The sequence below is a fragment of the Pangasianodon hypophthalmus genome, chromosome 26, assembly GCF_027358585.1.
Source record: "Pangasianodon hypophthalmus isolate fPanHyp1 chromosome 26, fPanHyp1.pri, whole genome shotgun sequence".
Classification (NCBI taxonomy): domain Eukaryota; kingdom Metazoa; phylum Chordata; class Actinopteri; order Siluriformes; family Pangasiidae; genus Pangasianodon; species Pangasianodon hypophthalmus.
The window spans coordinates 10,183,715-10,417,796 of NC_069735.1; the positions used below are offsets into that span (position 1 = coordinate 10,183,715).

At 38.4% G+C, this 234,082-nt stretch overlaps 10 protein-coding genes and 1 long non-coding RNA gene across 28 annotated transcripts; 6 read left to right on the forward strand and 5 right to left on the reverse strand.

Annotated features, from left to right (window-relative positions):
* Nucleotides 1-5,714: 5,714 nt before the first annotated feature.
* On the reverse strand, nt 5,715-18,240 carry morc3b (MORC family CW-type zinc finger 3b). 2 transcript variants are annotated; one of them, XM_026932341.3, is made up of 17 exons: nt 18,057-18,240; nt 16,976-17,048; nt 16,652-16,784; nt 15,376-15,600; nt 14,167-14,304; nt 13,447-13,573; nt 13,179-13,307; nt 12,464-12,583; nt 12,237-12,334; nt 11,964-12,071; nt 11,116-11,244; nt 9,397-9,471; nt 9,273-9,315; nt 9,033-9,165; nt 7,928-7,985; nt 7,321-7,825; nt 5,715-6,442 (listed from the first exon to the last, which is right to left on the reverse strand). In XM_026932341.3, exons 1-17 carry the CDS (start codon nt 18,093-18,095, stop codon nt 6,176-6,178), a joined length of 2,400 nt encoding a protein of 799 aa, XP_026788142.1. In that variant the 5' UTR covers nt 18,096-18,240; the 3' UTR covers nt 5,715-6,175. The 2 variants fall into 2 exon arrangements, with proteins under 2 accessions (XP_026788142.1, XP_026788143.1); XM_026932342.3 differs by lacking the exon at nt 16,976-17,048 and having other exon boundaries at nt 18,057-18,208.
* Nucleotides 18,241-21,767: 3,527 nt separating this feature from the next.
* Nucleotides 21,768-25,230, reverse strand: cbr1 (carbonyl reductase 1). Its single transcript, XM_026931753.3, has 4 exons — nt 25,092-25,230; nt 24,625-24,915; nt 23,457-23,564; nt 21,768-22,684 (listed from the first exon to the last, which is right to left on the reverse strand). Exons 2-4 carry the CDS (start codon nt 24,908-24,910, stop codon nt 22,248-22,250), a joined length of 831 nt encoding a protein of 276 aa, XP_026787554.1. The 5' UTR covers nt 24,911-24,915; nt 25,092-25,230; the 3' UTR covers nt 21,768-22,247.
* setd4 (SET domain containing 4) lies at nt 25,211-35,839 on the forward strand. Of its 2 annotated transcripts, XR_008301074.1 has the most exons (11): nt 25,211-25,483; nt 27,131-27,226; nt 27,325-27,362; nt 28,075-28,163; nt 28,437-28,866; nt 30,385-30,559; nt 30,641-30,722; nt 30,894-30,974; nt 31,087-31,210; nt 31,351-31,442; nt 33,267-33,401. XR_008301074.1 is itself a non-coding variant. In XM_026931750.3 (10 exons), exons 1-10 carry the CDS (start codon nt 25,417-25,419, stop codon nt 33,405-33,407), a joined length of 1,323 nt encoding a protein of 440 aa, XP_026787551.3. In that variant the 5' UTR covers nt 25,211-25,416; the 3' UTR covers nt 33,408-35,839. The 2 variants fall into 2 exon arrangements, 1 of the variants encoding a protein (XP_026787551.3); XM_026931750.3 differs by lacking the exon at nt 31,351-31,442 and having other exon boundaries at nt 33,267-35,839.
* Nucleotides 34,466-42,888, reverse strand: cryzl1 (crystallin, zeta (quinone reductase)-like 1). Of its 2 annotated transcripts, XM_053230184.1 has the most exons (14): nt 42,754-42,888; nt 42,166-42,237; nt 40,397-40,474; nt 40,224-40,296; nt 40,084-40,128; nt 39,923-39,991; nt 39,678-39,811; nt 37,388-37,499; nt 37,212-37,232; nt 36,940-37,038; nt 36,562-36,674; nt 36,323-36,428; nt 35,106-35,151; nt 34,466-34,732 (listed from the first exon to the last, which is right to left on the reverse strand). In XM_053230184.1, the coding sequence occupies exons 2-14, from the start codon at nt 42,226-42,228 to the stop codon at nt 34,633-34,635; spliced, it is 1,059 nt and encodes a 352-aa protein (XP_053086159.1). In that variant the 5' UTR covers nt 42,229-42,237; nt 42,754-42,888; the 3' UTR covers nt 34,466-34,632. The 2 variants fall into 2 exon arrangements, with proteins under 2 accessions (XP_053086159.1, XP_026787553.3); XM_026931752.3 differs by lacking the exon at nt 37,212-37,232.
* On the forward strand, nt 42,865-96,272 carry itsn1 (intersectin 1 (SH3 domain protein)). Of its 9 annotated transcripts, none has more exons than XM_026931744.3 (43): nt 42,865-43,004; nt 57,697-57,831; nt 58,116-58,176; nt 58,287-58,382; nt 62,752-62,815; nt 63,131-63,291; nt 63,738-63,926; nt 64,076-64,145; nt 64,222-64,331; nt 64,653-64,716; nt 65,493-65,669; nt 65,954-66,066; nt 66,301-66,563; nt 67,271-67,420; nt 67,634-67,774; nt 68,070-68,157; nt 68,400-68,539; nt 69,574-69,660; nt 70,874-70,909; nt 72,490-72,584; nt 72,742-72,956; nt 74,067-74,188; nt 74,446-74,460; nt 75,797-76,107; nt 76,221-76,392; nt 76,692-76,897; nt 77,155-77,237; nt 77,629-77,795; nt 79,107-79,152; nt 79,280-79,401; nt 81,011-81,134; nt 82,226-82,417; nt 87,021-87,142; nt 88,388-88,494; nt 88,983-89,166; nt 89,310-89,408; nt 89,795-89,962; nt 90,128-90,340; nt 90,742-90,863; nt 91,227-91,309; nt 91,832-91,915; nt 92,102-92,275; nt 92,987-96,272. In XM_026931744.3, exons 3-43 carry the CDS (start codon nt 58,149-58,151, stop codon nt 93,133-93,135), a joined length of 5,352 nt encoding a protein of 1,783 aa, XP_026787545.1. In that variant the 5' UTR covers nt 42,865-43,004; nt 57,697-57,831; nt 58,116-58,148; the 3' UTR covers nt 93,136-96,272. The 9 variants fall into 9 exon arrangements, with proteins under 9 accessions (XP_026787545.1, XP_034155895.1, XP_034155894.1 ...); XM_034300004.2 differs by having other exon boundaries at nt 65,493-65,630; XM_034300003.2 differs by lacking the exon at nt 74,446-74,460.
* Nucleotides 96,273-102,747: 6,475 nt separating this feature from the next.
* pknox1.2 (pbx/knotted 1 homeobox 1.2) lies at nt 102,748-118,138 on the forward strand. 2 transcript variants are annotated; one of them, XM_026931749.3, is made up of 11 exons: nt 102,748-102,864; nt 104,203-104,308; nt 108,812-108,954; nt 109,052-109,223; nt 110,399-110,572; nt 110,918-111,032; nt 111,206-111,303; nt 112,504-112,632; nt 113,850-113,926; nt 114,847-115,010; nt 115,507-118,138. In XM_026931749.3, exons 2-11 carry the CDS (start codon nt 104,255-104,257, stop codon nt 115,707-115,709), a joined length of 1,329 nt encoding a protein of 442 aa, XP_026787550.1. In that variant the 5' UTR covers nt 102,748-102,864; nt 104,203-104,254; the 3' UTR covers nt 115,710-118,138. The 2 variants fall into 2 exon arrangements, with proteins under 2 accessions (XP_026787550.1, XP_053085901.1); XM_053229926.1 differs by lacking the exon at nt 102,748-102,864 and having other exon boundaries at nt 103,119-104,308.
* Nucleotides 118,139-118,418: 280 nt separating this feature from the next.
* On the reverse strand, nt 118,419-137,046 carry LOC113537761 (transmembrane protease serine 3). Of its 2 annotated transcripts, XM_053229925.1 has the most exons (14): nt 136,921-137,046; nt 132,865-135,124; nt 131,318-131,615; nt 130,272-130,394; nt 129,738-129,854; nt 128,727-128,850; nt 126,733-126,861; nt 125,254-125,300; nt 124,874-125,039; nt 124,201-124,370; nt 123,834-123,929; nt 122,902-123,029; nt 122,363-122,512; nt 118,419-119,990 (listed from the first exon to the last, which is right to left on the reverse strand). In XM_053229925.1, exons 2-14 carry the CDS (start codon nt 132,937-132,939, stop codon nt 119,967-119,969), a joined length of 1,647 nt encoding a protein of 548 aa, XP_053085900.1. In that variant the 5' UTR covers nt 132,940-135,124; nt 136,921-137,046; the 3' UTR covers nt 118,419-119,966. The 2 variants fall into 2 exon arrangements, with proteins under 2 accessions (XP_053085900.1, XP_053085899.1); XM_053229924.1 differs by lacking the exon at nt 118,419-119,990 and having other exon boundaries at nt 122,029-122,512.
* On the forward strand, nt 136,937-157,696 carry pdxkb (pyridoxal (pyridoxine, vitamin B6) kinase b). Its single transcript, XM_026932401.3, has 11 exons — nt 136,937-137,185; nt 139,023-139,077; nt 145,970-146,074; nt 150,981-151,064; nt 151,183-151,217; nt 151,753-151,838; nt 153,295-153,340; nt 153,536-153,647; nt 155,327-155,463; nt 155,583-155,649; nt 155,770-157,696. The coding sequence occupies exons 1-11, from the start codon at nt 136,937-136,939 to the stop codon at nt 155,880-155,882; spliced, it is 1,089 nt and encodes a 362-aa protein (XP_026788202.1). The 3' UTR covers nt 155,883-157,696.
* A 7,962-nt stretch (nt 157,697-165,658) lies between these two features.
* On the forward strand, nt 165,659-187,186 carry agpat3 (1-acylglycerol-3-phosphate O-acyltransferase 3). 5 transcript variants are annotated; one of them, XM_026931924.3, is made up of 10 exons: nt 165,659-165,865; nt 173,892-173,953; nt 174,956-175,173; nt 176,513-176,682; nt 177,248-177,409; nt 180,138-180,291; nt 180,380-180,482; nt 182,097-182,172; nt 183,367-183,565; nt 185,213-187,186. In XM_026931924.3, the coding sequence occupies exons 3-10, from the start codon at nt 174,996-174,998 to the stop codon at nt 185,302-185,304; spliced, it is 1,134 nt and encodes a 377-aa protein (XP_026787725.2). In that variant the 5' UTR covers nt 165,659-165,865; nt 173,892-173,953; nt 174,956-174,995; the 3' UTR covers nt 185,305-187,186. The 5 variants fall into 5 exon arrangements, with proteins under 5 accessions (XP_026787725.2, XP_053085953.1, XP_026787726.2 ...); XM_053229978.1 differs by lacking the exon at nt 165,659-165,865 and adding an exon at nt 170,690-170,714; XM_026931925.3 differs by lacking the exon at nt 165,659-165,865 and adding an exon at nt 171,255-171,465.
* Nucleotides 187,187-189,143: 1,957 nt separating this feature from the next.
* dleu7 (deleted in lymphocytic leukemia 7) lies at nt 189,144-191,444 on the forward strand. Its single transcript, XM_034299968.2, has 2 exons — nt 189,144-189,603; nt 189,685-191,444. The coding sequence occupies exons 1-2, from the start codon at nt 189,373-189,375 to the stop codon at nt 189,889-189,891; spliced, it is 438 nt and encodes a 145-aa protein (XP_034155859.2). The 5' UTR covers nt 189,144-189,372; the 3' UTR covers nt 189,892-191,444.
* A 17-nt stretch (nt 191,445-191,461) lies between these two features.
* LOC113537663 (uncharacterized) lies at nt 191,462-193,379 on the reverse strand. Its single transcript, XR_003403786.3, has 3 exons — nt 193,292-193,379; nt 193,006-193,051; nt 191,462-192,292 (listed from the first exon to the last, which is right to left on the reverse strand). It is a non-coding gene; the product is annotated as an uncharacterized LOC113537663 (long non-coding RNA).
* Between the last annotated feature and the right edge of the window lie 40,703 nt (nt 193,380-234,082).

Sequence of the window (234,082 nt, forward strand, 5' to 3'; positions counted from 1 at the left end):
GAGCGGGAGAGGAGGAGGAGGAAGAGGGGGCGGGGCCAGTGCGCACGGCCTCTCCATTGAGAATTGGTGGCAGTGTGATGCCTGAGATAAATGAGGTAAAGAGTTTAGCTCAATAAAACATTCAGGCTTTCGAGTAATGTCACAGTATAAGCACAAGGCAGACACGGAAGAGAGAACTGTAAAGATCAATAGTTTCTCAAATCAAAAAGGTGGACTAATACACTAATACACTAAATATTACTGTGTATGATGTGGTTATAGTCTCTACACAGAGAAGTGGCAACGTCCTTCAAGAGAACAAACAGCCATGATTATACATTTTCATGACTCCATAATTCATTTTAGGTGTCACAGACAAGGTGTTTAACATGATGAATTTGTGACACAGCCTGTGGTAGGAGGAGTTCTGTAAACACTCCTCTCACTCCTAGACTGAGCTATTTAAAGACACCAGCGAAGCTTCATTTAACGAAGCCTGCAATTTCAGCGCTCTCAGCCTCCCTCAGTAGCCGTCTAATCTACCAATCAATAGTGTGTGTGTGTGTGTGAGGCTTTCTTTTCAGTCAATAACAGATGCAACCAGACGGTAGGCTAATCGACAGAGCTCAGTCTGTGTCCTGTTTGGAAGAAATTTTAAGGCTGTATTCATCACACAGTTGAAGTGGCACAAAGCTGTTTCTCCTGAGATCAGGTTGTGATGAGCTGTACAGCATGAACACAGAAATCTTCTATTCAAGAATGTTTGAGACCCTTTGGCTTAGGCAGTTCAGATATGAATTGAAGTATTAGTCTGAGTTCCGGGAAAAAAAAAAACCCACACACATGTCAAACAGCATTTTCTCAATCAGGTTTAAGCCATATACATCTGTCTGTGCCTTCAAATTCGATTAAAGTCAAGATTTTTGGGCATGCAACGATGTTTTGATCATTCTGTGTGTGGAACTTCAGCTGCCTCAAAACCAACAACCTTTTTCCTCCTTCAATAGTAAACTACCTGTGTAACAACTACAACAACCAATGTAGATAACTGCGTCAACTACAGTCTGAAGAAATAAATCAGATTAGGTCAGCTGTAATTTGCAATCCGGACACTCAGTCTAAAACTCAGATTTAAAAGATAAATCAGATACATCTTGCTTTCTAGATGAGGTACAAGATTTGATACATGTCCAGCGTAACAGTAATGAGAATGTACAGATCCCAATTAATGTAGCGTGCTTTTTCATTACACTTCAGTCTGCATGCAAACTACTTTATAAACAAATGTCAGCAGCATGTCTAATGGCTGCTAGCTTAAAAATATGCCAGTAATAGTTGCAAAAACAAGAAAATCTGTGCATTTGTCAGTGTTTGAGCTGCAGGGAGTAGTCTAATATCAGTCATAGCCCCTGCAGTTATCTCCAAAATCAGGTCAAGCTAAGGGTGGTAGTCGTAGTGGGCCATGCTTAGTGGGCCGTGCTGTTGTGTTTGGAAATATGCATGGGAAAGACATCTTTACTTGTTTTGGACATGAGTTCAAGGATATCTCCAAGAGCCTCTGAAGCTATATATTAGCTTTTTTGATAATAGCAGAGTTACTTCATGAGGCTGGAAGGCCTGAGAGGCTCTCACAGATCATCTCTGTCAAATGGCTTCTCCACGTTTAGCCAAGCTAAAGACGGAAGAGTATGAGCTAGTGTAGCCTGCTGCCTAGACGGTGATGCTGTTTTATCAGTTTGTTGCCACCCTGGCCAAACTCTTCCGCACAGGACTTGACTTTGAGATTTGAACTAAATTCTGCTGTATCCATGCAGCAGATCTGAGATTAGGCATAAACCTTTGTTTAGATCTTCTTTAATGTCAATTATAATGAATATGTCACTTACAATGGCTGCCAGGTGAAAATTTTTAGAAAACTGTACAGTAATATAGTAATCAGCAGTAATCAGTCTCTCTTTTTAACCATGTTGAGATTAATATAGTCCCAAATTTCTATCTTTTTCTTTATTATAATGCTGTTAGTGTCCTCATTTATCTCCTTAAAGTGGCTCTTGGTTTCCTAGTGATCCCCGTACCTCTGTCTCAAATGGCATCCAGGTCCTGTGGTCCTTCATCACTTTGATGACATCAACAATATAAGGACCTAGGGTGCGCCAACCCTGGAGTCAACTTTTGTCATTGTCCATTCAAAGAGGAATGAAGTTCAGAGTCATTTCTAGAACCGGAAGACAGAAGACCAAAACAGAAATTTAAATACTGCACTGACAAATGTGGATGATGTACCATGGTGAAATCATTTATTAATATTCAGTAGGTGCTTGCATGGCACCAGATGTACTAACATTCCAGATGCTTAAAATAATAATAAGGGCTCCAGGACTCAGTTCTAGTCTCAAGATGTTTTCTGGATTGGCTTGGACTTGTCTCAGATTTATTGGCATTTGTACTTGGACTTGTCTTGGTCTTGGGCATTGGTCTCACTAAACATGGTCTTGGTCTCGACCAAGAGTTTGTAAAAATAATGTTCATGTTGTCTTTTATTTTCACATGTACAAATTTAACAAGACATAATTCCTTCTTTTAGAAAATAATGCACAATGCATGAATGAAGCCAACTAGTTGAACTAAAGGCTTGCCCATGAAAAAGATTTGATGTTTTTTGTCTCAATTCTGACTCGGTCTTGACTTGAAACCCCCTAAAGACTCGGTCTTGATTCTGGTAAGTCCTCGTCTTGGACTTGTCTTGGTCTTGACAATTGTAAATTCTAAAATAAGATAGAAATTTAGATAGAAAGTATAGCCTATAACACATTGTCACTGTAAGGTGTAAAATGGGAGAATAACCAGAATAACGTTTGACCTTAGCATCCAGTCTGAATTTTCTTCCATGTGCAGCGCAGGAATCAAGATGGAGCTACAGTATAATATATCAATCCTTCCCCAGTTGACACACACACCAGCACACATCTCACTCTTTTTTGGTAACATTACCGGTGTAGACTGAAGACAGAAATAGTGAACAGGAAGTGGAGACAAAAATGTGCTCCATTGTATCTTCATTACGGCAAGTGAGTCCTCGTCCCTACTCTCTGCTCTGCCAGCTCAAATAATCATAAGGACGTAGAACAAGGCCTCATTTATTTAGTCTTTGCAGGTAACCCCAGTACTGTACACATCAAATAACTGAATCCCTTTAGTCAGAACGGCTCCATTAAAAGCTGCCTCACTTCTGGACCTTTCAAACTCTTCAATCTGACTTCCAGTAGGATCAAATATTTGGTGCCTCTTTACCATTTCTTAGAAATTTGTAAATTTTTATAAACCTCTTATCAGAAAAAAAAAAAAATCTCACTGGAAAATGCAAGAATGCCACTGTCTCCAGTGTTTTCAGTAGTAATGGCAGAATGAAGAGGAGTTTGTTAGGACTGAGCTCCATCATGTGGTCACTTTAGGAAGGCTTATTGTTCCCAGACCAAAGATACAGCTAGTTTTATTCACTGGTTAGTTTCATGGGTTAAGTCAGGTGACCTTTATTAAACACATTTAAAGGCAACAGGTGTTGGCTAAAGTGTTGCAATCAATTTTGCAGAGTAATAAATACATTAATGTGGACGTAATAGCCTAAAAACAGGAGTGTAAAGTAATGAATTACAAAAATACTCCCATTACTGTAACTGAGTAGTTTTTCTTAGGAATTGTACTTTATTGAGTAGTTTATATGCCTTTACTTTTACCTGAGTATGTTTTAAGTGCTGTAAGAGTACCTTTACTGGGCTTCCCTTTCTTAACTTGTTCATTGTTTTCCACTTTTTCTGACACCACCAATGTTCACAAAATGTTCATATAATATACTTGAAGGGCCTTAGTATGATAAAAGTTACAGTTTAAAAAGTTTAAAACTGTTGCAGGATACCTGTGTTCAAAGCCAAACAAAAAACATGTACATACTGTGCTATACATATTACATTCTTCATGGAAATGTGTCAAAAATCTATTTTTGCTAACCCAAACTTATGCAACAGCATTGTTACGTTTTCATGGTAATTGCCATTATTTTAACTAACACATTTTTATTATTTTTATTTATTCTTTTATAGTTAAGCACTATATTACCAGTCCCTAGTAGTACCAGCACTATCCACTAGGGGGCTGCAGTGTACGTTGTGCATGTGAAAAAAACACTTCTCATTATCACACTGATGATGTAATACATACATGTAATGCATGTAATACACAAATGGATGTTGTATTAAGATAATATAGTGTAAAGATTTTTAAATATTTGTCTAAAACAACAAAAGAAAACATTAATAAAGAAGAGTAGGAAAATATTTATTAGTAAATCACCACAGAAAATAAGTTAATAAATACATGAATACAGTAAGATGACCAAAACAAAAATACATAATGTACAAATTTCTTCATACAGTAGATGGTATTTTAAAAAAAAATCCATCCTGAATGTCTTGCATATCAATATTTATAATCAACATGTGATCTTCAGTTGAAAAATTATTTATGATTAAATTTATCTAAGTTGAAATTTTTCACTATTTTCACTGTAATGTAATGATTTCCTACATTACCCACAATGCCATTCAGTGCAAAGAATGAACTCTATATTAGTGTTTCACAGTGTGGTCCATAGTGTATGTTTGTTCTTTAAAATACATATGAGATTAATTTACATTAAAATGTACCAGTGTTACTTTTCCCAATGCCAAAAATGAGGGGCTATTTTTCATGCATGTTTCGCTAATTTTTTATATTAGAGCAGATCTAGAAAGTAAAAACTAGTTTGATAATTTTAAGTATCCAAATCGTTATGTATTTCTCATCAACTTAGAGCCTCTAAGGAAACAGTAGCTACAGTTATTTTACCCCTAACCCCCAAACATTCACACTAGTCCTTAAGAACTTGTAACCGACCCATATATTGCAGCAACACTGCCAAAGCAGAACTCTCTCCAAAGACATTGGCAGCACAAATTCAGTCAGAGTCACCCGTACCACTGCAGTCTCCTCACAGCCACCTATTAATATCCCTGTTAGGGATCAACAAAGTCTCCTTGTCTTTTGACACTGGGGCAGGTGAGAAAGCCTCAGGGATCTGATGATGTAAACTGATGCTAAGGTCAAATGTTAACTTCTGGTTGCTGGATGAGTGGATAGTCCCAGATATCATGAGATCCACAATGACTTGATTTGCTGCAGTTGTATGTGGAAAGTCTGTGATCTTTCCAAATCATGCCTCTGTGGTTTGTGTATTAAATGGACAGTAAATAGCTTGTGTTCAAAACCATTCCCTAAACTGGGATTTTGTTCAGATGGTCCAAAATCAGTTTGTCCAAAGGTGCTGTGTATTATAGATGAGGTTCTTAGACAGAATTGAGATCTCTGTCAGAAACACTACTAATAGTTGTGTGTTAAAGATTACATCCATGATTTCTAAGTCAGAGCACTTTGCCAATGTTCTTCTCACATTTCTGTAGGAGAAAAATAAAAAATGTGCACCACCAACATCCAACCAGTAAGGACAAGTAGGTGTCTTTACTTACCTGTCAATCATATTGCCCATCATAAAGCAAAACTTCTAGTAGTAGCATTTAGGAGATCTAGGTTAGACAGTGTTGTGTGTGTGTGTCTGTGTGTGTTTACACCTGGTTGAAGGATTAAAAAATGAGTAAAAACAGAATACAACATAAAAAAAATTCAATACAGAAACTAAAACTTAATTACTTGTAAACACTTTGATTTTATTTCTTTTCATTAGATGGCTCAGTTGAAAGTATATATAATGAAAACAGTAACAAGAATTCTTAGTAATATTACTATGATATTATTTATTACAATATCATTCAAAAAAATTTATACATTTGTAACCAATTAACATTATAAAAAATATTTTTTATAGTAATATTGTACTACATTCAATGATTATGCCTTGCATATTATTTACCAAGTGACTTAGATATAGGTGGCAGTAACAGGCAATAAAACTGACTTAGAAACATATCCTATTACCAGTGTTGCTGTCTGCTAAGCCTAGGCTGGGCCACAATCATTAATACTTTTTATATAGTGATGATCTCACCCTGACTAGCCAGCAGTGAAACCATGAGCCGTCAGGCATATCATGGTTAACTGACCATGAAGAAATAGCAAACCCAACACGTAAGACAGTGGTGACTTGACCTTAAGTGACTTCCTTTAAGACCTGGTCGAGAAGCTCGTCAATGACGTCACTGCTGAAATCCACCTGCTTCAGGTCGAGATCGGGAACGAAGGAGACCAGCAGGCGGCCCAGGTTGAGACGCAGCTTTCTCAGCTTCTGCCTCTCTTCTCCACTTTGGGCATCTTCTCTCAATCTACCTTCCTTCTCTATTTTCAGCCTTTCCACTTTGCACTTTAGTTGGTCACACAAGGCGGACAAGCTGGCTTTCTCTTCCTCCATCCTTTCCAGCTAGCAACAATACATGTTATTATGATATATAATTATATCCCAAGATATCAATGTACAGAAATGGTAACATAGACAGCAAAATTCTGGGAAAATTCTGGAAAAAAAACTAAACTTCAAAAGAGAGGGACATAGCCAAAACATCATAATATTTTTAAAAATGTTGGACATTAATTATATACACTATATGGCCAAATGTTTGTGGACACCTGCCCATCACACTCATATATGCTTTTTAAACATCCTATGCCAGATTTAGTCCCCCTTTGCTGTTATAATAACCTCAACTCTTCTGGGAAGGCTTTCCACTAGATTTTGGAGCTTAGCTCTGGAGATTTGTGCTCATTCAGCCACAAGAGCTTTAGTGAGGTCAGGCACTGATGTCAGGCGAAGAGGCCTGGCGCACAGTTCATCCTAAAGGTGTTCAGTAGGGTTGATGTCAGAGCTCTGTGCAGGACACTCGAGTTCTTACACTCCAACCTTGGAACACCATGTCTTCATGGAACTCGCTTCCATGAAATCTTAACACTACAGCATACAAAGACATTCTGTACAATTGTGTTTCCACCCTGTGGCAACAGTTTGGGGAAGACCCACACATGGATGCATCACCACATCTCCCTAAAACTAAAATGTCCATATCACACATTCAAGCCAGTTATTGGCTAGCCAGCTCTTCATTTTGCTTGTCAGGTAGATTTAAATACCCCTAACTATTGTGTATTGCTATGTGATGCCCGATTTTTTCCTAGACAAATCTACGAAGATAGTGGCAAAAAGGTACTTTGGATCAACACGACAGCTGGCCATCAGATTTTTGTAATTTTTGTGCCATATTGTGTACAACTTAATTGAAAGTGTAATAGGATGTTAGTTCCTACCTTGCTGAGGAGCTGACTCCTCTCATCCTCCACGGCGGTACAGTGATCCCGCAGCAGCTCCAGCTCCTCCCTGCACGCATCCCTCTCCTCTGCCGTCTGCTTCATCATCTCCATCAACTCATCCTGCTGCTGCTGCAGACTCCACACCTCCTCGTTATCATCATGCAGTTCCTCTCCCACTTCCTCCATGGAGTGTGACTCTGCTATATAGTACTGGGTTTCTGCAGTGGGTGATTCCTCTCCAGCATGCCACTCATCCTCCTCCTGAACAGGCTCCTGATATGTCTTACTGCCCTCCTTGTTGTCTAATTGTTTGTCTGCATCTGCATTTTTCTCATATTCCATCCCCTCCCATTTGCTCTCTTCTTTGTTTGGTGCGAGACTGGAATGTGTGTGAATGAACGTGATACTACCTTGTGGCGGGGCATTAGGAGGAAAAGAGGCATAAGGCATAGGATGCACTGCCGGAGGCATTTCTTCAGCAGTAGAAAGTTTCCTTTTAATCCTTTAACAGGCAGAGAGAACAACGTACTAATGATCCACAAATACTCATTAGGCAAAATGATGAGACATTTAAATACACGAGTCCTAATCCTAATAGGATTACCTTTTCAATGACTCAGAGAGAGCAGTGAGATTAATCAGAGGCAGTGGTGATCTTTGAGCTAGAAACAAGACAATAAATGTCAATATAAAACTCATCCATCCTGGTCCTATGAACTTTGGAAAGAAGTGAATTGTACTTGGTAACTATTTGTATTGTCTTGTTTTTAACTTTTAAGGACTAAACACTGCTAATGCAATCTGTGACTTTCATGTAGTGTGACATCTTCAAATCTTTAAAAAGTTAATTTGTCTGAAATCAGGGATGAACAAATCAGTAGTCCGGGCACCTGGGACAAGCAGATTTTGTGTCAGAGCTATTAGTTTTTAATGTGTCATTTCTGGTTCAAAAAAAAAAAAAAAAACACTCCTTAATGACTTTAGCAAAGCGTAAGTTGTCATTTGGTATGATCATATGCTACATGATCATATACTCATTCATTTCTGTATTAGTCTGTATTAGTGCACTTAATGAGCAAGCTAGTTCACCATATGTTACTACATTATGTTAGCTACCACTTTTTAGCCTAGTCAGTATGGTTTCCAGGCAACCAAAACGGCACTGGAGAGCACACTGGAGCTTTTACTTGCCTGGAGAGCTAGCTAATTAATTTGTCATTTGTCAACCTCTGGAAATTATATTTTATAAATCAATAGCCTTGGTAAGTTTTAATTGTCTTAGATTAAAGTGGCTAATGTTAGTTACATGCTGTTGAGCTACCATGCCCAAAGAGGCAATGATACTGTATGTCTAGAAAACATATGTCTGAAACTTACGGTATTCTTCATGAGTGTAACTTCTATGAAAGTGTTGTAGCTCTGTATTTAATAGACAGTGCTCCTGAGGCATGTAATTTTGAAGGGTGTTTAAATATTTGGTATTTGAATTGGCACATTGCATTTGAAATGGCATTAATATCTTTAATAGAACAAATGTCTATTCTTAAAATATTACATTGCAACAAATGAAACAAATGACTAAATACATTTATCCATATCCATTCCGCCCACTTTGCCTTGCCACGTTAGTCATTTTTACACTCTGCTAGTCACTTTACAATGAAAATTAAATATGACTGCAGTGGTGCAATGGTCAGTTAAATACAAACCATTAGAAGTGGACGACAGTAGGGGGCCGGTCGCACTATTACTGAACTGATCAGCAGGAGATGGCTTACAGGATGCAGAATTCTTCAGTTGTCTGGCATTAACAGGACCTTCCAGGGCTGGAATCTCTAATACCTTCAGACAAAAAAAAATGTGTTCCTATTAGCCTTCACACATAAATTACTTGCTTAAGGGTGCTGACCTGTTTTTTTAAATGTTGTATGGAAATAAAAATGACTTACCTCTGGCCCATGATCATCCTGTAGACTCTTACTGTTCCTCTTCCTGTTAAGACCCACAACCTGTAGATTAACAATGTCAGATAGCACAATACATAATAAGATAATATGTGTAAGACTGTCTTACTGGCGTTTGAAGGGTTTTGGGTATGACTTCTGTTCCTCTTCTTGATCCTCCAGTTCCTCCTCTACCAGACAGCTCCTGATTGAGATGGATTTAATATTAATGAAAGAAAGGTCATGTTAAAAGTACTTAGAAGTGGGATACCAGGTCCCTTACTACAATAGACATGATATTAATTGTAACATATGATCTAAGACTACCAAATTCCAAGTGAAATTATAATGTTGGGCTCAGGTCAGTGTACAGGGGTAACTGCTGCCAAGAAAGAAACCACTTATATAACTCCAAAAGGTCTTGCCTAGCATATTATTTTTTCCCATTTTTTTCCTACTGAAATCAATCCACATGACTAAGTGAGAGGTTTGGCCTTGAGCCTGATTTCTGCTTCCACCAATCCACAGAAGTAGAAATGAAACTTAAGGAATTTAAGTCACTGCAGTTCAGAAAGGTTGCTCTCCAAAACCGACCGACCCACCCCCTATTCAGTGACTGGCCAGTAAATAAGTGAATGAACAGGGTGAAGAAACCTGGTGGGACATTCAACAGGAGATTCTCCTCCTCAAATGCCTTTATCACAGCACAGTCTGAGGTGTAGTGAATTTAACTGCACACAGTGAAGCTCATCTTTACATTGTTTTTTTCTTAACTCAAGTAGCCTTTAACTAGTGTAACACTTTTATGGACAATTCCGCCTTGCTACACTATATGCCCAAAGGTTGTGACCTGACCATCACACTCGTGTAGGCCTTTCCTAATCTGCTGCCACAAAGTTGGAAACATGCAGTTGTACAGGATGTCTTTGAATGCTGTAGCATTATAATTTCCCTTCACTGGAACTAAGGGGCCCAAACCAGTTCCAGTATGACGTTGCCCCCGTGCACAAATTGAGGTCCATGAAGACATGATTTGCCAAGTTTGAAGTGGAAGAACTCGAGTGTCCTGCACGGAGCCCTGACCTCACTGAACACCTTTGGGATGAACTGGAACGCCGCCTGCACCCCAGGCCTCCTCGCCCGACATCAGTACCCGACCTCACTAATGCTCTTGTGGCTGAATGGGCAAATCCCCACAGCCATGCTCCAAAATTTAATGAAAATCCTTCCCAGAAGAGTGGAGGTTATTATAACAGCAAAAGGGGGACTAAATCTGGAATGGGATGTTCAAAAAGCACATATGAGTGTGATGGCCAGGTGTCCACAAACTGTTGGCCATATAGTGTATTTGCTACCCGCCTTGTTTGACTGACACTTAAGATCCTTGTACTCTTCCAAAAGACCTTCTCAGAAGCAGTTCTAATGAAACATAAACCAGGATTTACAAGATGCATCCTTGTGCAAGAGACACTTTCATCTTGAGACAGAAGTATTTGTTTGTCATGGCAGTGGAAAGTCTTCATGATAAACATAGAAAGACATGTAAAGGGCACTAAAGGACATAAAGGATACAATTTTAAAAGAATTCATGGCACTAGCCATCAACAGAAGTCATCCAAAACATTTAAGGAAAATTAACTTCACAAGAATCCATTCGGGTTTTTTCGCTATTCCCAGTAATTGGCGTTATTTTTTCTGTGTAATTTATTTGGCTTTTCGTTAGACATAATACCTCTGCTGCACAGCTATTCATCAAAATAGCCAACTAATCTCCCTCTTACACTCCCAAGCAACAACTTTCCATGTCCAGGAATGACATCACTTAATAAAAGTGTTTTATGGGCGTCACCTGAATTGTGGGTCATGGTTCATGTTGCAGAACCATTTCTCAGGCAGCCGACTGCAGTCAAAACCATCTGGAAGCCTTCTCCACTTGAGACAGCTGTCGCACTGCACCCAGACTTGATCCGGAACTTTCCTTCACAGGGAAAGGGAGAGACAGGGAAAACACAAGATCAAACTAAATTCAGAAAAGAAGGCTCTCTTGAGACCTTTGCACTTATTGATTATGCTAAACCTTTTAAAATGTTTCTCCATATTATGCTTTATATAGCTAGAAATGTGCAAAGTTCCAATGGAAAACAGAATTATGAAAATATACAGTGTATGTGTTAGGCAGCATTTGTCAAGAGTATGTGGGCACCTCCGAGATAAAGACACTGCCCTATTCAGAAGGTAATATAAGACGAGTGTCTTAAAATAAGAGTTATCATTCCCAGGTGGGAAATTCCAGAAGATGTGCTGTTTTTGCCAAATTTAAAAGGTAGCATTGCATACTGTTTATTCATCATAGCCAAGAATAACTAATTCTGACTAAATCTAATGGCTGAGGTGTCCATTATGGAAATTTGGAAAATATGATGGACAAATCTGTTGAGTCTTGCTGGAAATTGTGAAATTTCTGTAAATACTATACTTATTATCATTTGGAAATTCATCAACAACTGAGAAGAAAATGGCTGGATAACAAGCTAATATTAGGTCTCTAATGAATTAAACTGTTAAACAAAGATTATGCAAAGGTTTAACATATATGATAGTGAAGATACCCCAAAAATGACACAATCAAGGTACACCAGCATGACACACACTGTAAGTAAACTGAAATTGAAACCTAAACTGAATCTCCACACTCACATTGTATCCTCTATGGGAACTGTGCATTTTGGGTCCTCTTTTTTCTGCTTGTAGCGGATCTCGTTCCAGTACTCTTCTAGCTTGATGCTGAGGTTATGCATGGTTTTCCTGCACACAAACAGACCTCAGCCTCATTATGTGCATTGTAAACTGTAAGGAATCATGTCCCAAACAGTTATGCCTCAGACTGAACAGAAACTACAATTTTAATAGGAACAAAGTAAATAAATCTAAGATTGGGCTTTGAAAATCATGCTTATGTGGTGTAAGGACCTGTATTTATCTGTATCATCAAAGTCCTGTTTGTTGTGAGTCGGTTGAAGGAAATTACATTCAATCACACCGATGACCCCAACACCTTTTCTCTCTACCTGTTCAGGAAGAGACAAAAATCACGCAATGAAACAGCAATGTATTGGAGAAGCTGATATGAATAAAAAATATATTCATTAATTACAGCAGCTACAGATACTTTTTGAATCGAGTAGGAACCTATTTACCTTGCGTTGGCAGCTCACTCTCTCATAAGCCTTGATGAGTCTGTTTTTGTGGTACATCATGATACCATAATGCTCCTTGCTTTTGGTGTTGAACCCAAATGTGATCCGAATACGTTTGGTCTGTGAGATGTGTCAAGAATCTCCACAGACACAGCAATCTACACAGCATCAGTATCAAAATACTTCTCAAAAAACTTTTTTTAAACCCACCTTTTTGTTTTTGTAGCTAGTTCCCACCTGATAGCTAAGTCTCTTCTACTGACTTAGAGCTGCAACGGATGACAGCAATGGTGGTTCAGGCCCTGGGCTACAGTATGTACCCTCAACCTTTTGCTGTTTGGGCCCCTGAGGAAGGCCCTTAACCCTCTCTGCTCTAGAGCAACATGGTTAACCCTGCACTCTGACCAAAACATTCTCTTTGGGAAATTTAACAGCTTCCTTCCCAGCTGTTATTTACAAATCACTTGGAGGACAGTGTGAAATCACCCTACTCTATATTCATTAGCTAACAGACACCGAAGAGCAAGACCTATTACGCTCTCTAGGCTATGAATGGCTGTGGCATCACTGGAATTTAGACATGTGAATCCCCAACCATAGGGCTAGCTCTTAGTTGTGCCACCACAGTCCCTGTGTTAAAACACACGTGGTTTGAAGTAGGGTAATTATATCAAATAGGTAGAATTCAAGATTGTAAGTATAGTCTAAAGGATACTAGGAATGAAGGTCTGTAGTTGTCATTGGCAATGTAAGCAAGACTCTTGGAGATGAGCTGGGTTTTCACTCTTTGACCTCGAATGTTGATTTGCATACGTGGCTTCAGATACAAAATGCTACAGTATGCCTGCAAATGGAAATGAGAGAAAAACTTCAGGAAAAAAAAAAAAAAAATATATATATATATATATATATATATATATATATTTACAAAATATGAAAAAAATCTGTTCCCTCATAGTGGCAGTGATAGCATGTGCACTTACTCTTAATGAATAGTCACTCTCGGGTGTCATGGCTCGACACTCACGTGTTCTCTCACTAGCATTTGCTCGGATCTGAATATCATATTTATCTGCATCAAAGTTGAATTCTGTCTCCCCATTTGTAGTCCTGCAAAATAATGAATATAGTGAATATACTATGGAATATTTAACATAATATAAAGTAAATAGGTGGCCAGATACATTGGTCATCTAACAGATCCTAAATTATACCAACACCATATTTAGTTGGATGGACCAATTTCAAACAATTTTCAGCATTATCTACTTGGTAGATATTATTATTGTGGAATGTTGGTGAGTTCCTACTAATTTATCATATGAGAATATGAGTGTGAAATTATGCAATATTGTTCCATATATGTTCGTAATTCTTGATTACAGGTGAGTCTTAGAGAAACATACATAACTTGCTTGTCACAACTAAGTTAAGTCAAAGTAAATTTCCTGATTGAATCCCTTTTCTTTAAATGCATGTGCAGGTTTCAAGGTGAGATTTTGGTGGCTGTAAATGCAACAATAAATTACTTGTTGCCATAAAAGGAACCACTGTTCCACTGATCTTCCAATAACCAATCCCTTTATTACCAAAACCACCACCGCCACCACAGCCAGACCTCCCCCCAGGTTTATTTCAGATTGGTGGGAAATACTGATTTGGAAACCACTGGTATACACATATTAGACAAACTGCTAGCTCACATGCGCAGATTCCAGATAATGATGCGTGTGCCGGTGCATCCGGCTGTGCTGATGGCACGCAGCTCAGTGAACAGCTCCTTCACTGTATTAAACAGTGAGTGTCTCAGGATCGCATCTAGACTGGCTGCATCCTCTGGTCTGGGGACGTTAACAGTCAAGGGTGAGATTAATTTAATTACACTGTCATGGAATTCTTTCAGCTAAAGTAAAAACTTATCAGAGTCTTAGGGTCCTGATGCCAAAAAAAAAAGTGTAAAAAGCAACAAAGCCGAGTTAGTCTGCGGAGTAACTGATGAAACTGGTCTCAACACAGCCTTTTATACATTTTCAAATGCTTATCTCTCTAGGCAGAGTTTTCTCTTTACACAAACTACTAGTATCTGTTGGCTGGCCACCACCCTTAATTCTCAGTTTTAATTGTGGCGGAAGACCTAATCTCCATGGCCTTGGTACATCCTTTCACCAACGGCCTTGGTACATCCGTCCACTCCATGCTTCTCAGACACTGAGAACCTCCAGACAGTGATACCCACCTGTACTTTGCACAGTTAGTTACTGAACTTTACATGACCTTATACATGAATAGGATATTGCATACTTATGGTTACATATACGATTATCTTGATGATTATGTACTGATTACACAATTAAATATTCCATAATGCTATCCAAGTCTTCCCTATGAAACTATAGAGGGTGAGCACCAACAGCCAACCATGCAATTTTTTTGTGCTCACACATCATAGGACAGCAGAACACACTTGAGACAGATCACTAAATACCCAATTCTGTATACATGACTTGCACTTGACTTGCATTAGATCTGACTTAAACCTGATTTTAATCTGTATTCTTTAATTTGTAAGTTTGTATTCTAGTCCCGTAATAATCAAGTATATCATCTTAGATGAACTGTAATTTGCAATATTTCCATACAATAGATTCTAAATTTCAGGCTTGTTTATATTTTTCAGGCCTTTAAATTAGCCCCTCCTCTTGTTATAGCAGATCTGCTAGGCTTTACCTCCTTTTTTTCTAAGGCCAAAGGTATAAATAGTTTTTAGCTAAGGGAATGGGGCCAGTCTGGGGGGAAAGAGAAGATTTGTCAGTGTTTTAATTGGCTTCAAAAACTCCTTTTGTAGTCATGCCTCTATAATTCCCATGGCTCATGGCGTTTATGCAGTAATAGTGAAGTTATAGCAAGGATACAGGTTTTGTCCATCCCGCCTGAAAGTGATAATAGGCACCATGATCTGCTGAGCTTTTATGGCCTGCAGGTAAGACTGTGACAGCAGGCCTACACTCATTGAGTCTCTGGTCTTAGTGAAGACGATGGCATCCTTCCCCAGGCGCATGGAACCTGATTTGAAGCCGTTGCCGTAGACACCGACTGGAACATGGTCTCTCATGGCTTTCTTGTCACTGTAACCAAAGCTGAAAGAATATTGGATGAATGTAAAATGATTTCATTCTAGAGGTAGCATTTAAATGTAGATTGAGGGTGCCATTTTCCATCATTATTTTACGCAAATCAGTTCTATGCAAGACCCATGATAAGAATGCAGAGATTAACCACAGTGTACTTAAGTAATAATAAGGTAGATATAATAAAAGTTCAGCGTGGTACAGAAGGTTTCCATAGAAACAAGATGTTTCAGACAAAAGTCCTCCATCAAGTATGCAAAGATGGTGTTTCTGAAGCTGTAGGAGGTGAAGCCAGTAATGTATATACACCCACCATCCACTTGGAACAGCTTTTTTATTATTAGGAACACCTGTACATCTGCTTATTGAAGCTATTATCTAACCAGCCAATAGAAAAATGTCTTTTTCCAGTCTTCAACTGCCCCAAGTTTCAGTGAGTCTGTGCCCACTGTCGCCTTAGATTCCTATTCATGGCTGACAGGAGTGGATCCTGATACTGTTATAGCCCATCTGCCTCAAGGTTCCATGTGTTATGTGTTCTGATTTGCTTTTCTGCTCACCATGGCTGTAAAGAGTGGTTATTTGAGTTATTGTAGCCTTCCTTTCAGCTCAAATCAGTCTGACCATTCTCCTCTGACCTCTCTCAACAACAAGGTGTTTCTGGCTGCAGAACTAACCCTCACTGGATGTTTTTTGTTTTTTGCACCATTCTGTGTAAACTCTAGAGACTGTAGTGCAGGAAAATCCAGCAGTTTCTGAAATCCTCACCACCAGCATATCTGGCAGAAACAACTAAGCCATGGTCAAAGTCACTGAGATCACATTTTTTTCTCCATTCTTATATTTGCTGTGAACATTAACTGAAGCTCTTGACCTGTATCTGCATGTATGCTGCCACTTGATTGGCTTATTAGATATTTGCATGAATGAGCAGGCATACAGATGTTCCTACTAAAGTGGATGGTGAGTGTATACTGGAGGGAATATTTGGGCTTTTTTAATGGCACATTCCAAACACCATTCTTTGTGGTCACAAATGGCTTATGGCACTTGCTGTTACCTGAGCATCTTATGCAGTTTGGCTCTGGTCATTCCTGCTCCATTATCCATGAATGAGAGGCAGTCCAGGTTTTTGATGCGTGTCCAATCTATCCAGAATTGCTTGGCACGAACATCTGGGTCATAAGCATTATCTGTGATATAATTGTAAAACACAGAGTTCAAGGCTGACAAGAAAAACAATAGTAATTATGAAATTTTTGAGCCCAAACCAGAAGCAAAGTTGTGTCATTTTCAAAGTACATAAGTTTCAAACTTTCATAGCCTTAACTATCATGCTACTGAGTTGATCATGGATCTGTGTAAAGAGGGATTACCAACTCACCAATCAGCTCAGCAATAGCACTAAAGGGCCAGGTATGGCTGGTTGAGTTTGTATGAAGAAATTTAGGATTGAGCTGTAAGGGATGAACACGGATATTGTATCATCATGTTATAGGTACTTTTTTTTATTATTTTAATATAAATCTACTGTACGTTATTTTGCAGAAGGTAGCTGAAGCAAGCTGGTTTGAAACTTAAAAGTCAAACAAATACAACCTGAAAGGACAACAGGGAAAATAATCAACTCTGGGGTGGGGTACTGTGATGATACCAACGTTGATGTTACCAAAGTTGATTATTTTCCAAAAACAACATGTCTCCTAGTGTTTTATGTCTCCTATTCCATAACAATTTGCCAATTTTTACACTGCACACTACCTTTTAGCCACTTACAGTTATGTTTAATGATAAGTTACTTCCTGTTCACATACATCATAGCAGCTATATACAGGTGTTCCATCATCAGCCTCTCTTCTCTCTCTCTTATGGAAGTTAATAAGACCAAAAACTCTTTACATTTTTGAAATGCTTGTCATGTTACTGAGAAACTGCAAAGCCCTCTATCCTGAAGATTTTACAGTGTCAGAAAACGTAAAGCTACAGCTTCATCTCTGACTATTACAAAGTGCAGAGACAAAAATGTTTATTAAACATCTATAACAGAAAACTTCTTCATAGCTGCTGTTATAGAAAATTAATCAACACCTTATAAATAATCAGAATTCAAGCAATGCTGTGGTATAAACTTAGTTTTTTAAGTGATTTTATCTGTTAATGGTGATGCATAATATTTAAGATATTAAGATATCTATCTATCTATCTATCTATCTATCTATTCAAATCTCAGAAACATTGAGGGAAAGGCTGCATAACAAACAAACAGAAACATTATCTGAAACCTTTGCAAACAAAAACAATTAAACATTAGTCTTTTTTGCATTCTGTTAGCATGTTAAATGTAACATTTTAAGCCAATGTAGCTCATGTAAAAGTCAGAACTGTGTTTGAACTGTAGACTCTGTTATGGGACAAGAGACAGAAGCAAGATGCCACAAGCACAAAGGCGCAAACAGGGTACTTACCGAGCTCAGAGGTATCCCTCTGTGTTTACGAGTAGCCATGTTCTCCGGAAATATAACAAACTAACGCTAGATGTTTGTTTTTAACGCCTCCAGAGAGCGCGTTCACGACACTACGCGCGGAAGTGCGCGCGCGCACAGCTGCCTCTGCGTTTAGCTCGCGCGCGCGCGCGCACTTCCGCGCGTTGCACTTGCAGAAATATCCTGCTCCTCGTGCAAAACGCGTGATTACTGTATTGCAGGAGATCCCGCATGATCAGTGTATTGCAGGAGATCCCGCATGATTACTGTATTGCAGGAGATCCCAAAGCTTTTTGACCAGTGATCTTATTTTAAGGGCCCAAAATAGTGGAAATATATGTATATATATATTCACATAGCCACTATTTTGGGCCCTTAAAATAAGATCACAGGTCAAATATATATATATATATGTATATATATACACACACACACACACACACACACAGTTGGGGTAGAATAAGAGTAAATATAATATGCTTGTTTCTTAATACTAACAATACGTATACAATTACACAACAATTACAACACATAAACAATATGTAGCTTCTGAAGGGCAGTACTAAATGAAAAAATAAGATCTTTAAACAAAATAATAACAATTTACACCAATCATATCATCCTGTCCAAAAGTTTAAGTCCCCCTACTTAATGTAGTGTGTTGCCTTCTTGAGCATCAGTGAATGTTTGCACCTTGTGTAATAGGTGTGTCTGAGTCCCTCAGTTGTCCTCAGTGTGAAAAGATGGATCCCAACCTCATATAGCCACTGAAAGGGGTCAAATATATTTACAATATAAAATATGTAATATATTTATATAACAATGCTTTGATGAATCACTGTGTGTAAGGATTCACAGCATATAAAGGGAGAACTGGGCTTGTGTGTCACACTGCAGCTTTATAAAGTGCACATCTCAACCATTTCATTCCAAGATTGCTACTTTGATTTGATACACAGAAGGCCATTGAACCCTCGTGTCCCATAAGGACATGATAGCAAATGGTATGAACAACTGGGTTCATTTGTTTTATTTCACTTATTGCATTTCATGTAATACGTAGCAATCAGAACAGAAAGCGTACCTTGTAGAGGACATTAACTACTTTAAGGAATAAGAAGAGTTGTTGTTGGACAAAATAAAATAAAGCTTTAGCATTCTTCCCAAAGGCTCTAATTAGATTCCTTTTATTATCCCTACATCAAAAAACATGAATTCTTGCTTTCCCTCTTTCTCATTTACACACACACACACACACACACACACTAGTTACACTGTTAATACTACGAATAAGAAATGCTGCAAAATGGGAAACCGCTGCTGTGTTGTAGTGATTCTCGACAGTGTAAAACAAGGACAGGGCACATTATATCAGTAATTACAGAATCACAGTTGTGTTTTGATTTGCAGGACTGTCTGTTTGGAACAGTGTTTACATCTACTGGGTTTCACCGACATCTCAATTTGGCTCATGTTAAGATGTTCAACTGGCTTTTCAGCTTATAGGTGTGTGTGTGCTATATTAAACAATATGTTAATGGCATTGATGTGTTAACTGAACTAGATTTTTAAGACACACACGTGATGTATGACATAGATGCATGTCAAACAAGTGCCAAAGGGCGGATATAGACAGCTTCTGTCAACCCTAATCATGACAGTAACCATGGATTTGGATATACAGGGTGAGTCTCTGTTACTGCTGTGAACATGGTTGCATAACACTCTGACACCTTCCACATTCACAAATCACATTCTAAGCTATTCATTTTTCCCACCACTTTACGTAACGCTGATATACTGCAGACTTGTAGTAACTTTACATTTCATATATCGTTTGGAGTACATGACGTCTAAAACCAGAATCTACTATCTTTGGGGAATAGATGGATGAATCCTGAAGCTAAATAAAGAAATCCTCCCCATGTTTCCATGTGACATGGAAATCAATCCATATCATGGTGGCAGGAAGGGAGGAGAGAGTCTCGCTATGAGACTAGAGGAATGCAAGAACATGAATTAAACTGTTATCTCAGAAAAGCTTATCATTCCTATCTCAGAAAATAATTTTGGTATTACTCCTATCCACTATCAGCAATGTTGCCATAGCTGTCTAGAGTCAAATTTTTACTTTCCATCAGTGCATCTTCAACATTTCTCAGTGTTCTTGGTCATCCAAGATTTTTTGGAAAGAGTGTAATGTAAACCTGCTCTCTCTTAATCCAACTTTGAATGCCTACAAAGGCAACCTACAGTCGATTCCAGAATTATTGACACCCTTTGACAAAACAGCTTCTGCGACAGCTTATTGATCACCAGTGAAAATCTGTGATCTAAACTGAAAAGGGCAGTGCACATGCTTAATCAAAAGAATATAAAGGAGTTTTTTTTTTTTTTGCATGGAGGAGTTTCTAGGCTATTCTCCCCAGGGGAGGCACTTAACCAAATACTAATTGAGGGGTGCCAATAATTTTGAAACCAGTGCTTTGTAGCATAAATCTACACTATTTGAAAGACCTCTGTCAGAAAAAAGTACTGTGTTAAAATAAAACTGTATAGTATTTTAATTAAGCTCAACATAGCTTAATTCATTCATTGCATGTGGGGCGCTCACGACCACTTTAATAGGAACACCTTTACTCACCTCTGCTCATTCATGCAATTATCCAATCAGCCAATCATGTGGCAGCAGTGCAGTGCATAAAATCATGCAGATACAGGTCAAGAGCTTCAGTTAAGGTTCACGTCAAACATCAGAAAGGAGAAACGTGATCTCAGTGACTTTGACCATGGCATAGTTGTTGGTGTCAGATGGGCTGGTTTGAGTATTTCAGAAACTGTTGATCTCTGGCTATTTTTACACACAAGAGTCTTTAGAATTGACACAGAATGGTGTGAAAAACAAAAAACATCCAATGAGCATAGATGGAAACACTATGTTGATTAGAGGAGAATGGCCAGACTGGTTCGACCTCACAGGAATGCTATGGTAACTCAAATAACCACTCTTTACAAGTGTGGTGAGCAGAAAAGCATCTCAGAATGCACAAACTGTCAAACATTTAGGCAGATGATCAACAACAGAAGAAGAGTTCCACTCCTGTCAGCCAAGAACAGGAATGTGATTGAAGATGAAGACCGGAAAAAGACCAGTCAATGTTTTCCAATCTTAAACTATGCAGTTTTGGGGAACCATGAACATTATCTGAAGCGCTTGACCTCTAGATGCTTGATTTTAAGTGTTGCACTGCTGCCAGTGGATAATTATTGGCTGACTGGACAATTAGATGAGTAGGGGTATAGGTGTTCCTATTAAAATGGTCAATGAGTGTAAACATTTCTGCTCACTTTCATGAAAGGTGCCATTAATTCTGGAGTTAACTATAAACGGTTCTCAGCAAATATTAATTGTAGGGGTGCCAATAATTTTGCAACCATACCTTTGCAGAATTAACACTTACATTCTATAAGAAACCCTTTTCTTTTTCTTATTTTGTCTTTAAAATATCACTCACTGGATATGTTATGTAGTTTTCATGAAGGGTGAATAGAATAATGATCTATCAAGAATAATTCTAGTGTCCATTGTATAGGAAAGTCTTTTATTTAGTTTATGGTCAGAAGGCATGGATAGGAGTGTGTTAAAACATGAAATATATTTTTGATGATAATATTTGCAGAATGAAAGAAGCATGAATGTGAAAATCTTTATTTTAGCTTACAGTCCACAGCCCATAAATATAAATCCTTAACATTAGTGATGGTGATAAATGATAAATGGTTTAATTCTAAACATATTAACTATAAGCAGAATAAGGCACAAATGTAATGATCATGACATTGTTGTATGTTAATTTGTCTTTGAATCAATAAATCACATCAATCATCTTATCTGACTGGTCTGGTTGTGTGAACTATTCAGACTGACACAGATTTTATTATCTGATTTTATTCAGCACAGATACCAGAGAGTGTTCTAATGATAAAGTATCAGTAATGCAGGAGAATGAGGAAACTACCTCTCATATGGTGTCATTTATAGTCAGCAGCTAAAGCACCTTCAAGCTGCAATATAGATATACTAGAGACATAGCAAAATATATAATGCACATTATTGCACACTTTTATAACCAATATTATAATAACAATATTATCAAGCAAACACACACATGCTCACCATGGCTGCACCTTCTTTTCTGACACTAACTGTCCATGGGGTTCTTTGGACCCAGGTGGCAGCAGAGCCAGATAGACTGGAGTGATGGCGCCCTCGTCTGGAGACTTTGTGGCATTTGGCCCTGCCATGTCGGTCCTGACCCAGCCTGGACAGCAGGCATTGCACAGGATCTCGTCTCCAGCCCTCTCCTGCGTCAGTCTCCAGGCGTGGATCCTGGTCAGAGTGGTCAGGCCGGTCTTGGAAATGCCATACGCGGTCTCAGGCCAGCCTCTTTGTGTGTGAGTACCCTCCTGAGCATCCTTCACGAAGCTCTCCATTAGCCCCACCAGCTCCTCCTCGGTGATGTCATTGCTGCGGAAACGAGCCTGGAGGTCCGGGCTGCAGCGGCTCAGAGCGATGGAACCCATTATGCTGGAAACGTTCACCACCCTTCCTATGAGGAGAAAGTGACAGAGAGATTGAGTGATGTGTTAGGATGTGTTACCTCTGTTCTTGTCTAGTAGATTAGCAGTTAAGTGTTTGTGCAGCTCTCTTTTAAGAAACATCTGAAAGTCTCATTTAAATTCGGGTTTGTACTTCGATATTTTAGTTTCGTTTATGTTTCGCCATTGCCACTAGTGTATCTGTAGCTGTCAAGTGAGTTTTTCGTCATCCTACGCCTTCCTCCTACTGGTGGCTTGTATACGAGCGTTGTAGCAGCGGTCACACTCCGTCATTTTAATCACATATTTTATCTCAATTGTAATATTTCTCAAACTGACAGAACATTGCTGTTGGCTGTCTTTAGTCACAATGGCAGAGAAGTGAGCATGTGTATGGTTTGGGGCTTTTCCAATGTGCATATTTACAGATTTCCTGAGGCTAAAACTGTAGGTGTGAATGATATTTTGCCCAATAAATAAATTATGAAATAACTGGCATGGGGTTCCCAACTTCAGTCCTGGAATACCCTTTTATCTGCCCTCAGCCCACCTCATTCAACTTATCAGCTAATTAACGGCCCTTCAAGAGTTGAAGTGAGTGTGTAAGAGCAGGAAAAACACTAAAATGTGCAGGACAAGTGGTTTTCCAGGACCAGGCTGTGAACCTGTGCTCTAGATGTTGCTTCGAGAGATTTCATCACTGCTCCTTGATCATCCATTTTCAATCAGAAGTGATACAACTGCTTGACTGCGTGTTGAAACAAGGCGGAGGATCTGACTCACCTCCTGGCTTGATGATAGGGAGGAACTCATTGCACAAATCTCTGGTGGCAAAGAAATTAGTCTTGAGTGTCACTTCAGCCTGGATTCCAAACGGTGTTTTATCAGCCACTGTTACATGCAAGGGAAGAAAAGGAGTTTGTGAATGCCAGAGAGAGAGAGAGAGAGAGAGAGAGAGAGAGAGAGAGAGAGAGATGCAATAACATTAAGCAAGGGTGTGAATGAACAATACTGTCACACTTTGGGATCACTTAGCTAAACACTGAGAAATGTGTAACTCAGGGCTTCCCAAGCTTTTTGGCCAAACAACCCCTAATGGACATTATGAATTTTCTGCAACCCCAAGCTTTGACCAGCTTATATTTTTTATTTAGGACTATTATAACATTTGAACATTTTGTTAAAAAATATGTGTAACATAACTGACTAAAAACCAAAGTAATATTCCTTGCACTGACTTACCAGTCTAGTGGAAAACCTGAACTTGCACATACTGACACACCTTTTCAATGAGTCAGGAAGGCTGTTTGAAAGGGTGTGTCTCATCTCTTCTTTCACATGCATTTTTGAATATAAGGAATAAAACATGATAGGGCTTGCTGTTATGGGAAAATAATTCACAACAGCGTGGTGTGATATGGTTTGGGTGTTACCATCCCAACATGGATTATTTTCCTATAACAGCATGGCCTGAAGCGTGTTATTCCATTTATAAATTATTCCTTGCTTAATGCATTCAACAATGTGGAATCCAACCTCACCCAATGATGGCACCGCAAAGAAATATCTTTGCGAGTTCTCTGTTTTTGCAGTGTACCGAGCCACACAGAAGGACATTTTGATTTCTTCTCATTGTTTACCATCTTGCTGGTAAATCCTTCCATTTTCTGTACTACTTATCCTACACAGGGTCACGGGAAGCCTGGAGCTTATCCCAGTGTCTGTTAGTTCTGTGTGTCAGGATAGTGAAAAAGACTAAAGTAGCATGTAGACTCTTAATTTAAACGTGGCTCGATTGTGCTTGACAAAATAGTATAACATAAAATCAAAACAAAACAGAAGAGGAGACTGTCACACCCCCTGGGAATCCCTGCTGTAGCTTTTTCCACTGTCATCACGCATCCAGTGCGCATGCTCATTTCAGTGCACTTCAGCACGTGAGTTTATTTACTTTTGAAGGCGATCCCCGCGTTGTTGATCAGCACGTCCACGCCGCCGTACTCCGCTTTGAAGAAGTCACGCGCCGCGCGCACGCTGCCCAGGTCCGTGATGTCCAGCTGGCGGAAAAGCGGCGCCAGTCCTTCTGCCTTCAGACCCTCCACGGCCGCCGTCCCGCGCGCCACGTCCCGCGCCGTCAGGTACACGTCTCCGTCGTACTGCTTACACAGCGCGCGCACCACCGCCAGCCCGATGCCCTTGTTCGAGCCTGTCACGAGCGCAACTTTCCGCGCTGACATCGTGCCTGCAATCAGTGATAAGAAACACCCCGAGTGCTGAGCACGTTCACCTCTACCTCTGGCTCCAGCGTCATGTTCATTAAAGCGTTATAACGCCATGCAACAGTCTAATGAACACATGAATACATAATGCAGTAATAACACATGCATGCGCGTGAATGAATTAGACGCAGTACTGTACCTTCAGGACGCGTATTAACGTAAAGCTGACACACTCGCAACAGGCAGCTCACCGCGCAGAACCGGAAGAACACGAATCCCGCACCGCGTCAGCGCTCACTGCGTCATACAGGAAGTCCGCGTTCACGTAAAGGACGCAGTGACGTCACCAGCTCCAAAACACGCGTGCAGGAGGAGAGTGGTGTAGCATTCAAATTTCACTTACATGAAGTCACTTTATGCAATCCGATGAATAATATCAAGACTCAGTGTTAGCTAAGAGCGTAAAATTACTGACATGAGCCGGAAAACAGTGAAGTAGCCCAAACAACAAGCTACAAGACTCCATGAAGAGCAGAAGTGGAAGAAGAGCAAGGAAGAAAAGAAGGAAAAAACGAGGAGAGGCTGTAAATGGTAACTTGTTTGTTTAGTTATGTACTTGTTTTTTTAAGATTTTAAGTTCTGGACAACAACAGCTTGGTAGTGATCATCTGTACATAATTTGGTGTGCTGTTATAGGAAAATAATCACAGATGTGGTGATGTGATGCGGAGTGCAGTTATCATCTCTAAGTTGTTTATTTTCCAATAACCAATAACAACACGTCCCAAAGTGTTTTATTCCTCTTGTACCACAGCAAATACAATCATTTTTTATTGATTAAAGAGCGTCATACTTTTTATCCTTTTATAGGTACATTTGATTTTGTGGAATGTCTGTGTTATCACTTATGTTATAGCAGCTATACACTATCCTTCACTCACCAGCCTCTCTTTTCATGCCTCCTGAGTTGTCCTTCCATCGGTCCAGATACCTCAACAACGAGTGGTTGAATGTTTGTAGGGTTTATATGGAATTATCATTGTAACCATCGGATGAACTGAGTAGATTATGGAATTTATCCAAACAGGGTCAAGGTCACTGCAAGGTCAAATGTCTGAAATAGTTTTTCTTCAGTAGCTTTCTTCCTGTTTGAAGTATATTTTAAGGGTGTTTCTGGTATACAAATTATCAACAAGAAGGACTAGATTTGTGGTGGAGACATCTCCATCAACACCCGTACTGTCAAGTTCTACTTGTTTTCTCTTGAAGTTAGTAAAACAAAAATGTAGCTTGTCACATTACCAAAAAAAAAAAAATTCACAAAGCGCATGTCAGAAAACTTAAAGTTACAGCTTTATTTCTGACTGTTACAAAGTGCGGACACTGGAGACTCCTTCTTAAAACACTAAATAAACATCTCCTCACAGACAACTTCACTATATCAATGATTAGACAAATTTTAAAGTCTGTTTATGTGGCGCAGCTACACAAGTCCCTGTGTAATTTGTTAGCATAGAAACGATAAGGAATTAGGAGTGAGCGCTACTGTGAGAGCTGCTGTTATAGGAACTTATTCAACACCTTCTGACCAATTAGAATCGAGAATTCAACAGCGCTGTGATATAAAGCAAAAATATCATATCATGTTACTTGAAGACACTTTCCTGATACCCCATATGTGTCATATGAAATTTCAATTCAGTGTTATTTCTGTAGTGCTTTTAACAATGGACATTGTCACAGAGCAGCTTTACAGAAATAAATACATTCAGGATATCAATTATAAATGTATGAATTTATCCCAAATGAGCAAGCCAGCAGCTTGACAAATAGTTGATTATGATTATGAATATTTATTATGATTTATGTTGCTAACGAATAGAAGCAGAAAGCCACCAATTAGCATGACTGTGTGCACAATTCTAATTGGTGTCCATTTACTTCTGGGCAATTTTATCAAAAATAACATTCCCAAAAATCCAATAGCAAGGACATTAAGAGGAATCAGTTGGTGGAAAAATAGAGTTTAACAACTAAACAGCTGCTTCTTACTGTGAGCAAATTTGGAGTTGGTCCACATTGGTGTTATAAAAGTTGGTGTTATAAAAGTACCGATGATTCTCACAACTTTGAGAAAAGTGATATTACAATATGGATACTGAACTGCCACATCGCCTAGCCCCAGTACAGTGACTCTCACTGACTGATTTGTGCATTTTGTTTTTGTGCCTCTTTTAGTGACACTGTCTCATGAAGCATCCTTCGTGGCCTTGAGAAGATGGCTTAAACAAAAAGGATTCAGTTCGAAATGGTTAATTCCAGCCAGCTTTACAGGTAACAGATAAACTAACCTTACCTCTGCTAGCAGAAGTGTATAATCACTGTTCTGATGTTAATTGTAATCTGGTGTTGTGCGTTTTTTTTTGGTCCAGATACAGGAAGAGGACTGATGGCTACACAACCCATTGAGGTAGTTTACAGTCTGAATTGTATAACACATACACACACAGACTTAAATACTGAATGTATACTTTAAAGGTATAGTTTCGCAAAAATCAAATTGATCATTTAAAAATTGTTTTGTGTTTCCTCATGTTTCCCTTGTCTTACATTTTGTATCAGGATTTGAAATCACTTAGTGTGACAAATATGTAAAAATAGAGGAATTCAGGAGGGGCAAATACTTTTTTTCAGCACTCTGTAGTTACATTTAACATTGTGGAATGTCTATGAAACAAGTTAGTTCCTGTTATCACTTACATCATAGCATCTATAAACAGTAATTCCTCACCAGCCTCTCTTTTCTCAATCTCTTGAAGTTAATAAGATGACAAAAAAAGCAGCTTGTCATTCATATTACCGGGAAACTGCAAATCGCAAAAGACTTTCCCATGTCATAACAGCTTAATCTCTGACTGTTACAAAGTGCTGACACTGGAGGCTCCTTCAAAACATGCTAAATACACATTTCCTCAAGGAAAGCTTCATCACATCAGCTATTACCCACGTCTTTTTCAAAATCTGTTTATAAACAGATTTTGTTAGTAAACTTGTTAGTAAAATTAGCCTTTTAAATCGAGTGCAAAACATATCTTGGCTGATTGACTACATTTAGTGGAAAGTGAAAAATTTGCAAATCTGATTTGATTTCCTTTTGTGTGTGGTTATATCTCTGATTACAGGCCAATGAGTTGGTGATTTCCTTACCCGAGAGGTGTTTGCTGACTACAAGCTCAGTTCTGAAGAGTTACATGGGGGAATACATAAAGAGGTGCTAATATCTCACTTAATTTAATTGTATGGTCTTTTCCACCAACTTTCCGATCAAGGAGAAATACTGAACTGGACAAAAGTGTGAATGTATACATTAAATGATTATGATTAGTGGTGTATTACACACTACATAGACTCTGTATAAACATGTCTTGGTTTTTTTTTTGCACTATAGTGAAAGAAGCATGACATTTTATATCACTATATTGGGATGGGATGACAGTACAAATGGTCTTGTTTAGTTTTTTCTCTCTGTCCTGTGTCTGTACAGGTGGAAGCCCCCAGTATCTCCTCTCATTGCACTTTGTTCTTTCCTTATTGCTGAGAGATATTATGGAGATACAGCAGAATGGAGCCCTTACATTAAAGTCCTCCCTAAATCCTATACATGCCCAGTTAACTTCTCAAATGACATCATGGACCTCTTGCCCCTAGATGTTCGAAAAAAGGCAGTGACACAAAAAGAACAGTTTGAGGAGCTTTATTGCTCTTCTCTGCCATTCTTCTTGTCCCTTCAGCCCATTTTCACTCAGCCTGTAGAGGTAGTGTTTACTCAGGATGCAGTCCGGTGGGCATGGTGCAGTGTTAATACTCGTACAGTGTACATGGAACATGCCCAGAGCGATTTCCTCTCACTGGAGAAGGATGTCTTTGCACTGGCACCTTATCTGGACTTACTGAACCATTGTCCTGAAGTACAGGTAAAATAAATGCTTTGTCTTGCTTTATTTGGAAGAGAATTTAAACTCTTGTTCAGAAGTGATGGCTTGAAGCAGCTGTGTTAGAGAAAGAAAACTCGAAACTTTAAACTCTAAAAAGTGCTATGGCTTTCCAGAACTCTGTGTTGGGGCTGTAACTTTAATGCTGCAGTGTCATCAGATAATGTTACCTGTGGCAGTGATGACTAAAATATTTCTCTCAATATATTTCAGTATTCACACTATTCCAGTAGTATAAAAAGGGCCTCTGCATAGAGAACCAGAATGTCAAATTGTGCTTTTTCCAGTTATCACTGGTCCAGTACCAATGGTTCCAGTTACTGGTATCAACATGAAATAATGGTATTAGGGAGTGGGGTTGCCTGGTTGGCTCAAGTGTCTTGTGTAGAGCACAAAACAAAATCCATCAAAAGTGTGCCATCAAAAGTCACATTGTGCTACATTACGGATTAATAGGTGTTTAGTAATTTTCTATAACAGCAGCTCTGACAGTAGTTCCAGCTGCGAGGCAAAATACAGATTTATGTTAATGAACACATGTTCTAATACATTATCATTTCTATAGTTATAGCTCATTTACAGGGACTTGTATGGAGGACATTCCATGTAATCTAAGCCCAATAATAAACAAATTTATAAACAAAGTATAACTGCTAATATAAGTGACTATTTGTGTGGAGATGTTTATTTAGCAGTTATGGAAGGAGTCTCCAGTGTGAGCACTTTGTAACAGTCACAGTTCAAGCTGTTCCTTTAGGTTTTCCACCATGGGAAAGTCTTCAGTGCAAGTGATGCTGCACTTTCTAAGTAAGAAGCTCCACTTTGTGTCTTATTCAGTAGAGACTGAGAGAATGGCTGTTTAGAGCTGCTAAAACAGTGCTATAAAATGCTATAAAATTAATTGACCAAATTGCTGTGATATAAGAAGATTGCAGTCCCTGTCACAGTGGGCTGAACCACACCACCCTGTTGTTGATTACTTCCTGTAACAGCATGTCCCAAAGTGTTTTATATCTTACTAAACCTGCTCAAGTGTTTAAGTTTAATTTCTGGAAGAAAAAAAAACTGTACTAGTACAAATACAGCATGAAGGAACAGAAATAATTTCTGTTTTTTGATCACCTTTATGGTGCCAATTTTACAAAATGTTTAGTGTACTGATAAGGTTTTATTGGGTTATTTTCATTTCATCGTATTTTTGCCATCAAATTTAACAGACTCATCTAAGCTGGTTAACCAAATCAAAGGAATGGTCTTAGTCAAAGCATTTGCCTCATGTTGTTGTGTGCCATTATGATGATGCAGTCACTTTTGCTTTAGTTACTGTATTTATTCCTGTGTCTCTGAACTAGAACTCGAGCTCTGTTGGCTCTGCATTGGGCTGCTTTTTATTTTTCAGTGTGCCATAGAAAGCACATCAGAAAATCTTTGAAAAGAGAATGTTTTGGACGGACATCATGAGCTGTACAAAAGTACTGTTATTTATTCTCTTCTTTTCAGGTTCATGCAGGGTTCAATGAGCTGTCCCGTTGCTATGAGATCAGAAGTGTTCGTGGCTGTAAAAAATTCCAGCAAGCCTTCATCTGCTATGGTCCCCATGACAACCAGCGGCTCTTTTTGGAATACGGTTTTGTTGCCTCTGGTAATCAACACAGCGTGGTGTACATTGAATTAGGTGAGGATGCCATGACTTTTAGCAAAGTGGGCAGAATGTGGGGAAAGATTGACATTTTTCATCTTTCACTGTTTTCTATAGGTACTCTGAAGTTGTGTCTCAACGAAGCAGACAGACAACTACAGCAGAAACTTCTCTTTCTGAAGGACAATGATTTTCTAAGGTTTGGTTATTTTCTTTACAACACTGAGTATTAAATCTCCCAACAGTGAGACAGATACTGAATGCTAAAAGTTATTTTAAATCAGTTGGTGGAAAAGTTCCAGGACTCATGACTTGTTTCATTATGGAAGACAAACTTATGCATTGTGTGTCTGATCTTTCTCTGGTGAAGAAACCTGACATTTGGTGTAGATGGGCCATCCTGGAGGCTGATGACGGCACTTAGGCTACTGTCCCTGAAGCCAGAACAATAGTAAGACGCATTAAAGATGGTCTGCTCACATCATACTGCCTATTTCATATTCAGTTTTGGCTACTGAAAGCAAAAAATGCAAGTATGTACACATCAACACGTTTTTCTGCAGCTCTTTTTGGAAAAGTATCCTCCTGGGGGCACCAGTGAGCCAGGACAGAGAGGAGTGGTGCATCCTCAAGGCCCAAGTGCTGTGCCAGCATCTCTGTGATGACAGTAGCAATGCACTGGCGAGGGTGAGTATTCATCATTAAAACAGCCATGAAGTGGCTCGAAGTTGGTGATTTGATTCTGTATACTGATATATTTCCTTTGGAAACAGTAAATCAGGATGGGAGATGATGACAGATTTATTCATTCATTCATTCCTCTCCAGTAATCGCTTTATCCTGGTCATGGTTTCTAGACTGTGGTGGATCCACATGAGCCTGTCCTGGGAACACTGGTGCAAGGCGGGAATACACCCAGGTTGGGATGCCAGTCAGTTGAATTGCACACCCACACATTCACACTTAGGGGCAATTTAGAGTAGCCAATCCATTTTCCGGCATGGTTTTGGGAGGTGGGAGGAAACCAGAGAACCTGCAGGAAGCCCACGCAGATGTGGAGAACATGCAAAACTCCACACAGACAGCAACTCAAGCTCAGGATAGAACTGAGGACCCTGGAGTTGCACCACAGTGTGTTTGTCAATAGAGGTCAGGATATTCCACACCCACACCATATCAATCGAGAACTGGCAGAATTTTTGTTTGAGGAGGAAGATCAAGGAGGGTCATAAGAATTATAGAAAACATTTATTTGGACACAAATTTTGAATATGTCTCATCACTAGGACTTCATCAATATTCTTTTTACTGTTTTCCAAGAAATCACAAGGTAAAACGAGAGTATATACAAATCTCTTGTTGAAGATACTGGTATATGAGTGTCCACAATTAATTCACTCATAATGAATTAATTAATTATTGTAATCCATACAGTAAAGAAGTGACAGGCCATTTGAAAAGCAGTTTACTTCAGCAGTTCACTAAAGAAAACTACAGGCAGAAGCAGAACTTACCATGGAAGGTGCCATCACCTTTTGTTATAAATATCATATTAGGATTCAACTTTATTGTCATTGTGCAGAGTACGAGTACAGAGCCAAAGAAATGCAGTTGTTTTTGTTTTTTTGGGGTTTTTTTTGCATATCCTAGGAAGCTGGGGTCAGAGTGCAGGGTCAGTCATGATACTGTGCCCCTGGAGGGGATTTGGTTAATTGCCTTGCTCAAGTGCCCAAGAGCAGCAGCTAGACAGTGCTGGAGCTTGAACCCCCGACCTTTCGATCAGTAACCCAGAGCCTTATTCATTTAGCCACCACTGCCCATATCAAATCAACTATTGCTATAATAATAGAGAGTATCAAATTTAGAAACCAAAATCAACTTTATTTTCCAGGCTTTTTCAGGGCCCCAGTTAGTCAGATCCACCTTCCCATGGTCTGACACCCCTGGCCATAGTCAGTGTTTTAGTCAGTAATGTTCATTTATTTCTGTCCATTTTACTCTGACTAAAACATTTTAGTCAATGAAAATGTGCACAATTATCAAAGTGTAACTAAATCATTGGAAACATATAATTTATCACCACAACGCTGCACACTGTAAAACAAGGTTTCCTTCTGCTTTAAGGTTTTCATAAAGCCAGTGCATCCAAAACTCTTCATTCAACACAGAAGCACACGTCAAACCCACAGCATAAGAAACATGGCACCTAGTGTGTACAGAAAATGAATAAAAGTTTGTCTGTTTGTTGATTTGTTGCATTTATGCTTTACAAAGCACTGATTTTGAGAAATAAATGTTATGACTGTAAAGTCCAGATCGCACCCAAACAATCTGCCCCGTCTGTTCTGTTGGTGCTGTGTTTATGGTGTCGAAAGCAACATTTGTGCCATTTTGTTTCTCAACCCGCATAAATAAATCATGTAGTTTTGACCTGAAAATTGACCTCTGTACCAGATCAAATAGTTTACACTTCAAATAGAAATACTTTTGCTTTACTGCCACATGGGATTTGACTTTCCAGAGGATTTCAGTGTGTTAAGAACATCCTTAATATTGTCCTTGTTTTTGTCACTTGGGTTGAAATTTTTCAAATTCTTAAAAACCTTTGTTATTGAGCATTTTGTCAGTACTTAAAAATGAACACTACTAAAAAGTGAACAAATCAAAGTGCTACTGGACCCATCGTTCATACAAAATACTTGGATTTATAGTTGTGTAATCTTTAGCTTGCTTGTATTTTCAGATAGCTCAGCTCAAAGAAGGTGCTGACGGGGCTCGGCTGGAGCAGCTCTGCTTGGTCGAGAGTCTGAGACGAGAGGAACGAGAGATTTTAGAATGCTCCAAACAAGTTCTCCGAAACCTTCTGCCTCAGTCATCGCCATGACAACCGAACAGGATTTGGAACATGGAAAATTAAAGGAGCCAGAGGATATTGTCACTGCTTGTGTTCCTGCCAAGATGCAGAGAACTGAGCCAAGTCAGAGCAAAGGGAACTTTGACATTTCCTGGTGTGAAGAATAGCCAGTCACTGTGGGAGCTTTGGAGTTTGGTGTTTCTGTCTTAAAAATAGGCCATTTTTTGTGTGCTGCTGGATTTTCATCCTTCATCTTCATACAAATGTGGAACAGACTTGGTCTAAACAGGAAAATGTCAGTTTGGAAACTTCTGGAATGGACATGAAGAACAGGGTTGGCTGGGATCAGTGCGCTAGCAGGGCTAAACCACCCCTGTGTCTTTCAAAGTCTAAATATAATATCAATATAAGGTTTCATTTTTGGCATCCACATCAGATTATTTATTAACAAATATCTTAAAGTGGACTGTTTTGTACTTTTGTGTAACCAAGCACTACAGCACGAGCAATGGTTGTAAGAAAATCACATACACTGGGGCTCACTTCTTTCTAGCCCAGGTTGTATATTCATGCAGCCTATTAGTGTGAGTGAATAGTTAAGAATTTAACCCTTACTTTTTTTTTTTTTTTTTTTGGGATGTTTTGAGCAAAAGATTATGCATACCATGTTTGGTATTTGGAAAAAACACTTCTTTAACCCAATACATAAATTCAAATTTTGTAGTAGTTACGCATGATTTGATAAGCCCCAGATTTTAACAATAAACTAGGGCATGTTTTGGATAAAACTGGTCCTAGATTGGTGTAGAGTACCTTCTTCCCAGCATCTTCTCTAACAAGGTCAATGGTGCTACAAATAAAATGTACAGGTCAGGAAAAGCAGGCCTATAGCATTATGGATGTTGGTTAGCATGATTACACAAAGCAGGAGAAACACATTCTTTTAGTATGTTGTGCAACCATTTTGATCTGTTTAATGTACAATTTTACAATGTGCCTTACAAAAAAGTGAATCAGTATCCTCTATTTTCCTTTTACTAGGTTCAGAGTGCATTTCTAATGCAAACAAATCAGACAGGCAGCCCTAATAATGATAATTACAAAAGATTTAATATCAGAACATCTGTATAGAATTCTTTTAAGTCACAATCTTTTGCTATCTATCAGGGGAAACATACACAATACACATTTGTATTTAGTTTGTACTTTACAGTCATTTTATCATGGAATGCTGGACTTTGTAGTTCTGGGGTATTTAAAGCTTCACCACAACCCGCTTTCTGACTTGTCGTCTCTGTACCATCTCCATAGAAACTGTGGCTTCGTACAACGGCACAGGGTTTTCCAACAGTGGCCTATAAAAGATTTAAATCATCACACAAATTTTAATATGTACCATTTAATGGTGTGTGAAATGCCAAAAATATATTAAGAGACTTTTACAATACACAATACAAAAAACTTTAGGTTTAATGGTAGCAAACCAGTAGTGCTACATTAAAAGAAATGTTATCATGATATTTTTATGGAATGTCTACATAAATATTTCATCATTCACGGCTACAAAAATGACATTTTTAGCTCTAATCTGCAACTTACTGCTGAAGTCACTCAGTGTTAGGACTATGGTAATACGCACAATACTCTCAAGAAGATGTACTGCCATGTAATTAATTTATTAACACCTCTCAGGCTTATATTCCCATTCCTTATTGATTTTAATCTTACCTGAAAATCCCTGTTGATAGCTTCTCCACCACGTCCTTCATTATATCTGAGAGAAAACACTGAAGGCATATAACCCAGTTTCAGCAGGCTGTCACATGGACACAACAGTAGCCTAGCAGCCTAAGGACAGAACAAAAACTTCCTCCGGGCTCAAACACAATTCAGCCATATGCCTAGTGTAAGCTCTAAGATGCCTTACCAGCACACTAACTGCAAAGTTTCCTTTCAAACTTATGGGTGTTCCCCATAGGGTTTTTTTTTTTTTTTACACTTGGCCCAAAAAAAAAATGGAGTCTGTATGCAGGATGGATTGAGGACTCGTTTGAGGATGGGAATTATTTGCACACAAATAAATCCATACAGATCGTGCAATTCTTTATGCTGCTTCTGGTGCGTGCAGAATTTCTAAACTAAGCTAAAACTATTATTAAACAGATTTAAAAAGTGTGTTATTTAACAAAGAAGAATGTATAACTGCTGATATTGTGAAGAGATATGTTTACAGCAGCTATAAAGTAAGTGATAACAGGAGCTAAATTGTCTTACGGATGTTCCACAACATTAAATATACTATAACCAGTAAAAAGAATGACATTTCGTTCATTAATGAGTAAAAAAAATTGTAATCAATGGTAAATTGCTGTTGTTTAAGAGGACTAAATTGCTTTAGGATGCACTGTTATAGGAAAATAATAAACTTCAGAGTGGTAACAGTAACTCTGAACATCACACTATGTGGTTGTTGACTATTTTTCTATAACATTAGGCCCCACCGTGTTTTATTTGTTACATATCATTTAAAATAAGTGTTTGTAAAAAATTTTTAGTGTGTAAGTATTGGATCTTGTGTATTGTCTTGAGGTATCCTGATTTTACATTTTGTCCTTATTGCCATCCTATAATAAACACCAAATTTGAAAAAATCTATAGACAAAATTAAGAGAAAGCCCTAGGACACATTTACGTAAATAAATCGATAAGAATATATACACAATTTGTAACTTTATTTATATATGAAAGAAAACTATATTTATAAGAGGAAAAGATTATGGATCCGATAAGAGACCGAGTAAAACGTTTTAGAGGTAAAAAAACTAGCGATAAGAAGGCGACAATCAGATCAGTGCTTTTATAGTGGTGATTTGAGCATCTTGGCCAGTGCAAATTGAATAACAGGGTTGAACTGCACAGTGGCCAGAGTGGTTTCATAAGGATACGGAGATATCGGCCCTGTCTGGCCCTGGACGCTTCCCACACTTCTTCATTTAGAAAGGAGATGGAGGCGGCCTTCAAGAAGAGAATGCGACTGTCTGGAGGATCCAGCTGAAGAGAACAAACAGCGATAGAAATGTTATTGACAAACGGAGGTGTTTGTCTCAGTTTGTGTTGGGTCTTATATAAGCTGACATTGATATTGCTTCAGAGTAATGTCAGAGTAGTGTGGTTAATTATTCACCTGCAAGTTGTCTTCTGTAGTGACCCAATGACCTCCAACTGCAAGAAGAGAGATGACGTCGTGCTTGTGTGGGAGATGTTTTTTGACCTCAGGTTCCTCTTCGTAAAGTCTCACTGGTTGGAGAGGAAACCACACAAATGTCTGAGAGCAGCCTGTTCATTGTTAAATGCTAAACAACTCAGAGAAATCCTTGATAATGGACAAATCTGGTTTAAGTCCATTTCCAAACACACAAACCAAGTGATCAGGTTTATTGACAAGGGAACATATGTACTTCAAGTCCTTAAGGACTAGACTTTATCTAAAAGTGTGATTAAACAATATACATCTTTTGAAAACATGACATTCTGGCCAAAATGAATGACTTCTGAACCTTACCTCCTGCATCAATGACTATGTCCACCCCAAGTCCTCCAGTCTCTTCCAGGCATGAGTCCACTAGGTCCACTTTTGTGTCCCAGACTCCAATCACCCTGGCTTTATTCACAAAAATGCAATTTAATGAGCGAAAATTTAAAACCTATTTAAAACCTATTACAAACCTATTAAAACATTATTTCCATAACCTAACAGTTTTATCGTTGACACTTCCCCATCTCCTAAGATTAATAAGCTCACGAAATCAGGCACTCAGATCATTAAACACTCACCTATGAGCGATTCTAGCACACCTTGTGCAAGTGCCAGGAATCACAGAGTGAAAGCGAGGAGAGAGATCAGAAGATAGGGAAAAAGTAGAGCTAAAGAACACAGCGATAAAGAAAGGATAGCCAATGAAGGACTATCTTTGAAAGAATCATAACAGAATTATGTTTCACCTTCTTACCAACACTTGGTCGAAGCTGTTCCAGAAACTTCTGGTCGTCAGGAGATATGGCAGTAGCGAGGACTTTCACCCCGTGGTAATGGGCTAGCTGGATGGCCAGCACTCCAAAAGGCTAAATACATAAAACATATGCAGAGATGAATGGGTGAGTAAATGGGTTGATTGAATGAAAACTTTCCTTAGCTATCTAACTATCATCTGATCACAATTTATACTGAAATCTTATTAGTTCTGTATACAGCTTTAATCATCTTATAGAGTAAGATGGTAAGTTTAAATTCAAAACCTCACCAAATATACACCAATGAAACAAGTAGGATATTTCAAGAATTGTATGAAAGCAATAATTTGACACTTAAAACCATAAAAATCCAAAATCTGGTCAGAACTTGAGCTACAGCAGCCTTTTAGACTTTGTGTTACCTTTGATGTCAATGAGATTCTCCCAGTAAGATAAAGATAAATAATAAATACAGGTAGACTGGTTCTGATGTGTGATATGATCTAGACAGCCATTTTACATAAGATATATGGGATGTCAGCTGAGGTGAATATGCAGTAAAATATGCAACTCCAGTGGCTTAGTCAGTATCAGAATCTCTTTACTTCTCCAAGCAGGTTACACAAAAGAAGAATTAGTCGTGGTGTGTGCACACATGTATGACATGTTAAACATGCTTAACAGATCAGACAGGTACACAGATTATTAACAATATTCAAGAAAATAGATATTAAAGTAATATTAAAAATAGAATAATAGAGTAAATGATTAAACATAAAGAAGCAATTGTGAAAGCAGCCAAAGATGAAGAAGTGAAAATGTACATGTAGGGTCTGAGGAAACTGAAATAAAATAACTATTGTTTACAGTATTCTACAGAATGATATGAACGTTGTACTGGAGTACAGGGATACACTGTGCTGCAGAGGAGTTAGAGCTACAGTAAGAGCCACAGTGAGAGAGGCAGAAAAAAAAGTTCGGGTCAACCTGCCAAAGCTAACATTTTTCCAAGACTTAACATTTTATCCATTTTCTCATTTCTCAGATGAGGGTCAAGTTTCATTCAGGTAAACAGCACAAACATCTACTGAAATCAAATCCTTACCATTCTGAAAATAATATAATAACACCACTAGCTATAATAACACCAGTAACTGTTAGAGTAGCTCAGTTATTACAGCGCTTACACGGCAGGCATTATAATGTTATTCTTCATACTTATTATTATTCTCCTTAAAAAAAATCATTTAAAAAACACTTCAAAAATCATTCAGCATGATCCAGATGGTTTTAAAGCCCCAAATTTACGAATATGCTCCTTCCATCTATTAGCTTCTTTAGTGAATACAGCATTGAAGCATTGTTTTTTTCCACAGTTTTTTACTGAATTTCTTATTCTGCCATTTTCTCCAGGCTGTTTTTACCACAGCCACTGAAACTTCCCTCCTGCCAACTCAACCTCCTTGTGCCCAAGCAACCAGTCTAATTAACCTGTTTAATTTTCCTCATTGGAAAGACAAGCCTATAGTATCAGTATTATTTTTGTCTGTCTGATAAAATCTAACAATGTTATAAAAATGTGGAAAATATGACAAAGTTAATCTGATCTTGCTGAGCTTTGCAAGCTCATGACATTAAAGGGTTAAAAAGCTTTTTGTAGCTTTTAACTATAATTAGATTGTAGTTCCAAAGGATCTGTGTATTACTACCTGGTGTGTTCTTGGTAAATGCTTAAATTACAGATCTTTAGTATCACATCAATTTTTTTACATTTGAGTAAACGTTACCAGTAGCTTTAAAGTTTGAGATTGTCTCAATAAAAACACTGACGTTATGTCTGTCAGTTTGAATTGTAAATGACTGCTGGAAATATCACAATGAGCTTCATGGAGAGCAGCTCTGCATTAAACACACCCACACACACCCACACACACACACACACAGTGCAGGTGCACACTGTAGGGCCCCTTTACTCTTTTTCCTCTTCTTTGTTTGTCTTCTTTCTTACTCTCTTTTCCCATTTTTCTGTTATTCTCTCTGCTTATCTCACACTATTTCTTTTTGTATCTTTCTTTGTGCTTTTCCTCTTCTTTTCTATCTTCCTTGTGTTTCTAATGATCTCTGATACTCCCTTTCTTTCTTTTTCCTTCTTTTACCTTTTATTCTTTTACCTTTCTTCCATTTCTTCCTTTGTTTCCTTCTTTTCTTCTGTCATCATTTTTAGTTCATTGCAAGCAAGGTGTATTTCCTGCAGGAAATCTAGTTAATAAACAATAGGCATTAACTTACACTCGCCCCATCCAGTACAAGCAGTGTTTGTCCCACAGCCATGCGGGCCAGAGTGTGTAGCGCTGTGTAGGCCCTGAGACCATCCTTAATTGCTCCAGCAGCTTCAAACCAGCTAACCTTCTCAGGTTTCTGAACTGTCCAAACACACACCCACACACTATTGTAAGTCATCCATACTAACAGCGTGGTGCAGCTAAATACTGCTCATATTAATGTCATTAGTTATGGTCTGTCACTGAAATGACCTAAATTATATTCATCCACATGGACGACATCGCAAAGGCCAGACATTTCAGCATCCAAGGGAAGAATTCCTGAAAAAATTATTTAAAAATAGATTATGAAAAAAATGTCATGCTCATTACACAGTTCTCAGTCATACATTGGCCAATCCTACAGTTCCTACCTACAACTTCATCGTCAGGATGGAAGAAGGTCACTTTGGGCCCAACTGCATAGTTGAGAAGATAAAACTGTTACACTGAAATGACAAGAAATGGGTATACATGATTCAACAAAATGTGAAGGCAAGATTAGAAATGTAACCTTGGAGCACGACTCCGGCTATCTCTCGACCAACTGGGACATGTTCCCTCTGCAGCTTTAAATCCTCACACAGCTGAAAAACAGACAGATTTGTTTGTGTAGGTGTGATCTCTACACACTGAAATCTGGGGGAAAGAGTCATGCCACAGAAGACTGACCGAGTGAACACTCACCTTAGTGTCCACAGGACTAAGCGAACAGCCTTTGACTTGAACTTTGACTTGATGATCACCAATAGTTGCAGCTATACTCTGTTAATAACGACAACAGTGACAGTGAGAATATTTTAATAACCAATAATAATACAAGTAATAATACTACCATATAGGTGTGTATATATATATATATATATATATATATATATATATATATATATATATATATGTATGTATGTGTGTGTGTGTGTGTGTGTGTGTATATGTTGATATGCTGACTGTATGTGTCTCCGTCTCTAAGAACAGCTTGTCAGCCCAGTAATCATTAATATATGCAGAACACCTACTACACTGAAAAGCAAAACGTTCACTGCATTGCTTTTATATCACTTGATTTTGTCAGTGGAAAGGTATTGCTTTTTAAAAATTAAATGCTGAAGTTGTGTCAGGAGTAAACATTAATTCACTCCAATGCATTGTATTTCAGTGTGCAGGAAGCATTTGAAATTCATTCTGTGTTTCAGGAGAGCATCATGCCATAATTGAGGTGTTGTGTTGATGGTGCTGTTGTGTTGATGTTCTCCAGTTTCTCTTACAGAGTGTAGGCTATCTGTATAGCCATCTTTTTTGTGTTGTAAATGTAAGATATGTGTGTTTATTCCCCCCGCAATGTATATTTGCAGCTAATCGCATTATGCAAACAGTTTCATTGATAAAAGCTGACTCTAGTGCTTGCTGAATATAAGTCAAAGTAATATAACTACTAGGTCCTACTGTGAGTTGTGAGTATTTTGAATCATACTTTGAATCAAAGTGTTAATCACAGTAATCACATTAACACTTTTATCATGTTTAGTAGGCAATTTGAAAAGCGTGATGAATACACGTTCAAATAATGAGCCTTTATATGGAAAGTAACACCTCCTGGAAAGTAAAGCTCAAGCTCCAAGACTCAGTCAGGCCCTGCTCATGACCACACTCCTAAGCACTGCTTAGGTCTGTGATTGGACAGAGATTGCATTTCAGTGTGGCACGGTTCCTACACAGTGATGGAAGTGAAGCACAATATAAAGGGATAAATAACATTCAGTTTTGTTTCTGATTATTCTTTTCCACTGAAAGAGGTCAAATGAGTTAAGTGAATTGAAGTGAAGTGACGTGTGGCCAAGTATGGTGACCCATACTCGGAATTTGTGCTCTGCATTTAACCCATCCAAGTGCAAACACAGTAGTGAACACACACACACACCGTGAACACACACACGGAGTATACCTACAAAGTAACCTATACAGTAGGGTTACCTGTAAAGAGGCTTGTTCTAATGTGAAACTACCTGTGCTGCAATTAGGGATGGGCGATATGGACTTAAAACTATATCACAATATATTTCATGGTATTTTTTTGTGGTAATGATATAAATGACGATATGAAAATAGTAACATTCAACACTATTTTTTGGCCACAGGTCACATCAGCGTACAGTCTTAAGAGCCATCTGATTCACATCTGATCTTCTGTATCCAAACCACTTCCATATTACAGATGAAGCTCTTTCTTCAGGGATTGATTCTTCTTCCTCGTCTAGGGCTGGAACTCCACCTTCCGCCGTGCTTGTTCTCATTATACGTGTGAGATGCCCACATTGCGGAGCGTAAACACGTCATCAACTATATCGTTAATATCGCAGGATGACAAATTCTTATCATGGGGAGGAACTGTACCGGTATATCGTCCACGATATCGTGGACGGGCCCTAGCTACAGTGCACAGCGCTGTCAATACTCACAGTCTCCTGTATATTAAACTTCAGCTCCTTGGCTTCATCCAGCTTGCAGTACAGCCCTTTCATCTTGGATTTCTAGCAAAAGTTTGAAAAGGTTCAGTGAGAAACAACAGTTAATCCAATTAATCCAGTGAATCCTGCTGACCACATGATCTGCCCATTTCCTGCTCTAACACACTTGATCCAGCTGATAAATGGAGGCATTGAGTTAGATTAGTGGTGAAATACTGGTCTGGGATTCTGCATGGGATTTCCAAATCCAGGACTGGATTTGGAAACCCAAATATACCAAATAAGACAAGCTCCTAGGCTGAACTCTCACAGTCCTGAATGAATCCACAGTGCCTTTATATCCTTATACAAGTATAAAATAACGATTCTATAGCCTGTATAGTGCACTATAGATACCAAAATCATCAATTTGGGATACAGCCTCCGTATTGATGCACCGTTAAACCGCCGAAACGGCTGGCTAACGTGACAAAAAGCACAAGTGACTATGTCAAATCAGTGTAACAAACATCCAGCATTGGCATATTTACTTATTTACTAAATAACACAAGCATAACAGCTTTACAAATACAACAGTACCTTGTTTTTTGCAAGACCCCTATTTCCCTTCCTGGGTGATAATGACGTCGTGGTCTCGCGCTATCTCGCGATACTTGAGAAATTCCAACATTGCGTAGTGAAGCCATCCGGCGGCTGCAGGGCAGAGAGCGGGGAGTAGAAAAAAAAGAGAGAAATATTTCATCAATTAAAAGGGTTTCTTTTGACTCGGCGCATTTTTTGGTTCATTTCCACCACGAACAGCTGATATAAGATGGAAAATGAACGATGAGGTAAGAGAAATGTTCACTCTCGGGCCGTGTATCGTTTATTTTCTTTTCTTTTTTTTCTTGACAAGCGCCTTAGCTACCGTCGTTGTGAGGAGAAAATCTCCGTAGTGGCGCTCGCGCTGCGTAACATGGCTAAGGCTACGGCTACATCTGCATACTTACACACTAAGCAGTGCGCACTAGCGGCTACAGCTCTGGACTGCCTCTGCGTACTGTTTAGTGCGCTAGGGGAGAGGATTTGGACGTGAGAGATTTGAGCTCATCATAGCTAACCTTTTTTTTAAATCAGCAATTTAACCCAAGTTGAGACAAATACACCGTAAAACGGTCTTGTTGGATGATTGTGTCGTGTTGTTGTCGTGATGATCAAATAAACATAGATGCATCCTTTCTTTTATTTATTTGAGTGTGTTAACTGAGCAAAGCTGCTAACGCTAGCTAGGAGCTGCATGTTATTTTTTTTGCATCCTCATCAGATTTAGATGATCATCTTTAGCATGTAGGTTTGGGAAATGTTCCTGAGGCGTGTTGTTTGCTGTGTTGTTGAAGGCTAGCTATGTGTAGCGTTAGCTGAGCATTGCATGACCTTAGCTGGGATTCTGCTAACTCTGTACCTAGCGGCTAACACACCAGTGAGGAGCACTTCTTACTACATTAATCTAATCTACGCCCATGCTGACCCAGTGAAGAGCATGCTATGAATAATTAGGGACTGGTGACAGTGCCAGGAAAGCATGTAGCTGATTGGGAGAGTCTGTGGGACTAGTTGTGCTGTGCTCTGCCCTGTACTGTGTGCTGCTGAATGAAAGTTAGTTTGTGCTTAATGTAGTTATGATCAGAATCTGTTCATAAATCTGTCTGCTTGTGCGTCAGGGAGTTTTCATGGTTAAAGGTGCACTAGGTGAATTGTTTTGTTCCTTACTTGTACAAATTATCTGGAGGATATGTAAAACGTGATTTATAAAACCCTACACAAACAAGGGATTAAATCCTGGTATTAATTAAAGTGTACTAAGTCGCTGAGAAAACCCGTTTGGAAAACTGACTTCCGGGCCGGAATGCTTGTTTGTGTTTGGCTGGGCCTCCTGTCAGTCATTTTATACACACTATTTCATAGATACTGTAGATCCTGGGGATGGAGCATTGAGAATATGGGTGGGAATGGGCTCAATCACTTTAAAATAATAAATAAATTAATAAAATAAAAAAATAAATGTCGAACGCACCTAAACGTTAGATATCTAATCTTTGGGGGCGAAAGGCTAATCTTAAAGGCTAAAGCACCTTTAAAGTCTAGTTTACATTCTGTCTCATGCAAAGGTTGGGCGTCTCGGTGCATACTAATGCATGCAAAACACTGATGTGTGGGATTTTTGGAAATCACCATGGAGACGTTTCATTGAATTAGGGTTGAAAACTACACAGTGTGATAGCCTACACTAAACATATCACAGTTTCACGGTATTAATCAACCATTTAGAAACACATAAGCCAGTGACAGGAAAACTTTATTACCAAAAGTGTCTTTGTGTATATATAACAAGAAACAAGCTCAAATCCTGTAATTGTTCTTCTTTCTTCAGAAGATATTTTTGAGAACGACTTTTCCATATAATCGCTTACGCTGTCGCTATTTATCATGCCAAAAAAATCCAACTAGAACGGCAGTGTGCTGCACCACTTCACCGAAAAAATAGGTGGTTTGGTTTAGTTTTAGTCTAGTGCGATGCCGTGGGTTTCTGATAAAATTAAGAACGTGGTCTGCGTGGTAGCAGAGGTAGCAACGTAACGTGTTTACATCAGTAGCAGATTAAACAAAGCCAAAGGGTTTTCTGTGCATTCACATCCCCTGTGCCAAGAAACAGAGATCACTGTAGTATGATACGATAAGAAGTTTTTAGATGAGGAATCTTTATTGTCATTATTTGTGCTTACAACAAAATTTGGTGAATTTAAATCGAAAGGGAAAGGGGGTTGTGAAATTTTTTGTGAGATGAAACTGGACACAAAAGGAATGAACCAGCAGAGTAAGGAACTTGATCGGTAAAAAATTTACAGGTGGATGGTAATAACAGAAAATGCATTTTAGTCGGCATTTTGAAAAACTCACCAGTGTGGTAGGTGTCTGATCATGCACCATGACTCACCGAGACACTGTAACAAGCCTCCATCTGATCATAGAGGTGTTACAGTTTGACAGTTTGATTTCACGATACAACAACTAATGTAAAAAATATCACTTAATTAAGCCGAAATAGAAACAGCCTAATTAAAAACACTATAACTTATATACATATAAGTTATGTGTAATGCTTTATCCTAGTCAGGGTCGTGATGGAGGAGGAGCCTTTCCCCTGGACAAGAAACCACGAACACACACGTTCACACACATTCACACCGAGGGGCAGGTTATGCACGTTTTTAGGGGGTGGGAGGAAAGCAGAGAACCCAGAGGAAACCCAAGTAACTTGAGTTTGGGATCAAACCTGGTACCCTGGAACTGTGAGGTGGCAACACATCATGCTGTGCCACAGTATCGCTGACATGTCAATTCCATTTTTTTTTTTTAATACAACACCAGTATCAGACCTTTGAATATTGGTTGATACCGAACAGTGACATGAACTGACTCTCAGGCAGCAACGTGCTTTAAGACAGATTGTGTCCTACGTTCATGTACATGGTATGTGTCATGTGATTCACCGGCACACATGTTCACCGGATAAAGCACGTCAGCGGATTAGACTGGGAAGCAAATCTGATCTCGTAAAAATCCAGCCAGTGTCATTCACAATAATGATACTCCGTATCCTATCCCTATTTACTATTATTATCTATTTTATAGCCTGCTAGGGCTTTCTTAAATAAATAAATACAGTAGTTAATAGACCTGTCATTGTTATTAGGTTACCACATCTCTGTTCTTATTCATGATCATGATTGAAGTGATCGCCATCAATCATTAGCCTCCTTCATATTTTCCTGTGTAAATAAACAGTCAGTAAACATGGCAATCATAATCTGTTAAAACCTTGAATCTCAGTACTGTTTGTAAGTGTGATTTGTTGTGTAGCACTGTGCAGTTGTAACTTTATATTTTCCAACAATCTATTTTTGTCTTTCAGTAAAAGGTGTTCTGTATATCGGGGTTCATTTTTATTTGTCGTGTCTATGTCATGAATTTGAACAGAAAACAGTTAAACACTGCTATATGTGACAGTTAATCGTTATCCAAAATTTCACTGTGAAGGACCTAGTAGTTACTGCAGATAAATGACCCACGTTTTTGACCTTGCATTCATCTCTGTGTGTTGTAAGATACAGTGGTAAGTGATGGTGGCAGTCAGATTCTTCACATTTCCAGTTCTATGCTCAAACTACTCCTATTCAGCTGGTTAAAGCTGTTTTGAAGTAGGACATCAAGTTTCACTGCGGTCACCACCCGCTGCCATTTAGCTACTAATGTATTACTGTAATATTATTATCATGGAGGCTGTGCAGTCTGAAAATAGTTCAGCGCGCTAACAACCACAACTGAGTTGTGTCCTGCGCATCAAGGTGAAGTTCGCGGCAAGAGCACTGTGTTTAGAAACATTTTGTTCTTATTCATTAATGTCACAAACGACTGAACAGAAATGCTAAAGAAAAGAAAACATCAAATATGGCTGTAATATGCCATGCCTTAGCAGTGCAGCACAAAATGTTTGCTTTGTAGACCACTGAGTTTAGGGATGGGCAATAAGATAAAAAATATCACATCACAATACCGGAAGTCGTTTCTATGATACACAGTGTATATCGCAGTATATAGGTTTGCTAACAAACTGCCAGCGAAACAGTACTGTTGCATTATTAAAAAAAAAAATTGTTGGATGATTTTTTTTAATTTATGTTGACAAAATAAATTACCATTGAAATAAAAAAAGAAAAGAAATATGTAATTAAATTAACCAATTACCATTTTAAATATAAAATCTAAAAAATATATAATAATAAATAATGTTATTAAAATATAGTGTGGCACGGTATTTCAGAAAAGTGTATTGTGGTCTGATTTATCACAATACTTGTATCGTCTTATACAACACTTAAATTCTCAAGTCTGATTGGTCAGAAGGTGTTGATTAATTTTCTATTAAAAGCAGCTCTGACAGTAGTGCTAGCTGTTCAAACCGCAGGTTTATATTAAAGCATTTATTTTAATATATTGTTGTTTCTATAGTAAGAACTCATTCGCAGGGACTTGTATTAAGATTAAGAAAACATGCTATTATTTAACAAATAATGAGATATTTACGTAACAGTTATGGAAGGAGTCTCCAGTGTCAGCACTTTGTAGCAGCAGTAAGTTTTCTGCCACAGGAAAGCTTTCAGGACTTTCTGGTTTCTCTGTAACACGACAAGCTGTGTTTTTGTCTTATTAAAAAAAAAAAAGAGAGAGAGAGGTTTGTGAGTGAACAACTGTTTATAGCTACTAAAATGTAAGTGATGAAAGAAACTGACTGTAATTCATTAATAAATAAAAAAAATTGAAATGATTGGCAAGTTGCTGTGGTATAAGAGGAGGAAAAACACTTAGGGAACACATTACGTTGTTGTTATTTTCCAATAACAGCATTTCCTGAAGTGTTTTATTCTTTACATAATGCCCAGCCCTGATCAATGGCAATAGACTGAAATGCATTTGAATTAGTGATTGGAAAAAAAAAAAAGTGTCATTCAGCTCATACACTATGACTAAGTGTGTAACTGTGACACCATAACCACTTTATTGGATTAAAGGTTTTTCATGCCAGTGAGGCTTTTTGAATCCCCATCTGTCTGAGATTGTAACCCCGGGGAGTCCAGCTTGCTCAATGTCCCAGGTCTTTGCTGAAAGGCACAGGTCCTTATCTCTTGCAGTCCTTTTCTGTTTTCATCTCATTCCCACCCCTGCTCATCCTGAGCAAAATTCAGCAGCGCTGTGGTCTGGAGGAATAGATAAAGCAGCTCTATTTAGGTGGGACAGATGACAGGGCTGCTGTGGGGGGTGCGGGGTCTTTGTTCCTTATTGCTCTGGATCAACCTCACCCTCCCTCTAGAGCATTTCTGCCTTTGAGACAGTACACTAATGTCTCTGCCCTTTGCACACCAGTTTGGAAAAAACAACTGGTGTTCTCTCTTTAATAAGCTGAGAGTTTCAGTGGACAGCCCCCACAACCTTGAACACAATCTTCACACATTCAAGTGTGTGTGCATTCAGCGGTGACTGTAACCTTGCTATAGCATTGTGCACAGGCAGACTCATGGCCTCATAAGGACACTGTCACATTACATCTGGTTAATGTTTATATTGCTGCTACAGCAGAGAGGCTTTTATGCTTATGAAAGGAATTTAAGCCATTCAAGAAGTGGAAGTGATACTGATCATAGATCAGAGGAAGCATAAAGCGTAAGTGTTGATTCTACTTTCGTGTAGTGACCCTGCTCGTGTTTAAGTGCACAAACTTGGAGTGACACTTGTGTTATATGGCCAAAAGTATGTGGACACCTGACCGTCACACACACATGTGGTTCTTCCCCAAACTGTTGCCCAAAAGTAGCACACAAGCACACAATTGTATAGAATGTCTTCATATTTGTCTTCAGATTACAGTTTCCCTTCACTGGAACTAAGGGGCTCAAATCTGTTCTAGCATGACGGTGCCTCCTGTGCACAAACCGAGCTCCATGTAGACATGGTTTGCAAAGTTTAGAGTGGAAGAACTCGAGTGTCCTGCACAGAGCCCTGACCCCAACCCCACTGAACACCTTTGGGATGAACTGGAGCACTGACTGCACCCCAGAGCTCCTCACCCAGTATCAGTGCCTGACCTCACTAATGCTCTTGTGGCTGAATGAGCACAATTCCCAACAGCCACGTTCCAACATCTTGTGGAAAGCCTTCCCGGAAGATTGGAGCTTATTATAACAGCAGTGGGCAAGTAAATGTGGAATGGGATGTTCAACAAACACGTATGGGTGTGATTGGTTAGGTGTCCACAAACATTTGTCAATATAATGTAGATTCCGGGTCATGTGACCTGCCAGAACAGCTTCAACAATTCTCTGGAACTGTACTGGAGCGACGAGCACCGTTCTTCCAAAAGACCCTCCCTCAAGTGGTAATAATAATGGTGGTTGAGATTCTGTTGAGATCTGGTAACTGTGAAAGCCATAGCATATTATTTTCATCCTCATCAAACCGTTCAGTAAGCCCTCTTGCCCTGTTGGGGTGGGGACATCCTGGAAGAGACCATGTCCATCAAATGTTTCATGATAGGATAAAGGTGATCAGGCAGAAGAACTTTGCACTGATTTGCAGTGATGCTTTCTTCTACGAGTTACAGCATAGGAGTTCCCTGTAGGGATCGGGAATTCAGACCTGTACTTTTCACATGCACTCAGCTACTTGTCGAGAGTGTGGTGAAAGATGACTCATCTGACTGTGGATTTAGTCTAAATATTTTGGTGTGTATGTGGATGAGACAGAGAGCCGTAGGTTTGTCGAGGACCCATTATTCATACGAACATCTGCTGAATTCACTGCACCTGTTTTTGCTGCATACAATGGAGTTGTCAGGCCCTTGATGGATATTAGCCTCTAATGGGTGTATATCTGCACAGGAGACCTGTCTGCTCTTTAATAATCCATCTAGGTATCAGGTATTGACATGCGTTTGTGAGTGCCTATCAGCTGGTCTCTCTGGTATTCCACTTACAGCACCCCAGTGTTAATTGATTCCACAATATGGCAAACATTCTCCAGCACAAGATTTAGATCTATGTTGAACTCTCATTGCTCAAGGTGACCTCTGGGAAGATGTCTTTCCTAAGTTCTTGCTCAGCTCTGAATGTGAAGTTTGAATCATCCATTCAGACTGTTGATGCATTTTGTCTAGGGTTGTCATGATACCAAGATTTTGAACTTGATACCAAAATTTGGCCAAGAATAAATTAATAAATCAAAATGGTGATATTCATGGAAATTGTTGAAGGAGAATGGCAAAACTGGTTCAAGCTGACAGGAAGGCTATGGCAACTTAAATGACCAATCTTTACAAACGTGGTGAGCAGAAAAGCATCTCACAGTGAACAACATGACAAACCTTAAAGGTGGATGGACTACAAGAGCAGAAGACCTCATCAGGTTTCAATTCTGTCAGCTAAGAACAGGAATCTGAGGCTAGCGTGAGCACAGGATCACCAAACCTGGACAGTTGAAGACTGGAAAAAGATTCTGAAATCAGTTGTTAGAGTACATGTACTGCTGACTAAGGACCTGGGAGGCAAGTTGGTGTTGTCTGAGTGTTAATGTCAGAAGTTCTCTGTAAAAACATGCACAAGAGTGATAGGCTAGTTATACCCTTATACTGTCCGACCCCATGCTGCACCATTATTAAGCTAAAAATAGTACTCATCAAGCAGCTAGTGAGGACACAGGGAGCAGAGAGAGATGCTCAAGTCAAGTCGAGCAGCATACTAACAGCATCGGCTTATAAGTATTAACACCCTGCTAACATTTAATCACTATCCCACAAATTTGGGCTACATTCAAATTAGACGATTTATTTTGTGTGAGCAGTGTCACAGGGAAAGCAGTCAGCATATGCCTGAATTAAACTCTTCACAAAACCTTTAGTGGTCTAACCTGCCAAATGTAAGTAGAGACAATTGTGTATGCATTTGTGTATACACAAATATCTGAATCTACAAGAAAGTCAAGCCTGTTTAAGCTAACTACAGATGATTGTGCCCTAAATGTTGTCCTCATTCTTGATCTCTGTTCTGCTGTTTATCTTGATAAACTCGCTTCCTGTCTCTTAGCTATTGGTGTTACAGAATTATCTTACTTACAGACATTTACAGTACACTCCAGTCTGTCACTGCTGTTGTTAGTCAGGGTGTTCCTCAAGGATCAGTCCCAGTCATGCTGCTGTTCATTATTTATATGCTACCTGTGGGTCATATTACAGTTATCATTGGCTCAACTTTTACTACTGTAACAATGGTACCCATAATTACACCACCTGCCCTTGTATCATTTATTCGTTACTAGGGCTGTTAAGCTTGTCTAAGAATATCATGGAATTAATTGAATCATTTTGAAAGAATAATTGTAAGAGATTTTTTTTAAAAATAGTTCGCTCATCAATAATGTTTTCTTTCATTTTTGCCCCAAAATTTCAGTTCCGAAATCGCTTATTTGGAAAAAAAGACAGTGTTATTTCTTTTTCAGTCAGTGGTAAGTTTCCGTCAGGATCTATAACTAGTAGTAAAAAGCTATTTATGTGGCTTGACACTTCTCTAATTATTCCACTCTTTACCTTCAGAAGTGCGAGTCTGTGTTTTTTCCTATGCTCAGCACATTTGGTTGAATCCTGTAGGTGGTGAAACTGGCCAAGGAAAGACATTACCGTATAACTCGCACCGTGGCTGTAAGATGAATTACTGATTACATCTGACTGTGACTTACAGCTGCATAATTATCTACTGCTGGTTAGATTGTTGCAATCTATTATGTTTCAGTGTTTGAGTGCTTATGTGTCTGAGAGATTTAAGGAAGACGAAAGAAGACACGCACGCTGGATATCCTCCCTCTCTGGGAAATCTCCCGGCACGTAAACCAGAGCACAATAGCCTCTAATGATGCTAGAAATTAGAACGCCGCTGAATGATGCATTCAGTAACATCCAACTAAACATGGAGGACTTGCTGTCTTAGCAAACTGACTCTCTTTAATGTCCCCGTCGGCAGACCTGTCAACCGTATTTTAACAACAGAGTTATCACTCAAAAAACACCTAAAGAGAGGAGCCAGTTGACACATAAATCTGGAATGATTGACAGTTGCACAGGTGTTTTAACTCTACGATATTAACTGACTCCCTGGAAGCCCCGTCTCCTTCATCCAGCTAACATTTATATGCCACATTCCACTTACCTCTGAAGTGGGAAGCTGGATCTCGGCGTTACATAATTTAACCTCCGTGTATTCATGCTGCAAAGTAGGGGAAGAAAGCATGGGTGCCTCCAGGTTCGTCTTTTCTTAGCAACCAGCTAACTGTGAGTGATGTGTATTAACCTCCTCAGAACTGTATAGTCAGTGTTATTGATTTAACAAGCGAGTAGGTCTGTTTGTTGATGGATCTAAAGCAAATACTTGTATATATAGATGATAAAAAAGTGCTACTTTGTTTACTGCTGATGCTGTGAGCAGCCATGTTGATTTGGCGTCACTTGCTGAACCCGAGGTACTCTGAGTTGAGGAGACTGTCCCGAGTTCCTGAGTAGGAATTTCGAGTTGAGGGGTTTCTTCTTTGGTTTTTCGTGGTCGCAGGTTGGGAATTATGAGTAACGACCTCTAGTCAAATGCAGCAGTAATCTCCTGTCTCATCATGTCGTTGATTTTCCTACTTGAAAGAAGCACTGTCCTCGCTCTCTGTCATAGTAAATGGAGACTGTTTTGAGAACAGCATGGTCAACCTTGTTACAGTAGAATCTGGAGTGTGCATATATATGAGGTTTTATGGCAAATGCCAGGTGTTTGTGATGTCGCTTGACTATTTTAGTTGAGCAGTAGACAGTAGAAAAGTTTACATGCACAGTTTTTTTATTAGTTTATGTTACATAACAGCTTATTCCTAGAATAGGAACAAATAAAGTTGTCTACAGACACCATTTTTTCTGATCTAGACCCTGTATCTCAACTATTACAGGGAAACCTGTGGTGTCAGTCATTTAGTCTAGTTTTCTGTTGCATACATATTAAATGTAAGAATGCTACTGTTTTCAGCGTTATCTCATGACTCGGTTTGGTCTACTTTCCTTACAGAACATTCAGGGCTAAAGATTATATAGTCTCACACCACTGTAGGTGTAGAATGATGCCTGAATTGAGGAGTTGTGATGCAGCAGAGGCCTATATAGTTCTTTAGGCCCTGCCCACATGTATATTATGAAAGTGTTGTTTTTTTTCTCTCTTTCTGCCTCTTGTTCAACATGAAAGCAATATTCTGGGTCACTGAAAACGAATCTTTTCCAAAACTCTTTCCAGCGTCATTTTCACTATTTTCGTGTGGGTGAGAAAAGTGTATGGTTTTTGAAAATGCTGACATCTCAGCATCCACCTCGGCCTCAGTTTATCATGGCTGTACGTTTAGTTGATTACATTAGATGACTTGTGTTAGAATAGTGTTGAAAATGTAAAAAATTATTTCTCAAAAAAACTTTTAGCTTTTTTTTTTTTTCTCTCCACTAATGTTTGCTGCTGAACATTGTGGGTGGGTGTATTTTTTATTTATTTTTTTCTAGGAACACCTTTGAGACCGTGTTTTGTTTTGTTTTTTTTTTTTGTTTTTTTCCTCGTAGTGTGACCTCTCACATTTACATGCAATATTAGTGTGTAGTAGTAACTGTATGAAAAGTGTGTAAATGACAGTATTAAAAACTAAGTCTCTAGCTTTGTGTTCTTTTGAAGCCATTTGATTTAAAATAGTTCCTGTTGAAACTGCTTCATCCAATGGCAGCATTGCAGAGATATGACATCATCACCTCATGGTTCTCCACTCCGCAGCAGGGTGTGTCATCCTGAGGAGCCTTCTGCGAGACTGAGATATATGAGATTGCGCAAAACACGTAGTCTCGCTGTAACTGCTGATCTGAGACCAATAAATTTTTGGAGCTTTTGTTTAGAGCACTGTGGTTAAGAGCAATGTCCCCAGCAGAGCTTCATTAGAATTAGAAGAAAGTGCAACAGGGAAAAACTAGGTCAGACACTCAAAGCGGAGTGTGCGCGTGCACACACACACACACACACACACACACACTCTGCCATTAGCAAGGCCATGACAAGAGCCAGCTAAGCCATGAGTGTGACAGCGTCGCTCACACTGCAGTGTCTGATAGAGCTTTGTGTGCGTGTGTGTGAGAGAGAGAGAGAGAGAGAGAGAGACTGACTACAGCCATGTTTAATCAGTAGAACAGAATGCTCTCTGTGTGGTTTCAAGCTCTCTATCCAACAGTTCTCCATATTAAACACCTCGCAATGATTTCCTGGAGTAATAAAACTTTCTCACACATGCATTAATATATTCCTAACTGTAAAAAAAAAAAAAAAAAAAAAACAGCTATCTATATCTATGTAGTTTACCTACTTTGGAAGTGTTGTATTAATACTGTATTACATGGGTTGAAGGTTGGGCTTTAGATTAGTTAAATCTAGATTAATTAGGCAAAAATATAATCAGACATTGCTATACTGATGTACATATTATGTAGAATTAAAAATTATATAGTTGTAAGGATATTTTAGACACAGGCTTACTGGGCCTCAGTCATCAAACCAAATAAGAACGAATTTATTCGTAAATCAATCGCAAGTGCATTTACAGAAATGTGAAAGAAATTTTGTATTAATGAAAATCCAGTTAGTTCACAAAAACATTCGTATCCTGCATGAGCTCCTGAATTTGTGCAAATTTACATAATCACTAATATAAACCTCAATCAGTCATCTTAATTTCGTATAATTTTACATAATTAATATACGGATTACACTGTCGAGGTTAACTTCCATAGTAATTTCAACAAAACTAGCCATTCAAGTAAGGCAAAAGAAATGGTGCTGTATAAGAGGAGGAAGAGTTGCTGATGTGCTGCAGTGGCTGAGCTGCATTACTGGAAGTTTTAGCACATGCCTCACCTAGGAGGTGCCCTTTTATCGTTAGTTGTCTCTTTGACGTTTTCAGCTCACTGTGAGCTTTGCCTTTTATGGAGTTTGTTGGGTGTTACTAAATGTAAATCAGCTGTGGCATGAACATGCAACTTATGGGTGATTTAGCATTTATTTAATACACATATAAGAGTGAAGAAAATTTGTGGTACTGAATCGTTTGTAAGTCTGGTGGGAATTTTGAGTTCGCTTTAGCTGAAAGAAATTTCTACAAACAACTTTAATAAAAGTTGTTGCTGATGATTGATTTTGTGATGTTCCTATAACTGTTTATTCACCCGTTTATTCAGTTTTTTTTTTTTTTTCCATTTGATTTTTCTATTGTGAAAGTTTCAGACATCTCAAATAACTTGGCCATATTTTCAACTCAGAGCATTTTTGTTTCTAACCTTAATAACCTTAATGTATCCTAGGGGACATGAGTTAAGACACTTTATGCAGCATTTAACAGTTCATAAGGGATTACCAAAGGGAAATTTGATACTTAAAGACAGAGCATGAGGATTTATTTGACATAAGATAACCCCTAAGTACCAGTTCAGATTTTCTTATGTAGCACATTGAACTTTAAGGAACAGAAAATTGCGCTTGAAGTGTTTTATACAGCCAGTCACATGGTCACTATGGTTTTTGCTGAGCAGACCTGTAAGGGCCCCAGGATGACTCGCAGTGAGCGGTACGATGGGCGTGACTCTGTCTGGAGCAACGCTGAGCGATTGTGCAAAACGTACACATTTTGTGTTGTTTTAAACGCTGCCTGTTCCTCTGTGTAATTGAGTGTACTAGCTGGAGAAAGTACCGCGTCAGCAGTTTGGCCTCGTGATCGTTGCATGCTGTGAGAAACACCGCACTGACAATTCGCAAATCTGGAGGAATACGGACAGGATTAGCTTGTGCATTCTTTCAGACCGGGTTTTAAAGGGGCGCTGCTGGGAAAGAGAGAAGAATAGAGAAAGAGAGAGGAGTAGGGGTTTCATGGAAAGGGAGAGTGGGAGAGCATCTGGCACTGATTGGAATATTTTGGTCTGTGTGCTTTGGGGTGTCAGCATGAGAGAGAGAGAGAGAGAGAGAGAGAGAGAGAGAATGTGAGGGCGAGTAACTGGGTGGATGTACATGCACTGTGGCAGCGTTTACACAGCTGGGAGATAACTGCTAACAGACTGTGGCTCTCAGTCTTCCTGGATTCCCTCCTATTATTGTCTTTCCTTCCACCTTTTATTTACCGTTATTGTCTCCCTGTCCTCCTTGGTTTTTGTCTCTCTTGTCACATTTCTCTTTCTGTGTCTTCTCTTTTTATAAGAACAGGAAACAACTTGCCAGTTGGGAAAGGATTCGCTAGCACTTAACTGAAACGCCTTCATAATTGTCACAATGATTTCACGCTCAAATACAAAGCACTGGAATGAACAGCCATTACACAGGAAGTGACGTAGAGCAAAGCCCACATGTAATATATTTGTTGGAGTTTACATTTCAAGCAGTTCATCACCTACGCCGCTTGCTTTCATTGGAGTCAGCTGGTGATTCACTCATAAAAACCGCATCCCAGACTGAGCTCTCTGCTTTTCATTCTCGGCACCGACAGCCAACAGCTCCATCATTTCTGAATATCTACAATTTCCAGACATGCATTCTTTTTTTTTTCTCCTCAGTGTTTTCAGCAGATGTGAGATGAGCGTGTGCGATATTGATTTTTCCCTGCTCTTGATTTTCCATTTTAAAAAATAACCATAAATATTTTCAGAACCAATAGCCTAAAAAAAAAAAAAGGCAGGAAAACAAGCTTTTCCCCCATGTCAGGTTTAAGGAGGAGGGTGGGTGATATCAGCTGTGCAGTTGGGAACTGCTTGCTGGCAGTGGCAGTCGTAAAAACTCGGCTAGATGGTGGATTTTAAGGTGATTCTGCAGTAAAAAAGAACCATAACAGTACATTTTCAATATAATGCTTTTAAAAATCGGTTGTCTAACGTCAACATGGCCAACATTTCCTTTGCTCAGAGCATATGAACGCATCCGAGTGCTGACTTCTCATCCTAACAGTCATATAGTCTAGGTGAATTTCTAATTATGGTACAGTAAGAAATCATCATTATAATTTTTCTAGAACGTTCTTTTCAGCTCCCAGTAAAGAGTGGAGTCAACTGTGAGGCGCTCCTTAATGAGTGCAAGGATGTTATAAACAATCATCAGCAAAACAAGAAATTGATATCACTCTAACTGCAAATGCAGCACTGTTTATTTATTATTTTTTAATTCTAATGTACTAAAGTTATTATCGTCCAGCCATTAGCAGGGAAGAAGCTTTAAGTTCTCTTGCGGCTCTGCCTCTCCCTGACCACAAGCTTTGTTAATGTCACAGCCAAGCTGGAAACATTGCACATGATTAATATGTTTTTTAATGAAGTGAAATATTCTTGGGCCCTAGATGTTCCTTTTGTATGGTAATGTTGAAAGTCTCCATGGCTTGAGAGCTGTGATTTGATTCTGGATGTTGATGTATTTCCTTTTGAAACACGACGTCAGGGTGACCGCATGTTGAAGTGCTTGACTGATTTGCACAGCAGCCAGTAGTGCTTGAGATACGCCACACCCACCACCTAATCAAAAAAAAAAGATTATGTATTTTAAAAGAGTGTAAAAAAAAAAAGGAGTAGTCTGGGTGGAAAAGAGAATAGACTGCAGGAAGAGGCAGAGCTAAAAACTCAACGACAGACCACCTTTGCTGCTAACGAGCTGCTACTGTAGCGCAAGGCCCATCCTTGGGGGTGGGACTTTCACGTTCTAGAGAGCATTTAGTTGGATGAATACAAGACAAGTACTGAATGAGTCATCAAAAAAATTTAAATCTATGACTTTAAAATGAGAAATTTTGGTTGATATTTTTTCTAGATATACTATCGTGTTGGTATCCATGATGCTAAGAGACCTGTACATGTAATTTCAGGGGCTCCTTAATTGAGCTGCGATGAACAGCCATCTACATTTCCAGTAATGTATCGACTTCTGCTCATGAATGAGCTCTGCCAATAAATTCCCAGGACTTGAGCCTGCCATAAGGGTGTTGGATGCGTTGGAAAAAGTAAACCACACTCACAAATCTCACATACACATACACAGAGTCTGAGACAGCAGGAAGCATTGAGGGAAAGATTTAAGCTGTACTGTAAATGGCAGTTATAGACAGAGTTTGGATTTGTGTGTTTGTATTCATTTTGCAAGCAGTAATTTCCTCTAAAGTCACCTTGTCTCTTCGTTCCTACAGGATAAGTCACGATTAACAAAATGGAGTGGTGGCTAAAAATGCAGTGACTCTGCAGTGGATGGAAATCAGGAGAGTAATATTTCTGGTTGTGTGTGTTACAGGATTGTTACAGGGTGCAGCTAACTGACTGAATCATGGCTCAGTTTCCCACGCCCTTTGGAGGTGAGTGCCATTACACACCCAGAACGGTGTGGGTGTATGTTTGCGAGAGTGTGTATGATTTAATGCATCCTAAGTTAAGTTCATCTAAGGTGTGTGTGTGTGTCTGGTAGGGGGGCTGGACACGTGGGTTATCTCTGTGGACGAGAGAGCCAAACATGATCAACAGTTCCATAGCCTGACCCCCACACCTGCTGGCTTCATCACAGGTTTGTACTTGTTCACACACACACACACACACACACACACATATTAGCCCATTAGGCTCGGTGTAAATTTAGTTTAATTTCTTTTACAGATTGACTAAAAATCATTTTAAACATTAGATCTAACATAAAAGATTATATCTTTTGTCTATATGTATATCTTTTGTCATATAAATTATGACATCCAAAACCAAAACAAACTGCTGTACCCTTCCTTATTCATGCAGTTATCCTGTGGCAGTAGTGCAGTGCATATAATCAGATGCACTACAGGTCAAGAGCCTCAGTTAATATTCTCATCAAACATCAGAATGAGTAAATATGTGATCTCAGCATGGTTGTTGCTGCCAGAAACTGCTGAACAGTTGAAGACTGAACTGTCCAACTGTCTTCAACTGTCCGGTTTGGGTGAGCCTGTACCCACTGTAGCCTCGGATTCCTGTTCTTGGCTGACAGGAGTGGACCCCGATGTGATCCTCCACTGCTGAAGTCAGTTAAAGTCACTGAGATCACACATTTTCCCCATTTTGATGTTTGATGTGAACATTAACTGAAACTCTTGACCGGTATCTGCAGGATTTTATGCATTGCGCTGCTGCCACACGATTGGTTGATTGGATAATTACATGAGTGAGCAGGTAATAAAGGTTCGTAATAAAGTGGTCAGTGAGTGTATAAATGTATTTCACTAAATTTGTCATAGATCAAACTGTAAAAGCCTTGTAAACTGAAAGTGCACCATAGTAAATTTGTACATTTAAATAAATAAATAATTGGAGAATATACTTGTGACCCAAAGTTGATTTAAGACGTTGTTGGTATTAAAAGCAAACACTCCTTAGCAAAACCAAGTCCATTTATTAAAGCAGTCAGTAAAGTTCATCCTGAAGTATTTCCCTAACATCATTTCACTGCTTGTCCCTTTACCAAATTTATCAGTTTTCCCGCTCATGATAAAAATGAACATCCTGGCTGTTAATCTGTCAAGAACACACAGCTTCCTGTTCATCAGTACACAGAGCCCTTATATTCTGATCTGGGACCAGCTTCATTTTTGGTCAAATCCTATTAACTGAAAAATAGGGTCTTGGGTCAGCTTGGCTTTCCTGTTTTCTGTTTTAAGTACCGGTGCACATATGCAAAATATTATGAAAAAAATATGCAAATTCAGGCCACATTTTGATATAGTGTTAGTGTTAGGACACTGATAGAGTACTTGAAGACAAGCTTTCTAGTTTAAGCGACGGTTGCTGACTGAACTATCCCGATTGATTTTATTCATTTATTAACGAGTTGGATCTGATTTACCATTCATAGATAATCCATGATGCTGGAAACCTGCAATGTTTTCCCAATTTTAATTTAGAAACTATTATTTAGTTTTGGCTGATTCCCGTCATATATAGGCTTATTCCCATCATATTTATGCTAATTCCCATCATATATAGGCTAATTCCCATCATACGACAGCTACCAATCCAGGAGGGAGATATATGAAGTCAGCCAACCGCCTCTTTTCGAGCTGCTGCTCATGCTGTGTCACAGGGTGGCATAACACATTCAGAGGAAAGCACTATCCACCTTCTTCTGCATGCATGAGCTCACAGATGCCCATGATTGGCTATGGTATTGCTGTGATCGATGGGGATAAAGACTATGCTATTTCCCCACCAAACCCCCCCCCGCCCTGAGAACGTGGTCAGTTTTGCTCTCTTGGCTCTGGCATCGTCGGGATTTGAACTTGTGATCTCCAGACGATAGGGTGAACGCTTTTTTTGGGAGCCTGAAAACTATTTTTAATATTGCCTTGCAGTGGATGTGGCTAATTTCTTTTTCAGATTTTATTTATTTTTCCAGCCCAGAAATGATCTTTGCTCAAATCTCTGCAGGGTCAGTTGGGGGGAAGGGAGGTGTTTATAATTTTATTTTTTCATGGCAGTTGCATTCCCCTGACAGCCAGCAGATGGCTCTAAAACTGATAAACAGTTCCTTTAAAATTTAGCAGATTTTAACTGCTCTGACTTAATTACAGTTGAAATAAAAGGTGTTAGTTATTTTTTTCTCCTTTTTAATCTGCAAGAACATATTCGTGTATGTACTTCTGCTAGGAGCATAGTAATTCCATTTCCACTAATTATCACCACTTCCATAGTTACATTAACTGGCTCACTGCCAAATCATTTTTTTCTAATTAAAAGCCAAGCGGTACTGTAATAACGATGAGTCTCACATTCTATGATGATAGTAGATTGTTGGAGTAAGCACTGCTAACTGAGCAGATTGTAGCTGAAGTAGAGGTTGTTGACCTCACGGTGATCCCCAGTGCAGGATAGATCTCCTTTGTGTTGGCTGGAGAGCTGCTGTATGGCTGCCGGCCCACACTCAGCCACGCCGAGAGAGGGGAGAGGCTGGTGTTAGCTTTTGGAGGAATATAAAGGCGCTCTCTGTCTACTTGTGCGGGAAAGAGCAGACAGACAGAGGTCGAGGACACATCCTGTTGCAGTAGGATGGAGAGTTTGTCTGTCTGTGTGTCATGAACATGTGCTCACACACACACCAAGTTCATTCATCTTCGTTTTACAAGTATTATTGTCAGGGTAGAAAATAGCACATCTCCCTTCATACTCATGCATACACACCCTTGAGCTCCTGTGTATTATATATACGTGTATTATATATAAGTGTTATGTGACGATTTCTTGCACATCATTGGAGTTTTTGCATCGGAGTTTTGATCGGGAACTGACCCTCAGCACACTCAACTCATAGCTGTGGCAAAGCAAAGTCGCTTTGTTCTGCCTGCTCAGATGTTTCCCTTCTGTTTGTCTTATCATAAATATGAAACATATACTGTAAATCTTTATACCACAGAGCTGGCCAAAAAGTGTTTTCTGTAACGGCAGCTTGGACAGTAGAGCTAATGAGCACGGCAAACCACAGGCTTATATTAGTGTGCTTGTTTTAATGCATTATTGTTTCCATAGCAACTCATTCATTGCCCAAAATAATTAAAGTTTAATAATAAACAGATATAAAAATTTAAAATGGACTTGATGAACTTTTCTGTGAGGAGACAATTATTTAATATTTTTGGAAGGAGTCTCCAGTTACAGACTGACTGCACCTCATTTATATGTAACTCAAATGTATGGTGTGTAAATAATAAAATCATAATCATTAGCAAGTTGCTTTGGTATAAGAGGAATAAAACATAGGTTATAGGTAGCTGTAACTCTGCTTCACATCGGACTGCATTACACCACCCCATCCGTAATTATTTTCCTATAACTGTGCACAACAGGAACATTTCTGAGATAAAGTGATGTAATAGATCGTTAACTGGAAGCGTAGGAGTTGAACACCGGCACAGTGACATTGGAAACAAGACACAATTTCATAAACAGCAACAGTTCCCTCAGACTTGTTGATATATTACTGAGAAATTGTACAAGATATAAAATCTTTAAAGTATTTAAAGTACAACATTTTTCCTGTTATTTTTACATTAATGTTGTGGTCAGATGAGCTTATGTTTACCATGTTTATGGTAATATTCCATGTGAAAGGTTCACTCTAGTGGTATTGATTACGTTCTGATTTTTCTGACAGATTTGGATTTTCTCTACATGGGCCTACGCAGATAATTTGTTAAGTCTAATTATAGTGTAACTTTAGTTGTACAAAGAAGTTTAAGAATAAGGAATTTACAAACTCATCTGAGAAAAATGTTAATATTCCTGACAATTTGCACTTTTTTTCTGAACTGTCTCTGTGCTTTCAGATTGTCTGTATTATACACTTAAGCACTAATATGTGCTACCTGGCTAAATTTTTGTTTTCATATTTCCCAGTTGCCTAGCAACAGTGTTGCCCCGATTTTTCCTCTTATGTCAAAAACTATTTCACACATACTGTAAACCCCAAAGTTTAATTCTTCAGAGTTGTGGAACATTTACTCTGAATCATGAATCATTTTTGGAACTCTGGGACAGTTTCTCACATCTAGTGAAAAAGACCAAGACCTTGAATGAATACACAACTGAAAAGAACCAGGCTGTCTCTCTGCCTGTGGTTACACAAGCTCTGGTGGGTGGATAGCTTGATTCATAGCCTGCTTGTAATGCCAAGGCACTTTTATATCAATGTAGAAATCGTGCGTGGTTATATAGTTTTCCACACTTCACATCATAATTGAGCTTAAAAGCTGTGGTGGCACATTTTTGCTTAAAGCTTTTTATGTATCTTTTTTTTTTTTTTTTTTTCGAGTCACATGCTTATATTGTTCTGACCTTAGTACCATGTCCTGGATAACTGTATTTGCTTTCTGTGTTCTTGTAATAAATGCTATAACATTCAGTTTGTTTCTTTGTAGGTGACCAGGCCAAGAATTTTTTCCTGCAGTCAGGCTTACCTGCCCCTGTTCTGGCCCAGATATGGTACGTGTTCATACAATCTCTTCAAACTACTTGGGCAGCCATTATTTCAATACAGTCATTGAACTATTATTATATGTAACTTCATTTTGGCCTGTAATACTTGTCTTTGCCCTTGAAGCCTCTAACTCCTCTGTTGTTTTTATGGATGAAAGGTCTGTAAAAATTCTGATGTAGTTTTTTTGTAACACGGTTCTCACCTTGACACTTCTTAATAGAGTTCGTACATCTTCAGTCTTCTTCATTATCAGTTTATTGATAAATGAATATTGAAAGCAACCATAAGCCGGTTTTGCTAAATGCTTTTCTGTACCTCAGGGCTCTAGCCGATATGAACAACGATGGCAAGATGGATATGCACGAGTTCTCCATCGCCATGAAGCTAATCAAGCTGAAGCTGCAAGGCCACCCGCTGCCCCCGACCCTGCCCCCTTCCATGAAGCAGCCGCCTCTCTCTTTACCTCCTCCAGCTCCTTTTGGTAACAGCATGCTAAAGAGATGAGTCATTACCATCTTAACAGATGAATAATTTAGCTTAATGACTTGTGATACTCTATGCATGATTTATAAGCGGTGCAGTATAAAAACGGTCCTGCTTTTGATATGTAGCACATTTTCCAGGCTAAATATGGTTCCTTGTGTGGTTTAATGTTGATCCAGAGGTCTTTTAGGGGTTTTTGAGGTGTTTGGCTACTATTTTAACACAAGGTAACTCGGCAGATGTTTTAAAGGTGCAGTTTGTATTTTTAAAAAGTGTTCCTAGACCTGTAATAGTAAAATAATTTCAAACATATGGCAACTCTTGAGCTATATATAGTTTGAATAGAAACGCTGGGGCTGGTTGTGGGGAAAGAGAAGGCTTGTTAATGTTTTTATTGGAATTGCTGTTCAGCTGAGACTTGTCTGTGGACTTTGCTGTTCTTAGGAATGCCCAGTATCGGCCCCATGACAGGTTTACCAGCAGTGCCACCCATGCCCCTCCCACCTCTTCCTCCTGGGGTACCAGGGATGGGCATGTCACCCCCATTGGTGTCGTCTGTGACTCCTCCTGTACCTCCTATGGCCAATGGAGCCCCTTCGATGATGCAGCCCATATCAGGCTTTTCACACCCAGGTGAGAGGCTGCTGTGGAAACTCTACCAGTTATCATGATGTATTGCTAGCTAGTCCATTGCAAACATCTGTTCATTATTAGCAACATTAGTTTTTTTTGGATAAAGTATTCCTCTTCTGATTTTTTTTCTCTTTCCACTGTTCTCTCAGCCAACAAAAGCTCTTCTTTCAGCCGCACCAGTGCCAAACTTCCCAAAGGCCAGTCTTTTGAGACACCGAGGTGAGCCTCCTTTCAACATGCGGGTGAACACTCACACTTGCAAACATCCTCTGAATCCTCTATTCTCTCATTTTAGTGCTCCTGCGGCCCCTGCACCCACTGATTGGGCCGTGCCCCAGTCGTCACGGCTAAAGTATCGCCAACTCTTCAACAGCCATGACAAGATGATGAGCGGCCATCTTACAGGTACCACACGGCCAGTGGTTTTGTCACATTCAGTTTGAATAGTCCATGTTATGAAAGAGTCGTGTAGTGAAATGATGAATGGAATGCTAAGAATTTTCATTCTGCCATTTTCCTAAGTGATTTGCTATGTGGTTAACTAAACATGAAAGTCTCTTTGCTGTGTGTGTAACTGCTCTACAACCCTTCTGATGAGTCAGTGAAGTGAGGAGGACACACTAGAGCACACCAGAGTCAACATTTGTCAGGCTCTCATTTAATTTCTCTCTCTCTCTCTCTCTCTCTCTCTCCCTCTCCCTCTCTCCCTCTCTCTCCTCTTCTCAGGACCACAGGCTAGAACTATTCTCATGCAGTCCAGTCTACCACAGGCCCAGCTGGCTACCATTTGGTGAGGGGGAATTACAATGCATTGCTCAGAAGTATTTGAAGGACTATATATAGAGTAGATTATATCCATCCATTATATTTTATATTGTAATGTCAGTTGCACTGCATGCTCCCGTTGACTTTATGAATCATTAAATTAATCTACATTTAAAGGATTATTTAAGAACATTAAACCACTTGAAGGGCCGTGGGGAAAATTGATGAATGCTTTTTTTTTTTCTTCAGAATAAACTAATGACATAATGTCTACTCTGAGATAATTTAGTTACAAAATGAATTTAGTCAAGGTCAGGGGTGGCACATCTTGCTGATTTATTTATACTCACCCCTTCTTTTTTTAGTCAGAGTGCCATTAGCACCAGAGTTAACAATCTAACCAGCAGCTAAGTAGCATATCACCAGACTTCTAACATTAGCCCAAGTCCTCAGGTAATAGGCAAGGCACATTTAAATGATGGTGTCTTACCCAAATGTTGTTGTTCTGCAATTTCTCCTCCATGATAGACTCCTGCTTTGCAAGACCTCGGTCAGCTCAGCAGCTTTTTACATCTGTTTTTTTCCCCCCTCTTGTGTGTGTGTGTGTGTGTGTCTATCTGTTCTTCATCTGCAGCCATGTATTTTTTTTCCTCTGTTGATAATGCTACTACATTACCTTTAAACAATAAAATGACATACTGCAGCTTTAAAACAAAAAGGGCAAAATGGTTATATATTAGTGTATGTAAATTAACTTTTTTTAACACTTAATTTTGTACCCTAACTGTGTGGTTGCTGTAGGAACCTATCGGACATTGACCAGGACGGAAAGCTCACAGCTGAGGAGTTCATTTTGGCTATGCACTTGATTGACATGGCCATGTCTGGCCTGCCCCTCCCACCTCTGCTGCCACCTGAACTTCTTCCCCCGACCTTCAGGTCAGAGTCATCACCTGAAAGGAACACATCATTTTACATGTAAATAACAAATTTAGACATGTTTGAGAATTTAAAGGCTTCTCTGTATGTGTTCTTTAGACAAACAGTATGGTTTGAATTAAAATCTGAGAATGTATATTTAACAAAAACAGTATCTGTAGTGGTTCCTTGGTTGATATTTTTTAGGTTATTGTGGTCTGTAGATTATGCAAAGCTATAAAATAAGTAATTTTATAATTTATTATGATGTTAGTGATGTTATGTTGTTTTAATTGGTGTGTGTGGGTGTGTGTGTGTGTGTGTGTGTGTGTGTGTGTGGGTAGGAGGGTGCGTTCTGGAAGTGGTGTCAGTATGACCAGCATACATCCTACAGATCAGCGAGTCCAGGAAGAGTCTGCAGAAGAAGAAGAGAAAGAGCCAGATAAAAAGCTTCCAGGTCATCACCTGTCCTTTCAAACATACAGGGTTGCATATCTCTAATATGACCCCTATGCATATCATGCATATTGATATATCTGTACATATTTTTAGAAGGTAAAAGTGTACATTGATATTTAAATTACACATGCAGAGATACTTTAAGGTTAAGCAATATGAACATTACAGTTTATCTATTTAAAAAAAGTCATGGTCTCCCTAAACCACTTTCCCATCGCTCTCTTCTCTACAGTCACTTTTGAGGACAAGAAGCGGGAGAACTTTGAGCGAGGCAACCTGGAGCTGGAGAAGCGGCGACAGGCCCTGCTGGAGCAGCAGCGTAAGGAGCAGGAGCGTCTAGCGGCTCTCGAGCGCGAGGAGCAGGAACGCAAGGAGCGAGAACGCCAGGAGCAGGAGCGGCGTCGACAACAGGAGCTTGAGAAGCAGCTGGAAAAGCAACGGGAGCTGGAGAGACAGCGTGAAGAGGAGCGGCGCAAGGAGATCGAGAGGAGAGAGGTGAGCAGTGGGTACTGTGTGTACAGTAGCTGGACAGAAGGGAAGTAGGTCTTCTGTTTTAGGGTGATTCTTGTTAATTCTTTCTGATGCTGTTCCTCTTGGCAGGTTAAAGAAATACTCAGACAAATAATCTCCAAGCATCAGTATGTGTAAAAATGTTCTGGTAATGCTTCAGGGTCTTTGTATTGGACTGATTAAACAGAAAATTAACATGACTTCCTATTTTCTTAAATAAGAACAGTACTGAAACAGTAGATGACAACATACTGTGAGAAACAATAACAAATTGCCTATTCATTGTTAGTTTTGAGAACTTTGTGCTACTGTTGAAGTATTTACAATTACACTGTACTTTCCTGCATTCCTGCAGTGGTTACGGCATATTTTCTTAAGAGGTGTCAGAAAGAACTGTGTCTCCAATGGCATGACTTTGACATGTATCCATGTGCAGTCAGACTGAAACTAAGCTCCTTCCCTCAGTAAGAGTAATCACATCCCTGAAAGAATCAATCACACAGACTTAACTATTGTAAGTGGGTTTTGAGTAAACAGGTTGTCAGTTCTGTTCTCAGAAGAGAGGAAACGAGTCACTTCATGTCTGTGGTATTCATACAGGCAATAGAGATGCACTTGATAAACATTAGGTTGAAAAAAACATTGCCATACTCCATATCATGAGGTCAGTGCAGTTGTTTTTATATGTGTAGGCCGCAAAGCGGGAACTGGAGCGGCAGCGGCAGCTGGAGTGGGAGAGGAACCGCAGACAGGAGCTACTGACACAGAGAAACCGGGAACAGGAGAACATAGTCCTGCTCAAAGCGCGCAAGAAAACCCTGGAGTTTGAACTGGAGGCTTTGGTAATGTCACACACAACCCCTTACACACACACACCATTAACTGATTTAAAGGTGTGTGTAAGGGTTAATTGATTCTTATTTTCTATTCTTTTGAAGGTTTGGATCAGAGGGAATGTTGAATGATGTTTTCATCTTTTCATTCTCTCTCTCTCTCTTTCTCTCTCTCTCTCTCTCTCTCTGTGTCTCTCTCTCTTTCTCTCTCTGTCTCTTTAGAATGATAAGAAGTCTCAGCTGGAAGGGAAGCTGCAGGACATCCGTTTCCGTCTGTCCACTCAGAGGCAGGAGATTGAGAGCACTAATAAGACGCGGGAGCTCCGTATCGCTGAGATCACCACACTGCAGCAGCAGCTCCAGGTACCTCACTCCACCCAGGCCCCCAGCTTACTGTGCAAGCTACACTGCAGGCTTTCACCGTGGTGTTGTTTTTTTTGTGGGTTTAGTTTTGTCTGTTAGTAATGCACTTTTATGTATTTTTATTTTTTTCTTTCATGCTGCCAGACTGAGGCTTCAGAATTTCAATCCTATTGATTTCGATCTCTGCATGCTGGTTATGCTCCTTCCTCAACTACTCTCAAATATTCATGTTTCCTTTCTTTATGTCCTTTTCCTTTTCTCCTTTCTTCTGTTTCCTCCCCGTCTCTCTGTGTAGGAGTCTCAGCAATGGCTGGGGAGGCTGATTCCTGATAAACAGTGTCTGAATGATCAGCTGAAGCAGGTGCAGCAGAACAGCCTACATAGTAAGATCATTTAATTCCTCTTAATGTCTCAGAGGCATCTCTATCTGCTCTTATAAGTTGAAAAGTTCATAGTTAAAAGACTGATATCTGACCTATTGAGAACTATGACTTCAGTTAGGCAAAAGACCTTAAAGACCTTAGCTTTGAACGAACCTGAATATGGCAAGTGATTATTGTAAAAGCTTAATAGCAGAAGTCCAGTAGATTTATTTGTCGTAACAGTGTACGTGTGGGCGTTCTAGGGGACTCACTGTCCAACCTGCAGAAGGCTGTGGAGATGAAGGAGGCGACCAGACAGCAACTCCGCGAGCAGCTGGAAGCCGTGGAGAAAGAGACACGCTCCAAACTGCTGGAGATAGATGCGTTTAATGCACAGCTGAAGGTACACAGCACACACACACATTTACATAAATGTACAGATACCTGAATGGAGACAGACAGGCCTCCAAGATAACAGAGTTTAGGTGTATTGCTTACATTCTTTATTCTGTATTCCTCTGTTAATGCAGGTGTGTGTGAGAGAGGCTAAGGGATGAGTAATATGCAGCATTATGAGATACTGTCTATACAGACTTCTGACTTGAGACATTCTTCACAAGTTTATTAGAAATGTATTCCTCCTCAGAAAGATATTCAGCTGAAAAATTTATAGCATTTCTCATGCCAGAGTTTAGACTCTAATCCTGTGTCCACACTAGAAGGTGACAAGTCGTTCAAAGCTAAGCTTTTAAGGTCTTTTGTTTTTTTTTTTTTAGTAGTGTGTACTGTGAACATGTACTTTTTGATCTTTTAATAAATTTATAATAACCAAATTATTATCATTAAATGTCATCTATCATGTATAATTCTGCTATACTGTATGTTGGGAGGAAAAACGTCTTTATAAACCAAAGACATAGTTTAACTGTTTTTATTTGGCGATGATGAAGCTTGCGGAATTTCTGGTTTTACCTGCTGTGGAAAGAGGGCTGCAGTAGCATTTCTAACTTTATCCTCCATGTTTCTTAATACAAGCTTTATTGAAATTGACATTCATAGAAATTAAGCTTAAGTAGGAACTAAAAGTTCTGAGAACTGCCCACGGCAAGTAATTTACTGCAGATAGTTGGATTATGGCTTCGTTTGCATAAAGTTGCAAAAAAATCTCTGTGTGATTTGTTACTTTTTACTGACTTCTATAGAGAATGAATGATCCTTTATGTCACTTTCTAGTGTGAACGTAGAGTAGGAAAGATCAAGTAGGGTGAAAAACTGAACCCTCGTATTCCACTTACTCTATTTCACTGTTGCTCATTCTTTCTTGCTTCTTGGTCATCATCATCATCATCCTCCTCCTCCTCATCCTACGCTCATCCCGGCCTTATGCCACCCACCCTTACCCTGACTCGCCCTTATTATCCTGCCATGGTGGTACAGTCCTTGGGCTTGTTCTATCAGGTCCACACTGTCCGGATAGAGCGCCTTCGACTGGAACTACTACTTCAGGAGCAGAGAGGGCGACAGGTAGACAACCAGAACCGCTGCTACCCCAACCCCAAAAACTACCATCACCAAACTGTGCCCCAACCTCACCCCTTACTCACCGCAATGTGCTATCCGCTGCCCTCTACAGAACGGGTTGCAGTGCTGCATCGTCTCAGCATTCCTTGCTATGAGCCCTACTAAGCTAGTAATTTCACTGATCATCATCGGTGAAATCAAAAGCCCATGGTGCACAATAACCAAGAATATAAAAGATCAGCACGTCTGGGGTGCCGTAGCTGAGCTTCACTAAGCCAAATTATCACTTTATATTAGATTAAAATGAATAATCTCCAGTGACCTTACTCACTGTCCAGAGGTTTAGCATTTTTGCATTAAAATTTCAGATTACAGAAATGTTAACCTTTTTATTTCTTCACAATTTATTATTTTATTTTTTGGCTGGCTGTGTGTCTCTTACAGTCAGGGGGCTTAATGGACGAGGTGCTGCTGGACTGCCTTGCTGCTCTACTGTTTGAACCGTTTAAAATTTTCCCTTTAGCAGTTGAGCTGCAGAAATATAAACAACTCCCTAACCTTTTCCTTAGACATCCCACACACTGTTCCCCTCTCTTGTGTCTTCTTGCACCTCCCCCTCCAAATTCCTGAAGAAAGTGCTATGCACATGCTGTGCCATTCTTTTTTGTGTTTTACTGAGATACAGTCTGCTCCAAAATTATTGACATTGTCCAAGCGAATGGGCACGAATAATTGAAATAAAAAATTACACAAAATAATTAAACATTTTCCCTCAAACAACTGGATATTATCAGCATGTTTAGGGATAAGACAAAGCACCCGATGCCTACTGTAAAATGGTGGTGGGTCATTAATGCTTTGGGGCTGTTTGATGGTCTTATAAATTCTAAACCATAACCCTGCTGCCTCTGCCAGGAGGTTAAGACTTGGCTGTAAATGGATCTTTCAGTAAGACAGTCATTCCAAACCTCGATCTAAATCAACACCAATTGTTGTGAGACACAAAACTTTAAGCTACACTTTATATATAAAAAAAAAGTTAGAATACAGTGTATGGACAGTGTGTGTCTGTATGTTATATAATATATAGGGAATAAACTCTGAAACAGAGTTTGACGTTTGACATGGGATGTCAAATTAAAAACTCATATTTTCAAATATGAACAATGTGCAATATATGAACACAAACTTAGTGCCTGTTCTTTTAAACTTTCAGACAGGTGCAGAGAAGTGTGGGCAAACAGAGTTGAAGGTAGTGTCCTCTAAAATGTCCTCTGAGAATGTAGGCTGCACTCCTCAGCCCTATTCAAAACACCCAACCTCGGCTGCAACTTAGACTTTAGGATGCAACTAACGTTTGCAGCAGCCTCATGCATGAACCTGGTTGTCACTGGCTTTAGTTGTTTTTTTTTGCCCCTTCATTTCCTGTTTTCAATTAAGTTGCACTGATACAAATCATGGGTTTTAAGAGTGTTGTTTTGATTCTGCCTAAAGTATGACTTGGAGGCCTTTTCACTTAAATTGCAGATTTTTTTTTAGAAGCTTGTATTTCCAGAACAACAGCCAGCAAATTGATATTTTCGTTTTACTTTGGTTATTTAAACGTATTATAGCATTTTGTGGGGACAAAATATGAAGTATTTTTTTCTATAACCCACAAAAATGGCAGATAAACTAAACACTGAATAGTTCAGCAGAATTATAGCTATGTAGATGAACACAGTAAAATTGAAAAGTCAAGCTAAATCTAATGTGTGTGAAATTTAGCGCATGTATTTTTATGACTAATCTGGTTCATGAGTTCTAACCAATCACTCTCTGTGGCACAGGCTGTGTGTGTGTGTCTGTGTGTGTGTGTGTTTGCGTGCATGCATGTTTGGTTTAACATCAAAACCTCTTATTTTCTAACCTCAATGGCCATTATTAAAGTGTCTGTGACTTTATTTCTGTGAGTTTGCTTATGTGCGGAATTATTTTAATTAACAAGTATACTCTACAGGAGCTCCATTATGTAGTATAGTGTACAATGATTATATGTTCCATGCAAGAGTATTAAAAAAAGCTGAAAAGATAAATATTTAAAATGTCACCCAGAATATTTTGGGAAAGGTTGCAACAACAGGTCTTGGCAGTCGTAACTGGTAAATAGGTAGTAGTTTTTAGAAAGGAATTACCCTAGGTGCAACCATGGCTATGGGAAAATGTTAGGAGACAAAAACATTTCCTTGTTGTTTGGTGAAATATTGATGGTTTCTTAAAGTTGAGGGGTCAAAGTATGTTACAGACAGAAGAAAGAGAGAATTGTTAGCCAGAATTCAGTCACAGCAACATCCAATGGGTTTTTCCAGGCCGCCACATAAATATGATGTACTAAATAGCTAATGTTTAAAGCAGTTACCATAGAAATGCTCTTGTCCTGTGGCGTTCTTAAATTTACGCCTGATAAGACACAACTGACTAGACGACTAGACAAAAGGCCCATTAGTGTCTCTTGGTCTTGACCGATATAATCTACTTCCCTCAAATTCTTAAGTACATAACTGTGATTGGCATGTGGCGAAAAAAACCTGAGCTGTATTCAGCTGCATTGTGTATTCCTTTCTTCTTACAGTGACAGAAACAGAGAATGAACTATAGTGTAAAAAGCACTAATACATATCAGGTGAAGGGGTTTGTGAATAATTTAAAGGGATTTGAATGAGCAGTGCCTGCAGGGTTCAGTTGCAGATATGTTAAGTTTGCTTGTTTGTGTTAGAAAGAAGAAACCTCCCAGTGCCTCCTTGCACTCCACTTTACCTGCTCTCTTTCTGCTATATCATTATGATTTTGCAGGAACTCAGGGAGATCCACAACAAGCAGCAGCGGCTAAAGCAAAAGGAGTTGCAGCCTCCACTGGACGCCAAACCTGCAGAGCTGCAGGAGAGCAGGTGTGTGCGTGAGCGTGTGCGAGTGTGTGCGAATGAGTGTGCGAGTGTGTGCGAATGAGTGTGCGAGTGTGTGCGAATGAGTGTGCGAGTGTTTGCTAAGGAGTGCACGCGTGTGCAAATGAGTGTGCGACCCTGTCACCACTTTCTGCTCCTCCAGAATTATGGGTTCTGATGACAGCGTGTCTCCTGCCTGGCGGGACTCTACGTTAGCGAAGGACCCCACACCGCCAGCCTCCGAACCCTGGGTCAGCCACCTGGGAGAGGAAGAGAGCCAAAGCTCTAGAGGAGATGTGCAGGACAAATTGTCCAAGCTGTTCCTGCAGCAGCCAGAGCCAAACAAACAGCTGGGGCAATCACCCTGGCCCACAGGAGGTGAGGAGAGCACAGCAAGGGCAGATTATATGTTTATGATTGGGTGTTGATCTTTTTTTTTTTTTTTTTTTTAAATGGATTGGTGCATGGGGTAAATGAATTATAAGTTGGGATGGATTAGAGGAGAAAATAAATGGAATATTGGGATGAGTGGATGAATAATTTATCTGAAATACTGATTTATTTGTTGGATGAATGGAAATGAAATTCTGAAATGAAAGAATAAATAAAATGTGATGGATGTGTGAAGTGGATGCATGGATGAAGGGAATGTTGAGAGAGATGAATGAGTGGAATGTTGTGATGAATGAATAGAATGTTGAAATGGAAGGATGGATGGATGAAAGAATTGTGTGTATTTTGGAATGCTGGGGTGGACGAATGGGTGGAATGGTATGATGGACAGATAGAATATCGGGATAGATGGATGAAAGAATGCACTGTTGTGATAGATGAATGAGTGAATGAATGGAATGTTGAAATGGAAGGACGAATGAATTTTTGTAATGGATGGATTGGCTGATGGATGGATGAATGTACGGAATATTGGGATGGATGGATGAAATGTTGGGATAGAACTAGCAGGCTGAGAACATGTGTGTACAAAATGTTTTTTTTTTTTGTTTGTTTTTTAACTAATGGTGTGGACTGACTGACGGACGGATGGATGAATTGTTTGAATGGATGTAATCTTAAAGTGGTTGGACGTATGGGTACATAGAATGTTTGAGGTGATGGGTGAATGGAGGAATGGTGAGATAAATGGATGGCTGGATGGATGAAAGCTTTGTTTGAATGGATAAAATTATTGGAAAGGTCAGATAGACGGAATGTTGGGATGATCAGTGGTCAATGGAAGCTTCAGACCTGCAGATGGAATGCTGGAATGGACAGATAGAGTGGTGGGATGGGCAGATGGAGGGATGAATCAATGGAAGGTTGACATAAATGGATAAATGGTGGGGTACATAAATAGAGAGATGAATGAGGAGTGAAACAGAAACTTGTATTTAGAGACCGTGTCCTAATGCATATTGCGCAATCTGACTTAATGACAGATCTTTTCACTAAATGACCCATCTTCTGTGCGTGTGTGTGTGTGTGTTTCAGATAAGGTGTCCATGTCTGGTTTTAACCAGGAGAAGGTAAGAGTGGTGTACTACAGAGCACTTTACCCTTTCGAGGCCCGCAGTCATGATGAGATCAGCATCCAGCCTGGAGACATAGTCATGGTAAGTAAATGATGCCGTGTTCGTGATCAGCAATGATCACTGTAATGACCGCAGCTGCCATTTTTAAAAAATGTATTTATTTATTGTATTATTTTGGGGGCCATATCTCTAACCTCAACTTTAAAGGAATAGTATGGTGAAAAAATCAAATGGCTACATTGTGGATAGGTGGAATTTTTTTCCAGTAAAAGCATACCTCTGTTTATGGGGATTAACCTTTGACCTCTCTCTCGTATCTGTGCTCCCTGTTGGTGAAGGTGAAAGGGGAGTGGGTAAGTCCTGGTCAACTGCTCTCCCCTCCACCAGTTTCCATCTTTTATTTACACTCTGCCACGCCTCAACTCAAACCATCACCTCCATCTTTTTTTCATGAATCAAAATTCATCACTGCTGTCCACAGAAAAAAAAATTATACATACATAAACATCAAAGACAGCTGGGTTTTCTTTTGACACAGACTATTTAAAACACTTTCCAACTCAGTTATTCATTAATTGCGTGGCGGAGTAGTTGTGTTTGTGTCTGTCATCGTTGTATTATTATAATTTTTTATGTATTATTTTATTGACATCATCAGGACTGTGCATGCATGTGTGTGATTGCATTTGCTTTTTATCCGCTGACTCAGAAGTTGAACCATTAGGCTTGTGCGATATAATGAAGACATGATATTTCAATGACAGCTGTCTAAATGTTGGGCACATACTGATATGAAAATGTCATTATCCTTGAGGAAAATAATGTGATGGAAACCAACTCTGTTCATTTAAATAATTAAAACTGAGTGGCCTGATTTAAGTTTGTAGTGTCGCTTGTTTGTCAGTCTTAGCATCAAGATAATATTAAAAATTTATTCTTTTCTTGAAAAGATACTCAATACAATGAAAGCTGTTAAACTAGCTATAAATTTTGCTTTAATGATCAAATGTGTACACAGCAGTGAACATTCGCCTTCACTGAAGGAAGACGTTTTGCATTTTGAAACCAAAGAATTTCTCTTTAAAGTGTAACTGTATTACATTATCATTATTTTCAACATTGTCATACTGTGATTAATACCAGGGGTCAGCTCCATTCACATAAAGCAAACATGGAGGAGCTCATCTTTCTTATGCCTCCCTAGTTTAACCCCAAGGTGTAATACCTCAATAAAAAATGCCATATTAAATCCTTAGTTAATTTATATTTGTTTGACTGATGCTTTAGAAGCCAACAGGTGAAGCCATTGCTATAAGACGTCCCAGTCACGTATTTGTGGATGGTTATACAATGACATTTAACAGTGCCACTTAGTCCCCTATTTTTTTTTATAGGACTGTTTTGTTTTTAGACATTTAAAATGGCTAACTGAAAATTTTTGATCAATCAGAATCAGGGAAAAATGAATATCGCACAAGCCTTTATGGCCATGCATCGTGGCTGCAACTGTGATGCTGGACTCATTTGTTAATAGCTTCCTGATCGTCTGTACTTTTGATCGAGTCATACTTTTAGACCAAGACTGCTGTTCAGTTCAACTTAAGTTACAAAAGCTGAGTTTAGCCTGTTGACCTGATGATAATCTTAGTAAAGTTGTGAATCGTCACATTTTTGTAACCTGTCCCTCAGGTGGACGAATCTCAGACGGGCGAACCTGGCTGGTTAGGAGGAGAGATCAAAGGAAAGACCGGCTGGTTTCCTGCTAACTATGCAGAGAAGATTCCAGAATCTGAAGTCCCTCTCAATCTGAGAGGCAGCGCCTTCGCCTCCAAGCTGAGTACACAGATCACCCCCACCCCCACCTCGACCACGCCCACAGCCATGCAGCCTGTCACCACAGAGACAGTGGCGGCTGCTCCGCCCCCTACAGCTCCAGCTGCTCCAGCCGCTGCCTCCTCGTCCTCATCTGCTTCTAGTAACTGGGCAGATTTCAGCACTACGTGAGCTTGCACCGCTACTGACATTTCGAAAAAATAATTGAATCACTAATACATATCACATTGTATTAGCGTTGTACGTGATCATTGATAATTCTTCCCATGTTGTCCTATAGATGGCCAACGAACTCTGTGGTGGAGAAGCAGGATGCTGACGGTTGGGAGGCATGGCCAACCCAACCAACGCAGCCCTCTCTTTCTGTACCAACTGGAGGGCAAGGCCGACAACGCTCAGCCTTCACTCCTGCCACTCTCTCTGGCTCCTCCCCCTCACCTGTGCTTGGACAGGTGGGATTTGACATTCAGCTTTTACCGATTTAGCTGCTTATGATTTATTTCAGTACACATTTTTTTTTTTTATCCTACTTGTGCGCACATCCTTCTTATGATCTACATTTAATTTTAAATAAACGAACAATTCTGAAACGTTAGTTTATGATAAATTTATGCTATTGCCTCCTTGTGACACACCTTTTATTGTTTATGCATTGAACTCTTAGTGTATCACTGCAGTTACTCTTCATTGTGTCTGTGTCAGTATAACATTGTGTGGGTTTGCCTGTTAAACCTCTCTTTCTTGCTCTCAGGGGGAGAAGGTGGAGGGGATGCAGGCACAGGCTCTGTACCCGTGGCGAGCGAAGAAGGATAACCACTTGAATTTCAACAAGAGTGACGTAATCACCGTACTGGAGCAGCAGGATATGTGGTGGTTCGGCGAAGTGCAGGGCCAGAGAGGCTGGTTCCCCAAATCTTACGTCAAACTCATTTCTGGACCCGTGCGCAAGTCGATGAGGTGTGGGGATTAAGCACTATGCGGATTCATATGTGAGGATTAAAAGTAGAAGTAAAATAACTACCAAAAGGCCTTGTGCCTAGGAGATTATTTAGAGGTGATAGATGGTTATCAGCAAGTGATTAAAGGGAAAATAAATAAGTTAATTATATAACCAATACGGAAACCAACAAGGCTGACAGGAAATGCCAGTGTGTGTTTGCCACTCTGATTGCGTGAACTGTATGTCCTAATGATCAGTATGCGTTTTGTTTCAGCATTGAGTCAGGATCCTCCGATAGTCCACCCACCATAAAGAGGCCCAGCCCTACTCCTAACAAACCCATGGAGCTTGGCGAAGGTAAGCTTACACACTCACAGTGTACAGAAGCAATTCACACACTCGTGCCATAGATCTCACACTAATGGTGCTAAAAGAATTTCAGAGCACTGAGACCTGTTACTACAGCTTGGTCAAATCCCACTGGTGCTCCAAAACAGAACAAATAGAGGAGTGAGAACTCTGATCTCTGTGGTGTTCACTCAGTGTTACCCAGGGTGGATAAATCATGAATTCGTTAGCTAGCCCACTGGAGAAGTAAATGCTCTCAGTCTCATGTTTTGGCTGGATTAATGATCTGCTTGTCCTGGCACCAGAGCTAGTGATTACTGCGTGACTTCTTATCTAGTTTAATGATTCAGTGCACACACACCCAGATTTAACAATAAAAGATTTTTATGTGTATTCTCAGAGTACATAGCGATGTACACATATGAAAGCAGCGAGCAGGGTGACCTGACCTTCCAGCAGGGTGATGTCATCACAGTGCTGAAGAAAGAGGGAGACTGGTGGACGGGAACAGTAGGAGGCAAGACGGGTGTTTTCCCTTCCAATTACGTCAAGCCCAAGGACTCTGAGGTGAGACTGTCCACTCTCCGGAAGGCTTTATTAAATACTGTAGCACATCACTGATCAGTCTGGAGCTGAATGCTGATTAAATTGCATATGAAATGGAAACTGAACTGAATTTATAAGTAAATGTAAAATGAGTTATAACCTTTCATTTGATGAAAAAGAATCAAAGAGGGTTTCATAAAAAAAAAAAATGAAACACATTTATCATAATGTTCTGTCCTTATCATTCATGACACAGACCTTGTAATGGTGATGTAACTAGTATTATGTAAGTATTATGTGATAAAGAAAACTAATGAAAAAGCATCCAAGTTTAAAACATAATTTATACCATAACACTGTTGAATACTTGATTCTGATTGGTCAGAAGTTTGTCTTATTAACTTTAAAAGAGAAAAAAAGAGAGGCTGCTGTTTATAGCTGTAATGTTCCACAACATTAGATGTAACTATAAATGGATAGAAAGTGTTTCGTGCCATTATTTAATAAATTAAAAATAGTAATCGTTGGCAAATTGCTGAGAAGTCAAGAGAAATTATACAACAGTTAGTTCCAGTCGGCTGATTTGATTGGACGAATGGTGTTCCAAGAGTGCTTATATTTAGTGTAACCCCACTGGGACGTTTCACTGTGTGTATCCCTCCCACTTGTCAGTGTTTGCCACATAAAATTCCAAGTCTAGCAGCAGTCCCACTGAAACTGTTACTACAGTCAAGTTAGCTACATCAGCGGACATGGCAAACAATACATTTTTCATGAATATAACTTTTGACTTAAAATATGAAAGCTCATCAGATGAAGATGAAAAGGAAGAAGGGAAGTCAGTTTCACCAGATGCACCTTTAACGGGAATGTACTAATCAACGAGCTGGCTAGCCGACAGGCTGCGATGTGTGTGTGGCTTCTTCAGGATCAGTTTCTGCTAGCGGAGCAGAAATAAACAAAACATTTGGCCAAATCCCAAATGTCACTTACTACACCAAACCAAATCACAGCAGTGTCGATATTCGGTATAACCGCACAATTGCGATATTGTTGAATTACACTTCGGGACATGCTGTTATAGGAAAATATCACCTTTGGGGTGGTAACTAACTGAGATTCACCTCTGGCTGCATCGCACCAACCCATCTTTGATTATTTTTCTATAACAGCACTTCCTGTCAAGTTTTATTCCTTAGTTAATCGTTAGAAAAATGATTCAATTTATTATTTTATCATTAATAAGTAATTGTTATTTCACCTTGTTTATCATTTGCCATATATAATTTTGTCACACTCAAGTTATAAAAGCCTCTGTCACTGCTTCTTCAGGGCCTGGGGCCTGCTGGGAAATCTGGAAGTTTGGGAAAGAAACCAGGTGAGTGTTCCACAGGTGGATGCTAATAAAACAGGCCATGTTTTTTGCAATTATCACCAGGTTGTATCTGTCTGAACACTATCCTTTTTTTGAGCTAAAGAAATTGCTTCTGCCTCCTTTTCTGCAGAGATCGCTCAGGTGATTGCCCCCTACACTGCCACTGGGTTAGAGCAGCTGACTCTAGCACCTGGCCAGCTCATCCTCATCCGCAAGAAGAACCCCGGGGGCTGGTGGGAGGGAGAACTACAGGTCTGGAAATAAATAAATATATACACACATATCATTTTAACTGTAAGTCCATGTGTGCACACACATTTCTGTCTCTGTCTCTCTCTTTCATGGTGTATATCTGCTTGCAAATTTTATTAGCGTGTGCCCCCACACGGCATCTCTCTGCTCTCTATTTACAACAGTTTATGGCTGTTGTTATGGTCGTAAAGAAAAGAACATCACACTATATCAAACATGTTTGGGGAAGTAAGTTGCGTACTGTGTGTTATTTCATATTTCTATTTAATGCCATATAAAATTGTCATATTACAATGACATTAGAGTACAGTAAACTAGCTGTGAACTAGGCAGGTGAGCCTATTTTACTGAATCTTATTGTGCACAGCAATGCACTTGGCTAGCTAGCACGCTTTATCTCATTAGCAGACTTAATATGATTTCAAGTTATAATGCCTAGTTATTATTTCAGGTAATACAATGATAATGAGGAGGACCATCATATAATCATTAAATCCTCCCGCTTAGAAGACATCTGCGCTTACCCGATTGGCTAAATGCAATGTCACAAGCACACTCACACAGTCATTTGCATAAAATTGAGCACTCCTGAACTTTTGCCGGCACGCAGCACTGTGGTGCCGTGCTGAGAACTTGCAAGTGGATACATACAGTAAGTTGGCAACCAAATGCCTCTTACCGCTGCGGGGACTGCCGCCGCCATGGCACACACAAACTTCACATACGTGAATCTTGTTCGCAAAATCACCGCCAGGTGGCGCAAAGGGACACATTGCTTGTAAATGTCTTGTTTGTATTAAACCACAATTGCAGCTGTACGTCAATCGATGTGTATCAGCACGGGGGTGCATTTGTTTGCATTTTTGTTCTGTGATTTCACCGGATCAGAGAGCGGGCGAGAAGTGCAGTACATGAGCTGTCTGCGCGAGAGAACGTTACTGGCACTGATGACGACCGCAGCAAAAACTGCAAAACATTAAAAATGTTTAGAATGTTATAAATGATACAAAAATTATGATTTTTTTTTTTTTAAAAAAGAAAAACCTTAAAAATCAGGTTTTAAATTCATTTGGCAAATTCTATTTCTGTCTTTCTTTTATACTTTTGGGAGAGAGGGAGAGAGAGATAGAGAGATAGAGAGAGAGATAGAGAGAGAGATAGAGCGAGAGAGTGAGCATTCTGACTCATCTGACCATTTAGACCTTTTTCCAACATTAACTGTTGATGAATCATATAAACATTGAGTAAGCACGCCTTAATAGATGTGTTTCATACTCAGTTATTCTTTTTGCCTGGGGTTGTTTATTTCTGACAGTAAACGTCTTTGGTTATACAAACTTTCCCAGCCAAGATAATCTGTCTAAAGCCTGGTCAAACTTGCTTTTCAAAAAGCTTGAAACAAACATCTGGAAACCGGCAATGTTCATAGTTTTTCAGAATAGTAGGTGCAGGGTATCAAACTGGAGATAAAAGCAAAAATTTTTTTTTTTGTTGCGGGTTCAAGGAAAAGGGCAGCACAGTTTTGTTCCTTTAGCTGTAGTGTGACTGTCATGTGTCTTAGAATTGATTTAAAATTGATGTCTTGCATTTTTTCCTCATTTAAACCTAGGCCAGAGGAAAGAAGCGTCAGATTGGCTGGTTCCCAGCTAATTATGTGAAACTCTTAAGCCCAAGCACCAGTAAGACCACACCCACTGAACCAACTCCACCCAAACTGCCTACACCAAATGCAGGTACATACATCACTCACAAACTTAACTTTGCAATTTTTTTGGGTCCAAGCACCGAAGGTTTATTTTGCAGCCAAAACCATTAAGAGTATAGACACAACGCTTATGTAGATGCTGTATCTCAGCCACTATTCCGAAAATGAAATGACCAAATTTCACCCCTTGTTGGCACGATAATGTAGTGGTTTGCAAACAACAAAATTACAGCGTGAGACTATAAAAAAATCTGAATAAAAATGCTTGGGCCCCGCAGGTCGCAGTGTTTGGTTATATTATTCAATTCACTCACTGCAGAAACTGTAGGTAAGTCTGTTTAAAACCTTTTAAACCCGATGTGTTGAAAGCAGTTTCACACATTCTAAGCTTATTTTGTCGGGCTAATAAACTTTATTTGATATACATTGGTGATATTACTTATACAGCAGTGAACACATTTATATTAATCAAACTATTTACACATTATATGGCATTACTGGCTCCATTTATTATGTTTCCTTGTTTGGCACTGGACTTTGGTTGATTATAAATGCTTTTGAAGGAGTTTTACTCAATGCTCAATGCTGAAAGAAAACTATAATAGAAAAAAATGAATGAGAAAACAGCCGCAAGCAGTTTGTAAACCACAGCCACGTGTCCAGCAGGTTTGCAAGAATTCTGTATTAGGACAGATAAATCATTCATTTTTAGAGTTTTACCACAGTAGAAACAGGATTAAAAAATTTCTCCTGTTTCTCATCTCTAGCCTACTGGTAAACCTCCCACCACTATCTGCCCTGTAATACTGTACTTTCACCAAGCTTTATTTTCAGTCATCTCTCATCATGTCAGGTAGATTAGTGGGTTTGTGTAAGATAGACATGGGAAGTCAGTGTGGAAATGAAACAGTCTCTGTCTCCTGGACAAGCCCCCGTCTTCGACTCATGTCTAAGGCCAACCCCCAGTTTTTTTTTTGTAAAATACTCTAGTGACTAAAGATTGCTTTTGTTTAAAGTCAGAAGTGATCAGAATAAGATTGTTGATCAGAGGTTTGTGTTACATTTGTCATGGAATTCATTGGAGTTGCTCTTTAAAATGTGTGTTATTTGTGTGTTCAGTGTGCCAGGTGATCGGCATGTACGACTACACGGCTCAGAACGATGACGAGTTGCCCTTTGGGAAGGGACAGATCATCAACGTGCTGAGCAGGGAGGATCCTGATTGGTGGAAAGGCGAGCTGAACGGTTCCATCGGTCTTTTCCCTTCCAACTATGTGAAACTGACCACCGACACAGACCCCAGCCAGCAATGTGAGTATGAATAAATGCTCTTTCTTTTTCTTCTACTTTTTCTGTTTTCTTTCTCTCTCTAGTTATCGATGGCTTTGTTCTCACAGCAGGGCGAATCGGTTTTATTTTTAATTACACGTGACCAAACCAGATTTGTTTGTTCGAACCGTAGTCCCATTTGCTCGCATATCCATGTTGGTTGTTATAATAATGACAGGCACGCGTAAGCTGATTAGTCTAGAGCAGACAAAAGTTAGTTGGCTAGCTAGTAGCATGGTGATAATGTTATGCTCAGTTATGCTACTGAAAGTATTCGGTGTACAAAAAGTGAAAAACTTTTATTCAAATAAAGAGCAAGGTCACGACGCTCCTGACCTGCCAAAATTATTGGCACCTTTCATAATAATGAGCAAAAGTGATTGTATAAAATAAACACCACATACAATAAATTTTCCACTTTTTCCAGAAATGATTTATCTTTTTTTTTCCTGGCAAAAAAAATTTTTCATTGGAACTACTTTTTTAATTACAGGATTTTCTCTCAAAAATGTGTCAACATTAATGCCATCTGAAGTATTTTAGATAAATGCAAACAAATTGACACCCAGGAACTGTAATTTTTTTAAAACCATGTGGCGTTATACACATCTCTCTGAAAAAATCCCTTCATCAGTTACCACGGGAGGGGAAAAAAAACAACTTTCAACACAAAAGAGACAGATTACTGTTGACCTACACACAGCAGGTAATGGATAAAAAAATAACGGCTAAAAAAATGCCATTAAGCACAATTACGGCCAGAATAAAGGTTTCACATATCTGGAACTGTTGGCGATTTGTCAGGAGTTGGCCCCATGAGCACACTGATCCACCACTTAGTGAGGATGATGGAGAATGAAGGAAAAAAGAAACAAAGGGCACAGTTGTTTTTTTTTTTTTTTTTTTTTTTTTTTTTTTTTTTTTTTTTTTATTCTAGTGGTTATCAAGTTTCATAATCAGCTGTTGAACACTTTCATAACAACAAGCAGTTTGTATATGTTGCAAGAAGAAGCACTTCCTGATGGCATCTCACAATTGTGTCTGAACTTCAACAAGTGTCATGAGAACTACAATTACTGTCATGTGACCAGAAAGAAATGTTTTAATCATGCACACCTGTTTCAAACATTCATTAAGGGTGCCAATAATTCTGTAGGGCACTGTGTTTATTGTTATATTTTTTTTCTAACATTGAGACGCTCCAAGCACAAAGTCAAAGGGAAAAACAAAAAATCTGATTAAAAAATATAGCGACTCGGACTGCAGAAAATATTCCCTATGCCAAACTATCAGATTTAAGCTCTCTGTATGAACACAGCCATTACCTCTCTGTCTCTTTCATGCTCTGTCCCTCTAAAACTTTCACACACTAATTCTCTCTATCCTGCCCACTGTAAACACTGACAACTTGTGACTCGCGACATTTTGGTGATGTTTGAAATATAAACTCTGGGAAAAAAAAAAAAAAAAAAGAATTATAAATTAATTTGGATGATGCAGTTCTACCAAAGGACGTAAGACCTTATTAATAATGTTTAAGAACTCTTTAAGGAATGTTTTTAATGCAATTCCAAGCATTATGGTTTAATAGGTTTAAGGAATTACTCAGACCTACTCTGACTTTCATAGAGGGTTGGTTTAAGTTTTTGCCCATGTCTAATCCTCTACCCCGACCACACTAACACCGCTCCCCCTGTCTCCAGCATCCCCTCACTTGCATGTCGTATAGTGTAAAAGTGCAGTCTCTCTTTGTCTCTCTGTCTCTCTTTCTCTTTAAGTCTTCACACCTGCATGTTGTGTCGTCTTGTAAGACCTCCTGTGTTCATTCTTAGTCTTCCAAGCTTGTACTGTTTGCACATTGTGGATATCTTTTCATTCTTTTGTTTATTTCTTCATTTATTTTTAAACTTGATTTCTCTTTTTTTGTTTATTTTTTTACTCCGTTTTTTTGCTTATGTGCTGTGTTTTCCTCTTTCTAGGACTCTTATGTTGCCCATTTCCCACTCAGCCTTGAAAGTCCTCAAAGCGACCCACTATCCCCTATACACTGCCCAGCGGGATGATGGGAGATGGAGCCCCCTCACATTGGTCATGTGACTGCCCCTCTCAGCTGGCTTTGTGGCCAGAAGAAACGAATCCCGAATACTGCAGAAAGCGCAGTTGTTAAGCTCAGTATTCAGAAACTAGACACATGCAAAAGAAAAAAAAATTACCAAGCAGCATTCTCTGCGTTTAAACAGAATGCTTAATAATAATTTAAAAAAAAAACATATTCTTTAACACTGAATAAATTAACAACATTGACTTATACATGGACTATAACCATATGTATGGTTGCTGGATAGTGGGTCCTTTTGTGGCTTTCTGTGATCTTATTCTGTAGCTTCGCTAGTGCAATTAAAATAACAACCATTTGGCGTTAGGCTCTTCCCACCATTTGATGTAAAGCTCCGCCCACTCACTAACAGTTGCCTTTTTGCTCCTTCCAAGCCCCACCCCCTGACCCCTCATTGGACCCACAGCACCACAGAAAGACCCACTATTCATGTCCGGTGACCTGGTAAACATATACGTATGTGTCATAACTGACCTGTGTCTTATCATACCTGTCATACAAACTCTTGTGGTTTACGACACCACATATTTGACTGATTTTTTTTTTTTTTTTTTTTTTTTTTTTTTTTTTTTTCTTTATGGTAAATATGTATTTCTTTTCCTTTCATTCATATGTTTGTGAAAATATTCACTGTTTGATCAAAGTGAGTAAAACTCTGATAAAACACAACAGGACCTGGGTCCTGGTCATGAAAATGGACCTCATGGCTGTTGTGTGTATTATTAATAAAAGGCGTAGGTGCTGTCAGTGATTTGATGGGCAGGATGGGACTTCTCCATTCATCCAGTCACATAAGTCTGTGTCTTTGTTTGTCACATGTTCATACCCCAACATTGGATGAGTAGGTCTTGTTTGCGTGCTTGCTCGTTAGTTGTTTTGTGTGTGTGTGTCTTCACTGTTTTGTTCAGTTGATTTGTTTCACAGTGTTTGTGTGACAGGGTTGATAAAATGGTGTTACAAACCAAATACTGCACAACTGCCGCTTAGGGAGAATGGTACAGCAAATGGTAGTGTTTATGTTATACTCACACACACTCACACACAAACTTTATGTTGGATATGTAAAGACTGCAGTCTCCCATTGAGGCTTCAACATGTTAATTTCCTGTATAATTGTTTCGCAGTGTAGATTGAATAGTTTTGTATCTATAATTTCCTCTATGTTTATATACACTTGATTTTTGAAATTATTTTTGGATCGTCAAGGTCAGGTTGGAGAGTGTGTGAAGTTGCTTAAACAGCTACGTTCTATTTTTATAACAATCGGAAATTGTAATTCATAGCATTTTAAAAGCGTGCAGGTTAGAATGTGTGCTTTCCCTTTTTAAATATAAAAGTAGCTAGAAATGATATGTAAGTCACCAAACTCTATGAAATGAACATTCTTATGAAGTTTGAACCCTATCATCAGAAAAACAAGTGAACAAATAATGATAATGTAACACTTACTAATCACAAATGGTAATGAATTAAAAATGTTTACAGCTGATAAAAGGAGTATAATGGTAAGAGCAAGTCCTTAGGCTTGTAAACCGGTGTTTCTTTTTTTTTTCCTGCTTGTTATGAAAGGCATGACATTAATTTATGCTTAAACTTTATTGTACTGGTTGTACCATATCAACTATGATTTTGTTGCTTGTTTTATATCACACAGCAGTATTGTAATATCTTCTAAAGTGAATGAACTGAAAATGTAATTTCTGTTATCAGCCTAATGGGATGTCATTTTATTTCCCCCATATCCTCATTGTTTTCTCAGTGTAAAAGTATTAAAGTGTGCTGCTTACTATAGACTCTTTGGACTGTCCATCATGTCCTTAATCTCGATTCAACTCGGAGCATTTATTTTGTTTTGTTTGGTTTTGTTTTGGGTTTTTTTTGGTACACCTGAGTGGACATGGACTCTGGAAGCACAACAGGCTTCTCATACGATTTCACTATCTGTCATACTGTATATGTACATGAAATCCATTACAGTTTTTTTTTTTTCTGCTTTGGTTTGGATACTCAGACAATAAATCCAAAACCGTTGCACTTGGTTAATGCAGCATTTTATGAAAGAAGTAAATAAAATGAATGTACACCTGAAAATCATATCCGATCCTTAGCTTTAATAAAAGTGGCATGTTATGTTTATAGAAAATAACGTGTAACCATTAAAGAACTCCATGGCAATGGTGCACTTGTGTACTTTCTTTATTCTACTTTAACTGTGGTGTTTAATTCACAGCATGTGCTCTGTTGTATATCTCTATTAATTATATTGTAAGCACTTATATAATTTTGTATTTCACCTTTAAACCATGTAATACATGTGTATTATTGCTGTATCTGAATGGGAGTAAGAACTGGGAGCTAAATATTTGCTCAGTGTACATTTTGAATTCAGTCTAGCATGAGTTCTAACATATAAGTTTTCAGTACAGTACACAGAGGAGATGACAGTAGTGACCTTTACCCTGTCTGCAGGGTGTGCTGACCTCCACCTGCTGGATATGTTGACCCCGATGGAGAGGAAAAGGCAAGGTTACATCCACGAGCTCATTGTCACCGAGGAGAACTACGTCAACGACCTGCAGTTAGTCACTGAGGTAAGATCAGAAACGGTTTTGTGGATTGTGTGCAGAGCTTTGATGCTGAAAGTTATGCAAATGAGCTTGTAAACTCTTAATAACTCAGGTAGACTTGGATATAGACAAGGTTCTCCATCGCTGTTCACTAATTACACCCTAAACTATAGTTGAAAAGACATCCCATTTAATTCACATTACTGAAAACGTTTCCAAATGTATGGCATCCATCATCATAATTACAGTGCTTAGAAGGAAACAACTGTATTCTTATTCCACATACTACAGATTCTCTTTATAACCCCACCCCCGAGTTTCTCCTAAAATTTGGTCACTTGCCAATACCCACTCATCAGCCAGCTCTCCCCATCATGCAACAGCTACCAACCGTGGAGGGTGAACCGTGCTACCTCCGAGACATGTGAAGCCAACCAAACACATCTTTTGAATTGCTGCTCATGCTGCGTCACATGGCAGTGTAACACACTCAGAGGAAAGCGCTATCTGCCCTCTTCCTCATACACAAGCTCATGGACACCTGCGATTGGCTGGAGCCACTGTCATTACAGGGTAGCGAGATGAACGCCATCCTTCCCTTCCCTCCTAGAAAACTTGACCAGTTTACTCCCATGGCTTTTAGCCCCAAGTGTCTGTGGCATCGTCAGGATTCAACTCGCAGTCTCCTGACAATTAGGCGAACCCTTTTCTGTTGTGCCACTCTTACAAGAGCTCTTATTTTTTATTGCCCTAACACTGTTTAGGAATATAATCAATCTGAACCACACTCAAACAGCATTTCAGTGAGAATTAAGGAATCTAGTTTTGGTTCTGATAAATTTTTACAAAACTGTATATTTGAAGTTTAAAGATTGAGCTCGCACACAGCGCAGGTGCGCACTGTAGAGTCCATTGTCCCATTATCACACTCTTACTTTCATTACTTTTTTCTCTTTCTCTGTTCTTGTTCTTTTTTCCCCTCTTAATTTTTTCATCTTACTACTTGTATGTTCCACAGTTCTTTCCTTTTAGTTGCTTCTTTTGCCGCTTTTGTCTTCTTTTTCTTTTTTCCACAATTTTCATCCCATTCTTTCCCATTCTTCTTACCTTTCTTCAATCTATTTCTTGCCATTTTTCACCCTGCCTCTTTTCTTCCTTGCTTTTTCCAGCTCCTTGCCAGCCCTGTATTTCCCTTAAGAAATTACAAATGTATTTATGACTTATAATACAAATATTAGAGTAATGGTTCATTACCTGTCTGTCTCTCAGACCTTCCAGAAGCCTCTGCTGGAGTCGGAGTTGCTGACTGAGAAGGAGGTGGCCATGATTTTTGTCAACTGGAAGGAACTCATCATGTGCAACATCAAATTGCTGAAGTATGATCTCTGCTGTTGCTTCATCCTGAGTTAATGAACCTCACATTTCAAATCCACTATGATTCACTAGGTCAGGCCTCCAAAAGAGTCTAGTTATTACTTATTTCCCATCTACATAATTCTATATGGAAATGATTTGTTCTCACATCAGGGGTGTACAACTATGGTTCTTAGAGTCCAGAGTCGAAAACAGGTTGGTGATTTCCGTTCTAGAAGAGCTACTACACCTGATCCTTAAGTAATTATTTGAATTAGGTGTGTTAAAGGACAGAAATTAAGAGTTAAGAGAGTATTAAATGTAGATTTTGGTGCATCTACTTATGTTTACACTTGAAAAATTCAGCGAGTTGATACCCCAGTGATGTACTGGAACCATGAAAAATGAATTGCGTAACTTTGAACATCCTTCAAGGCTTTTGTTTCTTGTCAAACTCACTCACACTGACAAGGAGATACTGATGGATCTGAATTTCTCTTCTCTCCTGCAGGGCGTTGCGGGTAAGAAAGAAGATGTCGGGTGAGCGCATGCCTGTGAAGATGATTGGTGACATACTGACAGCGCAACTGCCCCACATGCAGCCCTACATCCGCTTCTGCAGCTGTCAGCTCAACGGTGCTACCCTCATCCAGCAGAAGACAGACGAGGTGCCCGACTTCAAGGACTTTGTCAAGGTAACAGCAAACTGGCTAACAGGTTGGCTTGTTATTTGCATTTCTTTGTGGCAGAAATTAGTCAAATGCCTTATGGTAAGAGGTTTATTTTGCCCATCTGCAGTAAAACACCAAATGTAAGTGTGTCTGTCTGTGTGTTACAGAGGTTGGCCATGGATCCTCGCTGTAAAGGAATGCCTTTGTCTAGTTTCCTGCTCAAACCCATGCAGAGAGTCACCCGCTACCCTCTTATCATCAAAAATGTAAGTGTACACACAGAGTCTGGGAGCCAAAGAACATAACAAATCTGCCCACCATTGTTGTCATTATTGTACAGTGTTCTTTGTGTCTGATTTACTCACAAAATTACTGCATTTCAAATTGTGATATTCATTAAAAAAAAAAAAAGAAAAAATCTCCTTGTTCTTTATAAAACAAAGAGATCTTTATTCTTCAATCACTCCAATCATTCCTGGCATTTGTCTAGTTTTTTTTTTCAGTTGTCATTAGGTTTTTTTCTCCTTTTTGTGGCTTCACTTTACTCTCTCTAATTCTTGCCTTGTTATTCCTTTGAAAATAAAGTCTTTATATATACCTCATTACATTTTGTATTACTGCATTACTGTTTATGATTCCTGATCCTGATTAGATTCTGGAAAACACTCCGGAAAGCCACCCGGACCACAGCCACTTGCGGCAGGCTCTGGAGAAGGCCGAGGAGCTCTGCTCGCAGGTGAACGAGGGCGTGCGCGAGAAGGAGAACTCGGACCGCCTGGAGTGGATACAAGCGCACGTGCAGTGTGAGGGGCTGTCTGAGGTGTGTGAGGCCGCAGAGACGATCACAGCTTTCTTACTTTTAAATCATGTCAGGCTTATATTGTGTGTATATCGGCTCAGAGAGAGAGAAAGAGATAATTACTGAAAGACATAGATTTGAGCCATATATAACTTTCATCATAATTTTTGATTCTGTCTGTTTCAGCAACTGGTATTCAACTCGGTGACCAACTGCCTGGGCCCTCGCAAGTTCCTTCACAGTGGGAAGCTCTACAAGGCCAAGAGCAACAAGGAGCTCTATGGCTTCCTCTTCAACGATTTCCTGCTTCTAACGCAGGTCACCAGGCCACTGGGCTCCTCGGCTTCCGACAAAGTGTTCAGCGCCAAGTCTCATCTGCAGTATCGCATGTATAAAACGGTGCGGTTTGGGATCCTGCCAGTACTTTGTACCATGCAGTTGTCCTTTGAAGGAGCTGCTGCACAGTGGCTAATGTCTTCTATAGTATTGGAGCATTTTGTAGTTCTGAAGGCTAATGCTCAACATATGATAGCTTAGACTAGTAGTAGTGAATGTAGATATTTACGATGTTCAGAACAAACCCTTAAAAGCACAGTGTTTTCATGCTAGTGAACATAAAGTCAATAGTTTAAATCCCAGCCCAGACAAGCTGTTTTTTCTCACCAACATCTTGCTGGTGCTGAGGTTTGATCAGCCGCTATCTCCCTCTCTGTTTAAAAGCCATACTATTCTATCTACTACACTAATGATGATTGTTGTCCTGGCCAGTCCATGACTGACCTTTTGGTTGGTCTCTACAGCCCATCTTCCTGAACGAGGTTCTGGTGAAGCTCCCTACTGATCCCTCTGGAGACGAGCCCATCTTTCATATATCACACATAGACAGAGTGTACACCATACGGGCAGAGAGCATCAATGAGAGGTACACACACAGACCTGCTTTCACCCACTGCACCTCTTATCACCTCAGTCCACTCCATACTATTAAATCCGTATAGGAACTGCAATGTATAATACCAAATTACACAACCAGGCTGAGATTTTGCTCAGTTCATGATAAAGCACAAAACTAAAACTAATTCTGCCAAAGTTTGTCATTCTTTGTAATGTTTTCTCCCATGCTTCTGTCACTGTAATTTTTCATACATTACACTACATTACTAGAGCTTTTTTTTTTTTGGTATTGGGACATCAGTAATGGAGCTATTACACATTTAGTGATGAATCTATTATTGATAGTGTTGTGCTGATGAGTTGAGATCTGATCTTGGATTGTTCCTGTCAGGACCGCATGGGTGCAGAAGATCAAGGCTGCCTCTGAGCTCTTTATTGAGACAGAGAAGAAGAAAAGGGAGAAAGCTTATCTGGGTAAGTTATTATAAATAATCTGCATTTTGACATATAACAAAACACAAACCATTTTTACAATTAAGAGCCCACAAGACTACTGTAGCTAAAATATACTTCTGTGTCACCTAAAATCTTTATATGACATCATTGAGACATGTAATATCAAAGTGGAACTAAATTTTCATCTAAAGAACTTTGTGTTCGATCTTTGAAAGGCGCTGTATGGAGCGGAGATTGATAGCAAATTGCAGTAAGGGGAAAAAAGTATTCTTGCAATTTTTATAAATTGCAGTATACAGTATCATACTTTCTCCTAAACCACATTGTGAAGTCTTTGATACAGGTGAACTGAGGCAGATTTGAGCCAGCTACTCACCGAAAGACTTTTATTGCATCAGACACTGACATTGAAGATCAGACTTCATCTGTCTACTTGTATTTTATCTGCTTTTGTGTGTGTGTGTGTGTGTGTGTGTGTATGTGTGTGTATGTGTGTGTATGTGTGTGTGTGTGTGTGTGTGTGTGTGTGTGTGTGTGTAGTGCGGTCTCAGAGAGCTACAGGCATTGGTAGGCTGATGGTCAACATTGTAGAAGGCATTGAGTTGAAACCCTGCCGCTCTCATGGTAGGAATCTCTCTCCTTCTCTCTCTCTCACATACATACATACATACATACATATATACATACATAAAATGCTTTTGCTCTGGAATTTTATTTTTTTATTTTATTTTATTTTATTTATTTTTTATTTTTTTTAAATGCTTTGGTGCTGTTTGTGTAATGTGTGTGTGTGTGTGTGTGTGTGTGTAGGTAAGAGTAATCCATACTGTGAGGTGACAATGGGCTCACAGTGTCACATCACTAAGACAATGCAGGACACACTGAACCCCAAGTGGAACTCGAACTGCCAGTTTTTCATCAAAGACCTGGAACAGGATGTGCTGTGTGTAACCGTGTTCGAGAGGGACCAATTCTCACCTGATGGTGAGCCACACAAATATACCTAACATGATCCAGCTTTAACTCCTCTTCAAATAGGAATAATTTGTTCATTTAAACATCATCCAACATTGAGGCGGAATAACAAAAAAGCTTCCTCTTTACTATATATATAAGTTGTTGTTTTCTTTTACTAGAATTTAGAGAACTTTTCATGCACCAAGGAATGAATCACATTAGATAAGTAATATTAAAGCATGGAATTGTAAACATTTGAATATAGTGTTGTTACATTATAATTAATAAACATTTTTATTAGAGAGGACACAATATCACTTTTCCGATACCGATACCCATCCAATATTGTGTTTTTAAAAATCTACTAAGCTTTAAAATATTTCTTTTAACTGAAGCACTTCAGAGTTAAACTCTTTCACGCAAAAATCACTTACATTGTAAATACACAAGTATAAATATAATAAAATCAATCCTAACAAAAGAAAAAACAGTCAAGTCTCTTAATATGTAAATATTTCCAATTCCAAAAGTAAATTTCATTTCCAAATCCAGTCCCAATCTTTGCATGTGTTACAACATCTGATATCTGATCCACCATTTTTTTGCTGCTGTTGGTCTGATACTGATACTGAGTGTCAGATTGGTTCCATGTCTAATGAATTTTTATTTTTTTTTTTAAATGAGCATTATTAATATAGGCTTGACTTTAATTCTTTTTTCCTTTCTCTGTGTGTACAGATTTCCTGGGCAGGACAGAGATTCGGCTGGCGGACATTAAAAAGGATCAGGGTTCGAAAGGTCCGATCACTAAGAGGCTTCTCTTACACGAGGTCCCCACAGGAGAGATAGTGGTCAGACTCGACCTGCAGCTATTCGACGAACCCTGACCCTCGTGAACTTTGACCTCCTCCACCCTAGATTCCATACTTCCTCCTGTACTGTGTTACCAGCCTAATGTGACAATCCCACAGCACTCTACACCACGCCCCCTTGTGTGTGTGTGTGTGTGTGTGTGAATATGTGTGAGTGTGTCTGAATGTGTTAGAGAGAGAGGAAGTACGAGGGGATGGATGTTAGTCTCTGAGTAAGCTGTAACAGTCTTAAGCAATCTTTCAGTTTCTTTTTTTTTTTTTTTTTTTTTTATTTCACTTGAACAAATATTGTGGTTTACAGATGTGTATTAAAGGGATACTCCGGTGTTCCTCAGCGTAATGTCTATCCACAGCGTGTGTAGTGTGTGTGAGACTTCCACAGACAAACGTTTTGGTGCATTTCTCTGTAGTGAGAAAGAAAGAAACACTGTTTACTCAAAACTCACTTATAATGGAAGTGTAAGGGCACTAGGTGTAAAATGTGTGACTATATGACACATTCGAAACTACAGCTGTTGGAGTCTAACACTAAAGGTTTATAACAAAACAGACTTGAGAGAAAATTCTCACAAAAGTTGTTTGCATTGTTTTGTAGTTTGCAATAGTGTATGTTGAGCAGGTACAAACACAATAAATAACAACACCATTAAAAAAAAAAAAAAAACAGCCCTCTCTCATCTCTCTAGTGGAGGCCAGTTATGAACTGGAGGGATGTAGCTGAGGTTGAAGAGGTCTTAGTAGTAAGGTTCATAGTTTAAAAAAAAAAAAAAAAAAGACCCCCTGGAATAAAGACTTGGAGAACTAAAAAGATACAGATAGTGTCATTGTGTTACACCCCTAGTGTCTTATTTACACATAATGTAGACACATACATGTAGAGCATTATTTACAAATACCTTTGAGTGAAGATTTCCTAAAATATGTCTTTCACATAAACTTTTATTGACCTAACAGCTGCCCTTAAACTTCCGTTATAAGAGAGATTTGTTTAATTTTTGTCCTTTTCTCACTACAGTGAAATGTGTCATAATTCTGATCTGTGGTAATCCTACACAGCCTACAGATTTGGTGGATAGATATTATGTTGTAAAATGCTGGATTACTCCTTTAACAGTCATGGTAGCCCGAGCATTGACATAGTCGTAATGAATTTGTCTACATGAATGGTATGCTGGCCAAAACTAGCTTGGGTTTATGACAGGGGCTGATTTTGCTCACAGCAAACAAATTCTCTCAACTGTATGAGCTTAAAAATGTGGATTATATTGTACATTATTTGTTTTGCAATTTGTTCTTGAGCAAATATCCCAGTAGAGTGTTTTACTCTGTAGTTGGCATTGCCAGTTCAGTTGTAGAACTTAGAGACATATTCTAGAATGAATTAAGCTCTAGAATGCAGAGGCATGTTCTAAAAATGAATTCAGAGGTAGGTTTAAAAATGATTTGAGTTCTAGAATGATAGAGAGGTATGTTCTAGAATGAATTTCAAATCACTGAGATAGTCAAAGACTGAAGCATTGTGCCAATTCGTAAAAGGCACATATAGATATGGTGTATAATAATTTTTTTTTTTTTTTTTTTAATGCAACTACAAAATATTTGACTCCAGAGATCTGCTGTATTGGGCTGTTTGTCAGCAGAAAAAGCGTGAACGCTCCAGTCTTATTTTGCCACCATATGTTGTGCTGTTTTATTTATCCTTCGATCTGTATTCTAAAAGGTGTCACATAATCAGCAGGCTGGTTTTGGGAAAATGTTATTAAGATTGCAATCATGATGTGATGTTTAACCATCAATATTCAGCTCTAGCTGTATTTTTTATTCCTCTGTTCTCTTTAGAAAAAAAGGTTCCTCAAGGGTTCTCCTGGTGGTTAATGACCTAGACCTTCAGAGCTGAAGGTGAAATGTGCGAGAAGGGCGGTGAACATTTGATTAACAAAGTGACCAAGACTGATTACTGAAGTTAATTCCTAACCATGTATAAGCATTTTTTTTAACGTATTGTAGAAATACCACTGGATTTTAATCCTTAGAGCTACTTTTATTGCTAATCCAGCATTATTTACCATCATGTTCCTCCACTATTAGTGTCAAATACTTCTGAAATGCTGTAAATGCAGAGCCAATGATGAGTACAGAATTGTTTTCTGTCTTATTGTCCCTTTTCATGGGTTTCATTTTGCTACACAAAGTAAGCTATTTAACACTGAGTAATATTTATTATCAATTTTGTATTACTAATGTGTTTCCTTTTTTTTTTCAGATATTATTTTTACTGTCCAGTCCTTCCTTTAAACGATGAGACCTGCTTAGAGCGTAGCAGTTAGACAGTAGAGGTTAACACTGTAATTGGATTATATTTGTAAAGATGAGAAATATCAGGGTGTGTTTCATAGTGCATGTGTTTCTTTTCTTTGAGCTGTAAATGGAATATAGTGGTACAGGGCAGGAGAATACAGGAAGTTGTATTACATAGAAGTGATGTGCATAAATGGTGTATTTTCAAGAGATCAGAGATCAGGACAGATGATTTTCTCCCACATTGTGTTTCGTGAAAACAAAAATATGGCACTGGTTCTTCAGAATATATTTCTACATTTCATTATTGTTATTATTATTATTTTCATTCTGGGATTTGAAAGTGAATAGTTTGGATGGATGGGTGAGAATGGTAGCATTACTAAACTGAGAAGATTAAAGTCAAGTGTGTGTGTGTGTGTGTGTGTGTGTGTGGATGTGTGTGTGTGTGTGGACGTGTGCATGTGATAAATATTTTGTTTAGAGGACATTGAAGGGTTACCTTTACCTTTTTCTCTCCCTGTCCTTGCATCTCTCTGTCCCTCATAACCCTCTCTCTCTCTCTCTCCCTCTCTCTCTCTCTGTCTCTCTCTGTCTCTCTCTCTCTGTCTCTCTCTCTCTGTCTCTCTGTCTCTCTCTCTCTGTACATTATGAACCTGTAGGCTCTTCCCCTGTATTTTTTACCAAGTCCCAATGAGTCGACGGTACCGTATGTGTTTGTGTTTAAATCTTTGAAAGGAGTATAATATATTATGACTTGAATAATTATGTTGATGACAGCATATTGTTATCAATGTAGAAGCAGTGTATTGTCTTAAACGTTGCAATTAAAGCTCAGTTGGACCAAGAAATAATGAATGCATGGTGTTTTGTCTAAAACATTTATCATCTGTGTCCTCTTGTTTGTGTGATGTCGTAATGTTCACATGAGCACATGGAATATAATGACTGACAGAATCCAAAAGCTGGTTTGAGGTTGCGAAAAAGATTGGACGCAGTTATAAAGGCTGCTTTACAAGTTATTACGAGAAAATATACGAATGATGTGCAAGATTGTATATTGCATCTGGAAAGGGAAACAAACTTTTACAATCAGTTTGGTTTTTTTTCCTACTATTAATGCGCTAATATACGTAATTATTCTTACTTGGGATAATTCAGGAACATTTGATTTTCCCCATGGTGGTGGATATCAAGCATTTCACATCTAACCTCATACATGGCCAAAGGCAAGAAACATGTTTCTGGAAACAGTGGGGAAAAAAATAGAAGTTTTTTTGTTTTCTTAAAGAAGTAATTTGCTAGTTTCTCCATTTGCTTCAGTGCAAATTGCACAATAATACAACTCTGGCATGTCGAGTTTATGTTATACAGCCATGCCAATAAATATGTCAGATGAAGAGTGGATGATGATCAGATGTCCCTGCATGTAACAGCTGAAGATTGTCAAGAACACAAAGTGTTTTATACAGCAAGAGAAGAATAAAGGCCAAATAAAGTAGCTCTTTACTATACTATAAAGTATTTTTTTCTGTATATGTGCACATACTTATTCCTGTTTCTGTATAGCACAATCCATGTCATACAGTAAAGAGCTTTATGCCAAGATTAACCATGTCAAAAATGTAAAACGGTGATGTCGCTGTGCTCTCACAATATTGTTGCTAGTAGAAAACAAGTACTGTTTTGATATTGAATGGTTTTATTTTGATTATTTTGGAATTATACCACAGTGCTGTTGACCTGTCGTATCTGATTACTGTATAACTGTCAGCAGCTGTGACAGCAGTGCCGTCTACAAGGCAAATCACAGCTTTATTTTTATGTGCTCTGTAGTAATGGTTCATTCAGAGCGACTTGTATAGCAGACACTCCACATAAATTGAACATAATAATAAATTGATTTTTAACACATCCTGAGATTTACAAAATACATACAATCTTTGTATAATCAGTATAATCATTGATGTGGTGAAGCTTTCATTTATAAGAGACATTTATTCAACATTTATGGAAGGAGTCTCCAGTGTCAGGGCTTTGTAACAGTCAGTAAGTGTTCCACCATGGGACCGTCTTCGGGACAGCAGTTTACACTTTGTGGTTTCTCAATAAATGACAAGCATTTTTGTTGTTGCTATTTTTTGTTGTTGTTGTTGTCTTATTAACCTCAAGAGAGAGAGGAAGAAGAGAGGCCGATGAGGGAACACCAGTTTCAAGCCGGTATAACAAAAGTGATTACAGGAACTTAATTCACCTTCTACAATAATGTTAGAGTATATGCAACAATAAATGGTTAAAATTATTATGAAATTATTCAATAAATTAAAAAAATGGTAATATTTGACAAATCTCTGTGGTATAAGAGGAATAAAACGCTTCTGGAAGTGCTGTTATGGGAAAATAATGAACTTCGGGGTGGTAGTGCTTCAGGCCACATCACACCACCCTGTCGTTAATCATTTTCCTATGACAGCGTGCCCCGTCGTATTTTATTCCGTCATTAAACGTTGTTCCAAGGTGCCTTGCTAAGTGAGTAGTTTAATAAGAAAGAATAAATAAACTGAGAAGATTATTGTAAACTGGCACATAACATTTTTGCGCTGTTGTGGTTGAATCCCAAATTTCGCTCTATTCCCTATCCATGTGCACTACATGTTATGATAAAATAATGCCTTCTACCACCTCTATAGTGCACCATCTCTGCATTTAGGATTCAGCCTGTGCCTCAGTTCTATAGAAAGGTTTTGGGGGTGTGTCACGAAAACCGTACTACAACACCTAATGTTTTGTGTAAAATCTTTGAAAGATTACAGCGTGTAATTAAATCAGAAAGGGGACTGACAGGAACACGTTTAGTTTTAGTTAAATAGGCAAGAAGTTAAATGAAGCAAGTGCAGAGAAAAGAGGTACACGTGTAGTAGTTACTTACCTCAGCTGACTGCCTCTGGTTACAAGTCTTGTGCTTTATGCTTCATTCACAATGCTGCCATTTTATATCCTTCATTTGCAGCTAATGTATCTTCTCTTTCATGCTTTAAAAGTTCTGGCACTTTAGTACACATGGCAGGAGCTTATTCTCTTCTCCTGATATTAATACGTTTTGGGGGAAAGCGGAACCATTGAGGAGTGGTCCTGTTTCTCCAGTTCACACGTCTCTAGCGGTCCTCTACCACAGAGTTCATCATCTAAACATCTTAAAGATAGTGTCTTATAGTTTAATTTATACTATACTATTGTATAGCGCTTTTAACAATGGCCAATGTCACAAAGCAGCTTTACAGAAATATATGAATTCAGGATATACATTTTAAATTTAGAAATTGATCCCTAATGAGCAGGACAGAGGCGATGGTTGCAAAGAAAATCTCCCTGAGACGATATGAGGAAGAAACCTCGAGAGGAACCAGACTCAAAAGGGAACCCATCCTCATCTGGGTGACACCAGATAGTGCGATTATAAATAATTCCCTTCTATGACTGTGTACTACATGGTCAAAAAGTGCATTTGTGTAACCAGGAATTCATTAGAGTTTTCACATGAAATCTACTTTGTTGAATATCAACTGTTCACTGATGGAGTGCAAAACCGTTTATGGCGATTGCAGTCCTCAGGCTGTCATAGTAATTGTAGTCCTAAGCCATCGTAGCAAAACTTTTGTATCAATTGCAGTCCGTGCCATCTTCATGGTTTTCAAGTACCATCCACAGTAGTCTCGTGTATCTTTAGGCTCTCCATGTGATTTCCAAGTGATGAGTGATCTACAGCTAGAAGTAGGGCATCAGGATTCACTCTAGAGAAGGCAAAGCCCATTAATTGATATTGGCAATCTGTTACTGCAAAGGGCCTGTAAGGCTAAAGAGAGTCAGCAGTTGGTAATTGAAGAAGTTGCTTTGAAAGCTGCCACACAGACTGCATCAAATTCCACGGCCACCACTGCTCTTATTCCTACAAACTCCAAGACTGTAGCAGCCAAGAAACCTGTGATAAAAGTAGCACCTGAACTTTCACTCATATCCACCCTCACTTTCACTGCAACAATGAATAAATGTGTTGACAATTTATTTGAAACAATCACACGTGAAAAAAGGTGAAGAGACAGTCCCTGAACCTTCAGTCACCAGAGAATCTACTTCATCAGAATTGTCTCCATTTGTCTCTACATCATTCAGTGTTTCTCTAGAAGAAATTAGAGAAACTATACATCTCTCCAGCAATGCCATTGATGAAATAACAAGTACTGATCATGCAGTACCTGAAACTGGCCCTGCTCTTGCCCCTGAGACTTACTTTGGCATCCTTCAAACTGCTGGCACTGTGATTCCTACTACAGCCAAAGTCCCTGACCTGTGTCTCAATCTGTCCCCTGCTATAAATGGTTCTACAGAAGCCTGCTTCTGGAGATAAAGAAATCATCTATGCTCCAAAGGATGCAACATCCACCACAGCAGTCTCCGTTTCTGAGGTAAATAATATAATGCCTATGCAAGAAGGTGCTTTGGTAGAAAATTCGGATGGCCCAAATACACGTACACACAGAATACATGCCCCATTGACCACCTCAGAAGTAAAAAATTCCAAAACCCAGGGTCTTGCACCAGAACTTTCAGCAACTGGGGAGATAATAAAAAGTAACTAGTTCCGCTGTTCAAGATTGTGGCATCCTACAATCACCAGTGACTACAGAGACTTCTACAGACTTCTACAGACTTCTTCACCACATGTTCCTCACAGATCCCTTATAAAGAAGAGACTGTCGGTCATAAACTTACTCCAGAAGTAGAAATTGCTTCTGCAGAAGCAGCATACAGGCTTTCCTTTACAGAACCTAACATATCACCAGTGGTTTCCAAATAAAGATTCTGCAATTCAGGAAGTTGCTCCTGAGGAAGTTGCGGTTATTCACAAGTCAGCCAAAAATAATGGAGGCCTCGACAGAAAAGGGTCCAGATGTTACACCAGAGAATGTTTTTCAAAGTATCATCATCTGGACTAACAAAAGGTCAATGAGATCCAATCCATCCTACGCTGAATTAGCAGAAGGTGAACTAAAGCCAGAAGGAGAGCGCAGCGTCCAGGAAGTTTCAGACGGTACTTGCCAAGTTCTCTGTGGTCCAGTATGTTTACACCATAGTACATGTTAATGATGATCAAGTGTACCAAACAGACCTGCTACATCATGACTCACTTTTTATACAAACCAACTTACCACTGAAAAACTAATAATCAAATAAACTAGATAAACCTACTTATTTATTTTTTATCAACAACAGTAGCAAGGTAGCTGTCACAATTGATCATTATGTGTGAGCAATTCGGCAACACAATGAACCAAATCTGCCATCAGATGAAGATGTAGCAATTTTTTCAGTATGTTTATAATTAATAGAAACATATTGTGTAAGAAGATGAACAACAAATCGCAACAATAATGGTGCTGCATTTGCTGCATTCTGTTACAGGAAACTGCAGGCAGGCTGATAAAACTGGCAAAACCGCAAATACTTATGTTTTAATTATATGCTGTATGATGTTAAGTCTGAAAATCATAAAGTTTTCAAAATTCTCAGCAACTACAGCAAGTTAATTTGCACATTGTGGTTTCACTTATTGATATTTGTAGTGGTTGTTGCACTGCTTTAGATCTGCACTGTAACTTATGCCTACTTTTTCTCCATATTTTAACTAACCTTTTCCTGATATGTCTTTGTTACGTAGTGTATATTTGGTTCTTTCTGTATGTGTCACAGGAAATAGCGTGTCTCCACTATGTCCATTCTCTGCATGTTGACTGTATATGTATCACAAATTTAAGAATGAACTGTTTGGGTGATCTAATGGGTCTAGTATTTGGAAATTTTCATGTAAGTTCTCAAGTTTTCTATTTTTGTCATTTTCAAGTGCTTGAGCATTATGCCTTGATATTTGTTTAACCACATTCAAGTATCTGAGGTGTTATATACAATTACAAACCTTTAGGTTTTTGTGTCTTATGGCACTATTTTATAACCCAGTGCATTTTATTTTCATTCGTACCTCTAGCACAACTGAACCCAATACAGAAACTGTTCTTAGTTAAGATCCGTGAATTCTCTGCCAAGAGCATGTATACACAGCTATATTTGCATGAACTGGAAAAACACACCTGCCCTTTTCTGTCTCATTCATTTTAACCATATGCTAAAACATCCTTATTGAATGTTGTTGATTCAGCACATCTATTCTTTTTTTAATAGTTTTCTTAACAGCCAATTCCTTTGCCATGTGCCTCAGGGCCTATGATGTGCTACTTGATGTTGGTCCAGAATATAAGGAAGCATTTTGGAAGACTTAGCTAAGCTTCAAAGACTTTATGGTAATGGAGATCTCTCATCATTCCCAGGATTTAAGCTCTCAGGTGGTTGGGAATGATTTTTTTGTGTCACTAAAATAATATAATCCTGTGATATTTTGTGGATGCTGGTGTTTACTTGTAGAACATTTTAAAAATCTTTCTTCTCAGAGCCTGTGTTGGATGAAATTAACTCCAAATAAACGTCAACTGCTTCAGCATCTCATCTCCAAAGAATTATTATTTTTATTATACAAACAAATACTTGAACATTTTGTATTACTATTTTGTGATTTCTCTGTGACTGTGACTCTCTGGCCAACTATACAACCAGAAAAAATAGTGTGGGAAAAATAGAAAAAAATTAAAATGGATACATTTGTTGAATTATTTTGTTTTTCTTCTGTCCTTATATGGATTGCCAGGTTTGTTTTGGGCTACACAGAGTTAAATAAAAAGTTTACATCCTCCATGTTTCTGGGTTAATCTGTTAAAAAAAAAAATCAGTTTTAAAAGGATCATAAGGAAGCAGTGAAAGTTGTGTCATGACTCCAGGCTTGATCTGGAGAAGGCTGTTTGGTAGGTAGTTATACCTGCTGTGTCTGTTTCTGAATCTTATGAAGAAGGAATCTTAAATGAATATTAGAACTGAAACTTTCTCAGTACTTTTTTAGAGGATTTGAAAGATGTCAAAGGCAAAGAAGAAACTCCAGAACCTGCTAACATTTTTATTTTTTTCATTATTAATACCTTTTTTCCCCTTTCATGACTGTCTTGTTACATAAATTAAAAAAAAAAAAAAAACTGTCTGAAACCTAAACCAATCCACCAACCACACTTGCTGGTTAAAAAAAATCTCAATGCAATTTATTTGGAATTCTCAAAGGGTGTACAAACTTTTGATCTCTGTGAACACTCCAGTATCCACACTCCCTGCAGAATAGTGCGCGCTCTCTGGGGGCGAGAACCTTTTTTTCCGCGAGGCGCAGTGTCTCCTCCCACATCATGAATATTCATGAGCTGAGTGGCCTGCGTGCCTTGCGTGGTGACGCAATGCAACAACTGCGGGTCCCGATTGCTGCAGCCGCTTGTCATTGTGACGAAGATTGGCACTAAGGTAAGCTGTCACTCAAAATCTTCTTTTTTTACTCCCTATCAATCAGGCAATCTGGGCTTCGCGCTGTAAATGCTCCAGGCGCGTGCATAGTAAGGCGGCTAGCCGAGGGGAGACGGGTGCCGAGGGTTCGCTTTTACTCCGGTGTTAGAGCGGAAAATACCATGGCGCTGTTTCGGCAGCGATTTTCTGCGCTGACGAAGGACGAGAGCATAGCGAGCAAGGCCCAGCTTTTTTTTTTTTTTTTTTTTTTTTTTTTTTTTTTTTTAAATGCTTCTCAGTGGAAGTGCGAATGGCGCTAGCCTGTAGGGAGGGATACTCCGCAGTCCCTGCGTTTGATTGATAGGCAATGGGCAGGCTTTTATTCCAGTTAAAGGAGCAGAGCGAAACAGCCGATATTTTGTTTACAACTAGTCGAGAATGTTTTCTCATGCGGAACGGATGACTTTTATTTTTTTAACGGTTTTTATTTTAAAATATATATTTTATCAGTCCAAAATATTTAAGTAACTATAACAATCCGATACGAACCATTAGCCTATAGAACAGGTTTCCATTTTTAAAAAAATAAAAATAAACTGTTGGATAACCTCTTTTTTTTTCTTTTTTTTTTGTTGTTTTAACGCTACGTCCAAACCCGCATACTACCCTACTAAACAGTACGTTAGAATAGTAGGCTCCTGAGGGAGTGCGGTGTGTTGTGGCATACTGTGTAGTAGAGTAGTACGCACTGGCCATAAACATGTTCAGGAGAAACATGGCGGCTCTGGTGTTACAGAAGAAAGGGAAATACCTAACGGATATGTAGCACGTTGTTGAGTTGTTTACGATCTAAAATGCTGCTAAATTGATATTTTGCTTACTCTAATATCAGTTTGAAGAATTTAGTTTGTAAAATGGTAGAAAATAAAGTAGTTTCGGTTGATACTCGGCTTTAGAGCAGCCTTGCTAACTGCGCTACTGCAGTGAAGACACACTAAAGCAGTTTCCTAATGTAGCCAGTGTTTATTATTATGATTATTTAAAAATATATATATTCGTCTGTGGAATAATTACACCAAAACTGCTTTACAAAAATAAAACCAGCCCTTCTGTCTTCTCCCCTTGGTTCCTGTGAGTTCAGTGACCCTTCAAGCCCCCATCTTATGTTTCACTAACACGCCGTGTGCTACATTTAGAAATGCATTTAGAAGCTCGAGTCACAGGCTTATGAAGCTAACTGTGCTGAAATGTAACCTTTTCTCATGACTTTGGTCATTTATTGCCTGAAATGAGTGGGTGAAACCACTAAAAATAAAGCGTGGTTGATGTGGATAATGGAAAACGCCTGTGTGTGTGCAGTTGTGAAGTCTGGCGCTAGAATGCTCCAGCGTTGCCAGCAGCAACAGTAACTATGATGACGTCGCCATCGTCGGTGTCCATGGAGGAGTTTCAGGAGAATCAACAGGTGAGGAGCAGCATACCTCCATCATCACCACTGCTGCTGCTGCTGCTGATAATAATAATCATAATAATACTCATAATAATAATAGTAATAATAATAATAATAAACAGTTTTCATTTCAAGTCCAAAATCTCAAAATGCTTTACCTCCATCACCACTGCTGCTGCTGCTGCTGCTAATAATAATAATAATAATAATAATAAACAGTTTTCATTAAGTCCAAAATCTCAAAATGCTTTACATCCATCACCACGGCTGCTAATAATAATAATAATAATAATAACAAACAGTTTTCATTTTAAGTCCAAAATCTCAAAAAAGATAAAAGATACCAAATGAGCAAAGAATAAAACAATACAAGTCAGGTAGGCTTTGTTTTCATTCCCCTCATCACAGACAGATGAAATGTTAGGAACAGAATATATTCCCCTCAGACACGGTGCTACAGTTAACCCGAAACAATGTGAGACAAGATTAACACAGTGACAGACAGTGCAAATGTCAACAAATGCATTCAATACAGACAATAAACTGTACAATAACTGTACAGTAAATACCACAAAAACAAAAGCTCTGTTGCACAGTAATATTCTTGATCGTGTAAATGTAAACTTACATGATTTAACATCATGTTATTGTTGCTCAGGACTTACATGTTTATAGTCCTGAGCAACAATAAGAACAATGGCAATCATAAAAAAACAACAAATAAATAAAGTAAAACCAAAACAAAGTAACTTCTTTATCCTGATCAGCATTGTGGTGGATCTGGAGTACACCCTGAATGAGATGCCAGTCCATCACAGGGCATCACACACACACACACACACACACACACACACACATTCACACACTCATTCACACCTAGAGGCAATTTAGCATAGCTAGTCCACCAGCCAGAATTAGCTGAAGCTTTTTTAAAGAGTGAGAATCAAGGCTCACTCTTCCCTTGCATTTTTGAATCAGACTTTTATCAAGAGCAACTGAGATGAATTCAGTGCTAGTGTGTAGCTATTAAAATAATCATCTGGCCCGGGGAATATTCCAACACAGGCTAACGTATGGCAACATGACAATACAACAGGATTGTTCTGTATTTTTTGGTATTTTACAATAGTCATGTTCCAGTAGAAATGCTGAGGCTTAGCAGGAGGTCTGCATGTGAGGAGAAATAATAAATGACAACACATATCAACTAAAAAATTTTGGTTTTATTTACTTTATTTACATAGTATGAGATACAGTATATGTAGTTTACTTTTTATGGAGTACAAAAATTGCTTTAGGATTCCTTGTTCACTTGAAATAATTCACCCTGACATTTTTCTCATATTTAGAGATATTTAGAGATCCTTGGAAATACTTTTAGGGCATTAATTATGAGAATTATGGGAATAATTAGGGAATTCCAACCACTGTGGTCAGCGATGAAAAAAATAAGGACATGCAAGGCTAACTCGAGATTTTTCACAACTCACAAAACAGTATTTATAACTCTTCTTTCAATCAAAGCCATTGTTACTCCCTGTCACATGCCTTCAATCACATGGGCCTGAGTTTATATGAGAGACGGAGACAGACACAGAGAGTGCATGATTTCACCATGTTTTACTGAAGGTTTTGATCGGGCGATCATGTCATGCTGTTCAATAACATGAACAATGATGCTCGAGTGAGCACATTTTAGGAATATATTCTTTTTGGGCTGTTCAGGTTAGCTGAATCTAATTCGTTGTGTGCACTTGTGATTTGACGGGGGGAAGAAAATCCGGAAAGAACTTCACAGGCACTTATAAAAATGGAACACCTACAGAATCAAATCCTCACTTTGAGTGTCAAAATTAATATTTAATTTAAAATTAATATTTAATTACTCAGATACCACTGAGTACTGTAACCCATGCAATTATAAAGGAGCCTATTATTTTATGCTGACAGAGCTAACATTAGAAGTAGAGCTAGATTATGTGCCTGTATCACATATTGATTTTACATATGATATATACATAGGTATTTGTTACTTGTGTAATGTGTTAATGGTATATGTGGGTATACAGTGTATACACTCGCAGTTCACTTTTTTATTAGGAACACGTGTACTCCTGCACATTTATCCAATCAGCCAATCATGTGGCAATGCATACAATCCTACAGGTACAGGTCAAGAGCTTCAGTTAATGTTCACATCAAATATCAGAATGGGGAATAATTGTGATCTTAGTGACTTTAACTGTGGCATGGTTGAGTATTTCAGAAACTGCCGATCTCCTGGGATTTTTATGCAAAATAGTCTCTAGAGTTTACACAGAATGGTGCAAAAACCAAAAACATCTAGTGAGTGGTAGTTCTGTGTGCGGAAACGCCTTGTTGATGAGAGAGGTCAGAGGAGAATGGCCAGACTCGAGCTGACAGGAAGTCTACAGTAACTCAAATAACCACTCTTTACAACCATGGTGAGCAGAAAAGCATCTCAGAACACACAACATGTCAACCCTTAAGGTGTTCCACTCCTGTCAGCCAAGAACAGGAATCTGAGGCTACAGTGGACACAGACTCACTAAAACTGGACAGTTGAAGACTGGAAAAAGACCAAGCGACATTTTTTCAAACCTGTATCTGATTGTATGCATTGTGCTGCTGCCACATGATTGGCTAATTGGATAATTGCATGAATGAGCGGGTGTACAGGTGTATAATATATAATATGTAATATAATGGCATTGTAGAACTTTGTATTGCAGTGTACTATTACTCATCAGTGATTCAGATTCAAATTTACAGTTTATACCTAAAATCACTTTTATTTTTTTTTTAATATTTAACAAAAAACTATACATAATTTGAGCATTTCAGAATACAGTATGCTGTAATTCTCATACGTTAACTTAAATCCCTCTTTCAATAGACATACGCATGTAGGCGACTGAAAATAAAACACTCCTAAATCATTCAGATGTGGATTTTTTTTCTGCCTTATAAATAATATTAAAAACAACATTACAGATTTCACTTGTATGATTACAGACAAGTTAATTTTGACATCACGGCACATAATATATACTGTGTATAACACATTGTGCCTTGAATTACTGAATTACTAACAGGATTTGTTTTGATTGTAGTGTACAGTTAAGTCTCAGCAATTTGACATTGCACAGTATTTAGGTTAGATAATCATACAGTCAAGACAGAATATTAAAACTAATAAATCAGTATCCTAAGGAAATGCTTAGCTGCTTATGTCAGTTTTCAGATATTAAGTGGAACCACACTGTAAACTATCCTTAACTAACATTTGCCAGATTACAATCAAGGACTTTAAACAAAAGCTTGCTCTGAAAAGGGCCATTCTCTGCTCTCATCCCATGTAACTGTACAAAACAAAGCAGCTTTTCATTCATGATCCTCTATTGGGTCCTTATTGGATGTACTTATTTTATTTATTTATTTATTTTAATGATATTTATTTATGATGTTTGTGTTTTAGTGTGAAGCATCTACAGTTATATATTTATGTTCAGATTTAACCATACAGATTTTTGTGCATTGCTTGCAAGCATCATATGAGTGTCCTTATCCAAAGAGGTCCTCAGAGCTATTGTGCGCTCCACAATTATTGGCACCCTTCTTAAAAATGAGCATAAATTGTATAAAATAAACTTTACATACAATAATTAAAGATTTCCCTTCAGCAATTTTTTAAAATAAATAATATTTTCTCAAAATGATTAAGGCACATTTTAAATAAAATGCAAATTGTCATTTGTCATAAAAAAAAAGTTCATTTACTCTCAGTTTGGAAGAACTTGTTGTCTTTAAACATGTTCAATTCCCTGGGGTATAAATATGAGGTTACACACATGTAAAATTCCTTTGTAAACCATTAACATGGTTTCAACACAAATGAGACAGACGGTTGTTTAACAATACAAAAGCAGTTAAAATACCATTAAGCACAATTAGGATTATAACAAAAAAGTATCAGACAATTAGAAATTTGCCAGGAATTAGGCCCATGAACACACAAGACTCAATGTTCTATGTAAGTGACCACAAGGTTGTGGGTTTAAATTCACAAACTGAATAGTTGGATCCTTCAAATCCCTTAAAATCAAGACCCATAACCCTTAACTACTCAACTATATATTTGGATAAATGGATTAAATCACTTCAGAAAAAAGCATCTGTCAAATGATTAAATATAAATGGCTAGTAAAAAATTGGTGTGTGTGTGTGTGTAAACCTCATGTCCCCCCTTAGGCTCTTATCCTTGAACATAAGCACCCCCTTTTGTTCTGCCTTTTTCTCCTTCCAGTTTTGCGGATGAAAGATGTGCTGTGTTTTCTTTTACAAGAACTAGCAACTGGATGAACTGCTAGCATCATCACACGTCATCCAACACAGTACTACAGCTGAATTTGTCCCACATCTCCTTTCTCTCACTTTCTCACTTTCTCTCTCTCTCTCTCTCGCTCTCTCTCTCTGTCTCTCTGTCTGTCTGTCTAGATGCAGGAGGAGGAGCACTCAGTGGGAGAGACAGATGAAAGATTGGAGGAGGAAGAGGAAAGAGAGGAGGAGGAGGAGGAGAGCGGCCCGGTGCCAGCCGACCCCCAGACACCCATGGAGGCCCAAAAAGCCGCCATCTACAGGTAAAGCCCTCTTGTCTCACTTTCTCTTTCTCTCACTCTATGTAATCATTTTCAGTTTACTTTTAGACACACGTGTGTGTGTGTATGTGTGAGACAGGCACCCCCTGTTCCCCTTGCTGGCACTTTTGTTTGAGAAGTGTGAGCAGTCCACGCAGCGCTCCGAGTGTGTGACGTCGGCCAGCTTCGACATGGACATCCAGAACTTTGTGCGGAGTCAGGATAAGGAGAGCAAGTCCTTCTTCAGCGAGGACCCTGAGCTCGACAGCCTGGTGAGGAGTCTTCATTACCCTCCATCTGTCCCACTAGTTTCTCTTTATTGAGAACTAAAAGCTACACAATGTATCATTTATTAATCCTGCAATATTGGACTTGTGGTTGTGATGAATTGTGGTTGAAATAATACAGTTCAATCTTGTAATCATGCTATTTTTTGTCCATATCATGCAGCACTAATGAGAACTTCTAAAGTAAAAATAAGAAAAGCCATGTCTAGTTATGCCACGTCACTATCAGCTGGACATCATTTCTCCTGCATAAATTAATTATACAGGGTCTCTGATGGGATGTTAAGGGCCTGTTAGCTTACAGCGCTTGTGGAAGTGCATTTCAGTGTTCAGGACGCAGTCAGGTGTCTAATATCCACCCTTGTTCTGCAGTGGGGTTATTTATTATCTCAGAGCCTGGAAGTGCCTTTGAATTAAACTGGGCAGTACCAGGCAAATACACTGAAATTTAAATGATATAACCTATACCTGACAGTTATACCATTCATTCAAAGAGTGACATTTTGACTGAGTGAAATGGATGAAGGGACAAAAAATTGCTACATAATCAGTATATAAAATAGGCCTCATCAGATAGCAAAGGCTTTAGTCAAATATTGGCCCACAGATGAATATTAAAACATAATGTGTAAAGTTGTATAATGTGCAACAGCAATGTGACAATTTTAAAATCATGGTGAAAACAGATGTGCAGTTTTTTTCTGCATTTTGTGGTTATTTGTTTCTTTGGGTTTTTGTGGCATTTTATTTTAGAAATAAATTAATTAAATGCACATACATCTAAATTGTAATTTGTACAATTATTGCTGTATTTTTTTTTTTCTTTCAATTATACTGAATTTACTTTTGCTGTGCCTAGTCAATAGGAAAGGGTATGGCTATTTCTGTGCATTAGATAAAACTGCCCAGTCATTATTTGCTGTTGTATTGCGATATAGAAATTTTTCTCATTGTATATCCTAATATCTTTTCTCATACAAGACAGAAAGCAGTCAGAGTGTAGGGGCAGAAAATTAGGAATTACAGGCCTTTCTCAGAGGTTGTAGGAGAATACATTATCACTGAAACAGCTGCCAAAGGCTGAAATATGAACTCACACTGTGGGCTGCTACACTGTTTATACTAATGGAGCCTCTGTGCTTTACAATGATTTGAAACAGATGGTGAAGGCGATTCAGGTGTTGCGTATCCACCTGCTAGAGCTGGAGAAAGTGAGCGACCTGTGTAAAGACTTCTGCAGTCGCTATATCGCCTGCCTGAAGACTAAGATGAACAGCGAGACTCTACTGAGCAGCACTGATCCGGCCAGTCCATACTCACCTACGCAGGCTCAGGTACACACACTCACACTCATGCACAGTCTCACATACACACACAGTCCATTGGGACAGAACTTAAACATACAGTACTGTCAACATATGTTACATATATGCATATACCATATTTTTATTAGTTATAAATATATTTTGGTGTGAAAACTAAACAGCAAACAGGACTATATAGATAAGATGGTGCTTAATTTTAAAGGTGCAGAGTTTTGTAATTTCAGAGATATAATAGAAAAAATGTGATTTGCAGTACTGATATTCAATAGATATTATATAGATCCCCTTTAATGTTTAAGCATATAATTATTCATTGAGGTGTTTAAAAGGTTTTCTTTGTGTGTGTTCTCTTAGACTCCTAGCTCTTTCCCAGGGACTATGAGTCCACAGGGGATCGTAGTACCAACATCCGCCTTACAACAGGGCAGCCTTACTGTAACGGCAGTAAACCCCACACAGGTGGTGTCAGGTATGCTTCTGAGCAGACACACTGCTACTTTAACAACATTCTGTCCTTCATCCACCACTATGTTACACTATCTGCCATAACATGTACTGAATTTTTATGACATTTGACATTTTATGATGTGTGATACATTTTTCTGTGTGTGTGTGTGTGTGTGTGTGTGTGTGTATACTCAGGTGGCACAGTCTATCAGCCCGTAACTGTTGTGACTCCACAAGGCCAGGTGGTAACCCAGGCCCTCTCACCTGGCACAATACGCATCCAGAATTCACAGGTGACACACACACACACACACACACACACTCACTATAAACTAAAAAGACTAAGCACTATGAAATGCACAATTTGTTAGAATGTCATTTGACCTAACTTTCCACTATCACAGTCCAAGTGCAGGTGCTTGATCAGGGAACCGCAAACTATTTGAAGAACCACTCGCTTAAGACCTGAATCATTATGTAATCAAATAATGCACAGCATAAAATAATAATAACCGAGTTTACAACAACCAAGTTGTGCTTTTTGCACAGAGAACACATTTTACCATTTTTTCCTTCATTTTTTTTACGCACCATAAATATACCATCATAGACGATGACTATGCACAAGTCGAGAGACGTTTTTATGCTTTTAGCTAGTTAATAAGAGTGTAGAGCTGCTATAAGAAAGTTTTAATAGCATTATCATTATATGCCATATCTCTTTAGTTTAGTGTAATGATCAGTAAAATGGTTGTTTTCTCCATGGCCTGATTGAATTTCACTCAAGATTACAAAACCTCCTGGACTTTTCAAGTCATTTTAATTGAAATCATAAATATATTTGCAGCTGGTCATGTTGTTACAGCAAGGAAATGACACCACTCCCAAGTTCCTGACATCAACCGTTTTTTTTTTCTGTGTTTGTCTAAACGCAGAAGTGGGAAGTCTTATCTTAGAATTATGTCATTTTTGAGCTTGGAGCATTCAAGCTACAAAAGTGGGGAAAAAATATGGACATCTCCATTAAAGCATGGATTGTTCTAAAGTAAATACTACTATAAACTCTAGTAGTGAAGTGATATTTGATTTACTGTTGACAGTGTGAGCGGCCATGTTGACATGATGTCATATGCTGAACTTTTGGGTTTGGGTTTGAGGAGATCTTCCAAACTTTCTGAGTTGAGGGGGCGCTTTCTTTGTTTTTTTCCTAGTCAGAGGTTATGAGTGTTAGTCGAATGCAGCATAAGTTCCAGATCTGCAGTGTTTTGGTGCAAGAACTGAACCTTTTTTGCTGATTGAGAACCGACTTGTTTGAAATGGTACCAGATTAGGTCCCAGCACTGTCACAGGACTATACGTGACTTCACTCACGTACTGTCTGAGACCCTCATTCTTAATATGTATACACATTCACTTTGACTTATACACACTTGTACAGACATGTAAACACACTATCTAAACCACTGAGTGTTTCCATATGTGTGTTTTCTCAGCTCCAGTTACAGCTGAACCAGGATCTCAGCTTCCTGAGTCAAGATGAAAACTCGTCTAAGACCAAGCGGGGCATTCTGCCCAAGCACGCCACCAGCGTCATGCGTTCTTGGCTCTTCCAGCACATTGGGGTGAGGAAAGGCGTTCACTCATTCATTTGGGAATGTGATATTTAGCCAAATAGTAAAAAAAAAAAAGTCAAGGAGGTTGGAGGGTGGAGGTGCAAAAATCTGGTTGCGCAAGAAACTAGAAACTTGTATGAACTATTTAGTGAGACACCATTAACCTATAAACTTACATCCATTGCCTCATTAACTCAGGATTTCTTTAAATTCTGGTTTCTACATTTTTTAAAGTATTTTATTGGAGTATTTTAATCGTGATGTTAGTGATAATTTCGCTTATTTAAAGTGTTTATTTCTTCAAAGAAGAAGAATTATTTGCTAATAGGACATAAGACAATAAAACAATTTAAGCTTGAAAGTAATATGTATTAGGTTTAATAATCTTATATTAATTATACAATAATCTCATAATAAGAAATATTAGATGTGCTGATATTCAATATATTTTTGCTAGCAGTAAGAGCTTACACTAAAGGTTTTTTTTTTTGTTTTTTTGTTTTTTGCACATGACAGTGTAACAAATCAAATTTTTTGTCACATCCAGACTCATCTGACAAAAGAAAAGCTCATCAGAGTAGGTCATGACTGCGCGTAGAAAGAAAGAGAGTTAAGAAAGGTTTGAGAAGGGGATGACAGACACATGATGGCTGGAAGCAGGCATTCACAAATGGCCGTACACCACACACACGTCAGCTCCCTCATCTGACTAGACGGTTGGAGGAGCTAATGAAAGGTCATCAGTGATGAGGAGATCAGGCATGCGATGGAGTGTCATCTCACAGTAAGACATTGTTCTAATGAGACTGTGGCTGACACACACCGCTCCGATTTTTAACACAAAAGAGTTAATGAGGCAGTCATTTCAGGTACGCACCCGATTAGAAATACTCATAAGACCACAAAATTTCCAATGGTCAGTTCAGTTGGTGGAATTTCCTTCACTAATTCAATAACTTAGATAACTTCATCTTCGTGATTTTTTTTTTTCCATGTAAATTCTGAAAATTTGTACTGACTCAGTCAGTGATGCAAATCAAATAATGAGGGAAGATATGGATTAAGAGAAGAAAGCACAGAAACAAAATCATTGGTAAAAACTGGCTAAAGGTCTTTCGATGAAAATGGTGAGTCTATGGGATCACCTAGAGATAACCACAAATTGAGTGAGGTGGACATACGGACTCGACTACATTATTCTAAATGTACAAATGTTGGTCTCTCAGCATCCATATCCTACAGAAGAAGAGAAGAAGCAGATTGCACTGCAGACTAACCTCACCCTGCTGCAAGTCAACAACTGGTGAGTCAATGTCAACAAATACAAGAACAAAACAGCTCTTTAGTAGCAGTGCACTGGAGCAAATGGAATAAATAAATCAGCACAAATCATGCAGCCAGGTCTCTTTGGATTTTCACTGCTAATGATTTGATTTTTCTGTAAAAAAATAAATAAAAATAAAAATGTAACTTAAATATATTTTAAAAATTCACCATTACTATCGTACACATAGATAGAGGCTTTGATACTGGACTGCTAATGCTCTCTCAGATGAGACTTCCTTTCTGTGGTGGCTGATTTTTCAGTGCCATGCCCTCATAGCTAAACTGTAATCCGCATACCATGCTGTCCCATTTATTATTGCGCATTTAAATAATGAATTATCTCGTTGATGCACTGTGAAGTGAGTATGAGTTTGTGCCAATTGTGCAAGCACATCAGTGATAACATTGTTGTATTACAAATTGAGCTTTGCGTTAGACAATCTTGTCCTGTTCTCACCCGTGCTATTTTCTAGACAAAAAAAATTAATAATTCCTTCACAGTGGATCTCCAAACCCACTTTGAACTAAAATTGCAGCAGAGACACAAGGCCGAAATGATATTTTTCTGACTTCAGGATAAGGCTTAAAGGTCCTCACAATTATTACAGACACGATTTTATAAAACTACACTATTATTATCATCATCCACCATCAGTACAAATATTTCATTTAACTACTAAATGAAAACAGACTGAATTATTTTTTCTGTAACAATGTAAAAACAAACCTACACATAGCAACTCCAATATCATATTTTTAGATTAAAATTTTCTACCCTTATATTAAAGTCATTATGACATTTCAGATTAGTTTATAATCACAACAACATTGTAATTATTCTTGTTTTTCCTCACTGATCATTTCTGATTGGTTAAACCTTCATCCCTAATTTCTCAGGTTCATAAATGCGCGAAGGCGGATCCTGCAGCCGATGCTGGACGCCAGCTCATCAGAGGCACCCAAAAACAAGAAGAAAACACCACAGACTCGTCCACTGCAGCGCTTCTGGCCAGACTCCCTCGCATCCTCGGTCTCCCAGCAACAAGTTACCATGGAAGATGGTATGTCCAATCATATAGTAAATAAACACTGTGATATTTACAGCTGGTGGTTAACAATGAGTTGTTGAGGTCTTGAAGAAGCGAATTGCTAAATTAAATTGTAAAATAATGGAATACAAATCTTTTAAAGGTGCAGTTTGGAATTTTTAAAGTTTCTAAATCTTAGAAAATCTTAGAAAAGCTGGGATTCACAATAGTGCCATGCAATGGGTCTGGCTAGTTTCTTCATTTCAGGCTACAGTTTAGATTTTTCTGGCCCTGAAATTGGCTTTCCCTAGAAGGAAATAAGGAATAAGAGGGGGTTTTAAAATAAGAGGGGGTCAGTTGGAGCAAAGGGGGAAGGCTTATTAGTGGTTCCAGTGCATTTGCAGTTTGACCCACAGGTAGCAAAGGAAGCTAATATTACAAACCACTCCTTTAATTTGCCCTATTGATTTTCACACAATTTGGATTATTGTTGATTAGAACAGCATTTTATTGTTGTTGATGTGCTCAGGTACCATGGTATCAGTCAGTATGGTAGGAGGAGAGGACGGGCTGCAGACGCTGTCGTCCGATGGAGCAACGCTGGCCATGCAGCAAGTGATGATGGGAGGCCACAGTGAGGATGATGAAGACGATGATGAAGAAGAGGAAGAGGACAATCTATCCCACGCCGACATGACCAGGCTAGGTCTGGAAACCAGCGACTCACTGTAGGAATGAGAAATTAGATTTACACACACGCACACACACGCGCACACACACTCTGCCAGGGATGTCGAGAGACACATTAAAGGATATTGTTAAAGAGATATTGTTTAAGAAAGTGAAAAAAACGAAGGAATAAGACAAAAAAAGAAAAAGAATGAAAGAAGGAGAGACATTTTCTCACTGTGCAGTCAAGTGCATGATCATGTACTGTATGTCACATTATGGACAATCAGGTTGTCAAACATCCTGATGATTAATCGATTGGAAGGCTCAAAGCCATACACGCCAAAAAATGCAGTTCATGTACACACACATACACGCAGACACGCAAATGATAAGCACAATCGTACAACATGTATGGGGTTTCTTGCACAGTGAGGATATGCATCAGTTTCATTTCAAAAATTTTTTTTATTTGTTTGTTTGTTTATTTGTTTGTCTGTTCAGCAGCACAAAGGAAACCTCATGCACTTTTTAGTATATTACTGTAAACAGCCATGTTGAAAACAGCCAAAAGAAAAGAAAAGAGAATGCATAGGTCAATGCTGGATGATTTGGCTTTCCTTGTCCTCATCTCCTCGGATGAGATTGTGTCTCTTGCATGCCTGTGTTTGCGTTGTTTTCAGGCACCAGAGAAGAAGAAACTATTTTTATATTTACACTGCTGATGAATTGGTGCCCCTTTGCTTTGGCTCAGTTTTGCTGTGTTTTTGGTAAAGGACAAGTTATGTTGGCGATGATAAAAGTCACTTTTTTTGATATGATGGCCCAGTTTTGGGGGAATTTTGATAAAGCTTAATACCTGAAAATACAAAGAAAGAGCTTTTGCTATAGTGATAAGTAGGAAAAAACACAAGGCCTTAGATGTTTCATTTTACAAACTGAAACTGGCCTCATTTTTGTCTAATTAAACTGACCAGCACTTCTGCTACAGCTTTAGTCTCCATGAAAACCAACACGCATTGAAAGTGACAGTTAATCAATTACTAAGACTTCCCACTCTGAGTTACAATACTGTTTTACACACCGGTGTCGATTTTTCCTTTCAAAACCACATGCTTACGGGGTTTATAAATGTAAACGTGCAGTAAACTTGTTAATGTCACCTACTACATATTTGCTATTCAGTTGGGATTTGTCCACTACTCCATGACAGCTACCTATCTAATTTAAAATTCTAATTTAAAATGAGCAAATTAATCCTAGCTTGATAGCAAGTTGATGTAGGTCTCTACATAGTCTAAAGAAGATGACGTGTGCAGATCAATAATAATAAAATACCTTCAACTACATTGTGCTTCTGGCCAAGTGGACTTGAATGAAATTTTAGAGTCAACCCAATATTCGGACTGATATTTCCTCCATTCTATATCCTTTAGCCTGTGACTCAAAACTCTTCTCTCTGTCATCATTTAAGGAGTAATTATTTATTTAAAGGAGCAGTTTGAAATTTTAGAGCCCACTGTTGCCTATGAGGTGAATTGCAATTGTAATGAAAACAGTGACTCTTGTGAGTTGCCTTTTAAGGATGAAGGAGAAGAGCTGAGCAGCTCTGTTCCAGTGGGCCAGAAAAAAATGTAAAGAGAAACCTTAAACAAAGAACATATTGAGATCCCTTGCATCACAGTATTTCTAATCACAGTATTTCCAAGGAGGTATCACTAAGATTGTACAATTTTTATATGTCTAGCAATACTTTTAAAAATTACAAACTGCTCCTTTAAATGTGTTCAGAGGAATTGAGTAGAGAGAAAAGAGGAGGCTTTCTCTTTCTGTTCCATGATTCTTTTTTTTTTCTTCTTCTTCTTCCCAACCCCCATTCCCCCCCCCCAAAAAAAAGGTAATGACGACAAAATTATAATTAGAATCTTATAATCATAACAGCAAATCTAAAATCCATGAAAATTAAATTAAAAATAATGTATGTCTTATTTGGCAGATTTTGTTTTGCGTCAGTTCCTCTCTCTTTGATTCTGCTCGAATCCTTTTCCTGCATTTCAGTACAGGAAGTGCTGCAAGAAAAGGAAGCACCCATCAGCTCCAGGTTGTGCCTTCTTGCCCCTAAACTGCAAAAGGCCATTCATGTGATGGATGTAGGGAAAGTTGACAAAGGTGTGATAAAAACAGACTTAAAACCCATAGTATATTTTATCAAATAATATTTAAGAAAGGGAAGCTGGTAAAATTTTTCAGGATGCATATCATAAACGGTCCATAAGAGTTAGATCTAATCAAGGCTTTTGTTTAAGAACACAATCACCATTTCTATATTTATCACCATTATTGCAATGGAACACGTACAAGCTGCCATTTTGGCCTCCGTGAACATTTTTCCATCACAACTGAGCTGAGACAATTAGTGTTTTGAGTATGTAAAGATTTATTGCATGGGTTTGTACTTTATTGCTGTAAAGAAATAAAAACACTATTATTTCCGAGCATTGTTATACTTTCCAAAAGAAAACATGTAGGCCTACAGACAGTGTGTGAAGTTGCACAATGTAACCTATTAAGAAAAAAAAAAAAGTACAGTGGGCCAGTTTTGAATTTCTTAAAGTCCTTCACTCCTGGTATGCTCCATATCACGTTCATTAAAACTGTAGCCGATATTTTTTATTGTTGTTGTTGTTGTTGTTGTAGTTGTTGATTTTTGACTGCATTTTGCCAAATCTTAACATTTTAATTTCTGAAATCCATCCATTTTAAAGTATGAGCTCTTGTGTCATTTTGGATTTTGATTCGTTTTTTGCCACTTTCTCTTAAGCTTTCTTATCACAGTGTGGTTTAATTTTTCAGCCGTCGCCGTGTGTGGTGAAAAGATCAGTGCTGATCTGACTTCATTTAGTTTTGCATGGTGGGTTTCCACATGCTGCATGTTTCCCTTCGAGCTTTATACACCGAACACCTCACCTGAATATGTTAATGTGATGCTAACAGGACTTGGCTAACAACGAATGAGTATGACTACATGGGCATAATGCTAATGTGCCCCCAATAGCCTTCATTTATTATTAGAAACATTTTTCAGGTGAAATATTCAATTAAAAATTGAACTCTTTTTAAGCTACTCGAGCTGCTTTTCACACTCGCGCTCATGTTTGCCTTTCTCTGTTTTATAATAAACTCAATAATTGAGTAAAGAGCCTTTGCTCGTTGTTTATTTTAGTATGTTATAGCTGCAAAAAAAAAAAAAAGTTTCAGTTACATCTGCTTGTCAGCTCTTCTACTATTTAAAATATTACTATGCCGATTAAAGCATAGCAATTAATTAATAACATAAAATAACTTTTTTTATGCCTGTGAGAAAAAATTTATGAAATGTCATCTTGTTTTAGAAAATACTACAAAAATATATATTTTTGCCAGTGTAAGGACTCCATATTGCCAATTTCATACTATAGCTATATTCACCCTTATATACGCTGGTTACCAAAATGCTAGTTATCATTAGCATAGAGGTTAGCTAGCTAACTACGCAGGGATTAGTATGTTTTTAATATGAATAAAATTTAATATGCTTGCCCAGTTTCATGTTTTGGTTGCCTGGAAAGCTAATTAACTAGGCTATAAAATAATGACTAGCGCAATTCAAACCTAAAGTATGACAAGCTTGATAGCTGAAAGTAGGACAATGTGATGACTCGATTTTTACGCCTCTCTAACATAGCTGGAGTGGATTGAAACACTTATGATGGAAGCATAGGTGCCGCATCGCTTCTGAACCATGTTTGGTGTGAATTAGCCAAACATTGATTCATAACTACTATCTCTTCCAAACTGTTAATTAGCTAGTAGGCTACTACCTAGCTAATAATGACATAATTTATGACTTTCACTTATCTCTTTTCTAGCAACTGTGATGCAATATCTGTGTACACTGTCGTGAATGACATTTAGATGTGTCATTTATTTCTAATACAAACACTGATGAGTGTTTAAGATCCTGCCTTTAGCTGTGTGTGCAAAAATAGTAGTTTAAAAATAAATAGATTAGAAACAAATCTGTGGATACATAAATAAACATATAAATATAACGTATTATTCTCTCAAACAATTTCAGTAGTTTAAACATGTGCTAATGCTTACCCATCTGTGACAGCACAGAGCAAAACAGCTATTATGCTCATAAACCATTAAAGTGTGATTGTGCCTCAGTGTAGATTGTGCACCAGTTCTGTAAAATAGTTCTCAATCCATGTCAGATTACTAGTACACTTCTATGTAGATGGGAGTTGTATTCAGTGGTCCGTGCAGAAATGATACTCAAACAGTTCGTTCCTCTTCTTTCTAAGGGAAGGAAAAAAAGGAAAGAGTTAATCATATTGTTTTGGCTTTGGTCTAAGAGGTATTGAATGTTTCAGTATAGATAACCTCTTCACTTCTTATAGGTCTAACCTGATTATTCACTGAAATTTTGATGGATAAAATTATGATTTAACTTAAAGCGAGTTGTAAATGTAGCAGTCGAGTGCTTGGTCAGCTTGTTCTTCAAACTGTGGGCATTTAAGTCTTTCAGAAACTGCTAATCTGAGATTGTCACACCTAACAGTCTCTGGAGTTTACACAGAATGGTGCAAAAAACATCCAGTGAGTGGTAGCTCTGCAAGCAAAAACACCTTGTTGATGGGAGAGTTCAGAGGAGAATGGCCAGACTGGTTTTTATGCTGACAGGAAGTCTATGATAACTCAGATAACTACTCTTTACAACCATGGTAAGCAGAAAAGCATCTCAGAATGCACGTCACATTGAAACCTTGAGGAAGATGGAGCACAACAGCAGAAGACCACACCAGATTCCACTCCTGTCAGCCAAGAACAGGAATCTGAAACGCATGGGCTACAGTAGGTACAGGCTCATGGAAACTGCCCAGGTGAAGACTGGATAAAGACCAGATGATGTTTGGAAATTCACTGAGTATCTGCGTAACCTGACTCTGAATATGGGAAACTTTCCCTATGTAAATATTGATGTAGCTTTTGAACTTAAGTAACCAATTCTGAATGCAGCCATACATCTTTGATTCTTCCTTTTCAGAGACATGACTGATTCTGTTGTACGAATTTGAAACAGACTTCCTGCCCTTAGACATTTTGAATTTGAGCAAACAGGATTTCTGTTTTATTCTCAGTACATGGTAAGGTCAAAATTCTTGTTTGTAGTAATTGCTCATACTCTGGAGATGCAGTTGAAAGTGATTAAATTGGAAAAACACAGTATTATTGTAAACATTATTGCAGATCCTGGATCAGCACACTTACAGTGAGAGGCTTGAAACAACCCTTTTTTTTTTTTTTTTTAAAAAAAGCAAGGTTCTAATATTTTTAGTTTTAATGTTATTCCCCATCCCATGTGGATGCCCATTAAAAATAGAAATGTCCAATGGATGGAACTTTTGTAGTTCACCTAAAAGCTATGAATTCCTTCTGTCTATTAGTGGCCATTACTAACTGAGCATATTAAAAGTCAGTATCTATGCTTGGAAGAGTTGTGACTAAACTGCAGCTGTCAGCCAGGCCATCAGCCAGGCCAACTGGGACAGGGAGCGAGTAGCATGATAAATTTGGAAGAGGGGAAGGAGAATCAATTTCAGCTGCCATCATATGAATGACAGCAATAACTCATACTGTCCAAGTTGGCTCATTCAAGGCCCTTGAGACACCCACAAGCAGGTTCAACTTTCATCTGTCTGTTCAGCCTTGTGGCATACACTTAGCTACTGTTCTCATGTAGCTTGTCTATTGAAAAAGTTATTTTTCTTTGCTTTTGCTTTTCTTTGTAGTTAATATTTTATTATTACGGCATACAATAGTATTTCTTCACATGACCTGTATTTGGAAATATATGTGACGCTTCTGTTTAGGAAACAGAGGTGTAATAATACATTGTCTTGCAATCACGACAGCCAAACAAAACTAAACTTGTGGCTGAAACAAGAACAATATGACCATAAAACACTCAAAAAATCACTGTCACTGTCTTAGATCTGTGTCTAGATTCAGAGCTCCTGTATTAGTAGTAATAATTGTAGGTTTAATGCAGTATGTGTTCAGCTTTTTACGTCCATTCAGAACGTAACAAAATAATTTAAAATTCATTTTTAATCAATATGGTGAAATTTGCTGTAAAGAGATGTTTATTTCAAATTTTTGGAAGGAGTCTCCAGTGTCAGCGCTTTGAAACAGTCAGAGGTAAAATTGTAACTTTAAGTTTTCAGACACATGAAAAGTCTTTAGGACAGAGTGCATTGAGGTAACATGACAAGCTACATTTTTTTATTAACTTCGAAAGAGAAAAAAAGAGGTTAGTGAGGGAATTAATGTTAATAGCTGTTATAATGTAAGTGATAACAGGAGCTAACTTGTTTCGCAGATTTTTCACACATAAAACGCAACTATTAAATGATTTAAAAAATGACATGTCATTTGTTATTTAAAAATTGTTACCACTGGCAAATTGCTGTTGCATAAGAGGAATAAAACACTTTGGATCATGCTGTTATTGGAATATTGTCAACTTCAGGGTGGTAACAGTAGCTGTACTTCATGTCGGGCCGCATCACACCACCCCATCGTTGAGGTTTTCCTATATCAGCACACCCCTGTGTGTTTTATTCCTTACTGGACTATAGAGCTGTGTTTAGCCCATACTCCTGTCTTACCTCCATGGTCTGGTGTATCCACGGAAGAGCGTAAGTTACACTGGTGTAAACTCCTGGGCTGTTCAGTTTTCCGCAGCCCTGAACCCAGCTCGCTGCTCCCACCAGCTTCCACACCGAGGCTTGACAGGCCAGTGGCCCACCGCTGTCCCCCTACCAACATGCACATCCAGATCAGTTATTGTAATATATTGTACAGATATGTTTCAATAAATCAGGAATGCTTCCAGAGAATCTTTTTGACTAGACCTTTGCCAGATGACAGATGCCTTTAAAAATAATGAAATGAAGCAATTGTACATATAAAGCTCTGAATATAAAGAGCAGTAACCAGTAAAAAAAAAACCTAGTCAATTCTAAAGTAACCACCCTTAGTCTTTAAAACTGCTTCAGTTCTCTTAGGTACGCTGGTATGTTTTTCCAAGCACCTTGAAGAACCTGCCACAGTTCCTCTGAAAACTCTGCAGGACAACCTCTATTATGTTTTATCTTTCTTTAAAGACATACAATTTTTTGTATGTGTGTGTGTGTATATATATAACCTGGCATGTGCCCGCTCCACCCGTCAGATACCCAGCACAGATGTTCCATGGTGAAAGTCCTGGGATTCCACACTCTCGAATAGAGAGGAGAGGAACCAGTCCAGAGTGTAGAGACACACTCACCTCTCCTGCACACATACAGTATATAAATAGGCTTATACACCTAATTCCCACCAAATTTGATTTTCTTAGACTAGTAAGCAATCTATAAATAAGATTTGAGAGAATTAAAAGCCAATAAATTACACTTATGTATGATTTAGAAAAGAGTTTGGGAAAAAAAGTTATATTTACACAATTTTCCATTTACCCCAAATTTAGTCGAGCAACCAAAACAGGTTTGGTGTCCAACATCCACTTCTACTGGATTAATGTAGCTAACAAGGATTATCTCACCGAGAATATTTTAATATTGTGATTATATCACCAAAAATATTGTGATATTTGGGACAAATGGAAAATTATGTAAATATGACCTAAATACATGCACAAATCTTCATATACTTGCTTTGATGTCATTGTTAATCTGATCTGTATTTATGAGTTCAGTTCAGAATTGAACTATAGTATTATTTCCCATACACTCCCAGGTTTCCAGTGCAGTGGCACTAGATTATGTTTAAGAAAAAAAAGGGTCTGTTTCTTCAACCTGACTGCCTCCATGTAAAAGTTTTAGACCACAGTAAGTAATACTCTGTCTGTAATAAGACTGTATGACATTACCTAAGAATTAAATGCCAATATTTATGGAAAAGATTTTGTCTGAGATAGATTTCCTTTACTAGCACTTGGCTGATTTACTACATTTGAGGTAAGTCATTTATCCGAACCTGTCAGACAGTGATATCCTCACCTGCTTCTTTTGTTGCTTCCTAGAAAGAACCCTAACACTATTAAGTGTCCTTAAAAGTGAAGTACTAACTAGAACTCACCACCTATTTTTGTTGCTCCCCATCCTGATATCCAGCACATGGATCCTGAACTGAACCCTTCATCATAGTTAGGCAGACAGATGGGCTGTACTTGACCTGAAGGGACAGAAGTAAACAGGTACTGCACCTGACTACATCATCTCACCATCTGGAGGTTTGATCAGGTTTACACAGGAAAGGAGCAACTCATAGGTTACACAGGAAAGGAGCAAGGTGAGATATTATACAACAGTCACAAATCAATTACAGAACACCCTGTGAATTCCTGCCTGCTATGTTCAGCAATGATGACTGAAAGCATCCTGATCTGTAACCATATTCAAGACCAGAATCTAATTAGGATCCTAAATGAGAAGCAATCTCTCACCGTTGAATGTGAGTGGCTGTGTTAGTTTAATGAGAGCGATATCATAGCTAAGGCCTTCTGGATGATATGCACTATGGAAGAAGATCTTCATCACAGAGAGATCTGCTGCTCCACTCAGAGGCTGGTCTGTGAGGCCCACCTGAACTGTCCAGAAAGCGGGATTAGCAAAGCTAGAACACAGAGAGAAAAGAAAGGAATGATTGTATTTACATTTCCAAACAATAAGGCAGAGTATTCAACAACTACATGGAAAACAATGCAAATATGAGTAGGGAGTGGAAGTGTAGAGCCACTCAGAAGAATATTTCTTAGAACAATGGTGCAAAGTATTGCTGTGTATGTAGATGATATATTATTCTGTCAAGTATTCTCATTTTAATGTAACATAGCTTGTCACACTGCTGATTCATTATCAGTAACAACTATAAGAGTTTAGATATTAGAGTTAATCCAAGCAGGTAGACTGCATGCATTAAAACCTATTAAACTCTCACGACTCATCAGCAAGTTTAGACTTATACTCTTAACTACAGGTTATATCACTGTAGCCACAAAATAGTTCATAGTTATTCAATAATAAGCTAAAACCTTAAAGGGTTAAAGTATGCACTACAGTGTGAGGTTGTGTGTGTGTTTGTATGTGTGTGTGTGTGTGTGTGTATGTGTTGCTCACCCATATACACAGTGTGCAGCAGTGACTATCCACTGGTTGGTTATTAGTGATCCTCCACAGAGATACTGGTTCTGGTACTGCAAGCTGACCTGCCATGGGTACTGCCCAGAGAGAGATACATTTCCCTCTGCAATCCTGGTCCTGAACCCAGGTCTGGTACCACACTCTACACAGATAGGACAATAGTAATACATGTCTTGGTGAAGAGGGTCTGGAACTGCATACTAATAATATGCATTTAGTATTTAGTGGTTACAGAATAATTTGTAGTTGTTGTAGTTATTTAATATGAACAGCTAAATTGTAACCTAGGAGTTAAAGGGGCGCCCACATAATAAAGTAGCACTAATGGCACACACACATACACACACTTAACTCACCTATACACTTAAGTACCGTGACCAACCCAGATATGCACTGAGCCATTCTGGAGAAACAGTAGATTTTTTAAATGACAAAGTTCATATATATATATATATATATATATATATATATATATATATTTATATATTTATATATTTATATATTTACTAAAAAAAAACACAATTATATTAGGAATGTAACCCAGTGACACTATCTGTGCCTGTATCTGTTTAGTGCTCCAAACATCTATATCTGCCTTCAGATTTAATCCTGAAGTGGGCGTGGCCTAAACCAGAAGTGTTTTTTTTTTTTGTTTTGTTATTTAATATGAGCCCTACCACTCTGCCCCTGGAAACACTAGAAAACACTGGGGGAAAAAAACCTGCGGTAGAAATGGCAGCAGTGTCAGCATGGTGTGTGAATTCTGAATCCGACAGCTCCTCAACCTTAGCTACATCACTCGAGTTCATAATTGGCCTCAGTTAGAAATGTGCACAGGACTGGTTTTTAAATCCCTCTCGTGCAGTTATTATTTTTGCTTGTATCTGCCCATTTTCTCATTTCTACTAGTATTTGTATTCGGTTACAACCCTGTGCTACCCTATAATATTTTTTAACAATAAGTATACACCTAAGTATACACCTTGATTATAGAGAAGGTGCTCGTGGCTAAAAATTCAACAAAAAACTATCAACCTGTTTGTGAACAGTTCATGAGGTAGAAATATGTTGAGCGACTCGTTTCTATCCAAAATCTTTAAAAAAAAAATGCATGATTAGACATTATTGAGACTGATAATGCCCTTTATTGTTCATCATAGATAGCTGTCTACAGGGATGCTAGCTAGCAAGAAAAGGTGCTATGCTTGTGTACCTGTAAAAAAAAAAAAAAAAAAAAGCTCGATCAAATTTGTGGTACAGTAATACTTTAGAAACTTTAGAAGAGATGATTTAATTGATTGACCCTTCACCACTGGTGCAAACCACCATTGGTGAAGGGTCAATCAATTACATTGTGGCTTTTGAAGGACACTTAACATTAATGTTTTCATTAGCTATCATGCACCAGTATGCTAACATTATTTTTATCAAGTGAAGTGGCACTACTGATCACAAATATGGTTCTGTAACCTTCAAAATGCAAAATTTGTGTTTTTTCATTTCCATTTAGAGTATTTTGTAATATGTATCAAACTATTTATTTATTTATTTATTTATTTTATTATTATTATTATTTTTACATATTTTTGCCCATTGCTGTATATAACTGGCTATTAGTTATATGGCTCTGTACAGAGACTGTAGGGGGGTGAACATGTGCACCACCTCTTAGCATGTGCTACATCGACAACCTAATCTTCCAAAGAACAGGGGAATTTTTCAAGATCATGTAGCTAATCCTTAAATAGCATATACTAAGCATGGTAAAGTGTAGTTAATGCTTGTGTAAACTTTGCCTTACGGCTATGTTGAAACATGTAGTAGGTTGGGCATACCTGAGGAAGGAGGTGTTGTGAATTTTGAAGGTTTGATGATGTATTGGAAAGCGGGAACTAATCATCACTACGTTTTTCGTGAAGGCTGACTCAACAGAAGAGAGAGGGATTGAAGTGGAATTCACATAACTGCAAAAAAGCAGAGGGTCATTTGTGAATATGTTCATACAGCATATGAAGAAAACACACACTCAGCTATATATAACTCTATCTGACTGCTCTGTGATTGACACATGCAATAAAACAATTCATAACAATTCAGTCACTCTCATTAGTTGTGTGATTATGAGCGGCTGTCTTCAGGCACTGTAATTAATCTTGATAGGAGGTTGAATAGGAAGCGCATAAACTTCTGCTTGTGTTTGAGCCAAAACGCCTGCCTGCAAAATAAACGCAATGAACCATGACTGCATTGTTAAATGGAAAAATAAAAACTGGAAAAAAAAATCGAAAAAGGAACAGAAGAACGAAAGGCTGTCGATGGGTAAAATGAACATTTTGACCTATTTCTGGTGTGAATGTTTTTGCAATGATTTTCTCCTTCATTTAATGGCAGACTGATTTTAATAGGATTAACGAAGCTGGTAATGGGGGCTTTGGGGGTGAAGTGACTGTATTACACCCACATGAACCACACATATACACACACACACAGACACACAAAACCAAGACATACAGTACAGAGGGAAACCACAGGAGGAGAGGGCAGTATAACAGAGGAATCCCTGTTATATATGTAACTAAATGGAAAAAAAAGCAGAATGCGACCAAATGGCGACTGTTCTCCGTTCACGTTTAGATGTGTGACTGAAGATCCTCACATCTGAATGAGAACATCGCCATGGGAACTGCAGGAACATGGCTGCTCTTTAAACCCCTTATCAGATTGATTTTGTTCGGTGGCTTGTTCCTTTTGTATCGTACTTCCTGATAGTCCTAATAGTCCCAAGTGGTAGGACGTTAAAACCACTTGAATTGAAATTACGGAAAGAGGTTTGTTGCATTATTTGTAACAATTATAGGACAATGGTGGCTCAGTGGTTGAAGGGTCTGAGCTAGTGCTTGAAAGATTGTGCTTTCCCAAATCCCAATACTGCCAGACAGCCACTGCTGGGCTCAGTGACGGATAACTGACAGGACTTACTGAGCATGTGTCCTGGCTCCTGGCCACCTGAGGGCCTTCGACGAGCGTAGATATGAAGTGAAAGATTTGTCCATTATGCTGTTGCACACATGATACATAGAAACTAAGCCAAAGAATATAAAATCACCGACTCTGAAATAAATTCTGAAATGTTATTGGTGTGTGGGTCTGCATTAATAACCAATGAGTGGTGAGTTTTTAACTGGAACTAGATAAGCGGATGAAAGCGTGGATAAACATGGATAACCATAAACCCAGACTGAGTGTATCAATGAAAAGAGGGAAAGGGAAGCCAGAGAACATTCTTCTTGCCTAATGGGTCAGGTTAAAAAACAAACTTCAAGCTAAAATTGAACCAAAAGAGACTTGTGAGGTAAAAAAGCAAGAATATCCTATATCCAGTCTCCTATATGGTAAACTAAGACTGCCTTCTGCAGAACATCAAGAAATACTGCTCAAATACTCATATTGGAGATGTAGTAATGTATACATTTTATTTTACATGTGTTGGATTGTGGGGCGTGGCAGTCAGGGCTCTATTCATTAGTTCATGCTTAGCGGGTGCAGTGGGGGCCCTGCATAGGTACCTGCCCAGGGGCCTAGGACTTACAAATCTGTCCCTAACTGGGCCCTTGAGCATGGCACTTGGATCTCAGTTCAACTGTATGATGCTTTGGATAAAAGTATCTGCCAAATGAATAAATGTAAATGTTATATATCATGAAATAAGGTTGATGTTGAGGAAAAAGGCTTCATCTGGGAAACTCTAAACTCATTGATACATAGTTGAGATTGGAGTTTTCTACACTTGGAGCCACTGGCTTTTACTGGTTGGCACGTGCTCCTGCACCTGTTGTAGCCGAGCTGTTTGCAGGCAGAGAATCCCAGATTGGTGCTCCAGTTCTCCCAGCACACAGAGCTCCATATGCCCCTACTGTGAATCTGCAAGACGGAGTGTCTCCCACTCACTCGCACTAATGAAAACAGAGATGAAAAATGATGGTAATTAAAAGACAGCAGGTATGTGTGGGCTTCCTGCATGGCTCAATACACTTCTAACTATCTTATTGTGGTTAAAGTTATAGAAAGCGATTTAGTGGAAAGTTTAAATTAAAAAAAATACAGTCCATCCCTTCAGCATTGTCTCCAAAGCCATGCCCTCAAAACACAAGCTCAAGATGGAGCTTTCTCATTTTACAGGTAGGTACTGTACAGATGCCTCCTTATCCTGATTTGCTGGATATTGGTGGTCAACATCAGTGTTTTTTTTTCTTATATTTATCAAGCTCAAGGCACCACAGACATCAGAGTTTCTCCTCTGAGCAGATATTTTATTCTTCATGCTTAATACTTTTTAAGCTTCACCATTAATTTTCCAAATATTACAAAAAGTATTCTGATATAAAAAAATCACTGACTCAGCCCTTATTAATGAGGGACAGCAAATGCAGATTCATTTCACTAATCTCATTTACCTTGTCTAAACTGAATCCTACTTTTTTGATCCCCCTTTCATTCTGTTCAGCATATACTGTACATACGCTACCATGGAATAGGAATGTGAGGACTGAATGACACCTACCTACAGAGATTTTACTCTTTTTACAGAGTTTTAGAGACATAAAGATATTTATCTGAGGAGCAAGTTAATGCGGTAAATGCATTAACAAAGCAAATTAATAAAGATTTAAATTCTAATTAAGAGTACTGTTTACTATTCTACTATTCAACTGGGAGAAGCTTGAACATTGTAAGTGGGATCATGAATCAAGCTTCATCTAATTTAGCCCCAGTAATTTAACACTTTCATTTACTGTGTGTGTGTGTGTGTGTGTGTGTGTGTGTGTGTGTGTATGCTCACCACAGTTGAGTTCATCCTCTCCCTCGCCACAGTCTTTGACTCCATCACAGACAGCGGATCTCTTGATACACTTAGCTGTAGACACACAGCGGAATTTTCCTGAGCAGCTCAAACCCACTGTGAAAAAAGCAAGAATAAATCACATTTACTTGGAAATACTCACTTTTCTTTTCTTTTCTCATATTTATATTTATACACTGTATAAATATATACACATATAAAGACACACACACACACACACACACACACACACACACACATATATATATATATATATATATATATAAATATATATATACCTAATGAATACAGAATTTAAATACCATACTTAAATACGGAAATGTCACACTATAAACAGGACTTTGGGATTTTTTTTTTATTTTTTAAACTAAATTCCATTTGCTCCTAAGGTGTCAGACAATTCTGCTTAATCACAGGGCGTAGGTTATTAAATATTTATAGTGCTAAGATACTGAAGAGTGTCTTACACCAGGAAGTCATGACACTAAGACACACACACCCATACACACTCACCTCCCAGACCAATTCCTAGAACCAGAGTCACTGCTATTAACAAACAAATGATTATCAGCAGCATCAGCAGCTTGCGTGGTATGTCTGGCCAGCGCATGGACTGAGAGTCTGATAGATTTTCTCCTACAGAGAGTTAAGAAAAGGAAGAGGTCACCAAATTAAATCTATCTGATAAGGGGTCAAAACCAGTTAGGCATGAAAAAAGGGTACTAAACTGTACCTTTCCTTGTTGCAAGGGTGGTACTCTTATCTTGGAAACATGGAAATGTAGAAATAGTGTGCCTTTAATAAGGTACATAATTAGTCTGTAATCACCTTTGGAACTTGAGTGTATCACCCCAGCTACAGGGATTATAACAGTTTAGTAGTGATATTCCTGAGTGTGAATAAGTCAACACTTTAATAAATAAGAAGCATGTTCTAACGGGCTAGTAGTAATACTCTGCTCTTAACAGTGTGTTATAAAACAAGTTAGTATTATTAGTTATTTATTATAGTTATATACATAGTTATTTGTTTTGTTATATTGTATTATTGCTTAGTTCTATAGTTATTTATGGTTCGTATAATTGAATAATATCTCACTTATAAGTTGTTTGTCATATAAATAAATGATTAAATATGTATAATATGTAAAATATACTGTATATGGGTTAAAGCCAGAAAACAAAGAGAAATTCAGAATTCTGCAACATATAACAGATTGCATAACTGTCAAAAAAAAGAATTGACTGATTAATTAACTTTTATTTTAAATAAAAATCATTTCAGACATACATTTTGTCTATACTACTTGTGATAGATGTGCCAATTTTCATTCTTTTTATGTGTGAGTCAACAAAAGTTTAATGTTTTATTTTAAAATGAATTACAGCTGGTATACTATATAATGGTACAACCTCTTATTATCCATATATAACTATATGAACATAGAACTGCAAAAACAATAATATAATATTAGTATAAAGTACAAAGGGCACTTAATCAGCTTATAACCCACAGTGTATGATGTGGTACAAAGAGTACCAAAAGTCCGCTTCACATACCATGGATGAAGGGCCGCACTTTAATAATGGATGTCCTGTGTGAATTATAAAATGTCTTAACGGTGTGTGTTTTGTAGATGGGGAGTGGATTTGATGCCTCAGCAGGAAAGCCAACAGGAACATGTGGGTCATGGGTGTTGGGGTCGAAGTACTGCGGTGGTCTGGAGGTCCCCCAGCCTCCTACTGAACTGCCGAAGGGGCTCACGTTGATCACACTGGGGGTCCTGATGTTCGGGAGGTCCTCGCTCTCTGTATCTGCCTCAAAGTGACCTGACTCCACCTCCTCCTTAACAGAGGTCTGAAGTGTGAATAGGTGTGTGTATTAATGGCAAGGAATAAAAGCGAAAACCATCAACACCACTGGGACCTGTAAAATGTCCTCATAATGCTTGGTTCATCAAACCTAATGTCTTTTTTTTTATTGATTCATCATCATGTTTAATAGTAGGCAACATATATATAATGGGTCAATAGCACCATTTGGATTCATCCAACTGTAAATATGATGCCTAGATAGAAAGCAGGGGTGATGGGTGACTCGTAACACTTTATACCAGTAGCTCAGAGGTCCAGGTTCTTACATGGTTTTGAATGGCAGCTATGCTGTAAATATGAGCTTTGAGAATCTCGCAATATACAGTTGTTGTTATTATTACACTTACACTGAAACAGCTATAAACAGTCATTCCCTCACCAGCTTATTTTTCCCTCTCTTGAAGTTAATAAGACAAAAAAAAAAAAAAAAACAGCTTGTTTCCAAGAAACTGCAAAGCCTCTATACTAGACTTTCCCATGTCAGAAAAGTTGATTGTTACAAAGCACTGACACTGGAGACTCATTCCAAAAATAAAAAATAAACATTTCCTCACAGAAAACTATATTAACAATGACACACATTTTTAAATCAGTTTATGTGGCGTGTCCCCCATACAAGTACCAGTGTAAGATGTTACTATAGAAACGCTAATGTTATAGAAAATTAATCAACAGCGTCTGACCAATCAGGACCGAGATTTCAACAGCGCTGTGGTATTAAAAAGGATAATAATAATAATCTGATCAGTGGGTGTAAATGCTGAAACCCACAATTCATTTTTAATTATGAATTTTAACAATTACTATTACAATCACAAGATTTCATATTGTTTCATAATGTTTGCTGTGGATAAAAAACAGTTAGTTTGCAGGTCAGCTTTGCCCATAACTTTCTGGTTTGACAAGAACATGAACCAATGTGCAATTTGGTGTGTAATTCTTATGGACAGAAATAAAATGTAAGTTTATTTAGGTTTATCCATTTAAATTTTATCTTAAGTGATACTTTTTTTTAATTGGGAGAAGCCATCTTCTCGAATGCATCATCAAATAGATCAAATGCATCATCCTGCTTATGACTCATCTTTGCTTTGACTCATATCCCTTTTGTATGTACTTGAGATTCAGTTATTTCAAGGACAATGTATTTCTTGCAATACTCGGGATAAAATTTGGCAAGAGGTATGTTAGGATAGAGAATAGCGACTGCAAATACTACGAATTTTCCTTACCTTGCCCACAGTGTTTTCTCTCTTTGTGGCAGGCTGCTGTTGTTCTCCAGTTTTCTTTTCAAGGTAAGCCATCATTTCTGTCTCATCCTTTCATCTCCGACCCTCAGTAGGTGACACTGTCCCAGGATGCAATGGAAAGTTCACAATGACCCCACCATGTCTCCAACAAGCTGATCCAGGAAAGTTCAAATGAAGAAAATGGCAACTGAAGAAATGACTCTGAGCAGTTGCATTTTCAGCAAAAGATTGGCTACGGCTATTTGATATAGGTCTTGTTGATCTCAATCCCAAAAATTGTCATGTTGCTAAGAAAAACAAGTCACAAATAAAGACCAAAAGGTTTTCGTAAATGCATGTGCTAATAATTTGCTAAGTAATATTCCATTCCAGTAATAAAGTGAATATAAGTTAATGTAATAAGTGGTAACTGACCATCCGACTGGCTACCTTTCTGAAAAACTCCTCCCTCCCTCCCTCTCTATCTCTGTCTCTTTCCACACCTCGTCTGTAATACAATGAGACATTTGATCAAGTGAGCAGTGCTCTGTAATGCCACTACAGCTGTGGATCAGATCTCCAGGCAATGTGTTGCCTTTGTTACTCCAGTTACACCAGAGCAGTTACAGATGGAGCTGGACACTAGCCTCCTGCCAGCGAAAGAAGCCAAGCATGAAAAGGTCAGCACACAAGGCCAAAGGTCGTTCCTTTTAAAACTTTATTTATCCCTGTTTAGCAGCAGTCATGCTGACTTTAGTTATAAATAATTCATCATGAAGAGGCATGTTACGATTTATCATGATAAGGATATTGGAAATGGTTACACAATACCATTTGCAATAGCAGTATATACTGAATGAAAAAATGCATTATTTTGTCCTGTAGCATCTCTTTTGAAGTATGATTTCAAGATTTGTAAGTGCTTAGTCTGCTTTAATAAGTAAACCAGGCAAAAATCCGAAGTCTAAGAGTAATCCTCTTTAAGGAAAATTCCAGCATTTTTCAACTTAATGTTTATCATACTACATCCATATGTACTGTATGTAACATCCAGCTCAAAGTTCGATGTGTTGCACTGACAAGAAATTTGGAGAGGTTTCCCTGCAGTGAGAAAACCTGAAAACCTGTTTTTTCAAAACTCACTAAGGGCAGCTGAAATCCGTCCATAAATATTTGCGAAACACATATTTTTGTAAAAATGATCAATTAAGCTAAATAATTTGATTGCCAAGTTAGCAAATTTGGTCAAACTTCTCTACATAATAGCATTAGTAAGACATTTTCTCATGCCTGTCTCATCTTGGAATTAAAGGGCCCAAAGTGTGCCAAGAAAACATTCCCCACACCATTACACCACCTCCACCAGCTTGGACTGTTGACTGTTGGGTCCATGAATTCATGCTGTTGGCACCAAATTCTGACCCTCCCATCTGTGTGCCTCAACAGAAATAGAGATTCATCAGACCAGGCTACATTTTTCCAGTCTTCAACTGTCCAGGTTTGGTGAGCCTGTGCCCACTGCAGACTCGGTGGTCTTCTGCTCTAGTAGCCCATCTGCCTCAACGTTCGACATGTTGTGCATTCTGAGATGTTTTTCTGCTCACCACAATTGTACAGAGTGGTTATCTGAGTTACTGTAACCTTTCTGTCAGCTCGAACCAGTGTGGATATTCTCCATTGACCTCTCTCATCAGCAAGGTGTTTTGTCCGCAAAACTGCCGCTCACTGGATGTTTTCTCTTTATTGCACCATTCTGAATAAACTTTTTATTGACTGTTGTGCATGAAAATCCCAGAAGATCAGCCGTTATAGAAATACTCAAACCAGCCCTACTGGTACCAACAATCATGCCACAGTCAAAATCACTGAGATCACATTTTCCCCCCATTCTGGTGGTTGATGTGAACATTACCCATTACATTACATTACATTACATTACATTACCTGAAGCTGCATGATTTTATGCATTGCACTGCTGCCACTCAATCTGCTTATTAGTTAATGGCATAAATGTATAGGTGTTTCTAATAAAGTGCTCAGTGTGTGTTTATACGTTACATTGATCTAGTGTATATATGTAGTGATATCATTTGACCCGCAGGTGTCACTAAATCGCTGCTCCTTCTCTCCATAGTCAGGCATGTTGTCGTGTTGACCTCCTCCATCTCTCAGTCTGACGCTGAAGTGGCTTTTTTGCTCAGCATCGATGATTCACCAGCCTGTGTGTGCCAACTGACTTCTGTGTAGCTCTAATCCCCTTCTCCTGCAGTCACGACAACAGAGACAGAGAGAGGGAGAGGGAGAACTGTAGTGACTCAGCTGTCAGAGAGAATTGTTAAAAGCATGCAGCTACAATATGTTTTAGAGCCTGCTAATGAGTTGTTCACAGGATCTCATTTTAAGAGTCTCTTCATTCAGTGTACTTATAATTGTATGCTCCCATGATCTACACCACACTCTCAAGTGGTGGTGTTAGGTTATAAATGTTTTATCACTGCGGTGGTGCATTTAAAGGTAGTTTGTTTGTGAATGTAGTTACAAGCAGAGGAACTGTAGAGTATCTAAGTGAACTGGAAGGACCATTGTTTTATCTTTGAGGGCACATTTACACTAACCAGCCACCAAACACCTATCGTCTTTTTCCAATCTTCAAAAGTCCACTTATGGTGAGTCTGTGCCCACTGTAGCCTCAGACGCCTGTTCTTGGCTGACAGGAGCAGAACCCGATGTGGTCTTCTGCTGTTGTAGCTCATCCACCTCAAAGTTCTGCATATTGTGCATTCTGAGTTGCTTTTCTGCTCACCATGGTGGTAGAGAGTTGTTATTTGAGTTACTGTACCCTTTCTGTCAGCTCAAATCACTCTGACCTCTCTCATGAACAAGACTTTTCCAAAAACTCACTGGATTTGCTTCTCAATGGATTTTTTTTTGTTTTTGTTTTTCCACCATTCTGTGCAAACTCTAGAGACGGTTGTGTGTGAAAATCCCAGAAGATCAGCGGTTTCAGAAATTTGATGTGAACATTAACTGAAGCCTTTGATCTCTAGCTGCATGATTTTATGTATTGTGCTGCTGCAACATGATTGGAAAACTGCATGAATGAATAGGGGTACAGATGTTTCTATTAAAGTGGCCAGTGTACCTTTTGGCTGTAGAAAGACAAAACCACCTGCCACAGGCAGATTTTTTGTTTTTTTTTTCTGAATTTCATTTGTCCCTGCTATGTGTTCTCTGCATCAGTGTTCTTGCATAACTCCCAAATATCATGCATAGGTTACAAACAAGTGTTCTTTGGATGATATGAACAGAGAATATGGACTGCAAATAGGTTCTACTTCTATATGATTCTACACTGAACCTCATTCAAAAGATGTAACAATCTAAAGAACCCTCTGTTTGTTAGATTTTTTTTAAATATGTTGTATTGTTGCATATAATATAATAAAATAATTTACTGAACACAATGAAGGTATTTCCAGGTTCTAATGATAGAAAAGAGACACATGTTGCTGATGCGAGTTACGTCAAAGCCCATGCAGATTTGTCTTTACGTCATCAATTACGCTCAAAGTGATTGGCGGATTTCAGAACGTGACGTGTTTTGAGAAAGGACCCAACTTCCGCATTAAGCGTCGCGTCTGTCTGCATCTCCTACAGGGTTCAAAAGCATTTTTTCAGGACATTCCTATTCTGATAAGTTTAGTGCATTAGTGCTGAATGTTGTGTTGGATTATGATTTCTGAACAGCAAAGTGTTTTTGCATAAACAGCCCTTTTTCACATAAACAACCAAACAAATAAAACTAAAAAAAAAAAAATCCAGGGTATGATCCGTTAATAAACTGTGTGTTAATATGTAGTCATAAATCACTACATTAATCCTTATGGAATAATTAAGAGAGATGACATCTGAGACGAATGCACGCTTTGAAAAATAAATAAATAAAAATCGGGCCAGGGGGAAACGGATTGGAAACGGTCAATTTACTCGTCGTGATGTCAGCGAGTTTTAGGTGCTCGCCGAGAATGCCTGAGTAGTTGCGGTCTGGCTCTGCCTCACCAATGACGGTCTCTCCATGTTGCATGTCCTTCAGTTCGGCGTGTGGCTTCTTAAATTGCCATCACGGATTCCGATTTGGAAGCAAAGCGAGCCGGTGGGCTGCTCGTCCTGCGGCTCGCAGTCGGCCAAACCGCGGTGCTGTCGCGCCAAGCGCGCGGAGCTGTCCAACAACTTTATGCGCGACATGGAGTGCCGAGTGCTGTCCATCCAGAGTCATGTAGTGAGGGGCTACGTGGGGAACAAATCTGCGTCCTTCCCTTTACAGGTAACACTCGTGCATTTTTTTTTAAATAATAAAAAAAGCGTCAGATGTACACATTTTGCCCAGATGCACGCGCTTACAGCTGGCCAGAATGCGCGAGAATGACACTGTAGCAGCCGGTGTAGGAAAGTAAGGAAAGGTCACATGGTAAAAATATCTTCATGCCTTTCGCGTGGCTTTATTTCAACTGTTTGACACATGCTTTATCATCTAATTAAAGCAAGTTATCCAGTAAATCGCCTAATCCCCAGTGTGTCCATGCATTCCATAAAATGTCCCATCCATCTGAGGTTATTCCCTGTGAACCCTGAGAAAATCTAATGCTGGATCTGAATAAACATAGTGTAATTGAAATGGCGTGTCTTTAGCTGATCTCTGTGGGTGATGGGTTTGTGTGAATCACTCAGCCTGTGGCAGCCACCAACAACCAAACGGTCATTATGGACACCAGCATCATTAATGTCGCTGATCCATTCCTTCAAGCTAAACAGGCAATTGGTAGGAAAACCTGAGAGACAGGAGGGAAGAGAAGCAGACCAGAGCAGCTGAGCACCCTGTATTCTGGCTGTCCTTCGATCAGGAGGTGTATCGATTCACTGGATTTTGAATCAGTCTCAGTTCAGTCAGCTGTAAGAGCAACAGACTATGGTGTGCTACAAGTGCCAAAACGCGCGCGACTGCGATTTACATGACCGCAAATGACGTCACGAAAAAGTGTTCTAGTAGCTCAGTGAGAAAAACACACACACACACACACTTCTCACGTGGACATCTTTCTGGGCTGGGTTCCTCAAAAGCATCGCAAAGGTTAAGACCTTTGTAACTTGGAGAGAGAGTGGTCATTGTGATGCTCGCTCTATCATTTGGCTTGAGATTGCTTTTGGGAAACTCTAGCCTAGTTTTGTCATGTCCATCTCTTGGTTAGGATACGATAAACATTCTTTCAGTTTAGACTTTCCTGTGGTGGAAAACCTAAATTGAACTGAACTGAATCATGTTGGATAGCGCCTGAATCGAATCCTGTCATGCTGAACTGAATTGTTTAAGATCTGTAGTGAATTGAAGTGTATTGAATTGTTACTTGTTGAACTGTTTTGTTTTTGCATTGCATCATTCACATGTCTGGAGATGTGTATTGAATCTCCTGAAAGAAGGAGATTCAGGGACCTAGTTTATGGAGCTTCAGAGTTTCACAAAGGTGTTTCGGAGAAGATGCCATGCTCATGTGTGGCTGGATGTCCAAGAGAGTAAAACTGACCGTGCTCTCTGGGTGGAAAGGATATGGTTACGCTTTCCCCCTGTCAGCCACAAGGACACTGAAAAATCGTGGGTGTCTCTGAGCTCTCGTATGCGGAAGAGGGCAAATAGTGCTTTCCTCTGAGTGTTCAGCTGCCCCGTGATGTAGCATGAGCAGCAGGTCAAAAAGGGGCTGCTAGATTCAATTCGAATGATGCGACTGTCAAGGCAGTATAATTGGCACTGATCTTCTAATTAGGAGGATGTCAGTCAGAGCAATGCTTGACAATCCTCAGTGTCTGTTAACCCCTGTATACGGAATTGTGCAGTTAAAGCCTATTATCTCCAAGCATATTATCTGTTATGTTGCTTGAGCAGCAGTTTGTAAAGATGTAGTTAATAAAAAGACAGCTAGTACTAGAACTAGCTAGTGGATGCTATTTGGCAATGACTAAGTCAGGAAATGTTGTAAGATTTTGGTCGAAATTTGCAGTGGAATTTGAGTTTTGAATGTCAGCCTGGTTTATTAACCATGGTGGGATTTTTCAGTTCAATGATTAATCTTTTTTTTACAGTTTATCTTATACAGTCTTTTATGTTACAGGTGATGGGCTTTGAAGTGGACTCCATCAACTCTGTACAGTTCTCCAACCATACAGGTAGATTTGAGGCATGCTGTGCCTTAATATGTCTATTTTAGTCTACTTAATATGTCTGTTTTAGTAAATGCTACATCAAAAACCCGGATGATAACTCTCTTCGGGTGTTGAACTCAGTGGACACTAAGGTTTGCATGGAAATTTGTGTTCACCTCACTCTGTTAAATGTTGTCCGTAAGAAAGGCAGTGTTCGTTCACAGAAAGCTAAAATCATGCATTGTGAGGACCTTCTTTGACATTTTGTCCTCACTGACCCACTGACTTACTGCAGTGAAGAATCATAACAGAACCTTCTGACTTGACCCCAAAAGCTTTGGCTTTTGTTTTGCAACCCAATTGCACAACATTTCTCTCAATACATGCTTTAAAACCTTTCTGGATTTTTAATGTAGTGAAAAATCTGTCTTCATGAGGCCACTGCCCATTATAAGTCCTGTCATTCTTTCATCTTCAGGCAGAAACTTTTTTTATTTTAAGACAAATTTATTTGCTTAATTATTCTTTTTCTTGATAACTTGGACTAGCTTCATTAATTTCATTTGAGCGTAATTATGCGGTATTTACGCATGCAGGTTAATAGGAGTGTAACTCTATATGCATTTAGAAATGTGTCCATCCCTGACTACTATTTCTGCTATGGCCAATCAGGTGTGTGTGCGTGATAAGGTGGTCACGGGGTGTGTGCTGATCACTGTGCATGTGCAGAGATAATTGCTGTGTAGGTGGTAGTTAAAAATGGGGTGTTTGCTGCATACACATTAGCCAAGTTGTACACAAGCGACTCAGAGATCGGCTGTGTCGTCATGTGATGAGGTAGTTTTACTCTGGACTGAGGCTACAGCTAGTCTAATTTGGGATGCCTCAATTAAAACACTTTTAATAACATGTTAAATTACTATTGACCATTCCATTTGTCACAGTTAATATCCTCAAATTTCCATAATAAAGATAGATAGGAGGGACATTTTCAGGACGGAGTGAATGATGGCTTAGCTGCTTTGGGCATTATGATGATTTGTCTAGGGAATTTTACTTGCAGTGTGTGTGTGTGTGTGTGTGTGTGTGTGTGTGTGTGTTAGATGATCAGTATGCAGGATGCCACTGGAGGTAGTCTAGGAGTCACAGGACAGAGAGAGTACGTAGTGAGACAAAACTTTTAAGGACAGCAAGAGAGAAAAAATTAGTGCTTCAAGCTGTGTGTGTGTGTGTGTGTGTGTTCTTTGCTCCTTATTATACCCTCGCAAATACTATAAGCATATACAAATATAATCTGCTATTACACAAACACACTATCTAGCGCTCACCTGAGGGAGTAAAGGAAGGCTCTAAGAAGTCTCTCTTTCTCCCTTTCTCTCTATTATCAGTGAGAAACATCTTTCTTTTCCTTTCTACCTCACTTATTTAGATCTCTGACTTGCTTCCAAGTCGACTGTAACCCTACTGTGTAACCTGAATTTCTCTGTTAAAGCATTTTTGACTCTCAGGCTTTGTAGGTCTGTCAGAGTGAGCACATAGTGTGCAATACCATTAGTCACATTCCGGCTTTGCCTATACAGACGTTTTCCCCATTTGTGCCAGTAATGACAGGATGATGATGAAGAAATATCATAGAGACACTCTATATTATTGCCACAGCTTGAGTAACCTGGCCTATTACATGCTGTTTTTACAACATTCTGTTAATCTTGTTATTGTCCTCAAGTTTAAACATAGGCGTTTAGTTGTGTTTCATTTCAGAAACCCATCTGATTTTTCTAAAAGTTCAAAATGAAATTTGTGTGGTTTTGGCAATCCCCACACACTGCAATATCGAATGACAGTCAGTGCAGCGGACATTTGGCCGAATTCAAACAGATCAGTTTTAAAACAAATTCAAATAATGATGTCTTTTGCACTTGGATATTTCGTTCGTATTGTATCTGGATTATGTCCTGATAAAGTTTTTTCACTTGTTTTCACAAATGGGTCTCTAGTTAGCCAGCTTAGAGTCATATTTGCTATATTATTCTTAATATGCATTTGAGCTCAATAATACTTGTTCATCTTCCTGTATTTCTTGTTTTTATGTTTTTTTGTGCAAAAGATGATCCTACCGCATTAGTAACCTAATAAAACATCTTCATGGTGTTGAAATAGTATCTTCAGAAGAGAGTGTGAGAGTGGCGGGTCTGAGTGTGCATAGCAGTACAGTTAGTGGTCATTAAAATTAGTGCAAGGTGCCGTGACTCATGAGCAAAGTGTAGAACCTGGTAAAAGCAATCATGTGTGTCTCAGTGCTCGCAGAAGTGAAGTGCTCTCACGTGCAATAGTTTCTCTTCACGCTTCATTGCTCCATGTGCATGAATACCTTTGTGTGCATGCAATTCAAGTCTCAATTTGTGCTCTTTTGAATAACCATGCTTGCTGATACTGCTCTGCATGCTCATGTCGGCCACCCTGCACTTTCTGTTAGAGATAATGTTTAAATGCTGTAAGATGTTTTCTTGGGTTATTTGTGTATTAGAAAGAAGCTTCCTCCTCTTGATATTTCTGCAGAGCACACTTTACAGTCTGCTTTGTTTGTTCATTAATCATAAAATATGTCCAGATTGCTGTCTTTTTGTGTCATCTGTTCATTAGCTTCACAACATACACTAGGCTTATGTCACATAGTATCACAAAGTATTGGACGCTAGACAATGATACAAGACATATCTCAATGCAGGCTGTTTGACACATGCTGTAATGCTTCCTTGTGATTAGCTTAACATTTTGAGACTTCCAACCCACAAACTTCGTACTTCTCTGTCTTTTGCTACTGCCTAGTGTGTAAGAAAAGGTAGAGCTCATAAAGAATATTAAACAGAAATGTCACAGTACACCTAGAGATGCAAAATTCTATAAATACTGAACACTCCAGACAGAAGAAACAATTTCCCTTTGGAATGAATGGACTTGGGCTCATATCGTGCAAATCAACCAGCTATATGCTCAGCATATAAACCTTCACGTCACTCTCATTGTCCAATGATTGATTTAGGATTGCTAATTTAGACCACCATTGTTCTCCATTCATTTGGCACTGAAATCTTGGTCGAATGCACCCCTCTCCCTTTGGGCCTTGATGTTGTCTTTAGCCACTTGAGCTGCTTTGTGCCTCTAATGGATCTTAAAGTGGAAGAAAAGGGGGGAATAATAAAATGAATGCATTGCTTGGCTGATGTTGGAGCCTCAGGCAGACACTGTCTAATAGATGGCATGCCAGTTGTTTGAATACTTAATTGAGTTGTGTTTGAGCTCATTGCCCGAGCAGGTTCGTAACCTTAGCACAACCTGCCATTGGATTAACATTGGCTGTAATGTGCATATGTTTTGCAGTACCCAGCATAGTATGTCGATTATTATGTTAATAATGGGCTTCATGTAGTATCATAGTGAGCAGGCTGTCCCGTGGAGATGGAGAGGGAGCGGATGTGTATGGAATAATTAGGGTGTGCAAGTAGCTGGCAGCCATGGAGGGTTTTCTGAATGGGAGAGTTGCACTCTTTGGCGGAAATCTGAAGGTGAATGACGCAGACAGTTGTGTGCATGTGTGTAAAAGTGTGCACGAGTTTGCCTAGCTGATTCGTGTGTGTGTGAGCGAGCACGCGCTTGCGTGTGTATTGGCTCATTAGGATCCCGCAGCACATGGTGCCGTCTCACACTCCGTTTCACTCATTCTGGCAACAGAGATGGCTTCCTTGGCCTTGGAGAGAGAGAAAAAAAATTGAAAGGCACAGAGACGAAAATAGAGTAAGAGTGAAACTGGGAAATAAGAGGATAGGAGGAGAGGGAGCGATTACATGTAAACGGCAGGTGAGAGATCATGATGGAGGTAGAGACCTGGAGAGAGATAAAATGAAAAGGATAAGAGAAATGCAATCTGACATCAGCTTTTCAACCACTGGGTAGATCTGGGAGGTCTAAACAGTAGTCAAACCCAGGTAAGGGGGTGGTGGCTCAGAATCCTGTTACTGATTTGCATTTGGCTTCTGTCTGTTGTATTGTCAAATGAAAGTATTTCTTTACCAATGCTAATTCAAGTAAATGACAGCCAGGATTGGCCAACCACTATGGTTTTATTCATTGTTAGTCAATATTCCTGGAAAGGGCAGCTTTTTTCACCTCCAGGTTGTAGCAATATGTTTCCATACCATAAAGAAAAGCCGTCACAGCAGTAAAATAATGTGGGCAACACAGTAATGCAGAAAACACACCATCCTGAAAAGCAAAACCTACATTTAATTGCTCTGATGTTGCTTAAACTTAAACAGTTGCTTTTTAGGAATTAAGTGCTGTTTCAGAAGTGAATGCTTTTTGCTCTGGCATGGAATCTTCTTCACAAGGAAAGACCAAGGCTGTTCATGCCTATTCTTGTTTGTAGGAGGAGGCTAAAACATGCTTTCTCCCAGACAAGTGAAGCCAGCCAAATGCATCTTTTCAAACTGCTCTTCATGCTACGTGACACACTCAGAGGAAAGGGCTGTCTACCCTCTTCCACATACATGAGCACACAAATGCTTACAGTTGGCTAGTGTCGCTGTGATTGACAGGTGAGAGAGAGAGTATGCCATCCCTCCCACCCAGAGAGCTCAGTCAGTTTTACTCTCTAGGCTTCCAGTCATGGGTGGCCATGGCATCATCAGAATTCAAACTTGCCGGCACTTGATGGCAGGGCAAACACTTTTCTGTTGTGTCGCTAGGGAGTGAAGTTTTTTTTTTTTTTTTTTTTTTTTGTGTGAAGTCCTTTGTCTTACTCATTCCCCTCCCTCTTGCCACAATACCATGACTCAATCCCAGAAACTGACTGATGACTCTTATCTTTCGAATCCACTTTCTCTGGTAGTATTAAGTACCTCCATTTGGCTCCTATTTCTCCAGTATTTGGTGCTGTATTTCTCTTTACCCCGTTATGCCCAGTACTAGTCTGGCTTCTTGGCCTAATTCCAGGTCCATCATGTCCAGGGTTCACTGTGGCTTTTAATCTCTCTTCCTTGAAAACAATGAACCTTATCTCTCATAAATTTGAAAATGCTAGATGCTGAATCTTTTTGCTGAGCCACAGAGCAGGCCGTATAAACAATGCTAAATGCTTGTAAAGATACTCATTGTACTGAGACCTTTTCACTCATTATAATTGCATTTCCTGCTAGGAGTTTGCACTTCAGTATCAAGGACCTGGGCATATATGTTAGTTTTAACTAAGATCAGAGAACAGAAGGTAGAACAACTGACTACGTTATTGTGTGACCTTCAAGAGCTGTGATTTTTTTTTTCTGTTCAGCTAAACATAAGGAATATAAGTATAGGCTGCAAAGCCTTGGGATATAAAAGCGGCACACACAATTAATGTTGTTACTGCTGCCCCGTACACCATTAATCTTCTGTATGTGTATTTATGTGTTTATCTGCATGCTCATGATTATGATTTAGTGTTAAATAAATTGTCTGTGTCATAGGTATAGGATAGTGTGTGTGCATTTTGTAGCATAAAGACATTGCTGAATCGCAGTAGCAAATAGAGATGACAGGAGGACGTCTTATGACAAAGAATCCCCTATGCTCATGTATACACACACACACACACACACGTGCATACAGAGATAGTGCCTCTCTCGTGCAGCCCCTCAGGCTTTCTTCTGCCCTGTTACTTAGCAACAAGCAGCACATCATGTGACCAGCTTGGTGATTCACCTGAATTGTGACATCACAGCTTCCCACGGCAACAGTAACTGTCTCTGATGAAGCAGCAAAGCCTCTGTGCACTGCGACGCTTCTTCCCTGTGTATGTGTCCGTGTGTCTGTCAGTCAGTCAGTGTCCTTGTGGCTGTAGGCCGCTATCCATTCCTTTTTTTTTTTCATTTCTTTTGCTTTCGCATCACTGACTCAAATGAACTGATACTCACTAACACTTAGTCAGCCAAATGTTGTTTGGAAGACCATCAGTTTATTTCTATATTGAATAATCAATTGCTTGACGTTGCAGTTCCATAAAAAATGACATTAGACAGCAGAAAAGTGCCTCCACTTTTACATTCATCATAAAATCCAGTTTCAAGGAATCTGGAAATGTCTGAACCATCTACTTGTAAACTGATGTTGCATGGCCTGCAAAAATAATTGGCTTTTATACACCATATGGCCAAAAGTTTGTGGACACCTGACCATCACATCCATGTGGGGGCCATCCCCAAACCGTTGCCCCAAAGTTGGAAGTACACAATTGTAAAGGATGTCTTTGTCATGTTGTGCATTCTGAGATGCTTTTCTGCTTACCATGATTGTGTAGATTGGTTATTTGAGTTACTGTAACCTTCCTGAGAGCTCAACCTGGTCTGGCCATTCTCCTCTGACCTCTCTCATCAACAAGGTGTTTCTGCTCACAGAACTGCTACTTACTGGATGTGTTTTGTTTTTCACACCATTCTGTGTAAACTCCAGAGATTGTTGTGTTTGAAAATCTATATATGACCTATATCTGCCAAATAATTGGCTGAATGGATAATTGCATGAATCAGCAGGTGTACAGGTGTTCCTGTTAAAGTGGCAGGTGAGTGTATATCAACCCAAATTATTACTAAGCTCATGAATCAAATCTGATTACTGTAAGACATAGATTATGCTAACTTGGGCTATTAGCCTGCCATCATTTGTTGCCAGGCAGTATTTTATTTATTTTTTTTACACGATCAAGCAATTACACCATAAAACATCTTGCTGAAATCAAAAACTTTTACAATATCCAACATTTCACTATGTTTATATTAGTGAATTGTTTTCAACAGGAGAAAGAATTTTTTCCTTAAATATAAAGAAATTGCAGGTCTGGACACCATCAACTCACCATTTGACCTCTCACCTTTATGTCGTCCAGGTTACGCGCACTGGAAGGGACAGGTAGTGACGGCGGACGAACTCCATGTGTTGTATGAGGGAATCAAGCTCAACAACGTCAACCACTATGACTACGTACTGACAGGTGGGTGAGGGGATTTAGGTTGTGTGGCGTGGCAACCCTGATTTTCTACCCCAATCTGTATTGTAAACCAATTGCATGTTCAAGCACCTGGGTTGTATTGACTGATACAGAATTTTATACTGGATGCAATGCACATATGCAGAGGATCAGGAATTTTCATTTGGAATAGATGGAAATGGCTAAATAATGACTCTATATACCCTATGGAGGTGGTAAAAAGACCATTACATTTCGTAATTTTAGAATGTGTTCCCAAAGCGTAAATAAATGATTGTCTTTAAAAGGACAGAACATATTACTCAGAAGGTATGATATAATAAACTATAAAAAATCACTCTAACTATGCTTGCTATACCTTTCGCATTTTACCACAGGGACCATAAAGGACGTGTGGTTATTTAGAAGAAGGTTTACACACACACACACACACACACACACACACACACACACACAAAGCCCCAGACGTTATGCACCATTACCAGTTTTGGTGTGTATCTGTGTGCACACTCCAGTGTATGTTACATTCTGATGGATATAGTCTCTTGTCTCATCGCCTTGAGATGACAGGAAAGAGAGGAAAAGGGCAATCGAGCGAGAAAGGAGAAAAGTGTGTGGTGCAGTGTTCATCCTTGGCCTAATAGAGCTTCAAGTCCTTATTCTGAGGACATTATCCTGGGGCTGTATTCACAAAAAATCTTATCTTAGCAATAAAAGGTATTGTAAATGGAACCAAATCTAAAAAGTACTGTTTGGACGGGATACGTTTTCCAACCATATGTCTGATGATTAATGTTGCAAGAGGTGGTAATTATGACTATGATTTGCACAAGTAATAGCCCCCCCAACCCTAGCCCTCTTTCGCATACATGATCTCACAGACTCCGACGATTGGCTGCTGTCACTGTGATTGACAGTGGAGAAAGAGCAGCTGCTTTTTTTTAATGCTAAAATGCTTGGTGAATTTGTTTCAGGGCAAAGAAATTAGACATCTTAAAATCAGGACTAACAAGTTTTGAAAATATAGTTCTATGTAAATTGGCCAGATAGGAGCTACTTTAACCCTAAGATATTTTTATGAATGAAACACATAGGTGTCTGCCTTCCATCTAGCTGTTCACTTAAAGATCCCGCTTTCATCCCTCAAGCTGTCAGTTAGTGTACAGTATTGCTGTGATGAATGTAGTCTTGACCTCATTTCCTGCAGGACAGTTTTTGTCTGTGGACACTGGATGCTTGATGTGTTGACAGATACATAGTCGACTTGTGAAGAATGTGAGAAACAAGACTGACCCTGTCAAAACAATAACAGTTGCCAAGATGTGTGTGTGTGTGTGTGTGTGGCTGTGTTTCTTAACGACATATGGTTTGCACTTAAAACTGAGTGTGTGATATAGCAAACAACAGGAATAAACATGGAAGTAAGGCTATAAAATTATAACCATGTATATTGCTCCATGTTGAAATCGTGGTCATCACAATTAGTCATCCAATTTAGAAGCAAATTGGTTTTATTGCTTGGAAAACGTTTTTTTTTTTTTTTTTTTTTTTACCCACATTGCATTCTTCTAATATGAGTCTTTGAATTAGAACAAGACAGCTCAATAGTCAGGTTAATTGAGTGTATCGTTTAAATGCTAAATATAAACACTGTTAGACAAAAATCAATAAGTGCCACAACAGTATGCAAAAAAGACAATTAAAAAGCAAGACAGCAGAGTCCATAAAATCTGATATGTAATGTGAGATGATCAACTTAAGTTTTGCTGAGCTCATCTGCAGTATATCACTGTTGATTATGTCTAACAGATTGAGGATGTGGGGGCACGGTGCCTTAGTGGTTAGCACTGTTGCCTCGCACCTCTGGGGTTAGGGGTTCGAATCCCGCCTCTGTGTGCGTGGAGCTTGCGTGTTCTCCCTGTGCTTTGGGGAGAACTCCAGGTACCCTGTGTTTCCTCCAGGTACTCAGGTTTCCTCCCCCAGTCCAAAGACACGTGTTGTAGGCTGATTGGCATTCCTAGATTGTCCGTAGTGTGTGAATGGGTGTGTGTGTGTGTGTGTGTGTGTGTGATTGTGCCCTGCGATGGGCTGGCACCCTGTCCAGGGTGTTCCCCGCATTATGCCCCGAGTCCCCTAGGATAGGCTCCAGGCTCCCCCGCAACCCGTAGGATAAGCGGTACAGAAAATGGATGGATGGATGATTCAGAATGCCAAAAATGGTCATGACTGAAATATGATTATTTGTTCAGGCATCCTTGGGATCATTTACGAAGTACAGATTTGGGTGTTACAGATTTGAGCAATCACTCAAAAAATAATTGGCTCCTTTCAAAGGTTTTTTTCACGGATTATTAGTTTTGCTTCTATTTTTAATTTTGCTCTGTTCAAATCTGTTTATGTAATGTGGTTTTCCACTCGCTCATACTTTCTAGTATACACACACGCATATGTGGGGGAAACCTAAAGTCAGCATTACCATAGAAACGTCTTTTTCTGCCGGAGTCCTTATCTCCCACCTAGACCAGGGCTGCAAAGTCAGCAGCTCTCAAAGCCAGTAGAGTGAAGATGGTACAATCGAAGCTGGAATTCCAAGCATAGGGCCTGTGCATGTGTGAAAGTGAATGCGCCGAACGCCGTTTTGTCTCATTGCCATTTTGAAGGTCATTAATTCAGTGGCAACTGCAAGCTCATTCACAGCTTCAGTAACATCTCATTGCATTATGTGTGATCTGGACCTTAGTACATAATGCTTCAAAGTTCAATACAATATGGGTGTAACTACAGTGCTGGAGAGTCCAATTTTTGCTGTGCGTGCCAAAAAAGCCTTTATATTGGTCTCTTGAGGACCATATTATGGAATCAAAGATTATCAGCATGTTTTTGAGCTTATAGAAAGATTTTGAGCTTGTAAATACATTTTCAAGCTTGTGAAATGCTATTCAATTTTATAGCTGTTATGTGCAGAGTGTATTTCTTTTTTATCTATTTTCTTTTTTAAGTTTTAAGGAGCATGTTAATGTCAGTGATGAAGACTGTAGGACTTCATTCCATGGACATTTTTCAAGAAGAGTTGGCATGGTCGGCATGTTTGTAGAAACCGTTTAGTAACCAACTGAGGTGTGAGCTGCTAACTCTGGTACTGAGCAGATAAAAAATATGCTATAACCACAGTGCCCCAAATGTTTGGTGTGAATTACAGCCTGCATTCTGTGAATTTATGACGATTCACAATTAACTTGTGTTGTTAGCTATTTAACTGTGTAATAAGGGTGTCTAGCTAGCTAGTACACTACCTGTAGGTGTGAATGAAATGGCAAAAATATCATGTAACAATACACATTTCACAACACACAAATTGAAGCAGAAAAAAAACAGTCTCATTTTTTTTTTTTTTTTAATATACAACTATTTAACAACTAAAAGGAGGGGGAAAAGTACCATTACCATGCTGGCTAATGTGAGAGGCTCTTAGCATATTGACTAATATCAAATTAGCTCTCAAGCTAGCCTTAACCAGTGGCTCATTTATTTAGCATTTATGGAAGAAGTCTCAGGTGTCAGCACTTTGTAATGGTGTATAGGTTTTGGGCCACAGGAGAGACTTCAGGACAGAGGATTTTCACTTTCATGTTTCTCAACAAGCTGCGTTTGATTTTTTGCTTATTAACTACCAGAGAGAAAATGGAGAGGCTGGTGAAGGAACCACCTCAATTCTCTGAGTGCTGTTAACATGAACTCAATTAACTAGCTTCCTAATGCTACTTTTCTGGTTCATTCATGCTGTCTTGTTCTAGTTCAGGTTTTTATTTTTAGAATTTCATACCTCTGTCAGACTAAATATTTTCTTGACAAAGCATATGTACAGCACAAAAAAACACTGTGTTTCTATGCATCCTGGAAGAGAAAATAGAAATAACACATGCATACTTAACCAAATAACACTAACATGGCTGACAGGAACGAGTAGCACAGTATCATTACTGTAACCCTGATGCCTACTAGCTTTCATTCGTAATTAGCTACTTTAAAGCTGTAAGACATGAGAGGCCTTGCTTTATCATGAATCTTGGCAGGATAAAGGAGAGCTGGCAAACCTTTTACTGCGACTGAGTTTGTGAAGCATCCAGGCCTCAAGTGCCTTGTTTCTTTCATTAAAAGACTGCGAATGAAGCCAAAAGTGACCTCATCAGGGAGTTTAGTGGATCATTGAATGTGTTTTGGTTCATCAGCAGTCACTGGTTCTGAAAGAATGATGAGCCTTTCTATGTTGTCTCTTCTTGATTTAATTAAGAATTGCATTTTCTGTATAGTCCTCATTCAAAGGCTGTAAAAAAAAATGGCTTTTCACATGAAAACGAATGACAAACATAATGTCAATAACCAACAGAAGTCTAGGAACCGGCTAATCTTTCAGCACAAACCATTGCATCATCTAAGGAAGCGTTTTAGGAAATGAGCTATTCAGCAGTATGTAATGTTGAATTGCTAACTGAAAAACAAAATACATGCTGTGTAGTTAATGCAATTGAAATAAATGTGGAAATGTAAAGTATATTAATGGTTCATGTATGTTGCCTTCATCCAGTTTTTATTATGAAAAATGAACTTTATTAGTTAATTTTAATATGTTAGTGTGTGTCAATAAAGAACAATAAAAAAAAACATATACAGACCATTAAGTGTCAGTTTATTATTATTTTTTTTTTTTACTCATTAAGAAATTGACCATTGGAAGTGCATTTTTCATTCAGATTGCTGTCCTTAAACAGCAGTTTTAAGTCAGAAGACTCTCCTTTACAGATGGATGTCTTGTCACATATTATGTAAAAGTAAAAGTATGTGTTCATCCATATGAAGCTACCTTATCCGCAGAAAATTATTTATACCATAATCAATAAATTATGCACAGGTTACACCAGGGACACATCTTTTCTGGAGATGGTGGTGGACATCGTACAGGAACTGAAGATGGCCAATCCTAATCTTGTATACGGTCAGTAGTTTGACTTTTAAAGAGACTTTTACTCAACACTGAGTTCAAAATTATAGATTGATACCTTATTAGTTTATGTAGTAACCTGGAATCCTGTACACTGCTTTCTTATGTACAGTGTGTGACCCTGTCCTGGGTGATCATGGTTCAATGGTGAGCCTTTTGCGCATGTTTATCATTCTGTCATCTGTTGCTTTGGTCTCACTGACGTTCTTTCATGTTCTCAGTGTTTGTAATGTTCTGTAGTGTTGGCAGATGGGTCTGTCTTTGCGCATTAGATTGCATGTATGCATGTTAGAGATTGTGGGATGGAGAGAAAACAAGAATAGAGATGTAATGAGGGAAATGCATAAAATGCATGACCATTCCCGCAGCATGGAGGAAGACCATGTCTTATTTCCTGCTGCCTGGTTGCATTTAGGACAAAGCCTCCTGTTCTGTCAGCTGGGAGACCTATTCAGAAGAGCTCGTGTCTTTATGACTCATACATAATGCCTGTGTGTGTGATATAAGCACTAGAGCTTAATGCTGAATGCCGTTAGTGCATAGCTATGCTTCATTATGCTCAGCCATGTTTAAAATGATCTTGTCGCTTGATGTTTACTGTCAAGAATGATACCAAGTGGCAAGTGTGTGATTTTTATGATGAATAACAGTCATATAACTTCTCTTATCTCTCTTACCTTAGTATGTGCCTCAGAATCTGTATCCAGTCTATAAGGACAAAGTGGTACCAGTGGCAGATATCATCACTCCTAACCAGTTTGAGGCAGAGTAAGTACGGTAGCGTCGTGCGTGTGCGCGCGTGTGTGTGTGTGTGTTCAAACATTCCACAGTTGAATATTTATGATCCTATGTTTGATTTTTAGTCAACTTATCATAACCTAAGGCTAATAAAAAAGACCAAATGACCTTGTGTCAATTAATAGGAAAGGGGCTGGGATATTTCCCCATTTTCTTCCCAATTTGGTCACCTGCCAATTCCCACCCACCAGCCAGCTCTCACCTATCATACAACAGCTACCAGTCTGGGAGGGTGAAGGCTAACACGTGATTCCTCAGAGACATATGAAGTCAGAAGGCTGTATCTTTTTAAAGCACTGTCTACCTTCTTCCACATACGTGAACTAACAGGCGCCTGCAATTGGCTAGTGTCCCTGTGATTGACAGGGAGAGATAGCGTGCCATCCAGGGTCACAGCTTTTCTTTTCTGTTCTCTTTTTCTCATGTTTTTAAATTATACATACTTTAAGCAGTGCTAAAACTGTTATTTCATGTATAGTTCACCTCCAGAAGGCACTTATGTAGTCATGCATTGTCTGTGGCTGAATCTCAAATAGTGCAGTGCACTGCGTAGATTCTACCCTAATTAGGCTTAAATGTAGAAACTTTAAGACTTGTCCAGAGGGACAAACTGAAGAACCCATTGGAGTGCAAGAATTAACCTTCTTAACCAAAAGTATACTGCTGATGTTGATTCTGTCAGTGGCAGTATAAAATGATTACCTCATCAATATTCAAATGCATTAGAGATCTAGGTTTGTGTGCAGTTGTAAAAGAAATTTGACAGCCCTAGTGTGTATGTATGTAGCTCGACCCCTGGAGCTTTGTAATCCATTAAGGAAGGTGTTATTGTCTTGGTGTCCTTCTACTGTTCTTGTCATACCAGCGTAAATGTTAAACCGCCTTCCACTGTGTATGTGCATTGATCTGGGTTTAGACTAATGATGTGTTGTTTATGGGTCAGCACATTCATGATATTGAATGAGTTTTGTTAATTAATAAAAGTGCTTTCTTGGTGTGGCATTTGCATCGTGTGTGTGTGAGAGAGAGAGAGAGAGAGAGAGAGAGAGAGATTCTTCTGCATGAAGCTGAATTGTGATTTTATGCAAAATAATTGGCTTTCAGCTGCTACACAATCAACATCAGTAGGTTTTATTTATCAGTAGTTGGGTATCTCCCCCTGATGGCCAGGAAAAAGAACTACAATTACAATTATTACAGAATAATTATCACTTAATTAGCGTGATAATTACAATTATTAGTACTACACTGAATTATTAAAGCAGTTATTTGTATATCTCATCTGAATTCCCTTTAAGTGTATTTTAGCATTAATGTAAAAAGTTTTCCAAAGTTCTTAATGTTAGTGATATGTGAGCAGTGATAAAAGGTCTGTTATAAACATATTGTTTTCAAAACCATACAGTCACCATTTTTTTATTTTTAGGCTCTTGACAGGAAAGAATATCAGCACAGAGAAAGATGCAGTAGAGGTAAGAGAGCAAAGTATACACAGTGTTTCTGATGCAAGCTGTTTCTCCTGTCTTCTTTTGATTCCCCCTGCTGCCCCCCAAAGCCTTTGCCTAGCATACCTTTTATCACATATACACTTCTAGGGTAGAAATCATGGCCTTGGACCTTTAATTAAGTTTCTCAAATAAATGTGCAAATAAATCTCTTTCTGCTAGGTGATGGATCTGCTCCATAATATGGGTCCGGACACAGTGGTCATCACCAGCTCTGATCTGCCACCTCGCCTCGGAGACCGCTTCCTGGTTTCGCTCGGCAGCCAACGCATTGGTATGTGTGTGTGAGAGTCTGTGTGAGCATGTGTGAAGACTCTTAAATGTTAGTCTTCATTTCGTAACTCCCCCTGCCCCACAACATTTTGGTGCATCCAAAAACAAACCTTACGTTTATTTTAATGGCCAGTTTATACCAGGTGCACTGCTGAAGTGGTTTTTGATGCACGTAGATTTTAACAAGCGTTTTAACAAGCACACCAGCTGTCTCAGAGGCCCTCACGTCGCGCTGTCTGTGTTTTCCGCGTCCTCTCCATTTTCCTTTTTCACTCACGTACAAGTGAAGCATTTTCACTTAGTGGTAAAAACAGGCTAATATTGCAGTTTGTGCATACTTCATTGCTGCTCCGTTGCTTTCTGCATCCAGCTGCAAAAAGCTATAGGATCATACTGCAAGAGACACTACAATTTTAGAAAAGCACTGTGGTTGCAACTTCTGGTTTAAAATGAGCTTTATAGTTTTTGCACCATATCCAGGGTGAGTGCTGAAGATTGCAATTATCTTGTCATAGTGTAGCATCTAGAAGAAACATGACTTAAAATACTGAGCTAAAAACTATGGATATAGATTGCTAACTGGATGCAGTGTTCATCCCAGTCATCCAGGAGGAAGGAAGTCACTTCAATCACTTCAGACTGGACTTTTTTTTTTTTTCTTTTTTTTTTTCTTTTTTTTACAGTCAATAGAAAATACATCATAGAAGCTATAAATGTTAGCTGGAAATGAATCCTTAAAACAACTAAAAAATAATAATAATAAATTCTTATATTTTCCATCCATCCATTTGGGGGGTGGGTGGCAGCGTATCACAGGGCACAATCGCGCACATACTCAGCATATTCTTTCACTTCATTCAAGTGATAGTCTGGAAAAACCCAGTGGATGTCGACAGAAAAAAAAGATGAGAAATTGAGTTTTGGCCAAAATAATTTTTTTTCGCCCTATATCATACTTTACAACATTGATTTTAAGAAACCCTAATTATATTTTACCAAAATGATGTGGAAAATGTTTTATTTACTTTTTAATCATGCCTAGTCTTTCTACAAATATCACGCTGGGAAAGGAGGCAGTTTAACAAGCATTGTTGTAAATGCAGTCAGTCTGCCTAAAGATGTCTAAAACAGTGCTAGATAAGTGTGATTTCTTCACACAGTGGATGTCACACTTTGATCATTGTTGATGATTGTTGCATAGCCTAATCAATTCAGTTTGTAATCAGATCCCAGCTATCAAAATGTCTGCGATGTTCCTGCGTCACATTCTTTAAATGCTGTTTTCTCCATTTTCACTTTTGGGGGTAACGATACAGATTAGATCATGTGAAGGTATACGCTTTTAGATTTAAAAAAATGGCTTGAAGATCATGAAAACACAATCATGCAATCAGCTGGGTGTGTTCCGACTTACATAAAGATAATAAAAACTTTATATCAAGTGTTTCATTTCATATACAGCATGACAGGGGAGTTACCGAGACAATCAGCAGTCAGTAGAAAGGCTGAGTAATCATTTAGAAGTGTGATGAACTGTAATTAGCAGTGTTACTCAAATGGACAGAGTGTCTTTTAAAAATGGACAATAAAAGTCATGCAGCTGTTTTGAACAGTAAATATGAAATAATAGTGAAGATGGGATTGTAATAACTTTGTTTATTTGTTTTGATTGCACTTCAGCGATGCCAGACGGCACGTTCACGACCCAGCGGATCCGGATAGAGGTGCCCAAAGTAGACGCAGTGTTTGTTGGGACAGGCGACCTGTTTGCAGCTATGCTACTGGCTTGGACACACCACTACCCTACAGACCTAAAGGTATATCCAACACACACACACACAGGGTCAATCTGCTACCCATGACTTAAATAATTGTTCATCACAGTTGCTGTGTTACATTCAATCCCATTCCTTTTGCTCCTTTTTCTCTTTAATAGATGGCGTGTGAGAAAACGTTCTCCGTCATGCACCATGTTATTCAGAGGACCATTTCTTATGCCTTCGGTAACTATTAGACAGTGTGTGTGTGTGTTTTTGTTTGTTTGTGTGTGTGTGTGTATATGTTTTTGGGGTATTTAAATGACCCCCCATTCCCCCACCTCAAATTTTTTTCTCTTCTCTCAGAGATGGCAGGTCCTGGCAGAAAACCGAGCCCAGCCCAGCTAGAGCTACGAATGATTCAGAGCAAAGCAGACATCGAGGATCCAGCCATCGTAATGGAAGCCACTGTTCTATAGAAACTCCATATACACAGACAGACACACTCACACACACACAAACACACACACACACACACCATTCCCCTCTTCCCTATGCCACAATCGCACAATGTATAGATGTTGTACATTTTTGGATCTGTAATGTGACATTGCCTTAGAAATCTTGAACAGAGCACAACATTTCATTCGGAGGGAGAAATAGCAGGGTACGGCCACATCGACGAGCTGAGAGAGAGAGAGAGAGAGAGAGAGAAGGGCAGAATGCTGTGATGAAAGAGAGGAGAGAGAGAGAAAAAGTTCTCTTTTCAGCTATTTTACTCTCTAACCATGTCTCTTTCTCTGCACTCATCTCAAACCCCTGTTTGTCCTGCACATTGAAGAAGCAGTCGAATGCCTGTTTAATCAAATTTACCTGAGAAACTGTTATGACTGAAACAAGCTAAAGTGACGTCGTTAATTAGCATATCATTAAGCCATCATCCTTAAGGGATATGTGTTTCCTGGAGATCGTGTTACAATTAAATCTTCACAATGAAGTATTATGTGATAAACTGTAGGCCAGCTTTGTATGCCCCTCTTGCATGGATGTTCAGGGGAGAAATGCATCGATTGTTATTTTATTGCATGAATACATGCTTTAAAAAATCTTTGATGTCATGTACCATTTTTTTTTTAATTTCTCATTTAGGTTTGCATGCTTGAAATGTGGGACTAGCATTTCAACATGTTATTTTTAAATGGTCTTAGAAATGTCTATGCTGCTGTTGTTTCATTCCATGTTTTAAAGATTTACAAGAAAGAATATTTTACAAGAAATAATCTAATGCCACGTTTGCTAGCTAACGTTAGGCTAAACTAGGTTTGCTAGCTAATTACTGTATTGGCTGCTAGCAAGCTAGCTAATATTTGGTCAACTATTATCTTGTGTAAACCAGTAGCTAGCAAGCTATGTAACATTTGGCTAGCTATTATATTGTTAAAAAAAAAAAAAACAGTAATCAATGTTGCTAGCAAGCTAGCTAACACAAGGCTAACTATTATATAGTGTAAAGCAAATTGATCTGTGAACTGGCAGTGACTAAATTCGGTGCTAACTGTCTCTGCCTACAAAATATTGTGTTTATTCACACTTTTTATTTACTCAACTTTCATATCATGAAGGAGAATGACTGATTCCTAAAATCAGCTTTAGCCTTTCACAAAAATTCAAGTGTTTTTTTGTATTTTCTCTACTATCTCTTACCTTCACTAACTGGACTCATTAGCTTAGCTCTGCAGTTTAATAGTTTAAACAGCGATATATAGCAGACATACTGTATCAGTCCTTTAGACAGATTTAGTCATCTTTACTCATTTTTGTCCCATCCATCATTCAACACTTCTTCTCATTTCTGTTTTGTATTCTCATTCATCATTCATCTATGCTGGCCATGTGTGACATTTTCCTTTCCAAGGACCTGTGACCCTAAGCTTGTGTTGTTTCGGAAATCATGTCCATGTGCAGGACCACTCAGGGGTCAGTGTTGCTCTCGATGTTGCACTTCCTCCTCACCTTTTCATAAAAGCGATGATGTATTAAATCTATGGTCTAGCGTGTATCTGTACCTGTGAACGTTTGAACGTGTTTAAGGGGGTGGAAGAATTGTGTGTACATGTGTGTATATATCTGTATACATATTTGTGTCCTTAGGTAAGATGTGAAGGTGTAATGGGGTATTTTGGGGACGTGTGTATTTAAAAAAAAAAAAAGAAAAGAAAAAAAAAAAAAAAGATGCTTATCGTATTGAAACCTGAAACTTTCTGTGTGAGGGCAGCTGAACTAAATGATCCAAGTAGTAGTAACCTGACCTAAGAACAGCTTTGTTTTCTCTTAGGATAGTTAGAGGTAGACTTTTGAATTAAAGAGCCTGATCCGAGATCAGCGCAGGAAGACAACTTCTACCTAAAGCTCTTTGAAATTGACTGTAGGCTAACTGCCTCCACGAGTACCAGGCACTGCCAATATGTGTTTGTAGACAGCTTATAGGTTGGATTTTGGTGGGAGAGAGGGTATGGGGGGGCGGGGGGGGTCCATGTGTCTGTCTTCTTGAAAGACAGTTATCCCACCTTGTCATGGCCTATGACATCCCCGATAGAAATCTAACAATAGCAATGCAGCTCACATTCTCAGTGGGCAAGCGAATATTTTTGACTGTTATCACAGTGTTCGCACGTTCCCTGAGGGAAATATAGGGCGGAAGTTTTGCAGTGTACTACAACATTTTTGTTTGTTTCATGTACATAGTGTATGTAATAATGTATATCAGTCTGTGGAATTTGTGTGGTGTTGATTGTAAGACTGTGTGGCTCAAAAGTGACCAAATGTTACATGTCAGTAGGGGTTGATGATGAGCTCCCTCATGTGGACTGGAGGTGAGATTGTCCTAAGTATTTTCTAGCATCTTCGTGATTAGTTAGGTCCCAAAATGATCTTTAATCCCAGTCCTCTGTTCTGTTGTTGTAGTTGGATGTGGTACTGCCATCACATTGCCACCTGTTAGTGCTGTTATAGTACTAGCTAGTAATAAGAACTCTGTATTCTTATGGGCCAAAACATATTTTATAGTGACGATCTAGATCACTGTTTCCCAATCCAGTTTTTGGGTCCACTTTTTGTGTTATGCTGCTCAACTGTAATAACTTTATAATATTCCCCCAACACACATTTGTTGACTTAAACCATCTTAAGCACCTTTCAAACATCTTATTTTGAAGTAAATTTTGTTGACGCTTGCAAGCCTTAGTGGTCAAGTCAACATGACCATAGACTTTATGAGCATTACTTGCCCAGAAGGTAAAAAAATTGCAGATAAAATGGTTTATTAATGTTAAGTACAGAATAAAACTGACGGGGTGTGCTGTAACCATATTGAAGTTAATTATTTTCCTAATGCACTACATCCCAAAGTGTTTTATTCCTCCTGTACCATGCAATTTGCCAATGATTAAATTTTCTTTTAGTTAAAGAACGTTACATACTTTTATCAGGCCAGGGTTACATTTAATTTTGTGGAACATCTGATAAATAATTTAGTTCCTGATATCACACCTTTTACTGTTATAACAGCTGTAAACAGATGTTCCCTTACTAGCCTCTTTTTTATTCTCTCTCTCTCTCAGCTAATACTTTTTTTTTTTTTTTGTAAATTTTTTTTTTTGATATTACAAAGTATGAAATCCTCTGTCCTATCTTTCCCCACAGTGGAAAACTTAAAGGAACGGCTTTAACAGAGCAATGTCTAAGTTTTTCCGCTTATTGTTAAATAACAATTATTGTTAATTATTGTTCTGCTTAATTTATCTAAGCATCTGACATACAAGTCCCTGCAAATGAGTTGTTGTTATAGAAATGATTACATATTAGAACGAGCACATTAACATAAAGCTGTGATTGCCTTTAGGTGACAATGCTGCTGTTACAGAAAATTAATCAACCCCTTCTGACCAATCAGGTTCAAGCACTCAACAGCACTGTGGTATAATAGGTATTACAAAATACATAAAGTTTAGAAAATAAATTTGGGTTTTATCTTGCCAAATAGGCTACTACACCTATTTCTGCCAATTGACGTAACTTCATTACTTTATCTTGCTAGCTAGCTAATTGGCATTCCAGATAGCTAGCAAGGTGACAAGAATACATATTTCAGTGGAAATAGATGAGGGGTTTGTATTCTGTTTTCAGGATTGGGAAACACTAATCTTTAAGCAGCTCGCTTTCATGCATGTAATTTTATTTATTAGAATATTCCATGCCAAAGCTGATCTTAGATCAGTCCATCATTTAAAGAAATCTCATGAAATTGGTCAAATAAGTCAAAGTTTATCCTATCTAGAATTAAGAATAAATAGATTGTAGAAATCTGTCTGACTCTAGATTCAATTAGGAAATTTAGGATATAAAAATGTTTCAGCTTGAATTTTGACAGACAGGTGGTAACGTGATAAGTGCAGATAAAATAAGTCAAGAATTTTTGGCATATAGAATTAGAAATAATACATTGTGTCTTGGTCTGTCAAAGTGATTCCAGTCTCGATCTTTACCAGTGACCCTGATGTATGAACCACTGTGTTAGCTGTAGTACTCCCCTTTCCCCTTGTGAATCTCCAAGTAGTTGTGGCAAGGATCTGTAAGTGCACCCTTCACAGTGTGCACTTGTAATAAAAAGGCACTCAGCTGCCAAATATGAATAATGATGTCAGTACTAAACAGGGCAATGGCCAGCATCCCCACCCTTAAATTTGTGTCCTAGAAAAATCAAGTGTCATGTATGTGCTTTGATATTTTTATTTTCTTTCTGTTGTAACTTAGTTGTTTTTATTGCTTTCATTTGCTTCTGATTCTCATTTCTTAATGGGGGCAAAAAAAACAATTAAAAAAAAATAAAATGTTGTAAATGTTTGGTAAAAGTTTATAGTGCTTTGTTTTCTGGTTCTGAATATTTTTTAACGTTACAATGAAGATTGTAGTGTACAAATCCACATTTATAATATATAAAATGTATGTTATGATGCAATAAAGAGAAAGTAATGATTATAATACATACGTGGTGTGCTAGTGTGACTGTAAACTCAGTGTGGAATGTGTGTGGTAATGTGTGCATGTTCTCTTTCAAGTCCCAAAAGATGCAAACTACCATATAATTGTAAGTGTAATGTGTCTGCTGATGGCAGCAGATGTGTCAAACTGATGTATAAAATCTAGATACAGTATTGTGATCCAGCTGTGGAACATGCAAATGCATTAACCTGACTAATGAAACAACAGGTATTAACACAAACAAGGCGTGCATGCTTACTTTGCCTACACCTGCATTGTATTATGCATATTGGTTTTGCACACTTATTTTAGTATGTATACTTATTTTTCACACTAGATTTTAAGTATGCATACTTATTATTTTAGTATGCAGACTTACTTTGTGCACTTATTTTAAGTATGCATAATTATTATTGTGCATACTTATTTTGTGCATTTATTTTAGCATGTATACATATTCTAAATGATTTCATACTCATGTATTTATATTTAAATAAGAATTCTAGTAGGAGTAGATTTCTATCCACACTGTCATGCGTAACATAGTCTCAGCCTCTGATGCTCCGCCCACAGCCCACAAAGCATCTTAAAGCTGTGGGCTCTGACATGCCATCTAGTGGACATCACATTTAATCCCTACATAAAGTAAGCTGGTATTTATGTAAACAAATGCAGCTGTTTCTGCACACAGCTACGAAGTCTTGAGTTGATAAACCAGGCCATTTTTGCTTATGGTTCACTTATCACACATAAGCTTTAGAATTTTGATGGTTGCAATCTGATTGCCTTCATGCCCACTTGAGTATTTTAGAATGCATACTTATTTTTTAAGTATGCATACTCAATTTTCAAGTATGCATACTTATTTTTCTAGTATACATACTTAATTTTCAAGTATGCATATGTATTTTTCAAGCATGCATACCTCTTTGTGTAGTTTGCGTACTTGTTTTATGAGTATGCACACTTATTTTTAAAAGAAGCATACTTATTTTCTATTTTTTTTTATTATTTATTATAAGCACCAGTCCGAATGAAAGCGAGACTGAGTCAAGATCAGGACCCAAAGCCATCAAATTCGTTCTGAAGCCAAACGTTTACGTCACTTACTTGGCATCATTCATGAATTAGAGAGTTCAGAACAACCTTGCGACTGTCAGTCATTCCAGATCATATGTGGAATGGATCTGCTGTTTTTATGAGGAAAAAAAAAGACAGAGATCTTAAAGGCTTATTTTGAGCATGTAGATTTTTATTGTACACACTTAATTAGGCACATTTGTATTTTATTTTGATTTATTTATTGTTCATGTAATAAGAAAATGATCCTTCTTGCAAATTTGTTTCTGTGACAAATGGTTAAATGTTTATTCGAGTCTTATTGATGTGTATTGAGAAAGAAATATTCAGGATTTGGGCTACATGCCTTCATGCTCACTTGTATTTTAGAATGCATACTTATTTTTTTAAGTATGCACACTTAATTTCCAAGTATGCATACTAATTTTTCTAGTATGCATACTTAATTTTCAAGTATGTATATGTATTTTTCAAGCATGCATACCTCTTTGTGTAGTTTGCATACTTGTTTTATGAGTATGCATACCTATTTTTAAAAGAAACATACTTAGTTTGTATATTTTTATTTATTTATTTGTTTATTATAAACTTCTTTCTCTTTAGTTTGTATACTTTGTGATTCTTCAGACCAGGCTACGTTTTTCCAGTCTTTAACTGTCCAGGTTTGGTGAGCCTGTGCCCACTGCAGACTCAGGTTTCTGTTCTTGGCTGACAGAAGTGGAACCTGACATGGTCTTCTGCTCTTGTAGCCCATCTGCCTCAAAGTTCGACATGTTGTGCATTCTGAGATGCTTTTCTTCTCACCACAATTGTACAGAGTGGATATCTGAGTTACTGTAACCTTTCTGTCAGCTCGAACCAGTCTGACCATTCTCCACTGACCTCTCTCATCAACGAGGCGTGTCCGTCCGTGGAACTTCCACTCGCTGGATGTTTTTTTTTAATCGAACCATTCTAAGTAAGCTCTAGAGACTGTTGTGCATGAAAATCCCAGTAGATCAGCAGTTATAGAAATACTCAAACCACCCCGTCTGGTACCAACAATCATGCCATGGTCAAAATCACTGAGATCACATTATTTTCCCCATTCTGATGGTTGATGTGAACAATACTCGAAGCTGCCTGCCCGGATCTGCAGGATTTTATGCAATGCACTGCTGCCGCACGATTGGCTGAATAGATAATTGCATAAATGAGTCGGTGTACAGATGTTCCTAACAAAGTGCTCAGTGAGTGTGTGGGATTTGGCTTCCGTACTTATTTTGCCCATATTCATGCACACTTTTTAGTATGCATGCTTATCTTAAATACTTAATTTTTTAAGCATGCACACTTACTTTGCTGTATTCATACTTAGTTTTGAAGAAAGCTTCTGAGCAGGATTTGAATTTTCCATAGATGTTTATTTGAGTTGAGATCTGGTGACTGTAAAGGTCATAGCATATACAGTGAAACTCAAGACAGCCACTTACATGTCCAGGGCTGCATGAGATCGAGTCAAGGGGGTCGAGGCCAAGTCAAGCACGAGTCCGAATGAAAGCGAGACTGAGTCAAGATCAGGACCCAAAGCCATCAAATTCGTTCTGAAGCCAAACGTTTACGTCACTTACTTGGCATCATTCATGAATTGCACCAATGATTAGACTATTTTCTAGAAGAAGGAATTGATTCTTTATGCATGTGAAATGAACAGACAATATGAACATTAATTTTACAAACTCTTGGTCGAGAACAAGTCCATATTTACTGAGACCAATGCTCAAGACCGAGATAATTCCAAACACAAATGCTAATAAATCCGTTTTCTGTAAAGTCAAAAAAGGTCTTGAGACCAGGCAAGTCCTACACTCCTAATAGCATATGATTTACATCATTTTTGAAATTTTTTTGATCTTTTTTCTCTTTCAGCAAAAACTGAAAGTGCAAATTATTATTATTATTTTATTTATTCATTTTTTTTTTTTTACCATTTTCGGCCAAAACTGTGAGACTGGGGAAGGTGGAAGAGTTTCCAGGGATGACCGTAAATATTGGAGAGTTCAGAAGACCTGCATGACTGTCAGTCATTCCAGATCATATATGGAATGGATCTGCTGTCTTTATTATGAAAAAAAAAAGACAGAGATTTTAAAGGCTTATTTTGCACATGTAGATTTTTATTGTACACATTTTATTATGCAGATTCGTATTTCATTCTGATTTATTTATTGTTCATGTTATAAGAATATGATCTTTCTCACAAATTTGTTTCTGTGACGAAAGGTTAAATGTTTATTACAGTCTTAATGATGTGTATTGAGAAAGAAACATTCAGGATTTGGCCTACACGCCTTCATGCCCACTTGTATTTTAGAATGCATACTTATTTTTTCAAGTATGCATACTTATTTTTCAAGTATGCATACCTGTTTGTGTAGTATGCATACGTTTTTATGAGTATGCATACTTATTTTTAAAATAAGCATACTTATTTTGTATATTTTATTTATTATAATCTTCTTTCTCTTTATTTTGTATACTTTATTATGTGGGATTTTTTGTGGCATAAATATGATAGTTGGAATCCAGGTAAGAGAAGCTCCCTTGCCTACTAAATGCTACTTAATTATTATATATCCTATATAAGGGTTTGGGAAATGGGGTGAGTTGATTCCATGGGTCCTATACAGAAAAGGTGCCCAAGAGGACCCTATAGAACAAAAGATGTCCAGAACAAGGGGCCTAGTGTGTTAACCTATCATGAAGATCATCATTTATACTTGTAATCCTTATCCTTTAATGATTTTAATAATAGCTGGTAGTGATCTTCACTGCCATCAAGTCAATAAATATAAATATATAATTAAAATACAGAGCTCAGAACTAAAACCCTGCACACTCCATTAGAATGGATTAAAAGAAACCAGATATAGTCAGGACACACTGATTGACACTAGCAAGATCTTGACTGCTGGGGATCAAATAAGAGTGAGTGTGTGTGTGTATACCAAGAGACCATATGGCAGACAGAGATAAAGCATCATTTATCCTATACCAAGGGGTGCGGAATACTAGACAATGAAAAAAAATTGCCTGATCCCAGGAGCCCAAAACTCCTACCGGTGCCATTGATCCTATATATAGGCTAACACTCTTTGTCTTCATTTCTAATTGGAAAATGTTTATCTAAACCTGGAGTGTCCAAACTTTTTTTTAACAGGGCTAGATTAGACCTCATCAAAATAGCAGTGGGCCGGTCACCAAAAGATCGCTTATGAATTATGCAAAATACTAAACATGTATAAATGTGTATCATATTACTATGGCAAATTAAAAAGTATTCTTGTTTCCAGCTCTTTTGAAATCACCCCTTTTTACTGTTAACTTATTAGTCTGCATAAGTATGCATACTTAATTTGCAGGTGTAGTCAGAAGGGGAAAAGGCTCTTCCAATTTAGGTAACTGTGTTAACACAGGCTGCTGCCACCGTCAGGTGAAAAACTGTTGGCCAGCAGGTCACCTATCTTATATTCTAAGAGAGAAGCAGCAGGCCAGTTACTATCTGTCCTTGGGCCTCATTTGGCGCTGGGGCCGGACTTTGGACACCCCTGATCTGAACAATACTACTGAGAACCTTACAGGGAAGAAATTATATAAATGAACACTCATTAACATAAACTATTTTGTTGGTCAGAGCTCGTGGCCTGATGCATTTTTTTTGTTTGTTTGTTTTTATATCATTCATGTTAATTGACAAGTAAGGAATAAAAAATAAATTGACTCTTACACCTTTAACTAATGAACATTTTTAAATTAAATCAGGAATGTTAATCGGTGCACTTGAACGCAAAAACTTCATAATTAGGAAATAATTACACAAGTGGGAAATAACACCAACTGATTAGCAAGTGAAGATAAAATTAGTGAACACTGGGTGGACAAAGCGGAACTCTGTATGTAACGTTATTATTTCTAGTCGAACAGTTAAAGTGATCGGACAGGAAGTACAGTCTTTAAGCTTGTGTTTTATTTCCACCCGAATTCTTACAAAACCCGCCTCTTGTTCACAGCTATTAGCTGTTATTATTTACAACCCTCATGTGATTGGACAGATGAATACAACTAGCCAATTACCACTGGGAAGGCGGGAACAGTCGGAATACGGATGTGAAATAAAAGGTGCTTGAGGATGAGATGGTGACGAGTGATCTGCCGCTAACGGACAAAGAGTGAGCGATCATCTAAACACACCACTGACAGTCCTGCTCAGGTTAGGAGTGTTATTTCGCAGAATTTGGGAAAGAAAACACTGAATTTCGGCTCACAACTCCTGATATGAGAGCTTGTCCGCTTCGAGAGACAGGTAATTAAATGTTAATATGTATAACCCCTGCTCTGTGCAGCTCAGTTAAGGGTCGAGGCAGCGGAGTGAGTGATAGTGAATACGCCGGAAACTGGATAATATCAGTTTAATTTTTTAGTTACCTGCAGCTGAAACCTTGGCCTGACGGGCTTCAGGAAATACACAGCATTGCGATGTTTTTTTGTTTTTTTGCTTTAGGATGCAGATATGTTCAGTAGGATTGTATGATGGTTAATAGATGCTCAGAAACGCCTGAGCAGAGAGTTAAAGCTTTACTAGCTACTGCAGTCGGTTAGCCAGCTTACTTACAGCATCTAAAGGGTTATAGCTAGCACAGTGCTAACTGACGTGTCTACAGAATGCACACTGCGGTTAGATGTGCAGTGGCTCCTTAAAACATTATATATATACTTAAATATTCTGGGAGATTGTGGTGTAAACTAGTCCAGCGCTATCAGGGCGACCTCGTTTGATCTGCGCGTCAATGTCGCGCGATGGCTAGGTTACTATAGTGCAGAGACCGAATGGGCGTGGCTACACAACAAGGGGCGTGGTCTAATGCTTAATAGGTTCAGTTTAGGGTTTAGGTTGGTTAATTTTAATAAGCAGTTATACCTAAAAGATATATGAATGTGGTATAAATTATTCTACGAGCAAGCAGAACACTTAAAAGATTTTATATATATAAATATAAAGTGTTCTGCTTCATATTACAAGAAAATAACTTTGTTCTGTGCACTTAAGGGAAAACTCCACCCTGAAACACATTAAATGTGTTTATATAGTAATATTTGTGATGTGTTAAGCAATTCTGGTGCTGATTTGTTTCTTTGTTGTTGTATTTGTATTATTCGTGTGAGAAGTTAGTGGTTGTGTGCTCCTCTGACGTCATGGTGGGATATTGTTATTGCTAGCACAGTTACAATGGTGCTTATTAGGAAAAGATTTTTAAAAAAATGAGAAAAAAATGAATTGATCCCAGACATAATGGATAATGGCCAGGTTTCACTGTGAGCTCCTAACTCACCATTTTCCAGCGTTGTTCAACATATTAATGAGAAACGTCAGACTCGAAGTTCCAGTATGCGGTGTGGCTTTATGACGCAGTACTGCCGAGTTACGCCAGAGGTTTGGCTCAGGTGGTTAGTGATCTACGAGCATGCAACAGCATTACGATGAAAGATGAAGCTTTGTGTTTAAACAGACGAAGTGAGAGAGCTGGACAGATGCATTTTTCTTTAAGTAGGGATGAAGTAAATGCTAGATCTCACTGCTACCAATATCAGCAGGTACACTATCGAACAACATTGGAAACTATTAATCAAAATAGACCAACATGTTTAAAGAAGTTTAAACAGAAAAGTCTAATCAGAAAATCAATCTTTTGCACCACTGAAGAACACGTATTGATCTTTAGTATTGATATGCAAGTCATTCAGGGTGGAGTTTTCCTTTAATTACTCTGTAGATATCTGTATGAAGTGCACTGTGTCACTGTCTGCCATATAGCTTCATGCTACAAACACACACTTAATCCTCAGAGGTCAAAATCTCACTATCAGTGTGTCCTGACCATGTTTGACTTTTTTTCTTTAATCTATTTCTTTGTAGCTCACATGGTTTTCTAAGTCTGTGTTTCTCAGAGTAGGGTGCAGACTTCATGTGGTCTGTTGTTTTATTTATTTGATGACAATGGCGGTGGAGATCACTATCAACTCTGATCATTTGTTGTAATTAGGTATGTACCCATCTGTTACTGAGTACTGGTGTCAGGGTGATACTGGTCTGAAACACTGGCTCACTGCGGGATTGAATTTTACACATTTTCTGATCTGACCTACTGACACATTTTGTGAGGTGAATGTGAGTGATGCTGCCTGACACAACACGTATTTCACACAGCTTATCCTAAAGCACACCATCACTGTGCCTCTGATGTTTTGCATTGCTTGGTGATGGAACCTTGCAGAGATTTGGCTCAGTTACTAAGAGGATGTCGGATGTCGGTACTGATAAAAAAAAATATTGCATGACAACCGACACCTACAGCTCTAATCTCGTTATCATATAGAAAATCGAAAACATTGGATCGGTGAAGCCCCAGTGACAGTCATTACAGTTATAATCTTAGGTGACTGAGTTCAAAATGGTTGAAAGAACATAACAAAATACATATATAAAAATATAGAAATTGTTCATTTCTAATCTAAAGAGCAATAAGCTAAATTCAGATGCATGTTGTAAAAAAAAAGTGCTGTTTTTATGATATGTTTCAAATATAGATTTTAACAAAAGCCTTAGTGTCTGTGAGTAGAAAAATGTAGGAACAAAAAGCTCTAATGGCTCATAAATATGAGCGTAAATATTCGTTGAATGTACCTAATATTTAAACAGTTGAACCACCTTCATAAAATAAATGTGTCCTGCGGTCGTAAGATTCCCTGAGTGAGTTTGTCTTTTGTTTTTTATGGATGTGTTCACTGTGTAGATGCTGAAATCAGGTGATCAGTCAATACAGAGCTTTGAACAGCCACATGGTCTAAGAAACATGACCTAAACGTCAGTGATAATCCTTATTAGCTGCTGAGGTAATGAAAGCTAACCCTATTACAGTACACTTATTGTTCAAGAACATATCTGACTACAGGATCACAATGGACTCTCAGCTCCCAAAAGATCCCCCAGTTGGGTCTGAATCTTTTACAGAGTGTATCACAAACATTTTTGAGATCTGACCTCAAATTGCTGCTTGAAAAACTGGGCTTCTTTGAGCTTACGCTGTTATCTGTATCTTGGTAGCATGTGGGTCAAATGTCTTCTTACACCCCCACTGACATTCTTGGATTGTCGTAGATTGTGAATATTTGGGTTTGTTAGTGCTATAAACCTTGTAGCTTTTGCTTAACAAGTTGTCATGTTTGCTTGTCCTGACCTGTCTCTTTACATTCCATTAATCTTTTCAGCACAATAGGGGGAATAAAGACAGATACTAATGTCTGGAAAAAGTCCTTAAAGAAGCAGAGTTATTAGACGGTGGGGAAAAAAAAGCCACAGGTCACATTCACTATGTCCATCTGTCCAAAGAGCACCCTGACTAATTTGCACTTGTCCTCATTGCCAGCGTCATAAACATGCTTGGATTCAGCCTTTGTTCCTAAAGAGACCAGAACAACCCGTCTGAATGTATTCGCAGTTCCAGGCATAATGGTACAAGGTAAACTGGAAACACAATAAGCCATTTGTGTCTCTGAGAGCTGGTTTTGCAGATAGATTAGGTCTACATGACAAAATAAAGAAGGCAAAGAAATTTAATTTATCCCATCAAGATGGTCTGTCATTATCACAGGGAGCAAAACAATTTGTTTCTTCTTTTCTGAATGTGGTATAAATTATTCTCTTATTACTTACAGTATATGTTCACGTTTTTGTCTTTTATACCTATCTTTAACTTCTTTCATATCCTCTGCATAGCTTTAGGATCGCGTCAGTTGTTAATATTTGGCCCCGAATATCTGACATGACTGCTAGATAGCGTGGCCTGTCTTTTTGATATCTATTTTTGCAAAATTTCCCCATTCAAAAACCAAGTTCAGTAGACATTCCTGTTGATTAGTATGAGGAAGTTTTATGTCCAAAACTGTTTTTGCAGTCCTTGTATTTTAATTTCCTGTCAGGTAACATAATGCTGTGGTTCTCAAAGTGGGGTCTGTGATGTACATGTATCTAGGAGGTCCCTAAGATGATATTGTCTTTTTAAAAATCACATGACTTTATTGGCAATTACTATTAACTTGTGTCAAAATTGTTGAAGTTGTAAATTATTTATGGTTGTAAGCCTTATTGACTGGTAATTTGATGTGAAAGGTGTTAATCTAAAACTCACAGCCTAAAAACCAAGTATACATAATGTTAACTGCAATCTTAATACACCCAGGAAGTGCTGTTAATATGATGTTTCAAATCTACATCTGGATGAGTGGAAAGTTTGGGAATAAATGTTCTGTGTTCAACATAAATGTCTAAAGTGGATCGAGGGCTTGGTGCTTTGGAAAACAAAGGAACAAAATAGCATATCTTCTGTGGAGTTACATAACTGGCCACTTAAGTGAACAAAAATTTTATGTATCTGCTACCATCTTTGCTTTGACTGACACTGGCATCAGCCAAGGAGAGTGGCTATGAAGTTCCAGCCTTGTTTTAGTTTGATGTTAATGGGATGTGACTTATCCAGGGTGCTGCTCCAGAGCGCTAATCGCTGCTAATCTAATCCAGAGCGGATTAGCAAAGTAGAGGCACAGCGTTTCTGTCTTTTTGAAAAAGACAGCCCCTTTGTCAAGTCTACTTTACTGAAACAGTTACCTTTGGCTAGCAGATTGTTAGCTGAGAGTGTGTGTGGGAGATAATTAGCATTTTGTGGTGATGGCTAATGGGTGCTCTCTAGCCTCACAGCCTTGAAGATCTCAATCTCCTCGGTTTGTGCTGACGCAGGTCGATGTGGCGCCTCCTCAAGTTTATGGGATCTTGATTTGTTCTTGCTGTCATCATCATAATCGCATACATTGGGATTAACATTAGCATGGCATGTTAGCCAGGCAGGTAGTGGATGGCCCTCTTTTTCCTCTGATCTTGAGAATCTCTGAGGAGAAATTCTGAGTAAATGCTGGGGCATTTAATTGAATTTTTGTAGCCTTTTTGACAACCGAAGTTTTCCTGGTTCTTCTTTCTTTAACCCGGTATTACTTTGTGAGTACAAATCCAAGGCGAAGATGCTGAACCAGGGGACTGTGATGATCTTCACAGGGATCTGTGGGGCGTTAGTGGTAATGGCGGTGGCCTACTACGCCTACTGGTAAGTTCTGCTTAAATTTTTTTTTTGTGTGTGGTATAAGCAAGTTTGTTGTAGAAGTACTTGAAATTGGCTTTTGTGAGAGTTGTGTTTGTGGTTGTTGTAGCTAGACAGTTCTTGCGAGAGAGGTTTTTTTTTCTCGGTTGTCTGTCTTTAGTTTAAGTGTGAGTAATACTACACTTTGTGGTCTTGTCATTTGTCTTATTTGTGAATGTTCAAGGCTATATAGAACGTATTCAGCATTTTGGTTTTGAAAGATGGCCACTTCAGTCTAGCAGATGGCCATCTTGTCGTATTTTTGTTTGAGGTGACCCAGAGCTAAGTGATGAGGCAAGCATGGCAGCTGTTTTCTCATAAGCAGGTTTATCCTTTCATGTCTAATCTCCCTTTTGCTTTCTGTCTTTATTTCTTTAAAGATAAAAAGAGAATCTTATATTTTCTTATATGTAATACATTTTGTGGTCTCTCTTGTCAGACAGGTCATAGATTACTAAACAGACGGGCTACACTCTCGAGTTACACAGTGGCCTTTGGCCAGTCGTATCAGCGTGTGGCTTAGGCTGGGCAGAGGTTCCCTTTCAAGGTGTGATGTGTCCTTGTCACAGCAGTTGCAACACACAAGATGCAAAACTGCAGACTACTTAGGTAGTAGGTTGAGTTTCTGCAACACGTGAAGATGTGAAGAGGGAAATTGTTAGCTGGAATTTGGAACTAGCATTCAGAAAGGGATTTGGGTAACAGCCCTTCAACTGAGGTAGGTAGATAACATGAGTGTTTAATGGTCAATGGTGATAGTTACAGAGCGGCAGAACAGAGCCAAACCTAATGATTCATTAAGTTTTAATTAATCCCCTACTTTGTGCAATATTTCCCATTTAGTATTTTATGGCTAGTGATGCTGTGGAAAGGAAAAGTCTAAATAGCCTCCATCGCTTTACAATTTAACAAAAACTGCATAATCATATACCTATGGTGAGTATGCGACTAACTAGTTACCGGGTTATTCAAATTCTCACGTTAATACCGTACTGTATCAGATTAAATCTATCAAATTTTAACATTATTTTTCCAATAATTGGGTTATTCGGCTCAGTTTATGGTACATGGATATTATGTTGATTTATGCTTTAAAAATGTCAGGAAGTTTTCTTACACTTTTTTTTTTTTTTTTTGTTAGGTTAATGGATGAGTTGGAAAACATCTGTATTGGTTCATATGTCAAGTATTTACAAAGAAATCAGATTATTGATGAGCTTGTGTAGACACAAAGTCTTCTGATAATCAGATTACATAAGTGCATATAAATACATTACTCAAATTAGTGTCAAAATCAGATATTTTGCACTCATAATATCATTCTGAACATAGAAACATAATGTTTTCACCATAGAGAATGATTGAACCTTGTGTGGCCAAGTGTCATCCTGCTCAAAACTGACCAATAAGAGCTTTTCTTTCATTTTACACAGATCTTAATGTCCATGCAAACATTTTGAGCAGCATCTTAGTAAAACTGATGACAGAAAAGAAACAGTAAGTTTAATAACAGTAAGGAGGTAAGGAGTGATTTAATAATCTAAAATAATAAAATAAAATAAGCAATATCGTATACTAAATATATTTGTGATGCAGAAAGGTTTGTCAGGAATTTAATGGATCGAAAATTTAAGTAATTGCATTGCAGTGTTAATATTTCTGCTCTTATATTGATTATTTTTGTTGTTAAAAAATTTTTGTATACAATCAATTCTTATTTCTCTAGTTGGGTCTTGCTTTTTCTTTACTTTAGTTTTCCCTAACTCCTAGTTCTGCCTCATATATACACACACACACACACACGCACACACACGCACACACACGTAGGCAGTTCTTCAGAATTTGCAGACTGTAGCAGTAGCATTCTGGCAATACGAGTGAGTTTAGCTTCCCCTCTCTCTTCCTCTCCCTTGTTTTCGTTCATTCTGTCTTTGTCTAAGGAATGATTCGTGTTTAGGTTCAAGAACATGTCCTTGCTGGTTTGCTTTTGTAATTAAGAATCTACCTGCAAGGTTTTTCTTATTTCTTTTTCTCAAATAATGTGGTGTTACCTGCTCTGATGCAAACTTTTGCTTCATATGATATGAAATTAGAGGACCATATTTTTGCTTCTTACTCAAAGTCAGAAAAGCATACATAATGTTTGTTAGAGTAGGTCGGACACCAGCACTGCGTCAATATTTGGCTTTGCAATGCAAAAACAGGGCAATATCTGTTTACCAGGCTATCCTGCATATGAAGACGAAGTGTTTGTGACATGAGTTTTTGGACAAACGTTCCTTCTTTTTTTCCCCACATATTGAAATCTCAGTGGCGTAACCATGGCAAAAGGAGGAAATAAATAGGTGAAAGTGTATTGTGAATCTGAAGCTGTGGGATTACTTGCGGTCAAAGTTTGGTGTATTATCCACACTTCTTACAGAGACACTAGCCAAGAAAGAAACACCACCTGTTGCTATGCATGTAATGTTGACTGAAGAAATTTGATTGAAGAAACCTGAAGCAAAGGACACAAAGAAGACAGCATGATTTTGAGGATTGTGTGAAATGCAATATTTGCAAGGGAAAATAGCATGTCTGGGAGAGAGTGCTGGAAAGAGAGGCATGGGAGAATTTGTATGAGCTGCAGGAACTTTCACCTAGATTGTGTGTGTGTGTGTGTGTGTGTGTGTGTGTGTCTGTGTGTTTGTGTGTGTGTGTGCCTGTGTGCGCGTGCGCACGCGTGTATGTGGGAGAGAGAAAGGGAGAACAGTGCTGTAGCCTGGGGCACCCTTTTGCAAACTTTCATCAACGTCCTAGTAGATTTTCTAGTTGGGATAGAAAAGTTGTACGAGCAGAACGGCACTTTCAAACCGTTTTGTGTCCATTTGAAGAAGAAAAGCACTGAGGTGAGAGCTAAGTTCACTGCTATGTCCATTCAAACTGAAACCCTGTCATAGGACTGGAGTCTTTGAGGCATGCCTCCACAGCTATAAGGTAAAAATAGATAATGGGCAGTTATAAATGGAGCAATGGAGCTATAAATGTGTTTTTCAAGGTTTGTGTCCTTGTGTAAGCACGGGACTGGTGCATACGAAAAGGTGCAGGCTGTGGGGTATGTAGGTCACACCGAGAGTGAACTTTATCTCTCGCTTTCTCTTGCAGGTCTGTGGTGTTGAGTGACGGGCCGTGTAAAAGAGGACTGTAAAGAGGAAGAACCCATTGTGGTAGGTTTTGTGTGTATTTCTTCTACTTTTCTATATCACCCGCTCCCTGAGGTTACAGCAGCAACACAACATAAAGTGTACTTTGAATTTTAGAAAGACTCATGCTTTCTCATTTTAGACACCTCACAGGTTCTTCCTAATACTGTAATTGACAGCGTCGCTCTTCCTTGACCCTACGTACTTTAGCTTGTGACCGGGAAATCGATCATACATTTTTAAAGTACACTCAGTGGAATCAACTTGTGTTAGACTTGTTACTTCTGTAATTGTATTAAGACCACCAACCCTTACTTTACGTTACATTATGTTAATTCATGCACGTATGAATAATGTGGACCACCGTTATCTAACCAGTCAGGACAAGGAAGCATCAGTACTTCCCTGTTAATTCAGAAAGCTCCTCCTCTTGCGCTTGCATTGAGGTGTTTTGTGTTGAGTCTTTGGAGTGAACACTAACTAGAGGGAATTGTATTTGTTTGATTTTGAGTAATAAAGTTGCCTACAGTTGCAAAAACAAATACTAGTTAGCTAGCATATCTTATACTTCACAAGGTTTGCCTGATTTGTGTTTCAGCCCTGAAAGAAAAAGAGGCTAGAATGAAATGTTCCCAGTTTTTGTGTTGCCTCAGTTGCATTATGGGTGCTGTGTGGATTCCCTAAGCTACATTGCTTGGACACATTTTGCAGTGCATTGTGAGATTTCAGCAGTGTGCTTTTTATTCTACAATACATTTTCAGAAACTATTCATAAAATAGCATTATTATCCACAAAAGTCCATAAATAGTGCACTACAATAGGGCATGGTTCAGAATTACACTTAGCCTTTTTCAGAGTGACAGGCAAATTGAATCTCGGCCACCCGCCTCACTATGCAGTGATTCCTCATTTGCATATCTACATATCGTTTTTGAGATATGAATGCCTTTTTTGCATTGCATTTACATGCCTAGTATTGGCTGTTGGTTCTGCTACAAACACACACTGTCTGTCTCTCGCCACAGGTGTGCGTGTATGTGTGTGTGAGGCAAGGGCTTGTCCGTCATGGGTGTGTTGGCCTGGCTTAAGAGCCAGTTCATCCTGCAGCTCCTCATCGGCTTCGTATTCGTAGTCAGCGGCCTCATCATCAACTTCATTCAGCTGTGCACTTGCGTGCTTTGGCCAATCAACAAGCAGCTCTACCGCAGGATCAACACCCGCATGTCCTATTCACTATGGAGCCGTGAGTATTTTGCGTGTGCCAAAACCCATACAAAGGGTCCCTCCTTAGCATAGGGGTGTAACGCAATGCTTGTATCTGTATCTATTTTGTGCTCCAAATGTCCATGTCTATATCTGTATTTGGATTTAAATCTAAAGTGTACATGACTTAAATCTGAAGGGATCTTTCTCTCTTCCTTCCTTCCACTGAACTTGGGACAATCAACAATAGTATCAGGACTCGCCGATACATTCTAACTATCGCTGTGACTATCGAGTTGAATGATTTAAATGTCTGTGGGAAAACGTGGTGTCTGCAGCTTGAAGAGTGATAGAAATAAATTGGTTTGTGTCTCCTAATGTGTTTCCTTTTCTCCTATTTTGTGTCCTCTATGAACCTTAATAATCTGCTGTCTTACTTCTGTGCAAAGCAACAAAACATCTTTCACTGAGCACCTTATCTTCCCATGTCTGTGCTGCCAAACAGATAAAGCAGTGAATGTCTTCACTCTCAAAACATGACTTCAGTTTTGCTGCATTCCTGAACTTGTTAATAAGTAATTTAAAAAAAAAAAAAAAGAAAAAACTAAAAGTTAATGCTAGCGATTGCAGCTACAGCCGACTCGTAACCAGCTCTGGATATGTTTTTCGCTGTAATGACATCACGTGTTACAGTGTACACGACACCCATTACACGTATGACCATGCCCCTTCTTTTCCCCCTCAAAAACACTGGTGATATTTCCCAAAATATAACAAACTAGCTTTATTTAAACCACTATGACCCTGGCCTGCAGTCACTATGGATGAATGAATAAATGCTGTTAATGTTAATGAACATGGTCTTTGTTTGCCCCACGAGCTTCATATCTGGAAGTATGAGAGTTTTTTTAAAAAAAATAATAATAATAATTTTCGCTTTTGTTGTGCTCTACAATGACGCACAGCTCTATCTTCAACCAGATGCCCAGTGAACCTTTCTGACAAGGTTTCTTCAACAAAAATACAATAATAACTATAGCCCTCTATTTGTGTCTGTATTTATATCTGAATAATCTATTCATAGTCGGTTACATCCCTACATTAGCAGTATTTGGCTACACTAATGCATAATTCATATAGAAAGTCCTATAGTATTACAAGAATATTGCATGCCTGCATACTAAAATTTTATTTATAAATGTACATCATCCAGCTTATCTATCTTTAAAAAGATGTATGAGAATGGGAAACACTAAAACTGATGCATATGGTGTCTATAGCACTGGAGACTATAACCATGAGTGAACATTAATGGATTCTCTCTCTCTCTTTCTCTCTCTCTCTCTCTCTCTCTCTCTCTCTCTCTCTCTCTCTCACAGAGTTGGTGATGCTTTTAGAATGGTGGTCAGGAACAGAATGCATGCTCTATACTGACCAGGCCACAGTGGATCACTTCGGAAAAGAGCATGCCATCATCATCCTCAACCACAACTATGAAGTCGATTTCCTATGCGGCTGGACCATGTGTGAGAGATACGGCGTGCTGGGGGTGAGCACGCCAAGAATATGCATCTCGTACTCAAGAATGCTAATGCTGATATCTAATTTAACATAATGGGCCCCAGTTTACATTCATAAATGAGATAATGGGCCTCATTACTTCTCATTTATATCCTGCGTATTGACTTATTATAGCTTAATATAGCATTTAATATAGGTCAAGGGTTCTTAACTTCACAGTCTTGGGAACCCCCTGCCTTGCACAGTTTGAAGTGCTCCCTACTGTCAACACACCTGGTTCATTTCATGCTTACTTCAAGGGCTAAGTAATTAGCTGATTAGTTGGATCACATGTGTTGCAGTAGAGAAAGCTTCAAACTGTCCAGGGCGGTGGGTCCCCATGACTGGAGTTAAGAATATTTCTAAGTCAGGAAAGGTATGGAAATTAAGGAAATGAATTGGAATGTTCTGCATTAAAGTTAATACAACACTAGTGTTTTCTCTTTTTCATGACATGTTATGACCATTCATAATTATGAAAACTCAACATAGAGAACTTCTTGAGAAAAGGACGAAAAAATAAACCAGACTACTTTTCTTTCCATTTATCCCAGAGTTCCAAGGTGCTGGCGAAACGTGAGCTGCTGAAAGTTCCTCTGATCGGCTGGACCTGGTACTTCCTGGAGATCGTGTTCTGCAAGAGAAAGTGGGAGGAGGACAGGGAGACGGTGTTTAAGGGGCTCAAACAGCTCAGGGATTATCCAGAGTACATGTGGGTGAGTGTGTTCAAGAAATTAGGCTATAATCTTCAGGCATGAGGCTGAACAACATGTGTTATTGTTGAGAAATATATCAAGAGAAACAGTCACACTTTGAATATTCTTTTAATAGCAGAAAGTGCTACACATTTAGTCAGTCCCGTCATTACTATCCTAACTGGATACTTTTTCCAGACATGTCTGAGTAATGCAGGAGGCCGTGTGTGGAAATTTTGAGTGATCTGCGTGATATAAGTGATATATTACACAAATTGCATAAAAGTTTCATGCGTATTACTCATACCTCATATCTTTAGTGCAAACTGATTGTTTTGACCTTTATTATAGCTGCTTGTGTTGGGCTTGTGGGTGCACAAGTTGCACTTGATCATAAATAAGTCACATGAGTATAATACTGTATGCAGGTAGGCTAAACCTGTGCTAAGAACTCAATACCTTCCCTAAAGCCTCTGCAGGAGCATCAGTTTTCTAACGAGTCCTTCTAAATGCTATCTGTATTTTATTATTCTTCACTGGAAACTTGTACTTGGTTTCAGGTTTCACAAATAGCATTTCTTGCATCATGTCTGTACTGTAGAAAAAGTATGAAACCTCTTTTCCCACACCGTATGAAGGAATGTTTACCAACATGTCAATGAAGCTGGGATTTCTATTACCTAGAGTTATTTTTACAGGTTATTTTATTACCTGGTGTTATTTCTACAGGTCCTTTTACAGGTCCCTGTAGGTAAAAGAAGACATACTCTTTCCAGACTTGGGATCGCTCAGTCCACAAAAACACTTGCGTTGACTGATTCGAATGGGACTAAAATGTCGGAGGTGATAATTACATTACCAAACCTCCCCGTGTAAAGACTAGTCCTGTCTGAATAGAGTTACACTTGCCATACCTTTTTGTCATTTGCAAAAGTAGTGTTTCAGCACAAATTGCAGACTTTGCATCATCAGCAGAACCGTATTGCTTTTATCTCTGTTATGAGCGATATGTGATATAGACTGACTTCCTGCACATACTTTAACAACACAAAGTTGCACACTGCCTATCAGATCTTTGGTAATCTTGCAGAACTCTTGTGTCCCTTAGCTCCAAATTCATCCCCCAAACCTGAAACATAACTAAAGGCAGTCTGGGTGAGGGAGGAAGTGATGAGACATTGTTGTTTCTGAAATAAATAGGCTGACCAGGCATTATCTGTTCAATTCTATTCTATTCTCAAATTTGATTAATCATCCAATATTTTATATGAGAGTTTTTCTTGTGCAGAAATTGCTCACAATGATGTACACAATGCGTATGCACACCACTGTGTGTGTGTGTGTGTGTGTGTGTGTGTGTGTGTTGTCACCAGCCAGACGAGCCCTTTGTAATGTGGTTAATTTGAGGTAATAGGCCTGGCAGGATTGCAAGCATGTAAGAGTCTACTCTCCAGGCAGCAATATAGGAAAAAAAAATCATAGAATATCTTATATGAGGACCTTTTAGGGAAGAGTTTACATTTTTGAGTAAAGATGTTTTCCATTGACAACAATAAGGTGATAATAGTTCCTCACACATAAACTAAATACTATTGGATATGGAGGACTTAATGACGTAACTCGCTGTAATAACTATATTAAAAATACATATAGTTCCATTTTTTTTGGCAGACAGAATTTTGAATTGGACAAAATGTATTCAAGTTAGGGAGTTCACATATTATTTGGTTTCATATAAATATAAAAATATAAGTTTTTGTTCATTTAATTTTTTTTTCCTTTAGCAATCTTTACAAGTGATATGTAAAGTAATATCAGTATTGCCAAATGAGAGAAAGTTGAAGGTTGCGGCAGTGTTAGTTCTGTTTTCTCCTGATGTACACACCCATCACCTAATCCATGCTCCGACCTCCCATCTCACTAAAGAGTGGTGTGAGACTGAAGATATGTACTCTAATGAATGTAGTTATATTTCCCCCTGTTTGATTTGTTTACTGGAGTGGATAATTGCTCACCAGTCTAATGAACAAATTAATGTTTGAAATGTTTATTTTCAGATTTAACAGCAGGTTTGGTTGATACACACAGGCCTGGGGACCCTTTTATAGACATGATTAACTGAGTGATGTGATATTTTTGGATTTAGCACTTGGTAGGCAGTGCTTCAGGGCTTCAAAATAAAAAGGTCCATCACACAAATTACAAAATACAGTGCAAAACTGAGACATGCAGTAACTGACTATTTCAGTCTTGTCTAGTTGATGACTTAAAAAGTTGACCATTCCCACCATTTCACTGAGGTAAATGTATACATTTTGGAAAAGAGAGAGTATTTTTAGCTGAAAGATCATACACCTATCTTGCAATAAAAATAGGAAAACCAAGGGTGTCTACTTTTGTCCTTTGGCACCCCATCCCCTCTTTATAAGTGTATTAAGTAGGACTTACTCTTACTGATTATTATCTGCACAGTGCAACATGGAGCTGTATATTTGGATCGTCTGTATGGTGTAGATAAGGCTGGCGTTCCAGGATCTAAAAATTATAATACAGGTTATTGTACTTCCCCCATAACCTATATTAGTCTCTGTAGTAGATGTGACATTACCGCTATAGGTATAATGCTAATAGTAGTCTCCAACTGCAGAAGCTAAGAGGAGGGATTACTAAGTTATTAGATCAGTACTGCTTTTAGGGCCTGTCCTGTGATTATATCATTGTCTGTCATGTCCCATGTGCATTTCTACAGTTCTTGCTGTACTGTGAGGGAACACGGTTTACGGAGAAAAAGCACGAGATCAGCATGCAGGTGGCTGAGAGTAAAGGTCTCCCCAAACTCAAATACCACCTACTGCCACGCACCAAGGGCTTCACCACCACACTGCAATGCCTGAAGGGAACAGGTCTGTGACAGTGCTCTGTCTCATACATGTATAATTTTAATCCTGTGGTGACCTTTACCTACAGCATTGCCATGGGCTTGTTTTTCAGTCAAAGCGGTATACGATGTCACACTGAATTTTAAAGATAAGGAGAACCCCACGCTGCTAGGCATCATCAACGGCAAGAAATACAGAGCCGACATGAGAGTCCGGTGAGTGTGAACTTTAGAAATGGTGGTTCCCAAATCTGATCCTGTACATTTTAAAGTTTTGTCTGCTAAAAGACCTATTTCGAGACAGGTAATTGGCTGATTTGTTGGATCAGGTGTTGGGAACAGTGTTACTATGGACCCTGTGTGTGCTCTGCGTATATAATGACAAGACATTTTCTGTCTACTGATGGTATAAGTGCTTAGTAATGACTCATTTTTGCCCAGAAGTATTTCAGCAAATGTTCAGCAGTGGCAGTTGTGCACTAATGACCAAAATGATGATGATTCTTTTGCTTAGTATTGAACCCATATTATCACAATGAATATTAATTTTAAATCCCAAATTTAATTATTTGGGTAAGTAATACTTTATCATCAGTTAATATTTTAGCATTTTAAATTAAACAAGTTAATATTCTTCTAAATATCTGTATCTAATTCACAGTAATCGAGTGTTAATCATTTAAATGCTAAATGTGAAAACACACATAGACTATAAAAAAAAATAAATATGCCACCAAAAAAAGACCAAGTGATGTTTTCCCAATCTTCAGCTCTATAGTTTTGGTGAGTCTGTGCCCACTGTAACCTCAGAATCCTGTTCTTGGCTGATAGGAAAAGGAATAGAAGCCTGCTGTTGTAGGCCATCTGCCTTATGATTCGGCATGTTAAGTGTTATGAGATGCTTCTCTGTTTACCATGGTTGTAAAGAGTGGTTAATGCCAGCTCAAACCAATCTAGCCGTTTTACTCTGAGCTTTCTATCAACAAAGCATTTCCACCTACAGAAGTGCCACTCAGTGGATGTTTTGTTTTTCTCATAATTCTGTGCAAACTCTAGAGACTGTTGTGTGGAAGATCCCGGGAGATGATCCATTTCTGAAATACTTAAACCAGCCTGTCTAGCACCAACAACTATGCCACTGGCAGTCACTGAGATCACATTTTTTCCCCATTCTGATGTTTGATTTGACCTGTATCTGCATGACTTTATGCATTGTGCTGCTGCCACATGATTGGATGTTTGGATAATTGCATATTAAAGTGCACTTTACATATACCCACAGCAGGCAAACTCAGAGCAAACAACTAATAGTTTCCACTTAACAATTAAGGGAGCGATTTAACCCAGACAAAAGTTGCCACCTGAGCACAAAGATAAAAATAACTCCTGACTATGAACTATTATTGGTGTTCTTCACTGGAATATGTACCACTGGCAAAGGAACAAGTAAATTTCAGGTGATCATGTTTTGTGTCTTTTTTTTTTTTTCTTTTTTTTTTCTTTTTTTTTTAATACAAGCATTTGAATACTTGGGAATATTTGGTAATATAATACACAGGATCAGGTCCATAGTTAATATATTTAATTAACATAGAAAATAGGATTGAGGTAAAAAAAAAAAATACACAGTAATTTGAACCTTAAAAAAATCAAGACTTGACATGTAACGACTGTTCAATCAGAGTAACCTTTGTTAACCTTTGCAATGTCTCAATAATGAATTTGACCTTCCTGCACCTGTCAAGTGCTTAATCTCCTTCCCTGCTGTAACACTGCCCTCTAGTGTTGTGGTTTGCAGCTCTGACTGGTGTTTTGTGTTCTGCCTAACAGGCGTTTCCCAGTCGAGGAGATTCCACCTGATGAGAAGGAGTGTGCTGACTGGCTTCACAAGCTCTATCAGGAGAAGGTGAGATTCTCTCTAACTGAGTTTATGGGTGTGTGTACTTGGGTGTTCCCCAAAAATCTGACACAAGTGCAAGGAGCATTTAGTTTCACAATGACACTAAGAAGGATGTGAATCCTGACAAGTGTAACAGTACATTAGTTTATTAGCACATTAGTTTCATCTGACTTGTGTTTAAATTATTGTCAGTCTCAGCAAAATTCTGTCTGAATATCCATATTTGAACTGTTAGACAGATGCACAACCAACCCCCATCCAGATTACTAAATGTGCAAAAAAAACATTTTGTTTCCTCACTGGATCACCCAACTTGCATCCAGATGAAACATACATCTACACATACACATAATGTGTACAAAGATGCTGATTGTTACAGTAATCTGATTCAATCTGAGTTGTGTTATTCTGTTTAAATTAGGCCTTGTTCAGTGACAGAAATGTCATTTTGGTTGATATCAATTGGGTTACAGTTTTCTGATATTATTTCTTATCATTTTAAACAGCCAGTAGTTGGTTTTGTATTTGTTGTGTAGCTGATTGACACACAGCCACAAACCAGAACATTTCAACTTCCTTTAAGAGTGAGGGAAAAAAAAAAAAAAAACAGGAAGCTAAAGAAACAGACAGTTGTCTGACAAAACAGGGGGATTTTAAAGAGATATTTAATAGAAGGGATATATCAAAGAATTACTATATCAAAGAAGATATCAACAGAAGGAATTTTAGAATATTTAACTTACATTTACACTTATGGAGTTTGGCAGACGCCCTTATCCAGAGCGACTTACAATTATGTCATTTATACAACTGAGCAGTTGAGGCTTAAGGGCCTTGCTCAGGGGCCCAGCAGTGGCAGCTTGGTGGTGCTGGGATTTGAAATCTCAACCTTCAGAAGGCCAACATCTTAACCACTGAGCTACCACTTCCCCTTAACCACTTACCACTTAACATGTTCAATATGGAATATTTTATACTTTTAAATCCTTTTTTTTTTTTTTTTTTTTTTACTCTTTATGTATTTATATTTGTATTTACTTATTTATTTATTATCTTGCTCCTGCCATGAATATAGGCCTTGATGTTGGCGTGGCATTAAAAAAATGAAACAACTACATATGACTTTGCTGATGTGATCACCTGGATTGTCTCTCCACATTGTGTGTGTGTGTGTGTGTTTGTTTGTTTGTTGGATAATAGGATGAATTGCAAGAGTTCTATTTCAAGGAGGAACGTTTCCCAGGACCCTCCATCAAGCCCAAACGCCGGTTATGGACTCTGCTCAACTTCCTGTTCTGGGCAACGCTGCTGCTCTCTCCACTCATTAACTTCGCCTGGGATGTCTTCATCAGCGGCTCACCACTCCTCATCATCAGCTTCATGATCTTCCTCATTATTGGTAAGTGTGCGTGTGCGTGTATATATATATATAATTAGTACTGTACAAAAGTCTTAGGCACCCTATTTTTTTTTAGTACAAACTTTGTTATAGATTTTTATTTTATGACTTCTACTTTATTGATTTCAGTACAGTTTATATTATATGATTTATTTTATATTATATTATATTCCAAACATTAGTTTTCCAGCACAAAATTAAATGTGACAAAAAAATGTTTATATGTCAGTAAAGAAAGCAGCATATTACATAAGACACTTTTCAGACAAGAAAAAAACATAATGAAGGCTGCTGGGTTTTGCTGCAAAAATAAGAAGCAAGTGTGACAGTCGAAGTCTCCAGAAGAACTGCAGCTGCTTCTGCAAGATGCTCAGTAACACTAATTTCGTCACACCAAATATTGACTTTGTTTCATTTATTACTGTTTACTGCACTTTTATAGATTTTTTTTTAATGATGAAACATTTAGTTTCATTATTTCTGAAAGCATCTTTGCTCTACAGCATTTCTTTGCATGTGCCTAAGACCTTTGCACAGTACTGTGTGTATGTGTATGTGTATGTATATGTGTATATGTTGTAAAGGTGGAAAGTACTTAAATTGTACTTTTGATTGTATACTTACCAACATATAATTTGAGGGCATGTATTTGTACGTTTGCACAACCCAAAACTTAATACTTGTGCTCTCCCAAGTAAACATGATATTTACTTCTTTTTATCTAGACCAAGTATATTTCAAAGATTGAATCAATCATGATTATTTTTGCTTTTCCCTGGCTACCAATGAAATCCCATTTCTTTGCATTTTAACTTTGGATGGGAACTATATTATCACAAAGACTAATAGAGTAAGAACTATTGTACCTAAGAACTGCTGTTGTAATCAAAAGTCTGTGACTCTGACATTGAACGTCCTTTCAACACATTTCATACTGTTTGATCTTATTTTACACAGTTGTGGAAGAGTAATGATTTATAATTGCACTATCTGGTTACACCCAGAACAGTATGGTTCCCTTTTGGTTCCTCTCAAGGTTTCTTACTTACCTCTGGCTTGCTCATTAGAGATCTAAATCTACCTCCAGATTTCTGTAAAACTGCTTTGTGACTGTCTATTGCTGAATTTGCTATACATAATTGTTTATAATTGAACTGATAGATAGTCAATCATTCCTCTGTATAACTTGAAACGAAATGTATCTTAAGGACGAGTGCAAATACATGACCGTAGAGGCTAGATAAGTAAATGTAATGAAAGAAAAGTAACCTGATGTTTACAGATTAATAGTAGGCCCTAACCCTAAATTTTCATAACTTTCCTTATGAACTGAGATGTATTTATGATTTTGTTAAGTATGGGACCATGCTGAAGAAAAAAAGTTGTTTTATATTTACATGGACAGTTTTCATTTACATCATAAAATTTATTTGCTACTTCCAATTTTAATCAAGTTAGATTTTGAAATAAATGTCACACTTTAACTGAAGTGTATATTTTTTTTATGTAGAATGTATACTATTAGAAATGGCACATATATGTTTAGTGAAAAACCAAGCACAGATCCAATGACACAGTAAGTGTTCATGTATTAATAATTCCTGTGATATTGGTTTCTCTCCTAACTGGTTTCTGTGTGTTTTCTAGCTTCTATAGCTGTGCGCCGTCTCATCGGCGTGACTGAGGTGAAGAAAACAGGCTCCAGCTATGGAAACACCGAATCCAAGAAAGAAAACTAGAACTTTCAGCTGGTCTGACTGCCCATGGCCACTGTATTGCTCACTTTCACTGCTAGGGCATGGAATTGCCCGCCTTTGCAGTCGTTCTCCTTTTTAACAAAGAAAAAAAAACAACCACCAAGCGGGGGGAAAATAATAATAATAATAATAAAAATGTCAACATGGCATTGAAGCATGTGGGTGTGGGTTGGGGAATGTAGATAATTATAAGTTTATAAACTAGAGTAATACTTATTAATTATGATGATCATTAAAACGAACAAAGCATTTGAGATTATCATTTCCCTTGGCAGCCTGGACTCTGATGGTTGACCCGAGACGGGACGTGGCAGCTCCGTCCTCTCCTGCTTAGCTTAGTCTCTTACTAGTTCAGAACCAATTTCCTTAAAGTTTTCTACCGAGCCATGTAATATGGAATGTTTCCGTTTCAGCCCCATATCTGGGTACCGCCCACTTCCAGTCCGTAACCGTTATATTACCCCTGTGCACGGCTCTGCAGCTCTCCCACCGCCCAGCTGTTATAACTCGAGCTGTGAAATGATACGACACGATCATGTCCAGGTTTTGGTCAAAAGCTTAATTCAAATTTCCCTTACTAAAACCCGAACTGATTTTTTATTTTTTTAAATATTGGGTGTGTTGTCTTAGGCCAGCAAAGCACGGGTGATAACCAAGCCACTGCATTGTAGTCAGAAGACTCTGGGATGAGTTCTTGATTGTGGTTAGAATGACCGCAGGGTTCAAATTTAAAACACAGGGTCAAGAAGAGAGCTTCAAATGCAAAGTGAATCAGTTTGATGCCTCATTATTCCTTTGAATCACCACATTGTTGGTAACTGAGGAGTCAGTTTCCATTTCATGTTAAATCCACTTCTGTTAAGACCACTTCTGTTTAAGACAACAAGGACTGCCTGAAGAAATGTGACTAAACAACAGATTAGATTTGCATGTTAAAGTGTTAAAAATGGTCCTTGTATTTGAAATAATTACACAGACCATTTTTCAACATTTAGACGGTTATTTGCTAGCTAAACTTACGACAGTGTGAAGTGTGATGAGGGACAACTGGACCAAGGTGTTCGGCTTCTGTAGTTAACCCACTGTGAGAAATGGCTTTTTAGCACATGCGATTGAGACTCATCACAGAGTTTGAATGATTTTTTTTTTTTTTTTTGGCTGTGTTAAGTTGTAAATAAATATCCAGACATCCTCCTGAGCATTCTCCAATACATTTCCTATTGGAATTTAGCAACAGTAATTAACCATTTGGCTCATGGGTGGTTTGGTGGAGGAAAATTTGAAATGTTACTAAATTACCTTCCTTTTTCAGACATTTTCACAAGTTCTTACAATCATCTACAGGTTCATTCTTTACTTTTTAGACTGTTTACTGTATATTCATTGGCAATTAGGAGTTTTGAATTGAAGACTTAACACAGGGCTGTACTATAGGCCACATGGCTTCATAGGTTGGCGAGTTAACTTTGTGTCAATGTTTGCTAAATGAGATGAATAGATTTACACTGGATTTACATTTATTCTACTAGTTATCTCACTTGCTCATGGAGATCAACTTTTATACCACCAAGGTCCATCTGGGCCTTAACAGAATAATAGTGCAGTTTTTTTTTTGTTTGTGGTCATATAGAAAAACATTTACCACAAAACTGGGTTGTTTTTGATCATGCAGGTTTTTATGTATAATGTGTTTGTTTTTGGAAATTGATTTTGGACGTTGTGTGCACTCTATATGCTCATTTGCACCAAATTTGTACAATTGGCTTTCATTGTGCAGCTCCTGCATGACGTAAAAGTTTACTGATGAAGTACAGTAGACCATTGAGAATTGACGTTTTTTAATAAACAAATACCACAGTTGTAACATTCTCTTGTATATTCTAGGATATCCAGCCCAAGAGACCAATCATTTGTTGCTATAGTCATGTTTATCACTTGAGACTGGAGCTAGTGTACAGTGGGGAGAGACTGGGATTATTTATCTACTAAAGGGTGGTTTTTTTTTGTTTGTTTGTTTGTTTTTTAAAAGCACTGATGTTTTATTCAGTAGCCTCACATCCTGGACATTTACTCATGAAGACCGATTAAAGTCTCCTGTTTTACCAAAATATGCTCTGTGAATGAAGGGTTATGTGGAGGAGGGAAAAAACAAGGAGTGCTTCTCACACAGGGATTTCAAATATGTGTGATAACATCCTCCTTGAGAAGTTTTGAGGTTTGCTATGTCGATGGAGATTGTGTAGAAATAATAAATTAATATAGAAATTAAAATCACAGCATTTCCCCACTTTTTGTGTTCTGTACCAAATCAATTAAAGAATTCAGTAAGTGATAGGAACTGGTGTCATTTCATCTCATTTATTTCAAATCTGGATGTTACTTATATTTGTTCTTTGACTATATTTGCAATACTGGGGTTGATCAACCTGTAGAATATATTTTTTTATAGTCAGAAAGCAAGCAGCTGGCTTTCAGTATGAAGCCCACCTAACCTGTATGAACTACAGGGTGTCCCAGACGTCTCCATACATAGGGGAAATTAACATTTTTTAGCAAAAGGTCTTTCAAAAATGTTTCATACTTAGATTATATATATGTGTGTTTTTTTTGTTTGTTTTTTGTTTTTCTAGATAGCTTTTAAGAATGCCTTTGACAAAAGAAGAACATATTGAAATCATTCTCATGGCTGGATCAGGAAGCTGTTGCAAGGTTGCAATGAGCATGCAATCACAACATGCATGATACCAGATGTGTTAACACGAGTTCATCACGAGTAGGACAGACGACTCCTTGTGTGTTTACAAAGAAATGGCAATCAATCACGTAGAGGATGTTTTGTAAAAGAACTTACATTTTGCTAAAAAGTGTTAATTTCCCCTATGTATAGAGACTTTTGGGACACCCTGTAATAGTAATTGTTACAGTAACAAGTAGCTCACTGGAAATCAGCCTTTTAAAGTGGATATAAGAAGGTAAAATTGCAGGGTTTTGCTATGTAAAAAAATGAATCTTGAATCTTTTTCCACTTTTAATGTAATAAAAATAAGAAGAAGAAAAAAAGCAAAAGTCTGCACACCCTTTTATAAAGGGGCATGTGACTGCTTAGAATGAACCCATCACATTCAAACTCAAAAGGTAGATAAAGATCTGACATGATTTATTTTAGTTTCATTTTTACATCACAAAACCCTGCAATTTTAACAAGGGGTGTATAGACTTTTTATATCCACTGTACATGTTAATTTATTTTTGTAGGTGTTAAATTACCTCCGGTAGGCTACCATAGTTCAGACCTCTGCATTTGCACCTCACATCCTCAGGCTACTGGTGATAATATACTGATGTGATCAATTACATCTTTATCATCACTAATTTCATAACACCCCCTTTTGTAATAATTTATTTCAATAAAACTATTCTTGAACCCTCAGTTTAGAATGGCACTGTTGTTTTGAGAGTGTTAGCAAAACTTGACTGTGAAAATGAGTATTATTATGTAGGCTATTTTTGCCATGTTGTCCCCAACAGGATGCTGGGTAAATTAATATCTTAATGTATGAAATATAATTTTTAAAGCATACAATCAAATGCAATCTTTACTGTATCAACAGTGTCAGTTTTTTTTTAGATTAGACCCTTTGAAGGACCTCTTTGCCTAGGTGCCCTGGAAGATATTTTTGAATATTCAAGCACTTTATATTCTTCAGAGTTGTTACTGTAAACCTTTGCCCCAGTTCATGTATGGTTTTTGCTGAATTAGGACAACTTGAATGTCGGGAACTTTTTTTCTAGTGAAACTGGCTGATACTTCCGGTCATGTGACTTTTACCAAGCTGATAGTGCATTAAAATAAAGCTGCTGGTTGAAAACACGCACACACAGGGAAGTTCCAGGATACAACACAACACTTGGGTGAGGTCAGATGACTTCTGGTGTGCAAGAGAAAAATCTCAGCTCGGTCTGGTAGAACTGGGAAAATACAGTCATTGGACAGGTGTGTGTGTGTGTGTGTGTGAGAGAGAAAGAGAGTGAGAGTGTGAGAGAGACAGGATGGGCTCTCTGAAACATCAGACCGAGGCTCTCAAACTTTTACACGAACTTCATTCAAACAGGAGGGTCAGAACCAACACCGACACAAACAAAACGACTGTGCCTGTAGCTGAGAGAGCCAGGGAGAGTTTATTAGCACGTCTGATGGACATTTTATCACAGATCATCTCCATAGAGCAGGATTTAATGAGCAACCTCTCTGGAGAGGTGAAGTGCTTTCTCCGGCACAAGGTAAGACCCCTGATCATTGAGGTCAAAGGTGTTGTTTTTTTTTTCCTGATGCTTTACTTTCTGCTCTTATGTGCGTCTCAGGACAGCGTGGATTTGAAGAACATCTGCTTGAGAATGGCTCTGAGTGAAAGCGGCCATAAGTCGGACAGAAATCTGAAGGAGCTCCGGCTCTGTCTGCAGCTCATAGTCAACAACTTGCTCTCAGCAGTGCGCGACCAGAAGAATTTATCGTCCACAGGAGCCACTCGACGGCTAATGGGCATATCCATCACCCTGCCTGACATCTGAACTGCCGTGTTATCTGGAGAGGTGCCTGCTTTTCCCGCTGAACTGACAGCACTGCTTTATTTGAGCTTTTAAACAGGCAGAGCTGTGGCGCACCCGGAGCTCCAGCAGGATCCTGGGCTGGGCTGGGCTTGGGAATGACTGGCACAACTCCATACTACCTCACAGGGTTCAGCTCTAAATGAACTTTTATTTTATTTGTGAAGGTAACAAATCCCAGAATATGTGACATCTAATCTATAAGCCTGCATTCTTTCTTTAAGGTTTTATTTTTTCATGAAGGCTATATTCACTGCTGAAAATGCAATAGAAACCCTCAGAGAATTTCTAATGGTTTTAATGGGAATTGTATTGGTTTTAATGGGAATTGTAATGGTCCCTATGGGTCTCTACTTGTAATTTGTTGCCTTCTATTGGTGCCATGTTATGTCTCGTGGATATTATTAAGGACCAGTAATGGTTTTAATGGTTAGCTAATGGTTTGTAATGGTATTTGTAGTGGAAGCCATTAGAATTTCTGTGATGGTTTCTATTGGTTTTTTTTTTCCAGCAGTATTGTCAGTGTCAATGTGTAGATGCATCTCCATTGTAATAATTTGTGGGGGTTTTTTCATCCATTTACACCTATTTATTATGCTTATTTGGCTGATGCTTTTATCCAAAGCAACTTACATTTGAGACAGGATTACAACAGGGTTAACTGCAGCGTGCAGCAATGCTGGTATTTGGACTCACAACCTTCTGATCTGTAGCTCAAAGCCTTAATCAAATACCTTAAACAACACTAATTTAGCAGTTGGTTTCTTAGAAAAAGAAATAGGATACCTTTTTTGGATAATTAAACTCGAGTACAGTTTTAAAGGTAGAACTACTTTGTGTACATCTTTTTTTTTTTTTGGAAACATGAAGGTTGTATTGTCATTGTTGCTGTCAGTGTGAAGGTGTATCTCCATTGTAATTACCTGAATTGTTTCATCCATCTACGCCTATTTATTAAAATAGACTACTGTAATAGTTGGTTAGTTGATCATAATTCTGTTGTTATCTCCATAAGGTCAAACAGGACATGCCTATAATGCTTTAGCAGGCAGTTTTACAGGTGTAACTAGTTCCGTGACTGACAAAGCAAAACCGTATCTGCCCAAGCAATATTATTAGCACCTAAACAAACTACAAACTGAGTTTTAGTGTGTGATACTTGAAATAATAAAGGCTAGTCCTGAACTGTACACTCTCAGAAAGAAAGGTACATTTCCTTAGAGCTGGAGTGGCAGTTTCAAAGGTACATCTTTTCTACCTTAACTATGTAGCCATTTACCTAGAATGTTGCATGTAGTTTACTTTTTAAGCTTTACTCTAACAACTACATTTCATTTATGCACTTTAAATCATTGTAAAGTTACACCATATTTGTGTTTCAAGGTAAAAAATACATATTAAAAGTACAAATGACACCAGTGATTAGGAAGGGTATGGGTTAGTGCTTTTTTTTAACGTATAAAGATGTTCACTGAAGAGTTACCAGATATCAGTGTAATATTGGACAAGGCCTTAATCTTTAATGATAAAACTCAGATTATAACTAATGTCACAGAATATGATAATCAAAAAAATTTACAAAGTAATTTTCAAAATACTGTACATATCGTTTAAAGCTTAGACAAAGTATCGATAAAGCACATTAGTAAAACAATCTATATGCATCATTAATGTAACTGTACTGCAAAGTGTAAAATGATGCAAAAATCTTGTATGTAGGTACTAATCCGATATATATTCAAGTAAATAGATGGTTCTAGCAATTGGAGTTCTAGTAACTTGGAGGCATGACCATGTTCGTTCCGACCTTCAATCATATATTTGAATTGTCTCTTACTTCTTCGCAAATTCATGCATACATACAGAATCATTAGTCCATGCTGATTTAATTAAATCATCATTAGCCCAATTCCTTCTAGTAAGTATTACAAACTGTAATGCAACTATGAAGCCAATACAGTAATGTTACCATGGCTAAAAACCATGGGCATGCTACTAGTTTAACTGTAGGCTGTGTTTGTAAAACAGTGCAGTTATAAATAATGCCAATTTGTGAAGTACCAACAAGTTGCTGTTACATTAACAGGATATAAAGGCAGGTGCTTTGACATCAGTGTGGTTCCTGAGTTAAATGAACAGTTAATGGTAGTGTCATTCTCCACTGAATATCCCATGCTGTATGAGCTTGGCTTGCGAGTTGTCTTGGAGAGAGCAATAGTAAATGGCTGTATTGTTTTCATGTTCATGTTGTTTTCACGTGCCCATGGTTAGGGAATGCTGTCATCCTGGAAGAGCCCATTCTACTGTCACTGCTGACTGCAGACTATTCTTCCCCGCAATATCATAGAAATGCTTTTAATTAGGCCTTTCAAAAAAATAACATTAAGCATATAATCATTATAAACAAAGACCTACAATTTTGTGGAAACAAAGTAAAATGCATTATGTATTTACATAATACTGGTCACATACTAAAATACACCTACATGTACTTATGTACATGGAATAAACTGAAAGACATGATAAACAGGCTTGACTACAAAGTCTTACTCAAATGTTTCCACTAGTTAGGCAGTTGTTTGTTTAGTTGTTTAGTGTTGTACTCACTCATGCCCACAAGATGGCGCTACAGACCAACCCATATAAAACAAAGTTGAAGATTTGGAAATAAACAACACAGCGGCATCTAATCTTCCAATATTTTACAGTGCAATTTATATTTTAGATTTTAGTATTTATAATCAAATTTTAAAAAATAATATTTCCTAACTGTACAGTGTATTCATCTTCAGTAGCCACTTTATCCTGGTCCTGAGCCTACACTAAACACTGCGCGCGAGGCGGGAATACACACTGGATGGGAATAATTATCTATTTTATCTCATTTCTATTGTTTTCATACCACTTGATAACATATTGATAACGTATATCGCTTTATTACATAAAAAGCAGTGTGTTTTGCAATATTTTTAAACCCGGAGTTTCAATTGTGACAATCATGAGCGTGCAGTTTCTCGTCTCGCCAGTAGAGGTCGCCCCATACACACAATATGCACTAAGTGCCACCCAATTCATTACCTCATCCAGCCTGGTGTTGATAGGTGATTTCTCACTCCAAACTCACCTGTTAAAGTAGATAATCGGGCGTCACTGAGCAGGAATTTCACTAACCTGTGCCAGATCTTCCTGGCTTTCCAGGAATGAAACTAGGAAACCTTGATTTAGATCTATACAACTGTAGTCAGATGCAAATTTCAGAGATGCATGTCACAACAGTGGTTCTGGGATACAATAATTTATATCTTTTACATGTTTATCCTTCTCTAATACTCATGCATATTCATCTTAATGTAATGTCAGACACCTTAGGAGTTTTGAAATTGTCCAGGACTGGAATGGAAAGCTAAATCAAGCATACTCAGTGGTGGTATCAAGAGGAAGTGATTCTCTGCACCACAGGTTCCTACCAGGTTCCTTTCCAGCATATTTTAGTGTTTTTCCTGTTCCCAGAACACCTGCTTCAACTAATCACCTGATTAACAGCCCTTCCTGAGTTGAAGTGGGTGTGTTAGAGCAAGGAAAATGCTAAAATGTACAAGGTTCTCCAGGACCAGGGTTGGGAAAGTTGTTCAATAGCCCTGCCAACTACTGTATACACTGTGTGTTACACACTTGTGTACTATTCCAGTATTAATAAAAACATCTGGATGGTAGATTATATTGTCTGAATAAATAAAGTGTATAGCCACTGACCCTTTATATATACACACCACAGAACAGATGCTTCTAGCAGATAATGGACAGAAGTGATACATCAATACTGGCAGTAAATAGTGGGTCCGTGGTGACACATCTGTCTCCATCTCAAAACTATAAATGACTATTAATGAACTATTAATGAACTGAACAGTAAAATGAAAAATATCTTAAATGTAATGCAGTGAATGTTGTTGCTTAAGCTTGCTGCCAAACTCCAGACAGCAGTAAACATAGTCCAATTGTTTACATTAGGCTACATTAAAATTGTTTACTATTTTACTCAAAACAGTAAAATTTAATGCTTTTCTCATTTACAAACACACTTAAGATATGTTCTGCATGTCAGTCTTCTAGAGCAAGAGTTCTTAAACTTTTTACATACAGGGACACCTTTAACTGTAAAATAAATTCTGTAGTATAGATGCATTTTATGAGTGGACATAATGCAACTATTCAAATATTAGCCTGGTTATATAAATATATAATAAATAATAACATTTTGGATATTTATTAGAACCACAGGGCTTTTTATTATTGAACTTTCCATTCACAGAACACATTATGTACAAGTTGACATTTTATAGGCGGACTTGTTTTTGAGATATTGTATTTATCATTATTGTATTTATCATCAAGTGACCAATCAAAGAAGATAATAACTACAAGAACTCAAAGATAAATATATATCTTTGTTAATCTGACTTTTAGAGAACTATGGTTCTAGAGGGAGTTTATAGTAAATACTTTTGCGCATAATATGCGATTTGAGACAGCTTTAGTGTTGTTCCTGACCTAAATCCATGTTAACCTCATGAAGGGCTTGTTAATGAGCTGAGGTCTGTCCGAATAGAAAAACACCAAATTTGTAGTTCATACTGAGGGCCGGCCTGGGAGACATACCTGGGAGACATGGCTGCTCTACATGGTTACCATTTCAGTCCCAAAACACAAATGCTAAAACATTTTAAACAAATAAATAAATAAATATTTCCAAATATTTTCAAAAATGGGCTGCTATTAATGTCGTCCTATAATAATTAACATACAAGTTAATTTATATGTCAAAGTACATCAGCCATTTTCTCACAAAGTCTTACAAACTGTGATTCAACCATTTTCCCATTGCCATGTTGACTCTAATCCTAATCAGATTCTCCAAAGAACAGTATGTTTTGTCCCTTTGATGTAGCGCAAACACACTTTTTCCAGTTTACACTTCATACAAACGAGCTGCTATAAATTGTCATTGTTTTTATGTCATCCTGCTGTGTTGAACTGAAGATGCTGCACCACTGTCATGAAGACAATAAATATAATGCTGATCCAGCACTGTTGTTATCTTTAAAGGATGATTATTTTTAGTCATTCTTTTCAAAAACAGCACAGTTTTATAGAAGGGTTCACAGAACAGTGGCTTGTGTGAGGGTCACCAAAAGCGCCCAGAGCTTTTCGGTGTAGTGTTGCTTATGCAAACTAGAAGGTACATTGTGTAACCAACATGTACATGTACCGGCTCACCATGTACAGCTGTAACCACAGCATGTTGAGACTACAACACTGATCCAGGAGCAGCTCTTTTATTAGACTCTCCCTCTCCACTTTTAATTTTGCCGTGGGAGTGTTTTGAGGTTAGCATCCCATATGTTTGTCGCATGGGCCATTGTTTAGCCTCCACACATTGCGCTGAACTCAGTGACCCTGGTGCCCTCAGTGGCCCAGCACTGGGTGGTGGAGGATCAGCTTGATTTGAGGACGCCGTAGTGGTTCCTGATGGCATCTGGCAGAGTGGATGATTGGGGCATTGTGTCAATTCTTGTGACCCGTTGAAGTCAGATGTAGATGGGTGAGTCAGGATGTGTGGGAGGGACAGTGGGCATGGGACGAGCTTTGCAGGGGGTATCGCCAACGCTCCTTTTTATGTCCGCCTCCTTTCCTCCTTTTATCTCTCTTTTCACTCTCTCTTGCTATCTGTGTCTTAGTCTTTTTCTCTTCCATTTTAATTCAGCTTAAGATACATGACTGTATCTTCTGGAATATTGGCAGATCGTTAATTTGAACCCGTTTTTTTTTTAATCTCACACTCTCTCTGTCTCAAACACTCATGTTTACATATATCCTAATAAAGAGTCAAATAGTAACTTTGATTAACTTTGATAAAGGTCCTCCTTGTCTTTTCTCTCTTCTAACATGAAGTTCATCTCTTCTTTGCCATGTTCTCGCTCTCTCTCAGTCTGTACTTCCTTGACATCCACAGCAGCCGCTCTGTCCTTTGTGTTGGGCTGAAAAGGCCTGTAATAGCAACAGTTCATATTTACAGTATCTCTCTGTTTCGGTCTCCTAAACACTCTGCATCTGCTTCTTTCTTTTTTTTTTTTTTGATTTCCCACACCTCCGCCCTCCCGTCATTCTCTCATTTGAAGCCAGACAGGCAGCCATGGTGAACGTGTGTGTGTGTGTGTGTGTGTGTCTATCTGTGTCTGTGTGTGGTATGAGTTGTTCAAAGGCGTCCCTTTCTTACTGGGGGGTCTGAAGATGTTTCTTTCTCACTCTTTTTTTTTCTTTCATCTTTCTTCTCTAATTCAAGGCCAGACAGTGATTTCTATATGATGAGTCACTTGATAGATCCCCCTTTTTTTGCAGAGGGATGAATAGTGGTATCTTTCTTTTTCCACAATTCTTTTTCTTCTTCTATCTTCTTCCATCCAAAGGAACACTGTAGTCATGAAGGAGTTATGTGGCAAGTCCCTGGCGTGGGCCAGTCTCTCTCACTCTCTCGCTCTCTCGCTCTCTCTCTCTCTCTCTCTCTCCCTCTCTCTGTGGGGTCTGTAGTCTTATCTTCTCTTTCTCTGTTCTCACACTTCATCTCTCCACACTTCATCCCTCCATCACTATGTCATCTCTTTTTCCAGTGCAGGAATAAGACTTTACGGCATATCTATACTTTCATATGTCATTGTCTTTCTGCCTTTTCTATTTCATTCTCTCCATTTGTTTCTCATCATTGCACTGATGGAAGGCCAGAGGTGTGTGGTTGTGCTTGTATAACCATTTGTATGGTGGGTTGTCAAATTGGACTTCTGGCTTTCTTTGTATGGATTCACCAAAAGAAGGTATTAAATTGTTTCATTGCTTATTATTGTGCATTAGATATGGAGATTTGACATGGGAAAATGAATATAGTGCTCCTTAATGGTACAACAGATTTCACTAATAATGTTCATTAAATCAGTTTTAAAGGTCCACTCCATTCACTTTAACAGGTGAAATATATTGTACATACTAAAAGTATTGAAGATGTACTCTTGAGAGCACCACCCCAGTGACAAGCAGCTGTACAGTTTCATACAGTTTACTTGAGAGTTTAAATGGAGCAAATACAGTGCCTTGCATAAGTATTCATCCTTCTTGAACTTTTCCACATTTTGTAGTGTTACAACCTGTAAGTGAAATGGACTTAACTGGGATTATATGCCATAAATCTATCTAAAAAATCCCATAATATTGAAGAGAGGGGAAAATCAGTATATTTTGTAAAAGTATTTACCAATAATATAAAAAACTAGTATTCACCCCCAATACTGTGAAAGCCCTATATTAGTTCTGCTGCCATCAGAAGTCACCTAATTATATTTTAAAAAATAAATAAATAAATTATAACATAAAAAAAAACTTTTAGAAATGAGTCATTTTCTCTTTACTGTTTATGCAATAGGGTTTTCCTTTGTGGCATATCCTATTTCCACTTAGTTTTCAGATGCATAAAGAATAATCATCTATCCTTAGTCAGAATCAGTTTTTCTCATCTATCGTGTGTTGAATTAGTGTCGACTCTTCACGTACAGTATATGAATATTGTGTGACCATATGTATGACCTCATCTACCCCCTGCTATCTCCCAGATTGGATCTCGCCCATCCCTTTTGTGTGTGTGTGTGAGTGTGTTTGTGTGTGTGTGTGTGTGCATGGGAGTCCATCTGCCCCCCAGATTGCATGCTACCTCTAGGTCTGATGCTGTAGACCTCCACTGTATTAGCCTGAGGGACTTTCCTGCAGGCTTAAGCTCCTTGGTGTGATTCATCGTTAAATCACAGAAAAGGGTGACGCCCCCCTGCACGATCTTATCATACCCCAAAGCCTACGCTCTGTCCTTCTGGCTGCTCCTCTTACTGCAAAAAAAAGAAAACGAATTAATGTGGTTATTTTTAGTGTGAGAAAGAATAAAAATAGGTTCTGTTGTGGGTAATACTACCTTCTGACTGAGGCCCGATCACGTTCTTTGCCACTGAAATCAAATATGCTTCAAATGAAGTCACGACAGACTAATCATTGCCATTATGTTTGACCTTTTGGATACATTCAAAGATTTTTCACATGTTAAAGGTTTATCCACTTGGTTCAAATCAACGTTCACAGTTTATGACATGTCATTATTAAAATCATTTCTAATCCATTGTAAAATATGGGTTTGAGCTCTCGTCATGACAGTGAGGTGATGACACATATTAAGACAAACTCACAGACAGCTAATCGGTCATGTCTCACTGTTTTTTTTTTTTCAACCCCCCCAAACTGTCACTCTGACTCGTAAAATCCACAGAGAGGTCATCAAACTTTATCCCTTAAGGCTGCGTGGCCACAAGATCAGGCTTGAAAGAGCCCATTGTTTTTGTCTTCTGCCTGCTATCTGCGTTAATGATGTGCCCAAGTCATTCTTTTCCCCCACCAGATGCCTGGCTGACTCCTCTCTGACTAAGTGTCTATATGAGAAAACAGGAAGCGTATGGGCGGCCTTGTGTTTGGAGTCAACAAGCGCTGAAGGTCCACAAAATGGTGGATGGTTTTTATTGGTGGCTTGCGGCCGCGCTGTCAAATCAGAAGTCCTGAGATGTCTTCCTCAGATGACAGTAATGAGGATTTCATAATGATGCTATTCACACTGATGGTGTATTTGATTTCCCTTGAAATGAGACGGATAAGAGATTTGAAGTGTGTATTCCCGTGCCAAGGCCTGTACTGTTAATTGTGTGTGTGTGTGAGAGAGAGAGAGAGAGAGAGAGAGAGTTGGTTTCATGTTTACATAGTAAAAAACACCCAGTTTCAGTCACCTAGTCTAGTTTCTATGTCAGCTAGAGTTAGAGTCCACCTTTCATCCTCTATCACTCTTTTTTATAATGACATAATGCAATGTTGAGGTCACTTTGTGGTTCCTGTGAAGGGGAATAAAGTGAGTGTGTCAGAGTAACCTGTCAGTCAATCTCTCATCAGTCTATTGATTCCACTTAGCCTTTCCCCCTTTTTTCATGTGGCTTGTGTTAAGTCGAGGCTTCGAAACTGCAGTTTCTGCCTTCGCAAAGCCCACATTTCGATGTGTAATGCATTCCCGCTCCATCAACTAACCTGACCAGGAATGAGGAGTTCACATTGTTAAGCCTTTGTTTTGAAAAACACTCCAGATTTGAGGTACTTTTGGTCACCTGAGGGGAATTCAGAGAGGGAATTCCAAGGATCCTTTTTGGATGAAGGAACCTTGGTGCGGTTTTCTCCTTTTTACACTTACATGAATCAGCAAACCTTAAACAAACCCTCTCTTGGTCATCTGTGCCATGTAAGTATATGGTTTAGTTTAACGTGAGGCTTGTTTGAACTCCCGCCCTGAAATGACTCCAACATCACAGCTAAATATTCCTCTTCGCTCTGTTTCCATCTCCTTTAACCATTACAATATAAAGAAAGCAGACGAGGTCTCAGCCGTCTTTTTTTTCCAGGGGGGATACGAAGTCATTATTCCCTCTCACACCAGCAAGGGCAATAAATTTTGACATATGATTTGTTTGATACTTAGCCATGGTGAAAGATCTAAAATTTTCCCCTTTTAGATTTTTTTTGCTGTTTTTTTTTGTAGTGGTTGAAGCTGCAGCGGCACTGCAAGATGACAGAATGTGATGATGAGGTCATTCTGCATTGTAAGCGTAAGGCAATAGTGTGAAATCAATCTGTCAATCAATCCTGTCAAATCAGTACAAATGCTACAAATGTGAATAACAGATAGTGATATATTTGCAATTTACTTTCCAAACCTATTAAGGTTATGAAGAGTGTATGTCAGCTAACACAGAACACTATTAACTATAACTCTAACTTATACTTTATTTTCTCATGTGCATGATGAGCTACAGAGAAAAAAATGAGGCTGGTGAAGGAACAACTATTTATAGTTGCTATAACTTATTTCACTTACATTCCACTACATTAAAAGTAACTTTAAAAGGATAAAAATTTATAATTATAGTAAAAAAGAAAATGTTAGCCTTGGCAAATTACCATGTATAAGAGGAATCAAACATGATGAAGCATGGTGTTATAGGAAAATAATCAATGACGGGATGGAGAGATGTGGCTAGGCGCAAAGCAGATTTGGCAGGTTCTAAGAAGGTTAGACTTTAATATTCCAGACATAACATCTGCTATAACAATTTTTTTTTTTCCACAACATTATTAGACCTTTGGACCCGGACGTTCCTATAACTGTAACATTAAAAAAAATGTTCTGCCAACTTAAAATTGTTAGCTGGAATGTAGCTGATCATAGATCAGCACAAAAACTTGAGCTTTTAACCTGTCAGGATGTGCTCGTTGTCACAGATGTGTTCACTGATACAAACCTCATGCAAAGTTTTTAATCCTTTCAGTCTACACATTAAACTTTTGCTAAAACCTGCTCCTTTTCATGCTGATCTAGGATTAGCTTCTTCAACCAAAATCCCAGAACTTAACCGCTGAAACCACACACTGATTTCAGAGCAGCAGGACAGGGAATCCTCTTCTCACACTTCTCTGTACATCAGAAGTGGTGTGTTCACTTATGGCTTGTGAGAACATCTTTAATTGAAAGGTTACGCATATTCACTGGTGCCCCCCTGTCCATCTTTCTGACACAGTCGAGCCGACTGCGAACGTCTCCTGGGACGCATTAGTCTGTGAAAAAGCAAATACTCTGTTTAAAATCCATGTTTCCAATTTGGCAGCACATGGTTTGAATTAGGACTGTATTTATTGAGACGGGGGAGTGGAGTGGTTGCCCCAAAGGACAGAGGTGAGGGAAAGATTCCCGTATAAGCACTAGAAAACACCCCCAGATTTCTCAGAGTAGCCAAAGACTGAAAAGGACTTAAGATATGACATGAAATAGTGACAGAAAAATCAAGTCTAGTCTGCGTAAAATAAAATAAAAATCAATTACAAAGACCTTTTCTAGGATGAATACTTTGTTAGTTAATAGGAGCTTTAAGGGGTATTATAATTACATTATAATGTTTTTTTTTTTTCATTTGAAAGATGTCATACTGAATTTTTCATTCATGTCATTACTAAATAAGAAAATCAATGGGTGTAATTTTGGCTAATTTTATTGCACTTCCACTATGCATAGGCATACACTTAAAAAAGTTAATCTAATTGTCTGCATCTCAGAGCGGTGACAAAACTTTTGCTGAGTCTGAAAACGGGTCCGAATTCCTGGCATTACATCATCCTTTATGGTGATGTCATCGTTACTGGGTGACTTTGGCACATTGTGACTGATCGGGTGAAGTCACACAGATTATTTTTTCGCTCGCTGCCCAGCGCGGGTCATTTATAACAGAGCGGCAGGTCGTGCAGGCAGGCTTCAGATGGCCGTTAGCCTAGTGGGCCAGCTCTCCTGTTCCTCCATTACTTTTCTCTTCAGGGGGCTGCTGAAAGAGTGACGTCTTCGTTTTGGAAATCGTGAGGGGGAAAAAAGCATGGAAGCCTGTTGTGTTGTTTCTCTTGGGGGACATCATAATGATTTGATTTATATCCACTGACGGTCATTTGATCAACCGCGCCCCGCTAAGCCTCGGGCTTACCTGTTTCTCTCTCTCTCTCTCTCTCTCTCTCTCTCTCTCTCTCTCTCTCTCTCTAGAGGAACTTCAGAAAGCTCAGCGTCCCAGCTCTTACAGCCAGAATCACATTTATTTTCATTAGGTTCCGATAATGTCAAATAGAGGCAGGCAGCGCACGAGCCAGAGCCATAAAAACTCCCGCCGCCTGCTCCCGCCATTACCTCATACAGATCAGATCGCCCGCCGCATCTCACCACCACTCTACAGAAATAAAAATCTGAGGAGATTTTCCCTTCTTGGCAATCAGGTTTGGTTATGGGTACTACTGACATCCACAAAATAACAGGCTGTTTAATGTTACATTATTAGTGTAAAGGGGAAAGACATCGAACTGGCAACTTGTTTGATCGTGTTCAGGCTAATCATAGGTCTACCCTTTGCACTGGGTAAAAATAATTATGTGGGTATTTTTTGCACACACTTTAGTTTTTATTTTTAGGTTCACAGTAAAAAAATTCTCGACATTAACTAGCTCGCTAGCAAATGTGGCTACAAATGTGATTTTACTTAAACTATATAATAGAATTATGTTACCTCGCCTGCTAATGGGAGCTCAGAATTACACTTCTGCATTTGTACACTTTTCCTGCCAATAAGATGACAAATGCTTAACTGTGCATTAAAGTGATATATTCCAACAATAGCGATGCTAACGCTGCTTGGTTTATAATGTATAATAATCATGTTCAATATTAGAGTCTAGTTAATCATCACTGAAACACAGAAAATAGCAAACACATACAGAACACTATGCTCCCATATTAATACTGAGCTTAATGTTACCTAAATTGCTAGCAAACTTGGCTCCTGGTTTTACTTGCACAATATAATAGCCTAATATTTAGTAGCTTGTTAGCAAACTTTGCCAGCTACTGAATATGAAACACTGTGTTTAGGTAGCTGGCTAGCTTAGCTCATGGTGCTAAACTATTACCTTCGTTAAAGCACAATTTACTTTAACATTTCACTCACCTAACCAGTGAACCATAACGTGGAAAGAAAGGCTAGGACACACAATCATATTTTTGCACTTACTTCTGTCCATCAGTAATTATGATTTTCCAGTTGTACTATGGATGCACTTCTGTAATTTTCTCTACGAATACAGATAGGGATGGATATACTGCATAGCTAATGCTAGGTAGCACACATATGTCGGTTAGATCTCGTTTTCTAATTGGGAATATGCCAGTACAAACGTAATTTTTTTTTTTATCTGCTACTTCCAGCTGCCCTTGAGTATAATGTGTGATTTAAACCGATCAGTGTTGTGAGACAGAGCCAGCACATGTTGAAGATTTATTCAACGTCCACACTCTCACTCTGTGATAAGCTAATCAGATTTAGCTCAAGTTCTCTTTACACAACCTTCCTCCCGTGATTAATCAACATAACCTACTTTTTAGCCAGTAACACAAAACTGACTGTGATCAGTAACTGAACAAATTTTCCAACTTTCCTAATGGTATAAAAAGTGGAATATTATGAACATACTTTCACAGTGATCCAAAATGACGTTGTGGCGACATCTTGCCAATTAGCAAACAAGCTGCATGAGACATCGTTGAGACGTAATTTACACACGTTGGCTAGATGTGTGCGCAAATTAGACACTTCGTATATTTAACATTTTGTGCTGTATTTGGGCCTGTTCTACTAAAAGTGAGTAGGTTAGACTATATTTTACCATTAAATTTCTGCCCCATGTGTTTTATTATTTAGAACACCTGCCAACAAAGTGCAATAATCCTGTCCTAAAGAAAACTTCTAAAACCCGTTTTTCTTTGTAACAGCACTGAGATTTTGGTGAGCTATTTCATCATCAGCACAGCCTGATATGTTCTACCATTTCAAGCCTGGGCTTGTCTTTAGCATACAAGATACACCACTTCTATTCACTTAACCTTCATAGGAGCTAGATAACCACTCTTTCGCTCTCTCTCTCTCTCTCTCTCTCTCTCTCTCTCCTCAAGACTTCGAAGTCTACCTCATTTTCTGCTTTACCGTCAAGGACAGTTAATAGCAGTTAACTTTCTTCATCTCTTTTTGGCTGGTGGACAAACGCATCCTCCCTCTGGCCATTCATCATCTATAGTAAATATTTTGTCAGGATGCTTTTTACAGATCGGTGTGTGTTTAAGCCTGACAGAGAAGGTCAGTGGAGATGGACCTACTAGATTAACTATCATGTTCCCCATAGAGAAACATTTCCCAGTGGACCTGGTTGATGGATATGGAGGGCCTGGGATTGATTTGGACTTGTGTTCTTTTGTCAAGCCAGACAGTGGGAGAAGCTCCTAGGCCAGTAGCTACAGCTTCTCATTTTCCTAGTTGATGAAGCGAGAAGTGTCAGTATCAAGGTTTTTTTGTTAAGCAAATTGTACTCGACTGTGGTCTTGATTTACTGCATAATGAGTGTTTTAAGGGAACAGAAAGTTATACAGTGTGGTAACTTGCTGAATTGCCCTAAACGCACAGCCTGTATAAATTTTGTTCTGGTCAGACTGCTCAATTTCAGCAACGCGGAGAAAATGAAGCAATTCCATTAACAGCTAAATGAAGTCAAGATCCTGAAGAGTGTGTTTCAAGCAATGCAACTTTTAGATGTACCTCATTGATGTGATTTATTTGATCCTGTGGAGGCAGACCAAAAAACATCATGCTAGTTATTCATGAAATAGGTCTGAGTGATTCTTGGGCACTGGCCATGTCCAATGATGTCACTATGCTTATGCTGAGACTTTCTGTAATGTATGCTGACTTAAGTAGGCACACACACTCACTCATATACACTCAACCTAGTTGGTAATACATTTAAAGCACTACTTTTATGTATTTTTTCTTTGGGATGGACTCACTACCATAACCATATCCGATGTTGCTCCATTGAGAGGAGACCTAATAAAGTTGTTTTATAAGGTGTAAATATTAATATTACATCACTACCTTTTATCAGGCTCTCTTTTTTTCCGCAGTGGACTTGCCTTCTAGTGGGAAACGCATTTTCTTGGTTTACTCTTAAAACATGAAGTGATTATCAGTATGATCTAAGTTGGTCAGAAACAGTATTGTTGAAATGGTGATGTGTGACCTTATAAAATAACAACTAACTCTCTCTCTCCCTCTCTCTCTCTCTCTTTCTCTGTCTCTGTCCCTTTTCTGTTTGTGGTCTCCTCTAAGAGTTTTGTTTTCTCAGCAACACATGAAAGATCTCGACTCTAAACAGTCCCAGAACACGAGTGCTTTCTCCTATGGGACAAGGACACACTGTTTGTTTAGTCTACTCCACATACAAAAAAAAAAAAAAAAAAGACAGACAGAAAAAACAGTACACACGCACACACATACACACAGGGTACATTCAGTCACACCCATAATTTAGAGAAAAATATAGAGCTATTCAGAGTTCTATAAGGAATTATTTGTAAGAAGACTCGTGTTCAAATGTCTCAGTTCAGTTCCAAAATTCAGTAGGAGTAGTAGTAATATATATATATATATATATATATATATATATATATATGTATATATATATAAAAATAGTACATTCACATTTATGTGACATAAAATTCAATAACAAAATAATAAATATACTGCAAAAAGATTATGTTCTCTATGTATCTAGTGTAACAACATGAAAAAAATGAACACATTATACTGTATATGTATTAGACATTGTTGAATGCTCAATTCTAATTGGTAAGAAGTGTTGATTAATTTGCCATAACATCAGCTCTGATCATCAGATTATAGTTTATATTAATGCAGTTTTTCTAACATAACTTTAACAGTGAATGCTCAACGATTTTTGGTATGGTAATGTCTTCTGTGAAGAAATGTTTATTTAGCATTTTGGAAGGAGTCTCCAGTGTCAGCACTTTGTAACAGAGGTACAGAGGTAAAGCTATAACTGTGAGGTTTTCTGATATCAATGGAAGGCTTTACAGTTTCTCAGGTTTTTTTTGTTTGTTTGTTTGTTTGTTCATTTTATTAAGTACAATATATTTTTTTGTAATTAATAAAAAAAAATAATTATTGTCAAACTGATATGGTATAAAAAATAAAATATTTCAGAATTTGCCATTTTCGAAACCACCCCATTGTCTTCCTATAAAAGCAAACCCTTTCATGTTTTATTCCTACATAGGAAGCAAATGTGATTAAGAGTTTAAGATGCAATTTAATTTATGATTATTGGCTACTTTGGGCAACATGCATTTGTGGAATAAAGATATTAGTAATTTTTTTTATTGGTGCTATTTTAATATCTGGTGGTCAGATTTAGCACTCCACAGTACCTTCTTCTTGAGACAAGGAGAGAAAAAAATGATCCTGATGCTCTCTGTATATGTAAGAAATGTATATTTGGTTGATGTTTTGTCCAAGTTCACATTCTCTAGTATTTTTTGGGAGCAGTTAAAACTTTATTTCCTGAGGCATTGGACTGTACACAATCGTGCTACCCCCTAGGTGAAATAAACTTTTGTACCCTACTGAAATTTTAATTCCATTCTTTGTTCTTAACTGTCTTTTTCCTTAGTCAGGCCTTCCAGACAAGGAACTGAAACTCTTTTTCAGGATTGCTTTGACATTTTCAGTCCAGGAGAGGTTCTCCAAGATCTGCAGCTCTATAAGCCTTTCTGTCTGTGCCTGCAGTCTTAAAAAAGAGGCTACATCTCTGAGGGTTTTCATAGGGTTTGTATATAAGAAAAGTCTCTGAAACACCCCCTTTAGAATGCTAGAACTGGTTAGACCCATCCAAAGAATTCCTGAGGAACTCTTTTTTTCCCCAAAGAAAGAGTCTGTTCTGGCACCAAAATGCTACTGGTCTGGTACAGTGAACTGGTAATGTCATATGCATTGTGTGGGGGCTTTAAAGTTCATTAGTGAAAAAATGTTAAAAATTAATATTATACAACAGTTAGTTCTGGTCCACTAAGTTGAACGGACGAACTGTGTTCCAAGAGTGCTTATATTTAGTATAACCTCAATAGGACATTTCACTGTGTGTATCACTCCACTTGTCAGTGTTTGCCACATAAAATTCCAATTCTAGCAGCAGTCCCACTGAAACCGTTACTACAGTAAAGTTAGCTACATTAGCGGACATGGCAAATGATACATTTTTCATGAACTTTTGACTTAAAATATGAAAGCTCATCAGATGAAAATTAAAAGGAAGATGGGACGCCAATTCCACCGGATGCACCTTTAAAGGGAATGTACAAATCAATGTAAGCTACCTAGTCAGCTAGCCAATGGGCTACCAGTGAGTGTGTCTTCTTTGGGATCTATTTCCATTAGCCAAGCAAAAATAAACAAAGTATTTGGCCATATTGTGTCCGAAATGTCAGTTATTTTCGTAACTGCCAGTGTTTATAAAACTGTGGAATTTGTGCGATAGTGCTTAATTGCATAAATACCATAAATCAGTAGTCCCAGTAAGAGACAATCATTTTGCTGGCAACAACTCACAAACAAAAATTCACAAACATTGTTGCTTCACGTAATGACAACAAACATTGTAGTTTCATACTACAAATACATACCTAATAAGAGTTATTAAAACTTGTATAGCTCATCTTGCATGTAATTCTTTCTTGGTCAGGCATGTAGATGTTGTCTACAACATTATCATTGTGTGGGGTATGGACAAAAAAGGGTTTGATTTTGGAAGGTAGAATATGTTCTTCACGCCATAAGTAGCAAAATGTTGTTGTAAAGCAGGTCTCAACCAGTGCTGCTCAATCCATCATTGTAGACTTTCCTGTAATTGTCTCACTTTCACTGGCTACAAAAACTTGCAATATGGTTGCAGGTCTTGCATCTTATTAGGAAAAGCCTGAGCATACAGTATTTTCTGTGTGTTAGTAGGTAAGTATACAGCATGTAAGGTAATTATAGACTTTGTAGATTTGGAAGTTTGTGATGGTGTACATTGTTTTAGGGTTCCTATCTCATCTGCTCACTCAGAATCATCACTAATCACTTGCACTGTAAGCAACAAAAGTGTGTTTCATTTCAGAAACTGATGATCATCTGGGATTTTACACAGAACAATGTAAAAACCAAAAAACATCCAGGGAGCAGCAGATCTGCCAGCAAAAGCACTTTGTTGAAGAGAGAGTTCAGAGAAGAATGGCCAGACTGGTTTGAGCTGATAGGAAGTCTACAGTCACATCTCAGACTGGTTCTATCAACATGACAGTGTACCTCTGTGGCGTCCACAGTCACCAGACCCTTATCCAAAAGAGCACCTACTTGATGTGGTAGAATGGGAGATTTACAGTATGAGTGTGCAGTTGACAAATCTGCAGAAATGCAGAGCAATGTTTTCCTACACTTTGTGGGATCCATGTCATGAAGAATTGAGGCTGTTCTGAGAGCAAAGGGGGTCCTACCCAGTATTAGCCAGGTGTTCCTAATAAAATGACTAGTGATATACTCATTGTTTTTTAGATGGAGGAATCATTGACAAATTCATTCAGTTCTGTATCTGACTAGTAAAGTACTCATCATGAAGTTTAATTCCACTTTTAGTAGAACTGCAAGAAACTGACACCAATAAAGTGGTCAACTATCACAATTGCTTGTAAAGCTTTATTCCCTTATTCTCATCATGGATTTACCATTGGAACACTTAACAGGCACTCTGGTGATGCTGTGCATTTTGAGGTCATATTATGGCAGGAGCACAACCAGGTCTACTACATCTACTGTGTGAGCTCTAGGACGGAACGTGGTGTCAGACGGACACATGAATCATGGTGATTTAGACTTGTCTTTTTCAATCCCCCTGAGTAGGTCATTCAGTGGATTAAGCACAAGGCGGCGAAACAATCAATTTTATCACAATGGGGTCCGATCCAGGGGAGGACGTCAGTGCCTGTTCATGTGAGAGAAGGAGGGGAAAGTGTGTATTCGTTTTTGTGTGGGTGTGTGAGAAGAGCAAGAATAGCTGCTGACAGATAGGACCATCAGATCAGCTCGGCCCTCGTTGATGCATTGTGTAGCTTCTCCAGCAACTTCCTGTTATCACAGACTCACTAAGCGTCACTCCCTCACACCGTCTGGTTCAGCATACAGCCTGAATACCTTAATGTTCATGTAATCTCTAAAACTGTGGTCTGGAAGATGCTTTGACATCCTTCCAACCCCCCCAACTAGAAATAAGATAGGAACCAGTGACCAGCAATAACAGGAAGAATGTCTCCCAGTTTAGAAATACTTTGGATATTTTCGCTGGCAGACTATGGCTGGATTGTTGCTGGTGGCCAGTCGCTTGCATTGTTAAGGGTGACCTCGCTGGAATGTCAAGGCAATTATTTTTCTCTATGTACGGAAAAGAAAAGGAAAGAAGAGAGACAGAGAGAGGGAAAGGTACATGTGATTCCCATGTGGAGGAATCAGACTGTTAGTCATGAATTCCACAAGTCGTGGAAAAAGCCTCACAAAGAGAGAGAAAGAGAGTGAACAGGAATGGCAGTGGGATGTATTCATGTCTGAATATTTGCGTGATAAAATGCTTTTGTTGGGTCTATGTCCTTTCCAACAGTGAGCTACGTGAGTCAGAGACTGGGATCTACTTGCGAGGTAATGAGACCCTACTAGACATCCAGACTTTCAATCTGACAAGCGGTGGAGTCATGATCCTCAGCCCAAAGACAGCTCTGAGTCAGGCACTGAGAGTAGCAGAGACACCCCCCATCATGGGAAACTACTGCTACCACTCAGATTCACAGTATTAGCTCACATTAATGCAAACCATTACTGAAACTGAGCTGCCAAATATCACAGGTGTTCAGTCCAGATGGGGATCTTTTGTTTGGTTTATCATGAGAGACACAAGAAATCAGAGGCCAGAGTAATTCAGCTGCCATTCGTGTTTATTATTATTAATTTTAATTTGATGAGAGATCATCAAGGTTCAATTACAACAGGAGGACGCATTTGCGCAGATACTTAATTTCTGTCATAGCACATCAAACACGTAGCACAAGCAGAACCTTATAAGGTCTACACCATCCCATGACTACCATGGGAGTGGCATGTACGGATTCAACTCCTTTCACATTTTCAACCTTCCATCGCCAACTAAGCTCTCAGCTGCTGGACCACACATGATCCTGCTTGAGTGGACCTTTGCCTACACAACTCCTTCTCCTGATGCCTCTCCTACATGGCACTCCTAGAAAAAGGATTAATCTTGAACTCTAAAGTATTCATTAGATTGTCCTTCTGCTGGGCCACTAAAATATTTTATGTAGAACCCAACAGCAGAGAGTTTCAAGTAGAACAACTATGCCTTTGAGGGACCCTGTGTTCTAGGGGTATACCTAATCATGGCCTACAATATATGGCCAAACCTATGTGGATGCCTAACGATGAACTCCCTGTGTGGGTCTTCCCCAAAATTATGCCACAATGTTGGAGGCACATGATTGTCTAGAATGTCTTTATATGCTGTACATCTGTACACGCTCCAAAATCTAGTGGAAAGCCTTCACAGAAGATTGGAGGCTGTTATATCAAAGGTGGTCCATATTAATGCCATGCCTTTGGAATAGGAAGTTCAACAAGCATATATGGTTAGGGGTCCACACCCTTTTGGCCATATAATGTATGCCAATGATATTGCCCTCAGAAAGGGTTTCAAACTGAACCACTTTCAGAAGTTAAGGACCCCTAACTATTCAAGGAACCACTGGAGAATGCTTTTTTCTATGGGTCTATTATCCCATGCCAATTGTTGTTTCTAACCTCTACACTTTTAGAACAGAAAGTTAAGCTAGAACCCTATGAACCCTATGATACGCTATGATGGGAATCCCTTAAAGTTTTTGTAAACCCTACAATAGGCAGTTTCCATTTCAAAAGGGTTCCAAGTAGAACCTTTGAGGAACCATTCTTCTAAGACTGTACCTAACTATCACCCATTGAATTATAGTATTTCAGCTGATATTATATCCATAAGCTCTACATTCCAAATTTAGAACCTGAAATGGTTAATCGGCTTGTCCTTCTGTAGGTTCTATGTAGAACCCTACAGCAGTGAGGGTTTTACGTAGAAAAACTTTAGAAAGGTAAGAACTCCTTACTAATCAAGTAACCCTTGAGGAACCATTCATATATAGTGTTCCATCTGGAGATACTATATGCATATGCTCTATATAAAATTGTGTTAACCATTAAGGGCTCATTGGTTGGATCATTAAGGGATCTACACAGAACCTACATATAAAGGTTTTGTGTAAAGCAGAGAACTCTTACAACAGACTTTTCCTTAACAGTGAGGACTCCATGTAGAACCCCTTTAGAATGCAAAGAACTCTTAACTATCTAAAAACCTATGATGAAACCTTTTTACATTGAGTGGCCACTTATAGGTTCCTGATCTCCATCATTTTCTATGTATATCTTTGTTTCTGGCATTAAATGTATCATTATGTCTTTTATCATGATTCTTTATGTTCTCTGCAGCAAGCTAACTGGTCTAAAGACCAAATGTTCAAATGTCTTATAAGCTTTGTCTGGCTTAGTACATCAAACGACTTTATTCCCAGGATAGATGACACAGTAATATGCTATTTCACCCTGACACCAACGAGTGGCTCAATGAGGGGTAGAACTGTTGTGCCACCATGAGGGACTGTGTTTTTTTCTTCCAACCTACGGAAACTCTGCAGAGTGATTTGCTGGCATATTGCTCCCTTTAATGATAGTGTCGGGCTCCTTGGGTCTTTAATTTCTCTGTGCCACTATCCTCTTGTTGTCTCCTGTCGGGAACATTTGGGTCTCTCTGAAATTGCAGCAGTGGCAAAAAGAGAAAAAAAGATGGCGTGAGAAAAAAAGGATTGTTTTAACAGTATACAAGAGATGCAGCAAAACAGTAATTAGTGCTAGCAATGATGAAGTGTTGAGTAGTGTACATTATGCTTATTGAGTGACCCTTTATGACCCATCTTCCAAAGCTCAGCAATGCAACATCCCCTCAAACACAGGCACACAAACATCCCAGAGTTGCAGAGTAAAAACACCAGTGATAAATTTGCTCCCACAGCCTAGAGTTACTCCTACGGCGCTGAATCATATTCAGTTTAACTCCGTAGGAGTCGGTTCGGCACATGTAATTTTACTGTGAGGCTGCTGGGTTTTAGAAGGCTCCAGAGAAGAATGGTGATGCCAAAGGAAGTGAGGGAAGAACATGCTCACCTTTTCCAGTAATCACGACTAGTTTGGGAGCACCAGCCCAGCAGTGGCGTTTATTCAGGAATGTTGGGTGAGTTTTGTGTGAGCATGAAGGACAGGACACTTTTGTTCTCTTCAGTGATGCTACTAGTTTAATGCACAGACTCATTTCTGAGAAATATCGTTGTCATTATTGTGTCGGTCTCTTTTTAGCTACATATGTAAATTTTTAACATTACTAATTTCCTATAATATTCACATTGAAATCTGCAATTGTGGGTGTACAGGCCTGATCTCAGCCTTGCTCACCATCTCCCACCCACCTCAGTGAGTCTATGAATGGTGCTATTATGTATATCAATTGTCTTGATTAGATTTGCACCATGTTTTCCACCTATTTTAAAGAATATCTGTGATGAGATGTACTCTTGTATCATTCTGGGAAAGGCCCAGTCCCCTCAAATTGAGATGATGTGATTTGATCCAACTGAAACATTAGCAAATTCTGTCAAAACCATCCCATTACTCTCTCACGCTGTCTTGCGTCATCACCTCCTATACAGTTATAATGACCACCCCCGGCTCAGCCTTTTATGCAGTGGACCACCTACATGGGTGTGTTTTCTTAACCACCACTCACTGTAACAGTAAGCGATGATATGTGAAGTTCTTTTCGTAGGGGTGACAGATTTGATTAGAGTAATGGCTTTTTCAGGGGAGTCAAATGTTATACTGTTGCCAGGCGAGTGTGTTTTGTGAGTTTGTGTGTAAGTTGGCCTTTTGTGCTTTTTCTGTGATTATGTATCAGTAAAATGTATCAGTAAAAAAAAAAAGCAGTATACACATCTTAGGACAGTATAAAGGATAACTGCCATATAAAGTAGCTTTCATATTTAGTTGGTCTTTGTTTTGGACTTTAGTAGTGATGAATACTTTTCATATTTTGTTTTATTTTGTTGTTTTTTTTTTTTTTAATTAAACTTAAGATAGGAATAAAGTCTTCCAAAAGGCTGTGTTTCAAGAAAAAACTGTCCTTCATTAATTTAGACCTTAAAGGCCTGCAAGCATAGTTGACATTTTTTCCTCCCAAAGCATAGAGAAGGTTAAGAGTCGACAATAAAAACATCAACTTTAATTGGAATACAGATGTTTAGCTCAACCTTTGGCAAATGACCAAGCCTTCCTGTAAACGTGAGGGAAATTGTGGGGGGTGGAACGATGCTGGAAGTCACGCGTGTGGTCCTGATTGGCTAAAATGCTGTGCTGATGACTGATTCGAAAAATGCCAGACATTCTTGGTTGCATCGTCGTGATATTTTCCTTGCAGGGTGAGTGTGAAGTGTGATAAAAGAAATACATGAGGCTCCCTTGTGCTACACTTATATTTACGCACAGCTCCAGAGGGCTCCCTGCATTCCTTCCTGAATGGAGAGTGTTCTTCCTGCCCATATTTGGTAGAGAGGGGAAGGGAATCCCTTATGGTGACTCATCGAATTTCTCTGGCCAAAGGGGGAGCACGCTGAGTGGAAGCTCGATTTATTCAGAGTTGGATTATAAGGGATTGTGCAGGGTGAAGTCCCTGTTTGAGGCTGTAAGAGAGTGAATTTGATTCTTCTTTTGAGGGTGTCACATGCTGTAGATGTTCCATGGTTTTCACTAGAAGAAGAAGATATCACTGAATATGAATGTATATGATGCTGATTAAGTATCACAAGCAGTAATTCGTATATAGGTATTAATTGATGTTATGTGCTCTAAAAAAAGTCTTCAATCCAAATTGTTTCAGCAGCCTGGCAGGAAAACAGCAGCTACAGCAAAACATTTCCAAATACAATAATGTGACTACTTAACCATGAGTAAATCACATTTCTTAGGAGCTACATTCATTAAATTCTTGAGCTAAAACCGATCAGTAGTCTTTGTATGCAACTGAATTCAATTCAATTACTTTCACTCTTATTATATACATTATACGGCCAAAACGTATGTGAACACCTGACCATCACACTAATATGTCCTTGTTGAACAATTTCAAAAACCATGGGCATTAATATGGAGTTGGTTCTCTCTTTGCTTTTATAACAGCCTCCACTCTTCTGGGAAGGCTTTCCAATAGATTTTGGAATGTGGATTTTTGCCCACTCAGCCTCAAGAGCATTAGTGATGTCAGGCATTGATATCAAGCAAGGAGGCTTGGTGTGCAGTCGGCATTACAGTTCATTCCAAAGATGTTCAGTGGGGTTGAGGTCATGGCTCTGTGCAGACCAGTCAGGTTCTTCTACACCAGCCTTGGCAAACCATGGTCACCTTGATGCTTTTTCAGTAACTGTTCCTGTTTAACTTCTTTACTTAACATACAAATATGGGTTTATGCCTAGCAAAATGTATTGAACATAACCATAACATATTCATAAGATTTTGCACTTTTGTTCTTTTGCTCCAAACTCTCAGAAACTTAACTACCATCTCTCTCTCTCTCTCTCTCTCTCTCTCTCTCTCGACCTCTTATCTTCCACACTTGAAATGCTCTACCATAAACCATGGTGGACTCAAACACAAACAAACAGTAACAATCACAATTACTCATAATTAGGAGGCCAGGCTTAGGGAGGGGGTCTTGTCCTCTGCTCCACCACCATTTTAACTTTTGGACCAACTCCATCATGGGTGACAATTTCTTAATTTTTTGGGGGGGGAAAGTTACTGGGTTTTAATTTGATTACAAACACTTGTCACTGGGTGGTGCCCTTAAGGAATATCATTTACGATAGATATTTGAACCTTAAGGAATACCATTGCAGTTTTGATAGTATCTTTGCTGTATGGTACATTTTTCTCTGACAGTATTTACACAGGTCTCAAATCAGATGGGCTGGGAAAATCAGATAGCCAAGGAAGACTTTTCCCAGAGGCTATTTGCTTAGTTCAGTCTAAATCTAGAGTTCAGTGAATCTAATGGTGAGAAAAGAAGTCAAACCAGAGATGCAATGCTGTTCACAGATCAGCATTGATGGGCAGCTGATATCAACACCATAAGGTGAAGGGGAGGGGGCATAGAGAGCCCGTAGTCATGGTAGATGGTGTGAGGGGGTGTGTGTTCGGGGGGGTGGTTATCCTTGGCTGCTCTGTTGGGTTTTGGAGCCCGCATATCAACATTGCCCTGTCATTTGCCAGGCGCCCGTTGGGCTGGGCCATGTGAACACCAGTCATGGCTGTTCTTTAATTAACTCCTGCTCCGAGAGAGAGAGAGAGAGAGAGAGAGAGATGGGGGAGGGAAAGAGAGAAAGATGGAGGGAGAAATGGAGAGACAAACTGCGCAAAATGAGAAGGGGCTAGAGAAGAAATGGTTTAATGGCAGTGGGATGAATCATTTTCTTTTCTGAATGAGCCTTCAATAAACTAAACTTCAATGGAAAATTACACAAAATTGACCAAATTTAAAGCAAACTCCAGTGTAGGATTTGGTATTACCCATCACAAAAAGAAATTAAAAATCAATTTTTTTCCAAGACAATACTTTGATAGCATCACAAGGAGCTGGAATATGGTTAATAATGAATGAATGTTTTCTTTAGAGTAAAGCCTGAATAAATGAAAACAATGCAGGTCGAAGGCGTGAAGCCCACACTAAACGAGCAAGATGGAGATGGAGAGAAAGGCTGAATCATATTGAGAGGGTGTGTTTCACAGTCCTGGGGGACCTAATAGGGATCCATTTAAGCCTTTCTACTCTGACACACGTTAACACCACACACACATATACCCCTTCAGCCTCACACACTTTGGAGTGAGGTCATCTCTTGCTGGGGCTTTTTGACAAAAAGAAAAAACCTCTGACCTGAATAAGAGATACAGGGTCTAACTGACCGGTGTAAAACACCCCTTTTACATACTAGCCTCACATTAATGACATGGGACGGGCTGTTAGCAATAGAAAAACCAGCCTGTTGAATGGACGACCGATTCAGTATGGTTCATCGGTCAGATGGGGAGCTCTGTTTAAAGCCTATTGAGAATGAAACCGAAGAAAAAAAGGCCATTGTGCATGATTGACGCAAGGTTAGGCACCCTTGCTGTGAATGGGGAGGTCAAAGGTCAAACTCAGGCCTAAATGCAGGGCCCATTTGTGTCGGTCAGAATGCTAACAAGAGAGGCTCAGCTCAAGAAGTCCATCGCTGTGACTTTGAGCAGGTTGGAGAAGAAAGATGGGCTTTGTTGAGCAAGAGTATTACAGAAAAAGAGAGAATGAGAGAGGAGTCTGTTTTTAGGAAAGACATAAAATGCCCTCACTGGTTATATCCAGCCACTGTCTCTTGCATTTTCTCCCCTCGCTGCATCTTATCTTTACAACCATAAACAGATTTACTTTTTGTTTCACACTGCTGCCTCCATAGGGAAGCTGCACGTAATGGTGACAGAGGTACAGTTTAAATACACAGAGGGCAGATTTTGCTGCAAGAAGAGACTGTCGGCTGTTTATGCTTTTAGCCAATGACGTCACACCTCTTTGGACAGCCCATGTGTTCTGACAAGAATCTGTGTGTGCATGTTTGTTTGTGGCCTGGCCTATATTGTCTGTGCTTGCAGACAAACAGAAGACTTCAAAAGAGCGTGAGCGGACAAAGCTGAGCTCAGTGCTAAGTGTTTGGCCTGAAAATTAAATAATATACAGTGACTTTAATATGTATTATTTAAGTACAGTGTCAATGACTATGTTTACATGCACATCAAATTCTGTTTTAGGCCTACATTCGAGTTGCAGCCATATTCCGAATATGATGTTTATATATGTAAAAGCATCAGAATATTCCTGTATAAATGGTTGTTGTAAGTATGCCGATGTAAACATTTTTTTTTTTTTTACACACTTTTCCTTTCCCGCTGTTATTTTCTGGGGGATTCAAGATGCTGCCGTTGGTACATCGTTGTAGAGTATGCTCAGCTATTAGTTTTATTACTACTTTTTCACACTAATTTAATTAGGACTCTAACACTTCTCAACATGACCAACATCACTGCCTCGAAGTGGACAGGGTCAAGTAAGCATCTGTTAAGCACCCACAATTCCTTGCGGACTGAGCATGCACATATATCTCCTTTCAGTGAATTTTCTGAATATGGTGTTTACATGCAAGAAATTTCTGATTAAACCAGACATACTCCAGTAGGGGGAATCAGAATTTGGGGAATCAGAATATTGTCTTAATCTGAATCAGGCAATCAGATTGTGGTGTTTACATGACTTAATAATAATTAGAATATTGCCAAATTCTGATTAATATCGGAATATTGATGTGCATGTAAACCTAGTCAGTGATGGCACTGTAAATAGCAGCATGGTGTCCATAATGGAGGCTTTAAACACAAGTTAGTTTAAATTAGCCATCTAGCTATCATTGCCAGTGAAGAGTATGAAAATCTATAAATATGACTTACATCTCTTCTCAGAAACCCTTTTAGATGCTCATGTCAGCTACCTGGCTAGCATTAATCGTGAAAATGACAAAGATCTATAAATTAAATGTGAGTTCAGATTAGCATATAGGTTGACCTCATCTAGGTTACCTGTTAGCTGTTGCAATTTAGATTATGAACATTTAAAGATATGACTTTATAATCCAATCATGTTAGCTAGCATTACTATTGATAAATCTTATATATATATACGGTTTAGTTTATGTTAGCTGGTTAGTGTTAATAGCAAAGATCACAAACATTTCTAAATATTAAATATTACTGTAAAATATTGTTCGTATATATTTTCATATCATATATAGCTCATGTTAAATATATGGCAAGAGTTAGTGGTGAAAAATGTGGAGAAACGATATCAGTTCAACTTATATCAGTTAGCTGGCTGGTATTTCCAACCATGCACATATTATGACTTTAAATTCCAGTCAGGTTAGCTAATGTTAGCTAGTTATCTATTATAAATGTTTACAAAATTTGACTTAGAAATCCTGTCAGGTTAGTTAGCTATCAACAGTGCCAATGATAAACATCTCAGAAATCTTGCAGTTTAGCTTATGCAAGCTGAGAAGTGATAGCTCAAACTCAGTTGTTTCATATTAATGACCTGAAAGAAAGTTAAAAACAAATGCATTAATTAAGACAAATAAGACCAGCCATTCAATTAGGACAAAAAAATGGTATAAAATGAAGTGGAGTTAGTGGGTGTCAGTGGCTGGGCTGCATTACTGGAAGTCTAACACATGGCATGCTCTTTTGCCATTTAGTTGTTATTTTGTCTGTCAGCTCTCTGTGAGATTTGCCTTTGATGGAGTTTTGTGGCTGTCGCTACATGGAAATTAACATGTGCCATGAACATGTTTGGTAATTTCTGATTGGCATTTATCGACATATGCATGCCAGTATGAAAAAAATCAGCAGTAATCTTTTGTAAATCTGGAGGAAATTTTTAGTTAGAATATGACAATAATACACACAACTTTACTAAAAGACTGATAAATGAGTCTTTGGGCTTTGCATCATTCAGACTTGCAGCAGTTAGAAATATCTTACAGGGATGCAAGCTTTCCTCCCAATACATTCTTTGGAAATGTACAAGCTGTCATCTTGATTGATTGGCGCAACTCTGGCTTTCTATAACTTAACTCTTTCCCAATTAAATTCCTCGGTAATGTGGTGATGTGAAAGAGGATTAAGAAAGAATTGAAAAATTACTAAAGACATGAAGTAATTTGAGGCAAGTAGGGAGAAAGTGGACAATACTAGGAAGCTGAAGTGAAAGCTATATTGATAACAGATATATGAGAGACATAGAGAGCGAGAGAGAGAGCGAGAGAGCTGCAGAATAACAGATAAACAAGGCTGTCAACACTTTGCTGTTAACTTCTGTTAAAGGCCTCAGCCTGTGCCCGCCCTCCACCCCCTCGCTGAAGTAAGTAGCCTTCTTACAGGCAGACGCTGTGGCACAACTTCAAAGCAGAGGCCCCCTCCCTCCCCCTGGGCACAAACACGGTGTAATTAGTATGTCGTTAATGGGCCATGCTATTAGTGCCTTTAAGATAGTGAGGTTTTACACATTAGCCCGGTCTAATCACAACCAGACCTGGTGAGGGCCTCATTTGAACCATGTGCTGGGGAAGAACTGAGGAGAGAGAGAGAGAGAGAGAGAGAGAGAGAAATAGGACTGAAATGTTAATGCAATATCAGTATACAGTAACACCATGATTCTCACAGTGCAGGTCTGTGGCATGTATCCAGGGACTCCACAATTTATTTATTTTTTAAAAATAACTTTTACACTGATGGACATCACAAATAACTAATCACTATTGTTATAGTTTTTATTTAGTTATTACAACCCTAATCAACTGGTCACTTGAACTGAAGGTGTTTAATCTAAAACTCAAAAAAATATGCATAATGTCAACGTGAACTGAACTGCAATTTTAGGAAAACTAGGAAAAGTGCTGTTAATATGATGTATAAAATGTACATTTTAAGAAAGTGTGATTGCTTTGGGTTTAAGGGTTAGTCAAATTTAAGATCTAAATTGCCTCCAGTATACAGTATAAATATGATGATACACAGTTGCCTATGTGTCATATTAAAATTTGTGGATTATGTTCATAAAATGAATCTGTGCATTTGATAGAATTTGGCTGCAAACAGTTTGAGGCCCCTCTGAGTCAATGTGTGCTCTCATACCAAAAGCATCAGACTGAAGTTCATGCATGTTTTTTAAAATTTGGATAAAATGACCGGTGTTGAATTAAAGTATCCCTTTAGCTCAATTTTATACGCTAGTACTTTATTAAAATATTTAATCAAATGGACATTTACGGTCACTTATATAGACAACTACAAGCACGAGTAGACACATTTAGGTAGTGGTGTACCTCCAGTTGTTGACTTAAGTGCTCATAAATGTCACGGTGGGATTTATAAACAAGTTATGTACATATTATGAATGTTCTATAAAGTCCTTATGAGGGGACCTGCAAATAAAATATATTAAATATGTTAATTCAGTGCAGGTTCTCATATACACAATATGGCTAGATTTTTTTTTTTTTCAGATTTGCATAATAGAATAATGCAGCGAATATCATCCAAATAAATTCTTTTTTTCATTTGGTTATTGGATTTACAGGGTATAGATCACACATATAACAGACATGGAGGCACATGATCACAGTTGATACTTGTGACTCAGTGACAGATGCATTAGAGTCAGGAGTCCTGGCAATGCATACATCTCTCTCGCTCTCATTCTCTATCCCTCTCTCTCTCGCTCTCTTTTCATCGGTCCAAAGCCTGTCGCTCCCCTGCCTGGTCCAGGTCTGGCCCAATCTGGATATAGTTACTGCTGCCCAACTGTTTTTTTTTTTAAACACTGATCTAGCATCAGAGTCTTAACCAAAAATGGGAACATGTAAAGGATGGGTTAATTATATACCTTACACACCTTATATACCTTATATACCTCAGTCTTGTTTTGGTTGGATTTTTGAAAGAGCACAGGCTACTAAGATTATAGTGTAGAATTATTAGGCTATTATAGTAATAATACTTGCTCAAAAGGGCTTGACCAATAGGTTTCAAAAATACTTAAGAAAAAAAACAGTAAATACGAAAATGGCCTTTTAAATAACCCATTGGCTGCTTTGTTTATTTTATGTGCACTCCATGCCCTTATATTGAGATGTGTTCGCTCTTTGGTGTGTTTGTCGTCATTTGTTTGTGTGAGTAAGCGGAAGCAGTCTGTAAGGGTGGTAGAACTGCACCTCCCTGTGCCCTGCTGTGTGTGTGTGTGTGTGTGTGTGTGTGTGTGTGTATGTATTGTGTGTATGTGTGTGCATGCACATTGCTGTTTACTGTTGGGCCTTATGGCAGCAGAGTGGCACTGAGAAATGTAATTAAACCAGCCCACCCCCTCACAATATCTCTCTCTCCCTTTTTCTAGCTTTCCTTTTCACTGTCCCTAAGCCACTTAATCCCTATTTAGCATCTCCAACACAGATCTCTAATTCTTTTGTCTCACTTTTTTGTTCACCACCTGACAACATGACAACATTCTCTTTCTGCTTTCAACTTTCAGACTTTTTTTATTGTGATTCTTCACCTCTGTCTCTCTAATCGTGTCTCTTTGTCTTTAAACAGTGCAGTGGCGGTAGCCCAGGCGGGCGGATTGTCATGGCTTGTGTTTTGGCGCGAGTGCATGTAGCAGCACCTTCTCAGAGAGGGTGGAGTGAGGGAGAAGGAGAAGGAGAGAGATGAAGGGAGGGAGAAAGAGGGGGAGGGATGGATGGATGGATGGGGAGCAGGGGAGGAGGCCGTGATGACACTGCATGGTGAAGTCATCCCCATGACATCATCCTCTGGGCCGAAGCCAGAAGACCCAGCAGTCTTTCAGCCTCTCTCTTATTCGTTCGGTGTGTGCGTGTGTAAGAGTGTGTGGCTGACACACATACACATACCCTCTTTGTCCAAAACGCTGGAGTAAAAACTCTGGTTGTCTTTTGTTCCCACTATTTTCCCCTCCCTCTCCTGCTTCTCTATCTTTCTCTCTCTCTCTCTTTCTCGTAGTGCCCCAGGGCTTGTGCTTCTAGATGAGTTCTGGCTGCAGCACGATCAATACAAGCACAGTGAGTGTGTGTCCCTACGTCTCCTGCCCCAGCTGCACACTTACACACACGTACACACACACACACACACACACACACATACACACACAAAGGCAGTTCATTAGGTGCTCCCTTGTAAGCAACACGTGGTTTTGCATTCACAATTCTGAAAAGCTCTGCTCGCTCTCCAGTCCTTTCCTTTGTCATGGTCAAACTTTTTAAAATGAAACTCCTCCTTAGACAAACCCTTAAAAGTCTTTATCTAGTCCTACCATTAAAAGTACCATACATCGAGTGGATATTCTGAGCTAAGTTTAACCAGTCACTGAAATTGGTTAAAAAAAAACACTTCATATGCTTCCTGTATATTAAAAGAACTTCTGTAGGTTGACCTGCATGAAGCACCGTTACATATTAATGACATACAGTACAATAGACACTCTGAAACATCTTAAAGAACCATTCCAGAGTAAAAGCTGTCTTCAGCTAAAGGAATAGTATAGGAAAATGCAAAGTTTACACAATTATCCACTTACCACAAATGTAGTCTTGCAAGCTTTGCATCATTATTTTGGAGTGACAAGGCTAATATAGCTAACAGATAATAGATGTTTGACTCACTTCAAATCTTTTCTGGAAATATCTGCCTCAAACCACATCCACATTTTCACTTACTGTAATCTATAAAAATGAACAGAACCTCACTATCTAGCTGGATGCTGCAATGTTGTGGTGGCAGCCATTTTGATTTAACATGAGGTAGCCTTTCATTACTTAGCCTCATAGCTCCTGTGCAAAAATGTTGGACTAAACATGTCCTGGCTGATTGTCTACATTTATGGTAAGTGGATTTTTTTTTTTTTTTTAGTGAGAACATATACAGTATTTTGGAGTGAAACAGGATAATGATGTTTGAAATAATGCTTCAAAAACCTGGGCTTTGTTTTTATCCACTGAGAATTGACTGGATTGTAAAAATGATGTGACATTTTTTCCTCAGCTCACATGCACATGGTGATGTAGTCAAAAGTCAAGACATTAACAGGTGGGCCCTGCGTTTTGATGGGAGTTTACAGAAATACAAGATATTTTTTCTTTTAAGTGACTGACATTGAAAAATTGTTCAGAATATGAATGGGGACATAAACTAACAAGGTAAAAAAAATTTCAGTTTGGATTTTTTTTTTCATCCATAAACTCAATCTCACAACGAACCCTTCAAAACTCTTCAAAAAGATTATAATGTTGTAGTAATTGTAAGTTGTAATATGTGTAGCGGTCTGGGAAAACCCGTTGGAGGTTGCTGCGGCTGAATTCTGGCAAACCAAAATCCAAAAATGACAAAAAAAATATGGGGTTTTGGCCAAAAATAACAATTTTCTGCCTATAACATACTTTGACAACCTCAACTTTAAGAAACCATGAATATATTTCCCAAAACTATGTAGAAATGTCTTTTTATTAACTTTCTAAAGTTTCCTAGGCTTTCTACAAAGATCACAGCAGAAGCAGTTCTAGGCTATGAATAAAAGCATGTATAAAGATATGTTCATACTTCTTACTTTTGTATTTTATTTATTACATGTTAAATTAAATGGGAATTACATCAATAAATAGCAGTTGCTTTTAGATAATGAGTTTCAATGGAATTGGGATGAAATCTTTGAATGCAATTTTCTCCCTTTTCACTTTTGGGTGGTAAATAAAAAATTCTATAATTTACTTCTGATTGAGAGACATATAAAAGAGAAAAACATTTCAGAAAGCATATTTAAAAATTATATAAATATTAGATAATATCAAAAAATTTCACCATGTGAAGGGTTTTCCTATACTGCCACACATAAGTACGTACTATACTGTATGCCCAGCTATACCCAGTTCAAAGCAATACACGTGGATACAACACAAAGACACCACCACAGTGAAGTCTGACTGCCCTGAACTCCTCCACCTCCTCCTTGTTTTCCTCCCTCTGCCCCATAAACCCACTTCTTTCTGGGCGTGAAGAGCAGTTTTGTCTCCCGGCCTTGCAGAGACAGAGCCGGAGTCACGCGACACTGAAGTCTGCTTTCGCCACACACTCACTGTTCTTCCTCCCATTTTATTTACCATGTGCTCTTGCCATTATAGTCTGCTCTCTCTCTCTCTCCTTCTCTCGCTCTCTCAATGCCTGTTATTCTCTCCATTGCTAAACAAGTGGATTGATGGTGACAGAGGATTTTTGTTTTCCATCGTAGTATTGCGTTCAGCAGTGGCAGCAAAAAGTCAAGCAAAGTTTTATTTCAAAAGAATTATTCCTGTGTGATTTACAGTTGTCACACCGCAGACGAGTTGTCTGTGGTGTTGTTAGCTTTTGTTAATCTCGTTCCTGACAACTCAGCCAACCGGTTCTTTTGGCTTTTAACCTGCAGAACTGGATTGTCAAGGGCCACTCCCCTGGAGACATGCCATGGCGATAGTCTCTATAGCGATAGGGCCTCCCTGCTACTTTCTGATTGGACAGCAGAATCCAAGTTTGTCTTTACACGTTCTGATTCGCTGAAAACCATTGCCTGCCCCGTGAAGGCCAAAAACTGCTGCATATGTGCAATTTCAAATATAAAATGCTACATTAACACTGAACTACAAGGGAGAGAGTGAAAGAGAAAGAGAAAAGCAGAGTTAAGGAAACACAATGGGATGTTACAACATGCCAAATTCTGTGATAAGCCTTTGAAATAACTTTCAGTTAAGCACATACAAATAACACATTAAAGGAAAGGAATTAAAGGAAAAATGGTTGATTTTGGTGGCATAGTTTGATTGCACTTGTTCTCTTTGAGGGAAGATCAATACAATACTGTAAATCAATACAAAGTTCTTCTAACTGATCATCCGTATCTTATGATTTAACATTTCTATTCTGATGGGAGTGGCCTCTTCCAGGATGATTCTGCCCCCATCCACAGGGCATGAAGGCTCCCTGAATGGATTAATGAGGATGTAAATGATGGAAATCATTTGCTATGGCCTACACAGTCACCAAAATGCAACCCAATCAAATACCTATAGGAGATTTTGGACCAGCATGTTAGACAGCACTTTTCACCACCACCATCAAAATACCAGTTGAGGCGAAAATACATTAGAAGAATGGCGTTCATTACTCCAGTAAAATGTTTAAAGACTTGGAGATTCAATGCTGAAATATTTGACAGAATAGTAGACCACAATTTCTTACTTCATGTAGTGACATGATATTTAGAATGATGTGCAGCCAATATACATTATATTTTTGGAAAAGCTGCCATTTTAGGTTGAATCCTAAATGGCTTCCAATGCATGCATATATATACATATAACATATATATATATATATATACATATATATATATATATATATATATATATATATATATATATATATATATACACACATATATATATATATATATATATATATATATATATATATATATATATATATATATATATATATATATCTTATAACAAAGTTTACACTTTCCTCTCTTTTCTCACTCCAGTTAAAGTAGTGGCACACTTGGCTTGATTTGGGTTGTTCACTGGCATTTCTACAGCTTGCCTTGGGTTCAATAATAAAAAGCTATATGCAAATTTTTGGGGTTTTTTTTTTGTTGTTGTTGTTGTTTTGACATCACATAAAATCAGTTTAAAATTCCATACTATTTCATTAACTTCTTAAGAACTTCCAAAGAACTCCACAGGTACTACAATGCAATGGGAAACAAATGCACACAAGTACTCGTCTATAGTACAGATAGTTTTGGATTCAAATTAGTTGCACAGTGCTGCACTTCAGCTCTACTAGTGTTAGTAATGTTTCCTTTTGATCATCTCAGTGATTTCCTGCATGTTTTATTTTCTGCTATGACTCAGAAAAAAACACATAGCACAAATAGTAACACATTTAAATCAATCTTTACACACTGTAATATCTAGCCAAGGGGAAACTTGGAAAAAAATAGTCTGTTTTGATTCTTCTTTGTAATGGCAAAAAAGAGTGTGTTTCTGTATGCGAGTGACTCAGTATCGATCGTGACTCGTAGGTGTCATACTATGTAAAACACAGACACATATCACGATCATACACCCAAACATGAAAAAACACCTACATATCTAAAAGTTTCATTTTCACCTGCCTCTCTTGAAATATAGAGTATTTGAAGCAATCTTGCTGCACTGTTACAACTCATGCATACCAATATGCAAATAACAATCTGATCAGCCTAGTAGTAGTCTTAGTCAGACATGTATCACCGTTCTAGATTGACTATACTAGTCCATGTATCATCATCTTGTCATTATTACAGGAGTGAATAAACAAGTCAGCAAGACTAAAGCATTATGGGAAGGTGGACTGGGGGTATGATCAACTGAGTACAAAGCAGAGTCAAACACACAAAGCTGGGCATGGTCCACCCCCTCTCAACCCTTATACACACACTCACACACATTCACTCACCACATTATCCACACGACTCATCCCTCTTTCTGTCTTTCTTACTCTCTGATTTAATACTCTAATAACTTCTGCAGTCAGCAAGAGGACTGTTGTCAGAATAAGAATATTTTAATTATCCACACATTAAGTGAACATATTTATTTAATGTATTTGAATTCAGATTAAAGGAATAGTCCAGGCTTTTTCAACCTAACTGTTTTTACTGCATGTACTGGGTCTGTGTAATTACCACATACTAATTTTTTTTCATGTATTCAGAAAAGAACAGAAAACTTGTTTACTCAACACTCACACATAATGGAAGTCTAAGGGCAGTTGTTGTGTCATTCTTCAGTCAAAGGTATTTGTAAATTTCATTCTAAATCTGTATATTTTGTCCTTTTTCAGAGGGAAAACCTTTCCATTAACAGTTATAGTTGGTCTTGTAGTTGGTGTTGGTCTGATCAAACATGGAAACCACAAATTCTCATGCAACACAAATGACATTTTATTTTACTGCACCGCAGTTTTAAAGTTGCAAAATGGCACGAGAACATCTTCGATAAGATATTTTCTCATGTCTGCCTCATTCTAGGACCTTTAATGTTAGAATGTAATGTTTTAGTTTTGTTTCATCTTTCAATTTTCAGTGTATATTGACAGTTCAACAACTGCCCTTAGACTTCCATTATGAGTGAGATTTTGAGTACAGGATTTCCGTTCATCTCTCAGTACAGTAAATCTTCGAAATAGTCTGTGGCGATCATGCATGAAATACAGATGCTGTAGAGATTAGAGATTATGGAGATTAGGATGAAAACCACCGAAGTATTCCTTTAATGGATATTTCATGTAGTTTAATTAGTTATTTGTAGAAAATTAAAAAGTATTTGTAGAATTGGACTAGATAACAAACCCTGTATGAGAACGTATACCGTATTATATGTTAAGCACTACTTAAATTTGTACATAGTTGTGCAAAATTATACAGGAAGCAATTAGGATTCACTCAGTGCAATTCACTCAGCGCAATTCACTCAGCTCAATAACAACATGTTATGGCTAGTTTGGTTAATTTAACTTTCTTCCTCTTTCACTGGCTTTCTCCATTAGAGATCAGGAACAGATGAAGCAGGCGTGTGTGTGTGTGTGTGCATGTGATTGGGTGTGTTGTATTATTGGGAATAGCTGAGGCTGCACTGAGGTGCCGTGGTGTAGAGTTGCAGCGGTGTGTCCTCTCTCCGAGGGGATGACAGAGACGAGCTTTCCCCCCTGCCTCCACACGGCTGTGCTGTGGGCTGCTGTTAGCATCCTCCACAACTCAACTCCCCTTCCTGCTGATTCAGGATCAGCTCCACACACTTACATGTCACTTTTTAACAATGTTAGAGGGACTCATACTGACCCAAGACCAGGGAAAACATTTGATCATGTATGAGAAGAAACGTGGCGTAGAAAGAGCTAAGAAAAGCAGATCAGTGATTCTGAAAAAAAAAAAAGTCTATGCAATTGGCTGTTTGATTTTTTTTTAACCTCTGACTCTTTCAATTTGCCTTCTAATTGCATTAATATGCTGTATATACAACGGAACAAATTTCACAGTTTAGAAAAAAGGGTGGTGAGTAAATGTATGTCATTTATGGCATATTTTATTTTCTCATATTTTAATTAGTTTATATTTACTTATAAAATTTAATAAACAAGTAAATCATGTGTTTTAAAGAGATATTACATGCAAGTAGTTCATTTCCAGCAGTCACTTACTGGACTATGTAGGTGACTCTCAAATGGAGGTCTATGTAGTGCACTGCATAGGCTCCATGTAGTGAGCATGTATAGTGAATAGAAGGTCATTTCATGGGTTGTGGTTGCCTAAATGAAAGGAAAAAACAACATAAAGGCTATTGTTAAGGTGTCAAAAGATGAACTGGAGAATCTTCCAAAAAATATTCCCTCATTTAGTGCTTTGATGATCGTCGTGATCGTTTTTCGAGCTCTATGTAACACATCACTCCAGAATCTCCCACAGATGTTCAATTGGATTAAGATCTGGTTACTGTGAAGGCCATAGTACATGATTGACATCATTTTCATCCTTATCAATCTAGTCAGTGAGCTCTCATATCCTGTGGATGGGGGAGGAGTCGTCTAGGAAGAGACCACTCCCATCAGGATAGAAATGTTTCATCATAGGATAAAGGTGATCAGTCAGAAGAACTTTGTATTGATTTGCAGTGACCATTTCCTCTAAGGGGACAAGTGGACACAAACCATGCCAGCAAAATGCCCCCCACAGCATAACAGAGCCACCGGTTTAACTTTAATTTGTCACCCATTTCTAGCTAAATATTAGCAATGTCAATAAAACATTGCTGTGGGTAAATAAATAAAAAAGAATCTGGCACTTATGAAAAAAATTATGATATTACCTTCTCTTGAGTTTCTTTGCTTTAGGTAGTGACACAGTTTTCCCTTTTCAGAGTTTATGCAATACAAATGTTCAGTACTTCTGTCCATGGCAGTATAACAGTATTAATATTCAAATGCATTTTAATACAAACTATTAATATTCAGTTGCAACATTTAAAGGAATTTGACAACCCTAATACCGAGAATTTTAATGTGTGTTTACTATGTTTTCTATACCTGCTATGAAATTTTGTTGGTTTGATTTCTGTTTGTTTGTTTTGTTTTGTTGTTTTGTAAAATCTGAAAAATATCATATACAGCAGGGATTTTTGCACTCTCTAATACTTTCCCACAGGAATCTGTGGTCTTAGTCTAAAATCGATCTTTTAAGGACACATCTCATGAACACCTACTCCCTTGTCGTCTGCTTTTAGTGCATTGATGACTTGATGGATTTGTACTGAAAAGACCAGAGTTTGATTCATTTTACGTGCAAGGACCACGTCTCATCTGCAAATGCCTTTCATATCCAAATGCACATCATACATTTTTCAAATTGACATCAGAGGAGAAGCACAATATTTAGATGACCTGTGACAGATCTTTTATCCTGCATTCATTAAGTATTATCTGATTTTTTTTATAGTCTTATATCTAGATATAGTCTTTTGTAGCAGTTTTTTTTTAACGTATGTGCAAAAACAGGCATAAATTATGTTCATATTAAAACTAAAAAGATTCTTAAATGTTATGTACACTGCATCAATTTCATTTTAATTAACAGTGAAATAATAATAATGAGGTGCAATACAATTTACTATATAAGCAATTCTGACTTTTGACGCCCAGAATAATACCTAATCTATTAGCTGCTGCAGGATTATACACATAATGTGTAGGTTTTTACCAGTAAACATGATGATTTAGAGTATTATATATGTGTAGAAATACCACTATATGCTGCATGAGCTCTTTTTATCCAATACACACTGTCGAATTTGATCTTTGGTCTGCTTTGATGTGCTTGTGGTCTGTGTGGGGTCTTCTCACTGAAGATGATTCATGTTCAATATATAAATGACGGTTCACACACCGAGAGTTACTCCGGCCCTCTGTCTTTTGTTCTCTCTCTTTATCTCTCTTTCACACATGTTCACTGGTTTATACAAGTACTCGCTCTCTCTCTGTCTCTCGTTTTTTCCCCTATCTCACACCCTGTTGCTTTCCTCACATCCGTTTATTTTCTTTCCTTCAACAAGTTGCATCTTTTAATTCAGCTTAGTGGAAAAAGTTTAATGCAATTAGTTTAGGACAAAAAGAAAGAGAGACAAAATATTAGTGACCAATAACATATGTCCATTATCCAATTCCACAGTAGCATCAGTGTTCTTCAGTAGCATCAATTCTCCTATATTGTTGAACTTTGTCTTCTCTAATATAAACATTGTCATAAGTTGAAAATGTTAAGTTGGCTTTACACTGTATGATTTTCGGCCTTTCGTTGGTCATGAGTTGATATCAGTTGTCTTGGAATGCAATGTGTTGTGATCACTGGTGACTGATTTAATGTCATTGCAACCAAAGACAATTGATGACAAAAGTATATATATATATATAATTTATGCTAAAGAACATGTGTGATAGAATATATGTATTAAAGAATACTGAATATGTACATACTTATTTGCAATACTTTAGGAGAATTGTTATTTAAGAGAATAATAATAAACTGTATTATATACCATATAGTACAATGTCATATTGTCATTTCTGCAATGATTTAGTAATTGGTACTTTACTGATAAATTTCTGTGATGAATTTTTCTGCTGAATTTCAGGCTAAAGTGCTAAATGTCCACTGTGGTTGATGAGAGCTAGCACTCTGGGAGAAAGATGTTCATGTGCCTGCTTGTGTTAGCTTTGATGGTTCTGAATCTTCTGCCAGTAATTGATATAATAGCTGTCATGTTAATTCCAAGATATTAGGTCACATGCTAATTTTTGTCCTGTAGCTAGCATACATTTTAATGGCAAACGTTCCACGTCAACATAACATCTTATTTGACAGTAATGTTGCTGTAGTCAATATGAGTGCACATAGGCTAACAAGACATTGTTATATCACTCAATATACCCAGTTACGGCTGTTGTCAGGAGGTGTTTATGACATTATTATGATACTTGCCTTAACTCGAAATCATTATTTAGGATGTCTGATGAAATCTTAGTTCAGACAATTTGAAGATTTAAGTTGGATTAAATAAAATAATACTCAAAAAAAGAAAGTGAACAGTCATAATGTACATTGTTAAAACAGAGAGCGATGACAGTTGAGGCCTAGTTTATACTTTTAAGCAAGGGTTACTCAAATTGGATTTGCTTTAACTCCTTTCCTTGCCAAAATGTTGGCACAAAGTTTAACTGAGCATACAAAATCTAATCTTATTAAATAAGGCCATCAATATTTTTTACAGTGAATAGACAATTTTATATATATGACCCTAAATGGTGGTACACTGAGAAGGATCTACATTATTTAAAAAAAAGTAACCTATAGCATTAAACAACTAAATCTAGAATAGCTCCTTATCACTTCACCAGTGATCCCTATAGCTTTGTACAGCTCTGCCACACCATTGCTCATGTCTAAGCTTAATCTAAGCACCCAGCTGGATGTGCTGCTGCCTTTGATGGCCTTTCTTAAGAGACTACTAAGTGCCATGGCATCCTTGTGTTTGAAACACCTCCCCAGTTTAAACCTTTGGTGTGGTTGGCGAGCGTCATTAGCAAGTGCAAATGGTTCGGGTGCCTGCGGAGTGTGCCACGCAAACTCGCACTGGTACACATTTAGGTACATTCCCTTCTTCATGCACTCATCAGTCTGCTAGGTGGATAGAGGGGGCCAAGAGAGAGAGAGTCAAAGACAGACAGACATGAGAAAGAGAGAGAGTATGTCAGAAGCTAGAATCTTTGGCATTCACGCTCGCATTCACTGTGGCAGCTCTGACATGCAGTCAGGCAACAGCTGGGGGGCGGTTACAGACACCATGGGTGTGTATGTGTGTGTGCGTGTCTGTCTGTGAGCCACACAGCTGCCTCTGTTGGCAAGTCATGCCAGAGAGATTCCTGCTACTGAACCGGCCCGAAAACACAAACAGTCTGCTACAGTATGTAATAGCGGAACTTCTGTTGTAACTGTTCCTTTCGTAACTCTTATTACTGCTATTGGTGGTGTTCATGCCATTTTCATCTTGAGACATTGCTGTTTGTATTGTGATAACCAAAACTATTTTATACATTGTTTTACTATACACTATAAAATACAAATACATTGTGTCCCAGTAAAAAATGTAACAGCTTTGGAAAGTGTAATTTTGGCCATTTTTGATGTTTTTAAATTTAAAGTAGTAGGTGTTTTTGTTGAAGCCCCCCCACCAACAAGGCAATGACAAGCTTTCCTCTTCCTCCCAATGACCCAACCCTGTCGTTTCAAACTACGTATGTCCTTTTAAGGAAAAGGGGCAGACTGGAGATGTCGTAACTTGGAAGGAACTAATTTCTGGGCCAGAAAATATGTTTACAGGAGCCTTAAAAAACACAAACTATCCAGATCCACTGCAGGTCAATATTGCGAATCACCATTTTTCTAAGGTATCATAAGAATTATATGGATATTTAAAAAATAAGAACACTTGAAAAATTACAAACCACACCTTTATAGTGTGTTGGGTCCATCATCCAGTTAGCACTGGTGTATTTGAAGCTGACCGGGTTCACTATGGCATTTGACCTCATGAATTAACATAGAGACAAGCTGACTGAGCATAGGATGCATGGCATTCCCAACATTGAGTACAGTGTGTGTGTGTGTGTGTGTGTGTGTGCGTGCATATGCGGTGTCCATCTCAGATTGGATAGAAATGTAACCCTCATAACACCATTAATATGCATGCTATCCATAATAGCTAAGTGGTGGGTCATCACGCTGATTCAGATAGCCGGGTTCAAGTTCAAGTTCAGTGTTACTTGTACAGTACCATAGCTCCTGTAGAGTCCTGTAGCAAAATTAACTTTTATTCTAAATAGCCACACCAGATCCTGGACCTGTTCACATGACACTGGCTTATTTGTTTATTAAAACCTACTGAACAAACGTATGTCCATACATAATGTCGTATATTAAATATGTTACGTTACGTATATGATATAGATTTTGGAATATACCAGCAAAATTGTGAAATTTATTCAGCTTTCTCTGGACGTATTAATGTTATAATATTGTGAGATTTACGTTATAGATTTTATCTATTCAGTAATTCTGTTTATAACATGAATTATTAAAGGAAATAAAGGAATGGTTTGGTGACATTTAAAACAAAAGGATTTGGGTGAGATAAACTTCTGTTGCATGTTACAGGTACAATAGCCTTGTAACTCAAACATCGGACACCAAACATGTCTGAGCTGATAAAGAGCGTGAACTGTTGAACCAGTCCTTTAAGCTTTTGTGGTTGTTTGCTGCCTGGAAGAAAATAAAATCAGCGAGATGGCCTGAGGCTACTACATGTTCCGTTTTTTCATCTGCATTTCCATAAAGTCCTCCTCCACAGTTCCCACGAGTCCAAGTGGGTGCTGGTCAGGGGGGTTCTTCATGTGTCTCTGGTTCTTGTGTCTTGTGACAGGGACCCTTGGCCTTCCCCCTGTTGGCAAGATGTGACACTTAAATGAAGAGCAGCCCACAATTCATTATGGGGACATGTAGGTCAGCCTTACTATCTAATTATCATTCCATGGCAAAAAAAAAAAAAAAGGCAGAGAGCAAAAGCGTAAGAGAGGGAAAGAAAGTCTTCACTATTCTTTTACTTTTTGCTGAGGGTACATCGTTCTAACTCAGTGATCTCTCTGTTTGGATTCTGACCTAGTTCAGGTCATGACAGCAGGAGGTATCTCTAACCACTGTACTTTTACTCATTAACTTCCTCAAAATGCCTGTATAAACACACACACATCTCGTGCCTTGAGACTAGCCGATACAAAATAGAGAAGCTACAGAAAATGCAGGCCTCTTAGGCACCTCACTGGACCCTTAAATATAATATCGTTCTTCCTCCGTGTGACTACACTAGGACAGCGAAATCAGTTAAAGTTACAGTCAGTGGTTTGAGAAGAAAACACTGACCCTTTATTCGTTGTTCCAGCCAAAGCCACACCCCGAAACTATGCATTTGTGCTGCCTAGGCTAGAACATGTAAAAGGGAGAGCCTTCTCCTTATTTTGAACTTCGTCAAATATTACAAAACGATTTTTACTTCAGAAATTTTTCTCTAGAAAAAAATCTCTGACCCCACATTTAAAACCCTTGTCAAAACACTTCTCACATCACAACAGAATGAATGAGCGTTTTATTTTTTTTATTATTGTACAAATATTGTACAAATTTTACATGGTAAATATTAAGTAATTTTACACAAAGGTAAAGTCAGTTCACAACTACGCTGAGCATGTATTAACAGAGTGTTATATGAAAGCAGTACACCACACTAACACACTCCCACACACGCAGGCACAAACAAACACACAAGCACTTCTGACCTTCTAACTTTGCCACATGCAGTTTCCACTGTATTTGTTTTCTGTTTATGTCAAACGCTTGGACAACCCTCTTGGATCCGTTTTCTTGTTTGGCAAAGTAAAAGGCTCCTGAATGCTCAGCAGTATAGGGATGGAGAGTGGACAGTGAAACTGAAGAGGCCAGCAACTCTTTATAAATAGGTCTCGCCCGTTATGAAGCATCACAGAGTGGAAGCACTGCTTCT

What these genes read in the sequence shown, in the direction of transcription:
- cryzl1 (XM_053230184.1), bottom strand. Translation starts at nt 42,228, where the DNA reads ATGAAAGGGCTGTACTGCAAGCTGGATGAAGCCAAGGAGCTGAAGTTT. An exon ending in CATAGTCATTGATGCAGGAG is followed by an intron (nt 36,675 to 36,939) that starts GTAAGGTTCAGA and finishes CTCTCCAACCAG; the next exon opens with TGAGACTTTACGAAGAGGAA. An exon ending in CTATCAACAGGGATTTTCAG is followed by an intron (nt 34,733 to 35,105) that starts GTAAGATTAAAA and finishes AATCTTTTATAG; the next exon opens with GCCACTGTTGGAAAACCCTG.
- itsn1 (XM_026931744.3), top strand. Translation starts at nt 58,149, where the DNA reads ATGGCTCAGTTTCCCACGCCCTTTGGAG. An exon ending in GGTGGGAGGGAGAACTACAG is followed by an intron (nt 79,402 to 81,010) that starts GTCTGGAAATAA and finishes ATTTAAACCTAG; the next exon opens with GCCAGAGGAAAGAAGCGTCA. An exon ending in ACCCTCTTATCATCAAAAAT is followed by an intron (nt 89,409 to 89,794) that starts GTAAGTGTACAC and finishes GATCCTGATTAG; the next exon opens with ATTCTGGAAAACACTCCGGA.
- morc3b (XM_026932341.3), bottom strand. Translation starts at nt 18,095, where the DNA reads ATGGCTACTCGTAAACACAGAGGGATACCTCTGAGCTCG. An exon ending in GAGTGAGCTGCCAACGCAAG is followed by an intron (nt 12,335 to 12,463) that starts GTAAATAGGTTC and finishes CTTCCTGAACAG; the next exon opens with GTAGAGAGAAAAGGTGTTGG. An exon ending in GTTCCCATAGAGGATACAAT is followed by an intron (nt 11,245 to 11,963) that starts GTGAGTGTGGAG and finishes TTCCCTGTGAAG; the next exon opens with GAAAGTTCCGGATCAAGTCT.
- pknox1.2 (XM_026931749.3), top strand. Translation starts at nt 104,255, where the DNA reads ATGATGACGTCGCCATCGTCGGTGTCCATGGAGGAGTTTCAGGAGAAT. An exon ending in AGTTTCAGGAGAATCAACAG is followed by an intron (nt 104,309 to 108,811) that starts GTGAGGAGCAGC and finishes CTGTCTGTCTAG; the next exon opens with ATGCAGGAGGAGGAGCACTC. An exon ending in GGCTCTTCCAGCACATTGGG is followed by an intron (nt 112,633 to 113,849) that starts GTGAGGAAAGGC and finishes TTGGTCTCTCAG; the next exon opens with CATCCATATCCTACAGAAGA.
- setd4 (XM_026931750.3), top strand. Translation starts at nt 25,417, where the DNA reads ATGAAGAGCAGAAGTGGAAGAAGAGCAAGGAAGAAAAGAAGGAAAAAA. An exon ending in ACCATTGTCCTGAAGTACAG is followed by an intron (nt 28,867 to 30,384) that starts GTAAAATAAATG and finishes TCTTCTTTTCAG; the next exon opens with GTTCATGCAGGGTTCAATGA. An exon ending in TCCCTGAAGCCAGAACAATA is followed by an intron (nt 30,975 to 31,086) that starts GTAAGACGCATT and finishes GTTTTTCTGCAG; the next exon opens with CTCTTTTTGGAAAAGTATCC.
- LOC113537761 (XM_053229924.1), bottom strand. Translation starts at nt 132,939, where the DNA reads ATGATGGCTTACCTTGAAAAGAAAACTGGAGAACAACAGCAGCCTGCC. An exon ending in TCTAGGAATTGGTCTGGGAG is followed by an intron (nt 129,855 to 130,271) that starts GTGAGTGTGTAT and finishes CTTTTTTCACAG; the next exon opens with TGGGTTTGAGCTGCTCAGGA. An exon ending in GCTGCACACTGTGTATATGG is followed by an intron (nt 124,371 to 124,873) that starts GTGAGCAACACA and finishes TCTGTGTTCTAG; the next exon opens with CTTTGCTAATCCCGCTTTCT.
- pdxkb (XM_026932401.3), top strand. Translation starts at nt 136,937, where the DNA reads ATGTTGCATGTCCTTCAGTTCGGCGTGTGGCTTCTTAAATTGCCATCA. An exon ending in ACAGTTCTCCAACCATACAG is followed by an intron (nt 139,078 to 145,969) that starts GTAGATTTGAGG and finishes TATGTCGTCCAG; the next exon opens with GTTACGCGCACTGGAAGGGA. An exon ending in GACCATTTCTTATGCCTTCG is followed by an intron (nt 155,650 to 155,769) that starts GTAACTATTAGA and finishes CTCTTCTCTCAG; the next exon opens with AGATGGCAGGTCCTGGCAGA.
- cbr1 (XM_026931753.3), bottom strand. Translation starts at nt 24,910, where the DNA reads ATGTCAGCGCGGAAAGTTGCGCTCGTGACAGGCTCGAACAAGGGCATC. An exon ending in CGCGGGGATCGCCTTCAAAA is followed by an intron (nt 23,565 to 24,624) that starts GTAAATAAACTC and finishes TGCATGTAACAG; the next exon opens with TGGCTGATAAAACACCGTTT. An exon ending in CCCTATCATCAAGCCAGGAG is followed by an intron (nt 22,685 to 23,456) that starts GTGAGTCAGATC and finishes TTCTCCTCATAG; the next exon opens with GAAGGGTGGTGAACGTTTCC.
- dleu7 (XM_034299968.2), top strand. Translation starts at nt 189,373, where the DNA reads ATGGGCTCTCTGAAACATCAGACCGAGGCTCTCAAACTTTTACACGAA. An exon ending in AGTGCTTTCTCCGGCACAAG is followed by an intron (nt 189,604 to 189,684) that starts GTAAGACCCCTG and finishes TGTGCGTCTCAG; the next exon opens with GACAGCGTGGATTTGAAGAA.
- agpat3 (XM_026931924.3), top strand. Translation starts at nt 174,996, where the DNA reads ATGGGTGTGTTGGCCTGGCTTAAGAGCCAGTTCATCCTGCAGCTCCTC. An exon ending in AGAGATACGGCGTGCTGGGG is followed by an intron (nt 176,683 to 177,247) that starts GTGAGCACGCCA and finishes CATTTATCCCAG; the next exon opens with AGTTCCAAGGTGCTGGCGAA. An exon ending in CATGATCTTCCTCATTATTG is followed by an intron (nt 183,566 to 185,212) that starts GTAAGTGTGCGT and finishes TGTGTTTTCTAG; the next exon opens with CTTCTATAGCTGTGCGCCGT.